The sequence below is a fragment of the Neomonachus schauinslandi genome, chromosome 2 (genome assembly GCF_002201575.2).
Source record: "Neomonachus schauinslandi chromosome 2, ASM220157v2, whole genome shotgun sequence".
Taxonomy (NCBI): domain Eukaryota; kingdom Metazoa; phylum Chordata; class Mammalia; order Carnivora; family Phocidae; genus Neomonachus; species Neomonachus schauinslandi.
The window spans coordinates 47,276,923-47,541,218 of NC_058404.1; the positions used below are offsets into that span (position 1 = coordinate 47,276,923).

At 43.0% G+C, this 264,296-nt stretch overlaps 1 protein-coding gene and 1 pseudogene across 5 annotated transcripts; one reads left to right on the forward strand and one right to left on the reverse strand.

The window, feature by feature from the left end:
- Nucleotides 1–56,527: 56,527 nt before the first annotated feature.
- Nucleotides 56,528–242,362, reverse strand: EBF2 (EBF transcription factor 2). 5 transcript variants are annotated; one of them, XM_021698819.1, is made up of 16 exons: nucleotides 242,232–242,362; nucleotides 239,526–239,682; nucleotides 238,453–238,516; nucleotides 238,099–238,154; nucleotides 237,519–237,592; nucleotides 231,132–231,200; nucleotides 110,649–110,730; nucleotides 95,778–95,895; nucleotides 94,137–94,267; nucleotides 93,118–93,244; nucleotides 72,964–73,052; nucleotides 71,579–71,644; nucleotides 71,318–71,495; nucleotides 69,641–69,826; nucleotides 61,610–61,777; nucleotides 56,528–56,879 (listed from the first exon to the last, which is right to left on the reverse strand). In XM_021698819.1, exons 1-16 carry the CDS (start codon nucleotides 242,360–242,362, stop codon nucleotides 56,848–56,850), a joined length of 1,728 nt encoding a protein of 575 aa, XP_021554494.1. In that variant the 3' UTR covers nucleotides 56,528–56,847. The 5 variants fall into 5 exon arrangements, with proteins under 5 accessions (XP_021554494.1, XP_021554493.1, XP_021554496.1 ...); XM_021698818.1 differs by having other exon boundaries at nucleotides 94,137–94,301; nucleotides 95,773–95,895; XM_021698822.1 differs by having other exon boundaries at nucleotides 56,848–56,879; nucleotides 61,610–61,711.
- Nucleotides 229,054–229,143, forward strand: LOC123324099 (annotated as a pseudogene).
- Nucleotides 242,363–264,296: the final 21,934 nt, after the last annotated feature.

Consider the following 264,296-nt stretch of genomic DNA (forward strand, 5'->3'; position numbering starts at 1 on the left):
GGAGCAGAATGTTCTGAAAGGGGCTTCAGTAGTGATGTCTAGCCTGGCTCTGGCCATGTATCACTCTGCTTTGATCTACTTCTGTCTCTCTGCTGAAATTGTGGTCTTTATGTAGGTGGATGGCAACATTTTTTTTTTTTCTGGGGGATGTTCATCCCAGCCTCCTCCACTGCCAAGGAGTTGCTTGGTTGGGCACCCATGTTGGCTGTCAGCCCTGCTAGCTTTCCTCTGGGTTGGACATGACATGGTTTGGCCTAGTAGAGTCTGGGCTGCCCATCTGCTTCTGCCTCAGCTAAGCTCTATGGGTCTTCACCTGGAGCCACAGGTATCACTGGGCCCTCTTCTTCACCCCCCAAGACCCTATGAAAACTGGGAGGAGGAGGACTTTGCTTCATGTTCGTTCTGTACACCTGTCATTACATTGCCTTCAAGCCCTGATGATGGCTCAGGGAGCCTCTTACCTTCAGAATCTCAGGATGAGAAGCAGGCAGCGCTCCGCACATGGTCATATGCTCTAAACTTTGGAGAATATAGATACAACCTTTTCCATGCTCTGCTCCTCAGACAGCTTCAGAGGGTACCCATGGGTCTCTCAGCTCAGCAAGTACCCAGCTGGGATGCAAGAGTCAGGATTCCTTTGCTTGTAAGCACTGCCAGTGCCCAAACCTGATGCCTTTTCGGATCCCTTGGTTACCTGCAGGAGGGCAAGCTCCCCTTTCTGCCCCAGAGAGGAAAGAAGAGCTTCTCTCCACAAACCCCCCTGTCCTTACAAATCTGATCAGTGCTCCTTCCTTCTCCCCAACAGGAGTGAGGTGAGAGGTGGTCCAGTCGAGTTGTTCTGACACCTCTTGGTAAGCTCCATTGGGCTGTGTCTGGTGCCAGTCACTGACATGTCCTCATGGATCTCTTTAGGGTCTGTGAGTCCTGGTTCCTCTCATGTTTTGCTGTGGGGCCTAGCCTATGATTCTAGGACATTGGGAAAAATCCCCTCTTAACAACTTCTTACTCTATCATATTGGAATTTTCTATTTATTCATCTATACCCTCTGTCGTGAACTTTATAAGGACATAACTTATGTCTTACTCATCATACTTTTTTGTATGTCTCAAAATTCTGTTATTGTGGAAAAATAAACATAACATAAAATTTACCTGAATTTATCTTAACCATTTTAAAGTACATGGCTTAGGGGCGCCTGGGTGGCTCAGTCACTAAGCGTCTGCCTTCGGCTCAGGTCATGATCCCAAGGTCCTGGGATCAAGCCTCATGTCAGGCTCCCTGCTCAGCGGGAAGCCTGCTTCTCCCTCTCCCACTCTCCCTGCTTGTGTTCCATCTCTTGCTATCTCTCTCTCTCTGTCAAATAAATAAATAAATAAAATCCTTTTTTAAAAAAATATACACGGTTTAGTGGCATTAAATATATTAACATTGTTAGGCAGGCATCACCACCATCCATAGCCAGAACTTTTCACCTTCCAATCTGAAACAATGTACCATTAAACAACTCCCATTTCCCCTCCCCCAGCCCTTGGTGACCACCATTCCGCTCTCTGTTTCTATGAATTTGACCATTCTAGATACCTCACATAAGTGGAATCATGCAGTATTTGCTTTTTGTGATTGGCTTAATTCATTTAGCATAATATCCTTAGGGTTCATTCATGTTGATGCATGTGTCAGAATTCCTTCTTTTTTTAAGGCTGAATAATATTCTGTTACTTGTATATACCACATTTTGTTTAGCTACTCACCCATCAATGAATGAGTTGCTTCCACTTTTTAGCCATTATGAATAATGCTGCTATGAACATAGTGTACAAATATTTCTTCAAAACCATGCTTTCAATTCTTTTGGGTATATACCCAGAAATGGAAGTGCTGAGTCATATGATAATTCTATGTTTAACTTTTTAAGGAGCTGTTATAATATCTTCCATAGCAATTGCACTACTCTACATTCCCACCAGTGTGTGCAAGGATTGCAATTTCTCCATATCCTTTCCAACACTTGTTATTTGCTTTTTAAAATAGTAGCCATCCTAATGGGTGAAAGGTGGTATCTCATTGTGCCTTTGCTTTGCATTTCACTAATGATTAGTGATGTTGAGCGTCTTTTTATGTACTTGATGGCTGTATATCTTTGGAGAAATGTTTATTCAAGTCCTTTGTCCATTTTTAAATAAAATTAATTGATTTTTTGTTGCTGAGTTATAGGAATTTTTTGTATATTCTGGATATTAATCCTTTATCAAATATGTAATTTACAAGTATTTTCTCCCATTCTGTAGGTTGCCTTTACACTGTATTTATTGTGTCCTTTGATACACAAAAGTTTTTAAGTTTTATATAGTCCCATTTGTCTATGTTTGTTTTTACTGTCTGTGCTTTTAATGTTAAATCCAAGAAATCATTGCCAAATCCAGTGTTATGAAGATTTTCCCTTATGTTGGCTTCTAGAAGTTTCATAGCTTTGGGTCTTACATTTAGGTCTTTAATCCATTTTGAGTTAATTTTTGTATATGGTGTAACATAAGGATCTAACTTCATTTGTTTACATGTGGACATCCTGTTTTTTCCAACATCATTTGTTGAAGAGACTGGCCTTCTCCCAGTGAGTGTTCCTGGCATCCATAAGATCATTTTACCATACATGCAAGGTTTTATTTCTGGATTCTTTATTCTATTCCATTGTTCTAAATGTCTTTATGCTAGTACCACACTGTTTTGATTACTATATATTTGTAATAAGCTTTGAAATCAGGAAGTATAAGAGCTCCAACTTTGTTCTTCCTTTTTCAAGATTGTTTTGACTATTCAGGCTTCCTTGAAATTACATATGAATTTTAGGATGGATTTTCTATTTCTGCAAAAAATGTCACTGGGATTTTGATGGGAATTGTGTTAATCTATAGATCGCTTTTGGTAGTACTGACATCTTAACAATATTAAGTCTTTCAAACCATGAACATACGATGTCTGTCCATTTATTTGTGTTTTCTTTAATTTTTTTATTAATGTTTTATAGTTTCCAGTATATAACTCTTTCTCCTCCTTGGTTAAGTGTATTCCTAAGTATTTTATTCCTTCTGATTGAAAGTGGAATTGTTTCATTAATTTCCTTTTTAGATTGTTCATTGTAAGTGTTTAGAAACACAACTAATATTTGTGTGTTGATTTTGTATGCTGCAATTTGATGAATTTGTTTATTAGTTCCAACAGTGTGTGTGTGTGTGTGTGTAATCTTTAGAAGTTTCTACATATAAGGTTATGTCATCTGCCAACAGAGATAATTTTACTTCTTCCTCTTCAATTTGGATGCTTTTTATTTCTTTTTCTTGTCTAATTGCTCTGGCTAGGATTTCAGGTACTGTAAGAATAAAAGTGGGCCAAAATGGGCATCCATGTCTTGTTCCTTATCTTAGAGGAAAAACATTCAGACTTTCACCATTAAGTATGATGTTAGCTGCAGGCTTCTCATATATGATCTTTATTATGTTGATGTAGTTTTCCTATACTGTCAGTTTGTTGAGTGTTTTTATCATAAAGGGTAATGAATTTTGTCAAATGCTTTTTTTCCCCATCAACTGAGATGATTATGTCATTTTTTCCTTCATTCTGCTAATTTGGTTGATAGATTATATTGCTTGATTTTCATTTTTTGAACCATCCTTGCATTCCAGGGAAAAAATTTCCCTAGGTCATCACTATGATCTTCTTAATGTGCTATTGAATTCTCTTTTCTAGTGTTTTGTTTAGGATTTATGTATCACTATTCATCAGGGCTTTTGGTCTATAATTTTCTCATAGTGTTTAGTTTCAGTATCAGGGTAATGCTGGCCTCATGGAATGAATTTTGATGTTGTTACTTCCTGTACAACTTTTTGGAAGAGTTTGAGGAGGATTACTTTAATTCTTCTTTTAATGCTTAGTAGAACTCACTAATGAAGCCACATGTTCCTGGGCTTTTCTTTGTTAGGAGGTTTTTGATTACTGATTCAATTTTCTTACTGATTTTTGGTCTGTTTAGATTTTGTTTCTTCATGATTCAATCTTGATAGGTTGTATGTTTCTAGGAATTTGTCCATTTCATCAAGGTGATCCCATTTGTTGTCATACAACAGTTTTATGGTACTCTCTGATAAACCTTTTTATTTCTATAAAATTGGCTGTCATGTCCATCACTCATCATATTTTTATATTTAGCCTATCCAGTGCTTGCCCAAGTTGAGATACTTGGAAACCATTTATTGAACTAAATGTAAAAGAGAAAAGCACTAGATCTTTCCAACCATGTGGACAACTTATCGTGGGTAACTTCACTGAGAAAGGATGGGCCTGGAAAAGCAAGGCCTTCAGGTCAGAACTTGGGCCATCAAGACAGGGTTCCCAAGTCTGACCCTGAATGCTGGGTGATGATACCCTGTGAGACATGATGGAGTCTTCAGGCATGGAATGGATCAGGGATTCATGGTGGTCTTGCCCATTATGTGGCTCAGAGCTTGTAGAGTGAGCTTAACCTGGTTATGGGAGCCAGCAGATCTAGCAGGCTTCCTGAGCCCAGCTCAGGCAGCTCTTTTCACACTGCTAAAGAGACCATGAGAGGTGTTGTGTAGTAATCCACATGGGAGGTTGTCTGGCAGGGACAAAGCCTGTCTGTCTCTATGCTCTAGAAGAAGCAGAGTCCAGGCTAAGAGTCACTTAGTGGGTTCCTTAAGGACAGAGCAGGGCACTCTCACTTCTTGCCCTTTCATAGTTATGATCAGGAAGAGCTATAGAGAACCATAGGTAGTGCATATATGTGGAGAAGGCATGGCCAACTTTTGTCTCACAGTTGGTCTTACTCTACCAGCTTTGAGCCTGCTTTCACAGAAGCAACTCCATAACCTGAAGGGGCATGCCTTATCCCCTGCTACAGACAGCCAAAGTTGGCAGGCTGTTGTTTTTATGTAAAGAGCTATTCGACTTGCCCAGCATGATTTCAGACTCTCATTTGCAGCCCTGCTCTTCCCACCTACCCTACCCCACCAAGAATCTCTCTTTACCATCTGCATTAGCTCACTTTTGCACATTCCCCACACACAGTGCAGTGCTTGGTGCTTAGCAGGTGTTCAATAGATAGGTGCTGGATTCCTTCTATTACAGTAGTCTTTCCACAGTGTCCTAGTTGAGAGAAGATAGAGAAGGGATGTGTTCTCTGCCACGAACATAGAGACCAAAGGGAAATGTGTGTGTCAGTGAGTCTTTCCTCTGTTTCATTCTTCTCATTTTTATCCAACTACCCAGAGACCAGCATTCTCATTTGAGGTCTTTTGAGAAGCAAGCAAACACTGCCGATGATAGGCAGTGCTAGCTAGCAATTTTTTTCCCCTTCAAAGCAGGTTAGTAGGTTCAAATAAAATACACTGAAGAGGAATTACATGAAACCAAAACGGAAACTGTGAAGTGCAAGCTGATATTTTTAGAAGTTTGTGTAATGACAGGTCAGATTCCTGAGGATTAGTCAAAGTGGCAAATCTAACACCACTTATTCAAAAGAGGGTAAAAGATATAGGAGGCAATTATAGTTTAGCAGCAGTTGTGTGTGTAGGGGGGATCAACTCTTCTTGAACTTACTGAGGGGACAGCTTGAAAAGTGTAATTTGAATATAGATAGCCAACCAGAAGGTTTCTATGAGGAGGGGTTTGGGAAGCTGGAGGAAAGGGAAAAGGAAAGGAAGGGGGTTGCCAGGAGTTCATTATTTTCATATTTTAAAGCCCTGGATAGTTTGAAAGGATGATTGCCAGAGGGGACCAGGAAAATGAGTGGTTGTTTGATTCAGGATCAATTTTCAAATCTGCCCAGTTTATAATTGTGCACCTCTTGCTGTCATCACTCATGTGATTCAGGCTCCAGATGTTCAGGGTTGAAATGTCCCCAGGGCTTGCCACCTCCTTGGTATGCCTCCGAGCATTTCTGTCTTCCCCCACCAAACAATTTTCCCCTGGACTTGTTTATGGATATCTGAAATGCCTGCATTGGGGCTTAAAAATAAGAGGTGAAAAAGAAACACTTAAAACACAGGGCTCAGGCTTAATGTGTATCATCTTTGCAAGAAGTGGCATTGATTAAATGCCAGGGCCAGGATCCTGCTCTTTTCCAAGACCAAATTTTTGTGAGGACAGAGTTCTGAGATTCCTGGGAATGAGGAAGATATAGGCATGAAGAGGGAGTTGGGGGGGCACAGAAGACAAATTTGGATAACTTGACATTTTGGTTAGGACTCACCTTAGTTGCCTGGTGTTTGGTGTTTATCATTTCTGACTTGAAGGATAATGGGGGAACTTCAGAACTGGAAAAGGTCTTTAAGATTTTTTGGCACAGGGCGCCTGCGTGGCTCAGTCATTGGGTGTCTGCCTTCAGCTCGGGTCATGGTCCCAGGGTCCTGGGATGGAGCCCTGCATCGGGCTCCCTGCTCAGCGGGAAGTCTGCTTCTCCCTCTTCCTCTCCCCCTGCTTGTGTTCCCTCTCTCGCTGTGTCTCTCTGTCAAGTAAATAAATAATTTTTTTTTTTTTAAAAAAAGATCATTTGGCACAGCCTTACTCAAACTGGGTTCAGCAGGCTCCTGGGATCCACAAACATATTCTTAGTCTACAAGCTTTTTACGAGATTTAGAATTTTGTCCTCTCACTTTAATGGTGATATAAATATATTTTCAGAATATTCAGAGCATCTGAATACAGATCTGGAGCTATGTGATCTTAAGACAGTGTTTATGGGTTTTTTTTTGGTGGGGGGAACCACCCAAAGGGAACTTGTACTTGGCCTTGTCCGTGCGGGAGCAAGTTGGCAGGTCCTAATACTACAGTGACAGCTACCAACTTGCGTTCTCTGTATACTCACACTGAATTCTTTACCAGTAATAAATACAAGACTTATTTGCCAAAGATAATTTACAATTAAAAGACACTTTCATAGACTATGATTTTTCCCTAAAGTTTTTTTTAATAAATTAAGACTTTGATTTGACATCATGGAAATGATATACTATAACAGTTGGCTAATGAAAAAGAACAGAGTCAAGTTTAATAGATGAATTATGCATTTCATAAAGTTAGGATGAAATACTATCATGGCATACTGTATGAATGAAAGTTTCCAGTAATTTTAAAAGAGGAAAGTGATACGAGAATTTTGTCATCACATAACACACAGAAATACAAACATATCAAACCCCAAAGTAACTAGGTTGTAGCCTTCAGCACCTTATTCATGTTGGGGATAACAATTTAGTTTCTGCCAAACAACATTACTTATTATCTTAAATTAATGACTTTTATTTTCTTTTGAATTGTGTTTCTATTTACTTTGTGAATATGACTTTATAGTTACTTAATACTTAATAAGAAGTTATACCTAATCTTATATTTGTGTAAAACATAATAAAAATATGTTAAGTCAACACTGTGTTTGCAAATTTTTTCCCCATAAGAAGGAGTCTGAATATAACTTACCCTCGAATAACACTAATCTGGTCCTTCGCTCTCATTTAAAGAAACGATCCTTCAGTGTTATGGGTTGTGTCTTACTGTTGGAGCCCCCATAGTCTTTCCAAAGAAAACTCAACCCTCTTGTCCACCTATTTATAGGTTATTCTATGTTCTGCCTAGTGTAATTACTCTTTCTCTATTCCTACATTTGCTTCTTTCATTCCCCAGATTCCCTCAGTGTTCCTACATCAACCATAGCAAACTTCTGTTCATGTTTCAAGGCCAGCTCATAGAAGGCTGTCTCTTCTGTGAAGCTGTTTTTTCTAATACCATCAAGCAATTCTCCAATTCTCAGTGGACACTGGGTGTCCCACAAATTTCACCCAATTCTCACACTACCTACCTCAAGATAGTGTCAGATCCCACAGGTTAGGGGCTCAGTCCCAAAAAACTCCTCCCACTTTAGATGCCAATTACAAGTCCAGGTTATCACCTGACCGACTGGCTGTAAATCAGAGGTTTCCATGATCCCCTTCTCAGGCTTAATTAATTTGCTACAGTGGTTCAGAGAACTCAGGAAACCAGTTTATTTACTAGGTTACTGGTTTATTACAAAGGATACTAAAGGATATGAATCAGCCAGACAAAGAGATACATAGGGTGGGGGTCTGGAAGAGTCCCCAACACAGGAGTTTCTATCCCCGTGGACTTTGGGGAATGCCACTCTCCCAGTGCATTGATATGTTCTGATTCACCAACCTGGAAGCTCTCTAAACCCGTCCTTTTGTTTTTTTGTTTTTTGTTTTTTAATGAAGATTTCATTACATAAGCATGATTGATTAAACCTTCAGCAATTGGAGACTGAACTCAACCTCCACCCATCTCCCCTCTTTGGAGGTTAGGGATGGGGCTGAAATTTCCAACTCTTTAATCATAATTCCACTGGCAACCAACCCCATCCTTAGTGGCTTTCCCAAAGTCACCTCATTAACATAAACTCAAGTATGGTTCAAAGAGGTTTGTTATAAATAACAAGACACTCCTTTCACCTTTACGGCTCTGGAACTATTTCAGGAACCAAGGACAAAAGGAATCACTACAACAGAAGATGCTCCCATTGCTCTTATGGCTTATGAAATTCCAAGGGTTTTAGGAGCTCTGACTCAGAAACTGGACAAAGACCAAATATATATTTCTTACTATAAATCACAGTATCACAGAAGCCTTCCTTTTTTTTTTCTAGTGTGGTGAATGCCTCTCTCTGTTTCTTACAGCTTCAGTTTCTATGTCTCATGCAGCACTCTCCATGGGACATTGAACATATCTACTTACACCCCAAACTTCCGATTTGAACTTCTCAAAGGTATGGACATACTCATCCACTATTCTAGTCTGTGGCTCATTGTATATTCTTAATAAAAATCTATTAAGTAAGTTAGTTCTCTCTATATTAAAACAATACATCCTAATGAAACTGACCATCACATCATGAGGCATAGCCTCTGATGCTACCCTTGTAAGATTTTCAGGACACATTAAGCCACCAGATTTATTTTTACCAAATTAGAGCCTGAGAGGAATAAAACAGAAACAGAGGAAAAGTTTGCAAGCAAGACTTTATTAAAATCCCTGGAATTTATATGCAGAAGTAGGCAGGAGGCTGTCTCTAGGGTCAGCTTTTGACCTTCCTATTTATGTTTGAGGAAGAAGGGTTGGAAGTTAACTCTTATTTGAATCTGGCCTTGTGATTGGTTGCAAATGGAAAGACTTCTCTCTGCAGGAAATGATGCCATCACATTGAGAAGCTGTTTTTTGGACTGGCAAATGGAAAAATATTCTTAATGAAAACACAGAATAATCACTCTGAGTGTGGGGAAGAAGCACTGGGAGGAAAAAGGAGAAAGAATACATATTAAATAGATGTACCTACCAGCATACTGATGAGGAAAGGGATTTAGAGGTTATTGTAGGGGGAAAAAAACCCTCTTCATGTTATTATCCTAATGCTTTTCTGTAGCTTAAAAAGTGAATATACAGAATGTGTCACAAGTGGAAAGAAATTGCTAATCAGTGGTCTCTAAAATAGAGGTATGATGGTCACTTTCTAGAGCTATGATGGAGTCCAGTGTTCTGGTCTGTCAAACAGTCCAACCCCTAAATTCACTTTTACATGTCAGACTATTTGTCCAAAGCTTTGTTCAGAAAATATGGCCACCAAATTATCAGACATATATTACAATCACCATAGCGGCTCATATTTACTAAGTCCTGACATATGTTCTAAACACTTTATATGTATTAGCTCATTTTCCCCATTTTACTCAGGAAATGGAGTCACCAAGCAGGTAAGAAATTTGGACAAGGTCACATAGCTAGTGAGTCACTCAGCCTAACTTCAGAGCCCCAGGTGCCTAGCATTATGACATTCTGCCTTCATAGTGGAGAAACATGGCTTTGGAATCAGACCAGTCTCTATGCAAATCCTGACCATTGGCCCTTGGCACAAGACAAGTTATTTAATGTTTATCAGCCTCCATTTTATCCTATGGAAAATGGGAATAATAATATTTAACTCACAGGGTTTTGTGTGGATTAACTAAGCTAATATACATGAAGTTCTTGGTTTAGTACAAAGTAGATAATTTCCCCACACCTACATTATCCCTGCTTTAGGAATCTTTAAAATACAGAGCCTTAAGGTTTTTAGAATGAGACATGATGTATAAGTCTGGCTTTATGGGCTTGTGTTACCAAGAATGTATATCCCATCATGTTGAGGTCCCATTGACGTCATGGACAGGTACATGAGGATACTCAGAATCAGAGACTGATGAGATTGTTCCTCTGTCCTTGTATGTTCTCTTCCAGGGGGATATGGCTTAGGAAAATGAGGGAAATGAGACTTAAAATTAAATTGCTTCCACTAGTCCTGTATGCTCTCTGCAAACAGAGTAAAATACCTCCATACATACACAAATGTAGCTATCATGGGATTGGTGATTAGCTCATATCATTTGTCCAGCTCATGTCTCAAATGGAGCTGAAGTTCTGATCTTCTTAGGGGAAGATATAGATGGACGATATGGAAGCAGGGGATGAGGCAGCCCTGGAAACAATAAACAACCTCACGTTAGGGGTGGAGTGTGGGTACTCACATCCTCAGTGTTCTCCCAGCCCAAACCACTCATGTTGTTCAATGAAACGGATCCTAATTAACTGGAAATTCTTGGAATTTCCTTTCTACTGTCCTAAAAATGCCAGTCTACAGACCCAGAGTTGTCTCCATCAGTATTTAAGCCAGAGTGAAGAACTACCATCAGGTGGCACCAAACCACAGCAGGGCACAGAAAGGATTCAGATTGTATAGCCTGACCCCTGCAATACCCCCAGAATTTCAAGCTGGTCACGTGTGCAAAGTCTACCTGGTCATTTCATTAACCTTGAACAAATGAGAGATGACACTTTGCACAACTGAAGTTTTTGGGCATCACATACCATGCTACTGTGAGTTTTATAACATATGCTGAATATCTACTATTTGGGGACATATGTTAAGTGCTTGGGATTCAGAAACAAAAATACAGCCCCAGCTTCTAGGAGTTCATGGTTCAGTGTGGAGATAGTCAAATAAACAAGCAATTACACCATGGTGTGACAAGTGCTACCCAAGTGGAAAGCAAGAAATGCTTTGGGACTGCAGGGGAGACACAGAAGGGACATCTGAACCATTTTCTTGAGGGAGAACAGGAGGATGGGAAGAGCATTCCAGGCAGAGGGAGCAGCTTGTACACCAACCTAAAGGACTCATGGTTTTTTCCTGGAAGTGAAGAAGAAGAACGTGAGAGTGAGAGATGAGTCATGAAGGACCCAAATGCTATGATAAGGAGCTTGAACTTTGTGCTGTATATTAATAATTCTTAGTCGTTTCTGGGATGCAGACAATAATGGAAGTTATGGTCTTTTTTCTTTGGGTAAAAAGGTACAGTGACATACACACATACACATACTTTTACATTCAACTTCAGGGACAGTTGTAGGACCTCTGCCACCCATTATTTATGGACTCTTGGTTAAAACACCCCCCTTAGAAGTAGTAGAGGTCAGTAGAAATCGGATTTTAGGTTGAACAAGAATGTGTCTATCAAATGACTGGCTACATAACCACCGAAACGGGAACACAGATGATGGATTGGAAGAAGAATAGCCTGAAAATGAGGAAGACAGGACTGCAGTTGGGAGCCTGTGTTGTCAAGGTTTAGACAAAACAATGGTTTTGTTCAGTCTCCTCCACCTCCAGAACTTTTGTTGGGTGATGGATAAGATGCAAAACACCATCATCGGACTCAGCATTTTCTGCCCCACCCCATTTTTCTGAGAAAGTGTTCAGTTGTGAGGAAGGCAAGGGGAGAGTAAAAAGAGAAGCTGTAATCTACAGGTGATATCACCAGCTCCTAAGTTATAGATCGCCTAGATTGGCACCTTGGAAGTTCATCTCTGAGAACATGCTCCTGGAGCATGTTGTCTGCTTCTAACAACCACAGTGGTATCTCAGTAGGAGATGAGGGAGTCCTAGGTGACAGGATGTTATTGGTTCTTCTGTGTACTGGGGAGAGGGGCAGGCACACAGAGAGGGAAAAGTGCATTCCTTTAGCAGTGAAATAGGGATGTAGGGATCTGAACTTAATCCTGACTCTTCCTGTGAGAGCCTGGGAAAGTGTCTCTGTACTCCTCTTCCTTCATCTAAGGGAGTAACAATAAAAGTGTTAACATATGCTGGGAGGAGTAATAAGGAGGAGAGATTACAAAGCACTTTGTAAATTCTGCAGGAAGGTGATACAACATTGGTGGATGGGCATGTTCACTGGAAGAAATAGCAGTATTATAGCTAGCCTTGTTTTCTGACAGACTTTTGATTTCGCCCGTCAGTGAAGGCCTTCCCAGAAGTAAGGGAGCCTTTCTCGTTGCCTTCTCCAACTGTGTTGCCATGTGACAGCAATATGGCGGAAATCCCAGAAGGGAAAGTGCCATGAAGCTGTGGGAAGTTTGGAGGGTTGAGCCAGCCTCACTACTTCTCTGAAATAGCTGCTTGGGGAAGCCGGGACTGGCTCCACCATACATGGTTTGGTTTTTTGTTTGTTTGTTTAAGTTTGGGTTTAATTGAATTTCATTGAAGCCAAGAGAGCCCTATAGCACTTGCTATCCCCCATAACGTGGGCACTATCTGCTCAGAATGGTTTGGCTTCCTTGAAGTCATGTTGTGGCAGACTGATAACACCCATCCATCCACTTCCATGCCTGCTGCTTTTTCCGTAGGACCATCCTCACACCTGAAGAATGTGGGAATGATGAGCCCTGCTGGAATCGAAACCAATCTGCCATTCCCTTCAGACTTCCAAATGCTTGCGCCACAGTGTGATGCCTTCTTGGGCTTGAGGTTGTTTTTCTTTTTTTTCAAGAGTCGGGTTTTGGCACCATTTCTGTTGGTTGCGCTGGAACATAAGAGGAGAGTAGCTACAGGTAACAGATTATTTTTAATTCTGCCTTGTTATTTGGAACTGATTTCCCATATGTTGTTGTTGTTCAACTCCTTGCATGAATTTTCTCAAATATTTGTAACATATGTCATATCTATATGCAGATTTTAAATTATGGATGCCTTTATCCAATCATTTTCGAAGGAGGAAAAAACCAAGTCTAATACTCTCAAGCAGGACCACAGTCTCCTGGGCATCAGTTATCGTTCAGGTAGACACATCTGGTGAAATGCATCACATCAAATTAGTATCAAGGGTATTGAGACTCTGAGACTACAGGCAGACAACCCCCTTCTAATGTACTGCTTTTTAGATTGTTGGGGAAACTTGAATCCCAATTCTCTTGTGAAATGAGTGATACTAACATGCCTGTTCAAATGCTCAAAGTGAAGATCAAAGCAGCAGTGTCCAAATTGCCTTTGCAAACAAAGCAGCCCCTTGCATCCCCCCTGGGGATCCCGCGCTAATTTTATCTACTCTCCCTGGCTCTTCTGCTATTAAATAGCAATAAATAAATGTTTTTTTTCTGGGTTTGCCAGTGGCTTATTTGTCTGACAAACAAGCTCATTTCCTTTTAAGTGTGAGGTTTTAGTCCAACTAATAGAATTAATCTATTTTTAATGAAAATGCGAATGGCTTTTACTTAGAAATCTACCTACCCATCTCCCTCTCGGCAAGAGGCCCCTCCCCCAGCGTCTTCTCTGAACACATACAACCAGCCATGAATATTTCAATACATCTCAGGCTTTCAGATCAATATAGGCAACTCTCAAGCCCTATTGATTTTCAGAGGTTTGACTCGCCAGGGTGATAAATATTTCTCGACTTATGAAACCTGAGTTAAAGAGGCTTTGCTGGCCCTTCAACTTTTCCCGACATCTTTGTCTCCTTTTCTGTCCTCTTCCCATATCCCTTCTGCTGGTTCCCCCTCCCCTCCCTCGCCCTGCACCACCCCCTTCAGTGCCACCCCCCCCCCCGCTACACCCCCCAACAACCCTGAGATGGAAGTTTATGACGAAGCAGTAAGTCCCGGAGAAGCAAGCACTATTTCCCCACTGGGTCCACTTCAGGTCGGAGGGAGAAGAGGCCAAGGGAGGATGTAGCCATAGCACAAGTCGGCCCCCATCCATCTTGCCTGCAGGGGCTCCGCCAGCTTTCCTCCTGTCTCTCTGATTCATTTATCAGTACAGCCGACTCCTCCTCCTGCGCACCTCTGAAGATGTAATCCCAGAAGGCAACCCTAGCAACATACGAGGAATTCCCCACTGAGGCACAGGAGCTGAGCTGCTCCATATGGGTAGGAAATAAGCTAATTATACAGTCAGCCATGTCCAATGCCAGGATGTTTGTTGTTATAAGTTTATCCAGCCTAGTTATGAAGCAGTGAGCCTGAGATGCTTGGAAAATTTTCCTGAACCTTCAGTAGTTGATCTACTGTGATGTGCATTGGATTAGGAGGAGTGCGGGGACTTGGGTGTGGATTTCTCTCGCTAGCTCTGGGGGGTTGGTCAAATCAAATGATTTCCCTTTGTGGGTCTCTATTTCCTCATTTATAAAATATATTCATTCATTCACACATTTATTTAACAAATCTTTATTAAGTTTTTCCTATGTGCTAGGGATAGAGGCTAGAATGGCACACAAGATAGATATCGGTCCCTGTTCTCTTGAAGCCTATCATCTAGTCAGGAGTAGTCAGGAACATACTAATGTTTCATCCTCTTCCGAACTCCCATACTGCATTCCTCTAGGTATTGTAAAGACATTGTATTCTATAAGTATGTCATTATCATGTTTACAATCTGATCCCTTGCTAAACTGTGTGCTGTTTGTTGGTCTGGATTGTGCCTAGATCTTTGGAGATGCTTGTTCACTGGATGTTAGTTGAACAAATTGACTCTTTATGCTTTGTGTCCTGCTCAACATCAAATAGAAATTGAGGTAGCAATCCTGTGTGTGGAGCCTCGGCAGCAACACGCTCAGTAGTCATGATCCTGCCCCAATAGTTTTTCATTCCACGTCTTTGTGTAAGAGAAAGCATATGAAAGGACTTATAGAAAGCAAGTTATAAACTGTCAATAAATTGTATCTGTCCTTTCAATGGAAAGTTAGAGATGACCAAAATGATCCCAAGACCAAAACAGATAGACAAACAGACAGACAAATTAAAGTCTCTTTCTTGAAGTACAATCATGTTTTGAGCAAAAGTATGAGCAAAAACCTCATTTTTTAAATAGTAGTCTGGTATATTTTTGGATTTGAACCTTTTAAAAAGTTTTAAATTTATTTTTATTTTTAATTTAAAAAAATTTTCAAGCTTTATTGAGATATAATTAACATATAACATTGTGTAAATTTAAGGTGTACAATGTGCTGATTTGATGTACATATATATTGCAGGATGATTACCACAATAAGTATCTGTTAACAGATGAATGGACAAAGGAAATGTGATATATATTCACAGTGGAATATCATTTAGCCATTAACAAGAAGGAAATCCTGCCATTTGTGACAACATTGATGAACCTTGGGGGCATTATGATACGTGAAATAAGTCAGACAAAGAAATACAAATACTGTATGATCTCATTCATATTGGAATCTAAAAAAAGTAGAATTCACAGAAAACAGTGAGTAGATTGGTGGTTTCCAGGGGCGGGAGTTAGGGGAGAGAGGGAGTGAGGAAATGAATGAGGTTGATCAAAGAGTACAAATTTCCATCCGAAACTTTTAATTGAACTCACATTTGCTGCTATGTGGCCTTGAACAACACTTAGATTGGAAAAGATGCACAAGGCTCCTTCCAGCATTGGTATTGCTTGATTCTACATGGCATTGTTGATCATTTATGTGAGCACAGAAATAAGTCCCCTCCCTTTTCTTTCCTACTCCCTCATAAGTCACACAGGGTGAGCACCCCTTTCTCCAGGAAGAACTTTCTGGGAGCTTCCTTCACCCAATGTTCAGTAAAAGACTTCTCCCACACGTACCTCTTTTGTAGTGATAAGTTTTCCTGATTGTCTCCTCCATTAAACTTGGAACTCTCTGAGCACAGAAGTTATGTTTCTTCATAACTTTCTTCTTATGTTTCTTCTTCATGACATTTATAACATCTTCCTAGCACATTGCTGGCACAAAATAGGTACGAGTAAATGTTTACTTTGAATAAAATTGAGAAGTTCTCTGCTTAACATGGTGAAGAAATAAATATTAATTGAAGGTCTAAAGTGTGGAGCAGGGAGGTGCTGATGTCATTCCTGCTTGCTTCTTAAACCCTCAAGAAGCATGTAAGAAAGGAATCAGGAGTCATTTACCTTGTGCGTCCATTTTACTGGAAGAAAATGATGACCATTTTGATATCATTGAAAGACATTTGGTTTTTGTTCCCAGTTCCTGGCACAGACCTCCTAAAAGTTTTGGAATTTCCTGAGTGATAATTGGGATAGGAGCCTCTTTTGTTCTAATGAGGCAACTCTTTGCAGGCCCAGATAGCTCCTGGCTGGCAGCTGGTCATAGCTTCAGTGGGGGCTGGTCACCAGAAAGACCTTCTGGGATTAGAAACTTGAAACTTTCAGCCCCACATCCAACCTCCAGGGAGGAAAGAGGGGTTGGAGATTGAGTTAATAACCAATGTCCAACAATTTCATCAATCCTGCCTACATAGTGAAAGCTCCATAAAAACCCCTAAACTATGGGATTCAGAGAGCTTCTGGGTTAGGTGAAGACACTCAGGTGCCGAGAGGATTGTGTGCCTTGTCCCTAGTACATTCCCCTGTGCGTCTCTTCCATTTGGCTCTCCCTAGTTGCATTCTTTATAACAAACTGCTAATAGTAAGTGAAGTGTTTTCCTGAGTTCTACGAGGCATTCTAACAAATTGTCAAACCTGAGGGGGGATCATGGGAACCCCCAATTTTTTCCAAATCAGACAGAAGTATGAATGATCTGGGCACCCCACTTGAGACTGGTTCTGAACTCAGTACAGTCTTGTGGGACTGAACCCTTAAGCCTTTGGAGTATGGTGCTAATTTGAGGTAGTGTTAAGAATTGACACCTCAGCAATACAGAGAGAGCCCACCAATAAAACCAATCCCAATACCAACATCCTTGAAGAACCAAAACCCTAATAATCAATTACTTTGGTATGTGTTAATTTATTCTTACCTACGTAAAAGATAAGAAGAAGATGAATGACATACCTATGTGATTTGGGGCAGTACATCAACTCCATTTTTAGTGTTTTGGGTTGTAGTTAGATATTTTTTTTTCCAAAAAGAAAGTTACAATCCATTTAATAAAAACAACGCGAGCTGCCATGTATGAAAAAAAAAAAGAATTGAACTGAATTGTAGGATACCCAGTTGGTATCAGAATTGGTCGATGCCAGGAGTAAAAGCCACACATTTGATGTCAGAAGTATGAGTAAAACCAGCTCAACCATGAAGACAGCCTTTATTGTTCACTTTGGCAATAAAACCATCTCCTTCTATGAGGAAGGCCCAATCTCCCACCATGAGGACGAAAGCTTGCAACTGGGTGAGTATTTCTGGAGTGGGGTTTGCAGGGAGTGGTGTACAGAGGAGGTGATATGGTGAAGAGTTCTTAGGGGCAGGAGCTCATTTGGGGGGAAGATGGAACTCTGGAGCCTCTCATTTGCTCTGGAAGTTCTGAAAGATCTCAGAGCTTCCTTGGGAACAATTCAGTTACCCTACCCCAGAGAGAGAAATGCAAACCACACTGTAGAGCACAAGGCTGCTCTCCAACTTGGCAAGCCAACACCCCGATGGTGGCGCAGAGTTAGCAGTGAATGTGGCGGTGGGAACGTGGTATGGTGTGGATGACGGCTGCTTTGACCTCAGTGTGCCAGATGCTTTGCTGGTTGCTTCTACCAGCTGTCTCATTTCATTCCTCTCAAAATCCTTTTGTAGATAAAGTACTATGATCCTTAGGATACAGATCAAGACATTAATTCTGAAATTCTGGGGAAAAAAAAAATCTGATTTGTCACATCAGAAGTCACAAAGGTTGCAAATGTTCCAAACTGTGTGTGTGGCTAGGAGACATGATAAGCAGACCACTTACATTGCCTCAGTATTATTCAAAGTGGGTTTTTTGGGGGGGGGGGGCAGTATTTTATATATTAAAAATGTGAATACAGATTTTACTTAAATATGTAAAGATGAAAAGCACATCTGCAAAGGGGACCCTGACTGGCTCAATTGGTGGAGCATGCGACTCCACCATGTTTTAAGTTCCAGCCCCACGTTGGGCATGGAGCCTACTTTAAAAAAAAAAAAAAAAAAAAAGCACATCTGCAAAGAAAGTGTGCATGGTAGCAGGTTTTCAGACCACATCCCAGCCCTTCCGGTGGTGTCAGAGTTCTTTGACAGAAAAGTTTGAAACACAGGGATGCATGAGTCCTGAGGTCTCACAGCTTGCTGTAATGGGGCTACAGCTATCTACTGAAGTCGTGAAGAATGTCAGAGTGCTTTCAGGCATTAACTCTGGAGTGTAATTTCTTTTCCTGTTTCTGAGAAGGAGAGAGATGGCTTTATTAATAAATGTGCAAGCAACATTTGTTCTCCAGCTATGAGTTTGATGCTTCCCATCCAGTGGCATGCCCTCCGTTGCCCCCATCTACCCTTTATCCCAAGCAAGACATGCTCTGGAAGTACAGTCAATCTGGAAAAAAAAAAATCAAGTCTGTTAGTGTCTAATGGCATCACATGTAAACATTTGGATGGATTTCTCACTTAATCTTGAGGGTATATGAGGGGTGGTCTGGTCAAAAATCTAGGTAAAGTAAAGTTTGTGAAATTTACTTTCAGGGGCCTCAGGGGGCACCTTAAAGGGAGAGACAGCTGTCCTCCAGAGTATCTGAAACTGAGTTTACTTGGGATGTCCCAATGACTTCTGATCTACATGTTATAATATCCATGGAAAGAGACAAGAGTTGCAAATATGTGTCCCAAATTAGAAGTCTCAAAGACAGGTGCTCTGAATTGATCCACTATGGAGCTAATTCTTGTATGGGCAACTCTACCATGTGAGGCCCAGGCTTCATTTATACGACCCAAGTGATCCTGGGGGCTGGGCTGGGGACAGCTAGTAATGCACGTTTCCCCAACTGAGCAGCTTTCCTTTTACATCTGCCTCCTTTGCATTGAGTCTTTCTCTAATAAGCAAGTATTAGCTGACTATTGCTCCATACCCCAAAGAGTGCTAAACATCTACTCAAAAAGGTAATCCACAGCAAATTAGAATTTTCAGGCTAAAAGCCACGGGGAACATCACCTTGTCAAAACTTCTTACTTTAACAGTGAGGAAACAGGCCCATAGTTGTGAAGTGACTTGCCTAGGGTCATAAAATTAGCTAATAGTAACACTGAAATAGGACAAGTGTCTCCTGACTCTCATCTGAGTGCTCTATTGTTCCAAATAGGACACCATCTTTTCCAGGCAAACATGGAATTTTAAAAAGTATTTGCCTCATTTGGTCACTTTTCTCTGAAACTAGGGAGCTCATGACTAATGATAGAAACTGCGAAATTGAAAATAATCTCATTGGGGCATTCTTTTTTTTTTTCTTAAACAATCTGTCTTTTCTATGCCCTGAACTACTTTTTTTTTTTTTTAAGATTTTTATTTATTTATTTGACAGAGAGAAACACAGCAAGAGAGGGAATACAAGCAGGGGGAGGGGAGAAGGAGAAGCAGGCTTCCCACCAAGCAGGGAGCCCGATGCGGGGCTCGGTCCCAGGACCCTGGGATCATGACCTGAGCGGAAGGCAGACACTTAACTACGGAGCCACCCAGGTGTGGGGCATTCTTGTTGAGCATATATTCCCTCTCCTTCCTCTTCCCATGAAAGGAGTAGACTTTTCCACACCAGTAGAGGGCTTAGCCATGTGACCTGTTTGGCCAGTGAAATGTGAATATCCGAGCAGAGGTATGCCGTTATAGTGTGGGTTCTGTGTTCTCTCCCTTTCCAACAGGAAGGACATGCTCCAGCCTCCTACTGCTCCTTCATCCTGGGTCCTAAAATAGAAAGACATGAGACAGCCCTGAACCCAACTTGATGCAATGCTGCTAAAATGCTGACCTACAGACCCGCAGGCAAGGATACAGGTTTGTTGTTGGAATCCACGGAAATTTGGGGGGATTATTTATTATACAGCGTATCACAGCACAAGCTAATACACTCAAACAAACCTTTCCTTAGATGTCCGTCCCTTTCCCTCACCTTTCCCATTGCAATGTACAAGCTCAGATTGTCGCTTCATTTTTCAGATGAGAAAATTGCATCCAGATTAGATGCTTTTTATAAGGGCACATTGGAAAAGCACAGAGGCATAGCTGAAATTAAAATTCATATATCCTTCCTGACTTTCAGAGTTCAGTTTCATATGTTATTTAGATGTGAGATTCTTAGTACTTTTCAGGTTGAAAAAAACCAAGGCTATTTGGTTTTGTCTCTATCTATCATCTATCATCTATCTATCTATCTATCTATCTATCTATCTATCTATCTATCATCTGTCTATCTATCATCTATCTATCTATCTATCATCTCTCTCCCCTACCCCCTTTCTCTATTTATCTATCTATTTATCTATCCAACTATGGATTTCTTTGAACTGGAAAAAGATAGTCTTAAAATTCCATTGTGTTTACTGTTGTGGGGTTGACATTTTCGTGTCTAAAAAAATCAGCTGAGTTGATAATGTTTAGTTGATCTGTCTGCATCTGATTATGCTTGTTTCCAGATCCAAGCAGTTGTTAATGAAACAGTTGCTGTTTTGTTGACAGAACATTAATTACTTGATCTTAGGACTCAGTAATTGCACAAGCCCCCTCTGTATACATTACTAATTACATTAGCAATTATATGGCATTTTAAAGACAAAGAAATGACTGAAGCAATTGCAGTGTCACAGGTAACCTGCTGTTAGATTTCAATCACATTCCTCACGTGCCCATGATGTGCGGAAGCAGTTTGATGCATCTGTGACACTGACTTGAAGAAATGGCCTAAGACTTCCTGTCTATGAACCCACTACCTAGTGGGAAGCCCATCAGGTGGGCAGAGAGAGCGTCAGGAAAGTCTCTTTAGCTCTCATTCCTTCCTTTATTGAAAGAAAAATTGGAGAAAGAAAGGTTGGGCAAGAAAAATTCATTTGCTTATTTAACAAATACTTATTGAATTTCACTATGTTAGGTGCTAAGTGACAGACCGAATCCATGACTCTGTAAAGTTTATAATCTCTTGGAGAAGACAGATGATAAGCAACAAACACTAAAATAAATTGGTAATGGTCAGAGTAATGCTTGGTAGTTGCTGTAACAAACAACCCCCAAAATCTCAGCGACTTCATATAATAAAATTTTATTTCTTGCTCAGATCTTGGTCAGCTCTTTCCAAGTGGTGGCTCAAGGATCCAGCTCTCCCATGTTGTGGCCCCATCATTCTGGACTTCTTAGTTCCCAACTGTGTGGACAGAAAAGAGTGTGGAGGATCTTGGGAGACTTTAGAGACCAGGCTTAGAGGACCATATACCATTTTCCCTATATTTTACTGGCAGAAACTGGTCACATGGCTACTTCCTCCCTGCAAAAATGGCAAGAAAATGTAAAGGGAAAGGAAGAAGAAGAGTGAGAAACACTCACCCAGTGTTTGCTGCACTACATAATTACAGATGGTGACTTGCTATGGAGGACAAGCATGCAGTACAATGAAAGCATGCAATGAGAACCTTCACCCACTTGGCATCCAGCATCCATTCCTCCTTTTTTTTTTTTTAAAGATTTTATTTATTTATTTGAGACAGAATGAGAGAGAGAGAGAGCACATGAGAGGGGGGAGGGTCAGAGGAAGAAGCAGGCTCGCTGCTGAGCAGGGAGCCCGATGCGGGACTCGATCCAGGGACTCCAGGATCATGCCCTGAGCCGAAGGCAGTCGCTTAACCAACTGAGCCACCCAGGCACCCTCCATTCCTCCTTCTGATAAGAATGCACTCATTGCCTAAGAAGGGAATTACTCTCCATTGTGTGCAGTTTTCACAGAGCTACTATCATTCAAGTTCTCTCTTCTTTCAAGCAGGAGAACTTGAATGGCTCCACCCTATTCCTATGAGGCTTGTGCACATGGTATGAGCTGTGCCCATCAGATTCTCTCCCTGGACTTTAACCTCAACTGAAAAGACACAAAAGACAAGGAAAGGTAAGATCTCATTCTCTGCTGTGAAAGCACGATAAATAGACCAACCAACAGTTCTTGTCCCTTGGATCCATGTATCACCGGTCCCTGCCCTTCCTGAGCCTATTTATCAGTTTTCCTTTCAATCTCTGCATGCTCTCAATTGTTCCAATTAGTTCCCTTTCTTCCTGGATTAACCAGTTGGTTTCTGTGCTTGCACCAAAGAACTAATTGACACAGGGGTATGATTTAGATTGTGAGGTTCAGTGTCTCTCTAAGGAGAAGCATTTTTGCTGATACATGAAGCATAAGTTGGGGTTAAGTAAGCAAAGAGTGGGGAAAATGTTTTTTTTTTTTAATTTAAATTCAATTAATTAACATATAGTGTATTATTAGTTTCACAGGTAGAGTTCAGTGATTCATCAGTTGCACAGAACACCCAGTGCTCATTATATCACGTGCCTTCCTTAATGTCAGTCACCCAGTTACCCCATCCCCCCACCCCCCCTCCCCTCCAGCAACCCTCAGTTTATTTCCTATGATTAAGAGTCTCTTATGGCTTGTCTCCCTCTCTGATTTTGTCTTGTTTTATTTTTCCCTCCCTTACCCTATGCTCCTCTGTTTTGTTTCTTAAATTCCACATATGAGTGAAATCATATGATAATTGCCTTTCTCTGATTGACTTATTTCGCTTAACATAATACCCTCTAGTTCCATCCACATCATTGCAAATAGCAGGATTTCACTTTTTTTGATGGCTGAGTAATATTCCATTGTGTGTGTGTATATGTATACACACACACACACACACACACACACTACATCTGCTTTTATCCATTCATCTGTTAATGGACATCTGGGCTCAGGAAAATGGTTTTTAAGGCAGAGGAAATCATATGTGCAGAGGCCCTGAAGTAGAAAAAATTACAGTGTTTGAGAATCATAAAGTATGCCTGTTGTGCAGTGAAGAAGAAGATGAAATAAGACAGAACTGAAGAGGTGGGAAAATAATAGATTTCCAATGCTTTGTAAGCAATGTGAAGGATTTTATCCTAAGTGCAATAGGAAGCCACTGAAGGTTTTAAAAAGGAAAGAGGTATGACTCAATCAACACTGAAAAAACAAACAACAACACACTCAAGCTAATCTGTGAGACACAGACAGAAAGGAGTCAGAGTAGAAGCAGGAAGATCACTCAAGAGTTCAGGAGTCAACAGACGGGAGGCGTCTCTCGGTGGCTAGCTGAGCAAATGGAGAAGACACTCTGGATATGTATTGGGATAAAGCTGACACAGCTTGGTGACGAATAATATTCTGGAGGCAGGGAAGGGGAGGCAAGAATGACATCAATTTTATAGTTATTGAGATTTAGAAAAAAATAACAGAGGACTAGGTGAGAGTGACAGAGTTAAGAATGCCTTTTTGGCGTGTTAAGCTTGAACTGCCTTGGAGACTCCAAGCAGTCATGTCAAATGTTGATATATAGGTCTGGCATTCAGAAGAGAAGTCTGAGTTAGAAATATAACATAACATAATAAAATAAAAAGAAATATACTTGTAGATATGGACATAGTCTATACACTATATTTGAAGCCATGGAGAGGAGGAGACAAGATACCTGATAACACCTGAGTCTATTAGCCTGGAAAATAGACAACAAAATTGCACCACCCACCCACACACCTAACCGGGTTTGGACTATGTTGTCTCCCTCTAAGCCCTGGGCTTTTAAGCAAGCCAGCCCTTCCTGCCCTACTCGGCCAGGACACAGTTGGAATGGCGCCCTCTTTTCCCAAAACTTCCCTTGCTCCCCAGTCATTTCCCCTCACCTTTCAGCCCTCTTGCCTAGTTTCTGGGTTAAACAGCCCTGCTCCCCCTCTCCTCAAATCTGAAGCCTACCGTGTTGCTCTAGTGTAGCCCCTGTCTCTCTCCCTCAATGGCTTATGCTGGTTCTAATCTGTGGGTTATTTCTCCTTCCCTACCTGATCCAGCCTGGCCTCTGAGATGCGCCCCTGGTGAGCTCCAACCTATGAGAACTAGCGTCGGTTCATGGCGCCTGGTCATTGGCCTGACTACTGCTTTCTAGAGTTGAGGGAATGAGTAAAGCTGAGAGAGAACTGCAGATGCTGGCTTCTGGGAAACCAGCCTGATGACCTGAAACTGGAGAAGTTCCCCAGACGGTGTGAGGGGGATTGTCCTCCTGACCCCTCACCTCCCCACAGCCCTGGGTCACCTTCCTCTGTTTACTGAGAACACGCCTGTGAGAAAACCAGGGCCTGCCTGGGCTGGTGAGCAGTGTATGAGAGAATTTGAACTTTATCCATTTTGACATTTCTGCCTTGGTATGTGTGACTGTTCTTACACATATGGATTGGATCAAATGAGATAATTTATGCGAAAGCACTTCGCAATTTTTCGAGGGCTATCCAAGGTATTGCTTGTTGCTATTATTACCATCCCACAGGAAAGGGTTTCCTCTTTAACATACCCATGTATTTGATTAAAATTAGGTGGTAAATTGGCAAACCCATAAAGTGCTTTCTTGTGTCGTCTGTCACCTGTACCTATGGTGACCATATGGCCTGCATTTTCCAGGATGGCCCAGATTCCATGTCATTTTATTCTTTTTTTTTTTTTTAAGATTTTATTTATTTATTTGAGAGAGAGAGTGAGAGAGAGAAAGAGCACAAGAGGGGGGAGCGGGAGAGGGAGAAGCAGACTCCCCGCCGAGCAGGGAGCCCGATGCGGGACTTGATCCAGGGACTCCAGGATCATGACCTGAGCCGAAGGCAGTCGCTTAACCAACTGAGCCACCCAGGCGCCCCCACGTCATTTTATTCTTTATGACAAAAGTGATTTGCTAAATTCTCAGCTCAGTGTCACTCAACTATTAAGCCTCTGTAAGATTTTTCTCAAAACTAAATTCGTAAGTCAAAATAAAGACCTTTGTCAGACCATGAGTTTCAGTTTTTTGAGAGGGCCACACTCCACATGTATTAATGTCACCCATGTAGAGTGGGCCGTACTTTGAGAAGTCAAAGCACCTCTTTCACCTTGGGTGTCCCCATTTGGGGAAAATGAGAGGACAATCAATTCTCGTCCTTTTCACAAACGAGTGGATTCAGGCCAGAATGGCATCGTGAGGACAGCCACCCTGCAATTCGTCAGATTTCCGTGGAAGGGAAGAGACGAACGAGGACTGGCCACAGTGTCTTTGTCCCTCATCAGTGCTCCCTCCTCAGTTTTCTTTCTGGTCACTCAACGCTTGCCAACGGACATCCTGCAGCAGCAGTGCTAGTGGTTTGGCTTCCCATTGTCCACACATGCTCCGTGTCCGTGGCTGTGGGAGTCAGTCATGAATGGAGACTGAGAGAGGAGGAGGGACTGTGGGCTGCCTGAGTGTGGCCCACAGGCTTATTCTTTAGGGAAGAGAAGGAGGTTCGTGGGTTCCTTCTCTGAGACATGACATCCTGATCTATTCTGAAGTAGCTGGCACCTGAGAGATGTTTCACAAATGGCTGCGTCCTCTTCACTACTTCCTCTTCTTCCTCCCCTTTCAAAACACATTCTCCCTTCAACAGCCTTCTCCTAAAATCCTAGCACAGGGGCTTGGCTGGTATTGCTCCATAAGGGATTCAGTGGAGAGGTCACTTTTGGTCTTCAAGTCAAGAGAATGTCTATGAGTGAGAAGAGTCCAGAACATTGTAAGACCGTTTGCATTTGAGCTTCAGTTAAATCTGGCCCTGACTCCTCCACCAATGAGCTCTGTGAACCGGGGCAGCCACTGAGCCCAGTAGGCCTTCCTTTTCTCAACTGTGCTGTGAAGGAATGGCCTTTCCAGCTCCATGGAACAGTTCAAAGAACTGAGCGCTTTTTGTCCCAGATACTCTTTCACGGGGTCTCATAGTTTAAGCTTCTGTACTCAGTGTGGCCACCAGGTCACACAGTCACCATTTTTCTGCTTGTATAAATCAGGTTTGATGAATGTTGGAACAAACACCTGCTAGATGCTTAGCACGTTTACACACCTTTTTCTCACTGAAACTCATCTTTTAAATAACAGCATAAGGATGAGATACAAGAAGGTATACAAAAGCATCCAAGAGAGAATGAGGACTCTGAGTTCACAAAGCTCACGCTCCTTGCTGAAGGTCACTCAGATGAGAAGCAGCCAAAGCAGGATTTCAACCCTGGTGCTATGGCTCCAGGGCCAGTGTTCTTCCCAGCATATCACTGCAACTGCATTCAGAAGGTGGGTGTTCTTTAAAAGAACCAAAAAAACCCCAAAAAACAAAAAAAACAGAAAGAAAAGAAAATTCTATAATCCAGTAAGCCCCAAGCCTTCTAAAATTAAAGTTTAGAGAAGAGTGTAAGTCATTTTGAAAAGTGAATCACCACAGCTGCCTGGCCAGAAAACCGTTTAAAAGGAAACAATTCACAAAGATATATATGTTACCATTCTGAATCTTGATAGTATTAAGATCATTTCACGTCTAACAAGCGCACAGATCATTCTTCAGTATTGAGGCTGGCCTTGGGACTCTTCTGGTATAGACTTACAGAAAGAAACTCCATATTCTACAAGGGCCTAAAGAAGGACATTTGAAACAACTCATTCTGAGCCAAGAGTCACATTTATACTACATGGATAGGAATACAAGGAGGGTTGTGGGGACATGTAGGGCAGGATTTGGAAGGATGGAAGGAGAGGGAAGGACAATTTTTGATCCTCTAGTGTATGCCAGAAAGCAAGAAGTATGTTTTCACGTATGCTGCCTCATATCATCACCGCCGCAGTGCCATGAGGCAGGCAGTGTGATCCTAGTTTTGCTAACGAGGAAGCTGAGCTTAGGGAGGATAGTGGCTTGCTTGTGGCCACTCAGCCAGTGGAAAAAATGGAAGAATCTTGCGTGAATCCCAGCATTTTTGCTTGAACAAAGGGATGCATGGTATTGCCATTTGCTGATGTAAAAACTTGGATTGGAGGATCAGTTTTGGGGGGGGACCCAAAAGTTTATTTTGGACATGTTGGGTTGAGCTTTCTGTGAGATATGCAAATAGGCAGATGTCTGAACCTCAAAAGAGGAAACATAAATGTGAGAGATGTCAGCATATAAACGGGTACTAAAAGCCAGGCTCGCGCTGAGCATGTAAACTGTAGCAAGCTCTACAGATAGAGGTGACCATGTAGTTTGTCATCCAAATCAGACACTTAAGAACAAGAGGTATTATTATTAATAACTACACTGGGACACAGTCCTTGGCAAACTAGAACAATTTTGTCTTCTCTCTCTAGAAGGTAATCTGGCAATATTTGAAAATTACAAACGCACATGTTCATTCACCCACGTCTGGGAATTTATCCTGCAAATTAACTATAAATATTCTCACATATGTACAAAAATGACACTTTTATTAAGTATTAATTACATAATTATTAATAATGGCATAAAATAGAAAGCAACCTAAATGTCAATAAATAGGGAAATGGCCAAATAAAATATATACATTAAAAAATGGAAGGTACGAAAGAGGGAAAAGCACCGCCCCCTGGGCCTGGGGACACAGTCAGAGAATGGTGTGAGCCTGCAGCTGCTGCCACCTCCATCACAGCTGGGCCCGGGGCTTTTCTCCTAGTCCTCATCCTTCCTGCTCCTGGGGGCCGAGGCGGGGGCACCGCCCTCCAGAGAGAACCCTCTAGGGCTTGGGCTCTGCCCTGTGTTAAAAAAAAAAAAAAAAAAAAGGAATACAATGCAGCCATTAACAACCAAGCTTCTATTTATGTGCAGTGGAAATCTTCAAGAAGTGTAATTATATTTTTTTATAAGTGTATAGTCTGTGTTACTGTGTGTGGAAAAGAGGGGCAGAGGATAATATGTACATGTATATAGAGAGACTACCTCTGGGAAAATACACAAGAAATTGGTAAAATTGATTACCTACAAAGAAGGAAATTGGGTAGCTACAGGACAGTTGTCAGAGGGAAACTTTTCAGCATATCTTTTGACTATCTTGAATTTTGAAACATGTTAAAATATTACTTCTTAAAGAAAAAAAATTAACTTAAAATTAAAGATCAGTCAATAAAATAAAGTCAGCCTGAACTTTAACCTGTAGAAGAAATGTATAGTGAAGCTGGTCACGTTTTATACACTTTTTTTCTTACAAGGTGAAAACCACAAATACTCAGATCATGCAGGAAAAACAGTACTTCTCATGCATGGTAACCATACCCTCTGTCACCGGTGCCTGGGTGGCTCAGTCGGTTAAGCACTGCCTTCGGCTCAGGTCATGATCCCAGGGTCCTGGGATCAAGCCCCACATCAGGGAGCCTGCTTTTCCCTCTGCCTGCCACTCCCCCGCTTGTGCTCTCTCTCTCTCTTTCTCTCTCTCTGTCAAATAAATAAGCAAAATCTTTAAAAAAAAAAAAAAGATATCCTCTGTCAGACCAACAGACTGACACTAAATCAAAGATGGTAAAATACATCAACCAGCATTCCAGATGAATACCTGGAAAAGGGCAAAAAGAGCATCCAGATGGACAGTGAAGATTAGGAAAGAGGCTCCATGCACACTTGTAACCAGTGCACCAGGATGGCAAGGCTCTCTATCTGCTCACGGGTGAGCGAATAGAAAATCACAACACAGATCTATACAAATGTTCCACAAATGTAAAGATAAAGAGTGTAGAGCCCAAGATGCAGAGAAAGAGCATATAATTTAAAATAATTTAGAAGAGGGTGCCTGGGTGGCTCAGTTGGTTAAGAGACTGCCTTCGGCTCAGGTCATGATCCTGGAGTCCCAGGATCGAGTCCCGCATCGGGCTCCCTGCTCGGCAGGGAGTCTGCTTCTCCCTCTGACCCTCCTCCCTCTCATGTTCTCTGTCTCTCATTCTCTCTGTCTCAAATAAACAAATAAAATCTTTAAAAAATAATAATAATAATTTAGAAGAAAAAGAAACTAAAATGTTAAACAGAAATTTAAAAAAGTGACATGAAATAACAAGAAAAAAGATATACACACACACACACACACATATGCATATACATATATTTATATATATATACAGTTGCAGACTGAAATTAAAAGTTGTAAAAAGTTTCAGCCACCATGGAGAACTGGTACCAGGCTAGTCCTTCTTTCTTAAACAATGAGGAAACTAGACAAAGGATATGAAATGACTCCTTTTCAGACACTGGAAAGGAGCAGAGAAGGACTGTGGCAGTGAAGGAAAAGAAACAGTGGGAGAAATCATGGCCCTACAATTACTGTGGGCTTTCTGCCCGAAGGCACTTTCTGGACCTCAGCACAGTGAGGAGGAGCTCAAGCAGAGCAGGGCCATCTCGCTGGGTTGAGGAGACAGAGATCTAAGTTTACATGGTCTAAGGTGGCTGGAAGTTGTGGGGCAGACTATTGGAGAAAAAGAAGCAATGCAGAGAGAGAGAGAGAGATCCAGAAATCTGCAGAGGAGTCTCCTAGAGTCTGATGCTAAATACTGAGCTATCCATATATAAGGTGCAATTCCATGAGGCCATACAAAATCTACTGGTAAAGCTGAACAATTGGCAAAGCTCACAGGACCTGAGAGATGTTCAACTTTCAACCAGCCAAAGAGGAGAGACATTGTTGTTGTTGAATACCTAGGCATTTAGTAGATAACCCAGAAGGGTTATGTTTTAATGGGAGGGCTAATTTAACCCAAGAGAAAGGCTACTCTAGATTTTCCCTTACAAAGTTTAACCAAATCCACAAAGGATCAAATTGATCCTTTTCAAAATAAAAAGCAACTCTCTTTAAAGACAGACAACAAAATCCAGACACTCAACAATGTTCCATTCACAATATCCAGGATCCAATAAGAAAATTACTAGACATATAAAGGAACAGGAATATATGATCCATGACCAAGAAAAGAATCATTTGGTAGAAACAGACCAGAAATTATAGAGATAATGGGATTCGCAGAAAAGGACTTTCATACAGCTATTATAAATGTGTTCAAGGGTTTAGAGGAAATTATGAACATAATAGGGAAAGAAAGGTATAAAAAAGAATCAAGTGGAAATTTTAGAACTTAAAAATGCATTATCTGAACTTTAAAAATTAAATGTGCTCAGTAGACTATTACATACAGAACAAGAAGAGATCAGCAAATTTGAAGACATGGCAATAGAAACTGTTCAAACAAGCATAGAGAGGAAAACATTGAAAAAAAATGAATAGAGTTAAGTGACTTGTGGGACAATATCAAATGATCATATAATTGCAGTCTCTGAAAACTGCAAAACATTGCTCAGAAAGTTTTAAAAAACACCTAAACACATTGAGGAATACACTATATTTATTTGTCAGAAGACTCGGTATTGAGGCATTCATTTTCCCTAAATTAATCCATAGATTCAACACAATCAAAATCTCAGAAGGCTTTTTGGTAGGAGTTGACAAACTGATTCTAAAGTTTATATGGAAAGGCAAAGATCTAAAAAGTTTTAGCCAAAAAAGTTTTTGAAAAAGAATAAAGTTGAAAGACTGATTTCAAGACCGACTATAAAAGCTCAGCTTAACACCAGTGTGGTATTGGCATAAAGGTGTATATATATAGATCAATGAAGCAGAATAAAAGAAATAGACCCACATCAAATATAAGCTCAACTGATTTTGACAAAAATGCCAAAATAAAACTCAATGTGCAAAGAATGATCTTTTCAGTAAATGGTTCTGGAACAATGGATATCCTTATGAGATTGGGGAAAAAAAAGAACTTTTCACCCCTATTTCAGACCAAACACACAAATAACCTAAAATAGATCATAACTGGGGTACCTGGGTGGCTCAGTCGTTAAGCATCTGCCTCGGCTCAGGTCATGATCCCAGGGTCCTGGGATCGAGCCCCGCATTGGGCTCCCTGCTCAGCAGGAAGTCTGCTTCTCCCTCTCCTACTACCCCTGCTTGTGTTCCCTCTCTCACTGTGTCTCTCTCTGTCAAATAAAAAAATAAAATCTTAAAAAAAATAGATCATAACTTAAATATATATCTAAAATTCAAAGTTCTAGGAGAAAACAAAAAAAATCTTTGCAATAGTCAACCATTCAACATTGGAGTAGGCAAAGATTACTTAGACCAGATGCATAAAGCACTATCTATAAAATTGAAAAAGACTGATAAATTAAGTTTGACAAAAATTAAAAATTTCACCTCTCCAAAAGACATTTCAACTTTATATCTGTATGTAAAAAACCCAATCCAAACTAAACCAAACAAAAACCAAACCCAAACAACTCCCTCATCTTAGACCTAAGCCTCAGACTTTTACAAAACTTAACTCCAAATGGATCATTATATGACTTTTAGGAGAAAACTTAGGAGAAAATCTTCAGGATCTAGGATTAGGTGAAGAGTTCTTAGACTTGAAACCAGCAGTATAATCCATAGAAAGGAAAACTGATAAACTGAATCCCATTAAAATGAAAATTTTTGCTCTGCAGAAGACCCTCTTAAGAGGAGGAAAAGACAGCTACAGACTGGGAGAAAACATTTGCAAACTTCTTATCTAACCAAGAGCTATTATTTAGGGTATATGAAGAATTCTCAAAAGTCCAAGGTAAAAAAAACCCAAAAAATTCTATTAGAAAATGATCAAATCACAAAGAGCATTTCACTGAAGGTGGCATTTAGAAGGCAAAAAGGCACATGACAAGATATTCAACCTCATTAGCCAATTAGGGAAATGCAAATGAGAACTACAGTGAAAATCACTACATACCTATCAGAATGGCTAAAATAAAAAACAGTGACAAGACCAAATGCTGGCAAGGAGGCAGAGAAACTGGATCGCTCACACTTGGCTAATGAGATTATAAAATGGTACAGTCACTTTGGAAAATGGTTTGGCAGTTTCTTATGGTACTAGGCATGCAATTATCATATGACCCAGCAATTGCGCTCCTGGGCATTTATCCCAGAGAAATGAAAATTTATGTTCACACAAAAACCTGTACATGAATGTTCATAGCAACTTTATTCATAATAGCCCCAAAGTGGAAACAACCCAGATGTCTTTCAATGATTGAATAGTTAAACAAAGTGGTATGTGGAATACTACTCAGAATTAAAAAGCAACAAACTACTGATGCATGCTACAACTTGAATGAATCTCAAAGGAATTCTGCTGTGTGTGTGGAGGGGGGGGCTCCAAAAAGATTGCATCCTCTGTGATTCCATTTCCATGACATTCTTGAACAACACTGAGATGGAGAACAGATTAGTGATTGCCAGGGTATGGGGACAGTGTATGGGTAGAGGAAAGAAGATCTGTGGGTATGGTTATAAAAGGGCAACACAAGGGAGCCTTGTGTTCTGCATCTTGACTATGGATCCATGAACCTACACAAGTGATAAAAATGTCTAGAACTAAGTATACACCCACAGAAAGAAGTATACATAAAACTGGGAAAATCTTAATCTGATGCGTGGACTGCACCTATGTCAATTTCCTGGTTGTAATGTAGTACTATAGTTTTGCAAGGTGTTACCACCGGGGTAAACTGAGTAAAAGGTACAGGAGATCTCTCTCTACTATTTTTCACAACGGTATGTGTCTACAATGATCTCAAAATAAAAGTTTAATTTAAAATAAGTCACTTCATTAAGAAAATAAAAAGGCAAGCCATAGACTGGGAGAAAGTATTTCTAATGGATATATCTGACAATGGAATTGTATCTGGAGTAAATAAAGAATTAACAAAAAAAATAATAAGGCAAACTACCCAGTGAAACAACGGGCAAATGACTTGAACACACATTTTGCAAAAGATGATAAACAAATGACCAATAAAATGCATTTTGAAAAGATGCTTCACATCATTAGTCATCAGGAAAATCCAAATTTAAACCACAATGAGATAGGCTATACACCCATTACAATGGATAGAACAAGAAAATCTGAAAATACCAACTGTTGGTGAGGATGTGGAGCAACTGGAAATCACATACATCGCTGGTACAAATGAAAATGATACAGCAACTTTGGAAAACAATTTCATCTCTTTTTAAAATAAAATTAAATATATGCTTATTATATGATCCAGCAATTCCACTCCTAGATGTTTACCCAAAAGAAGTGAAAATGTCAGAAAGTCATATATGTGAATGGTCATTGTGCTTTATTCATAATGGCTAAAAAAAAGAAGTACAAATGTTTATCAACAAGTGGATGAGTAAATAGATTATAATATAATCACACAATGGGATACTACTCAATAAAAAAGAATGAACAACTGACACATGCAACAACAGGGATGAATCTCAAAAGCATTATGCTTGGGACGCCTGGCTGGCTCAGTCGGTTAAGCGTCTGCCTTCGGCTGGGGTCCTGGGATCGAGTCCCACATCGGGCTCCCTACTCAGCGGGGAGTCTGCTTCTCCCTCTACCCCTCCCCCCTGCTCATGATCTCTCTCTCTCTCAAATAAATAAATAAAATAAAATAAATCTTTAAAAAAAAGCATTATGCTTGATGAAGAAAAACAGATACAAAAGACTGCATACTATATAATTCCATTTATATGAAATTCTAGAAGAGGCAAACGAATTTATGGAGGAAGAAAGCAGAGCAGACTAGAAACCATAAAACTCCTAGAAGAAAACAAAAAAGTAAATATTTTTTGACATGAGTCTTGGCAATGATTTTTGGATATAACACCTAAAGTACAGGCAACAAGATAAAAAATATACAAGTGGGACTACATCAACTAAAAAGCTTCTATACAGCAAAGACATGATCAATACAATGAAAAGACATCCTGTAGAATGGGAAAAATATTTGTGAATCATGTATCTGATAAGGGGTTAATATCTCAAATTTATAGAGAACTCATACAACAGACATATCATGAATAGATATTTTTCTGAAAATATATGAATGGCCAGCAGGTACATGAAAAGATGCTCAACATCACTCATCATTAGTTGAAATACAAATCAAAACCACAATGAGATATCATCTCAAGCCTGGTAGAATGGCCATCATTAAAAAGACAAGAGATGACAAACCCTAAAACTTCTAAAAGAGAACATAGGCGATAATCTCTTTGTCATCAGCCACAGCAACACTTTTCTAGATATGTCTCCTCAGGCAAGGGAAACAAAAGCAAAAATAAACTACAGGGACTTTTGCACCCTGAAGGAAACCATCAACAAAATGAAAAGACAACCTACTGAATGGGAGAAGATAAATACCGTGTGACCTCACTTATATCTGAAATAAAAAAAAAAACTCACATAAAAAGAAATCAGATTTGCAGTTATCAGTAGTGGGGAGGGGGGGGGGGGGGGGGGGTAATTAGATGGGAGTGGTCAAAAGGCACAAACTTTCAGTTATAAGACTGGGGATGTGATATACAACAAGCTGACTATAGTGAACACTGCCGTGTGATAATAGGACAATTGTTAAGAGAATAAATCCTAAGAGTTCTCATCACAAGGAAAAAATATTTTTTCTTTTTTTGTATCTATATGAGATAATGACTGTTAACTAAACTTACTGTGATGATTATTTTACAATATATGTAAATCAAGCCCCCATCCAGTACACCTTAAACTTATACAGTGCTGTGTGTCAATTATATTTCAACAGCGCTGGGGAAAAAATATGCCTCTTTAACCTACATAAAAAAAGGAAGTTGAGTACAATTTGGGGGCACAACCTTTTCAGTCCTTGATATAAATGATTAGCAAGGAATGCATAAGGCAGGAGAATCTCAATAATGTAATATTGATTAATAAATATCTTTCTACCCTAAATCTTCACCTTTTTCTCCAATATCCTGAACTATTTTTAATGGTCATATGTTAGGCCACAGAGAAAATATATCAGAAGACACCTTAAATCAGAAATTGTACAGTCCACATTCTGAAATAATGCAAGAAAAATAGAAAATAATAGCAAAATTATAAAATAAAAGTCCCCATTGCTTAGGAATTAGAATGCACACTACATAATACTTGGGTCAAGATGCAAAACCAAAATTAAGAATATTCTATCTGTTCCATGGTGAAGCGACAAAAACTAATAACATTATATGAGACAGAGGGATGTATTGAGAGGATCCTGGTGTAACACAAGGAACTGAAAGGCAAGAAGATGCCAAGACATCTAAGGAAAGCCAAGGAGGGCTGTTCCAGGACTCTCACACTGGGAGCTCATGGGGCCTCACTAAGGCTGTAGCTAAACCTGGGACAAGCAGGTTCAGTAAACAAAAACAATAGGTATTATGACTCCATAGATGAGAAAAATACAATTTAAAACCAGTGGATCGGAACCAAGTCTGTCCTTAAGAGAGAAATTAAATAACATTAAATCATTTCGTTTCTAGTAAGTGAAGAGCTAAATAAATTTCACTTAAGTTAAAACAGGAAATATCTCCACTACACCATCCCCCAAAAGGAAAGAAATAAGAAAAAAAAAAAAAAAGTTAACTGAAATTTTAATAGAGAATTAGTAATAAATCTAAGAATTTTTTTTTTTTTTTTAGAGAGAGAGAGCACGTGAGCAGGATGGGGTAAGGGGATGGGAAGGAGGCACAGGGGACAGAAGGAGAGAGACTCCCAAGCAGGCTCCACACCCAGTGCGGAGCCGACATGGGGCTTGATTTCACAACTCTGAGATCACAATCTAAGCCAATATCAAGAGTCAGATGCTCAACTGACTGAGCCACCTGGGCACCTCTAAGAATTGATTCTTTGCAAAAAATAATCAAGAACCAAATCACTAAAAGTCTAACAAAAAAATATACTAAATTAGACAACAAAAGAAATCCGTAGGAACTGTGTAATCCTGTGCTAATCAATTTGAAATTCTCAATGCAAAGGTCATTTATGTAGAAAAATTTAAAGCAATAAAACTGACAAAAGATGAAATAAAAATCCTTAATTAACCAATACTTATGAGTAAAACAGAAGAAGCTGTCAGAATATTGTCTCTAACAGAAGCTCCAAACCTAAAAGTTTTTATGAACAAATTTTAAATGTTTGTCAAGAAAAATAATTCCCGTTACATAAGCTAAAAATAATGAAAGTTTTCTAATTTATTTTATGATTCTACATATCCTTCAAGAACACAAACTTGGTACTTGTAAAACTGAAAAATATAAGCCAATCTTACTTTTGACTTGACAACAAATCAAACACCGCAGCTTATTTAAACAAAGAACACAGCAGAATCAGGAATTCAAAAATGGTTGGATGATAGAACATCTATTGATATAATTCATTATCTTCATAAATAAAAAAATGAGTCGCATGATTATCTCACTAGAGGCCAAAATCCATTTGATAATTTTCAATGTCATTCTTGACTTTTACCAAAAAATGTTAGAATGAAACTTCTTAGCAAGCAGGACGAGGAGACTTCCTTAACCAGAGAAAGAATATTTATGTCAAATTGGCCAATATCACATTTAATTGGGCAACCTGGATATTAAAGTCAGAGCTAGGCATGGGAGCTCGCTATCATCACAACTTTTTAATATTTTCCTGGAACTCTTAGTCAACAGTACATCAACAGAAAGAAATATGAAGTATAAATATTGGAAAGGAGAAAAACACTGTGATTTGCCTCAGAGGTTACGAGAATAATATCCTTGATGGGCTCGGGCTTTTGAAAACCAAATTCTCCTTATTTTCTGCTTTTTGCCTGGTTCATTTCTCCCCTGGGGCAATGAGCAGCAAGCCTTCTATCTGCTTCAAGTAGAGAGGGAAGGAAAAGGGATATGTACTGAGAAGAAAGACAAGAGGAACTAGGAACAGCTCAAAAATATTATTGCACACACTCATGCACACAAACACACATGCACACACACAACACAAATCTGGAGAAAAGGGTAACAGGATGTATTCCTTGATGGTAAAATAACAATTGATTTTCTTCTTTACGCTGTTTGACAATATACAAATTTTCTACGGTGACCATTTATTACTCATGCAGTAGAAAAATATGTTATTTCAAAAGAAGAGGCAAACAAGGGGATTGTAAGAAACCATACCAGAGCTGTGTGGCTGGTGGGGAGTTGGGGAGCAGAATCCAAGGGCAATGGGTCACCAGGATGTATTGAAAGAACTGTGGCTCTACCACCAGAAGACTTGGATTCATTTCTGGTTGCATAACTGATAAGCCTGTTAACTCCAGGGAAATCGCTTAACTCTCTGAGCCTCGATTTCCTTTGGGGAAACTCCGATGCCCTGCTCTTCTTGTTCCCACCTGGAGGGGCTTCCCTGGAGATTTAGGACCTTCCCTTTGCTTGACACTGGAGCTTATGGTTCAAGTTACCATACATCACAATTTGCCCAGCCCCATTAATGCTCTTGTCTCATGGTATTTATTCATTTCTTCCCTTCTCACTCTCAAAACTCTCTTGGCTTGAACACTAAATTACGTGGCCATTCTACCCATGGCAGCTTTGTCCCTGAGAAAATGGCTACTACATTCATAGTTTTCAATAAATGTGGACTTTAGCAAACTCTGGCTGCCGGAGGAAGCAGGCTGCTGGGGTCTCGGTGAAGCCCACATGCCTATGTGGCTGCTACACGTCACCTGCAACTGCCCAGGCATGGGGAGGTATTGTCACCTGTCAGGCATCAGTAGGCACCACTGTGCTTGCAGCTTTGACCGTGGATCACAGCCAAGTGTGCAGGCCAAGAGTCTGAATTGTGTAGTCAGCACTAATCTATAGAGGTGTGTCGTGCCAGGCACAGGTAAAGCAGGGCTAGATCAGATGTCCCGGACGTCATCCATATGTGTTGCTTCAGATCCCATTTAGAGCTGTGTGGAGGGAGAAAACCATGGAGGGATTAAAACCCCAGTTGGATTCACCTGGCTTATTCACACTTTCCAGAATTCACCCCAGTTTGGCTCTGGTTTGTTAAATACGTAAGCACCGACCAAGATTTTAGATTTCAGGACCTATATTGTGGATTAATCCACAGATTTTCTCCTTCCCCCAAATACTGCTGGCCTCTGGCAACACTGATTATTGCGTTCTGAAAAAAATAACTGTGATAAGTTAACTTCTTTGGTGGCTGGAGATTTCTTGTGGTTCTAAATTTTGTGGAGTATGGGCCCAGTGCGATAATAATCTTATGTGTTCCATTAACTCTTTGAACTCTTTAAAAATGGGGCTTCTGAGAGACCATGAAGGAGCCACACCCATTCCATGGAAGACAGCCCAGTCTGCAGCTGCTAAAGGCCAAGAACCTCTGGTTGAGACTGAGCAGGACTGGAAATGGAGAAATGAAATTTTGGACGTGAATTTCTTTGCCTATCAAGTCTCAGGAAAAACTAAAAATTCGAATTCAACTTTAATTTCTTTGGACTTTTAACTCCACAAGTTAAGGAAATTTAACTTTGGACTTTACTTCTGTTGGACTGAAACTTCTTTGGACTTTCTTTAGAAGAGTGTTATTTAATTTTTGGCCTTCAATATCTCCCTTGGAATTTCCTAATGGGCAGGAGTTCATATTCAGATTTGGTTCCCTCTATGTTGCTGGTATGATATAATTGAATATATTGTTATTTAACCACATTGCAGAACTTCTGAAAAGCATTATATCAGAGAACATGGCTGAACAGTTTTGTGGGGAGGAAAACAGAATCAGGAGTGCATTTGCACTTAGTTAAGTTAGTGTAGTCTTTGGATTCATTCAGAGTCTTCTGAGGGCAAATTCCCAACTGTCCACCTGCGATCCCAGAAAGATTTTCCAAAGGCGATGTGGCTAGTACTGGAGGGCTGGTCTCATAAAGTGGGAGCAGCACCGCTATGAGAAAAAGCACCCCCAGGACAAATAGGCACACCTGTGATGACCATGCGCTCGGGGGTTAAACTCAGTAGTTTGAACAAAAGAGCTGGGATGTACCAGGAGAAATCACTTCCAGTCCTCTCCTCGTGTTCCCAAGAGTAATATTGCTGACTCTCCTGCCCCCCTCACCCACTCATCCCCCTAAGGACGAGGGAGTTACCTATTCATGAAATGACAGCCCTCAGTAGATGCTTCCCAGTTGCGTGGAGCTCATCTATCAAAAGCCTTTAAGCATGCGCGTTGTGCTCCCCCTGGATTCGCGGTAAGTGAATCTGCTGTGAAGACCCAAACCTGGACTTGAATGGGCTGCCCCGGGTCTATGCTGATGGGTGTTGTGTGTGCCTGTGGGGAGTGGGGCGGGAACGTTACCGCACTCCTTGTGTATGTCAGCCGCTCTCCCCGGTAACTTTTATCAGTAATAAAGCTGACGGTTCCCTCTTCACTTGCCTGGCTCCTGTAGGTTCTGAACCTGGGCAAGAACAGAGGTATTTGTTTAGTCTATAGAGCCCCCAAGAAACCTCACCTTTAAAGGGTGAATAATAAAACACTTCTACCACACAAAGCTGTATTGAAAAGTTGAGCAGATAATGGATGTGAACATATTTTGTCAATTGCTGGTGGTGACGTACTTTGGCTAATGACCATTGTTAACCTTTTTAGTTCTAAGATAAGCATCACCCGCTTTGAAAACCAGTAAAAGGGCACTACTGACTGTCACGTATTAGTAGCGTGAATGGCCACCACTTACTGACTCCCTACTCCGTGCTGGGCACTCGGGACAGTTTTCCACTCTGAGCATGTCTGGCTTTCTTGACATTACCGCTTTCCTCAGCCTGTGGGGGGAAAGGAAGTCCAGGAGAGAATGCTGCAGTGTGTGCCAACGGGGGGCCCTGGGTGCCATTTCTCATAAATACAGAATAAATACATTTGCTATTGACACTGTCTCTGCAAAAAGAGCTGGGAAGGGGCCGCCCCCACTCCACACTCTTCTTCAAGGTTGGAAGGGGTCAGAGCTTACCCGCGTCTTCTCTCCTCACTGGGTATCTTTGTGTGTCAACTTCCCATTAGCTATTCTGTGGACAGGGCGGCCGGCCCCAGCTGCCCTGGGCACCCTATCCCCCAAGCAGAGATAATGAGACAGTGGTACTTATATAACCGGGTCTGATTAGAGTCTCAGATCTTTGCACCTCAACAGCTGTGTGTTGTCACCAATGGAAATTTCTAACTCGTCTGCCAATTCCCAGGTTGCCCAAATAAGTGGCTGAAAGAGTGGCTGTTGTTTCATCGTTTATTAGAACGGAATTTAGGTTCTGATAAACCCTAATGCTGAAAATTAGCTCCGAGGAAACTGGCTGCCGATCCTGGTCTCTGGCTGATAGGAACAAGTAGAATTTATTCAGGTAGGTTTTTTTTTTTATCCTGTAACCAGTTCAGCACACAAATTACTTCAGAGCTATTTTTAAAAACGTAATAAGACCAATACTTAGGAGAGCCAGATGCAGTGTGAGGAGGATCAGAAAGCATCTATTACGGGCTCGACATTCACTCTCCCACAAAGCCTCGAATGATATTGAAAAATCTCTTCCTGGTCTTCCTGGTGGCTTAGCCACGTCGCTGGAATCTTCTGGGTGTTGGTCAGACTTGCCATGGGTGGGGAAGTCATTTTAGCCTGCAAAGTCATGTTGGAATTAGCCTTTTGATACGGGCAGAGTGAGGGGCACTCAGAGTGAGGCTTTTCAGACTCCGTTACATGGAGAGGTTACCTCTAGAACGACGACGGTTCTGCAATTCGCTCATTCAAAACTCTGGCCCTTGAACATTCTTTTCAAGGTCTGCAACGAAAGAGGCTTTGCCTCCTTGGTAGTGTGTTTGGGGGTCTCCCACCCACTGCAGGGGAAAAACACAAAATTATTTTTCAAACACTTTCTAGAACTTTCCTTCTTGTTCTGACACTATGAAGCATAAACCCTCCTCCATCACCACTCGCCTCTGATTCTTTTATGCACAATTCTTGGAGGTTGCAATGAATTCCACCCCCTGGGCCTTTCCTTTTGCAGACCAGAATGATCAGGAGATCAACCGGGATACACTGGGTTCCCAGCTGGGAGCCTCAGTGGGAGAGGTGGAGGTCGGTCACTAAGCAAAGTTACAGGACACCGTTCCTGGCCTCGTTGGAACTTACCATCTAGTGAAAAAATTCTTTAATTTTTCCCTGTCAGGCAGAGTTTTCTTGCCTCTCCCCCGAGCTCTTGTTCGTTTTGGCCGCGTCCTTCCCAAGCCTTTCCAAGTTCTCCCGATTCCTTCTTCTTGTCGGAGGTCCAGCTTGAACTTTATACAGGAAAACAATAATCTTACTTTAAAAGATTTCTAAATCCAAAAAACTATAACATCTTGCTTATATTATTTTAAAATTCAAATGGGAAATCAGGCGGATTTGAGGCAGGGTTGGGTTCTGGCTCTGCCATTGCCCCGCTGCTCAATGTCAGGCGAGGCCCTTAACCTTTCTCTGCCGCAGTTAGGCCACCTCTGAACCGTGGGTAGCCACAGTCATTACAGGCTTGCCTGGAGTATTCGAGACGAGCTAGTGAAAGCTCCCTGTACTGATTTTCTTCCTTATGGTGAAAAGTAAAAATGCTAAAAATTACTACTGCCTTCTCATGGATTAAAATAAAACAGGCTCAGGGCGCCTGGGTGGCTCAGGTCATGATCCCAGGGTCCTGGGATCGAGCTCCGCATCGGGCTCCCTGCTCCGCGGGGAGCCTGCTTCTCCCTCTCCCTCTGCCTGCCTTTCTGCCTACTTGTGATCTCTCTCTGTGAAATAAATAAATAAAATCTTAAAAAAAAAAAAAAGCCTCATGGTTCTCAAAAGCAATGCACCCAGTACCTCCTCTGGGATAGCTTTCCTAGGGCTGGATCTGCACTGCCAGCCCCCACGGCCACGGTTCACACGTCTCCTGCTCACAGGGCGTCGTGGCGCTGTGTGTCCATAAACCAGCCCCTCCCTCGGGTAATGAAGCCCCCAGGCAACACGGGGTATCTCCTCCCCTGGGGGTCCCCAGCTCTTTCACACTCACCTCCCAGCTTATAAAGTACTTCCACATATACGAAAATATTATCTCATTTAATCCTTCCAACAATCATGTGAGCTGTTTCCCTGGGTCCCCTGTTACAGAGGATAAAATGCGCTCAGAAAAACCAAGTAATTTTTCCATGGTCAAAATGCTCACGAACAAGGTAACTTGAACATGAACCTTGGCCGCCTGGTTGTAAAGGTGGTGTTTCTGTGGCCTCTCTGTCCCATGGGCCCGGGGTTCTCCACTCCTGCTTCCGGGGCTGTCCCTTTTACATGGTCAACACCTCCCGCAGGTGGACTGAAGGCTCAAGTAGTCCCCGGGTTTGAGAATTCCAGGAACATGGCTCAACAGCCCCCCAACCCCCACCCCGCCGCCGGGGCTGCGATGGACCGGCTGAGTGCCGGGCTGGCTGCCTGAACTTGCTGGGCCGCCCTGTCCGCTTCCTCTGGGCACCAGAGTCCTGCCTGAAAGGGTTCTGTAGGATCGACAAAAAGCATCCTGAGTAGTTTTAAACTCCAGACAGGAAAGGGTTGCTGGGACTAGTGGAAGCCACAGTGGCGTGGATCCAGAGTCATGGGCTATAAACAGCTTACGGTGGCTTCTGATATGAAGTCTGATTCAGTTTTACTGCCTCATCTCCACAATGCTTAGCAAATGCAGAGAAGGGGACCTCTGTGCGGAGCATGGCCAGATTCCTTTTCCTGAGTCAGAGCGTCGGTGCTTTTCCTTGGCCTCTGCCAAGGTACTTGCTCAAGGCTCTGTCTGAGCAGAAGTGTGGCCAATCCCCATGCGCTCCACAAAACGCTTGTTGCTTCCTCCTCTCAGTGAGAGGGAAACGGCTCCTTCTGTTTCCTTAACCCCCTAGTCTTACATCCCCACTGATTCTGGAAGCTTTCTGTTCTCGGCTTGGCTGTGCCTCCGTCCCAGTGAGGGAACAGGTGCTGTCTTCTATTCCTTTTGGACTGAACTGGGTTCTGAGCTAAAAATGGATTCCCTGGTGAACAAAAGCCTTCATCTTTATGGACAGTTTATCTGATTATAGCAGCCTGCACTTGGACACTTTTTCTACTCATTTCCAATCATGGATGGGCTCGCGGTGTGTGCAGGGAGCAGACCTTTGCTGACATCTTCACCTGGATGAGAAGGGGACTGGCATGCCTCCAGCATCCTTGAGCGCAGGAGAGAAGTGCTCCTTTTCATCCCCTGTATTCTGTGTACAGCCTAAAGACAGCAGGAGAAAGGGAGAACAAAATAGGCATCATAGCCCTGGCTGTTGTCAGGCTTAGATACTTTTTCCCTTGGATTTATCTGTGTTTCTTTTTGTCTCTTTATCTTTCTTTCTCTCCTTTAAACCATTTTATGAAGGTATGATTGACATACAATAAACTGTACATATATAAAGTGTGCTCTTTGGTAAATTTTGACCTACACAAACCCCCATGTAAATGTCACCACATTCAAGCTAGTGACTATCTCTATCACCCTCACAAGCTTCCCCATGCCCCTTTATAATCTTCCCCTCGACCCCCAGCCACCACTGATCTGCTTCCCGTCACTATAGATTGGTTTACTGTTTCTAGAATTTTATAAAAAATGTTATCCTATGGTGCATAATTTAAAAATAAGCAGTTTATTGAGATGTGATTCACATACAATACAATTTACTTGTATTAAGTGTAACATTCATCAGGGTTCTCCAGAGAAACATAACTAATTTATATATATGGAGAGAGAGAGTGATTTTAAGGAACTGACTCGTACAATCATGGGGGCTGGCAAGTCTGAATTTCTAGGGCAGGCCAGCAGGCTAGAAAGAAGCAGAAGTTGATGTTACAATCTTGAGGCAGAATTTCTTTTCCTAGAAATTTCAGTTTTTGCTCTTATTAAGGCCTTTCCACTGATTTCACAAGGCTCATCCACACTATCAAAAGGAAATCCCTTTTACTTAAAGTCGACTGATGGTAGATATTAACTATATCCATAAAATACCTTCACCACCACACCTAGAGAAGTGCTTCATGAAATAAATAGGTACTGTAGCCCAGCCAAAGTGACACAAAACTAACCATCAGGGGTACAACTCAATAATTTTTGTCTCTTCATTTACTAGAGTTGTGTCACTATCACCTGCAACCTAATTTTAGAAGTTTCATCACCCCAAGGTCTTAAACACATTTTCTCTTGAGTTTATCTATGTCTCCTTTTTTGCCATCAAGATTACGAGAGGGAAAGGGACCGAAACTATCTCTAGTCTAATTCTTTAGATCTTCTAATCTAACCATTTTTAGCAAGGCTTTTCTGTAATAGCTTAATGAATGATCTATTACTTATCAATACACCAGAATTGAAAATGTCAGCCTCTAACATGGGCCGATTTCTTTTGTTTCTTAGTTTTTTGTTTGGGGGGATTTTTTAGAGAGAAAGAGAAAGAGAGTGTGAGCAGGGGGTAGGGACAGAGGGAGAGAGGGAGAATCTTAAGCAGCCTCCATACTCAGCACAGCACCCGTCCCGGGGCTTGATCTCACCATCCTGAGATCATGACCTGAGCCAAAATCAAGAGTTGAATGCTTAACAGACTGAGCCACCCAGGAGCCCCAAGGGCCAATGTCTTGATTCACATTTAAGAGCGCTGAAGTCTCCTGGTAGGTATTGAGTTCTGCTCTGTGCTAGGTGCGTTCACAGGAGTCATCCCATTTGATTCTTGCCACAACCTCACAAAGGAAGGAGGAGTCGGCCCATTTTGCAGAACACAGTGGAGTCCCAGAGAGGCCAAGAACTGACACATTCAATCAACAGACAAACTGAGATTTGAAAAGAGCCCTTCTGATCGTAAGTCTTTCTGCTGCAGCCCAGCTGCCCATTTTAGAAGTTACATATTGTATGTGCTTTCAAGAGCTTGATAGCACATCATGTGCACATGATCAAACCTTACTGGGATGAAGACAAGCCTTGTGAAGGTCCAGAATGCAGGAAGCTAGGCTGGGATGTGAGAATCCCCAGGCTTGAGAAAGGACACCACCAAAGGGCCCTGGCATAATTATGTGGATTTCTTTGTTACAACTGTTGAAGTTCTTGGCTTTTAGAAAACGAGGTTAGAGCATGTTGGGAAAGCACCCTTCCCGGATTTATTCCCTCTTGTCTCTCTCTTGCCAACGCAGTGCTCTGTTAGGCAGAAAGAGCCCAGCACCTATATGAAGGACCTGGAGCATTTTGCCTAAGGCTTTGTGTCTCCTTTGTTCCTTCCCCACTTCCTGCACCTGCTGCCTTTGCCACAGGCTCCTTCTCCTCTGCCACTCTGATGAATGTCAAGGTGAGGCTCCATGTTCTGCTGTCATTTCCGAGGAATGGATGCCATCAATCATGTCTCCTGTGCTCCCACAAAGGAACAGCCCCCTCTTCACTCCCTGCATCAAAATGTGTCCTACACGGACAGAAACTCGGTATCACTTCTCCTACTTGTGCCTGAGGCCTCTGAGAATTTACTTAACTGAATTTTTCTTCAGCACGGTACTCTGTTCCATGCCAGCATAACCTGCCACGCTAGAAAATTCTTCTTCTGTTCTTGTTTTAAGATCAAATACATATCGTGTTGCATATCTGAAAGTTGCTAAGAGAGTAGATCTGAAAAGTTCTCATCACAAGAAAAAAATTTTGTCATTATGTATGATGACAGATGTTAACTAAGCTTACTATGGTGATCATTTTCTAATATATACAAATATGGAATTGTTATGTTGTACACCTGACACTAATAAAATGTATGTCAACTATAACTCAATAAAAATAAAAACCAAATACGTACTTTGTTCTCTCTTCATTTTTTCTCTTCATTCCTACTTAACCAAAAGCACAAACAATTAAGGGAAGAGAGTAGTAGCTGGGATGAAAACTATATGCTAGGCAAATTAGCATATGCTTACAAACTTATAAGCCTTTGGCCAGTACAATATGGTTCAACATGGAAGAAGGGTTTAACCTGATGCACGAGCACAACACATTCTCTACCATCAATATGCCAACCCTGCTAAGCCTAAAGAAAGGGCCAATTTTTAGAAGCCTTATTATACTGGAAGAGATTTCTTTTTGGTTTCCTTGCAAAGTCAGGGTAAGTTTCCCAGAAGAGCTGGTTTGATTTCTGTTCTCACCTCTTGCCCACTCAGTGAAGTCAGGGAAATGATAGATTCTTGGGCCTCAGCCCACACATATGTAAGGATGGTGAAGACAAGAACCAGTTGCTTTAATAAGTTCTCAAAAATAAGAAAGTGAAGGCACCAGCGCATCACTTAGTAGGTAATTTTCGTGGCTTATACCATGGAACTCCTGGATTTTCCAGGACAAACCCAGTTTCAGATACAGCTCTACTTGTCAAATTCCAAGTTCTGACTCTGGCTTAGTAAATATGTTCACCTTGGTTATAGGTGAGCCTGTGCTAGTTGAGGTTATTTTGGTAATTAATTTTTCTTGGATGGTGTCAAAGATGGCTCTGAGCTCTACCAAACTGTACAAATGAGTCATATTATTGAGATGATACAGTGCAGTTACCAGGTGGTTCTGCTAATAATTAGAAACACATTTCTGTATTTCATAGAACCAAGGCAAGGAAAACATGACCAGGAAAATGTTACATATGGGGACAATTATTCAATAGGTCCTTGGCTGAGATTTGTGGATATGAACATAATTCAGAGGCAAAAATGAAATACTGGAATAATACATGGAGATTTCTTTTATTGATGCTGCATTACAGAACACAGGAATTAACATTCAGCCAAGTCTTGATTATTCAAGGAATGATGACGCAATCTGTAGATTACCAAACCTTTTCCTCCCTTTTCTCATTGCCATAGTCCAAGGCCTTTCAAATTTGAGTAATGTGTTTAGGAAAAAAAATCCTTAAGAGGCCAGAGTATTTCTTAAATTATTTATACTAAAACTGTAAAATTTGCATAGAACTAAACTTTAAGATTGAATACTTATGCTTTCATAAATAAAAATAATTCATAAAGTAAAAATCAAAATCACAAAATCAATCAATTGAGCATTCACAACATTAATTTACATTGGCGGATGATGTTGTTTTGCTGAAACAACATGGGACAGACATTGCAATCTCTCCATGTGACCAAAGCAGAGGAGAAGGAAATATTAGAGACCAGAGTGAGAGACCCACAAGCCCCAAATCCTCCCACAGGACAGCATGCTCCTCCCCCTAGGGATTTAGGCACCCTGGCTTGAGGCATATTGCTTTTATCTGTTTAGAATTGATGATCTTTTTCTGTATTCCAAGATCTGCAAGGGGAGGAGAAAATGTGAAACCAAAATGGGTCAGCTACACTTCTTGTTGGTAAAAGTTGTCACTAAAAGGAACTTAGGGTGATTTGCAGATTTCAATCAGATCAACTTTTGACCTCCTTTTATTGGTTTCTCATTGCCCTGGCCATTAGAGGATTATCTATAATATCGCATCTCCAGAATTGCCTGCCTACTGCACAGAATGGGCTGTAGCCCAGCATGCAGACACATGGCTTTTCCAGAGACTCCCACATTGATTTTCGAAAGACTGGAGCACATCTATTAGGACTCCCTTACATTGTAAGCAGATCCACTTGAAGGAGCCGCCAACTCATGTATTGTGATGTAAATGGTGTTGTTCCACACCCAGCACTTTCATCTTCCAAGAGTTTCACAAACACTGACTAATTAATAGGCCTCCTTTCAGTGCTGGCAGGGAGTTGTAAGAAAAGAGTGATGGGTGGTTTTCCAGATAAACACGTTCATTTTTTTTTATCTAAGGCTAAGGAGAAAGAAACAAAAACGTATAGAGCTGAACACTTACGTGTCTGCCACTTTCACATTCTTTATTTTATTTAAACCTCTCAACAGTCTTGGCAGGAAGAGAATCTTGGCATAAAGGTCTTTTTGTCACCAGTTTTACAGCTGGGGAAATTACAGCTCCTAAAGATACTTTTCCGATATTTATACAGTTATGAGTGGAGGCTGGAGGTGGGATTTGAACTCAGATCTACTAATTTCCAGGGCTCACACTCTGTTACTCCATCGTACACAGGCTAGAAGTTTAGTATTTTTGCTGTATTGGTCATTATCATTGTTATTGTTAACAGCAAGTGTTATTAATATTCAATGACCATAATGTTTCAAAATTATTTAGTCACAATCTTTGAGGCACTTAGAGCTCTACACAGCTATTCTGCTCTTGCTCAGTTTAGAAATGGCAAATATTTGGATTTGATATTAGAAGTCATTTTGGTCTCATTTCTGTCTTATGAGCAATTTTTCATGGGTTCAAACTCTTGGAACTTGCAAAAATCTGGATTTGAAAACAGTGCTTGCTCTGTCCTCAAAAGTTATGTTCATGACACACCAGATGTTCTGGTATATGACAAAAAAAAAAAAAAAAAACAACCCATAAAACCAACTCTGCTTTGCTTTGAATGGAAGAAAACATAGACTGGTGTTAAGGCCACATCTTTCATTCCTATTATCACTTACAAAGAATTGGGACTGTGGCTTCTCTTGAGCGTGTCACTCCCAGCTACACAGAGTGCTAGAGAACTCCCTCCTGGCATGGGGCCAGTTCGTCCACCTTGAAATTTACCATTGGTTCAAAGGGCATCACGGCCAAATAACAGTCCCAGTGCCATTCATTCTTTCATCCACAAAACAGACCAGACTGAGCTTTGTGCTCTGACTCCTTCCCTTCCGAGCACCGGTCTGAGAGGCAGTTGGGACCCTAAGAAGGAGATGTGAACTGACCCCAAGGCAGGACCACGTGCTGTGGTTCTGCTCTTTCAAAGATGATAAACCAGAGTCTACTGGGTTTCAGTGTTCACTCAGTCCTCACACTGGCCAGTGGGAGAGCTGGGCCGCAAACCCGAGTCTGGGAGACTCAGAAGCCCTTGCTGGAGCTGCTGTTGTTGAAGTTAAGGAGCCTCTATGGAATGTGGGCATTTTACATATTCACTCAATTGTTATTTTTTTGTTAAGTGCCTCCACTGTGCCAAGTACTATTCTAGGTGTTGGGAAGAGAGCGGTGAAGACCAAAAACAAAAATTCAACACTCATGGAGCTTTTGTTCTTTAATGCACATAGGTGTTTGTATTTAATCATAATAATGATACATATATACATATATGTGTATATATATTTATATATATAATCCTCAGCTATGTACATTTTTAGTTATGTAATCTTGAATAAATCACTGCATTGAGTCTTCATCTTCTCAAATGCAAAACAAAGACCATGATATATATGTATATATGATATACATATGATATACATGTGAATACATGTGTATACATATATATGTGTTAGTTGTTCTTGGTTGAACAGTAGAATGTGAATCCAGATCTCAGAATTCTAGCCATTTCCATTTTATCACACTGTCTTCTATGCATATGTTATATGCATATGTTATGGAAAATAGAGTTTTACCATTCAAGGTGGGATCAGCTTTCAGATGTAACCAAAAGCACTGATGGTACAATAGTTTATGTGCCACTTCAATGTATTTCCAACAGTCAGGTCATGGGTCCCTTTTTGTAGATTATTCATTGTAACAAATTCCAGTAGTAGTTTTGGGAATTATTTGTATCTTATTATTTGTATTTGACATAATCCAGTGCAGAAAATGAAGAATGTAGCCATTGGTCTGGGCCTTAGGAGCTGGTTTACAAGGGTAACTTACAAGGTCAAAGGTAGAATGAAGGGCTTCAAAGCACTAGGCAGCAATCCCTTCTTCTTGAATTACTATGGTTTAGAGAATATGAAGACATCAGATTAACATGTTCTCATAATCACTGAATAGAAAAATAAAGAAATGAGAAAGAGAGGCATGAGTTTCATCTTGGATAAATCTAGGGAAATTGGTAACTCCAAATCACAATTTACAGGGAAGGCGTGGCAATGGCAGTGGGAGTCAAACAGGAAAGTGTAGAGACTGAGGAAAGATGTTTCAGCTGCTACCATCAGACAGAGCTGGGGGGATGAGGTGTGACTATCCAAGGTCAAAACCAATGGTCTGTTGTTGAAACAACTGGAATTAACATGTAGTCTGATAGTAGAGATAGCTCTGAACCCCATTCGGCAGAGACATAAAGCACACTGGGCAAGGCTGATGTGGGAAGTCCCACAAGCCATATATGTAAGAAGTAGTCAGTTGGTGAGGAAGAGTAGCATGCACTATGAGCAATAGCACACATGCTGTTTCATTTTGCCCAAGAAGAAGCAAAAGCTAAAACAAGTGTCTCCCTCTTTCTCTGCTCTTGTACACACACACACACACACACACACACACCTCTGAAATAAGAATTCCTGCTAGCCTGGTACATGGTCCTAGACCCTTCCCTCTCAAACTCCTGGCAAATAGCTGATCCAGAAAGAACTCACTTCAAAGATGAGTATTATCAAGAAGGTATCAAAACATGATTTATATGCATCTGCCATGAGAGGGAGAAAAGAAAAAAGAGAACAAATGATAGGTGATGAACACTCACCAGAAAAAAAAGTTTTCATGAACCTTATGGTAGTTCTGATCAAGCTCATTGCCATAATAATAATAAAAAAATAATTTCTCTCTAAAACAATAGCTCAAAGCAGAGATGCATTGGCTCAAAGAAAATAAGCAGCACAGTAGAAAGCAATGGGATATAAGCTGGTACAGCTTATGAAAAGGTGAAGGAAAGAATAAAAGCATCTGAAAAATTAAGGCCACATTTGAGGGAGTACAGAGGACAAGCATGTGAATAGTAATCTACAGGTACGCTAAGAGTCAAGGGTGGCTAAAGAGACAATGATAGCTATGAACGATGGACACTGAAGATCCAGCATACGAATAACTGGAGTCTCTAGCAGGAAGGACCAGAATGAAGGAAGAGAAAATGTATTTTATGTTACAATTAAGGAAAAGTTTCCAAAAATAAAAGAAATCTTGAAGCTACACATTGAGAGGGAATGCTGCATCCCAAGGGAAAAAAAATACACAGAATTATCAACAAATGACTGGACTTCATCTACAAAGAAAGATACTTTTAGGCAGGCAGATAAAAATATCAAGGGTGACCAACTGCCAGTTTGCCAGTTTTCCAGGCATCATTATCTACTAGGCCCCCTTGCATGCTCAGAAGTGTCATGACTTCCACAACAAATGACAGGACTTCCTTGCTTATATAAGGGGAATAAAAGAGAGGTATGAGAAACAGAGGGATGACTTCAGACATCATCATGGCAACATTCAGTCCTGGGAGCTTGTTTTACAAAACACCTCTCGTATGAAGTTCTCAGAGAAAGAAAGTGTACCTCCAGAAATTTTATACCCAACCGAACAGCCATTCAAGTAGAAATAGAGCCATCATTTTTTTTTTTTTTTAATATGCATGTACCAAAGAGTGTAATTCTCCGGAGTCCTTAAATAAACTGTGGGAAAACAATCTTTGGCTAACCAAAAAAAAAAAAAAAAAAAAAGGAACCAGAGCAGTTTGTGCCCCAATTTATAATCATGATATCTCTCCATCCCCCACAGTACATTCCTCTTTATTCCCAACTTCAGTAAATATTAACACAGAATCCAATTGTCTAACAGACTGGGACTTATACTAGCCCCGTCTTCTCCCTCATTCCCACATCTAATCAGTCAGTAAAGGCCTGTCAAACTGCAAGTCTTTCTCTCAAATCTTTCCACTACTTTCCATCTCTACTGGCAATCCTTAGGTCAGGTATGAGTCACTCTTATCGGGTTTAATATAACACTGTCCTAATTGCAGGAGTCACTTAAAAACACTTCTTGGCTGGCACGCACAAGTGCTGACCAGTCAAAATGGGTGTCTGTCGTAGGCACTGGTACAGCACACTGGTGCGTATCAGCTGTCTTTTGTCCCTCGTCTGCTTGGTCTCCTTGCCTCCAATATCCACTTGCTTCAATCCATAATCCACATTGTAGCTACTGTGATTTTTCTACAGCATAAAGTGTATCGTGTCACTCCTTGACTCAGGTTCCTGGAAGTTTCCCATTACCTGCTGCATAGTCCTGGGGATGCAGTCTAAACTCTCTGGCATGGTGAGCAAGATCCTTTAGGACCTTGCTTCTACCTCATCTGCAAAGTCTCATATTCACTCTCTCACATTCACTGCCCTACAGCCACCGTGAACTTGCAGTTTGGTGAAGGCACTATAAGCTCCTTGCAATTCAAGTGTGTGGTCAACAAGTCAAGTGTCATATCTGGAACGGGAATGAAATGCACATTTCCCTAACAGGCCCTGGTTCTGGTTCTGGAATTACATCTGAACATCATGAAAATCCACATGGGATAAGTTCCAGGGCCAAGGGGCAAAACAACTGACCCAATAGGCTACCAGCCGGAGGCTTCTGCTTCCTCACTTCCTCCCGTTTTGAGATTTCTATGTTTATTCAGCAACCAGCCACTTTACATTATAGACGCACTTCATCACTTTTTTTGATTAGTTGACTGACGAGATAGTCCCTAAGGAGTGGACTCTCCAAGTGGTGCTATTTCCTCTCATTTGTGACAGATTGGCTACCTCTCCCACATGACAAGGCAGAGCCGTCTCTGGGGCTCAGAATCCAATGTGCTCATTCACCAATTTAACAGGTATCTGTTAGGCACCTCCAGCACTGAACTTGGTGCTCCACAGGAAGTCCTGAGAGTGATGAGGCCCTTGTGCTTATGAGCCTTCAGTCTAAAATACACAACAAGTGAATACAAATTGTGATGAGGACACTAGCAGAGTTAAGTTAAAGAGAGTAAGTGGGAAACTTGCATGGTCAGAGGTCAGCCAAGGCCTCCATGAGTAGAAGATACTTGAACCCAGGCCTGAAGGATGAGAAGACATCAGGCTGCAAAGAGCAAGCCCCTTCCCATGAGAAGGGCGAGCACTGTGTAGGCAGAGGGCTATTCCTCACAGAGAAAAGCAAAACAGCAGTGGGGGCTTTCTCAGAGTAGTGCTCAGAAAGAGCATCTCATCCACTCATGCAAGGGACACAATTATGTGTTTTCAAGATAACTATACCCTTGTAGAGAGAAATGAGATAATCATGTGTGTGCTTGTGAACAGTCTGCTGGAAAATGACATTTAGCATCACATTCACCTAAATGTGCTTCGTAAATTTCTTTTTACAGGACTTTGTTCGTGATGGCCTTCCCATCTGCAGTGCTCACTACCAACGTCTGCCACAAAATTCCTACCATTCTTAGAAGGCCTGTCCAGCCCTGCCTCCCCTATGGAACCTTCTCTGACCACTCCAATCCTCTGTGATAGTTGAATTCTCCGAGCTACTGCAGCCCTTATATCTTTCTGTATGAGCCATTGCCTATGGATCTTTCCCTTCCAGGGATTTGCATCTTGCTCTCTTCCTGTGATCTAAGATTGGCCTTGAGCCCTTGAGTCCAGCCTCCAATTCTTCATTGTCTGATGGATCAATTCATTTTTTCAACATGCAGTTTCAAACCTAAGTAGACTACCCACCTACCTCAAGAATTCCATACAGCCAAAGACCAACCTAGGAAGTAGGATCTTTTTGAGTTTTTATGAAGGAATTTGACCAGATGGATATATAGGTAAATACATACAGAAAAAGACCTAAAGTCAAACATATTCTTTCCTCCAAGTGAGCACCTCAGAACACTTTCCATGTAAGCAAAAGCTGTAGTAAGATTTCCTCAACCAGAGCTCAGGGACTAGCAGTTATGAGAAAATCCCCAAACTTAAGAACAAATCCCAAACTAATTTTTTTCACTTCAGGAAAAAAAAAAGGCAGAGTTCCAATCATTTTTACAGTACAAAAATTTTATTTTTCATTAGGATAATTTAAAGTTTAAAACTGAAGTAGACATATTCATTTTACAAACAAGATATTCTTTAATAAGTAAGACCATTAAAAACAGTAAACAAAAAAGCTGTCTTTACAAAAAGCTCTGTGCATAGCAACTTTATACTGTATATAACTGACAAAGCAAAATGATAAAATGAAACTATACAGTTTGAAAATGAGACCTTACTGTACAAAAGGTAGAGAAGATAATGGTTTTTAAACCATGCATATTGAAATGTGCAAAGAAAAACTGGAAAAAAAATATGATGTTATAACAAAAAATGAGATAAATAATGAAGTAAATTGTCCTTTTAAATGGAAAATCTTACACAGCTCCTCTTACAAAGATAGGATAGAATTTGTAGTTACCTATAGAAATACTCGTATTTCAAGTGGCACAAAAATAACCTGGGACCGGAATGATTCAACAGCAAGACTGAAGAGGACAGAGTAGCTTTGTTTTTAATTTATTAGTACACTAAAAATAATCTTACACACATTTGTACAATTAAATAGATCTGTTGCTGCCAAGGTTCTAGCTGAATGGTCAAGGATGTCTGGTATTTAGTTACACACATTTTTCGGTGTAAAGCTACCAACAAATTCTACACTCAGTTTGAAGACAGTACTGCACTCATCTTCATGCAAGAGCAAAATTCACAGATTCTAAAAGCAATGCTACTTAAAAAAACATTTCCTTATGTTGGATTGGCTTGAATTCAGGTCTAAACATGCTTAGTTTTGTTCTGCCTCCACTTTGGGATGGTGATGTTCGTACTCTGCACATGCTTCCCCTTTGATCGGATTTTTCACGGGGGAACTTTCTCTTGTGTGTTTCCTGTGTTTTGGTGCTATAAGACCTGACCACAAAGGACTGACCACAGTAATTATAAGCATGCCAGGTTTCCCAAACCTTGGATTCTTGTGTACATAGAAAAAATATTTGGGTCATATTGAGTAATTCCAGAATAGTTGAAGGCAAATGAGACTGTTGGGGGCTGGATAGCTGTGGGCAGGTATCAATGGGACAAACAGAAGGAAGGTGGGATTTGTGAAGTCATCTAAAATTGGCTCAGATGCACTAAAGATGTTTTTCCATGAGACCTGCAACAACTTCTACTGTTAGAACCCCAAACCGAAATCTGTATATGGACTGTACTATGGTACCAATGAGTCAACAAGGAGAACCCTTATTGTACATCCAACTATGAAAAAATGGCATCCTTATTGGAAATCCAAATAAGTCTGGATACATCTTCAGGATCACACAGACTTTCAAGACTCAGCCACTCTTAGCAGCTCCTGCAACATTTCTCTGCCTAAGAGCTGGTTCCAGAAGTATAGAGAGCCCACTGCAACCCTGGGTCACTGTGCTGCTTGGAACACAGATGCCCCTAATCGCTAACCCTGCTAAGAATCTGGGTTTCCATCTTTCTGAATATTAGGAGAGGGTTTTAGGGCTTTTAGCATTCCTCTTCCACACACCATCCCATTCTTGCCTCGAAACTGTGTTAAGGAAGATACATATTTTTTTCAAGAGAGTTGAATGCCAGGAGAGGGGAAATCTGCAAAGAGAAGAAAGGATGTGGACATTCTAAGATTCATGCTTAAGAGTCCAAGAAACAGGATCATCTTCCTCAAATCCTGTCTCTGAAGTTCTGTGGGGCTCACACCTCTGTGCTCAACCAGGTCACAAAAGAGGGCACGTGTGGCTCTGTCAAGGGAGAATTCCAAAGGGGCCCCTCGGTTGGGAAAGTCACCGGCTTTGGCTCTTCTTTTAGGTGAGACACGTGTCTCCACCCAGGATGCAAAGCCTGGGACACACTACAACATGGGAATTCTCTGCACTGCTCAGAGGAGAAGGCTGAAGGCTAATATAAATTTTTTTAAAAGTCACAAAGAGTGAATACCAAAAGGGACATGTAGACTATTTAGAAAGTGGACGGAGCTGGGAATGAATTGATGAGTTTGAGTATTTGTGTACGTGCATGGACTGAATCACTGTTTCTGCATCGGGCTGTTCTATAGGAATCTATATAAGGTACATGTTCTTGGGTCAATAAAATGATGGAAAAAAGAGGGGGATGCAGGATGGGGGATAGAAGTCTAGTAAGTAACTGCAGTAATAATCACACACCTTTTAAACTTGTTACTACTGGTTTGCATCATTTTCATTTTACATCAGGAAGAGAAATTCCTCTCTCTTCCGAAAAGGTCTTAATTTCTACCTCTACTTACAATAAGTTACACGTTTATTTATTTAAATAATTGTAAAACATTTTAAAATTTTTCCCTTTTTTTGTTTTTTTTTTTGTTGTTGTTTTTTAAAGAGATTAAACTATAAGCAAACACACATACAACAATATTTCTTCATTCAATTCAGGTTTCGTTTAAGAAAGTCTTCCATGCTGGTACCCTGTTTTGTTCAATTTTTTTTTTCTGCATAAACTAAATTGGTATCTGAAAGGCTTCATAGAAAATAGAAACTTTCAACTTTTTTTTTCCTACAAAGAAAAACAAATAGTATCCAAAATATTAAGCATGAATTGTTTGCCAATTTTTTCTTAAATATTTTACAAACATAGGAAGGTGGTTCTCATAATGTTCATAACAAAGAATTGCATTTCTGCTCTTAGCACTGACTACGTCAATGACATCTTTTGTCCTTGTCCCCAAGAGGGTCAGTTTGTGTAGCCACCGTGAGAGCTAGATGAGAAACATGAGACCAGGTAAAATGCAGCTCCTTGCATACCCAAATCTGTCCGTCATGTTCATTCTGGGGCACAATTCTCCCCAAAGAGCTCCTAGTGCTTTCTTCATTATTGGTCCATCAGAATAAGTAGTTTTGTGCTATAAGAAAGCAGTTCTTCCTCTTCTTTACATTGGGGGCACGACAAGTCCGGTCATGGCTGCAAGGAAAGAGTGGTATAGGAATGAGACTCAGAGATGTTTACACTTATGTCTCCAACCCAGAGAGAGGGGCAGCGCTGGGGACTGACAGAGTCTGGTACAACCCAGGGAAATGGTGCATCAGCTGATGTGGGAACCCATTTTCTCCAGGTTTGATCTAGCACACAGCCTGTCAGCGACACGGAAGCCTTACAGAATCACTGCAATATAAACAAGGCTTGTTGAAGTTTTGTGGGGAGGCCAAGAGCTATGTTTTGTCTTGTTTTATATTAATGGGTTGTATACTTGACATGATAGACATAAACACGTGAGCTAAGTTTTAATGTATTTGCAATATATTTATTTTTCATCATTAGACTATCATAATTTCTAGATTATACGGTTTCAAATCACTTAGTTGAAACAGGAAAGAAAACTCCAGGTTGCGAGCCATTGAGTAACTTTCCATGCATCATTTATAACAAACAAGGCTTTCTATGCACCCTAGGTTTCTATCCATTCTAGCTGAAACGTGATGAGCTTTTTTTTTTTTTTCTTCCCCTAACTAGCTCATCTTCCTTTGGCTTTCACTGCTGATATGTAATGCTTGTTCACTAATGAATGATGATCCACTGGAATAGAAGACTTAATTTAGTTCCTAATTTGGGAGTCACCCAATCTCCACTCTTCACCCCTTCCATCCCCTGCTAGTGCCCAATGTCTCCTCCATCTAGTGAAGAGGACACAGACAATACCTGTGGGGGGGCATCGGGTCCAAGGCCTCCCCAGAGCAGCATCAGCACAAAGGGGAAAAAAATCACACAGCAAAACGCACCCCTCTGACCTTGGCTTTCAGGTGAGGAACCCATAGAATTTCCACATTCTTGGAAATCGGCCGAGTAGTTTCCTTTCGTCAAAACTTCAAACCATATCTAGTATTTGATCCCTTGAGTTTTATTGTCTCTGGCTCATCTAGAGCTTATCAATTATCATAGAAGCATTTCGCTGAGTGGTGCTTACTAAGCTGATAAGCAAATGGCCAAAATTCTTCCTGCTTGCCCCAACCCCACTTCTTACTCCTCCCCCTGCTCCTCTTCCTCCCCTCTCCCCTCCCTCCGCCCCTTCTCTCCATGCCAGCTAAGTCTTCTCAGGCAAAATTGTCAGCCCTCTAGTTCCCTGCCCATACAGCCTTTATTGAATGTTTGTGAGATCTGGATTAAGGTCTTACACAGCTAGCAAAGCCTTAATTATTTTTGCCTGTATTACTATATATTGAATCGATGTAACTTTTCAATAAAGGCAGTTCAATTCTGGACACTCCCCGATGATTTGGAGACATAGCAACCCTGGTAATTATCCCAGAGTGTAGGAGGTTTTTTTTGTTTGTTTGTTTTATATATTTCTTTTCCTGGAGGGAGCTGGAAAATGAATCAGGCACATAGTGCATAATATTATCTCCACAATCTATACTCATCACTGCAAAATGCCTGATAAATGAGGTAGAAGGTGGGACAGTGAACACTGCACGTACAGCTCTCTGGTGGTAGGATTCTGGTTCATATTTTCAACTTTAACTTGTCTATTACACTTAAAACTCATCAGCGCCTTCTTTTTTCTGCGTCCTCAGAGAGTTACCTAAGGAGCTTATTAAAAGGGCAGAGCCGCTCAAAGAAGATCCAGTGCGTGCCGGAAGACCAGCAGATTTCACATATTTTCCTTCTTTCTACTCTCACATCAGGCACTAGGTGGGCTGGATCTCTGCTACGTGGTGACCCTGACTTTTTGCTTGTAGAAACCACAGCCAACAGACAGAAAGCAGAAGTTAACTGGAGAAAAAGTAAACATGTTCACTGGTGGGGAAGGGAAGCATGCTGAACCGCACTTTGTCCAATTCCTTTCTACCTTTGGCATTTCACGGGAAGGCAATAACCCCCCTTCGGTCCAGGTGAAAAGCAGGTATGGGTGAGGGGTGAGGAGAGGAACTGCACTGCTCTTGTCCTTGGAGAGGTAGTGGGCTGTCACAGCACAGGCTCTGGAGTCAAAATGTCTGAGGTCATCTTACTGTGTGGCCTTGGGAAAACGACCTCACTAAAAATGATGATAACGGCATGACTTTCCCCTTTCAGTCACATGTGAGGCTTGAGCAAGATCATTCATGTAAAGCGCTTGGTTCGGCATCTTGCACGTGGCGCTCAAAACCAGCAAGTCTCAGAGCGGGTTGGTGGCACGTGGCCTCTGTAGATGATTGAGACCATCTCACCTTAGAAGTCGAGAGAAGAACCTCTCCATCAGCCTGTGATCACCCCAGCACTTCAGACCACACTTGTACTCTCCCACTGTCTGTCTCTAAAGAGGTGAAGCTTTGTGCTGATCACCCCTGCAATCCCAGGATTCCTTCACTCAGTGACTATGGCTGGAGACAGCATTTGATGTCAGCTCGTTTTTGTCCCTCTATGTATCAGTGGGACACCTTGTAGCATTGGACCTGGAGCTTCTAGCCACCTGATGCAAAATGAGGAAACGTGGCAGCCTGCACTCCTAATTTAGGCGCTGCCCACATCCTCCCCCTCCTTTCCCTGTCTTCCTTCTTCTTCTTAAGGTTCAAATCACCAGAGAAATTTAGAGGGAATTGTAGGATCCAAAAGAGGCTCAGGACTTCTCAGTGATTCTATAGAAATGAGACTAGATCCCAGAGCCTACGTGTAACTGATGACATCGTCACTCCCACAGATACTTCCTCAGCCTCTTTATTCTGACCTGCACTGACCAGGAGCTCACATGGCCAAGGACCCTAGAGAGGGTCTTATGGCTATTTTGGCTACTGCTGCCCCCGCAGAGAAACCTCACTGTGACCACAAAGACCCTTCCAGCTCTTTGGGCCAACTCAACCCTGAGCGGGTAATACCACAGCAAGTCTTGGGCATGCAGCAACAGGCAGGGTAGGGATTCCAGGTCATGGGAGCCAGTAAAAAATTCGTCCTGGCATCTCCCGGGGCAAAAGCCAGGAGGCCCCACACGTGAGTCTCTCTGGACAGTATAGACCCAGAAGATCTGAAACAACCAGCTCAACTTCCCCAACTGAGTGAGAGAGGAGGTGAGGGAGGGGTGGTAAGTGGAAGTCAAGTTATACTTTTTCTCCTCAAAGTGAAGCTGAAAATGTTGGCCAGGGTTGCCTGGAACAAGGAATCCCTCCCGACTTCCGCCTACACCTGCATTCCCTCTTAGCCTTTTGTGGTGCCCCCCACTCTGCATTTCCCCAACGAGAACTGTGGGGCCCCCACTTTGTTAAGGGACGTGACTAAAACCACAGAACTTAGAAAGGGGAGACATCGTCACTGAAGCGGGCATGCAGAAGGGAAAGATACAGCAAATACTTAACATTTGCATACATTTCCCAGTCTGGAGATGAAGCCACTCATAGAAAAAGTTATGAGCATATCTCTCAGGGATGCGATGGAAACCAATGGTCCTTGAGGAGATCTGGGGCAGGTGGCGACACTGAGCTACAGGCTGAGCCTGTTTCTCTAAGGATCAGACATCTAGATGAAAGTGAAATTCTTCCCCCTCAAATAGACAGATGTTTCCAACTACTCACACATTGGGTAGCATGTTACCCAGCTGCTTTGTCTAGATGGAAGTAAAAGAATTTTCAGGGACTCTTCTGAGTGCTGGCTTTTCAGTTCCCATTTCACAGTTTCTCTCTCAAGTCACTTGACTTTGAGGAGACACCCCTGTCTCTTATGGTAGAATGGGACAGGAACCTACCATACCTCCCAGAGCTCTGCTCAGCCACAACTGGCAGATGAACCCTCACAGGTGACCCAGAGGATCAAGAGTCTATGCACAATCATAAAGCTACTAGGCAGATGCCGTCCCAGGGATGGCACAGCTCATCGGAGACTCTGCTGACCTCAGAGGCTTTGATCCATGAGGGGTTAACCCAACCTCTGCCCTGCTTGGTTTTATCCAACACTTGCTTGTCATGAATGTTTTCATGTCAAGACTCAAAGAAGAGCCTAACAATAATGTGGGTCGTCGGGATCCATAGTGTTCAGCAGGTTCCAATTTGCTCTTTTGCCATCAGCTGCCTCCCATTCACAGTGAAATGATTAGATTCTCATGTACTTATCACATTTGTGTTATATTGTGTCATACTATATTTTCAGGCATTGCTCAAAAATGGGTTTGATGGGTGATATTAATTTTTGTACTTAGACAGTGTATGTCTTTTTCTTCTTTCTTCCCTGCTCCACCCCTGATCCGACACCTGCTATCAATCTGACTGGCATGTAACCAGAATTCTCACAATGTGCTGGTTGCTCCTGATGGATTCTGTCCATGTATGCCATGGGAATAGGTATGTACTGCAGATGGGCAAGCCCGTCAGATAAGCAGCAATCACCATGTGGTATCTGATGTGACTCGGCACCTTCGGGGAAATCGTGACATGGCCTTGTGGAAAGCAAAGGTCTGGGAAGTCCAGACACTCCTGGAGGGTATATAATGCTCTACCATAGTTAATTCTATGATCTTGAAGAGCTGTCCGATTTCTCTGTTTTCCCCCATCTTGTTCTCAGGTGGTGTACTAGCTCAGTTCTACAAGCCATCTGTGTCCCATGATGGAAACACCAAAGCATCTCCTTGTAAGTAAATGGCTAGAGATAGGGAGTGATGCTGTGCTGTTTGCTCTTACTTTGCTGGCCCTGTGGCCCATTTATCATGGTGGTACCAAAGCGGGACCTTTGCTTACCTCTGAATCCATTTCCATTGCCACTGGAGCAGGCAGGTGAAGGGGAGCCTTGTGGCCTGATGACAGGGGCAAAGGCACTCTTCTGTTTGACAGCAGGAAAAACTGAAGAGGAAAATGGGAGGATGGAGGAAGTGCTAGAAGATCCAACAGTGGGACTTGATGACATGACTGGAAAGCAAAGGCACAATCCTCTTAGGAAGGGACAAACTGAGGAGTTAAGTTCTTTCTTCAGGACACACAACCTATACACATTCATCGAGAAATTACTCATTCACTCCAGGCACTGTCCTAGATTCTAGGAATTAAAACAAATTGAATGTGACAGCATCCCTGCCCTGCCCTGTGGGGGAAACATACGAACAAAACAATGATTAGGGTAACAGCCCTACTGGAGGAATGTACACAGTGCTAGGGAGACTCAGCAGGCAGAGTGCTCTTCTGCCAGGGAGTCAGGAAGGCAGCAGCAGGAGGTAATACTATGATAGGTCTTTGTTCATGAGTAGAAGCTTGACAAAGAACACTTAGACCAAAATCTGAAAAATCATCAAATCTACTCAAGAATGGAAACTGCTTTTTTACCCTAAAAAGAAGTCCTGTCTGGGAGCTCTATGCTTCCCTGGCAATTCTCAGGGCTCCAGAGGTTTGATCTCTGAGAGTGCCATCTCTATGGGCCACTGCCTCATTAAATGTAAATGTTTATTAACATCTAGATTACCTCCCTCTCTCTCTACTTTCAGAGCTCCTGGGAAATGAAGCTGCAAGTCAGACCCCTCTGATGTAATGTGCAGAAAAAACACCAATATTAACAACAAAATTACTTAAAGGAAGCCAAAAGCTAAGTGTTGTAATTTCCAAGAAAAATAAAGGCAATTTCCACAATGAAATGTCCTACCTCTTAATGTCAGATACTCTACCAAGTTACATCATACAAGAAGATAATTTTATCTTCTATGTTCAACTAGCTCAAGTAAGGGGTAAACTAGAGTTCACAAGGGTAAAATTGTCAGATACAGCATCTTGTGGAATAAGGTCAAGTTCCAGAGACTTATTTTAGCACATTCTCCAGAATTCTGAACTGTCACATAACTTGGTACAAGAAGTACTGGAACCTAATGGTCAAGGCTGGGAGTGCAAACTTCTGCTTCGTATCTTCAGTGACCCAGCTACTCCACAAAGTAAATTTTGAAAGTGAGGACATGAGTGTGGCTTACGGTTCAAAGACCAAGTACAAGGTGAATTGAAGGTCAACTGTTTTGATGACCTGTGTAAGACTCCATCCCCATTTCTCCCCTCTCACTATAAAGATATACTTTGCACTATGGTCACACAATTGCATATATAAAGCAATCATATAGCATAACTCCAATATGATGTTTTGTATAGAAAAACCAAAGACTTCAAATAAAGAGCTTTATCTAAAAAACTGCTTATCCTTAGGTAAGTCCTGATTTAAAGATCTATGCAGAAGGAAGCATCTGAGCACATCTCTGTCTTTCCTCAAGTAACATGAATCAAAAGAATTGGAAAGGAAGATAAAGTCTTGGAAGAATCTCACATAAAACTTGAAGATGAAAATGAGGAAAAAATTGGGCTAACTCACTATTATAGAATAGGATGCAGGGTTAAACATTGGGAGTGGATTATATTCATACACTCAAGCAAAGTCTCCTCCTTTAACATTAGCTTTAGCATCAACAAAATGGGGTCGGGGACCTTTCCCCTTTGTGAAAGGCACAGAATTAGAGACCAAAGGAAAGCTGAGACTCAGGAGGCCCTGATTCCGACAACAGTCCAATCTCTGCCTGCTATGTGAACCATGCAGGCACCAAGATGGCGCCTTGGTTTCTGTGTCTGCAATAGCACCACCTCCCCTCCTACACCGTGATAGAGGAGGGTTTTTGTAAGGTGATTAGGCCTACATATACACACTTGATTCCCTTTATATTCAGTGCAGCACTCACTTTTACAAATATTTCTTGTCTAAATAACAGACCTCAACCTAAAGTGGCTTCATCAGGTCAAATGTGGCTGCCTCTTCTAGTAGAAGAGTCACCTCAAACTTTACTAAGTGACATAAAACAACTGTTGCAGAGTTGAATAAGCACAGAGCTACAACATGCCCATTTAAAATGGTTTTTGCAAAATTTTTGTAAAATGCTAAACTAAGGTCCAAATTAATTTAAAATGTAATGCGACTATATTCAAAATCCCAGAAGGAATTTTAATTTGTATATGTCAACAAACACAATTTCTATGTTTATCTATTTAAAAAGCGACAACAGTGTAAGAGCCAGAAAGTTTTGTTAATACTTCAAAAGTACTAAGGAGGCATTTATCTTAACAGATATTAAAACTGAACGAAAAATCTACATCTGTGAAGCCAGTGTTATACTAGCATAGAAATAGGCAGACAAATCCTTGGAGAAAAAAGAGGCCAGAAACAGACCTGGATATATATGAGAACTGAAACTTAATAAAGGCGACATTTCAAATTAATGGGGACATAAATGCATGGGAACAATACACAAGTCCCCCGGAGACGGAAATTTAAAGCGCCTCCTCGTGTTAAACACTACAGTAAGTGTAAGTGGATTAATGAGTTATTTGCTAAAACAAAATTATAAAGGCTCTAGTAGAAAAATTAGGAAGATTATATAATTTACATAATCCTTTCAACCTCAGAACATCACAAGATAAGATTGGCCACATGACAAAAAAACTTCTGTAACACGCATAGAAAAGGCAAATGACAAATTAGGAAAAATCTTCCTGATAATTATTTAGATATGTTCATATCCTCGATAGCTAATAAGTTTTTAATAAATTAATTAGAGAAAAGAAAAACATCCCGATAAGAAAAGTGGGCTAAGGATAGGAAAAACAAAGTCACAAAAGGAAACAGGAATGAAAATGACCGAAAGACCTAAAAACGTTCAAACTGCTTAGTAATCAAATGCAAATTAAAACAGCAACAAGAGGATACTTTCCACTTTACCAAATTGACAAAGATTAGGAAGAAATGAACAGGGCAGGGAAACAGACACTCTTCCTTTCCTAAGGGGAGCATTCATCTCTTCGGGGGGATTTTGGCAATGTGTATTTAAAATCAAAGTGTTTTAAAATATGCATTTTTTTAACCTAGTAATTTAATTTTGAGAAATTAATCCCAAGGAGATAATCATAAATTTGCAAAAAAAAAAAAATAGATTCAAGGGCATTTTTACAATTGTGAGAAACTGGAAAAAAACAGAAGTGACCAAGCAACAGGGTAAAGTATATTCCGTCTATAAAATAGAATGCTATGCAAATATTAAAGCTAATGTTGGAGAAGAATACTCGACAACTCAGAAAGATATGCCTCCTCAGATGAATAATGCAAATTATGTCATAACATGTACGTCAAGCCCAATTTTATTTTTTAAGAAACCATACAAAGCAAAAGTTTAGAAGGATGCTATATACATCCAAACTTTTAAGTGTTCTCTCTGGCCAATGGATTATGAATGTTCTTAAATTTACTCCTTTCACTTGTCCATATTTTCAAAGTTTTCTGCAATGAACATGTGTTACTTTGATGTAGCAGAAACCAAAGCTGTTAAAATAAACAAATAGAAACTCTCCATTTTGGGGGGGTAAAAAAATAATATAACCCTTAACAATAGGCATAACAGCTTTCCTGCGTGTTAATGTTCCTCTTCTATTTAAGGCTTTACTACCTGCAAACAAGGTTGCCTTTTGACCTTTCTGCTACAAAAAAAGCAAAGAGACTAATAAATTCTCAAATTCCTGGGAAAAGCTTATTGATTGCAGTGAATTTCACAAAGCAAACATCACTCCTCATATCTGTTCTCCATTCTTAGGATACAGGTCTGCATCATTGACAGATTTTATGGAGCCTAGCTTCATATCTGTGACTTTGATAATTTTGCCACTTTTCTTCCACTCCCTCTTTCATTGATCTCATGGCAGAATCCCATTAGGTGTGCATCAGAGTAGACACAGCAATTTCCAAAACATATCCATCTATAGCTGGAAGGCCATACTTTGAAAGTTAACAATAGTCATGCCCACACAGAAATAGAGTGTGTCATTTTTCTTTTCTTTTTTACATTTACATGCTTTTTAAATTGTGCATAATGAGAATGTTACTATTGTAATAGGATTTTTTTCTTTGCTGGAGAAAAAGACAATAGCAATATGTCAAAATGTTAACAAGGTTGTTTTTTATGGTGGGAGTACGCTTTCTTTTTGAAACTATTTCCATATGTTCTAAATTTTCTATAATCATCATTTAATACTCTACAATAGAGTAAATGTCTTGATATTTATTTTTGAAAATATAAAAATATTGCACCCCAGGGCATAGTCTAAGACGATGTAAATGAAGTAGGAATCCCTGAACACAGTTGGATTTCTGTATAGATTCTGTCCCAAATTTGGAATTGCTTGGTGGCGATTCTGCTTTGGAAGAAGTGGTCCCATGAGTGTTGCAAGCTTGTCGAGTAGACCATCTTTGGGGACACCAGAGCACACCATTTTAGGAAAGCTGATCACATATACTTGCAACTGAGAATTTCTCTGGACATCTCTCTCTTTCTACGGATAGAGGCCAAAGAAAAGGCAAATACATCTGGCCCCCAAATCTCTGTGAACATGAGGAGTTAAGGAAAAACCACTTTTCTTCTTATAAGGATCGACTGGCTTGCACAGTCCCAGTTGGAACTCACCGGGCACCATATCCTCCTTTGCACTGAGCCATTGCATTTGTTGGCGCTAAGGGGTCTGTCAGCATTTCACTATAACCCCCTATTGTCAGGGGTTTAGAATTCAGCCATAAAAATTTGCACTGAGCTGGAACTTGGCACACACTGCTACCTCCAGGAAGTGAAGTTTGTATGTGAAATTGAAAAAACATCTGTTTGGCCTTTTTTGAAGTAGTGTGAGAGCAAAAGCAGTAAAGATGCAGGTTTCTGATACTCTGCATCAGAATGACCGTGATGCAAATCCACTTGACTGAGAGGCTTGGCTTTTTTTTCTTCTGAATGACTCTGGCAAGTGATTGCTCCGTGGCACGGCCTGGCCGCATCAGACTAGCTTGAAAAAGACAAGGCAAGATCGTAGACTGGTGTTTTTAGACACAAGCAACAGAACTGACAAAATGGTTTCCCCTGGGCTGTTTTTTGTATTTCCCAGAGAAGTTAAGACTTAGCTGGCTAGAAATACAGGTCAGATGCTATTATAATGAACTCTGTGGGGTAGTCAGTATTTTTGCAGTAGGGGATTTTATCATAATGAAGGCACTGTTTGGAATCCATTCCCAGTTTACGACTTCTTCAGACCCTCCTTCAGAAAATAAAGGTGCAAGAGATCACACGGACCCAGTAGAAGCAAGGAGTGGGTTCTCTGCTGTGTTTCCCCCTCCTGTTGGGCAGGGCGCCTCTTTCTATTCTGCATATGTTGTCTTGTTTTAATGGGTGATTTGAAGATTTGGGTGCTATCATTTTCCTTGTGGCAGTGGGACTGGATGATTGAGAAAGACTAGTGGAAGGAAGCTGTCACTTGCTGGAGTGGGAAGGTCCCCTCCCTACCAAAGGAATTATCTCGTAAGAAACATCAAGCAGTTACCCAGTGGACATATTCATATATCTGTTCATCCTCTCTCTGTGTCTGTCTCTCTATCTCTCTCTGTCTCTCTATCTCTGTCTCTCTCTCTCTCACCCCTCCCTGTCTTTCTTTTGCTCTCTCTCCCTCCTCACCACACTATACACTATATTATTATATTGACCATTTTTGATCTACAAAAATGACAATTTGTATGGCTCAACCTCATACACAGATTTTTATTCATAAAAGTATGTTGAACATGTGAAATTACCATTTGGAGAAACAAAAAAAAAAGTAATTCTATAGTGTTCAGCCTAATTATATATTATAAAAACATGAAATATTTCTTAAATTATTGAATAATTTTAGAACATGGTATTCTGAATCTGATGACATATTTCGAGTCATAATTTTACTATTTATGAATCCTTGAGTAAGTCATACTAACTCTTCATATCTTATAAGGGAAAATGATAGTAATAATTATGATTATAGCCATGGCATAAGGTTGTTGTGACTCTATATTTGAACATGCTTTTTAGGCTGCAAAGTGGAATGCGGTTGTGAGTTACTCTTCTTGTTGTCACTATCATTATGTGACATCCTTTACACAGTAGCTCACCTGCCCTTGTGTTACTTGTTGAAGACGTGAAGATGTGGTCCCTTCTGCACACGGGGCACCCTTTCCACAGTGATGCATGGGAGAAGTCTCTCCAAGGTCTCAGCAACAGAAAAATCATGTTTCTCCTGAGCTATCCCCCCAAAACTGTATAGACATAAAATCTTACAACAAATAGTATTTCTCTCTTTGCTTTCCCATCTTGTAAGCCTCTGAAACAAGTGGATGGCTCCCTTGAATAGACTGAAGGCCTCCAGACTAGTCCTTGGATTCATCTAATTTTCCTATCCATATTTTTTTCTTTTATCTCAGTTTCTCACAGCTGTTATTTTATACTTTTTTTTTTTTAATTTTTAAGATTTTATTTATTTATTTGAGAGAGAGAGTGAGAGAGAGAGCACATGAGAGGGGGGAGGGTCAGAGGGAGAAGCAGACCCCTTGCCGAGCAGGGAGCCCGATGCGGGACTCGATCCCGGGACTCCAGGATCATGACCTGAGCCGAAGGCAGTCGCCTAACCAACTGAGCCACCCAGGCGCCCTATTTTATACTTTCATAACACTTATCTCCCTATTAATATCTCCCAAAACATTTTCAGAACAAGATAAGGTAAAAACAAGTAAAGAAATAAATCGAGCAAGCACCAGTTTATTCATCTAGACCACTCTGGATCTAATTGATCTGGGCCATCTGACATGACACAACACAGAACTCATGTCTTTGCAGCAACAAGATTTCAGTTTTAGCAGAAGAACCAGCCTCTAATACCTCTGCTGCTTGGTTACTATGTCCTTATCACACTGAGTAGACTCTTGAGGGTAATGAAGTGAATAGATAACCCAGAATTAACTCATGGGTGTGTGTCCCTAGAGAACCAACAAGGCTGAGAAAGGCAGCTTCCAGATCCTTGGCATATCACTCCCTGAGCTGTGGTGGAAATGGCTGTGTGCTGTCCTTGACTTGTTCTTGTTCTTGGCATGAGGGAACCACCCTGGGTGAACAGAGGGTCGGCTCTAGAGCCTTGGCAATGGGAGCCAGCATTTCAAGAACATTCCACCCACTCACACAGACTCTCCATGGTGGCTTCTCCCCGGGCCTAAAGTGTTCCCTAGGTAGTTTTGAAGACACATATTCTCTCAGGCTTCTTAGCCCTCAGAGCAACCCAAATGAGTTTTCACAAACCCGTAGGATATCTAGCTAGCTCAGATTAGGATTAAGAAGTCCATCTCAGATCACTCTCTCGTGAGCAGCTAAATTCCATCTCTCAGAAGGTACACAAGGAAGGGAGGGTCATGTAACAAAGGGACACAGGAGCGTGGTGTGACACAAAATAACCAAGCCACAAACTGTGTTCAAATGATGGCCCTGCTCTATCCTAGCGGTGTGATCTTGGATGAGTTAACTCTGTGCACCTCAACCGCCTCATCCACAACAAGGAGAAAGTTCTTATGAGGATTAAAGAAAATATTATATCTGAAAGTGCCTAATGAAGAGCATGCATAATGTTAACTGAGATGGAATCTTCGTTCCTCAGCCCCATCCACACCTGCCACATACATCTACCCTTTCTTTGTACAAAGCAAATAGTTTCACTCCTTTTCTTTCCTTCAGAAGGCTTTGAGCAACTAAGTGCACCAAAGTCTAGCTATGGGAAAAGAACAAAAGGCAGGATGGACATTTCCTCGGGAAATTGGGCTACTCCTCCACGAATCAGTAAGATGTAGGGGTGTAACTCTCCCTCAAAAGGCTGAAGAGTAAAACCCAGGGACAGAGGCACAGAGAGAGCCAGACAGATGGAAAGGGCACTTACTTCCATAAGGGGAGCCTGTGGGGGAGCCGTTTAGAAATCCTGGTGACCCTGGGACACCCAGGTTGGCCATGGGGACGTTGCTGTAGCCATTCATGCTGTTACTGGAGGTGCTGTAGTTAGACTGCTGAGGGGTGGAGCTGGAAGAGTAGCCTCGTGGAGAGATGCTGCTTGTGTTGCGGATGTAGCCTGGACAACAAGGAAAAAGCACAGATAAATGAACTGGCACACACATCCAGCACAGGCCAAATATGGTGGCATGGGCCCACATGGTCCCCAGACTATAGAACACCACCAAGCCACTCCTGGGCAGGTGGAAAGTCTTAAGTTTGTCTTCAGCCTTTATATCCTCCTCTCCCTTCCCCATCCTACACAAGGCCATGTCCCTGACAGTCCCTCTTTCCTCTTTGTTCCCTTTTGCAGTCAACATCTCCAGCTCACACCAAGGAGTGATGACTAATCTTCCTAACACATGAGAGCCCTATGAGATCTTAATGGCTATCACTGAGGCAAGTGTTCTGTGGTCAAGTAAAGCCTGGCAGATGTTGTGTACTGTAGCCATTCCTTGAAGATTCACTTACATGGGACCTAGAGAATAAACAAACCAGTTTAACTTTGCTAACCTAGTGTTTCCCAAATTTAGCACACCACAGTCTCTTTGCTGGGAATGGTGGGCAAAAGGCATCCTAATAACATCCCAAGGGCCACTCATACCCTGCAGATCATACCTTTGGAAATGTTAGTTCAAGGTTTTTACCATGCCCTGAGTGGGGGTGGGGAACATCTTTATTTAAAAATTGTTGTTAAGTTCATCTAAATGTGCTATTCTTTGGCCAAAGATGTGGAAGCATCAGCAATTGAGCGCAGAGAGATCTGGTCTGTGGGAGGGATGGAGAAGGGACAACAAGTCCTTCCCATACTTCTGAAACCCCAGCACAGAGACGTCACTTAACCCATCCTGAAATAACCCGCTTTGGATAACAGTCTCTAAAGCTATTTAAGAAATGACCTCAATTTGAAGAAAAAAAAAAAAAAGCAATCATATGTCCGCACCCACCCTTCTGTAAGAAAAACTCACCCTGGGCATGAGAATGAAGAATTCCCTTCCAATGGATGAATGAAATTGGAAATAAAACTAAGGTTAGGGGCATCCTTAGGAAATTTATTCCTTTAAAAAAAAACGATTCGTGATCAGCTTAGCACCTTAATAAAATCAACCTCAGAGACAAAAATCTTTACGCGATATACTTCACGTGTGAAAAGCACAGTTAACTGAAAGTGTGTTGCTCTGCGTTTGCATATGAGACAATACACAAACAGAAGTCACTAAAGGAAACCAAACCACTCTGCCTCAGCTGATAATCACAATAGCAAAAGTGCACATTTTAATCAAATTATACCTGTAAGTCAGGAAGTCAAAACCTTTCTAAGTAAGTCAGAGTTCATCATAACCTTAAATATTTGCAATCAAAGGGATTCTACCTGGGACCTAAAAAGCCCCAAATCTCACAAAACACCACCGATCATGTTGGGATAATCCAATATATGATTGCACAGCTTATCTGGGGACACTCTTTTTTGATGGTATACGAATCAAGCTTTACTTCCCTCCGCTCAAGCAAAACCACCCTTGTAAATGGATAAGACGTTTGGAATTTTGACTCTGAGAAAGAGTAGTACCTTGATTATTTCCCTGTGTTGACTCCGAGATGCTGACCCCAAGCTGGCTGCCATACGAGTTGATGCCCATCATGCCACTGTGAGCTGGGGAGCTGGAGAGAGCTGGGATCTGGCTGGGATTCCTGGGGACACTGTACAGGGCTTCCGCAATGTCTGCGGCTCGCTTCAGAATGATGTCCTACAAAATGGCAGGTTGAGGTGAGCATTTTTATCCAGCATGAAGAGTCAAACTCAACAGAGTGTAAGATGGGAGCACCTAACCTGGTTATTGTGTGGTGTGCCATAGAGGGCCTCCACTAGATCTGCAGCTCTTTTCAATAGCATCTCCTAGAAAAAGAGCAGAAAGGATGAGGTATAAGCAAAGGTAAGACCCCCAAATGGCTAACTCAAAGGAAAATTATGTATAAAATAAAAAGAGCAGACATCCTCCCTAAAATATAAATAACTGGCTATGAGGTCCTATATTTGGTTTGACAGGCAGAATATAACCGTACACATAAATCCCTCTCTAAATATGTATCGACATGGAATTCATCAAGATAAAATGGTTCCTTCCATGATTGCGCCACCAAAATAGGTGGAGTTGGTTACAATTACTAATGTCATGGAAGTGCTATTAAAAACTTTCAGACCATTCCATTAAAGAATCTGGGACTCTAATTAGCCAAAAATTCTTAGAATGATTGACTGACCTGAGTTTAGCTGCTTGCCAAGGAGTTGTTCGTAATACTGAAATTATCTTGGCAGTGCCTTCTGCAAAATTTTATTCTAATAAAGATGAATTCTTTCAATAATATTTCCCCCTGTTCACTTTAACCAGAGAGAATTAGTCATCAGTAATCCCTTTCGTCTCATTTTGTCTTTTCCACCTCCTGTTTTTAACAGCCTTTTAAATTGCTATTAACCTACTTTCCAGATATCATCTAATTTAATGGTGGGGCTGGGGATTTTTCCAAGAGGAAAATAAAGGTGTGATGCAGAAGCAAATGTGATACTTGAATTTTACTCACAGAACAGAAAAGAGAACCCGGCATATGATAATGTGTGTGCTCAAAATGCAAATGTAGATGTTAAAATTTAATAATGTCTCACTAATTGAATACCTAATAAATTAATGTATTTTTCAGTGAAGAAAGCTAGAATAATGGGCCAGATTCATGATATAATTGTCATAAGCAAGTTCACTTAAAAGCAAAACATTTCATAGAAATTTTCTATTGAGGCATTTTTCACTTCACTAAATACCTATATACTGGGTAGTCCCTTGATGAATACTTGACTGTGGATTAACATGTCCCGGCAATTACAGATGAATAAAATTATATTCAAATACAAAGGCATGGGAACTTACATTTTTAAGCCATTATGCAATTATTTATTTTCATAAATTTGGCAATGTTTCATAAGCTGGATACTTCTAGTGTATCTGTTTTATAGGACCAACTTTTCAGATTTCCTATTCCCTCGGATATTAATCACAATATATCTCAGAGTTAGGAGATATTTTATGTGTATCTAAAGCTTAGCCAAATTTCAGGGCCTAATGTAATTTTAAAGGGACTTAATTTGCAGGATTTATCTAAGTTTGCTGAAATCCCATAATAAGGTTTTCACCTGTCAATTTCCAAAGTTTTTTTTTTTTTTACCTTAGCTAATCTCTCTGGGTCTCCAGGATGCCTTGGGATGACCTTCTGCAGTCTCTGAAAGCCATAGTCTATGGTGGGTTCATTTAATGCTGAAAAATAAAAGTCCTCTTTTTGAGTGTGTTTCATGGCCATAAACAAAGCCTCTAATTAAGTCTTCCACCCGCAATAGAAAGGTGCTGGTATTATCTGAGAATTGATACATAATGGATACAATTAGTTAAGGATAAAGGTGACATTGGTTAATTCACATTTATAAGTTTGGAATTCATAGTAGTTTAATGTCTTTGCACTAGAATGCTATTTCAAAATGTCAGGATGATTACACTTATTATTTCTGCCCTAAGTGCACACAACTTATAATTCTCTGCTCACTCTCAAAGAATCAGAAATATTACACAATCACCCATATCCCAGTTTTTTATGAAGACAATAAACTACCCTTACATGCTTTTCCTTCTTCCCCCTTCTCTTTCCCAAGTATACCTTTATCATCTATTCATTCTCCTAATTATCACTTTTTCTTATTCTCTCAAATATTTACATTCATACATATACAAACCTTCTGTGAGTTTATTCTCATAAAGCCCTGTTCTTATGCATAATACACTTTCAGAATTTGCAATTACCGTTTCCTATATGTACATTCATTTGATGTCAGGCTCCACCATATGCTGAAAGTGTCATAGAATCAGGACGCATACTTGCTTGGTTTTGCCACTGTGTTCTCATTGTGGAAGACAGTGCCTGGCACATAATAGGCACTTAGCGCTTAGCGTCCACAATTGTAAAATGAGGGAGGGAGGGAGTGAATGAATGACCTAGCTCAGCATTTCTACTGTGCTGAAGAGTTTCTGGAGTTGAGTCCCTTCTCCTTTCTCTTTCCTCTCTTCCTTGACTTCTTAAAAGTCTGTTGTTTAAATGTTATAGTTTCGTAATTAATGCATGATCAAGGTAAAGAAAAAAGATGCAAAGAATAAAATAATAACCACCTGCACTCCCATTAGGCAGTGGTAAACACAGGAGGGTGTACTTCCTTTTTAATCTTCCTTTTTTGCACATATGTTTTGTGAATATTTGTTGCTGTTATTCTAAGTATCAAAGCAACACCTTTTGTTTAAAAGAATTATAAAAAAATTTAAATGTGGAAGGAAAAATACAACCATCCATAACCTCACCATTTCAGAGACGATCTGGGTTAACATTTTTGCTTATATCCTTCCAGATTTAAACACACACACATACTTAAAATTATTCAGAGACATCTTATTCACACTGTTACATAACCTATTTTTTATCAACTTTACAATATATCAAACTTTTCCCCAGGTTATTAATTATTCTTTTATAACATTATTTAAAATTCCTGCATATTTTTTTCCATGACATGGTCTATAATTTATTTAAATGACTCCTAATGCTTGGCATTTAACGTGATCCTTAATTTCTCACTATTATAAAAATCAGAGCAATAATTATCCGCTGTGTATAGCTTTAATGATTTCAATTGGAAAATTCCAAGAACCAGAATTACTGGACCAAAAACTATGATTTATACTTAAGGACTAACACACATCCCGTTGAACACTTCTCAGAAGAATGTACAAATTCATACTGCCACCAGCAATGCATGTGGTCACTTCTATATGATTATTCATCAGTGAGATTGAAGAGTTTTTCTTTCACTTGCTGATCATTTTAATTTTTTCTTTTATGAAATGCTTGTTGATACTTTCTGCACTCTTTTCTATTGGGGATTAGTCATTTTATTTTTTTACTTGTAAAAACACTTTACATATTAATATTTTTAATGCTCTGTCACCATGTTACAATATCATATCCCAATTTGTCCTTAGATATTATATGTAGAAAGACCATCCCAATTCCATAAGTACACATGCACGCTCACACACACACACGCGCGCACACACAAAATACGTGTGTGTATTTGCATATACATATACAAACATATATGAATTCTTCTCCTTTAGCTCCACCAGTAAAATGTATACTGCTTATCATCTAGGTAATAAGTTTTTTATATTTCATTTTTGTTTTTTTTGCTATGTATTTCACTTTTTATCATCTTTCTTGTAAATATGATTACTCCCTCATCATATTTTCTAAGAGTTTTACTAGTGTCTAGAAGCCCTTTTGGTTTTTATATGTCCATTCAGGCAGCGTGTGAGGGGAGTGTGTGGTGGCATGTGGCAGAGTCATTAAAAGAATCAGCTTTAGCATCAAATAGATCTTGGGTTTGAATTCCAGCTCCACTATTAATTTCTGTAAGCTTATGTTTAAAATCCATCTCATGGGTTTGCTGTCAAAATTAAATGAAACCATTGATATAATGTCCTCAACACAGTTCTTGGTGCAGAAAAGTTCTTTTTCTTTTTTTTTTTTTAAAGATTTTATTTATTTATTTGAGAGAGAGAGAATGAGAGAGAGCAAGCACATGAGAGGGGGGAGGGTCAGAGGGAGAAGCAGACTCCCCACCGAGCAGGGAGCCCGATGCGGGACTCGATCCCAGGACTCCAGGATCATGACCTGAGCCGAAGGCAGTTGCTTAACCAACTGAGCCACCCAGGTGCCCGGTGCAGAAAAGTTCTTAACCAATGGTAGCTATCTGTTATTTTGTAATGAAACCCCTGACAGATGTCATTAATTATTACTGCTCATTCTTAGGATCATACATTCACAGCATCTACATATTTTGTCTGTATATTAATTCCATTTAGTTCTTTAATCTCATTCTTGTGTTGGCTAAAATGTCCCAAACTGTCTAAAAATGAGGATGATGGTGAATATTCTTGTTTTTCTCTGAATGGGAATAACGCTAACATTTCACCATCAAATTAGTTCTCATGCTTCAATAAGGGTTTTTACCAGGACTTGTTAGAATTTTAGGAAATTCCAGTCATAAATTTTCTCATTTAACCAACTTATATTTTATAATAGATTTCCCAATATTCACAATTAAACTTTTAGTCACAGATGTGGTATATCATTTGCTTAGTATATTTCTGAATACAATTTGTTAATATTTTCTTAAATTCCTGCTGTGAGGATTAAATCAATTAAGTTACTGAGAATAGTGCCTAGCACCTACTGAGCACTCAACAAGTATCAGTTACTATTACTGTTGCTGGGAGTTTATGTGCCCATATTAATAATTGAGATTGTGTGCATGGTATTGGCCAGCTTCTGGTTGATTATTATTTTATACCAGCTTTGAAAAATAAATTGAGAAGCTTTCTATATTTTATCCTATGCTCTATAACACTTACACAGCATGGATATTATCTCTTGACTAAAAGTTTGAAAGAAGTCTGTGAAATTTCTCTTGTCAAAGTCACCAATAACATTTTAGCCGAACCAAGAGGAACTTCCCCTTTTTTTTTTTTTTAAGATTTATTTATTTGAGAGAGGGGGAAGTGGGGAAGAACAGAGGGAGAGGGAGAGAGAGAATCCCAAGCAGACTCTCCACTGAGAGTGGAGCCTGACTTGGGGCTCAATCCCATGACCCTGAGTTCATGACCTGAGCCGAAACCAAGAGTCAGTCACTTTTCCGATGGAGTCACCCAGGCGCCCCAGAATTTTTCCATTCTTATCATAAATGCAAGTTATGACACTGGAAATACTCTCCTGCTGGAAATTCTTCCACCCATCACCTTTCCTAAATGTGCACTGCCCTGTTTCACTCCTACCTCCCCAGCCACGTCGTCTTAGCCCACTTTGAGGACCGCTCTTCCTCCATCTTGTAGACACTGCTGCTCCTCATGCCCGTTGCCAAGCCAGTCTTCTGTTTGGCTCTATATTCTCCCTCATCAACCTCATCAGTGCCCCCTACGATTTCCATGTCATGCTGACTATCACAAATCTTTGTGATTCTACCTTATCTGTCCAGGTATTGGCTGGGAATTTCCACAGGGATGGCCCATAGACTCCACCCACCCAAGATACCCCAAGCTCACCCAGCTTTGAGTGAATAGCCATCATCCATCAGATTGCCAATCAGAAACCTCAGGTTCGTTCCTTATTTCTCAATATCATTTGTATTTTTCTAGAAAACTCATGTATTTCATTGATATTTTAAATGTTCTAGCACAGATGCTACACAGTATATCTAAAATTTCTAATATATTTGTGGTTCTCCCCCTCCAAGCCCTGCTTTGTTGCAACTTTCTGAATAGCCATATTTCTAATTTTGTCTTCCCTTTGTTCCGAAGAGAATATCCTAAAATTTTGAGATGCCTGGGTATTAGTTAATTATTTATTCTAGTTCATTGCATTGGATTCAAAAAGGTGTCCTGCAGAATATCTGTCTTTTGGAATTTAAGTTTTTGTGAATTAATACATTGGAGTTTTGTCTGTGTTCCATGAGTAATGCTTTAAATGCATTATTTAATGTATCTTTTTGACCCTATGATTTAACGTATTATATGTATAATTGCTACTCTAAATTTATCCTTCCACATTCTCCTTGTATTTCTGATAGTTTTTTAATAAATATATTTTTCTCCAGTAATGAGAAAGATATACATCCTATTTTAATTTAAGGCAGCACTTTTAGATTTCTCTAAAAATATTTCTTTCTAATTATTTGAGTCTGGTAAGCCCCTCCACATATAAGGAATTTTGCCCACCTTTCATTTCCATACCTCACAGTTTCCATTTTTACATTTTGGTTGGTTGTTTGTCATCTTCAGCTAATATTATTATCTTTAGATTTTCTATGATTTGTACCTTTTAGACTAATTTTCACATTTACATTAAGCTTTGCCGTTACGTTAACAATAATTGAGATACTCTAATTTAACAGCTTTCTCTGATGACCAGGAGTCCTGTGATACCATAAATTGTCTATTCTTATGTTCATCACTGGTTCAATCCTCCAGCAGTCAGGTTACATTAGTAAGAATAAGAGTTGAATCCTGTCCATGATCTTAAAATAAGAGGATATCTTTCTGTCTTCCTCACATGTAAATGACAACTTCACTGGGTACAGCATTGTTAGGTATACTCTTCTCCATTCAAGACTGAGTTTCTGCCTGTGTTGCTTGTTCTTACCCTGTGAGGTGGGGACAGAAGAGGCCTCGAGGGGAATGATGAGTCCAGCTTTCACACATCGTCCAACACAACCCTGTCTGTGCACACCAGCACACCAGCACAGAATTTCTGGAATACTGATGACACCAGCCTAGCTTCAAACATGAATACTAGCTTTTCCTTCCTTTTTCTTTTTTGTTTTCTTTAAAATATCCTCTGATATATTCTGGAGCTGAGGGCAGATTAAACACGTGGACTCAAATTACCATTTTACCCAGAAACACACGTAAGAATAGCCGTGTGTATAATTGGAATCATTCTGTAAACTTTTTTTTTCCCACTTAGCATTATAATGTCAGCAGTTTCTGAGGCTTTTTCTTTAATAACAGTATTTTTAGTGGCTATAATATTCAATAATGAAAATCGTTATTGCCACTGTTAGAATTTACCAAAGGCTTGCTATATTACAGGCACCATGCTAAGCCTTTTATACAGGTTAGCTCATTTAACCCTCGTTACAATCCCACGATTTGGGTTTTATCTCCATTTTCAATACTGTGTCAGGCAGTAAAGGTGGAATTTGTACCCTCGCTTCTCTAACTCCTAGGCCTGTGCTTTAACCTTTTCTGCTGAATTAGAGATGTCATTCCAAGTCCTATCCAGATATGCCAACAGCTGCCTGGGCCAAAGGCTACCGCTCTGCACTGAGCTACTGGGCCGGAGCTGGTGAGGAGCAGAGAAGAGTGTTGAAAAGTGGCCGTGCTGCCTTCTCCTTCCACCCACCCCCTGCAGCCACCCTTCTGCCCCTCCCCATGCTTCCTCTTGGAGCTTCTAGCAGAGGTCTGCAGATCTGGAAAGTGCAGCCCTGCCAGGTTGCTTGACTTCTCAATCACTGAGTGTGGGAGAAGGGCCCCATTTGGTATCAATCAGCAAACACAAACAGCTGTCCGGTGCTGCAGGGCGAACAGACCCAGTGACAAAATGCTCTAAATCAATCATTGCCTCATCTTTTTTCAAATACGCACCATTTTGTTACCTAGGGTACCAATTTTCTTACACGGAGAAAATGGAAATGATAAGATATGGGTGTGCTCACAATGTATTGGCTATAAAGTAAGGGACTATCCCCTGGAGTAGAAAATCTAGCCCCTCCAAGGCCCCCGTTGTCTCCACTACTGTCCTTGTCCTTTCTTCCCATTCACCCAGGCAAGCTCTCACTCCCTCTTGCTAGAGCTCCAGGGGTCCCCCCATGACCACCACTAATCTCATTCTCCCTTGTCCTTCCTGCCGCTTCCAGATGAATTCTCTAAAGCCAGGCCTTAATCAGCACACGGAGGTGGGATGTAGATGGTGCTTTCTCTTGCACAGAATTGATCCCACATTTGTACCCACTGTTCTTCCCATCAGGTAGGAAACCACCGGGACGCAAGGGTAATGTCTGGTTTATCTTGCCTGCCCTCCCCTCCTCACTCCCCACCCAAATCAGAAATAGCAGCCTATCTTGACCACACTGGGTTAGCAACTCATGTTTTAAACTGAGGAAGTAGATTAGGCATACTCATCTATTTCTGATGTTGAGTGTTTTTTGGCAGGCCCCTGCCAGACTTCATAACAAAAACGGTGGGGTGGGATGGGCTGCGTATCCCAGATGAAAAGACAATGGTAAAAACACACAGTCATCTACATGGACAGGAAGAAAATCACATGCACGTGCACACACAATTTCATTTAATCAAGTGCACTTTTGAAGTACAAATCATAAAGTCGAAACTGTTTAGTCAACACCAAATCATAAGAAGGAAAGTCGGTCAATTCCTCCAGTTTTCAGCCTTCAAAACATCGAGATGAGACTGGACCACTTCGACTTTGGTTCCAAACTGACTTCCCAACTGGCCAGTTGCTTTTGCATCTGCTAGATTCAGCCTCATGTTGAATCCCAGCTTCACTCCATCCCCCTCCCCCCCCACCTCCCTGGGTGTTCTCTGACATTTCAGTCCTGGTGTGAGCCAAGCAAACCTCAATTAGCTAATGAGGTGCCCAAGACCAGCACCAACACTGCCTCTAAGGGCCAACCAGATCATTAACCGCCATCATCAGTGTGAATTTACAACCTCTCCTACCACATGGAGTGTGGGGGGTGCTGTGAAGTGCTGCCAAGCCCTCCGCTGACAGAGACACAGAGAAGTGCTAGCAAGGCAAAAACAGAGTAAATTAAAAATATGCTTCGATCTATAGGCTCTATTTTTCTATGTCTTTCTTTAGTAACATAACATTAAGGTAAAAGGTCATATCCCCACTGAAATATAATTTATATTTACCTTTTATTAAATAATTATGGCATGGCATGAAGTTAAATATTACAGGAGCTAATCAAGGGGGAATTCAATAGAGAAAACTCAGACATGAGAATTTCGTCTTTGCTATACATAGAATGTCTTAATCCTCCACTGGGAGTCATTCGGGTTTGCTTAAGGAGTTTAATAATACACATTTCAACTGCCACAGAATCTAAATCCCATTTGGATCAGCCTTGGAAAAACTTTCATCAATACCTTGAGATTTCATAATATTTCTCCTGAGAGCCTGGATCTTATGTGTCATTTCTCATTTTGATTGCGGGTATAATATATGAGGTTACTTACATATCTTGGACCCAGCAAATAGATATAAACTTTAAGCAATGTGTAAAGGTTTTATTTTATAAGTAAATAGTATTTAACTAAAAATATCTACTGGGAACCACTCATTAAAAAAAAAAAAAAGCTGGCTGGTGTTCAATATTAATTTTCCCAAGAGGTTGGTGAGATGTATAAATTCTATATGATTTTTTTCTTTCCTGAAGAGGAGGCACAGAGACCAGATAATGCTGACCCTCGCTTATGACTCTACTTCTGTTTCCCAAAAATGTAGGGGACACAAGCTAACATGGAAAGGGGACTCTTTATTAGAGTTTTGGTCAACCCTGAACAAAGACAGCATTGACATTGCAGGCAGGAGGTCATTTACGCCCTGACCAACAGAAGTACTCATCACAAAAATTGCAGCATCAACGGCTGATCAAATTCCTTTGCAGAAATTTGAGAAGAGACAAATAAGATGATAGGGTGAGGAAAGATCTGAGTGATCAGTTGGGCTATTGCTCTGGGATGTTGGTCTGGGTTTCAACTTTCCTCAACGGTAAATCTCCAATTGGTGCCTAGGACCATCATTGAGTGTATGGATGGCCATCAAGAGGCTAAGAAAATTCTAGAAGTCTGAGCCTAGCTGTATGTTTGCACATATGTGCATTCATCTGTAGCAAACAAGCTTCACTTTTATCAGGTATGCATAGAGCCCATGGTCCCCTGAGGGGTCTGGCCCACAGAACTAGAGGATCTCTCCAGTCCTAACTTGAAATCTCATCCTTCTCCAATGATAAAGAAACAATGGAAAAGAATCCTGCCTAAGAAACCTAAAATCTGGGCGCCTGGGTGGCTCAGTTGGTTAAGCGACTGCCTTCGGCTCAGGTCATGATCCTGGAGTCCCTGGATCGAGTCCCGCATCGGGCTCCCTGCTTGGCAGGGAGTCTGCTTCTGCCTCTGACCCTCCCCCCTCTCATGTGCTCTCTTTCTCTCATTCTCTCTGTCTCAAATAAATAAATAAATAAAATAAATAAATCTTTAAAAAGAAACCTAAAATCTATGTAACGTGAGTGCCAGACAAACACCAGATCAGAGGATGGACTTTGCTATGCAAGCAAAGGAGAAACCATGCATCAGGAATACCTCTCCATGTGGCTCTGGTCAAAGACTGTCACTCTATTGGCAGAAGAGGAAAGTGTAGAGCAACCTAGCATGGGGAAGAATTCAGATATACAGACTCCAGCTCTTACCTTCATGTTACCTCTGGGACTTCTCCATTCTGATCTCCCCCCAGGATCCATGTCTTCAAAGAGCCTTGAGCCTCCATATTGATTCCTGTGAGGTCTGCCTTCTTTGTGCTTTGATTTGTGTTCTTCTGTCTCTCCTACCACTTCCTCCCAATTTCGTTGTCCAATCATCTACCTTCTGCCCTACTGCTCATGGGTCCAACATGCAGAGCCTATGTTCAATTTAGCATTTTAATGCTCCCAAGTTAAATTTTTTTTGCAGCAACTGATAGTCAATGGAGATAAAACTGGTCTGGCCTGGGATCTGCTTTACATCCTACCCTTGACCGACCATTCATCACCTTCAAGGGCTGGTGGACTTTGGTTTATCTCTCTGCAGAGACAATTCATTGGGCTAAAATGCCTCTAAGATCCCTTGTGAACTCTTGCATTATATGATTCTAAGATGATTACCTATTTGGCACAGTGAACTTCTTCTTCAAGAAGTGGAGATGGGTGGGGTTGAAGCCATAGGCTGTTGAACTATGTTGTTGTTAACCTTCGCTAAATTAAAATCTTTCCCTACATCCATTTGTTTCAATGTAGCAAAAGTTCAGTGTCATCAATTAAAAAAAAAAAGGACAAAGATAATACAGGAACACATTATTAAGAGGTGGCACCTGCCTTTGTGGATATAGGAACAAGAACATGAGGTGAGAACCAGCAGTGCACAAGTGCAAGATTAGACTGAAGCCTTTGATATTTAATTTAAAATGAAATATTAATTTAATATTTAATTATGCTTTGGTTTCAAGAAAAACTGCAACAGGAAGACAGATTGTTTGAAGAAGGGAGTAATATACATGGTTAAGGAGACAACTGTAAAAATTAAAGATAAATTTCAAGGGTAAATCTAAATGCCACAATGGAGCAGTTATGAATATGCTCGTGCTCTCTGTAATGTGTATTTAGAATATTATAGCCGAGAGCACCAGGCCATTAAGGGGGCTGGGAGGTCTCTGGTGAAACAACAGCCCCCTATTCTGGGGCTTCCAACGGAGATATCATTCTTCAGACTCAGCCAGAGGATGGATCCAGATTTCACAAGAGGTGAGGGTAGAAGTGACCTCAGTAAAACTACAGGCTACCAGGAGGGCTGTTGAGTCAACCTGTTTCCAGTGTGAATGGGGAATAATTGTACTCGGGCCAGTTTTTGATGTTTGAATTGGGTATTTTTAACTCAAAATCAGATTCATTTCTTAAATGGGATTTTTTTTTTTAATCAGGGTAATGGTGTAAGAAAAAAAAGAAATGCGAAGCGGCTGAGCTATTAACATTTGCAATCCTGCGTGCACATCTGTGCAGTGCAGCTTTATGACAAGAGGACCCCACAGCCCACACCGAGCCTCGGGGAGGAGACTGTTCAGGGTATGATCCGGGGGGTTGTGGAAAAATCTAGGTCTCCCATTTCTCCTCCCAACTGCTGCCTGTTTCTCGCCATTTTCTTATGAACACTTTCTCCCAAATAATGAACAGGGTGTGTAATCAAATGCGTTTGCTTGTGCTAGAATAAAAGATAAGAAGTCTTCTGGGGGAGGAAGTTAGTTGACATGGATTCTTTGGTTTCTCGGTTTCTCCACTAGTTCTCATTTGCCACTTCTAAGTTCAACCACGCACCTTGACAAGCAGCTCTTCCATGTGCACCTGAGCTAACCTGGGCCAAGTCAGTGTCTCCTGCTTCTTTCATTCTCTGTTGAAAACCCACTCTCCCTCACTCCGCCCACAGAGTCATGTCCTCAGCCTGCCTTGGCCTTCTCTGTCACCTACAAAATCCTGATTTCTAATCTAGACCCAGATATTAAGGGCATGGTGTGGTAGGTCTTTCAAGAAGAATCCACCTCTTGCAGAAGGGAAGACACGCAAAAAAAAGTCCACCATTGATCTAATGGTGATGAGGGCAAAGGCACCCAGAGCTCATCCCAGAAACTGTGTGTCCCTCTGCCAAAGGCTGACGGTAGTGAATTGGACTTATATTTTTATATTTCTATCCATAATGTACTGGCATATCTATATCATTTCATTTTCCCAGTAAGAGAAATACCTTCCTGATTGTTCACTTAGAAAACTGAGGTGCAGAATGCTTAAGTGACTTGCAGGAATGTTGGGGCTCAAATCTAGGCCTGTACGCTTGGTCATTGTCTTCCGCCCCGGCACTAAGTTCTCTCTTAACAACAGGGTGGAGTTGGTACTCCTTTGCCTTCCACACCCTCAGTTATTCATGGACAGGAGAATTTCTATGACTTCCAGGGAATTCGAGGCCCTTCATAGGTTCTCAGCCTATCACATCACGCCGTAATAGAAACAGCCCACTTTGCAATCTGGAGCACCAGGGAAGGCATCCTCTGAGCCCCTCCATGGTCACTGGCCAGGCCTATTTCCTGTGCATTTCCTCAGAGTAACAACCAGAGAGCCAAGGCCATTGGCATTTGCAGGTAAAACTACTGGATGAAGCCAAACAGATGGCCTTCGTGTAATTTCTTCTGTGACGCTACACAGGATTGGAAAGTAGCACAGATCAGTGGTTAAGAGAACAGCTTTGGAAGTAGACTGCTAGGACTGCACCTAACTTGGTGACCTTGGGCAGCAGGATTCTTATCTATAAATTTGAGATACTAAGAGAACCATCACAGTGAGAAAGGGCAATGATGATATGAGCTCATGAGACAGAGCCTGGCCCTACCTCCTCAAACAATGACAGATAGGACTACTGAATTAGTATCATCATTTTTCTTCTTACGAGTTCTACCTGATGATAGAACTTACAACTAAAGTTGTAAGTTCTTAACCAACAATCAAATGTTTAGACCAGATTCTGCAAAAAGCCATAGGAATAATACTGAAAAGCTGTGCTCATCCACCTGCATATGCTCAGTGACCTGCCATGGACTGCATGCATCATGACTTTACACTGGTTTCTGGGGGGCCGGGTGTGTGTGTGCAGATTTCATCATTATACACAATGGCCATTCTACCCCCAAATGCATGCTCCAGACATTCTCTTCCTGAATCCTCAAAACAGCCAAGAAAGACCTCCACAACCAATAACCATGACCCCATTGGGTGCCTCTACCAGGATTATTTTTCTGCCCTGTTGGTTCTCTGTGGAAAAGTCTGTGAGGAAAGTAGAACCTCTCCTCTTTGCACCCAGGCTGGCATACCTACCAGCTCTAGGTCTCCAAGCAGACCTTTCCCAAGGAGCTATACTCTCATGTGGATCTCTCAATGCCGCAGCAGGAGGCTACATTTTAGCAAACCATGGTTGAAGGAAAATAGACCTGCAAAATCACATGTGTGAAGAAAATGTGTTGTTTTTCAGAGCCCTGATGTTGTTTATGCTGTACTTGGCAGCAACAACCATGGGGACTGATTACTGCATTTTGGCTAATTATACCAGGTAAGTTACATCTAATAGGCTTGGGTTTATTATGGTGGTGTATCCTTGGATACAGGAACCATCAAAGGTTGGACCTCGGAGCCTCCTTTCCCACCTCCTGCTTTTTGAGTAGAAGGTTCCACCTAAGAAGAAATATTATTGTGTTCACCACGCAATGACCCAGTCTCATAAGAACTGCCCCATGTGCAGAGTACTTTACCAGCCAGAAAGTCTCCACAACAGCCTGATGAGCAGGACTCAGGTTTCTCAAACTCGTTTCTTTGTTTAAAATACAGATTCTCAGACCCTCCCAAAAGAATATGATTCGGTATGTCTGGAATGGAGCCAAGCATGATTTTCATACTCAGCCAAATTAGGGAAACACCTATGGGTAATAGTATAATTAGTACCAGAGCTTTACTGATGAAAAAAATGAGGCTCAGGGAGGTTAGGTGACTTGTCAAAAGGACAAACAAGTCATTGATTACCCCCGCCGGCATCTGAAAGCACGTCTTCTGGCTGAGTCCAGTGCATCCTCCTCTTGGATGCCACCCTCCTGCTCTGGCTCACTCTGTCCCCGCTAAAGCTCTCGAGGTTTTCTTTTCCTCTGGAATCAAGATGATATTTTCCACCTGACCACTGGAGCAGAGTATTTTATCTAGGCCTATAGTGGTTTCTGATACAGTCTCCTGCCATTGAGCACATTCTGAGGCTTGGAATGTGTGGCTCAGGAGGAGGTTGGCTGGACACCTGTAAACTCTCTCCCTGTCAGCCCCCCGCCCCCCCAGAGAAGGCTAGGATTCTAGCCTTCTAGGCTCACAGGCTCACAGAAGGTAGGCCTTGGCTCTGAGGCAGAGTGGCCTCACCTTCAGTCACCTAGGGAAGCCACTGCCTTTCCAGCTATTGGACTAAGATTCCCAATGGGTTGTAAAGTGGCTTTCCATGCTGGTGGCTTCTCCTTGAGTGGGCAAGACGAGAGATCACCAGTCCATTTCCTGTAGTGCCTGGGCCCCTCCATGAATAACATTAGCCACTTGTCTCTACCAACCGGAATCGCATTTGGCTCAGTAACATCAGGTGGAAATTTCTAGAGGGAGTGACCAGCCTCCCGAGCCATCCTGGACAGTGTTTGTATTTTTTTTTTTCTTCTATGTTTGTGAAAGAATGTTCAACTCGTCCCCACCCTCCTCACCCTTAACTTCCTCCCACGTCCTTCTTTCTCCAAAGCAGTCTTCTGGAAGAAGCTTCACTGCCTCCCTGGCTGGAAATACTCTTTCTGTACCTAAAGAATCAAGTTTACCAATGTATGCTGTTTCAGTATTTCAGTATGTGGGACATTAGTTTTTTACACCATATTTTCTTTCATTATTAATTAAAAATTACTTAAGTTTTTCAGAAAATAATAAATATAAGTAAGCAAAATTTAAACAAATAATAATACCAATACCTAGAAACCACCATTGGTAATGCCTTCATATGCAGGTTTCTATATCTTACTTAGGGTTTTTACACAACTATTCTTTATATATAAATTGGACCATACTGTGCATATAGTTCTTAAGCTTTTTTTAAAACCTATATCACAGACATCTTTCATGCAACTAAATATCCATTCACAGCACTACTTTTAATATCTAAAAAGTGTTTCAGTGTAAGGATACTTCACTATTTAATGAGTCCCCCAAAGGACACTGAGGATGTTTTCAATTTTTCACTACCATAAACAGTGCTCCAATGAACAGCCTTCAGGCAAACTCAGTTATTTCCTAAGTATACATTCCAAAAAGTAGAATTGTTGGGTCAAAGCATATATACATTTTAAGGCTCCTAGATTCTTCTACCCTCCTACAGGTGTATGTTAGAAAGTCCCCACTTTCTACTAATTTTGCCAACTTGGGTATTTTCATTTGTTAAAAAATAAAATCTTTGGGGCACCTGGGTGGCTCAGTCAGTTAAGCGGCTGCCTTAGGCTCAGGTCATAATCCCAGGTTTCCTGGGATCAAGCCCTACATCGGGCTCCCTGCTCAGCTGGGAGCCTGGTTCTCCCTTTCCCTCTGCCTGCCGCTCTGCCTACTTGTGCTCTCTCTCTCTCTGTCAAATAAATAAATAAAAATCTTTAAAAAAATAAAAAAGAAAGAGAAAAAAGAAAATCTTTGCCAACTTGATAGGGAGAAAACGTTATCCCCTAGTTGCCTTAATTTGCATGTATTTGATTATTAATGTGATTGGGATTTTTAAAAATGTTTACTGCTAAATTGTATTCCTTCCTAAATTAACTCCTGATATTCCTTGCTAGCTCTTTATTTACAGATCTTTCTTTTTCTCTTAATTTGTGAGATATCTAATATTCGTCTCTTTATCTACAATGAATAACATAGTTGTTGACAAATAGAGGCATAAAATAAGTTTTTGCTGAGCAAATGAATGAATCTTTATGCATAAGATAATATGTCACACATAATGAATATGTACTCAGTTTGTCCTTTTTTCCTTTTGACTTAATGACATCATCTCAACATGCAAAAATTTTCTTTTTGTGTAATCATAGATTTATGTTTGATGGTTTCCTTGGGGTCAAGGTTAGCAAGGCTCCAGATTATAATAACAATATTTTGAAATGTGTTCATTTTTAATTAAAAATATTTAATTCAAATGTTTTAGTTTATAATATGAAATTAGCTATCTAACCTTTTTTCTTTTGATACTTAACTAGTTGGTCTAATACCATTTGTTAAACATTCCATCTTTTCCACATTGACTGAGATGGCTCCTCACCTATACACGTTTAGGTATTTATACTATTCATGTGTAAAAAACCTGTTTATTTTTAAATGTTCTCTTCTGTTGCATAACACTTCTATATGTTCCTCCAAAGCCCCATATTCTTCTAATTACTCAAAATAGGTTTTAAGTCTGGTAGGGCATGGCCCTTTCATTTTTTAAAATGAGGGGTCCTATTTTAGCACCTTTATTTTTCCAGGTGAACTCTTGTAAAGTTTCCCCAAACATTTTGTTGGTACTTTGATTGGCATTGTGTTAAATTTATGCATTAATTGACATCTTTACAATATTAAATCTTCCCACCGCTCCACCAGCTGGAAGAATTTTGTCCTTCCTCTGAACTCCCTTAGCAATTTATACCTTTTTAAAAATCACTTTCTACACTATACCCACCCAATTTTTCAAACCTGAAACCTGAGAGGCATCTCCTCCCCTCCCTTCCCCAACCTTCACCCCATCCAATCAATCATCAAGGGCTGCCCATGTGACCTCCTAGATTCCATCCCCTTCTGCCTGTCCCCACTACTGGTGCTCTGGTCCAGGCTGCCATCATTTCTGGCTGAGGCCACCACACTGCCCTCCGACTGACCTCCTTGAATCCACCCTTGCTTCCAAGCCGTTCTCTACAATTCAGCCAGAATGATCTTCTAAAAGGCAAATCTGATCATGGCACTCCCCAGCTTTAAAATACTCCAATAGCTCCCCATGGCTCTTGGGGTAGAGCCAGAGAAGCATGCCCCAACCCTCCCTTCCAGCTTGAGGCCAACCATTCTTTAACTCATTCTTTCTGCCCTGTTCATAGTAGCCATCATATATATCCCATGTCCTTTCTTACCCCAGGGCCTTTGCACATTCCGTCTCTTGTGTTTGGACTGTTCTTAGCCTTCCCTGTTATCTTAGTTTAAGAAGGTTCGATTTCCCAAGTGTATATTCCCAGCATCCTATACAACTCCTTTTTAGTACTCATCACATTTGTAATTACTTGTTCAAGTTTCCATGGTAATAACCCTGATAGTAAAAGTTTCCATGGTAGTAACCCTGATAGTAATCATAAGAATATTATTAATAATAAATGCTTTTGAATAGTAAGATATAGTCACTCTCTATCCCAAGTGCTTACATGAAAGGGTGCTCTAGACCAGTTCGTGACAGCAGGTTGTTAAAACTTCAGAAATTTGTGAGCCAGCTGATGTCATACTGGTAGCTTAAAATCGGCCATAGTCAGAGTATTTGCACCATGGAAATCAGCAAATACTACCAACCCTACCGCTCCCTCCCCACCACTTTTCCCTGGAGAGCCAAACACCACTGTTTGCATGCACAGCATTATTTAGTCTCACAACAGCTCTGTGAGATAAGTATCCCATTTTATAGATGGGGAGACTCAAAAGTTAAGTCACTTACACAAGATTTAAGAACTAGAGACATCCAAAAAGCTCAAACCTAGAGCATAAGTAGTTCATCTTCACATCACTATACCATAATGAAGGAAGGATCCTGCTGGTCTGACTCATCTACAGTGTTCCCAGCACACAGCACAGTGTTGAGCATAGTGAGTGTGCTCAATCAATATTTGCTTCGTGAATAAGTCAATAAAATTTCAGGACATCAGGAAAACAGAGCTATTTGCTGACAATAAGTGTTAAATAAAAGACACTAGGCGGGATGGCCAAAGGCCTGAGTCCTTGCTCTGACTCCACCTTGAATTCAATGGGTAATTGTGAACAAGTTGCTTCTGCCTGGGGCTTAGTTCTCCCATCTGCAAAAGAGGGAGTTTGGCCAGTGATCTACAATGTCTCACCATCTCCATAATTCTTTGAATTTACAAGTAGCATAATATCTACTATTTTCATGGTTATGCGGGCTCCCCTTTCAGCAGACACTTTGTTTCCACAAACTGTGGCTCATGGCCTCCTCTATTCTGTCTGGTAAATTCCCACTTTGCTTTAGAAATGTCACTCTATTGTCACCTCCTCTGGAAAGTCTTCACAGATTCCCTAAAGTCAGCCACTCCTTGCTCAGTGCCCCTTGCATTTATACCTCTATGGGACTTAACCCAATTATCATAATCTCCAGATGGCTATCTCCCCTTCTAGAACTGTAAGCTGCTAGAGGCATACTGAAATTACTGATTTTGTGCCTTGAGCATAATTTAGAACTGATGCTTGTTCAATGAATATATCAAGTACACTGATACCTGGGTCCTACCCCCCCGAGATTCAGAGCTACTTTGTCTGGGGCCCAGGTGTTGGTGATTTAAAGTGCAGCCAAGGGTGAGGACCTCTGCTTCAGAGAGAGTTTTCACCTGCATACACACATGTGCATGCACATGCACACAACACCAGGCTCCACACATCCACAGCCTCACTGAGTATCGACATCTTTCCTTACTTCAGAAGAGAGCTGAGGATTGGTTGCAACATGATTGCTATTTCTCCTACCTGTCTCCTCACAGGCCAGATGGTCATCCATATACAGTGGGTAGAGAAAACAGAGATGCCAGAGCCCTACATGTGGAAAGCATCCCAAAGTGAGACCCATTCCTCGCCTAACCTCGGGGACAGCTCACACTGCTGCTTTCCTCCTACCCCACCAGACACTCCTTCTCAGTCACTTCATAGGCTCCTCCTTTCACCCTGAGCCCTACATGCTGGTGCTCCTGAGGCACCATCTTGAGACTTCTTCCATCCTGTAGCTGCACTCTCTTCTGAGGCCATCTCATCCAGCCCTGTGGTTTTAAATCCTGTCTGGATGCTGACTGCTCCCTTGTTCAACATCCTCATCCTCAGTGCCTTCCCATCCAAACCTCTTACCCTACCTGCTTTTCCTACCTCATCTTCCATCGTTCTCCTCCCCACCAGTGCCACTCTGGCCAGAGGTATTCATGCTCTTCCCTGATGATGCTGGGCTTATTCCCACCTCTCAGTCTATAATCTGTTCTCTGCCTGGGACATTTACCCCCAATTCACAGACAGCCAGACACTGTTCTAGAGAACACTGGTGAACCAAACAGAAACACAACCCTGAAGAGTTCCAGGCACAGAAGGAAGACAATGTGAATGGAGAGGAGAGAAGGTCAAAAAGATACAGAAGCAGGGGAACAGATTTCCACACCTGTGATACGGGTCTCCACTCAACGTTCCTTCCTCACGGAGTCCCTCCCTGATCACCCCACCCAAAACCCTGCCTCATTCTCTATCCCTTACTTATTACTGTTGAAATTATATCATCTATTTTCTGTGTTGTCTGTCTTCCCCTCTAGAAAGTAAGTTTTATTAAGATGAGGGATTTTAACTTGCCCATTTCTATATCCCAGAACCTAGAGTTGTGCCAGCCCATGGTACTAGGCATGTCATAAATACTCATTTAAATGAGCAGTAAATATTTTACTGTGACTGCAATAGCATCTTCCATAGAAACACACACACACACACACACACACACACACACACACACACACTAACCCAACCAAGATGTACCTCTCTCAAGAGAGAAAATTCAAAGGTGAAATTTTAGATAAATATACCTAAAAATTACCCTTGTCCATCTACTCCTCAGTGATATGTAACCAGATATTTACACATAAACAAGAAGGGGAGTCTGGATCCAAATGAGAGAAGACACTATAAAATATTAGAATTTCATAATGTGTGTGATATATTTTCTGAGTTTATATATTTCTTTCTCTAGGGCCCTTATTTTCTCCTTCAAAGTATAATGTCCTAGTTGATCCTCCTGCCTTCAGTTGTTCCCCTGACTAACTCAATCTTTTATATCAACAGCATTTGTGTTTCTTATGAGAACCCCTTTGAGTTACTCTCACTTCCATGGGAACACTGAATATTGTCCTACAAATCAAGTCTAAATTCCCATACAAGGCTTTGTGGGGTTTTTTTTTCATTTTTTAAAATTGTGGTAAAATATGCATGACAAAATTTACCATCTGAAGCCATTTCTAAGTGTAGCAACTGATCTCCAGAACTTCTCATCTCACAAAACTGAAACTCTGTTCCCATTAAATATCACTCCCATTCTCCCTCCCTCAACACCTGAGCACCACCATCTGATGTTCTGTCTCTGAATTTGATCATTCTAGGTACCCTACAGGGCTTTTAAGCTGTTTTATGTTTTCCTTCCTTCTCATTCCTAGCTCATGTGGGCTAAGTTCTGGCCTAAGTTTTACCCAAGTGCATTACCACAGCTGTAAACCAGCCCTCTCTCCTCCAGACACCTGCTCACCTTACCCACTGGGCTCTAGCACATGAAATTCCCATAGTTGGGACATTCTTCCTTTTTCCCTGCCTATTCAAATCCTCCCTACCCTTAAAAATAGTCTTTGATTTCAATCTTCTTCTTGAAAGCCCCTCCCTCTACACTAGTCCACACTAAACTATGTCTTCCTGGAATTCATATTCCATTCACTGGAAACACCAAACATTTTGAATATCCTAATTCCCCAGCTGTTCTGTGCAATACACCACCACCCCCTCCAAAAATTTCTACATTTCGAAATAGGGACCATGTCTCATATGTCATTGTACCTTAGAAAAAGTAGATATTCAACCAATTTTAAACAAATGTTTTTAAACAAATATTCAGAAAATTTCAACAAACATTGAAATCATAGATAATTCCTACTTTCATAAAATTTTAAAACAATTTGAATCACTCTGCAGCACCGCTGGGCAATTTTTACAAATCCTTTTCAAGAAAATTTAGCTATAGCCAACCACTTGGCCTAATTTTTTATCTGATTACTTAGTTAAAAGTCTGTTCTAGCATGGTTCTAGCCGAGTCAAATTTACAAAGATGGCACTCATGAAATGAGCTCCTGTGATCATCTCCCAGACTGTTCAGAAATCGCTTGCATAAAATAAAATTTAAAATCGAGTCCACACTTCCCCATCCAATGCCTATCACCCAGTCCATTCTTCCCGCACTAGTAAAAAGACCTAGGAAAGGTAAAATCATTATAAAGTGGAGACACTGGGAGCTAGAACAAAGGTGAACCAGGAGCCCATCTCCCTTGGATCATTTTCTTACCCACCTGTGTAAATGAACCTCCCTGGAGCTCCTTTGCAGAACTGTTTGGACTTATAAGATAATGTCACTTCCACTACTCCAGGGATGTGCCGAGGAGGAGTCTGCACTCTGATGGCATGAGGAGTTATTAGCTGAGGAATGAACAGGCAGATAAATAAAATACCTGTTATACAAGTTATCACCAAGGCTATGGAGGACCGGAGCATCTCCTGCGATGACCCCCCAGGGCCCCAAACTTTCCAAACACCCTGTCCCTCTATCTCACGTGTTTCTCCCTCCCACCCTGGAATTTCCTCACAACTTAACCTGTCTAGATCCTCACCTTCCCACCAGCCCAGCTCAAAATTCTCCCTGCCTCCAGGGCCCATCCCTGTAATCACTCCCTCCCTGCTTCCTACACTGCTACTCTCTCATGTAGTGACTTGGCAATTTCCACATCCAACCTAGCACCTTTACTTGTCTTTTTGTAACGTCTTGTTGTTTTTCTCATTATGAAAGTAGAACGTATCCACTTTAGAAAATTAGGAAATTATAAAAAAATATGAGGAAAAATATTAGCCTTGTGTAACCCAGAGACGGCCACTGTTAATCTTTGTTGTGCTTCCAGAACTTTTCTACGGGTGGCTGTTATATTATTAGATTTTATATCCATAGACACCATTATCCTGATTTTTTTTTCACCTGACATTATAGTGTAAATACAATCCCTTCTCCTGTGTCATTAGAACTTTTTCAAAACAAAAATTTTAATAGTGGAATTGAACCATTCTCCTATTATTCAACATTTAGGCTCTTTCTAATTTTTCACAATTATAAACAATGTTGCGATAAATATTTATCTTTTTAAGGGATCCATGCCTGCAATAAATTGTGGTTCACATGTCTTTTAATCCTTGGTGCCTTGCTCACAGTAGGTAATCAGTAATGTGCATCCATGCTGCTGATGCTTCAGGAATTACATTTCCCCAAATAAAACTATCTTTGCACCAAAGAAAATCAGGGCAGCAAGTTGCCTTTGCCTACCTCACTCCATACAAGCATGGTCCCAAACACCACTTGGAGGCCATCAAAGAAGTTGTCTCCAATGATGATGACCATGGCTCCTCCCGTGGTCCAGCCTTCACTTGGGCTAATGGCTTTGATGCAGGGGGTAGCTAAGAAGATAGAAAAGAAAATGTCAGGGCTGTCCTTTGATGGTTGAAATTTGGAGTTTGGGGGATTGGCTGCTCTCAAAAGCTGTTGGTTATTCCAGGTTCAAGTTGAGCTTTGCTGACTTGCCATCATTCCTTAATTGGTTGCTGGTTTTCACCAGGTCATTAAAGCCTAATGAGTTGACCACTATGTATGAAAACATGGAACACTTAGCTAATTGTGCAAAGGGTGGTTTTAAAACCCTGTTGTTTTTCCCCATATTTTTATAAGTTGATCACACTGGAAATGTGTAAATCCCTTTTCTCTCCCCACCTCCTCTGCCCCAAGATGTTAAGATTTATAAGGCCTGCTAATGTGCTAGAGAGAGAAGGAGAAAGTAAAATCTATCATAGTTGGGGTTTTTTTCAGCTCTATCAGGAGACAATTTCTAATCACTTTCCTAACTTTGTAGGATGGATTCCCGCCCCCCCTTCTTCCATATGTCCAAGGCCTCTGGACTTTACATCCCAACAGGAACCCAATATGGTTTTCAGGCCATAACTAAAGTCAATCCATCACTCCATTTCCAAAGTTGACAGGGTCAAAGGTGGAGGAGAACTTTGGCAGGACTCCAAAAACATGAGCCCCCTTTGAACAGCCAGTCAATCACATCCAATCAGTCAGAAGAAACTGGATGGGTTCCTAGTTCTGAACCCTGGGATTTTCTTCTCCCCTTTCAGTGCCCACTGTGGGAGAATTAACACCACTCCAAATTCTTTACTGATTCAATCATTTTCTTTCAGTTCATTAATTCCTATTTAAATGGATACAAGACACATTTTAAGGGCCAAGCTGGGGTGGGGGCTGGTGGGCACTATACAGCAAAACATCACACTAAAATAGTAGCTTAGGTTAGCCATTCACCTTATAGTTCAAAGCGCCTTACTATCCCAGTGAGTTGGGGAGTGTGAAAGATGGAATTTACTCAGGTATTTGTCAGTTATCTTCCTTGATATGCTTTAATTTTTTGGACAACTTGAAGTTGAACAGTTACCAGTATTTCTGACGACTTTAATGCACATGGAAAACTACCCAGAGCAGATCATGATTTCTTCTTGTCCAAGCAAACAAAAATCAATTAGTGTCAATTTCATTCTGCACATTGTTTTGTTTTGCCCACAATCTGTTTAAGGGCACATCTGACACTTATTCATACATGTCTGCACTGTAATGTTCCTGTTTAACTAAGATGTCATAGGCTTATGTTTGCCTCAAATGCCCGTCTAGAAAAAAGAAAAACACAAGACTAGATGGCAGAGGCAGTGGGGCACGGGGGCCTGAGTGCCGACCGGGAGGCGTGCGGGGTTGCAAGAGAACAGGCAAGAGTCAGTGTTTACAACTTCACTTAAAACCCACATGATCTTGTGTATTTTCTCCATGCCTGCCCAGACATAAATTTAAAATTCAAACCAGGACAATGGCAGGGACCTTGATTTGTCTGTCATTCTCAGCCCAGACGGCAGGCAACCCTACCTTCTGATGGGTCCAGCCTTCTTGCTCTCCGGCCATGCTTAGAGTTGTTATGAACAAACATGTTGTCAGAAACAGCCAGCACGTGTCCATCCACATTCACCGTTGTTGACAACACAACCTGCACATTTAAAGCAAAAGGCGGGGGGTGAGGGGGAAGTTAGTTGTACATAAAGTAGGAAAAGTCGCAGCCTACTGTTTTGCCAGACATCCCTATGGCTAATGAGAGATGGAACAGAATCTTGGGCCAGGGCCATGCCCTCGGCCTCTCAGCAGGTCATCCTCCTGTGATTATGGCAGAGCTTTCTGGAAAAAGAGGCCACCTTTCACTTGCATGTTGTTATGTATTTGTGTTCAAACCACGCCCCAGTGATGGAGTGGGGAAACTGGCCATCTGCCTGCTGGTTCTAAAAACCTTGTTCTCTCCTACAGGACCTGAACAGTCATTCCCAGCTGACCCCAGAGCTATGCTCACGCCAAGGAGCCAACTGTGTGTGCTCAGGAAGGTAAGGCCTCAACACCAGCTGGGAAGTCATCTCTCCCAGCTCAGGAATGGGTTCTCACACTTCTAACATCTGCTCAAGGAATGCTGGGCACAGAGATGCTGCCTGAGGGGCTGTTTGTGGGGTGTCCCCACCCCCTAGAGAGCCGTGGCAGAGGTGATCCAATTTCTGGAGAGGAGATGAAGTTGCTGGAATTCAGTGTTGAAAATGTAGGACATTCAGTCTCTAGGCAGAGGAAAGGGAAGAGATGGGTGTGGAACAGTGGAAGATCATGGATTGGGAGTCAGAGAGAACTAAGACCACCACACCTGCTGTCCCGCAACCTGGTAACCTGGGACAAATTACTTCACTTTTCTAATCTCCGTTTGCTCATCTGTAAAACACAAACAACAATGCCTATCTCAAGGGCTCAATAAATAAAGTAAGGATGAAATGAGGTATTACGTGTAAAGCGCTAGGTGGAGACCCTGGCGCATGCGACAGGGGGATGAGTTCCATCCTAACTGCCTCACCTCTGCCTTTTTTGGCCTGTCACTAGGATGGGTGACATTACTCCCTGAGCCCCTCCCGTAGTGTAAGCTCTAAGGGAGGCTCTAGAAAGGCAGACACACGGGCTGGCTACCAAAAGTTACAAAGTTGGGCCCCTACCCTCAAAGAGCTCTCTTTCGGGCTGGAGAAACATGGCTGACACATAAAAGAAAGAGCACACAAAACGAAATCAAGTTGAGTTCTATGTGCATGCTGTAGTTCCAAGAGGCAGAGGTCAGTGAAGGCCAGAGCAGTTGGGAAAGCGTAGCAGAGGTAGGTGGACTTGAGTGCACCCACCACCCACTTGACCCAAGAGGATGGGCCGTCCTAGACGTGAGTCTGTTTGTCAGTTATGTATGCAATTTTTTTTGAGAAAATAACTCGTTATATACATATATACAGACCTCTGGAGGAAAGGCATTGATAGGCACGTAATGAGGAGCTGTATTTAAAAATGACTCTTCCTATCTACTCCCAAATTAAATTTGCTGATATTCTACTTATATTTTTTTCTGCCACCCCTTCCTTCCTTATTAAATGAAGGGGGCGGGCTACCTTGGCCCTGCTTTATCTCTAATGTGAAGTAAGATTCAGTAGATGGCATTTAAAATTTTCTACTATGAATAATTTCAAGCAAACAAAGTGAACAAGATAGTATGATAAATCCTTCCTTTTTTTTTAGGTGAAGTTTATATCCATTGAAATGCACAAATCTTAGCTGCACAGTTTTGACAGATACATCCAAGGTAACACAGACCATATCGGGGTATAGAACATTTCCATCTTCCCAGAAAGTTACCTTGTATCTTTCTCGGTCAATCCTCCCCTCCTACCTAACCCCCACCCCAAGGAAACCCTTCTGAATTTTTTTTTACCTTCAATGTAGTTTTAGATGGTAGCTTTTAATTTTTTTAAAATATATATATTTTAATATAATAGGGGTTCAGGAGAACCCCTAAAAGCATGAGTCCCCAAAATATTTCACCTAACCTGGTCCCATGGGCATGACAGTACCAGACAGGAATTTTCCATGGACATAAGTGGGTTTCAATCATTCATCCCAAAAACATTCACTGAGCTCCTGCTACATGTTGGGTATTAAATCAGGCCCTGGAGATTCAAAGACGACAGAATGGGTTCCTAGTCAGCTATGTGTCTCTCCCACACTTCAGTTCCTCACTTGTGAATATACTACAGGTACAGGGTCCCTGCCTCTCTGTGACATCAAAAGAACTTAAAGGAACCTCCGTTGTCGTTCAGAAAATGATTGTCAATAGCTCCTATTTCAGGGACGCAGCCTGTCTAGCTCCGGATCTGTTTTCAATTGTCCCATGTCAACATGTTAGGAGTCTGGGGAAAATCCTTCCAGAAATCTCCTATTGTACGGTGGCCACCGTAAGATGTAGACATCCATCGCTCTCCACAAGTGCATGGAGGCACAAGTCCTTATCAGGGCAAGCACAAGATGGCATCATAGTCAAAGGAAGAGAGAAGCCAAGGCTCCTGGCATGGGGTTAAGATGAGCATGAAGGGGGCACCTGGGTGACTCAGTCGTTAAGCGTCTGCCTTTGGCTCAGGTCATGATCCCAGGGTCCTGGGATCGAGCCCCACGTCAGGCTCCCTGCTCGGCGGGGAGCCTGCTTCTCCCTCTCCCGTTCCCCCTGCTTGTGTTCCCTCTCTCACTGTGTCTCTCTCTGTCAAATAAATAACTAAAAGCTTAAAAAAAAAAAAAAGATGAGCATAAAGATTGAAAGCATTCACCTCTGCATATGATTACCCCCTGAAAATAATAGGAGAAGGTGGAGAAAAAAGAGGAATCAGGCCACTTTTATAACTTGTGTGTGTGAATGGATTGACATAGCTGCCATCTCTGGAAAACTTAAAACAAGAGGGCGCTTCAGGCTTTAATTGCTAATGAGCTGTGCTAGGCACAGTGAGGGGAACTCCAGCCCATCTGAGGATTATGCGGATATAGAGAGCATTCTCTCTGAGACCACTTTAATTCATTCCACAAGCTTCTTGTCATACTGTACTTTAGTGCTCCTCATGCATTCCTGCCACAAAATATGAGGCTTTCTTGAGCCAGCTGATTTCATCATTGTCCATTTGGGTGGAGTGAGATTCAGTTCCAAAGTGAACATTTCCCGAATGACATACCCTGATGGTTCAGATGCACTTCATTATTTTCTATTAACAATGGAAATAAATTTTAATCTCTTGCTGGCTAGCTCTGGCCTCTCATGACAGCAAGGGAATTAACCTGAATTATTTCAGTGTCTGCAAAATTTATTACAAGATTTTAAATTATGTCCAAATGTATGTGCGTGTGTGCATATATATTTAGATACAAGGCAAGTTCCCATTTTTAATATTCCAAATATCTTAGACTGTGGGTTATCTAGAAGAGTCTGTCAATTAAAGTGAATTGGCAAAATGTAAAGAATTTAATCCTCTAGCTCCACCATGCAAAACCGGACATGTTTGCTGGTTGTTCTTATACATGCACGTACACGCGTGCGCGCGCACACACACACACACACACAAATATTGGCCTTTACATACATCCACTCTCCTTCTGGAAGTAAATGAACTACATTATGGAGGTGAAGATACATTTGGTACATTCAAAGCTTTGAATTTAACTTCCTTCCCTGTTTTCTGATGAACGATGACAACACTGATATTATTCTATTCAGACAAGTTAAAGTTTCTGAATGTTTGGGGACTAAAGGAAGTGGAATGTGCATTCCAGCATCGTCTCACTCCCAGGCCTTCCCTTTCCACAAGCCAACTTCTTTCCCCTAGTGAGTATTTCCTGGGTCACGAAGGCTGACCTTTTCCATCTGGAATCAATCAGTCAACCCCTGACAACTTCCTGAAACACCTCACTCCATTTCCTGTTCTCCCCCCCTTCTCTCTTTTCCCCTGGTTTGCTTCACTCTTCAAAACTGCAGGCCACAGCAGCTTAATGTTAGAGGGTCAGACACAGTTAGACTCCAAAACACTACACAAGGACACCTTTGACCTTCAAAAATCTTTACATCTTAGCTAAACAAATCAAGGTCAACATTTCTTACCATTACCTTGTTAACTATTTGTATGCATCTTTGCCAACGATCTTCTGATCATATAACCATCAATACCACTTGTTCTCCTGAGCTCATAAACTGATGTGTTTTCAAAGTAGCAAATTTAGTCTTGATAAAGGGTGTGGTTTTGGAGGTAGCCGAAACTAGAAGTCACGGGCCTTATAACAAACATATGTAGAATATGGCTGACAAAGGAACTTCTACGTCTCATCAGCATCTCCTATCACCTAAACCTGATACCTGGTCTTTTCTAAAGCTGTCAGGCTCTCTTGGCACGCCATTCTGCTGGCACGGCCCGAAAGAATGCCAATTAGGAATACAGATGTCCATAATTTGTGTGGGACGGACCCCCGGTTTTTGCTGCTGACACTGTGACAGCTTTCATTTGTTTCTCATAGTTGGTGTATCTGTATTTTAGCTCAAAACTCCAAAGGGAGAGCCTGCAGATCGGAAACCCAAGCTACTGTAGATTATAGCTCTCCTCGACTGAGACATTTCAACACAAAAGCAATAACCCATGATATTCATGCAAATATTATTTATGACATGGCACTTTAAAGACAAGATTCCAAGAAAGAGAAGTAAGGATCCATTGAAATTGCTTGCATTTTTTTTTAAGCGGAAGCAGTTTTTCAATTTTTGCAATTCCTTCTTTTGCTTTGTGTGATCCCAAATTTTTAGTGAATTTACACACAGAGCAACTGTAGAGTGGCAGTGTAGGTTCTGGTGGGAATCATCCGATTAAATGGCAGTTTTAGCTACATGAAGAAAAATCTGTAGCTCCCCTTGAAAAATACAAGACAGTTTTAAGAACAAAATCTACAACTGTGTTAGCAATCTGCTAAAAGTACTCAAGAAAACGGATTGACTTTCTCAAATTATTTTTTTTCTTCTCATTATCTAAAAGTACTCCCATGTCCCTCACTCTAATAATTTATACAAAGCAGGAGCCGAGTTGTAAAGAGCTCTTTCCTGCCTATACAAGGCCACAGTGGGAGTTACTCTTTAGGTGGGCACATCCGTTAATCTGTACAACCAGGTTTCCGATAGAGGAACGGCTCCTTTGGTATCAGAATGATAGCATGCAGCATGGGAACCCTTACCAACCTGACTTATTCCCACCCGTGGGGCATTTTTATGTCTCACTCTGAAATGTCTTCAGCTTTGTTGGAACATCACACTTTTAATTTTTTTTTTTTTTTTTTAACATCTCTCCTTGTCCAAGCTACAACTGTCTGGTTTGGTTGAGTTAAGTCAGAGGAATGACCAGCTTGGAGTCTACCCCCAGCCAGCCTTTCTCAGCTCACACCCAGGTGTTCCTACAAAGGCCTTACGTCTCACACAGAAGGGTAAAGGAAAAAGAGAAGTCAGAATGAAAAATGTGCTCTGCTCTTTGAAACAGATGAGAATCCTAGTGTCTGTAGTCACGGGAGAATAATTACACTGGGTTAGAAACCTCTCCATACGGATCAGAGTTCTTGCTTTGAAAACACACCAAATTCTACCATTTGTCGGACATATTTCCCCTCCATTTCAATGAGGGTCATGTACCTTCTAGCTGAACGTGGGGCCTTTGGTAGTTTAATCTCAGTAAAGCCTGGATGTGTAGCATTTAGGGCATACTCGAGGTGGAAGACTCTCTGATACCTACCCACAAACATGCATCCACCAAGCTAAATAAAATGGTCTCGAAAATTCCTGTTATTTTGCCAAGTATGGAAAAAAAATTCTTTATGACATTTTACATCTGGAAATGGAATTAAATTCAAGATGTGCTTTTCCCTTATAACTGTTGAGTTGCTATATATGTTATTTCAGCTTTCCCAAAGTGTAACTATTATGTGGGATTTTATTTTCCACCTGTGGTAGGAGGAAAGAGACATAGAGACCATTAAACGGACAGAGAAAAGCAAGACAGATTTCTGGTTGTGGTGGGCAACCAAGTCTGGAGTCCATATCATTGAAATTGCTTGCATTTCAATTGGAGGAAAAAATACTCCATTGGTGTTTTTATACACTGGCTAATTTTCACATTCGACAAGGGGACTCTGATGAAACAATTCTGTCTAAGCCTCCATTAATTCAACCCAGGCTAACAACAAGCAGTTGGCTACTGCAAATTGTTTCTCCCCACCACTTTATTCTTGGCACACATCGTATTTTCAAACCAGATTTAAAGCCTAGATTCTTCTTTGTTACTGGACTCCGGGGTCTCCAAAATTACCTTTAAACACCTACCCCACAAGTATGGATTTTGTCATCTTTTTTTTTTTTTTAAAGGAATTCCCAGAATTCTTAGCCATCACAGTTGTTTCATATTCCCTAAGGCTAAATTTTCTGTTCGGTTAAGGATCAAGTGCCGAACCAGAGAACACAAAGTTGATTGCTGTTGAGACAGATGTGGGGCATTGTGGGGCGGCTCACACCAAGGGAGGAGGGACCGTGGCATTGATGACATAACTCCCGAGAAGACACTTTCTTAAGAAAGAAGACAGCCCTATGTTTCAATCAGTCAAAGGTGGTTTTTGACACTCCCTGTGACATTCGCAGTGACATGCTACTGCTACGTGCAATGGGGACTTACAGAAAACATTGTCACGACTTCAAGGAGCTGACCAGGGAGTTGAAGCATAACAAACACTACACATAATCAGAAAAGATGACTACATAGCCATGCATAAGTGAGGACTAAAATGTGTGGCCATCGTATACTCCAGGAGCCCAAAGGTGAGAAAAATGAACCTGAAATTAAGGCAGTGACCACCATTTTCATCAAGGAAATGAGATTTGAGAGAGGCCTTGAAGAGTTGAAAAAGTTTTGTTACACCACTCAAGGTCACTGAAATCATTCTTCTGGCACTTAAAAAATAAAATCAAATTGGCATAAGTGTAGTAGTATGCTGAAGACCATTTCTGCTGGCATATTTTGCAAATTTGCCTTAGGATGGCCATCTTTTAAGAGTTTGTTTTTAAAAAACCAGTTGAATGCGTACAAAAAATCAAGTGGCAATTTTTTTCAACCAGCCTTCATGTCATCAGGGAGCCTGCTTTACAACTAAATTTTTCCCATCTCAAAGGTCATAGACCCTGGCTACATCTTTGCTACCTCATTTTATTCCATTGAACCCATTGCCTTTCCCATCTAGAACATATGCCAAATGGGATGGTTATAGTCAAGGGCAGTATTTTACTCGCAAACATTTTGAGAGCCACAGGGGAGCCTTGACATATTTGATGCAGTTCTTGACTTGGCTGGGCCATTCTCTTCCACCAAACTCTGCCCCCCAGGGACCTCATGAATCACCTGTCATTCATCAAAAAGCAGGAGCACGTAGTCCCCACAAGCAGCTATGTACTCTTATTGCAAAACTAAGAAAGCTTTGCTTTCCAGGAAGCTCTGCATCTGCTTGTTCTGGAATGTGTTTGGAGGTAGGTTTTAGCACCCAAATTTGAGTCTCCTAAAATGTTTCAGCATTTAAGCTTTGTTTCCCCCTACCTGAAATCTGACATGCCATTTCCCAAGAGTTACACAGGCAGCGACTTGCTAACCCTTCTCTCTCTTTTCTCCCATGAATAACTCAAAACACGTTCCCTATGTGGGTTGGTTAAAATTTTTATCACCCTGATTCTTGTCCCCATTTGAGATGCCAAAAGGCATGGAGTGGGGGTGGCAGGAGGGTATCCTGTGAGAAGAGAAAAGCCTGAAGTAACCCACAGAGAGCCTTCTCCACGCTTAAAGCACTGGACTGAGGGAAATATACTCAGACCCTCAGAGGGGTTTTTTTGTTTTTGTTTTTTTTCCTGACTCCAAATAGATAATTATTATTTCTCAGAATATCTGGTTTGTTTTACCACCAGATAATGGACTCACCTGTTGATTAGAGAGGCCATAAGTCAAGTGATTTTCATTATGAGCTTTAAAACTGCTGCTCAGTAGCACAGAAACCTTCAAATGGTGCATGAGATCACAAAGCAGCTGGAGTAGCTCTAGAATTGAAAGATTTGAACTGAAGAAACCTGCAGGCAACTGGAGCTGTATTAAATTTTTACCATTTGGAGTTAATTTAAACTCTGTTTCCCTCTTCAATGGGTGTGAGAGAAACATTCAACATTTTTTATTTAAGGAAAATAGATGGTGGTGCCATTAAAAAGTTTTATATAAGAACTAGGGGTTTAAGAAATCATAATGGTTTGTTGGATGGATCTTGGCCCTGTTCCAAGACATGAGTAGCCCTGCCCTTTGCTCCTGCATCATTCAGTCACACAGACTAGTGGCTAACGCCCAGCTGTGAGGACTGGGTGTCTTTGTCATCCACATTAATTTCCCCATTGTTCCTGTGCAGTGGCTGCATCCAGGCCCTAGGCCTCTCACATTATCGAGCTACCCGAGTGATGCCGGTTGGTGCTCACACAGCCTCACTTTTTTTCTTCATCCTGACAGATCTTTGCATCTTCCATTCCCCTCTGCCCGTAACCGTGCATTGCTCTCTCTTCCTCAGAGGTCTGACAGATCTGCTAGGTGTGTCCTCATAGGGCATAACCCTTTCCCTCACCCCTTCCAAGGCCCCTTAAGATCCCCTTCTGGCAGGCCCATCCTGAGGTCGTGTGAAGATCCCTATAAACAGAATTCAACTCAGCACTGATGTCCTCCCCAATCTGGCTCCCGAGATAACTTTTCTTTCATTGCAAATGTATGTATGTGCCCCTCCATATATCTTGACCTTTTATGTCTTGAGGCAACAGATGGCAAGACCTGTTTGGATATATTTCTCAGTCCTCTCCCTAGAATAAGTGTATAAAAAATGATGATTGTGGTGGGCCTAATCTAAAATGGAATAATTTAGGGGTGAACCTGAGACACACAAGAGCCACTCAGAAAAGTTCAGCAAATGGCTGTAAGAATCTTTATCCTAACTACATGAAAGCTGCAAGTTTATAAATGGAGGCGTTCATTTAAAATTATTCTAGGGTTAGAGATATGTCAAGGCACATGCTCCTAACTCCAGAATGACTAATGGGCAAGTTGGTGCTTACCCATACGATGGAAAATACCCCAGGCCTCTACAGTGATCATGCCTATTTAAAACAGAGTCCTCTTGAGGCAAGGGGAAATAACTGGCAACCAGGTCTTGAATGTTCTCAATATCAACTAAGTTAGTGATCTGCTGACATTAGTGTCCTGTTATAACTGATACCATGGACAACTTTGAAAACCATTGGGAAGAGCATCCACACTTACTATTATTATAATGGCTGGTATCCCTTAGATTCTACCTCAGCTGCCGTGACCACACCACTGAGTTTGGCAATCAGCACAAAGCCAACTGGCACCGTGCTGGGCCCTGTGCTTCCAGGCAGGTCACTTGAAGACCACAGAGAAGCAGAGCTAAGCTATGTGAATCACTCATTTGTCATATTCTCCTTATCTCCCCACTGGGAGGTAAGTCCCTCAAGGGCAGCGGGTTGTATCTGTTTCGCTTGTTGATGTGTCTCTAGCACCTAGGATAGTCCTTGGCACACAGACTGTCTTCAATAATATCTGGTGGGTGGATGAATAAATGAATGAGTGCATCTATGTTTTCACTGTGACTTGGAGTAGACCCAGTCAGCCTATCTCTGAGAATGAGTTGGCAACCGTCACCATAATTGTTACCAACTTCTGTGTTTTAGAATCTGATTGTGGGAAATGACAACATGTTTGACTTCTCCTTGTCTTAGCTTGATTTTCTTCTGGATTTTCCAACTGCCTGCCCTCTACCCACAATGTAGAGAAATAAAGAATAGGGTTCATTATGTCTTAACAGCTTCAACTAGACATAAATTTCTTTCTTTTCCTTCACTAAGCTGTTAATCTGGGTGTTTCACCCAATTGTTCCATTTCAAGAAGGGCAGAAATGATTTTCTGCATGTATGGCCCATGGATTTAGATACTTGGGGACCACAGAAATCTTTTCTTTTTTCCCTTTCTTCCTTCCCTTTTTCCCTTCTCTCTCTTAAAAAATTTATTTAATAACAATTTATTGAGCTCTGCACAGTGGCTGGTATTATGCTAGGCATTGGGGAGAAATACAAAAATTAAAAAAAAAAAAAGATATCCATTACCCTCAAGCAGCACAGTCTCTTAGATGAACAATAATTGCAAGGCAATGTGATCGATTCATTTATTCATCCACCCACCAGATATTATTGAGGACAGTCTGTGTGCCAAGAACTATCCTAGGTGCTAGAGACACATCAACAAGCAAAACAGATACAACCCTCTGCCCTTGAGGGACTTACCTCCCAGTGGGGAGATAAGGAGAATATGACAAATGAGTGTAGTAGCACTGTGTAGAGAATGTAATGATGGCACAGAAGAAGGAGCCAAGGAGTCTGTCAGGGAGAGTCAGAAAATGCCTCACAAAGGAGGTGCCATTCAGGTATAGTCTTGAAGCACGAGTAGAAGTCACAAACTGGAGAGGGGCGAAGGGTTCTTAGGTAGAGGGGCAAACATGTGGAAAGGTTCAAGTAATATTCCATATAATAGAAATCAGTGAGGTGTGCCAAGTGAGTGGTGGGTATATGGAAACATCAGGGGATGTGCCTGGTACAAAGATACTAATCAGCCATGCCTTTCAAAATCTGAGTTTTAGGACTAGACAAGGAAGGAGTAGAAGCAGGGATCTACTGCAGTTGTGTTCAGGAGAAGAGATAGATTTAGCAGATACTTAGGAGGAGGAAGTGACGCTTCACCAATAAATGAGGAAGGCACGGATCCAGAGAGTAAGTATCAAATTCTGTTGTGAACATGTGCTCATTAGTAAGCCAAGGGAAGACGCCCAGGAAGAAGGTAGAGTGGGATTTCTGCAGCTCCAGAGAAGGGTGAGGTCTGAGGATATGGATCCAGGAGTCACCTGGAACAGATGGCATTTATAAGGAAGTGGGAAGATTATCAAGGAACTCCCAAGGGGACAGGTCCTTTTTGTAAGGGTTAAATTACATGGAGGATGCCCATTCGGTAGATGAATTTCATTTCTTTAGGTCAGGGGACCATGGGACCCTAAGAGATGTGAGAACCCCTGACATTTTAAGCAAAACTTGGTTTAAATGTAGGTTTTTGTGGCAAAAGAATCTATACCTTTTACCAAATTCTCAAAAGGATCTGAGCCGAAAAAGGATTAAAACCTATTGTGTTTTGATAAATAGGCATATGTATTTATATATGTCTGAGATACTTGGAACTTGAACTGAATTAAAGAGAGGTTTGTTTCAGGCTAGAAAAAAAATTTGATGTAATGATATTGTTCTCATTTGGTCATTTTGGGAAAAAGAATCCAAGTTCCACGACTGTTTTGGGGACAGGGGAAAGAAGAGAGGTGGGAGAGAAGAAGGAGTATGGCTGGATTCATGATTTGGTAAGAAAAATTTCATATTTCTATTCTGTTCAGAGCAAATCTTTACAAAAGAATGCTTCAGATTAAATATGTTTAATCATAACAAAATGGAGGAACGAAGTAACTATCTATATGGTTTAAAAGTATTACCTTTGTCATTCTGAATAAATGTAGTTCAGAAATTCCTAAGTTACCATTCCTTCAGATCCCCCTGACCCCCACATGATTACCTACAATCTCTGGTTTGGTTTCATATTTTGAACTTTATCCAAGTCTCTCACTTGACCATTATAGCACATAGTCAAGGCTTTCTCCATAGTAGCCTTCTCCAGGTAGAGAGCGTTCATTGAAGGTTATACTCTTAATAGAATCTGAGCACAGTATAAAAATTATCAATTATTTTGTACATCAAAGGGCACTATCAAGAAAGTGAGATGACAGATATGGAATAGGAAAAAAATATTTGCAAATCACTTATCTAATAAGGAAGGGCCTGGTATCCCAAATATATATAAAAAAAACTCTTACAACTCAACAATAAAATGACACATAACCCAATTTAAAAGTGGACAAAGGATTCAAATAAACATTTTTCCAAAGAAGATATACAAATAAATGGCCTATAAGCACATTTAAAAAATGTTCCACATCATGAAGGAAAGACAAATCAAAACCACAATGAGATACCACTTCACACTCCTAGGATGGCTAGAACTTAAAACAAAAACAAAAGACAAAAAAAAAAAAACCAGAAAATAACAAGTGCTGGCAAAGATATGGGGAAACTGGAACCTTCGTATATTACTGGTGGGGATATAAAATGATGCAGCCACTGTGGAAAACAGTTTGGCAGTTCCTCAAAAAGCTAAAGATAGAGCTAACATATGACTCAGAAATTCTACTCTTAGACATATACACAAGAGAATTGAAAACATATGTTCACACACCAAAAAACTTGTACACAAATGTTCGTAGCAGCATTATTTATAAAAGCCTAAAAGTAGAAACAACCCAAGTGTTCATCAACTGATGTATAGATAAACAAAATGTGGTACATTTTTACAATGGAATATTATTCAGCCATAAAAAGGAATGAAGTGCTCACACCTGCTACAACATGGATGAACCTGAAAACATGATGCTAAGTGAAAGAAATCAGACACAAAGAGCTACATGTTGTATGATTCCAATTACATGAAATGTCCCCAATAGAAAAATCATAGAGACAAAAAGTGGATTCGTGGTTGTCAGTGGGTGGGGAGAAAAGAATTGGGAGGTATGGGGTTTCATTTGGGGATGATGAAAATGTTCTGGAATTGTATAGTGGTGATGGTTGCACAACATTGTTAATATACTAAAGGCCACTGAGTTGCACAATTTAAAATGGTTAAAATGATGAATGATATGTTATATGAATTTATCTCAATAAAAAATACCCCCCAAATTGCCAATTAATTTTAGCTCTACCCCCAAAATAAGACAATTAGAACCCACAAACTTAAAAAAAAATATTTCACGTTCTTTGCAGAAGTCAAATATTTTCACATTGGATGAGAACCTCCCATCATTTTGAGATCAGCAATATTTATTCAACCCTGTTAAAAGCTCAGGCACACTGAAATCGTCACTTAGTAAATAACGGAAGAAGTAGAGGAAATACGAGCATGCGTGTGCTTAGTGAGTACATTTCCAAAATCTGAGAAAAATAAAATGACAAGACATTCTGTTAAAAGCCTCTTGAAATTGATGAGAGCATTCTCAAATTTAAAACTCTTTGGAAGTGAAGGTAGAGAATAAGGGGATAGGAATCCGAACCGCCAACCCCTCTTCCTACCTCTGTTTCTTCGGGAAGTGAAAGCCAAGCTTTGGCCATCAAGGTTATTCTGGAATCCTTTTGAATCTCGTACTTTTTTGGACTGAAATTATTTACGTTTGCATTTGGAACACAAAACACCATCAACTTCCACCCCGCACAATGATCCTGCGTCATTCCCAAGAAAGCTCATTTTATTTCTGCTTGTCTTCACACCATACAGCAGGGGAAACTGTATGACAGAGAGGAGGGGTTTGACTTTTTTAAGAGAGGCTGGTAATCGTGTTAAATAACTAACCAAAAATGTCCCAATGCCAGCAAGACTGTTTGATGACCATGATGGGGGGGGGGGGGGGGGGAGAAGACAAGAATGTTTTGTGTTTTTTTTGCAAAGTAGTTTTCTCACCTTGTGTGCACCCACCTCCCCCCCGTGAACTCCTGAAGTACTCTGTCCCTAAGCCCCAGAAGCTCTCCGGGTGGCTGGCAGGAGCAGCCCCATTACTTGGGCAGTCCTGTGCCCAATGAGTATGTGTGACCCCGGTCTCTGAAATTACGAAGAATTTCAAAAAGTCAACAGCAAGGCATCCACTTAGCAGCTGTCCACGGTGCAAACTCGTGGTCTGGTGGAAGGGGTTTGACCAGACAGACCCTCCCGGTTCCTGGTTCCACCGCATCCTTCCTGCGATTCGAGGCGAGTTACGAAACCCCCAGAACCTCACTGTTCCCACCCAAAACACGAGTCTAATCATCCCCATCCATGGCTGCCAGACTTTTTTTTTTTTTTTTTAAGTCTCAAGCCTGAATGCTATTGTTTAACATGTTTTCCATGTTTCTACGGGGAAGGGAGCGCTCTGTATTTAGGCGGGGTGTATGAATGGCAGGAAAGCCTTTTGGCGGATTAAATATGGGTCCTTCAAAGATTAAGGAAGGGAGCCAAGGGGGACTGCACTTCCTCTCATCTCCAACCTGACACACTTTGCCTCTCTCTGTGTTTTTATTAGCTCCTATCCTCAGTACATCAGTGGCAAGGGTGATGAAACCAGTGGCAGATTTAACTGCCCGGCAGCTGGGTCACTGTCCCGTGGGTCTTGTTGTCATGCTGCGATCTTAAAGTAACCACGGCTGTTTGGGCTGCTGCTTTCCCAGAGACTCCGAGAGACACCACTGCATGGTTAATCGGTGGCAAAGGAAGGGAAGAGGCTATTGCTTGCAGAAAGCACAGAGAAGCTGCTTTGAAAAATCCCAAGGTGGCTGAATATCAAGAACACGGTTCCTGCTGTGGGCAGCTGTGTGTGTGAAGGGCAGCCTGCGGGCTGAAAATCAAATCTCCAGCCTGGGTTGGTGCCCCTCCCCTCGGGCCTTGGCAACAGAGGCGAGAGGCCTAAACACTACAAAATGCAGAAGCCCTCAATACTATCAGATGAGGGATATCATTTAGAGTCATCTTTATTGTTAGCAGCGTCCATGAATAATGTTTTCTAAGAAAAGAAAGGAAAAAAGAAAGAAAGTGCTAAAGAGAGAGAAAACAGAATGACTCACTTAACAGGGAAGAACTGCAGGCCCCTTACCTGAAACCTTCTCATGTCCCTCGGGTTTCCCGCTGTTTTCAAACAATTCTGATTGCACTTGAGGAAAAATTTTAGAAAAAATCTGTGAAGAGAAAGCAATGTGTTACATTTTGTAGTAAACATTTTTTAAGAGAAAATAGATCTGCATTATATTAGATTTGATTGGAAAGGGATTGTGTTTCCCATCTGGGGAATTTCAGCCGGCCCTGCCTGGGAAGGAACACCGCTGACCCTTTGCAATTTGCAAATTCGGATGTTTGCGATTTGAGGATTGTGAAGCGGGTCACAAGCTGGGCTCTGGTTTGTATACCCACCCCCGAGTTGCAAGGACACTCTGTCTCCCAAAAATCAGACTTCCAAAGCAGCAGTGACTCCTGCCGTGTAAAAATGTCTTGCTCCAGGGTAAATAATGGCAAGACTTCACCCAGAATCCCAGGGTTTCTCACGCATGTGGCTTTCCGCTGGCCACACGCACCTCTGTGCTCACACACCTCACACATGTACCCTCACACACAAAGGGCCCCTGGTCTTTTTAACCAATATATATAAAATCAGAAAACAGTACGTTGCCATCCAAAGGCAGGTCAGCCTGTGCAGGTATACACTGGGGTTTTTATGACTAATAACAAGTTGTGAATGTCCTCTCAGACCTTCTGTACATTATCCGGGAAAATACAAAGGCACCGAATCATGGTTTGAAGTTATCATTCATCATAAGGCATATTTTTAAGCCAGCCGTCTCTGAAATAAACTATTTGTGCAATTTTAAAATTGGGCATCTTTAATCAGACAACTACATCAAACCAGAAAAATGGCAGAGGTGGCCTTTTCAGCCATTCACCTATTTTAATGTTTGGGATTTTGTTTCAAACCACAATAAGTTTTTCATTTAACTCACTTGCAGAGTCCTTTTCCTTAAAAAAAAAAAAAAAATCTGGCTTTTGCAGTGTTAAAGTCCCAGGTGAGCTAGGCCTATTTCCCTTTCTGTTACTATGACAACGAAATTTTACCGCAGTCCCAAAGTCCCTCCAGAACTCTCACATCCATGCCTTGAATTAGAACTTTAAAGGAAAAGATATACATTTTTTCTCCAGGATTTACCAACAAAAATAAGTAGAAATCAACAATGCTTCCAAAAATTCTATTTTAAAGCAACGGCTGGTAAGATGCTCTCATGGTGACCTTCTGTTTATTTTTATTTTTTTAAGAATCACACAAAAGAATTGGAGAGCGCTCCAGTTAATTGTATTTAGCACTTAAAGAAAAAAAAAATCTGATGGAAAGATAAACAGTAAGCAATCAAGGAAGAGAGAATGGGAACTGTGTTCTTCAAAATGGTTTCTGTATTTGAGGCTGTTTTACTCTAGATTTGCTAAAAATATTTGGCCAAGTGCTCCTGACCCCTATCTACAAATAAAGGTGGGCTGTGAATTGTGAATTTGGAAATAACAGCTAAAATTTTTTTCATGATGTTATAACATCTGCTTTTCACTTCTCTCTTTTCATCTTGGCTGGGCCGGGAGGTTAGGCAGGACTTCCTGTGCCATGAAGGTATCAGGGTCTTCACCCTAGCTCCCCGAGCTACCTCCGGAGTGACGGGGCAGAGAAACGCTCCACGCTGGGTTTTTTTTTTTTTTTCCCTTTTGCTCCGCACTGCTTTATGCAGCGTTCAAATTCACAACCTGCCTTCGCTTCCTAACGTGCAGTGAAACGTCTGCCTGCCGGTAGCAATCAGAGGTTGATCAGAATGCAAACATTTTATTTTTGTAAGGGAAAATATTCTTGCCCTTGTACATTCACAGAAGAGGCAGCTACAGCCACTCACAACTCACGAAGATGCTCTCAGGATATGCTTAAAACTTGCTTTTTTCTCACTCGAGTCTCCTTCCAAACAATAGCCCCCCCCTCCCACACCACATCTATCCTCCAGCACCCCCAAGCGTGATTTACACCTTTTCCCCTCCTAAAACCAAAGTGAGTGCTTTTTCTTACCAAGTCCTTGATTTGAGGAAAGTTTTGCTTGGACTGAGGTCCTTAGAACACACTCCCGGTGGGTGATACTTTCCCTTACCTACCCAACCCTTTCTCTAAAATGTATCTGGCAAAAACATTAATGTTCGCGAAGGCATTGTTATATGCATGGTGTGGTAGGTGGAAAAGTGCAGAAGAAATACATGTTTACATGAAATCAAATTGATTTAGGGAAACAAGGGGCCTGCTGAAAGGCTCGATTCAGTTTCAATTAGGACGCTCATCAGTTCTTTGGGTGGAAAGTTTTGACTCTTTCCCTGGCCTGGGATCTGAGTCTGTAACCTGCCTAGTCCCTGCATACTAAGGATATAACCTTCTGTTCACAAAGGGGAACAGAGTGGGGGGGGGGGGATATGTGGGGAGAGAGAGAGAGAAAAAATTCTCTTACATTGTATACTGCTTTCTAAAGGAAGGCATAACTTTCTAAATAGCTAGCTCCAAAAATTATGGCCTGGATATTTTATATGTGAACTTAAAAATTAATTTAAAGGAATCCTGGGGGTTTACGGCTATCTCCATTTTTTTCTCTTGCTTTTACTGCTGTCTTCTACCTCTCTCCCTTCCACCCCCCCCTCCACCTACCATGCTCAGGGGCTTGATACAGAACCCTTTACTAACTATACCATCCATTAACCACAGGGTGACTTGCAGGGAACAAATCCCCTGGGTCTGGATCCCTCCGAAGCCAGAGCTGCCTGGAAAATGTCAGCGCTCTGCAGTCAGAAACGGGAAACCCAAATGAATTGCAAGATTCAGACCAAATGTGCAGATTCTCATCAGGATGGAAGTTGTTATTTCCACTTTCTCCAAACAATGTTGACCACATAAATATTATAACCACTTAGTGCAGTACACTTTGCAAGGCTTCTGATCTCATTCCTTAGGAGTGAACACCACCACCAACAGGATTATCCTTGTTCTCTAGATGCAGAGGAATAGAGAGGTGGGATCAAAATGTGAACTCAAGCCAGCACATTGCAACCTGGATCCTAGGTCAGCTGAGATGATGTAATGCACCAAATGGCATTTCTTCACTCCACAGATATTTATGACATGCTGACAGTATTCTAGTCTTGACCTGCGCCAACTATGTAACCAAGTTCGCTCACTTCTCTGGGCCTCAGTTCATTCAACTGGGTTTAACTGGCTTATCTCTAGGGTTCTTCCAATATTAATATTCTATGATGACGAAGAAAAGTATGTAGAGTTGAGAGCCCTCCAGAAATGGCTACACTGATGGAAGAAACCACTGAAGACAAAAAGATCATGATTTACTGCAGTCCAAGTGGGGTGTATGCAGGGTTTTCTGAGAGATACGTCAAAGATAGTGGGGAAAAAATAAGCAGGGACAGCTGATTGGTGGACAGTGGGGCATCTTGGGTGATGCCTCGGTCAGAGCAGGCAGTCCCCCAGGCTTGACAGGCAAATTGTTGAACAACCATTGTCTTAGGCTTCCTTCCACTTGCTTCTGAGGCAGGAGAAGGTGGCTCAGGAATATCACCTATCAGAGACATCTCTGTCCCTGCTCACTATCTTGTGTTGGTCCAGCAGCTGAAGGGTACAGGGGTCACAGAGGGAAGGGAAAGAAAGTTTGCCAAGTGTCTACTCTGTGCCTTACCCTGAGGCTAGGTATAGGTGCTTCATATACAATGCGTCATTTTTTTTCCTACAACAACAGTACGACTGATGAATCATTTCACAGCTAGAAAAAACAAAGTCACCAAAAATTGAAGAAATTTGCCCAAGATCACACAGATTGTAAGTAGCAGAAATAAGGATTTGAACCTGGGTCTTTCTCACAGCAAGCTCCATCTGGCAGTCTCTGCTTCCTGAACCAATTAGATTGTGATGACAGTTGCACAACTCTGTGAATATATTAAAAGCCACTGAACTGTACACACTAAATAAGTGACCTTTATAGTATGTAAATTATATCTCAATATAGCTGTTTTTAAAAATTCAGAAAATGGTCTGAAAGAAGAAAGAAAAGAAAAGAAAAGAAAGAAAGAAAGAAAAGAAATAGAGAAGAGAAGAGGGGAGGGGAGGGGAAGGGAGGGGAGTGAAGGGAAGGGGAGGGGAGGGGAAGGAAAGAGAAGAGAAGAGAAGAGAAAAGAAGGGGAGAGAAGGGAAGAGAAGAGAAGAGAAGATGGAGGGTGAGAAGGAGGGAGGGACAGAGGGAGGAAAGGGAAAAAACAACATGAAGGATTCTGGTTTCTCGAAGAGTGAGAGGACTATAGCATCCCAAGAGGAAAACACTAGGTCAAAGATAGTTGCATGGAAGTAAATGCCTACTAATGAAAATACTTGCTGAATTCATTTATTTACCCATTTGAGCAATTATGAAGTGTACAGTATCCTCCATGAAGGTTCAGACACCATGGCAAATAAGATGGACCAAATCTTTGCCCTCATGAAACACACAACCAAACCATTCAAAATATGCTGTTTCAGATTCTGAGAGGAATCTGGAGACCCCTGAATATGGGTCTAAAATTACAGGGGACTGCCCGGCCACACAGAAATCTCTTTCTCTACCAATCTCTGGAATATTGGAACACACAGCACTGTTCAAGAGTAGAATGATAGTTCCTAGATGGGTCTAGATGTGTCCTGAGCCCTTCCCAAACAGAAACTGAGATTCAAACTAGTTGCACAAATAGGGTGCAAAGTCAAGGTCCAGAGGTGGGGGACGTGGAGAGGGATTGTCTCTAAATCAAAGGAAGGGCAAATACTTAGTATTCATGCCAGATTCCGGAATTATAACCAATGATCTGACGAGTACAAAACCCAACATAATTTTGTCCAGATTTGTGGTAGAGGTCATTCAATTCATCTCTCATTTGAAAACCAAGATATAGTGCCTTCTAAAAAATTGCAATACAAAAAGTGTTGAGGAAAGCATTGTGGGAAGACAATGAAAGCTTTTTTCAAGAAAAAGATTAGACAGGGATGTGTATCAAAAGAATGTGAACTTAGCACTAGTAACAGCTACCATTAAGTAGAACCTTACTCTATGCCAAATAATATGTAAAATACCTTTCACTTTGAAACTTATTCCCTTAAAAAAATCTAATTCTGCCTACCCTAGGAATAATTTCTGCAATGCCATGGTCACATGTTACACACCATGAAGATGAGAACACCCCCGTACTCTCCAAAAGCCAAGAGCCGGGGGTGCTATATCTGGTTCTCTCTCTCTCTGCTGTGATGGCCACATGAGCAGGCTAGCTCCCGGAAGTCCAAGCCATATGTAGACTCAATATAGCCTCACAAACCATGTAGGTGTTTAAAGGCCTAAGTCCATTGATTTTTGAGGAAGACACATTTTATCTGGATTAACTACTAACCCTCCTTTTCTAGAGTCCAATAAATTAAAATATAATTGGCTTCCACTGTTTGTGTGTGCTTCTGAAAAAAGGATAACTCCCTTGCCTTAAAACACTCATAATACCATTGCTAAGAATGATCAAATTATCATCTCTAAAAACTATCTGGGATAGGCTGGATCATAAAATCATATTTGAAAGAAATGGGCAGCTGTCTCTCGTCTCCCAGGGCCCTGTCAAGCTTTATCCTATGGGAGACTAGGCAGAGTGAGGGGTCTCATGCAGGATGGATACACCTCTGGGGCCATTTTCTCATTCGAGATGGCCAACATGGCAGCTCACTCTGTTTTATAAGGTAGGAAAACCCCTATGTGCTGGGTTTCTACTTGACACCAGTAAAAAACATGATGATAATGTTTCAGCTTTAATCTAGGTCTTAACTGTGATATCCTCTTTGAACCTTCCTACAACAGAAAGAATACATTTTCCTCTCCCAAAAGCCTCTAAGAGAATCCAAATCCAGGCAGCCAAAGTAAGGTGAAGGGCAGCAGTGGGCCCCATGCTTGGCTTGAAGATGACATGCCCTATTGATTGTTTAGATGTCAGCCCAAGTAAGAAAGGGACCAAAGCTTTAAGGGCTTTGTGAAGACTCTCATTGAAGTCCACAAAAATTAAGAGACTCTGGGAGTTCAAACTCCCCATTGGTTCTTGCTACACCTTAAAAACTTGACAATGGGGCATCTGGGAATGTTTTGTACTTGGAATCTGCTTGGTAAGATGATGGCCAGCACAAAGTTCAAGAAGATCCATGGAAAGGGGAGATCATTTAAAAAATTTTTGACTGACTGGCTTTCTTAGGCTTCAATCAAATACTCATTTTTATAAGCTCATTTTCAATGTAATCCATTTATTTAAACAATCCCTTAAAACGTAAATATAAATACATGAACAGAGTAAGCACAGAGTCTTTAATCTCCACAGACATTCCTATGGAAGAGTTTTATGACCATTAAAGCTTATTCACTTGGACTATGTCAATGAAAGGCCATCTCAGATCCAAAAAATGTAAGTTTATAGAAAATTTTGAACACTATATTTTCTTACTTACAGCTACACTCAATGTCTCTAACTCCCAATGGCTAAAAGACTAATTATGATGATGATTATAATAACAACAAAGAAATACCCCACCTTCATTGACCTCATATTATGTACCATGTGTAATTTTGTTTAATCCACCCACCTCTGAGAGTAGGAGAATCAATGTCTCCATTTTATGGAGGAAATAAACAAGACTCAGACAGGTTAGCTTCCTTGTCCAAGGTCAAACAGCTAATAAGTGGAAAAGCTAGGAGGGGAAGTCTGCTTTGTCTGATTCGTAGGAGAGCATTGCTCTGGTGGGAGCTTGGCCACACTTCTTTTGAAGGAAAAGATAGGACACACTGCTTGGGGAACTACGGCCTCATTGATCCACATGGGGGATCATGTCACGTCCTTCATCTTACACTCTGGAAATGAGAGTGAAATCATTCTTCATGTCACAAAACAAAACAAGCAATCAAATGAAAATGTCTATAATTCCTATCAGGGCCCACATTCTCTGAAAATTTGGTGGCTATTTTGGAGTGTGTGGAAGAAGGCAAACAAGTCTATCAGATATCGGAAAACAGGCCGTCTCAAGAACCCATCTGCTCCAAAGACGACAGGGCCCAAAGAGCTGCAGCCCTCTACAAAAAGAATGTCAGAGATTGCCCTGAGTGGATGAGGAAGATTCAAAGCCATTTGCCTATCAACACTACAGGGGAAAAAAGGCTGGAAGTCAAATGTGTAACCTAAGAAGTTGAATTAAGTCGTGGAAAACATTTTCTGAGTCAAGTCACCAAGCTAAATTTTGAAAACATTACCGAAGGGACAGAGGAGACTCTCCTCCTTTGGACATTTTTAAATAGACCAGCAAGTTAATTTCTTTGGCAGCAGATAATTTCAGTCTTTTATGTGGGCAGCTCATTGGGGCATCCCTACCAAGTTATTTCCACATGATGCCAAGGCTTCTGCATTATTCTTATTATTTGCTTGCTTAGTATTTAGTGTAAAAATTAGGACCTTCAGTTTGTAACATGATCCTCTAGGCCAGTAGTGAGGATTAGTTACCCTTGCAAAGTGTTTGGGTAAACACCTGGGACGTAGTAAGTCAGCTCCCTCACCTTTCACTAGGCATGCTTCTGCCACCCTCCCCTGAACTGCCCCTACTTCCCCACCACCTTTTAAAATGGACCATTTTCCAAACAAAATTATACCAGAGGGAGGTGCCATAAATTCAAATCTGGTTCTCTCTGCATTGTTTATCTATCCAATATTAAAGTCCTTCCCTTGATTTTTAGGGGGAGATATTTTCCAAAGGGAAAAAAAAGACTATGCCATTGAATCTATTACAACAGATTGCAGGAAACGAGGAACAGCAGAAGGCGGTGGGTCAAGATCCTCATCACTGTTTTCAGTAAACTGTGGTCAGGCAAAATCATTTGGTTCCTACCTGGCAGCAGGCCCCATCAAATCACATTCTATTCGGCGTTCACTCCAATGACAAACTCCTGGAAGTGGCATTTCAGTGTGGCAACAGATCCTTCATTACCAAACACGCTGCCTCAGGAGTGGATCTGCTGTATTCACTTAGGCAAAGGGAGGGAGCGACTTACCCCACCGCGTAATTCTGACTCCGTATTGATAGACTTCGTTTCATGATTTGTTCTGAAGTGAATATCTCCCATAGCTCAAGTGGCAAACGATTGACTAGCAACCGTCACCGAGGTGCATAAACAAGGGGCCACTTTGATTCTCCACTCACTTCTGACCAGTAACCCACTCTAGTTTCCTAGGACCTGGGGTTATATGTTGGGATATTTTTTTCTTCTGTAGTCAGACAGACATCTTCACTCTCCTGAATTCCATTACTTGACAACATGAGGCTGGTAGGAAAAAAAAATCTCCAAGGAAAAGTCCTTGTTTTTGCACTCGGATGAAAATCTGACACCATTAATGAAAATAATAATTGAACTCTTTGGGCTTGAATTGGAATGAAATGCAATACGAAGAGCATGTTTGTAATTCCAATTGTTCTTGTAAAATGTCTTTGGAGGGCTCTTTGCGATGTGTGCAGTTCCATCTTTTCCTTTTTGTTTGTTTGTTTGTTTGTTTTGTTTTGTTTTTAACCCGAATCCTCTCTTTGGCCCTATCCCTTTCTCTCCCTTCTGATCAAGAAAAGGAAAAAGAGGGAAACTGAGCATGTTACCAACTGATTTCAGGAAGCATCTTTCTCTGAGACTTCAGAATTGGAATACAAATCTATTTCCCTTTCTAATGCCACGACTACTCGGGTGAAGGAGAGAAATGAAGTTATTAGCCAGCCATCAGCTTAATGGGTCCTTACCGTCCTATTTCCTTAGTGCCCCTTTTCCCCTTGTGCAGCCTTCCCCTCCCCCTCCCGGTGCTCTGCCCTCCCTGTGAAGCTCGTCTATGCTAGGCTGAGCAGTGAACAACAATTACACCAAGAGCCCTTTGCTGCTGCCTGGTCCGCTGGTTTTACTGTTTTGCCAGATGGTTGAGGCCAATGTGTAAAACTCTCTACCCTACCATTAATTCATAACTTGGTAATAACTTTCCCACGGCTCCAGGAAATTGAAATGAAGTGCAAATGTGAGTATTTGGAAAGCGAATCAAGGTTGGACAACTCTTTTATACCTGCCAGAGTAGATAACAGTCAGACAAAAAGATATCCCTTTTTACACAGGCTGGAATGTTACTTTCCCGAAACTAAGGCTGACTGACTCAATATGCACTACTGGATAAAGTGGCGAACAAAGTTCAGAGTTTGGGTCCCTCCTATCATCGCTTTCTCTCTGCAGTTTTTAGCTTTATACTTATTGCACCTATGGGTCCACTCACTAATGACCTTGAGTTTGAGCATCTATGTAATGCTATATTCTTATGACAGAGTCGTAGATTAGCAGATATGAGTGCATTCTCTTGCTAAGACAGGACACCATCCAATGTTTGTTAGCATCATTAAACTAAAACTGACTTTTCACCTGCTCCCATACTATATGCAGCTGCAAATTTTTAAATTAAACTATGAAGCCATGCATAAATTTACATATATTACAGACTAGCCTCTCCATTTAACATGCAAATGTACTCCAATGTTTCAGAACACCTTCTGTCGCTAATTAATTTGCTGAATTATAATTAGACTAATCCTGCATAATTAATAAGCACAGATTTTTTTTTAATTTGTAAGCAGCTTGAGGAGATCATTCACTTCCTTCTATAAACTGCTAAGTAAGTGTTAAAAAAAATCTGGAAAGAACATGTGTGAAAAGGTATGTTTGATGTCGCATACAAACTCAAACTAGCGTGGAAGATACAGAAGTCAGTATTGATAAAGGTACATATTTGAAGCCAACATTCAAACAATCAAAAAAATCGCATTCAGAGGATGGAGACTAATTCTCCCTTTGTCTCCTTGTATATAATGTTTTATTCTTCGCCTTCTATCCGTCGGATCTTCCAAGATCACAGAGGCGGGAGAGGATTAAAGTAACCGTATGTTGTATTAGGAGAGATAATGATATTAACACTCCACTGTATATCAAAACACTCTGTGCATGCTGGGTGCTTATAAGCCCCTTTGATGGTATTTGGAATCATTTTCATTTTGGCTGCCAAAAACACCCGAGATCCATCTAGTGGAAACAATTAAGTTCCATTAGTACTGTATCCATTCAGTAATGATTACAATGAAGGGTCCCTCTTTAATGCTGAAGAGTACAGTCTCAAAGAAACGTATGCATCTGCGCTCTTGAAAATGGGAAATTGTATAGTTTTGCAAGCAAGCACAAAGCTCGATTTTTGGCCCAAAAAATAAACCAGGATCAGGAGAATCAAGGTATGGGTAGATATGTTGCTCGAAAATTTGAGGCTCGGCAGGAATCTGGAAGGCCAAGGCAAGCTTAACAAATAGTGATGCAAATTGAGAACGAAATGCAAAGTGGGAAATGCATGTTCTGGCAGGGGAAGCGATCAAACTTTCAAAGAGATGAGAAATATAACTTTGGAGAAATAGAGAGCTCCTTGGCCCTCCCACTCAGCTAAATCACTAATATCAGCAGCCAAAAGATTGGTAGGCCAAACGAGCAGAGCCACTTGAAATGTGCCTGGCTGTCTATCCCTGGAGTTTAGGTTTTTACAGTGACTCTACACAAAATAGCAACTTCTTCTAAAGAACGGGAAACAATTTTCCCAGGTTTGTTACCAGGTACTTCCTCGTTACTAGTCAGCCAACATTTTTTTTTTTTTTTTGACAAAGCGAGGATATAAGCTAATTTTAGGAGTTGAGATGAAAATTTAGGAGTACTCTCAGAGGCCTGTGGCCACAGTCGGGAGCAGATGCCAGGGGGTCAAAGCAAGGGGCAGCTTCTGCTTCTGCCCCAAGAGGCATGTACCTTAGACTCCAGCTATGTTATGGGGTTATTGCCGTGACTAACCAGACTGAGAAAAATATTTTGAAAGCACCTGGAAAAAGTGCAACAATTTTTCTGAGCTAAGCAATGTTGTTACTTGGATAGTTTGGAAACATAAGACATTGGGACAGTTTTTCTGAGCCAGACCGTAGCGTTTGCCTTTGGTTTCCAACCTGAAGAGATTAACCAGTGTAGGAGGATTTTTAAAAGCCTAAAAGAAAGGGAACTTTCTGTGTCTTTCATAGTTATGCAGAAGGAACATAATAATAACAGCTGGAATAATAATACGAATAAGAGGCTAAAATTATTTTCTTTCAGAAAAATACGTGAATGGCCATGGAAATCCTTAATAACGTCTTCACCTTTCAAGAAAAATCATTTTAATGTATTGTGTTGGACCTAGCATGCTACATCTTATCTGCAGCAGAGCTTAGAGAGAAAAAGAGCCAGAAGGTCACCCAGTCAAGCCCCACATATGGAGAGACAAGTGATTTGGTTTCGGTTTTGGGTTTTTTGGATATTTTCTTCAGCTTTACCCAGCCAATTTCAAAATATGTACCCGTGGGACAGAGCCGAGAGGAAGCAGTTGTGACCCATGTGGAGTTAGGTTTTGAGACATTCCTGACAAGTTACTAGGGAGAAAGAGAAACGACTTTGCGGCATTTAAACACTAAGGTGTAGAGCAATTAGTTAACAAATCCACATCGCCCTTGGCTAATGGGTTCTTCCCCTCATATATACATTCCAGGAAATTTCTCTAATTTTATTTTTTAGTAGAAAGATTTTCCCCCATGAACATCACGTCTAGTTTATTCTTGTGATTCATTCTGTCTCCTTCCCTCTCTCTCCCTGTTCCCAAATTCAGGATGGCATGTTGTGCTGCTTAAGGGCTACATAAAAGTTGTCAGGGTGGGGGGCAGAGGGTGAATTGGGAAGAAGGGTGACCGAAGAAAAGAAGGCAAGATGATAATGACATCAAAGATCTACTTCATCTGAAAAGTATGACAGCTTGCCTCCACTCTAGCCACGAAGACCCGTATTCACAGTTAATGTAACCTTCATGCCAAAAAAGGAAAAAAGAAAGAAAGTGTAACCTGACAGGTAGCAGGTGGTACATATGGAATTATCATTGGCTATTAACACCAGGTCGGGTATCATATTAGCCACTTTCAGACTGCATTTGCCAAACCCACATAAAAATATAAAACCAGGTATTTCAATATGCTGTCACTCCCTTAGCAAAACAGATTTTCTTATATTACTCATAGTAGAGTCAGCCGACTTTCATTACAATTTTTTTTAACTTTTTTTTTTTCTTAAAGGAAGAACTAAACCTAAATGATATAAAAGAGAAACTGGGACAAAAATCAGGTCAAGAATTTGATACAAAAGGCATCCAGACAAAGCTAATAATATTCCAGAGTGTTGTCAGTGTAGCAGAATATGATGACATTAGTCTAATCTCAACCCAACCCCTATATCTACATGAGGTTCCAGGAATCAGGCATTCATTATTTCTGATTGGTCTTTCTTTTTTTTTCATTCAAACTTTGCTGATTCTAAAGCCTCTATTTACTTTACGGGTATCATTAACTTTTCAGAAATTTCCAAATCTTAGTACCAAAAATGAAATCTTGCTTTAAATGCCATGAAGACATTTTTTATCTGTTCTACTTTTCTTCATTCTCTATAATACCACTGCATTTTGTACTAACTCTGGTTTTCTCACAAAGGCCACTAACTATCGGTTCTCACTTCACCCATGAGTAGATAACTAGAATCTCCTTTTTTTTTTTTTTTTTTTTTAGGTGGGGAGGGGCAGAGGGAGAGGGAGAGAGAGAAGCTTAAACCGGCTCCATGATGTGTGACGCAGGGCTCGATCTCAGGACACTGAGAATCATGACCTGAGCCAAAATCAAGAGTTGGATGCTTAACTGACTGAGCGACCCAGGCACCCATAGATTCTCCTTACATTTTCTCTTTAAAAAACAGAGGCTCCAACGAAAAGTCTCCTGATGGAACCAGATTCAAGCACTCTTCAGCGGGAATGGAAGCAGTCCCTGGCACTTCTTCTTGGCCAGCCTACATTCCTAATCTTTCTCTTCCATACCATATCATATTGTTGTTCAGTATGCTGGATTCCGAGAACAAGGTGATGTGGAGTCACTTTATTTCAAAAATGGAGGCTAGGCATAAAATCATCCCCCCCGATTTGAGTGACGGGGACTTCTTCCCCCAGGTCAAAGAAAGTCTAAAGGTGAATGGGGAAGATTCAAGTCACATCCATATGTCAGCCCCAGTTTGCTTAAAACAAGACCCTAAGTCCATTTTAAAGTTTCAAAAGTCCTAGACCTAGCCTAGTCAAAACTCTAGCTTTTCAAATAACTTCTAAACTAATGAAAATCGTTTTTCTTTTTTTAACCCAGTTTTATGATATGCAGTGTTTTACAAGTCCAGGCCCTTTCTAAAGACGAGAGTTGATTTTAGGTACTTACTCCTGCCCTTCACTAAATAAGATCTGTTCTCACAGCTGCATGTAGTAGGATATGTGTCTACACAGTACATTCGCTTGAGATGATATAATCACGATGCCTCGAATAAGGAAAACCTTTCTTGAGAAAAAGATTGTGAGGGTATTTGGTATCTACAGACACCCTAAACTTTAACAGTTCAACCACTCATTTCTTTCACCAGAACAGATATCATTGCTGCGTCAAAATACACAACAGACACACACACACACACACACACACACACGTGTGCACGTGCGCGCCTGCACATGAAATAGGGTAACATGAAAGGTATATAAAAGTTGCATCTAGTCCCCAAAACTCAGTTGAGGCTTTCAGTGCCATTGGCTTTCTCACCCTCCAAAACAAAGTAAGTGCCGATAAGTCAAATGCCTTTGAAATGGATTATTGGAAGTTCTTTTTGGAATACGGCAGAGAATTCAATAAATGGCTAAAATTTTAGCATCATGAGGGGAAGAAAGCCTTAGATAATTGACAAGCTCCATATTCAATAATCTGCAAAATCCAGAGACTTGGTTTTACCCATATGAGCCTTCCCCGCCCCAAAGCTTAGAGTTGAGTTTGTGGCTTCTCCCCATACGGTAGATAATGGGATGCAGCCATTAAAGAAAAAAATTACTTCCCCTGGGGAGTCAGCAGCTGACCTGGAAGTAAAACATCTCAGCCCATCACTCAGAGTCCACAGGGCCTGTTCTGCTTTCTCAGGGAGCTGCCAGGACTCAAGCAAGCAGTAGGACTGGATCCAGGAGCATGGGAAAGCCATGGCCGCAGCTCCCTGGGGAAGAAGAATGGAAGGTCGCACAGCCACACTGGGAGAAAGGCAGCTCTTTCCAGCCCAGCGTTTTCTGCTGACTCGGACGCCAGGGGTCCAATGCCAGTCTCTCCCTGGCAAAGCCATCAGCAAGATCGCCACCCCCAGAAATGGCTCAGAAATACCTCTGGCCCAACACCGTCAGGAGAAAGTCGTCTTGGCTCATGCATGAGTCAGAATTTATTGGCTGCACATTAGTCCTGAGTTGAAGCTACAATTCTACCATTCCTCCTGGTAGAATCCTGCATTGAAATATGACAGAACAGGAAAAACCACGCCATCCCTCGGCTTGCCCACGTGATTACAGCTAAGCCACACTGAGCTAGCAGCTAGGCATCCGGTCCACGTCTAAAGTTCTTCATTTTCTAAGAAAAAGATATCATCACTCCCAGGAACATGACAGCTTTAAGTTTTCTTTAGATACTGCAGGTTCTAAACTGATCAAAATGTGTTTCCATCTCCCTGCTTTGTTATCCAGGGTCTTGAGTCGGGGGTGAGGGGGGTACTCAAGTTCAAGTTTAAGATATCATCCAACTGAGAGGCCCAGGTGTAGTTCACAGTCTTTCACAGTTTGTCCTCATCTTTAGGCTTATGATTTTGTGAGGAATATATTCTATCTTGAGGCTGGCCACGGTTATAATAACAAAGCCTTTTTTGGTGAACAAAGCGAGGCAGATGGACTTTTATATTACAATTTTAAAAAGCAATAAAGCAGTTCCCCAAAATTAGTGGACTCATTTTGGTTTTAACTCGACTATTTTCACCTGGGCTGAATGTTTACCCTTCTCGTAATGAGATGACTCATTGAAAAGTGAAGATAAATGTCACCTACTTCTCATGTGATCTATAAAATTAATAGAGATTAATTTTATAGATCACATGAGAAGTAGGTGACATTTATCTTCACTTTTTCTCAAGTGTAGGAGGCCGTGTGACCCAGAGGATAAGACTTAAGAGTAAGGCTAGTGTGTTCAATTACTGCCTATAATACTGACAGTATTTTCACCTCTTTGTTTCACTGCCTACTCTCGGCCCTCATACACGTTCCCTCACATATCTTCCCTGTAAAATTGGGTATTACCTCAGGGAGATGCTGGGAGAATTACTTAGGTGCTTTGGGAAACAACTTAAAACACCTTTTAGAACTTCCTTGTGAAATAGCAGAGATTGTTAATGTCCCCACCATGGCGTCAGCCTTCGGTAAATAACCATGACACATTTAGCAAATTGTCTTTCTACTTGGTGAAAAATGATCCCACACAGGTAACCCTCCACCCAAAGGGCTCCGTTCATTTCCAGAGAATAGATGACACAGAGGGAGAGCTCCATGGATAGTAATTAAGTCACCAAGTTAAGAAGAGATCAATGCTTACACTTTAGGGGTTAAACCAAGAGCTGATCACAGCAAGAAGGAATTCATGTTCTGTATTCAGCTGTTAAATAAACTGGGAGTTCTGTGTTTGGTGTCTGAAACATCTTTCGGAACACTAAATCAATTTAATATCAATAATTGCCAGATAGATGCTAGATTAAATGAACCAACACAGATAGCTTTGTTCACAGAGAAAACAGGGCCAAATGGCCTTCATTAGCCTGACTAATCCCAGAGTTCTGTGGTTCGATAATCAGCCGTCTAGGCCTGAATTGTGACTCTCGCAATATATAGTTTGGCATAAGACATTGTAAATCCAGCTCTTCTGTGCCTCTAACATACATGCAGAATATCAGAACAGCAAGGTGACATTTATAGCATCCCCATTAGCCACGACTGCGCCCACTGGTGCTCGGAAACACACCAGACACACAGAAAATGAGGAACTCGCTCTTCAGCTCGGGGCCGAGGCTTTTCCCAGACCCGTTTCTGGGGTGCTTTAGAAACACCTGCTTTGGCCTTGGGGGGACAATCTTAACAGGAGTTTCAAAAACCAGGCCTTTCTTCACAGCTCTCTAGAAGCCCTGGGATGCTGGTCCCTTTCCTAATGTGGCAATTAAAGGATCGCCTGGGCCCTGTAACTGAAGGCTTGGTAGTGTTTTCACCTCAGACCCTGAGAATGTTCCCCTTTTTGGAAATTCGAACACATCTTTTTTCCTCGTAACTTGTCAATTTTGAGAATTGTAACAAATTTCGTCCCTAAACAGCCCTGTGGATTTCAGGTTTTCTCTCAGGCTCTCTTAACTAGAAAAGAATGGGCTTTTCAGAAAACCAGGGGCACACAAAACGAGCTGAGGACGGTTATCAGAGTGGCGTGGGTGGGAACTGGGGAGTTGTCAGGACCTGGGTTCCACCACGGAAATTTGGACGTGCAGGAAAGTGTTGGCAGAGCACTGGGAACTTTGCAGAAGGGGGTTGTGGACGTTATCATTTGCCGGCCCTGATTCTCACTAATCCTCGAGTCCACCCCCTCACCCCTAACCTACCATTACAGCACCTCAGCCAGCCCTTGTGAATACACTTCACCAGCTGCCCTTTGAAGAGTGAGTGAGCCTGTGTGTGTGTGCGTGTGTGTGTGCACGTGTGTGTGTTTGTGTGTGTGCGTGCGTGCACTGCCAGAAACACAGAATAGCTCTTCAGGGCCCGATCACTGGGCGGCCAAGCCTCTGCACGGTCTCCGGTGGAGGTCTGTGAGCCTCGGCTCGGAGCAGCTGCCTCTGAGTCATGGTGGGCTGTGGGGCCCCAAATCCCTTCCTAGCTGATCTGGGGAGAGGGAGAAAGCACTCAGCTTTTCATTTCCATGATAGAAAGGAAGGGTTTTTTTGTTTTGTTTTTTGTTTTTTTTTTAACAGCCCATGCAGGGAATGCATTTTAAAGTCAAGTATGACTCTCCCTATACTTTGGTTTTGAAAATCACAGACTCTGATTATAAATTCCTAGAGCCCAACTGATACGTGCAAGTACCAGCCAATTTCTTGCAGGCTTAACTCCCCCTTGCTACGCACATGTGCACCTGTGTGTTGCTCACTGTAACGTTTCTCTTACTTTCCCCGCTTCGCACAACTGCCAAGTATTCCTCAACCACCCTACCTAACAGGTGCCCTAAGGAGTTCTTGTCTCAAACAGGAGGTCAGCTCAGAGGGGCGAAGAGAGTCCTTCTACTGTGAGGCAGGACCACCAGCTGCATGCCCCCAGGTACCAAGGCCACAGTGCAAAGTGGGAGGAGGACCCCTTCATCCTCTCCACGTGGCCACCTGGTTGAGAAGTCAAGGGTTTCTGCGAATGCTCTGGGACTGAGTCAAAGGCAGGCTGGCTTACCCACTGTAGATGGTATTGCAAAGGAAGGCTTTTAAGAGACCTCAAGTCTGGCCGATGCAGTCTCTCCACCCACCCCCACCTCTCCTGTCTTTCTGGTGCTCTTCTCAAGTCTTGCTAAGAGCAGGACACTATGTTTGGACTGGATGGTGATCAAGTCTCTTGGGGGAATTGCGTGAAGAGGTGGATAAGACTTGTGCCTCTGTGAGTGGAACATCAGTCTGTATACCTCGACTTCGGCAAAGGAGACATGGCTTTCTCTATAGGCATTCCTCTTCTCTGATTCAGAGTTCACCATATTAGGGTTTTCATTTAGTCAGAAAGTGTGCATTGGTCCCACTCTCCATGACGCTCATTGACTCCCCGGACGTGTTCTACCAACTCACAGAGGTACGAGTCCCTCCCACATTTCCAGGCTATTTCCCAAGAGATTTGAACACCATCAACCCAGGCAATCATTTATTGTTGCCTATAAGACTTGAGAAGTATGCTAGAAATTTCTGTTCATGACCTTTGGAGCCATCGAGGTTCACCAAACTTCCCAGAGGGTATGAGAAGAGGACTTCCACCAGATCAGAAATCCCCCAAAATCAAGAAGGAAGTCCCTATGATCCTTTGGGGCCAGCAAGAAGATCTGGAAGTCCCCGGATGCAGGAAAAGGAAGAGAGTTTCAGGACCGTGATAGTTAGTTTTGAGTGTCAGCTCGGCTAGGCTCTAGTGCCCAGTTATTTAATCAAACATTAATCTAGGTGTTGCTGTGGAGCTATTTGTAGAATGTGGTTAACATCTGCGATCCGTCAGCTTTAAGGAAAAGAGATTACCTTCCTGTTGTGGGTGGTCTCAGCCAGTTAGTTGAAGGCCTAAAGCAAAAACTGACATTTCCTAGAGAAGACATTCTGCTTCAAGATTATAGCACCAACCCAGTCCAAATTTCCAGCCTGCAAGGCTGCCCTGTGGGTTTTGGACTTGCTAACCCCACTCCACCACTGCATGAGCCAATTCATATACATATATAGTCTCCTACTGGTTCCTCCCTAGAAAGAATTTCCATCATTCTAGAAAGTTAAAGATGCAAAGAACCTAACAGTAGCAAAGAGTAGGCACTTTTCTGCCTTGGTGGATAACTCCTGGGTGAGCCGTCCTATTCTTTTTTTTTTTTTTTTAAGATTTTTTATTTATTTATTTGACAGAGAGAGACACAGCGAGAGAGAGAACACAAGGAAGGGGAGTGTGAGAGGGAGAAGCAGGCTTCCTGCGGAGCAGGGAGCCCGATGAGGGGCTCGATCCCAGGACCCTGGGATCATGACCTGAGCCGAAGGCAGACGCTTAACGACTGAGCCACCCAGGCGCCCCAAGCCGTCCTATTCTTGGTGTGCATTAAACCTCCCGGGGAACCTTCCCTTCTGAGTAGTAGAAGAGGGGGCGGGGGAGAGGAACGGGGAGGATTGCTGTGATTCATGCTACTATGGCCTCACAACAGTCATTTTTACATACCAGACTGAAAAGTACTCAATTGGAACTTAAATCCTAAACAGAGTGAGTTTACATGATATTGTTGTTATTACGGCGCAGCTACAAGGAAAGTGTGTCAAGTACTGTGGGCTTTCTTTCCTTCTCTGAGAAATGCTCTATTTTTCCAGAAGAGTTCCGTAACTCTGATAAGAAACCTTGTCAAAAATAGAACCTGGCCTGCATTGTCTCAGGAAAAGACCAGAATGTATTGCTTCCATTCCATACAAATGGAAACAGAAGGAATCATGCCCATTGTATAAAGGAAGAAGGCTTGTCCCCTTCTCTGCACAACTGTAGCCAAACTTTTAGAAACGGTCAGAAACGGGTTAGAATCCGGTAGGGGTGAATGTTTTTCTTTAGGATGAATTCAGTTAGGGAAAAAAAAAAAAAAAATGCACAGTTAGCATGGATTCCTAAAATCTTTACCCTGCTTTCGTGGGGTGGGTTGGCATCCAAGATGCACATGGTGATTTCCACAGGCTGTAGGAAGAGAACAACATTTTAGATACCTGGTCATCATGGGCGTTAAGTCTTAGTTCTTGCTGCGGAAGAAAGAGACCCCCCAGACTTTTCATTTGCTCTTATTCGACGCATTTCACCTTGGAGATGAAGACTGGAAATGAACTAGAGGACAAACCTCTTCCACCAGGAAGTAGACCAGACTTGGTGGGACCACAAACACACCAGGAAACAGTCCCTGCTTTCCAAGATGAACCCGCCGTGTGGAAGGCCCCCATCTACAGAGTGCTTAGCATATCAACACTCGATACATGATAGTTGTTAGTAGTATTATTTTTAGTTCAAAAAGAACTGTACAGAGAGAGTTCAATTGAAAATAATACACCTGGCGAGGGAATGCCCAGGGCTTGGGGGGAGGGGTGCCCGGGAGCTGGGCCCCCTGGGGTCTGGGGTCTACAAGGGCAGAGTTCTCCTTAGCAGCATTGTGTGAGGAGGGGTGGAGCCTGGCCGGAGGCTGCAAGCTCACATCCCATCAGGGGGGCCCAAGGCTGGGGGGCCCATGCAGAGCCCAAAAAAAAAAAAAAAAAAAAAAAAAAGGGTATGTAGGTGGCTCAGTCAATTAAGCATCTGACTCTTGATTTCAGCTCAGGTCATGATCTCAGGGTGGTGAGATCATGCCCCACGTTGGGCTCTGTGCTCAGTAGGGAGTCTGCTGGAGATTCTCTCCCTCTCTCTCCACCTCTCCCCCTGCTCAGGCGCACTCTCTCTCTCAAAATAAATAAATAAATCTTTAAAAAAGAGAGAAAGAAAGAAAACAATGCGCCTATCTAAATGCTTATTGAGGGCGCCTGGGTGGCTCAGTTGGTTAAGCGACTGCCTTCGGCTCAGGTCATGATCCTGGAGTCCCGGGATCGAGTCCCGCATCGGGCTCCCTGCTCAGTGGGGAGCCTGCTTCTGCCTCTGACCCTCCCCCCTCTCATGTGCTCTCTCTCTCTCGTTCTCTCTGTCTCAAATAAATAAATAAATAAAAAATCTTTAAATGCTTATTGAAATGTTGGCTAGTGATCTGCTTGTAGTTCATTTGAGCACTCACAACAATCCTGTGAGATGGGTAGCTATAATATCTTCATTTTACACAGATAGGGAAACTGAGGAAAAAGAGATAAAGGCATTGCACAGGGTCCCATAGCTCCTGGATGGTGGAGTAGCAACATGAGCCCAGGCATCCTGACTCCAGAACAGACTTGCTTAACCAGTGCCCTAGCTCCAACTCCCCGCAACTTAGGGGGAGAACTAATCATTGCGATTTCTTTTTCTTTTTTCCTGAAGTATTTTATCAGGGTTTATCAGGTGACCTGAAGCACCTCATACACTGTTTACTGAGAGCAGGCACTCAATACAGCTATTTATTGTGTGATTATTATATTTTTGAGGCAGAAAACTCCATTTTCGTGTTTATCCACTTTGCCTCTTTATTCCTTCCTATTGGGTACTTTTTTCTATTCTGCTTTTGAAACCTTGTAAGTTCTACCCATCTTTGGGGGCGCACACACACACACACACACATACATATCATCTCCTTTATAAATCTCCATCCTTCTGGTCCACAGTGTTGCTCCCCTTCTCGGCATATCTACACACACTCATGAAGAAGATAATACTGGTCCTGGTCATCCTTCACAGCTCCTCCCCCCACCCCAAGCTGAGCCTTATCCAGATCCAGATAACTAGTGGGCGGGGGGGGGGGGCGCGGAGTAATGCTGGGGCTGTGTTAGAAAGGGTGAAGGTTTACACCTCAGAGAGACAGAGACAGAGAGAGAGAGGAGTAAAGGGTGGGAGGGGGGAGGGGGAGAACTTAGAAGAATGGAGCACGAGCAGTGGGGATACAGACTTCATGGTAGCTGAGCATGGGAGAGGGATGGAGAATAAAATGATGAGGGCAAAATCTTATGAATGGAGTTCCCTTTAATTACTTTACTGTTCCTTGAAAGATGCCTAGAAGAAAATGAATTACTTCCAATTACTTTTAGCTGTTGAAATGTTCAGATGTGACACCATGCTGAGACAGGCACGCACAGACTTTTGGTTTTATTCAGACTACACTCCAAGGCTCCTCCAAGATCATGTGTATTTCTGGACTATACTGCTCATTTGGTACTTAATCTTGTGCTGAGCCTCACTGTGTCAAGTAGTGTTGAAAAAACAGTGCTGGCTGCAAGAACTGGGCTAGAGTCTGTGACTTCAAAGCTGTGTGCCTTTAGGGAAGTCACTGAACCACTCTGAGCCTCACTAATAATTTCTGCAAATAAGACAATATATGTGGAGGTGTGCCGGGGCCATCAAGTGTTACATGCACGTTACTATTGCTCAGCGCCTAGCTGGACTCATTAAAAGCTTGCTGATTTACTGATTGATTAACTCTGGCCAGCTTCCTTAAATGTTTCTTCATTTAGTTGAGAAATGGGATAGCCATGTAAGTCAAGCAACATCCCAGATGATCCACTTGGCTCTGCAGCAGCCTAGTCCAAGAGATTTTTAAGTTTATAAATTCACCTGCAAACAAAACTTCTGTTGTTTCACGAATTTCACTCTGGTTGGGATGATGAAATTTGTCAGAAGAAATGAGAATGTCATTTTGACTAAAGGCATATTTGAGGTTGGAAGAACCCAGATTCCGAACATGGAAGTGAAGAAGTCAGGAGTGCCAACCCCCACCTGCCTCGCCCCACCAGCTGTGGACACACAGTAGGGCGTTTCTAAAAACACTGGGGATTGAGTTGCGTCTTAAAGCCAGCCGTTCGTCTATTGCAGGCTCCCCTGGACTGCCTGTAAGACTTTTGAGAAACACCTCAGAGCTTACATGACCTCATGAAAACAAAAAATGACTTGAAGTTAAATACAGTTGAAGCGAATGAAACTTCAAACTAAATTTTTATTGAAATTCTCTTCATTGTCAGCCGACATTTTCAATTTTCATTTCCCTGCCTCAGCCCATTTTGCCATAGAAACTTGGATGTTTTCATTGAACATCAGCCAGTGAACGCTGGACTGAAGGGGCACACTATAAATTTGGAAAAATAAATAAATGCTTCAGAACTTCCACTTGAAAACCACAGCTAAAAATGAAATCAAATCTGACCCACCCCTTTTCTTTTAAATTGTGGGAACAGACTCAGTCTGCCTCAATTTTTAAGCCCACATTAAATTTTATATAAGCACCTTGGAGATCAATGCATGGCCTGGTCTAGGGCAATTGTGGAACTTTTGACTCATACAGCAAGGCTGGGACAACTTAAACCAGAAGGTAACATCCCTCCTACACCATGTTCCTTAATAAACATGTTTGCTTCAAAAATAAAAAGGGAGAAAAAATCAGTTTATGGGCATAGAGAGAATAATTCACTCCAAATTGCTCCTTTGATGAATGTGGACAAAAGAATAAAATTTGTCACCCAGCTAATATTACCATCAATATTTTGTCCAGTACATTCCTTCCAATTTAAAAACAGTTCAATATCCCTTTTACCTTCAAGTAGCAGCACTTAATAAACAGTGATGGATGGTTTTTATTTTTGTTCGCATTTCAGTCTTCCCTGCTTCTGTTACAAGGGGACTACTTTGCTTGGGGGAAATGTAGATCTTCCATCTTTCTTGCATTGACATGCATCCCTCAAGGAAAGACGGCCATATTTAATTCATAACCCCCATCGGCTACACAAACATACAACTTCCCATCAATTAGGCAACACAGAGATGTTGTTAAAAATCAATGAGCTTATTATTAAATATATTTTTTTCATGTAGCAATAATAGTTATTGCCGCACTATTGTTATTACTGCACTGTCAGCTGTTTAGGCAGCTTTCAGAGAGTTTGATTGGTTTTGATGTTGCTAGCAAGGCGTTCTATGAAACAAGGCATCCGAGTGAGGCTTTCCTGTTGTGTCCTGCCATACCCAGAAGCCATCTGGAGAAGAGGGGAAAGGAGCACTGTAGTACCAGTAACCTTGGAATGGAGGCAGAAGACCTGGGTTCTAGTCTCCCCCCTCTTCACCCCCCTCCCCGGCTCTGCACAGAACCAGTTGTGTGAGCGTGGGTTAAACCCTTCACCATTCTGGGCCTTAGTTTCCTCATTTCCAAAAATGAGAGGGCTACCCTATGGGATTGCTGAGGTCCCCTCCATTCTGAAATTTAGGATTTTTTAATAACTGTGGTTTTTACTGGCAAACAAAACAGGAAGAGATCAGTACAATTCAGTGACTCTCAATTGTTCCCTTTCAAAAGACTCCTGATTTTTTTTTTTTAAAGAGAGAATTAGAGTGATGTTGGGGGGTGGGGGGACACGTCTGGATCTAGAACAGACGTTAAATTGATCCGAAAACCAAATATGCCCATATCTGTGTTTTCATCCTCGTTGTGTGTTTATTAAGAATAATTTTGATATTTTGACACATGCCACTAACTGTGGGAGCCTCCTGCCTACAAACAGAGATGTTAAAACTGTGCCAGCACATGCAAAGGTTAAAAACAACATTGCACAGATTTTGGCAACTACATCATATGCTGTCTGGCCGCAGCTGATCTGAACTGAGTCCCCCGTAATTACAGGAGAAGGTGGAACAGGTTTGCTGCTAATTGGAAAATTCTGCAAATGGCAGCACTGAAGTAAATTGACAGTCGTTAGAATATTAGCAAAATGAGAGTACTGATTAGTAAAAAGCTCAGATGCAGACTTTTTTTTTTTTTAACTGCCGGATTCTACTGGCAAATTGATAATAAAAGCTGAATTTAATAATAACAGCTGTTATTTGACCTGGTAATATTTTTTTTAATCTGTTGCTGTTCCCAGACCAATAACACATAAAAAAAGGTCTGTATCCACTGTTGCAAAATTATTCTGAAGATTCAGACTTCAGAATCCGTGCAGGTGGAGCAGGCTTCGCGGGGCCTGCTCCACCTGCAGGGGTGTCAGCAGGGGCGTTCTAACCGAGGTGTATTCACCTAAGACGCGGCCGGGGGTCTCGTGTTTGCCACCTCCTAGCGGGTCTTGGTGGACACGCTGGGGTGTCAACATGTCCTTTTCAGAACTGGGCCTGAATTCTACTTCCCAGTATACTTTAAATCTGTGACTGGTAAAAATGTCAAAGTTCAGGGGCACCTGGGGGGCTCAGTCGTTAAGCGTCTGCCTTCGGCTCAGGTCATGATCCCGGGGTCCTGGGATCGAGCCCCACATCGGGCTCCCTGCTCCACGGGAAGTCTGCTTCTCCCTCTCCTACTCCCCCTGCTTGTGTTCCCTCTCTTGCTGTGTCTCTCTCTGTCAAATAAATAAAATCTTAAAAAAAAAAATGTCGAAGCTCACTAATTTTTCACCTTAAAGTGGACAGGAAGGAAAATTGGATGTTGCCAGACTATGAGGCTTCTATCAGCACTTAGCTGTTTGTATTTATTATTTTTCAAGCACTGCAAGCAGAGAAATACAGATGGGAAGGGATTTGGGAATGTACATATTAATTAGAATTGCTGCCATGAACCTATGGACTGATCAAGACTGCAACTCCACCACACACAGTTCTGTGTGGACACACGGGGATGTGCCCAGAAGACTTCCACTTTGGGGGACTCTGATTCCACTGGTGGTGGGAGTATAAATTGGCACAGTCTTCCTAGTCGTGTGGCAATATGGGTCAAGAATCTTAAAAATACATAGGGCCTTTGACCCAGCAATTCTATTTTAAGGGTTTGTCCCAAAGAAGGAGTCTTGGATATACTTAACGCTTTACCTCCAAAGATATTCCTTGCAACATCGCTCATAATAAATATCATAATGGAAACCACATCTGTCCCAAAATGAATAATTGACTCTGACATACAGAAGAATACCGCATCATTATCTAAAATATGTTATAGAAAACTTAATGATACTGAAAGATAGTCTAGGAAGTTTAAAAAAAACACACACACACTACACTAGAGTCAACATAGGATAATCACTCTTTTTGAACTACAGAGAAAGAAGAGCAGAAGAAGGCTAGCCAAGGGGACGGGTGGTTATTCCTGACTGGTGAGCTCATGGGTCGTTTCCATTTTATTATCTTTTGCTTGTCCATATTCTCTAAATCTTCTAAAGCGATCCTGCACTGTTTCAGTCAGAAGAAAATATAAGTTGTTTTTAGGAGAAAAAAAAAATCTGGAGGCTTCCTGTGGTTGTGTTAAGTAAAAATTTGATCTGTGACAGTGGGAAGGACTGCACTCTTGAATGCCAGGTGGGCTTGTTTGACTTACAGCTCTGTTGCCTTACACAACATGAGTCCACGGAAGTCAAAGGAAGGGAAAGGGCCAGCTGAAAGCAAATCTTAGAATTCTATGTGAAGAACTGGCCTGCTGATTATGGTTAATCTACACACACAGACACACATACACACACTCCAACCTTCTTTTTTGATAGCTATCTGTTCTCTGAAAAAGCAGGTAGGTCAGCAACACCTTAGGCCCTGATACAGACCAATTTCCCGTTACAACTCGGGACTTCATACCGTGGTCATTTTGCTATTTACTTTTGCCCGTATTATGATAACACAGAACATCATTTATTTCGAATCAGTGCAGGAGGGAGTCATGGCAAGTTTTCAAATTTTATCTATCCACTAGTTGATCGGAGGGGAGTCGAGGGATGGACCCACACAAATCCAAATCCAGCCCACGGCCTCACAAAACACACTCTGTCCTTGCATTCTAACAAGAAAAGTTCACTCCTCACTAGACACGGTCATGCTGCGTAGGACCCTGTTGACGGATCTCTGCATATTTCACCCTCAGCAACAAAATATTACTGCCTTGAGCTCTCACGACACTCCCAGGACTTGAACACCAGCCAAGACGCTGAGTGAGGCTGCAGGCTTTCAGAGCTGGCCTTCCAGCGCACGTACATTTGCTGGGGCAAAGGGAGATGCATTGCAGTTCTTAACAGGTCTGCTTTTTTAAAAATCCCTATTAACATCCTACAGCACAATTGCCAAAAACATAAAATTCCAAAGGCAAATCCCCTAAGTTCTAGGCCGGCCAGAACTGGTCAGACTACGCTCTGCCCAGGGACCCTAAGCTGCCACGGTAACTCCTAGTGAGGAGCACAAAGCCACGCCATTAGTTTCAGCCACGGGACCAAGCCACTTCCAGGCTGTTTCTCACCAGGAGTGTGGGTGGGCAGCAGGCAGGATCCCAGCACAACAACTAGACTCAACTGACTGTTACCCGGAATTTTTTTTTTGTTTAAGTGGCTGTTTCGGACGGTGGTACCCGGGCACCCCCCCCCCCACCGCCCCCCAATCCCTCCTTCCTTCTTTCTAACAGTTATGCATCGGGAAAACAAAGCGGTGAGGAGGGGGGAGGTGGGGTGTTGCTGCAGCCGGTGTGTTGCCAAATACAGTTAAGGGTGGAGAGGGAGGCAGGATTGGAAAGGGGGGTAAAAATCAAGTCACTTTCAATCAAGTGTCACACCTTTAAATAGTGGTTAAATCTTTGCATTATGCAGCTCATCCCTTTACAACATGGGGTTCCCTTAGAGAATTCCCTGTTTACACTGGGAATTCCTCCAGGGCCGCATCAATAAAGCTGAACAGATGTCAGGGTGGAATGCCAGCGGCAGTGGCTGTTGTCAGGGGTACTGGGGAGGGAGGCCCAGAACAATGACAGAGGCATCTGCTACACAAAGCCCTCACGCGTGGGTCAGGTTCTGCCAGTGTGTAGAGATCCCACCCTACCCTTTGTCTGGGCACATTGCCTTTCTTGTTTCTTGATGACAAGGGTTGACACATGTCACCCGGCCCTATCAGGAGTGTTATTTGTTTGCCACTTGCATATGCACCAGTGTTTCTGACCTCCCCCACACTGCCGCAGAATGCATTGAGCAGTGCTGAAACTCTCCAGCGCTGCCCCAATCTAGAATTTCATTATGCACTTTGAGTGGAAAGTGGGCTGTAGATGTCCTTCTTTTTAATTAAAAACATGATTGATGAGACTTAACTGACAGTAGGAAATGCAATTTAAATATTCCTTAAAGAGGCACTAACCCTGTTTGTGCGGTGAGGGTTGCACGCCCGTCTCCAAAGTTGCAACCGGCGGGAGAAAGGAAATTAAAATAAAAAGCCCGTTAGAGTCCGCTCGGCTGTGCAAGGGTGGTAGCGTAAGCCAGCATCTGCAGCCGTGTAACCAGAAACTTCTGCACGTTAGGAGCTAATGCGAGGTGTTACTCGGTAATGGTAATGTTCAGTGTGATGAAAGGCAGCAGATGAGTGGAGAAGAATATGATGTGAAGTCGTGTCAAAACAAAACACGACTACTTGACCATATTTGTAAGGGACGATCGGCTTCTAAAAGACCTTCTACCAAAACTCCCCATTTGCCCGCTCTACAGAAGTGGTTTTTCCCTCTGCTGCTGGGTTGCTGGATTCCTTCCCCCTGGCTCCTCTCTTGAGCTGCTTTCCTTACACTGTCCTTTAATACACGCATTTTAAGGGAAGTCCTCGGTGCCCGCCCCGGACGGTTCATCTGCAGCCTGAACTTAGGCTGTGGTCCTGAGGCAAACAGGAAAGCATCCACGATTTTGTTCTAAAGGCCTTCTCAGATTCATTCCCTCAGCGACCGCTAAGTTATTAGGGAAAATTATGCAAACCACAGGATACAGTAATATACAAATCATGTGAACCCCAAAATGCAATAGTCAGAGGCAAGAGTAAGTTTTCCTAATTACAGGGCCTTAGCGTTGGTATTTTCAATCTAGAAATAATGGACGCAGTTGAATAATCTTAGTCTGTACCAAAATAGCCGAAGTTAAAATACCAACAACAATAGCAGTTCAGAATTTATTTTCAAAATAAATCTCCCTTCTCTTTCTCGGTATTGTTTACAAAGGGACTTTTTTGTTGTCGTTTCAGGATGTTTGTTTTGTTTTGCTTTGTTTTCCATGGAAATAGTTATTTTCCGAGAAACAGCAATTTCGAATTTAAAAAAAAGAAACTTTTTCCTAAACGTATACACAAGGATGGCTGAGTCTACACTATGGAGGCCTACTAAGAGCATAATCTTAGTACATTGTTCATGCCTACAGATTTTATTCTAGGTTTTCAAAATCCCCTAAGGAGCAGTAGATAGCACACCGTATAGATCTTTTCCACTTAATTTCTAATTAAAGACTGATAAAAAAGAAAAGCTTTTACTGAAATGCTCGGATTAGAGGAAAACAATTGGAGTTGATTTTTTGGTGAGTATTTAACTAGCAAAGGTTAATTAGACTTGTAGCAATGAGATGTAAAAGAACAGATTCTGATCAATTGATTAATGAGATGTCAGAAGGTACAAGAATTCACCTTTGGGAGAAACATATTAAAAATGAAATATATTTGCAAAGCCATAATGTCTTCCCTCTTATTTAGTTTATTAACACTAGCAGCAGCTGTAGATGCTTTTCCATCTATGACAATGTACAGAAAATTATGGCCCCCAAATCTACCAAAAAGTGGCACCAAAATATTCCCCCCATTTGCCCTAACACCCAAAAAAGTTAACAAAGGCTCTGGGAAGAGGCCCAAATCTTCAGCAATCCCCGTTTCCGCTCCTCTCTGTCTGTCCTCCCCCCTCCCTCCCTCTGCGTTATATATTCAGATTAATTTAAAAGATAAGTGGTTTTGAAATTCTGGATTTGAAATTATTAAAATAGGGCATGTTATGCCCATTCTGGATTTATCGATTCATTAGCCCCATATCAATTTCACCATTGACAAGGGTGAGGGGGGTAGGGGAAAGGATCTCCCAGACGTTTTTCCTCTCTCAATTGACGGTCCTGGCCAACAAACCCATCTCCCTGTTTGTGGCATAGATGTTCTTTGTCACAATAAACCACAGTATATTCTGTTTATATATGTCCTTCAGGCATGTCACAACAGTTTGGCATTGTGAGCGGCTCTACCACTGTGTACATTAAATAGTCATGTAGTTACATTAAACAGTGGGGAGTTCACACTTCACAACCACTCAGGGTTTTAAAACAGATGTGGGCTGTCTGTTGTCAGACTCTAGTGGAAAAGCTCAGAAGGGAGCTTGGTGGGAATCTCCAAGTGATGGAGGGCTCCCCAAATTTTCCACCCAAGTTCCCCTCAGCTCCCCCATACTGCAGGGTGTGGGTGGGAGAGATTTCGAGAAACCGACGAGAAAAAAAAGAAGGGTGGGGGGAAGCAACAATTTTCATGTACAGAGATCTGAAAAAAGAATTCAGAATTCGGAATAGTTTGTGGCACGGAATATTTTGAGCGGGGTGGGCTTGCCGGGGTATCGTGGGATTTACTGACAGGAGAATTTTTGACAGTTGATGGACAGATGAATTCCGTCATGGAAGCGTTAGTCGAAAGCGGCAAGGCCAGATGGAAACTCACAGCTTGTCTTTAATATTAATTTTCTTTTTTTTCAGGAGATCAGAATTCCCTAATTCCCTAAAATGTTTCAATGCATCTTGAGGTATTATTTTTCAGATGCCTTTCTCCACCTACTCTTAGTAAGAGTGTTCCTTTGTGTTAATGTTATTTTTCCTCCCTTACTTTGAGGGGGGAAAAAAAGAGAGAGAGAGAGAGCCTGGTTAGTTCTTTCTCTCTTTCTGTCTGTCTGTCTGTCTGTCTTGTTGGCTCTAGTTGTACAGCTGTTGAAATTCTTCCATCGGTTCCAGTAAATATAGAAGACAAATATCTTAACCTTATAAGATGCTAAATCTAAATGCTTCTGAAGTGATTGTGATTTTGCACCACGATGACTGAAGGAGCGGACAGTAAGATTTTCTTTGTGGCTGGATAGAAGACATAACTCTTCACGCTTTCAGAGGGTAGAAGGAGCAACTGTTTCTCGGGTGTCCATCTTCTGGATGGTGAGAATTAAGTCATCTACTCTGTTCAGTGATGCCATCGGGAGAGCACAGGGCTCAGGCTCAGAGGCCAAAGATCTCGGCTTGGCTCTGCCTCGCTTACTGATTAGATGGTGCCCCACAAGTCACTGCCTTGCCTGAGCTCGTTTTCCCTACTTATACAATATGGTTGGTATTGCGAGGAGGCAGGGAGTCCCGAGTGACCTCCCTATCTCCCTTTAGGATGCTCAAAATTTTCTAAGGGAAAGCTGACTACTCGTATCCAGAAGTCACAGGCTGCTTGCTTTCCTCTGCTCACCACCAAGCTTCTCAGGGACCTAGGCAACCCCTCCACAGGAGCTCAGCAAGTGGGACAGTGCCCTCCCCTCTACTCTCACCCTTTTCCTTCAGTGCCACACAAAATGTAACTACCGTGCATTTTTCTGTTGTGCCGACCTCCCTCTTAAGACAAACATCTAAACATTTAAAACTGAGTGACCCAGGGTGATATCCTACATCCTAGCAAAACGACACTCAAAGGCTCCTAACTTTTCTGTTCCCTGATCTTTTCCCCTTGGCTCCTTTATTTTTTTACATCGCTGGATTCATTCAGGTTGAGAGCATTCCTTTAAAACTCAGAGATATTTCTTCTATGTCCGTGTGTTACCTCTTTTCCTTATATTGTTTCAAGTTTAATGGAAAAACATGAACGTAGGACGGCTTCCCCCAAAGTTTCATTCATCACTCTAGTTATAGGTTGGTTCCCAGTGTGCGTGTGTCCAAACACACACATAGGCTAATGAGTCAATCTTGGTCAACCAGGAAAACCTTTTTAATGAATCTAATGAAAACACTTAGCTAAACAAAGGAGTTCAAAACAAAGCAATGGATTGTGGTTTGTTGGCAAAATGAAACAGGGACTTCCCTACATAAGTTCAAAGACCATTTCTATGTGTCTCAGGAGGGGGAAGCCACAGTGGTAAAACCTCGGGCAGGAAGCTCTCCCTGACCCTGATGTGTCCCACTATGTAATCAGGGATGAGCCACTTAACTTTGTTCTTTCTCCTTATCTGTGAAGCCGAAAGACGATTAACCTGGACAAGAGAGGAGTTTGAGATAGAACAAACGCAAATAACGTTAGGTTGTTTAGGGTTCCAGATGACAGAAAGTAGGATTTACCCAAGAGTAGATCTGGCTCAATAGGGAAAAAATTTCCTGAAGTGTAACACTGTTCAAAATCAAAATCGGCCCCCTTGTTAGGCCTGGTTTCCCCACCATGATAACTAACCCATTGTCCAGGAGTCCATAAAGATAATTACTGCATGCTGGACTCAATGACACCGAAGCCCCTTCTAATTAAAAATATCTATATCTGATGATTCTAAGACACACAGCTAGACAAGAGGGTGTTTCACAAAAAGAACCTGGAAGTATCATCACAAAAGAATAGACTATTAAAACCGAAAGAGACCTCAGAGGAGGGCCTCTGGACAGTGCCTATGTCCCCCTGAAGCTGGTGGCAGAGCCAGAGTTAGCAATGACCTATGACTGAAGAGTGTCTTACACAATAGTTTTTTCATATACCTCTTTTGAGCCTCACATCAACCTACTAAAGTGGGACTTACTAGCTGCACATTTTACTATCACCAAAACCAAGGACAGGAAGGGTACAGGACTTGCCTAAGTCCGGGCAGCTAGCAAGTAGAAGAGTGGAAGCTGGAACTCTGAGCCACTTCCACCCCGAGCTGCACCCTGGTTCCCTGACCCTTTTCTCTCAAGGATCTCTGAACATTTCTCTCTCCGTCCCAGTGTTCCCGGCCGCATCCCAGACCTATGCGTTAAGAACTATTAGCCGCAGAGAATCACATTTACCAGACATGGAAAGGAACCTTGGTGGTCAGTTCTCTCCATTCTTTCATATTATAAAAGGAAACTGAGGCTTGGAGAAGTCATCATTCAGTGGGCCACCTGAAATAAAAACCTTGATTTCTGCATGGCTCCTCAAAGACCTTAAAATAGGCACCCGCCCCCTTGACCAGGCAAGTCATGATTTAAACCAGGTGAGTGCAAGAATGATTTCATTCATTGCATTTTCCATGTGCCTCGTGAGGGAAGGCATGTGGTATACGTATATAGAGAGAGACCCCCAACCTCCACGGCCTCCCCCTTCTCCCACACATGGTAGACTAGTAAATGTTTGCTAGCTATTTGTAAGGCTGACAGCGGGGATAATTTTTCCCATGTGCCAAACAACTTCATCCTAAAGGAAATATTTTACTCTGGCAAGATTTAATAACAATTATAATGATACTTTATATTTATACAGCACTCTATCTCTGAAATATTTTTTCAAGCATTATTTCATTGGCTAGTTGATAGGGTGTGACAGCAAACCTCATGGGTATGAGGAGTGGAGTGACATTAATGGCAGGGATGCTGGCCACTCCTCTCCAGGCCCTGGGACTTTCCCAGCCCCATGCTTCCACTGCTGCTGAGCTGGATTACGACTGGCATCCCTCCAAGTCATTACCACACCTCCCCCCTTTCTGCTCACCTTTGCCATCTGAGATTTTTGGGGGGGAATGGGACAATAGCAGTACAGAAGAAGCAAAGGAGTCCAGGAAAGGAAGGGACAATAGAAACCTTAATCCATTATCGGACTCTGTAGTCTGTGCCTTATGCAGAGAAGCATTAAAGACACCCAGGTTGACCAGAAGGATCCAATGAGAGTTTCAGACTACTGGCTGCTGTCTGAGGGGCCAGACTCATCCACACTACCCACTGGTTCTGTCCTCTTCCCTTCTTTACAAAACTCCCGACTCTCACCAACCCATTATTTAGAACACTCCAACAAACTTATTAAAATATCGTGGGAGTGTCCAAAGTAAGCCATTTCCATTCCTAAGATGGCGTGGGGTTTTAGTCTCTTGTGGCTGAATTAGGGATCACTTGTTGATTCAACAGATGTTTATTGAGTATCTATTATTTGTTACACCCTGTTCTAGAGGTTGGAAATAGAAAGGAACTCATGGTCCAGTGGAGGAGATAAACACTGGAGACAAAGCTGTAAGCTGATGTGTTGAGACCCGAGGCAAAGGGGAGCCCGAGATGCAGGGGAAACACGTGAGAAGAACAATGAACCCCATCAGGGAACACGGAACGGTTCTCAAACATACCTGCCAATTTGGAAAACTAGACTTTAAGAGCCACCTCCAGCAACCTGTATTCTAATATAACCTTTCTCCAGTTGGATTTGGCGTGTGTTTTACAGGAAGGAGGTCTACTTAGATGGTAAACTAAATCAGACACCTCTTTTTTGAAGAATGTACAGTTCAGTCACCTTGGTATAATGTTGGTTCCTTATCAGTCCTCAATCTGTGGAATGAATGAAGCCCACAAGAAAAGGAGGTGTTTCCAGAGAAGTGGAAACAGAAGGACTGTGCCTAAACCCTATTATGTTGTTAAGCATTCAATTTCTCTAACCTTTTTAAGATATTGTGTATTTATAGTTGATTCATTTGCAGGATATTTTTTTGGAGACGTTCCTAATCTGCAGTGTTGAAAACTGGTAACAAAACATACTTTCATTTTAAGAAATGGATAACCAAAAAGTCTTATACATGGGCCCATGCACTGACCACCAGGTCCTGGGATGGTATGGGTTTATGGACTCACTACTTGACAGTAACTCTGGGCACTCACTCCGGTGCATGTACACTATGCACTATGACACTGGGAATGGCTTGCATTTGGTGCCTCTTAAGGTGTACATGCTTCAATCTTGAAAAATATTGAAGGATTCTTCTGAGGGATTTACTTGACATGAGAAAAAATATATATATATATTCTAGAACATATATCACATATAAGAATATATACAAGCTACAGAACATAATAAACTCCATAAATGCCCCTTGGATTCATACACTTACCCAGACACTCAGTAACTGTCGCTGCTCCCTTGCATTTGGGCGGCAGCTCTGATGTAGTAAGAGGATTTTAAAATTCTCTCCTCCCTTTGCTTTCCTTCTTGTATTCCCATGCTCCCCCACACTGCTATCCTGAATTCCCCTCCCTCTTCCAGGGCCGAGCTCTTTGTTACCTGGAAGTTCTTGGGTCCTTAAACAGTCTGAAAATTGGTTCCCCCAAGTCCTGCTCAGGATTGAGAGAAGCTGCAAAGTCCCTCCCCCTGGGAAGAGTGAAGCTTCAGGCGACAGTGTCCTGGAAATACACTGTTTTCCTTTTCGCCTGACTGGGAGAGGCATTCCTCCAGTACTTGGGGGTTTTCAAAGCCTTTTACAGTCATTAGTAGCCTGATACAACATCCCTGTGGGGCTTATCCCCCTTTTAGAGAGGCTCCGTGGAGATTAAGTGCTGGCGAAGGTCAGCGGGGGAAGAGGCTAAGCCCTAGCCCCTTCCTCAGGCCGCTTCGGAGATACATATATGGTGAAATCGTTCTACAAATAGAAACTGAAAGCCTTTTCTAACTTGACCTAAGCCTCAATTGGAGATTCTACACATATCTCCTTTCTTTGACAATTAAGTGAGGAAGTTGGGGTTGTGAGGGCCAGAGCAACCGTGGAAAGAGGAGCCCTGCTCATCCCCACTCACCCCCCATCGCTTGCCGGTGCGGGGGCCGCTTCCCTTTGGTGCCACAGAACTTAGTGACTATTGTGTAGGCTCTTTTATTGGCCACGGGCTGCTGCGTGGACTTTTGCGTGGAATGGGTTGGAGGATGTCTTGCAGATGTGAATGCAGTGAGTTGCATGTGTTTTACCTCAGTGAAGGGGTGACTTCCTTGAGCACAGGATTTTTCTCCACGAAGCTTGCCTGCAAACTAGGGTTCACAACCAAGAGGAACTTCATAGGACTCTTGTCTCTTGCAGCCCGAGCACCTCCTCTCCCCAGCTGTGGAGGACCTGAATTGGACTAAGAGCTAAACATTTGTTTCTTCTATGGAAGAAAACTGTTAAACTGGGGTAGAACTTCAGGGGTCATCTGGTGGAAACACCTCATTTAAAACTGAGGATTCCTGGCTCCTGGTTCGCTGTCTTTTTCTCTCTACCATCTTGCTAACAAAGAATCTCGCACATGGTTGGCCTTCCAAAAAGCAGACGGTCACTGTTTTAGTTTGGAGACCTAGTTCATGGGTTAGGTGACAATATTCCACCTCTTACAACAGAAACCTCTGGGTTTATCTGGGAAGCTGGACAGCCCCAGAAAAACCCAGTTCTTCCCAAAACACGATGAAAGAGGCCTATTTTGATCTGGAACATTCTTTTCCTCCTTCCCATTCCTTGTGGAAAATAGAGCAGAATAGGATACCAGAGAATCCCCATGACTGTCCTAATATCTTAAAGGATCACAAATGTCCTTATCAGCTTTCAAGCAAAAGAACAAGACCTAAGGGAGAACAGGGCCCCAGTGTGCTCCAGACCCACGGCCCCCCAGCCACACCCCGAAGGGGCCCTTGTTCCTCTTTGAAAAATGACTGTGTGAACAGATGAGCTTAAAAAAGAGGACATCTGCATTAAAAAATTCATCTTAAAATTTTTAACTTGGGGGGAGCCTGGGTGGCTCAGTTGGTTAAGCGACTGCCTTCGGCTCAGGTCATGATCCTGGAGTCCCAGGATCGAGTCCCACATTGGGCTCCCTGCCTAGCAGGGAGTCTGCTTCTCCCTCTGACCCTCCCCTCTCTCATGCTCTCTCTCTCTCTCTCAAATAAATAAATAAAATCTTTAAAAAAAAAAAAATTTTTAACTTGGGCTCCCGGGTGGCTCAGTCGGTTAAGTGTCTGCCTTTGGCTCAGGTCATGATCCCAGGGTCTTGGGATCGAGCACCATGTCCTTCTCCCTCTGCCCACTCATGCTCTCACTCTCTCTCTCTCTCACTCTCTCTCAAATAAATAAATAAAATCTTTAAAAAAAATTTTTTTTTAATTTAAGTTAAGCTAAGCATTCGTTATTTGCTTGGATCATATTGGGTACTCTACAGGGATAAAAGAAAAGCATAAGGCAGGGTTTCAGCCCTCCAAGAAGCCACAAGCTAATGAGAGAAAAAGAGAGAGAGCTAGAAAGAAATTTATAATCTAACGTGTATAAACACCTGTATAGCCATTCAGCTGAAATAATATTTCTCATCTCTAAACTCCCAAGAACATCCACCCTCCTGTTTCTCTTTAGACCTCCAGTGTATTGCCTGCTGTAGACAGTCCAATCTTCCTGGGTATCAGTCTTCTCTCCCCTGATAAGACTAGAAGTTTCTGTAGGCAGAGGTCAAAGTATGCTGCTTGAATCGCCCTTAGCATCCAGCATAGGACTTTGTACCTGCTTGGCCTTCAAAAATGTGAACTATGTTGCTTCAGTTCTTAAGTGCGGTGGTAGGTGCCACCAAAGAGTCGGGGCTTCAGTGGTGTTCTGACCCATGACCCCTGTTTCATAGGAGAGGATGTAGGTATTTGGGGCTGCTCTTAAGAAAGTTGTTTAACTCTTTGGACATCAGGTATCTCAAATGTAAAATAAAACAATGGATTAGATTTTAAGGCCCAAGGGTTAGAGACCTGTCCTTATTCCATGTGATAATCCTTCAAGCATCTGAAGATTGCTATGTTGCCCCCTCTCCTCCCACCCCAGCCTCGTTGCTCGAAGCTTTTCCAGGCCCTGTGAGCCAGACTGTGGGTCCTATAGCCTGCTTTCATGGCCTGCATGGTTCTAATTCTCTCTTTGTCATAGGCCCAGTTTGTCAATATTCTTCTGCTGTGGCCCCACAGTTGAACTCAAGACCTTTGTCTTATTCCACATGAATTTCTTTTAGGCAATACCTCCCTTGTTCTATGTCGTGTGCTGGTTCCAACCAGAAAATTTCTTTTTTTTTTTAAACTTCTTTTTTTTAAAAAAAAAAAACGTTGTATTTATTTATTTGTCAGAGAGACAGAGAGCACAATCAGGGGAGCGGCAGGCAGAGGGAGAATCAGAATCCCCACTGAGCTGGGAGCCCAACACAGGGCTCAATCCCAGGACCCTGGGATCATGACCTGAGCTGAAGGCAGATGCTTAACCATCTGAGCCACCCAGGCGCCCCTTGACCAGAAAATTTCTAACATAATTCTGTGGGTTGCTGACTTCAGGGGCAGCTGGGCTAAGGAAACCCAGGCAATGATGCCACCCTCTTCTGTATTTTTCGTGCATTTTAGTCTCACTTTATTCAAGCTCTTGGCCTGAAAGAAGCTTCTTGCATCACCTGATTAGACAGGCAGAAAAGAGTCATTCCAGGTTTACCCAATACTCAGGGTCTTTTATGCCAAAATCAAGATGAGAGAGGCATCATTTATATAGAATCAACTATTGCTTTCTCCTACTGTAAGTCTCTTTCAGCTTAATCTATGTTTGGCTTCCGGGGTACAGTGAAAGCCTATGAAGTTTGTTTCTGCTAATGCAATGCTTTGAGGGCCCCTGAATAATGGGTCTATACTGGGGATTACTGGGGAAAAGACAGAGAGGGGGTGGAGGGAAGGTGGTTCTGATTCCATCTCTGTTAAATGTTTAATGCTGCCGGAGGGTAACTAAATTGATTGGGGGAAAGGGAATTTATGTTCCTTGTACTGTATAAGGATTCAGGACTCCTAAACCTCTAAAATGGTCTTTCTTTCATTCCAAAGATGAGAGAGCCTTTTACTATTAATCAAGAATGCTTAGTCTCCGAATAAGCAAGGGGTTAGAACTGGGAGGACGGTCCAAGGTGAAGAAGAGTAGACTGCCATCTTAGTGGTCTGCCTGTTGAAACACCAGGAAGTCCTCATAGGCCAAAACACATTTTTCCTACTGTCTGGCATGCTGGGGAAATACCACCATTAGAATGAATTCTTCCTGATAAAAGAATTCTTCCAGAATCTCCTATTGAAGTGCATCAAGCATAAGTGCAGTATGGGGCAGGCCAAGGACAGTGCCAAGGAAAGAGACCCTGCTAACAGGACCTGTCCCTTATTCGTGACTGTTTCTCCAAGGCCTAGCATGGTATCTGAAACCATATGTATTTGTTATGCTTGCTGGGAGGGAAGTGACTGAAAAGAAAAAGAAAAGTACCAGACTTCCTCATTTTCCCAACAGTTATCTGGGACGGTGGTGAGGGGCAACCGCCATGAACAGGAAAGATGGACGCTTCTGGACTCGACACTGATGGCATGGTTTCCCCCCTTTTCCACCCTCTACCTACCCCATCTCCATTACCTAAACCAGCAACTACTCCCAGACTGTCCTCAGGAATGACACCACCCTCTATATTCAATCTGCCAATCAAGATAGAGACTTAGGCAGCAGCCCAGACTTCTCCCTCCACCTCACCTTCACATCCAATCCAGTCATGCTGATTCTACCTCAAAAGTGCCTTCAAGCTTGAGGTACTTCAAGTAGGAGTACTCTCTACACCCACTGCCATGCCTTCATTCAAGCCTCCCTAGCTTCTTGCCTGAATTAGGCCAACGGTCCCCTAACTGCTTGTCCTGCCTTGGGCTCTTCCCTCTTACATAACCCTCACTCCATACCCTAGCTCCAGTCAAAGGCAAATTCAATCAGGTTACACTCCCTCTTAGAAACTTTTGGTTCTTGCCCAACCACCCCCCAACACTGCCACTGTGTTTAGACCAGAGTCCATGCTCCTTTGCTTGGCCTGAGTCCCTTAATAACTTGCCCCTATTGGTATGAGTCCTATTGGAAGTTTTGCAGTGTGGCAAATCCCTCCTTCTCTTTTGCACATTCTGTTGTTCCTTCTCCCTGGATGCTGTTCCTTCCTTCCCTGCCCTGGTAACACCTGTTCATTCTTCACTCAGTCTGGGGCATCACACAGTCTGGGAAATGATCCCTGATTCTTTATTCCCAGGCAGAGGTAGGTGCAAGCCCTTCCTATGAATTTGGTACAGACCTCTGATAAACACATGCTCTTTGGTCATTTTTGGTTTCCTCATCTGTTTCTCTAGATGAACTGAGACCCTCTGGAGAGCAATGACTATGACACCGAACTCTCTCCATGGAGCAGAAAGTCTGTTACATGGAAGATGTGTCATAAATGTTTCTTAAGGGCATGGATGATGCCAGAAAGTTCTTCCAAAGAGTTTGGATGGCCAAGCATGTATTTGTTTGCTCATTTATTCATTCATTCATTCATAGAGCCATTCTACAAACCTTCTGTACTTTGGTGGTAGAATCTGGTTGGAAGTTAATCCTAACGGAACTGCTTTTCTAAGTGATTTGATTTCTCCTTGGCCTGTCTTGAGGAAACCAGAAGTGACAATGTGCAGTGTCTCTCCTGCCACATACATTCACCCCAGCTCAGGGGTTCTGTGGATGAATGAAAACTCTAACATGTTATTTCTCGGGAGAGCAGGCATTGTTACTCTGGGGAAACAAATCAATTCTCTGACTTTGAGCAAGTATCCACATAGAGCAGCTTAGAGGATGATTGGCAAGAAGGCGCTCCTTTTCCAGATACCTCTCTGATCCAGAGGAAGCAAACCAGCTCCTTGCTTCACCTTCCCCAGTTACAATGTCTTGTGAGGGATGGGCCCAGAGTCCCACTCTAATTATACCCTGTTTGACTAGGAAACAGAGCTCTGGATCCATTCCTAAATCTCAAACTGATGTGACATTTATAACTACATTAAAAAGGAAATACTCCTTGCTGTGTGCCTTCACTTGAGAGAATTGTACAGTGATAACACTGTTGAGGGGCCCTAGGCCCTTCCCAAAATGGCAGAACAGAACCATGACTCATAAAGCAAAGGAAATAGTAGTTCTCTCCTTGAGCCCTGAACACAAGGGAAATAAATGGAGCCTTAACTGAAAGATGAACATATCTCAGAGAACTCCTGGGTTTTGGAACTCTGGGTGATCCAAAGTCTAATCCTGCCTTGGCGCTGACTACCTCCCCCTTTCCTGCTCTCTGCTAAAGGGGACCAACCAGGATGTTCCTTTAATCCAAACTCCAGCTACGACTGCAGACCCCTGGGCAGCTGGGGGTTACCGCAAGTGATCTAGGAATCCAAACACATATTAAAAATCATGGCCGAATAAATAATAGGTCTTGCACAAATTTACCCTTCTACTTTTCAAATGTTTTTAGTCATCATCTTCATCATGATCTTCATCATCATCATCATCATCACTACCATTTATTGAGTGCTTACCCCATGCCAAACATTTTCCCAACTCTATCAGCACATTAACTGATTTAATTCTCACAACCACCCAGTGAGGCACATGACCATTATTGTTCCTATTTTATAGATGAGAAAACTGAGATCCAGAGAGGTCTCAGAACTTGCCAATGTCTCAAAGAGAGGAAGAAGTGGAGCTGTGATTCAAGCCAGGCAATGTGGTTGCGGCATGCCTTATCACTATGACAACATGCTGCCTCCTCCATTGCTAACAGTTATTAAAAGTACCCCCATAATCATATTGGGAGCCTGGGTTTTTTTTAATGTTTGTTTTCTTTAACAAGGGTCCTCATGCAGTCTGGAACTCCTAATTGGCGAAATAAGAAGGTTACGAGAGCTACTTACTGATAGAACATTCCTACCAACGCCTGAAAGCTGGCCATCGGAGATCCCATCCATGGGTTTAAAGGGGTCCCTCATCGTGTCCTTTTCAAATGCAAGTACCCTAAGAAGGGTAATATGAGAAGTCACTAGTACCTTAGTGCTAGTGAGGTTTCTGGATTATTCCTTTATTAGCATAAAAGAAAAAAATCAAGGGCATGAGAAGGATAATGTTGGAAGTGGAAGAAGGGGGCTTGAGAGTGGGGGAAAAGGTGGAAAGGAAAGAAAATGACCACATGTGGAGGCAGTCTGGGAAGTCGAAAATAAACTTGGCCTACTTCACAGTTTTGCCTAGAGCTGGCCTAGGGGCATTCATCAGTACCACACAGGATGACATTTTTGGTGAGATGTTTTAAAATCAGTTAAGGGCTAAATCCTTATTTCTAGAAATATTAACCTCATCACCTTTTGAAATAAAAACTGTACCAATAAGCAAGAGGCCAAGTAGATCTGGGATTTTACAGAAGACAACAGGGCATAGCACATCAGTCTGGAAATGTATTAATGAAAATTGTCTGAAGACCAACTTTGATAAAGGCGGCCTCCTTAATCAGAGCATCTGAAATGAGCCACTCCGTTGAGCTGGCTGTTTCCCCCTTTTATCACTGACTGATAAATAATGGACTGCTAGGTTCCATTACTTTTGCAAAGACCTCTTCCTTTAAACTTATACAATGGCCTTTCAAATTCCATAGTTTGCTAAAACAAGAAGGCTGCCATTGCTGATGCCCACCCGAATCAGATTTGCACACTTTTATTAAAAGGAATAACAGAAATGTACAATAAAATTGGCCTCATTTTTCAATTACAATCAAGGCTGGAAAACATATACAGAGTCTCTACATAAAGGATGCTTCTGCAACACATGGGTCCTCCAAATTTAAATGCTCTTGTGTTCCTGAAGGTTCCTGGCTGCTGAAGCAGGTAGCCAAGCTACCTTTGGCCACTGTCCCAAACATCTCATCTCTGTGGTTCAAAGGGTAATAAAAGTATCCATCAATGACACTTTATGCATTGCCGCATCTGAGTATTGATGTGTAGGAGTAAGATTTACTAGAGCCAAATGAATAATGGAAAGATTGGGTCTCCTTCCAGGAGGAATGGGTTAAAGTCTGTTAAACCATTGACCCAGGGTCAAAGATGTCACCATAATTGTTCATCACCTGCCTCAGGCATAGAACCACAAACTTGGGCTTGGGCAACCTTCAGGCAATTTTTTATGCCTTGGTACTCTAAATTGTACCAGAAATGCATAATTCACAGGCCAGTTAACAAACAAGGCCAATTCTCCACAATTTTAACACAAATTGACAAGAAGAACTAGAATAAAAATAAGTGTAACTCAGAAATAAAATGAAAATAAAAGGGTTTTTTTCTCCTCATACCCCTACACTGAGTTCATATCCCAGCCCAGGACAAAGTAGTTTTTAGAGATCTTCAAAGAAAATAAAAGTCTCTAATCATGCTGTATGTCTTTCTCCCCAAATGAAAACCAAAAATAGATGCTGCTTCCCTAATCTATCTGATTTGGAAATCATTTGGCATTTTTAGAAATTAATTTTTCCAGGCAATTAAATTAGCCAGTAATTTGATATCACCATCTTATGTCATTATATAGAACATATGCTGAAATGACACACAATCTCATTTTTGTTTATTATTTTTGCAAATTCAGCACTCATAAAAAGGTGTTGGATTGACTATGCCAGCAACTAGAATCTTCCCTCCTAGCTGGAAAAGAGCTGAGGCGTGATTACGAGAGCTGGAGCCCAGGCCCATCCAGGCTGGGATTACCAGCTGTGAGAGCGAGAGCAAGTCCCATGTCGGGCAGTCCTTTAGTCCCTGCTCCAGAATCCTAGTTGGCCCATCCAAGTGAATATGATAAATGGCGCCACCACTGGATAGAATCCACCCCCTCACTTCCCAATGGCCACCTGGTATTTCTATGATGCCTCTGTCCAAAGAATTTTTAAACACTTTCCAAGTCATCCAACTCAGTTCTCCAACCCTTTTAGACAAAGACAGATCTTTGAAAACCTGGAAATTCACTTGGGAGGAGAGAGAATACACATGTTTTGCCAGAGCAGAGATGAGTGAGTTTTTACTTCTCTTCAGCCTCTAAGGGTGAATTGTTATGTTCTACCAAGAGTAGAATGAGGTTGAAGATTTCTTTGGGTTCCAGGGGTTCCTAGGAAGAAATGAAAGCAGCAAGCGTTTCATGGGTAAGCAAAGGCACAGAAAGGAGAAGCAATGGTTTCAAGCATACACTCTAAGACAAAAAGGCAAGGTCAAGATTAACATTCAGGATTCATCAGAAATGATACTTGTTTAATCATTCTTAATCGGAACACTTTGATGAGTGTTTGAAGGGGGTTCTGTTAATAATTATACCAGGAAAACAGGCACATAAACCAGGCCTGTCCAGGGCTACCTGAGACATGTGCTCACCCTGTGTATGTGAAATTTACAATCCAGCTGGGCAATCATTAGGTTAAGAACTATTACAAATCATTTCGGCCTTTTGGCTCTTCCCCAATCTGCCATGTTCACTCCTTCTGCAGGCTTTGTTAATCTTTCCCCAACTCCCTGCCTAGAGGATCCTCCCTAACCTTCCCTTCATCTAAGCAAATCTTACACTTTATTTAAAACCCAAATGAATGTCCATCTCTCCCACACAGTGATTTCTGCCTACTCTAACTCATTCTACTCTTTCCCCTTTCTGAATTTTAAAAAAATATTTATTGTATGTATCATATAACATAGCACTGGCCTACAAAATACTTTGGATTTTTTCCTCCTTGTTCTGTAAGTATGAAGTTCTTTTCCCAATTAGTCTTTTAAGTCCTTAGAAGACTGGGATCTTTCTTGTGCTTCTCTTGCATCCTCCATTGGACAGCCTCACACTTGATTCAGGAAGTTAGGAGAACAAAGAAACAAGCTTCAGAGAGACTACGTAGTCAAGTTGTAGCTCAAGAACCTGAGACCTCCCAGCCCTAACACAGCCTGGGATAGAGTCCCCTGCTCTGGGCTTCCATGGGACCTTGTGTAATTCACTTCATGGCACACACATTGTGGTATTTCTTTACTGTAATAATTGGGATAGCAATGACTTATTTACTTAGCTGTCCATCACCATATTGGAAAGCTCTAGAGGTCAGGAACTCTGTTGGACTGATTATCATATCCTCAATAAATATATGTAACATATAAGAGACACTGAAGCAAATGTTAGAATGAATGACCAAATGGTTTTCCTTAAGGCAATAAAATAGGAACTTATTGGACTTAATCAAATTACTAAATTTAGTTAGGAAAGAAGAGACAGAATCTTCTCTTCCCTAGAAGAGAAGAGACAAGTCATAGGAAGCAGACTGGGGTGGCTGATTCCCGGCTTCTGCTTGCCTTCCAGACTGGCTAGCAGAACCCATTTCCATTGGCTTTCCAGCCCCACATCATGTAGGGAAAAGGACACTGGATTCAGAGCCAGAGTATGTACTTTGGGGACTGCCTTTCACTGAATCTGTCCCACCACCAGCAAGACACCATGCTTTAGACTTCAGATTCTCCATCAGAAATAGGGTAAGTCTGGCCCCAAAGATGACAGGGGCCCTTTCCAGTCCCAGTGCTGATTGGCCCAGTCACGGAGCATTCTTCTAGGTGAATGCTGATTCCCAAGCAAGGTAACACACCAGCAGGGCTGGATGCACTCCTCTCCACAGTCAGGGACTGACAGCTTAGCAGACAGAACCTCTGATTCTCCCTTCAGCTGCTTCCCAGTGGGAAAGTGAGCCTCACAGTAGCACCATTAGGTTGCATATTAAACAGATGGGATGCAGACTTGAGACCTCTTAAAGGTTGGGGCTTTTCCTTTTTTTTTTTTTTTTTTTTAATATAAGCGGCTGTCAAGGTGCGTTAGTATCTCTTTATTTAAACAACCTCTGTAGTCTTGGTACACAGAGCTGGGACTCAAGAAAAAAAAAGAAAGAAATGAGTAGAATAAATAATCTATCATGCTAGCAACATAATTATAAGAACATATGTTAGCTCGAACTAGCTATATTCTAGTCATAGTAAGGGTATATGTGGGAGAGAGAAAGATGGCAAGAGTGTCTCAAAATAGTTCAGGCGGGGGAAGAGTGAAATCAGGCTACATGGGAACCCAAACTGCTTTCCCAAAACCTCCACTTTGGCACCCATAGCATCCAGGAAGGCTGCTGGTGGTGGATGGCTGCTAGTAAATGCAGCCACCTGGGTCTGGAGCTCCAGCAGTATCTTGCTGTTCGGCGGCCCCAGCTAGGAGCACAGGCCAAGGGAGCCCCATGTACCTGTTTCACCCAGTCTCTCTCCACCAGGGGCAGAGATAGCACAAGTCCAGGGAGAAAGATCCCCAAGAGGTGAGGACAACCAATGGGTCCTGGTTCTCACAAATGCCTCACACTTTGAAGCGCCGAAGAATAAAACATCCATGCATTTTCATGACCTTCCTCAAGGGAGTCAATAGGGAAAAAAAATATATACTGTCTTCACTGTGTCTTCCTCTCTGCTCATGTAGATTTTACCTGCCGTTCAAGGCCCGACTCAAATCTCCCTTCTCACCCCCAGCCACCTCCTGCCCTGTGCAACGGCTCCCCTGCAGGAAGTCTTTCCTGCTTTCTGTCCCAGTTGGGGTCCCCTGGTTATTTGCTGCTGTAGCGCCCTACAGTTCTGGAGGATACGAATGCCCATTGCACTTTTAATTAAACCGTGTCGGTCTTCCCCAAATGGAATGTTGCCTCTGCGAAGGTAGGAGCTGTGCCTCATTTGTTAAGCACGGTGCTGGCTGTGTTGGCTCTGGGAGCTGGGGTCTCCGTTCTGAGGATGCAGACACAGCATGCTGGCCTGTGAGACAGCTGTAAACAAGGTGCCCCGAGAACTCTGGTACCCTGGGAGGAGGATCTGAGAAGGCTTGCTGAAGATAGCCCAGTGCACATCCCTGAGAAGAGCTCCAGGCTGCAGCAAAGTGGAGAAATTGGACAGATCACTGCCAGCAGAGAGAGCCACGGCTCCGTCTTAGCCTGGCCGAGGCGGGGACCAGGCCCGGGAGGGTGGGCTTCCCCCCCCAGGCACTAGGAGCCAGGGCCAGGTCCAGACAGAGAGGGCAGATGCCCTCAAGTCTGTGCTCTAGAAACTTAATTTCTGAGGCAGAAGAGGGGCCTGGAGACAGGAAACCAGCTGCAGGCCATTATATTTGCCATGGTGAGAGATAAGCGCCTAAATTAGCAGAGACCTTGGGAATGGAGAAGGGGACGAAATTCCACAAACAGTTTGTGAGACTCCAGGCGTTTGGGGGGCTTAAAAAACTCAGGGTATAATAGAAATTTAGTATATGTGCTGCTGAAGTGAGCACGTATAATAGAAATTTAGGAAATGTTTGCCAACCTGTAAAATATATACACTCAGGTGTCCAGGCACATATAAGAATAAAGATGGATTTTTATAAAAATCTTTTAAAACATTGTTATCTTAACACATTTTCTATATTTTTAGATAGTCTACTGATGTTGTTAGAAGGACAAGAAATAAAGGATACAAAGGAAGGAAAAAGAACAGCACTCGGGAGAGTCAGCTGCTTAGACTCTCAACATCTGCAACCACAAGTCACGTTCAAGGGCACTTTCACCTTAACTACTCCCATTCAGGGTGGAGCCCTTTAAAAGCTTTTCTTTTGGTACAGTTAAGTGCTACCTTCTGTGTTTGATGAGGACAGATACAAAATTAAGGTACTGATATACCTCTCCTTCCCCCAGAAAGCGTGACACTGAGGGTAGGATGTGCGGGGGAGGTCTGCAGAGGGATGTGGAATGAAGAGTAATGATTTCTGACCCAGGAACATCAGAGAAAGGGAAAAGGCAGAGGTGGAGACTTCCGTGGGGACAGGTGGCACTGGTGTCACAGGGAGGCTTTCATGGTCACCTGCCCTCCAAATCTCACCTGAGTTTCATTTTAAATGCTAACATTTAAACAGTATTCCTTCCCAAGATGACACACAATCAGAATTGAGCGGAATCCAGACTACTATGTCAACGGCACTGATAAAGAACACATGACATCTGGGCTTATCCCCAAGGAAGCTCTGCTCCTCAGCAAGTGGAGGAAAACAGGAAGTCCAGACTGATATATCACCCACCGCCGTGCATTTGCCAATATCCATATTGATAAACTGGAAGTTTTGCCGAGGACCACATTTATTTCTCCATCTTCCACGGCTCTTAAAACACAGGACAGAGGGGTCAGGGCACGTGTCAAAAAGCACTCACTTTCACTCTTTGAAAGAAAGATAGCAGTAGGATTTTTGTGTCCAGACCGCCTTCCTGCCTGGCAACACCTTACCTCTTTGCTAAAACTGCCATTTCACCTCCAAGAGCCAGCTTTTCCGCCCCCCTGGATGATGAAGGTGATGGCACTTTGCATAAGATAATACAAGATATTCTGCAAGACACTTTCATACATATTTCTTCCCAGGCATCTCATCAAACAAACGAGGATCTCTAAAACTCACTGGGTGGTTCTTGTTAGTCCTTTTTGGAAAATGCCAAGCCAACATCTAAGGAGGACAAAGTGACCTTGTCCAGTGGCCCCAACCTATTTCAGAGTCAGAGACCTTTCCACTCCCCCATGGGCCACTCCTTCACCATCCCCACTGCCTCCCATCCCCACTGGCTCTGGAGAACTAGTATTTGGCTGGGGCTCCTGCATTATTGAATTATGCCCAAGGCTGGACGAGGAATAGAAGGGATGAGGGTCCAACCATGGAGGTTAACTTTAGCCTTCTTGTTAGTTAAGTCAAATAAGACAATGTTTAAACTCAAGGACTGTCCTACAAGTCAGCCAAAAAGGAGTTCAACCCATCACTGCCAGATGGGGAGGGGGGCCTCCACGGGGGTAGGAATGGGGGTTGGTGAATGGGACAGAACCAAACTGGCCAGGCTGCCCTCCACAGCCAACGGAGAGTATGATTGGTAGAGAGGGTCAGAGCTCCTCGCTGCACATCTTCCCATGAGTTCCCCAGACAGACAAGGAACCCGCACACTGATTCAGGCTCTCCAGAGATGGCCCAGTCGTTTCTAACTGAAGAGGATGCCGTTCCTGAGCAGAGCAGACCCCAATGGGCCACTCACACCTGGATTCAGCCTGCCTAGCACCACCGAGAGCCCCCCGACCGAAACAGCCCAGTCGGCCCAGAGCAGGAAAAGGTAAAAGTAAATAAACGCTGCCTTAATCTCTCCCATAGATTGGAACAATCTGAACCAACCTGTAATTTCATCCAGACACGCGGGGAGAATAATTTTTAAAGCTTTGCTGAATACATGCACCTCCACTCATTATGATTTCCCCGGCATGTTTTTTTTTCTTCCTGCCCCCTTCTCCATCTGCACTTTATTCAATGAACACATCTGCATTCCTTCTCTCCCTTTTTTTGGCCAGAAACTCTATACAACCTTATCACTGACACCTCTCTGCAGTTTCAAATTCCAACTTTGTGCCAAATCCCCATTTCCTGCTGCTTAATTTCCATTCATTTACTCTTGTTTTTGCTTCTTCTGCCATTCCCAGCATGGACCAGCTCCAGCCCAGCTTCTTCTAATTTTTTAAGGAAGGCTCCCCATCGAGTGCTATTGGAATCTGAGCCTATGCTCCATGCCAGTGACTGGCCATTGTTTACACTACCTAACGACAGTTGCCAACAGGACTGCTTCTTTCCCTTTCTTTGTTTCACTCCCTGAGTGTGTATCCTAAGGCCCATGAGAACTTTTTCCCACATATGGTGACCCAGTAGGTCTGGTTTTATTATTACTTCAGTAGACTCTGAAGTAGCCTCTTTCCATCTCTTTCTCAGAGGAAAAATGAAAGAAAATCGAGTCTGGAAGGTTTGTTGACACTGCCCTTCGTGGCATGATCAGCCGTCGCCTGTGCTAACCTGCTGGAAGGACTGGGTCCTTGGGAGCCTCAGCAAGTTAGGCTCGGGCAAAGGACCAGGGGAAGGCTCTGGGGACCAAGGGCGGGGATAAACCGAGGCCAAACTTTATAGAGATGTAGAGGAATCACCGCTCAGTATTTCGAGGGCTCAAGGATATCTTGTTAAGATTGTTCTGCAAAGCCAGGGGCAACCTCAGGTGGGTTTTCTGGCTTTTGGGGATAGAACTCCTGTTTAAAATAAGCTCGTATAAGCAAATGAATTGTGGTATGAGAAGGCAATTAACATTTTCCCTCCCACAGTAGGACTGATCCTGCTCTGTTGTTTGCGGTTTTGTTTTTTATTTTATTCTTCCAACATCTACAGATCAGGGGCCAGCTCTGTCCATCACACAAGAGCCATTTCACCATCACCACAAACATCTCTGCCCTCAGGTTCTGTCCCCCTTCCTTTCCCTCTGGCTTGCATTACCTACAACTGCATCTCTGTAGCCCTATCCAAAACATGGCATCCAAAATGGAAGGATGAGAAGTCAAGAACAGGGATGCCTCAATAGCAAATGTCATCGAGGAGCAAGAAAAGAAAATCGTCAGTTATCACAAATGCTTAAGGGACACCAACCACTCCTTCTCCCATTTGTCTCTGCTACAGACCCTGCGTTGTAGACCAGCCTCCCTGAAATCTGGCCACATCCCACCTTTGGCCTCCTGATACTAAGGTTCCCCTATACTGTATGCTTTCTCTGAAGCTGCAGTTAGAACATTTTGAATCAAGAGGAAACTTCCACTCCACAAAGAAATGTTCTCAGACATAATCTCTTTCCGCACCTTGCATAGCAAGTATTACTTGTATTACAAGTATTACATCTCCAGTATTACTTCTTAGGAGAGCAAAAGGTGCTGTTTTATGGGGCAGATGCACATTTAAAGCATTACTTTTTGTTGATTTACTTTATTCACATTTAAGAGCAAAGTCATTTTTCCAGTAGAGCAGAGTTGGGTGATCCTCTTGACCCAAATTGGGCCAATAGTCTCTTAAGTGGTATAATTCACACCTGTACAATGCGAAAGACTTGAAAGCATTTCTCAGATTTTTAAAAAGTGTGTGAGTGTGTGTGGGAGGTGGGGGGGTCAGTCCTTCTCAAGAATGGGAATAATAATTAGGTAATAATGCTCCATTCTGCACATAAGAAACCAACAGTTCAGGGTTGCAACCAAGGCAGAATAAACGCAAATGATCCAAAACCCAGCCGACTTGTCTTTCCTGGTTTCTGGCAGAGCTACCCTTGAACCCATCTATTACCCTGAAGCAACGATCTTCAAGCATCTAAGGTGGGAGGTGTGGGGAGAGCTTCACTGGCCACTCGGAGACTATGACCATCCACCCTTAGTTTGTTCCTCCCGCGCTGGGGTCTCCATGCCATGACCAGCAGATTCAGCCCTTGCTGAGTCATGTAGAAGTATTCAATATCATGGCCTCATTTGAGATCCTGAGTGAAGGAAAGTCTATCATCAGATGGGCAGTCTACTTTTAAAGAAGTGGGATTCCAACCAGAAGAACCAATTCCACCCCTCAGGGCCAGCTGTGGCTCTCTTCACAGAGCTCAGCACCAGGCCCCTAAAGCCAGCTTGTAAAATATACAGTTCTGCTTGTTGTCCCAACAATGGGCAGCAAAGCGAAACCACGGCCTCTGACAACAAATTTCATGTACAAATAAACAAATAGATGGCCAGGATAAATATTCATCAGATCTTGCCTGTGTAATAAATGAATGAGGAATTAAAATTGTGGTGTATCATTTGTCACATCAACATTCAAGATGAACCCCACCAGAAAGGTTCAATTTACTGCAAATTTTCTGCTTTGCTGGGGGATACCTGCAGATGCTTATCACAGTAGACGAATCAGTAAAAGAAGAATTGGTCCCCTGAAAATATTTTGCATGGTCAAGAGCCTTTACTCTTTAACACTGTTCTTTCCCTAAAGCATCATCAAAAAGTCTCCTGAGAGCTGTATATGTTGGGTTGGTCAGAATTCTTTCTACCAGTGAAGACTCACTGGTAGAGTCTTCAGAAAACCAGATTATATATGCAACCAAACTCATGAAAAGGTATCTTTCCCACCTCTTTCAATTCTCCAGTTTTGGACTCCTAAAATTATAGGTGAGGATGGTGCTGCTGGTTGGTATACACACAAATACATAAATATAAATATATATGTATATATCCATATGTGTTTTTAAAATGTTATGCATGTGTTCATAATTACTTATATCAATCAAAGTAAAAACACAACCAAAAGACTCATTTCATGATATGCATAGCACATGGTAGGAAAGAGGCTAATATATGTATACTATGTTGCACTGTACATATGAAAAAAAATTGCAGAAAGTAATAATTAAAATTCAAAAAGAAAGTTGGGAGTATATATGAAAAAAGCTTGGGTGATATACAATATGAATTTTTCATCATATTATTCTCTTTACTTTTACTTGTATTTGAAATGTTCCATAAGAGAAAGTTTAAAATTTCAACTTTCCTTGGAGTAAATAAAATAAATTTTTAAAGATTTATTTATTTATTATTAGGGGGGGGTGGGGGAGGGGCAGAGAGAGAGGGAGAGAGAATCTCAAACAGACTCCCCACTGAGCATGGAGCGGGGCTTGATCTCACAACCCATGAGATCATGACCTGAGCTGAAATCAAGAGTCGGAGGCTTAACTGACAGAGCCACCCAGGCGCCCCTATAAAATGAATTTTATAATTTGTTAATTATGGGACATTTCAAGCAATCAACAATATGGAGACTCTTCCTCATTACACTGGTTTTCCTAAACTGTTCTAAACTTTTTGAACAGAAAAGAGTAATAATGAGTCTTTTTGGAAAGGGTCCAAGCACCAGGGCAGCATACAGTTGAAAATAGGTGGGAGGTGAACCAAATGGTATTGTGTGATTGCCCTCAGATGGAAAATGCATTTGCCATTATTCTTATGAAGTTAGAAGCTCATTTTGTATTATCTTTCTGTAGATTACAGCCTCTCAAACCATCCTTAGGAAATTTTTAAGCCAAAGCATATTTTCCATAATCCTAAAATGTCCTTCTACCCATTATCCAACTGACCTGGGCATAAGGAATACACATTCTTTGGAGTAGCCATATTTAAGCACAGATAATAAAGCGGGGAGGGATGTGCACTCTGAATGCCAAATGCAAATCCTATTTGTTTTCTGCTCCATTCAAGTACATGTTGTGAGTTCCTGTGTCTACACATGATGGGTAAAACAAAGACACAAGAAGGTGGCCCAAATTTTTATTCCAAATCCTATCCAGGACCCACTTTCTTGAGGATTATAAGCAATATGAGCACAGGGTGTTGGTGGTATTAGCTCACTGATGCACCTGGTTTCCCCTGGACCCCAGTTACAAGAAGGCTATTTTGGATAACAAGTTAGTCCCAGGATAATAGGCCCCTCCAGAAGCAAGAAGTATTGGCCTCAATATAAATTTCCTGGGTCCCCAGGGACGGCAACCTCTTTGGATCAGCTTCTAACTATTATCCAGACATAACTGAATCTAGCCTCTGAACCTAAAGCCATTCATCTATCATGGGTAACACCACATACTTTCTTGGATCCACATAGCCTGACTCCCCACACCAACCACCACCAAAAAAAAAAAAAAAAAAATTCCAGCAAGTGTGTGACATCAACATGTTTTCCTCAGCTAACAAGCTTCTCTATTCACCAGCAGCCAAAAATTTTAAGTGGCTCTTAAACAAAGACAGCCCAACAAAGAATAATGATGTCAAACCCAAGCCATAGTTCCATGGTGTGAACACAAAATCTACAGGACTCAAGTTAAAAATGATTTACACACAGTTTGATCAGAGTCAGATGTAAAATGGTATCTTACTGGAGACAAGCCAGGGGCTATCAATCCGAATCCCCTACAACAAGTGATGTCATTAGTCAGAATCAATACATTATGGAGACAATTTTCTCTTTTTGTCTCTTGGCCCAGGGAATTTTCTGAGTTGAGTTTCATCACTAGATTTCAAGGCACTCAAATTACAAAGTGGCTGACAGGAATCGCAACCAGAACTCGCTCACGTGGCTCTTCTGGAGGAACAGGGGAAAAGTTAAAGGAATAAATCCAATGAGACATGGGAGATGGAGAATAACACGTCCAAGGTCTTTGTTGGCAGGTCTTTTTTGAACTTGTCTAGCCCATTCCTGTTGTTTTATCCCTTTTAAGGTCATGACTTTGGACTCTCAGGTCTAAGAACAACACTGGGGGAAATGTTTAGTTCCATTTCTCCCCGGAAGGAACCACCTCATCACCTTGGCTTAACTACAACTTAAAGATAATGAATCGCTGATGAAGTCCAAGACTTCCACTCTTTGGCTTTGGCCTCTATGCCCTCATTTTTGTCATCCGTAACACCAGATAGCCCCGCATTTACCCAAAAGATTTTATGTCCCTGCTCTCTTCTTTAAACCCTAAAGAATGGCCAGAAGGTGGCCATCTAATATGAGGATAGTTCTGTAAGATCCTTCCCAGGTGTCAATATGTAAATAGTACTTTTTCCATCATGAACGTTATCAAGGACATCTTGCCTCATAGCCTTGCTGCCATCCTGTAGGACCTTCCAAAGCTCTCTTAAAGGCATGATAGAGAATAAGAATGAAAACACAAGAAAATTAAAGAAAATTAGACTCTTGTTTCCTTATTGCCTTCAAGCTCTTCCTGAAGAAAAATTCTTATTCAGTCCCATGTGCGACTCCAACACAGGATATTTTTCCAGCTCACTGGTATTTCATAAACACCATTTGTTGTCATGTGGTTAAATTAAAACTGAGGATATCAAACATCAAACAGTATGTTAATGTCAAGTATGCTTGAATAAATAGTAAGAGTTCAACTGAATGGAATATGTGGATTGCTAGCTAATTAAGCAAGAAGCAGGTGTGAAAAAAATCTAATTTAGGCAATTTTTTATAATTAATAATGTTTACTTGTAGTACCCTTCTAATGGGGCTCTAGTTTAGCCTCTTGTGAATTGCTAGGAGTTTACTCCAGTATTTTAAAATTATAATTGAATGGATAATTTTACGAGATATCAGGTTTCCTTGCTGATGGTGAAGCACAATGTACATAGAAGGTTCCTGATGGGTACTTTGTATCAATAGGATCAATTAGCAAATCACCCCCAGCAATTAAAACTTAAAACACACACAGGCATACATCCACACCTAAAAGTTCTCTTACAAGCTCCAGCCCCAGTGAAGGCAGAAGGGAGCTTGGATGAACCAATTTGAATGAGAATACAGTGCCTGATTCAAACCGATTGTTGGACACAGACGATGAGGGTTTTGGCGAATGTCTGCAAAGAGAGCGACAGCACATTTTGTTACAATTAGAAACAAAATATTAAGATCATATCTACACTGTCCTGGCAAACTGCATACCACCAATCAATTAATCCAAGTATACATTTAAGGTTGGTTTTCTTCCCAAGGAGCCAAATGGAAGTAGAGGAGGAGAAAATGTCCACAGATGTGAAAACAGACCTGGAATATTTCATGGACGTGACATATCTACTGTATTTAATTAAAAGAAGAATGTATGAGAACAATGTATCCTTCTCAATCTGGGTCGAGGGAACAAAACAGGGCTGGATTAGATAGGACGAGTGTAATCTCTAGAGACAGTCCCATGTTTAATGGGAGCGCCACATGTTTGATATGTAGGGAAGTAAGTGGGTGTCCTGGACACAATCCACTATTCATCATAATACCACAGCCCTGTTCCTTCCCAGAGAGGAGACTTAAAACCATGAAACCATATGTAGAATATTAAAAATCATTTAACGTTAAAATGCACATTATGAAAGCATGTACTTTGGGCAAGGCTACAGTCCAAGAGAGCTCTGAGAAATCTCCAGTTCAGGAGATAATGGTTGTAAAGGTAAACACACACATGCACGCACATACAGAATTTCACAGAAACCTGGTCCTCATCTCTGCAGTGCTGCCTTTTATCACTCTGTTTTCCTTACTGATTTCTGTAGTGAGGTCAGTATTAATAATTGATGGGGCAATGATACCTAGAGCATCAGTACATTAATTTATAATTAAAGACGAGAAACACCAGTTCCTCTCCCACCACCCATCATTTGGTATTAAATCATACACACACACACACACACACACACACACACACATATATATATGGCAGATACTAAATTGTTTCTCAGACAGAGTCAATAACCTTACTATATTTTCATGGTCTTTTCATTGCCACTGAATTAATCACAGCCCTGCCCCTAACCACATGGAATTTTATTTCCCATAAGAACAATGTTTACTTTGGTTTACTTTGTTGGAACTCAGAGTACTTATTCAGTCTATAAAGATTTAGTGTAACAGATTTTGTTAAGCAACATTAAAAGCGCTCCCTGACAGATCTTGTCTTATATTGCTTTGCTTATATGCAGATGCTGTGTGCTTTTGATTTCATCCAACTCTCCAACAAGGCCAATGCTGAGACTAGCTCCAGTTTCATGGAAATGCTAGCAATGCCTTTGGAGATTGAGAGTTCTATTTATTTTCCTCAGTCGCCAAAAATAATATATGAAGTGAAAAGTGAATGCCACGAACCTGAGCATGTGCCCAGGGAGAAATCCTATTTGTCAACTTTCAACAGGAGAGGACAGACACGAGATGGTACCAACTCAAACTGCCTGTCACTTCTTCCATTCTTACCATTCCAACTCAAAACACAAGGACAGACAGCTGTTATAAGGGTCACCCAAGCAAGTAGAGCCCCCTGGTCAAGGGAAACCACCTCCTTCCCCATCCCATCCACAAACACATCATAGGACCCTAAAGTCACCCCTTCTGCTCATTGCCTCAGCCCCTCCTGGGTGGAGGGTGGGAGGATATTTACTAGAATGGCCAAAATCAGATCAAGTGAGGCAGAGAGAAATGCAGAGTTTTGTACCTAACCAAGAGCAGCACAGCCGTGATTTCCTCTGACAGGGCATGAGCAAAGCGTTTCCTGCCCTCAGGTATACTGACTGTGGTTGGCCAGTGTACTCTGTGGACATGACACAACTCATTTGAGAATCACTAAATATGGGGAGGAGGGGCATCACCTCCCTATGTGATTATTTGGGGAGTAGGTTGAAACAGGGCAAGGTGGGGGGAAGCCAAAGGGAAATAAGGATGGGGAACCCTCTAGCAACCCAGATATGGGTACCTATTCCACCCCACTCTGGATAGGGCTGGCCCCTCCTCAAAGGGAAAGAGGGCTTTTGCTCAAGGCCTGAGGCTTTAGGGACAGTCACATCTTTCCCATCAGGGAGGGAAGCTACATCGGTTCCGGAGATTTTGATTAGCTGCCTGGCAAAATATGAGAACAGGTGCATTTGCAACTCAGCACCAAAAACCCCTCAAACAATCTGATTTTAAAATGGACAGAGAACCTGAATAGACATTTCTCCAAAGAAGATATCCAGATGGCCAACAGATACATGAAAAGATGTTCAACATCACTCATCATCAGGGAAATGCAAATCAAAACCACAATGAGATATCACCTCACACCTGTCCGAATGGCTAAAACAAAAAAGACAGGAAATAACAAGTGTTGGCAAGGATGTGGAGAAAGGGGAACCCTCACGCACTGTTGGTGGGAACGCAAACTGGTGCAGCCACTGTGGAAAACTCAAAAAGTTAAAAATACAAATCCCATGTAATCCAATAATTCCATGACTGGTTGTTTACCTAAAGTCAATGAAAACGTTAATTCAAAATGATGTCTACACTCTTATGTTTATTACAGCATTATTTACAATAATCAAGACATGAAAGCAATTTAAGTGTCCACCATTAAAGAATCAGGGCCAAAGCTTTTTTCCTAAAAAAATCTCTGGGCTGCAGGTGGTACTTCTTCTGTACCTCACTTTCTAGCTCGGTGCCTCGAGCAGAATAATATCGAGTCTGATATTATTATTCAGCATTATTTACAATAATCAAGATATGAAAGCAATTTAAGTGTCCATCAACAGATGAATGGATAAAGAAGGTGTGGTTTACACACGCGCATGCACATGCACATACACACACAGAGGAATATTACTCAGCCATAAAAAAGGCATGAGATCTTGCCATTTGTGACAACATGGATGGACCTAGAGGGCATTATGCTAAGTGAAATAAGTCAGACTGAGAAAGACAAATACCATATGATTTCACTTATATGTGGAATCTAAAAAAACAAAACAAATGAATAAACAAACAAACAAAAAGCAGAATCAGACCTCTAAATACTAAGAATGAACTGATGGTTGTCAGAGGGAAGGGGATGGCAGTGCAGACAAAATGGGTGAAGGGGTGTGAGAGGTACAGGCTTCCAGTTATGGGAGGAGTTAGCCACGGGAAGGAAACGGACAGCACAGGTAATGCAGTGAATGGTATTATCATAGTGTTGTGTGGTGACAGGTGGCAGATTGCAGCGAGCACAGCAGATTATATAGACTTGGTGAATCGCTATGTTGTACACCTGAAACTAATATAACAACATTGCATGTCAACTCTCCTCAAATTTAAAAAAAAAATTTTTTTAAAGAATAGATATATTTGATGTAAGTCATTCAACCTGCCCCCGGACTCAAGCAGAGGGAGAAAGGAAGATGCAATGTGGTATAAGGCACTGTTTTTCCTCTACACACTTCCCACCCAAGCCCATGCCTGTTCCTAGGAGACCCAAAGGAAATCTCTTCCTGGACTCTGCCCTCACCCACACATTTACCAAACAACAACAACAAAAATCAATCTAGGCAGAAAGAAAAGGATCAGGAGCTGCAAGAATATAGCTGCCATCTGAGAGGTTTGCTGTAAACTCCGGGGTTGGGGGGTGGGGTTGTGTTCCATTATATAAAGTATGAGATGGAGGCCTCTGAACTATCTCACAAACCTGAGTTCTTTTTCAACAGCCTGATGAGAGGAGCCCATCTCCTCCCTGAGTTCTTCAAAAAGACCGCCTATTCTGTTCCCTCCTGGTGTTTCAACATTTTTGCCATTTGGGTGGTGAGAGAATTAATAAAGCAAGGCTACCCACTTCCTCTGCAAATGCAGGCAGTGTGTCCCTCACTGCCCGCCCCCACACAAGAAGACAAGGAGGGATTCTCAAGACCAAGACAGTGAAGCTACGACAAGCCTTAGTGCCCTTCCAGGCACAAGGCTAGCCAGAGATCATTTTCTGCGGACTGTCCATAGATGGCCTGCCCAGACACTATCCCTGAATATATATAATTTCTCAAGTCAATATCAACAATGGATGGGAGAAGTAATAATGGATAAGCTGCAGTGGATATAGCTACAGTAGATGAAGGGGAGGCTAATCAATAAATTCATCGTCAGTGATGCTGCAGAAAAGTGGAGTCTATATATCCGGGATATCAAACCTCTAATTAATGGCACACACAGCATGTTGCTGGATGGGAGCTGACACTGGGTGGGATCCTGACCCGCTTTCCACGGGAGGCAGCATGGAGTTCTACCATAGCTCTGGAGCCAGCCCGCCCAGGTTCACATCCTGCTCCCCCATTTACTAACTCGGGCAAATTTCTCAATACCTTTAAGACTTAATATACCCAGAGGGGGGCACCTGGATGGCTCGGTCATTAAGTGGCTGCCTTCAGCTCAGGTCATGATCCCAGGGTCTTGGGATCGAGCCCCGAGTCGGGCTCCCTGCTCGGCGGGAAGCCTGCTTCTCCCTCCCCCACTCCGCCTGCTTGTGGTCCCTCTCTCACTGTGTCTCTCTCTGTCAAATAAATAAATAAAATCTTTAAAAAAAAAAAATACACCCAGATGTACAATGTGGGTGATCACAGAGCCTGCCACACACAAGAGTTATTGTGAAAATTAAACAAAGTAACTAGAAGGCGCCTGGTTGGCTCAGTTGGGTAAGCGTCTGCCTTCAGATCAGGTCATGATCCCAGGGTCCTGGGATCAAGCCCCGCATCAGGCTCCCTGCTTAGCGGGGAGTCTGCTTCTCCCTCTCCCTTTGCCTCTCTCCCCCCTCACCCCCCAGCTCATGCTCCTGTTCTCTCTCAAATAAATAAATAAAATCTTAAAAAGAAAGTAAGTGAAGTAGCCAGATGAAACACTTGTCACAGTGCCTGGCACACATACACCGTGAACTCACAGTAGTGCTCACCGACAGTACGTACGTACGTATACTGTGCAGCTTAACGGAAAGAATCAGGGCCAAAGCTTTTTTCCTAAAAAAATCTCTGGGCTGCAGGTGGTACTTTTTCTGTTCACTGGTGGGCTATTTAGTGAACGATGAGGCACTGGAGAGCTACTTAAGAATCTCAGTGAATCACACACTGAAAAATCCTCTTCAAATGCAGATTACAGTCACTGGTCTCTGGATCCTCCCTGCATCAAAGACTCCTTCTCTGAAGAGATCACAGAGTCAAACCCTGGAGAATAAGGAACTGTCTAAGAAGATTTAAATTCAAATCTGATGAACAACAAAATCCAACAGTGAAAGTTGGCAAATTCCTCTGTCCCACATGTGAATTGCTTCCCTGAGGCCCAGGACTGGCTCTGTTTCTGGTGGGCAGCCGAGGCACCGAGCTAGAAAGCAAGGCTCTGAAATCAATCACCTGTTTCAGAAAATGGAAGACAGTGGAAACTCTTGTCTTCTGAGTTCTACTGGACCTGGCAGGAAATGCAACACCCACGTGTGTGGGGCACTCAACCTGGGAAGACACTTTCTACACTGAGACTGTAAGAGGGCAGAAAAAATGCTAAATGAGATCATGTTTGCTTAACCAGAGCATCTCTCAGGACATGGTAACTGTTATTACTTGGAGGTTCTTTCTCACCCATGAGTCTCATTGGAGACAGGGTAGTTAACCGCTCAAGCTTGGGAGTCAGGAGAATCTGGGTTGCTGAGTAACCATGGGCAAGGAATTTCTTCTATCCTGGCACCCATTTCCTCATCTATAAAACGTGGATGACAACATTACCTGTTTCCTAGGATTGCGGTAAAAATTCAATGCCGTGATGTGTAAAACAGGCTTAGTACAGTGCCTAACACATAAATGCTTGACGAATATTAGCCATTATTATTTACTAGTCTCACAACGGACCTTTCCAACCGATTTTATTATCCTGCCATTATCAAGAAGGGAGCGACCACACAGAGGTGAGTGACTTGGATAATGTCATCCTATCTACATTGTTCCCTCTTCTGGTTCCGTTCTTTCTGGTCCGCTTTCAGAAGAGAAGAGCCCTTTGGATCCACCGACAGGCGGAAGGCTCTGGTTTCCAGGTAAACCAGGAAATCGCCTCCAGGTTGGCTGCTGGCTTTCCCGTCCTCGGGCAGTACCAGGGTGTAAGTGAAACACTGCGGTCCTGCTCCTCCATTTGCTTCGACAGGAGCCCTCATCTGCTCTGCCTTCTGGGAGAGTGTGTGCGTCTCGGAGCCCAGCGCTGAAGCAGGTGCGGGCATATTTTAAGCTCCAGCAAATAACTTTAATTGAGCTCTCCTTAGACATATGAACCCACAGAGCGATTTTTCTCTCTTCTAATAAAAAAAGACCCACAACAAACCAGATGGGTCTCAGTCCCTCCCCAACACCCCCTCCCCAGTCTTCAGGCTCCCCTAATAAATCTTTTAACTCTAAAGAAATTACCTTTCTTGAAGTGGGTTTTTTATTTGGTCGCATATGTGGACTCAAGCTGCCTCTGTGGGCCAGAATGTGGGTCAGAAGGATGCAGGCCAAAGAACGAGGCCGGAGGCTGAGCCTGCTGGTTCGCGCCAGGCTGGTACCTATATTTCGACTCATCCAGAACTTTTGCCAATTGGCTCCCCTCACTCCTGGCTCACTGACCACCACCATTGCTTCCCCTGTCTCCCCTCAGATTCAAAATCTTCACCTTTCACCCTCCTTACCTAAACTAAAGTCTCCGCCGTGGTGTGGACCTTCCAAAGCAGCAGGCTAATGAGGAAGGATCCAGACGGAATCCCTCTGCCAGGAGCCAGTCTAACTCCTGGACAAAGTATCCAGAAAGAGTGATGAAAAAGGAGCCCCATACCTCCTGTCACCTGAACAAGACGGGGTGGGGCATGGAGTTCTGTCTCATTCTGCAGACGTGTGTTCTTTTTTAATGTCCCATATGAAGATGGCAGCAGGAGGAAGAGGGAAATACAATGGGAATGGATTCCAGACTCCCCTCCAGAATAAAAAAAAAAAAAAAGGCTTCAAGAATCGCCCAGGGCAAGAGAGAGAAAAGCAACACGCTCTGGGTTCTGATTTATGAGCACTGAATTATTGGTAGGAGGGCCCAGAAGGAGTCGTTTACAACAGAAATTATTGCAGGCAAATGTTGGTTGGTATTTTAAATCACTCACTAATATTGATAGGTTAATGCCTGTCACACTTGCTTAAGGGTCATGGCGGAGGGGGGGAACCCCACACAACTTTATCTTAGACTTGTTACCGTCTAAGTATAATGATAAATACACCTTTTTGGTTTGGTTTTGGTTTTGTTCCTCCAGCAAAGCCTGCTGTATTATTTATGGTTTTCTGAGTCACTAGCTGTAGCCCTGTCTCTGGATTTTAAAAGGTTGATTTGCAAAAACACAAAAACAGAGCATCCGCCTCATGAGGCTGGTGGAAAGGCAAAGCAGCCCCTCCAAGGACCCTCCCGAGCAGCGGCCTGGGCGCCTCGGGCGGCGGGGGCCAGATGGCCAGGGCATATTGTTCCCTTTCTGGTGATAGTCCTGCTGTGGCAAATAAAGTTAAATCAAAAGGTTAGTGCTCTGCAAGAGGGTGGCGGAGCTGGCTGCAGCTGACAAGGGGCAAGGATACGAGCAGTGAGGACGCAGCAGCTATTCCCTCAGAAGGGAAAGGAGAGGTCTTGGCTGCACAACTAGAGAGGAAAAGCATGGATCTCAGAGTCCTCTCCTCCCTGGGGCCTGAAGAGAGCCCCAAAATACCACCTGGGTCTAGGGTACAGTCGCTCTCCATCCAAGGTCAGAAGAGCTATCTTGACTTCCCCTGGACAGCAGTGCATTCCCCTGGGGGTGAGCTGAGGTTATTCTGACAGGATCGAATGCCCACGATTGTCACGAGTGGAACAAAGTGAAACAAAACTTTGGAATCCAGGTAAGCAGCACGGGACCATCCGAGTGGGCGCGTAACATTTTTCACCCTGACACAGAATTCACGAATTAGTTCATAGACTGTCAGAGCTAGGAAGGATTTAAGAAACTATGGACAACCCCCTCCTCACCCCCTTTTTACAGTTGGACAAAAAGGAGGCCAGAGAGGGAAGTGATTTGCTCAAGGCTCAAGGTCACAAGACAAGGAGGCAGAGCCTCCTGCCCTCTGCCCTGCACCCCCCTGGGCAACAGCACCGCAGGGACTCACGGGGGGGTTGTTGAAGGATCCACAACATGTGCCCATTTGAAACAGTGCCTGAGAGATGCTGTTTTCCGTAAACGTAAACAGATACAGTACACAGTAGAATGCAATATTGGCGTTGTCTTTTAAATCAACTTTTTCATAAATCATGTTTGAGCTTGCCTTATATTTCAAAATCTGCTACCCCCTCCCTGATTCCAAAGGTGGGATCTTCTGGTTTTCTCCCCTCCACTGGGCTCTGACTCCAAGATGCACATCTTTGTGCTCCTTTTTTCATGGAGTTGCCAAAGCACACCGTTTACCCACGAGGCCTGCAGTTTCCAGGGTTTGGAACGCAATTAGGCGGTCTGCAAAAGCATTTGTTATTTACCTGTGAGACTCAGGCCATCCTTCAGTGCCAATTGGGTCTCGCAGGTAAATATGAACTTGGGCAGACTTAAAAAAAAAAAAAAAGGCAAACATTAAAGTATGTATTGAGGGATTTTTAAATGCTGATTTCATTCTTTTTGGGTTAAGTACCTTTCTTTCCACTTCAGTCCCCCAAACAGAATATTATTTGTGCAATTTCAGTGCTTTTGATGCTGTTCTAATCTAGACCATATTTATGGGCAGAACTTTGTTTCCTGCCACATTTGACTGGCTTGGGTGCACTGCGGCCACTGTTTCTACTAAGCAATATTTTGACTTCCCCTTTGAAAATTTACGCTAGGAGACGGTGGGATTTCCAAAGGTATATAAAATCATTGATGCAACAAGTTTAACTTTTTAAAAAATGGAAGCTCTTTTTCCTTTCAAGCAGAATCTGAAAACAGTGGAACTCTCAAATCACTCCAGTTCCATCCTCAAGTCCGTCTGCTGGGTTGGATTGTTCTACCCCTTTGCAGCTAGTTAAAGTGCATCTCTTCCACTGGGAAATGTACGGGCCTCTCTGCTCCCCTGCATAGAACGTGAGGTTGGGTGCAGCATCCCTATCGAGAGTTCCAAATGGAAACTATTTGAGAGATTTTAACCTCTTGCTAAAGATCAGAACTTCAGCGAGGGAAGAGGCAGGTGAGATTGTGTTGTCAAACTGATTTTACAGAGGAGCTCAAGAAACACCCAGGTGAACCAACCCAGGTCCCAGCTGGAGTGGGCAGGTTGGAGGCCAGAGGCCAGTACCCAAGTCCCCGGACTCCTCACTCAGCACTCTTGCCAGAACCTCCCGCTGACTTCCTAGCACCCCAGTCATGATTTGAGCAAGCAGCGACTTTATTCTACGGGCCTGACCATCACCAGAAAATAAGAGATTTAATCAAAGTCTAGTGCATCCCGTTGTACTCACTATAAACTGAGAACACTGGCAGATATCCTAGTCATCAAAGTGAAAACCTCCTCCCTCATACCTGTTTGGGTAAACCTCTAGTTTGGATATTAGCTAGTGGCTAGAGCTAAAAACTAAGCAATCTGAGTTTGAACTTTTAATGTTGTATGAACTAAACAAGCCAACAAAACTATTCAACTAAGTATTTTAAAATAGATGTTTTGAATTAATCTTTCTAAAATATTTTTTCTGACAATACACAAACATATTAACAGTGAAGTAAGTAGGACTTGAACTGCAGAATATGATGAGCCCTGCTCCCTTTCTCCGTGCCCCCACTCCTTTCTCCACTCCCACCCCAGCCAAAAAATCCAGTTTTCCAAGAACTGCATTTTTCTGACATCTTGTACATTCTGACGTCCGGAGAGATTTCCCATTTTCTACACTCAGCACTTTGAGGGCCATCAGGGGTCAAGGCACCAGTATTCCCAAAAGACCCCTGATAGTTCATCCAGAACAATCACGCCACTGGCTGCCCCGCCCCTCTTGTTACTAGCTGACGCCAATTTCTCAAGTAAGCGTTACCTTTTTGTTGTTATTGTTGTTTACCAGAAATACAAAGCCAAGAAGGTGAATCAGAGACACGATGAAGTTGTAGCAATTGCAGATTCAGCTCTAAATCCTATTCCCTAAGCACCAGTGCCCAAGTTAAAAAAATAAAAAATTTTTAAAAAATGAAACTACATCCTGGTCTCAGAGCTTCTGTTAACACAGGAACTACTGTGCTAAACTGAAAATCACATCTTCTGCTCAACTCTGTGAGCAGGGACTACAGGGGAAAAGGAAAGAAACGGTACATGTTTCAAATTTTACAGGAGTTTACATCATGCAAAATGGAAAGGGCCTTAGTGGTTTCATCTTGACGAAGTATGGCTGGTATAGAATCAATAACACACCACAGGCACACAAGGTAATGTAGACAAACATCGAGAACAGTATCAGACGCCTTTCCCACCTCTCTTACGATAACATTTAGATGCAAATTTTTCTACTGGTTACATAATGGGGCGGGGTTAAATCGGCATCCAAGCATTCGTAAGTGAAGTAATATGCTTTGTGGGTCATTAATATGATCATATGCGTTGGCTTTATTAAAGGAAATATTTGAAATACACAGCCGGTTTTTCATTTCTTAAAACTGTATGTTTTAAGACTGTAGGTATGTTTTTATAAAAGCAAGATATATATTTTTTGTGTGCTATATGTATTTCTATGAACAAGATTCAAAGATTCTTTCAACTTTTTCTTGCCTACCCCCAAACTGCAGTATTATGTTAAAAAAATAGTTTTTATATTTCCAAGCAACATGCTTTAAAAAAGGTTTTCTTCTTTCCATTTCCACAGTAATTCAAACTTATCCTAAGTTGTAAAAATTGGCATTGTGCGCAAAATTACTGAGGAGGATTATTAGGCAGAAAATCATCACAGAATCTGAAAATTCTAAGCAGAGCTGGTGACTGGTGATTTCAGATCTAAATTTGCACAGCTGCCAAAGGAAAGTTAAAAATGACATCTAAAGGATGAACAGCTGTGGTCAAAATTATGCTGCAGTGTTAATCTTTATGAGCTCCTTCGATAGGATTCAAACCAATGCCAGAAATTTCCAAGTAGATTCCTTTCACAGAACGAGTCAGAATTACCATGTTCTGAGGTTTTGGTCTTCTTTAAAATAAAATAATAATAAATTCAATTACATTAAAACTCTCCTCAGATGAAAATTAAAAACTCAGCTCTGTTGCATCATGCTTTTTTATGAAGGTGAATTAAAATGTCTTCATTGCTTGTAAAGGATGTGGTTAAAATTATTAAATTATTACTGAATCTCGTTCTCAAAAACCACTTGCAGCTTTTTTCCATGTTCTTCCACATGTTATAATGGAGATCCCTAAAATTTTGCCAATTTGGCAACAGGTCCAATAGATGATTATTAAGCCATGCTCGACTGTTAAGCTTTCTAACTTCTATAATATTTTGTAGTCCTCCATAGAACTCAAAGGACCATTCGCCATCTTTGGAATCACTCATAATGTTCTGGGCAAAACCTTAGGAAAATGACACAGGGTTAGAGCTAGCTGCCAAGACACAATGTATTTCAACTGAAGACTAATAATATTTGGAAACGATTTCCTGTATTCCTTCTCTACTTATTTGTTAATCTGATATAGTTTCCAGGGTTTCGAATGTTCATGCCTTTTGTGTTCTAAAAAGAGATTAGGGGCTCCCTGAAAAAAAAAAAATCAACTCACTTTCTCTAGCTTGAGCCTGCATGCTGAAGGTCTTTCGTACCTTCTAAGTAAACAGCAATGTGCATACATTAGTGGTGCTTGCTTTGAGAAGGAAAAAAAAAAAAAAAAAGGTTGGCCTTTCCCTGTAAATATGGACTCTTAAGCCTCTAAATGATTTGCCAAACCGAATCGGATAATAAAGGGTTTAAACTTTGCCACTTTGGGGTTAATGTGAAAGGCTTGTCAACATCAGATTGTTTAGACATTAAAAGGAACGCGCTGTGCGCCTCCTTTTCAACCCCAGTGTTGCAGCTCCCAGTGAATTTACCCAGCTGTAAGTGATTCCAGATGCGCTGCAGTGACAAGCTTCAGTCTCAGGGTACTTATTCATTTCACATTAAAATCTCATGTTCCCAGGTCTGAGCCGTTATCTGCCTGAGATCTGATTAGGGAACACAGCAGAGAGGCATTTCCAAACCCAGAGCCTGCCCCCAGTCCCTGGTACAGATCTTTGACCAACAGGAACCTCGGACCAAGGGAAAGGTGCTCAGAGGTACGCATAAAGGGGAGGGTGGGGGCTCAGTGCTACCTTTTTCATACTCTATCACCTATGCCAAGTACTTCTACTAGGCTATCTCATCGATCCTGGACAGAGCCGCGCAGACATCTCAGCTGGGCCAATCCCTCAACCCAACACAAACTTTCTCCCCCAGTGGAAAGGGGTAGGGCCTGTGACTTTGTACGTTGTCTAGCGCAACACCCGCATGCAGAAGGGCTCACAACCGGTGCATTATGAGTGATGATTGATTTGCCGGATCCGCAAACCTTCGATTCCCTCTCCTGCCCCCAGCTCTGTCCAGACCACGATAGCAGAAGGAAAGTAGAAGTTGCGAGAGGAGCAGAAAGAAAGGGAAAGGAGTTCGGGAGCATGGAGAAAGCATCTAATTCAACCAGGCTGTCATGTCTTTGTTCCTGTGCAAAGGCAGCTGATGGACGCCCCCCACCCCCGACCTCTGGCACGCACAGGGTACTTCATTCTGAGTCAATTTTTACTTCTTTACCCAAAGTGCTGAAGTACAGATACTACTGGTGACCGTCTCTTCCATGACACACATCAGAGACACATGGCTAGAGAAATAGAAGGTGAGCTGAGGCCTGTGGGCAGAGACTAAAGATAACGGGGTACAGGTGGAGAGAAGTCTACGTCCATGATACCCACAAAAGGAAACGAAATTAAGGATCATTATTATTTTATTTTCTCTTCTAGCCAGGCTTTTGGGTTCCTTTGGGCTTTGCTGTTTTGTGTTTGTTTTTTTTCTTTTTGCCCTACTCCGTTGTCACTTTGAAGAGGTAGAGAGAGAGCACCACGAACCCCCAGCTGATCGACTGTGGTCACAGGCTGCTGGGCAGCCCCAGAGCCCGTCAGAAGCTCCTGTCACCGGACTCCCGTCACACTGGAAGCCCCAGAAAACATGCACTGAATACTGTAGCCCCCTCACCATGTGCTCAGTCTCCCCCAAGAGGAACAAAAAAGAATCACTCAAACCCCAGATTCAGAATGGAGGGGCTTAAAAAAGTCAGGGAATCCCCAGACCCTCCTTGGGGGTGGGGGGTGGAGGGTGGGGGCTCGAAGTGGGGTGGGGGAAATGAGGTGGCCACATGGAAGGAGAGCAGCGGCATTTGGTTGGGTGGTGGGCAGATTTTCTTTTATGACTGCTAAACGCCTGCCTTTCTCCCCAGGCAATTACAGTGTTGCTTCCCATCAAGATGGCTGTGAGCAGCAGATCTCCAAGTTGCTGCAAATCAATCAAGAAGGCTATTGGCAGCTGTCGTGGAGAGTGGCCCGGATGGTCCTCTTGGTCGTTCCATCACAGAGATGGTCCGAGCGGAGCTGTGGTCTGCGGCTGAAGGAGAGAGGGTAGCAGCCCTCCTGCAGCCCGAGCAGGTAAAACAGGAAAGGCACACTTTGCCCTCTCCCTGCAGGTTCAGAACAAGAGCAACCTCCCAACTTGAACTTCCCGCGATAGCAATGCTTGGCCCCAGGAAAAATCACCAAGGCACCATCCTCCGGCACACAGAGTGGTATCAAATGCTGTCATTACCGTTAATTAGAAGCAACACAAAAGGGCGATTCAGTGCACAGTGGACACAATTCATCTAGTAATGAAAGCTTTTACAAGACGACGCCGAAGATGCATGTTGGACACTGCAGGCAAATGATGGGTCTGACACGGGGGCGTTCCTCTCTGGCACGCGCAGTGATTTCTGGAAGCTGGAAGCCAGGCTGCCCAAACCTCACAGCACCTTTGATCTTCTCGTGCCACACAGGGGGCTCAGGACGTCGCTACCTGTCCTTGTGTGGGTGAACACACACCCACCCGAAGGACCCACATGGAGAGTCACGGGGAGGTCCCCGTTTGGTCGTACAGATCTCTGCTCCCTATCATCGTCACACCCCTATCCCACAAAACCATTAGCAGCCACTTGCTGTATGCCCCCCAGATGCAAAAAGCATTTCCTCCATGATAGCGTTTGGGGGTGAAATGGGAGTAAATGATTTGGGAAAGCTGCCAGGGGTGTTGGGAAGCCAGGTGGGCCGTGTTGTCTGAGGGAAAGGCGTGCTGGGCTAAGTAGCAGTGCCCACATCGGACAGGCTCCGTGTGGCAGCTGCAGACCCAAGCCCTGCCCCCGGCCCTCGAGTCACATTGTGTCATGCCACACAGCATTTGGATCAGGAGCCGGCTGTGGCGTGCTGCGTAATATTTTTAAAAGCCCATTTCCCTGTTCAGGGGGAAGCAGGTGGAAAGCAGAACCCCTGAAGGGCAGATACTTTGAAAGGCCCCACAGGCAATTCTCCAATAAAAGAGCGAGCAAAGTTGGCATATATCCCAAACTTTCAAATTGACCTTCTCTCTTGATCTGGGACTTAATGCCTCCAAACCAAACTAATTCCAAAAGTCACCTTCTCAACTCCTCTGCACAATTTTTTTTTTTTTAAACAAATGAAAGCTCAGGTACAGGCTCCCCCTCGAAGCCCTTCTGACGTCCTTAGCTGCTCAAATTAAATCTGAATGGTTCGTCTCTTTTTATTATACGATGGGCCATATGTCACCAAAATAAAAACCCAGCTGAAATCCCAGTACAGATAAAGGGCATGAAAGGCTGTTCCGGCCACAAAATAGAGACCCTGTTTAAATCTTATTAAACAATAACACCCACCCAACCATCCCCTCCCCCTCCGGAAAAAAATTCCGGAAGGAAATTGTGGTTAAATCATCTCATAGTTTGGCAAAAAGTTCTACCTCCGAAAAATGAAAAGAAAAAAAAAAAAACTTCGTTCTGTGCTGGACTCACACAGGCTAATAAAAAGCAGGACTGTATTGCTCTGCACTGTAGCTGTCAAATTCTCAGCAATGAAATATAGATCCCGACTCTCCTGGTCCCTCGAGTCCTACCCCCTCAGACCACCAAAAAAGGAACAGCCGGGGGCGGGAGGGGGCATCATTTATCCTCTCCCACTCCAGATTGAATCTTGTTTGTTGCTTTGTTTTATTTTTAATTTTTGCTTTTTTGGCCTGCACGTCTCTTCTCCTGAATAAAGTTTCCACTGTTCTTATAAACACAGTTAGATAGAGGTTCTTTAAAGAGCTATGATTCTGCTTTCTTGCAAGATGCTACACACTTAGATTCAGAGAGGTCCAGGCATTGCCACAATGGTATGTGTGTCTTTAAATTAAGAAAGAAAGAAAGAAAGAGAGAGAGATCAAAAAGAAAAAACATTTCCATTTCACAAGGTCCCCCAGTGGCCTCAAACGCTCCTCCTCCACCATCAAAAATTCATAAAGGGGATCAGCATTCTTTACCGAATGGATCCCAGTGGCACCATAGACCTTGTTGGGGAGAGAGGCAATAAATATCGAATTATACACCTCATGGGAAGAAAGGACTGAAGACTCGGCTTCAAGCCCTCCACATGGTCCCTGGGGGAGCTGGGTCCAGACTCAAGGTCCAGCACAGAAAGGAAATGGGTCAAGTGTGTCAATTTCTAGACTGATGACCTTTGACTTGCTTAATGACACTAGGAGGCCACCACCAAAAAAAAAAAAAAAACCAAATGCCTTGGAGGAAAGACATGGGGGGAGGGGAGGGGTGCCACTGGGGCCACAAGGAAACTGCAGCCCAAGCACTGCAGTGGGGGATGGTCCCCGGGCCCCCTGCTAACTGTGATTTGTCCTTGGGAAACTCTGACCAGGTGAGTGGTAGAAAGTCCCTGCATGGAGAACTTTAATTCCCACCAATGTTTGGCTCCCGGCCCCAGGAACACTTCATCTTCTGCCTGAAACTCCAAGAACATGGTTTGCCCATTCCACCTCCAGAATTTGCCCATGCAGAGCCACCCCTCTTTCCCTGCCGTGCCCCCAAAGCCCTCTTCCTCAGCCCCACTGACGACCCTCGCTTCCAGCTGCCACCGCCTGCACCCAGCCACACATGTGGCCCCAACGCTTTGCCATTTTGCACCACCCCCTTTACATGTGCCTTTTTTGCCATCTCCCCACTTCTAACTCCTGACCAGCAGGAACTCCCTGCCCCCACCCCACCCTCCCACACCGCACACTGTGTCACCGACGCTGAGTCAATGCTCTGTCATCCATGTCGATCGATCACTGCAAAGTAAAAGGGAAGAGTCTGGGTTCCAAAATGAAAATTATAGGGCAAAGAAAGTGGGAAAGAACGCATAAACAGATGTGTTCAGAGAGCGTGTATCTGCAATTTGTCAGTTTATTCATTCAATACACAGTACAGGGGATAGGTACCCAGGACTCCTTTCCTTAAACTAAAGGATCTACACATAATTTGCAAAGCACTCTCACAGCTTAAATGCAAATTAGGAGTCTCACAACTGGTTAATCAAACAGAATGAAATTTTTTTATGGACCAGAACACTTTCAGGTAGTCTTATATAGCTCATGGACTAAGCTTAAAAAAAAAAACAAAAATGCTTGGCTGCACTTGTCCCAGAGGGAGGTCTCAGTAGCTTCAGCCCCTCATATTATATATAAAGTTGACCCAATTAGAGTTTGGATTTGGATGAGCATTTTTAGCTCCTGCTCTCAGACACCTGGGCTGAAGTTCCCATTTATGCTTCAAAAACAGTTGAAGTTCCTCATACTCTAGCTTTCTGAACTCTACTGCCAATTCTGTGAGCTAGTCCTTCAGACATTTGTTAAACAGTAAGTGGCAAGAAAGCTGCCCAGAACACCCACACTGAATTGCTCTCTTCCTCCCTGTTCCCAGAGCTCGGGCTCAGGGGGACAGAGCCTGAGTCCTCTGTCGGCTCCACTCCAAAGGGAAAGCTTCGCACCCAGTTAGCCAGTGGCCCTGCTTCTTTGTCCTTCACCCTCCTCCTCACTTTTTGCCCCTTCCTCAGTGCATCTCACCCTCCGCAAACAGTGGGCATGGGAAGTAAAAGGTGAAATTCAGATCAGTCCCAGGGGAAGAGTTTTAATGCCAGGCTCTACGGGGAAGGAGCCTGAGACTACCATCTAACTAAGGAGACTGAGGGGCTGTGTGTGCGGATTTCATTGATCTGTGTTTACACTGCCCTCCAAGACCATTAAGAGGCTGTTCAGTGGCCCCTAACCTTTTAAGAGTGGTAACACTGGCGCTGTGAGATTTTACCAGCACCTTTCCTTCTCTCCCCTTCACCTTTACAAGGGGGAAAAATATTCTATTCTTTTTTTTTTTTTAGGTTAAAGTTGGCTTAAATTATTTTGGTTTTCAGAATATGGAACCAGTCATTAAATTGAACAGAAACACACAAGGGTGACATATGGACCAAACTTTCTGTGTTTATATTATATCATGTTATTATAGTATATAACAGTGTATATAAATGTGTAATTATGTATCAATATGTTATATTGATATATGATTAATACATTGTATGTATATATTTCTATTTATAAGGTTGATGTTTATAGGTAAGATAGATATGATAATCTCAATTCCATGGTGAAAATACGAGACTCAAAGTACTTCAAATACTCTCAACAAATCACCCAGCTAATATGTGGGAGAAAAAGGATTCACAAAAAAATAAATAATAATTAAAATTAATTAATTAATTAATTAAATTAAAAGAAAAAGGACTCACATCTTCACCTTCTCGAATATGTTCATTACATTTTTAAAAATGAAAAAATTAAAACTTCTATATATCAGAAATAATAGTGAAATGGTTATGTAAACTATGTCACATTCATCTGCTCAATGGAATACTATTTATTCATCAAAAAAAAAGAGGATGAAGAATATATAAGAACATGCCAAATGTTCATCACTCAATGTGGAAGTTAAAATAACAGAATACACAATCATGTGTCCTCTATCATGCATAAAAATACACCTATAAAATGACTGTAGGGAACACACAAAAGTAAAAATTATTATGCCAAGTGCTGAGAGTTGCAGTGATTTTTATCCTGCTATTTTCCAGACTTTTATTTTTGTTTTGCTATCTCATTTTTTTAAAAAGATTTTATTTATTTTTTTGACAGAGAGAGACACAGCGAGAGAGGGAACACAAGCAGGGGGAGTGGGAGAGGGAGAAGCAGACTCCCTGCAGAGCAGGGAGCCTGATGCGGGGCTCTATCCAAGGACGCTGGGATCATGACCTGAGCCGAAGGCAGATGCTTAAGAACTGAGCCTCCCAGGCACGCCTTGCTATCTCATTTTATAACTGAAAAGAAAGCTTGAAATAAGTCTCCTGGTCCAAGCTCAGTGCTGCCTCCAGTGGGAGGATCTTTTACACATCTGTCTTCTCCCCTGGCCACCTACTGGCACCCAACTCAGGAATTGGGCTTTGGGTTCCCAACACGACCCAACAAGCTGGAGTACAAGGAAGAGCCAGGACTCTGAACTCCAGTCCCCAGCATTCCCCTAGCCCCAGCTTCACGGGCACTCTGCTCGGCTCTGGCTGTGTGTAGCCCCTGCTCATCAGGGGCCTCTCAGCTTATGAATTATGAAAGCTCTCTGGGTGTGCCCACTGGTGCATATGGATCAGCTGAGCCCCCAGTGCTGGAGACATAACAAAGGACTTCCCTCCTTGGTATCGATGTCAATTTAAAAATCAAAAACTTTACTTTGTGAACTATAACCTTCCATGTCAGTGGGGTGTTGTTTAAAAGAGACCCCAAGATAACTGTTCAATGATTCCTTCAAAAAAAATAAAATAAAATCTAAGCATTTTTTTAATGATGGATGGATTCCCTCAACAATTGTCATGCTGCCATATGCTGGGCTCTCTCCTCCAATAGAGCATGGTACCAGGGGTCAAGGAGAACGAAAAGTAAACCAAAAGGTGTACAACTTTGTAGGTTCATGTATGTACTTGGGCGCAAACTGGATCCAAAAAGGTTATTTCTGGAATGTGAAATCAAGGAGGAGCTGACTCTCCAAATTTAGGAAGACTATAAGAACTCAAGCATTTCACGGAGCAGTGCAAAAAAATGGCTGTTTCATAGCAACAATCTTGGCTGACTCAACGTTGAGTGTCAGATTCACACACAGTTGCATTAACCATATCATTAAAAGTGTATGTAAACAGACCCCCAAACCTAGGTTTACTGACATTTACAAGCAAACAAGGCACAGAGCCTGGGAAAACTCAGTGAGGTCCATCAAACCTGCTCGCACTTCTGAAACCCTCTGTTTTCCAGGCGATGAAACTTGCCCAACGTTCCCTGATGTCTATATTTTGGGAACAGCCCAGGGTTCTTTCTTCGAGTAAAGGCTGTTAGATTTTTACAGAATGAGACGTGCAAAGCTCAGATCTGCAGCTACCCGTCCTGGGTGTTCTCAAAGATTTTTATCCGCCTACTCCCTGAAACTGAGAAACTTTTCAAAAAACGCATCTTCTGCCAAAAAAAAAAAAAAGAGAGAGAGAGAGAAAGAAAGAGAGAGGGAGGAAGGAAGGAAGGAAGGAAGGAAGGAGGAAAAAACATGCTTCTACAATAAGCAAAGGGAAAGGTATCTTTCTTCTGCCTCCAGATCTCAGGGATAGTAAACTCTGCTTTTAAGGGGGAGAATTGTTTTATATTTAAAAAGTGATAAAAATAGAACTGAGCAGGGTATGGGCTGTGATGGGGAGGAGTGTCACCAAGGTGGGAATTACCCAGTATAATTCAAGCCTCCACTGAGGTCTCGACATTCTCCAGGGCTCCATGTGGCCAGCTCCCTTTCTCTGCCAATGCCATGTAAGACAAGCTCTTTAAAACTGGCTGGGAATTTAGCTCCTGTCTTCTCTGAAATACCCGGTGGCTACATATAAAATATATGGTACCACAGCAGATTTCTTCACACATGATATACACATAAAATTTCAGCATACTCCATCAGTAAACCCAGGTGGTAGGCCTCCGGAGAGCAAGGATGGATAAATGATCCAGGGGACTGGAGAGGTTTCCTGAGTCAACTTGGCCCTAATGAGAAAGCCAGGCACTTACTTGAGAAGCCAGACTTCTGAACAAAGAAAATATTACAGTGCTGCCACTAACTAGCTGTGTGACCTTGGGTAAGTCACTTAACCTCTCTGGCTTTCAGTTTCTGCCTCTGTTAAGGTATACACTAACAGCGATTCTCAAAGTCCCAGATGTTCACAGAAACACTCTTCTTGGTCCGGCCAAGAGAAAAGATAAGGAGGACAGAAAGTGATGGAATCTTGCTATTGAAATACAAGGTGAGGTGTTGGAACAAGTTTTATGAGCTTAATGGTGATATTACATAGCCCTAAGATATGCATCCATTTATATAACACGTATTTGTTGAGAAACTTTCATGTGCTGGGCACATACACTAGAGGGCAAAAATCCATGGTTCTTGCCCTCGCGAAGCTTATGGTTCAACATGGTGGTTGTCTCTGAGCATATCAAGCACCCTCTTGGGTGCTTATATTACCAGGTGGGTCCACCTCTTTTTTTCTTTGCTCCTGTTGCAGCTCCTACCTGCAATGCCCTCCACCTACTTCAAGTCTGCCTCTATTTCAACGCTCGCCTCCTTCGTGAAGCCTTCCTTTAGTGTTACTGCAGTCTACTCTGACCTCTTTCTCCTCTGGGCTACAGAGGAGCAAGTTTCCAGGAGCACTGTTGATTATGAAACCATATCGCTGGTCAACTGCTGGTGAGTGTCCCCAAATTATCACCCTACTAGATTACGACCTCCCCATGGACAGAGACGTGCCTTCTTTTTGTCATGTTCCCCAGGGCACCACACTTAGCCATTTCTCAGCATATACGCCTTGACTGATGCTCAACTATTTGAAAATCTCAACTAAGGAGGCTGTTTTCTGCTTATCTGAGAGTTAATTTTCATTTCAACCTTTATTTTTAAATCCTTTTAAACTGGATTAGTAGTCCACTTTCTTAATGTGGCATGTCCACCAAAGCAATTTTTTAAAACTACTTTTTTTTTTTTTGGATGGCACATTCCTTTGTGGTTCATCAGTATCACCAGCATGTCTCTGTGAACTGTCCTAGACGTGGAAGGAGAAGGTCCTGAGATGGGGGCTGAATCTGTGTTGACTCCGAGCCAGTGGGTCTCAAACTTAGGAAAGCAACTGGACTCTTTTTAAAAAAAAAAAAAAAAAAAAAAACATACAGAGAAGCCCAATGTGGATAAAGGCTCTGCCAAAGCCAAAATGGGGAGCCCCGGCCCTTGCCTGGCTGTCCCTGCCCTCACCCCCATCAGCACTTCCCTTGAACCCACTATGTGGGGCCCCAAAGCCACCATGCTAGACTTTAGCCTGGAATTTTTAAAAATACATGATAATTTCCATCTTTTCCATTAAAGAAGAGGAGGATACGGCTAAAGAGAGAAGGAGGTGGGAATCTGATTTACTCAAGGTTCATGTTCATTAGATAATAACCCGTTATGTACGATATGCATAATATATGTATATATACATTATGTATGTGTTTTATATTAAATAAAACAATGATGGGGACCTTAACCGTGTGTTCAAACACCATGATTTTCACCCTTTTTGCAGATAAGGAAACTGAGGCACAGAGTGGTTCAGAAGCCTGTCCGAGGTCACACAGCTGGCTATAGCAGAGCTGGGAGTTGATCCCAGGTAGTCCCAAGAGTCCTTCTCTCAATCACTCTATGAAAGCTGGCTCTACAGGTCATTCAAGCCTTCAAAAACAGTCATACCACTTTTCGTTTGCTCTGTACTTCAGAGTTTTCTAAGAGTTTTTGTGCATGGTAGCCCATCTGAGCCATTCAACTGTCATGTCTGAGGATCATGGCCTCAGTTCTCCAGCTGAGCAAACTGAGGCACACAAAGGTTAAATTCTATTCAGAGTAACAAAGCCAAACCAAAACCTAGGTCTCCTGACCTCTAAGTTCAGTGCTTCTCTATTACACTACTCTTCTCTAAACCATATTTTGTGAGGACCCCACACCTATTTAATGTCCCATCAGAAAGCTTCTACCATGTTCCCTAGAAGTGCCTCCTCCCAGGAGGTTCCAAGCATTAACTTGGGCTCCAGATAGTAGCTGGGAGGCTATAAACACATCATCAACCACTCAAGTGTATGTTACAGTAATACACAAAAAATAATACTTAAAAAAAAAATCTCTTGAGGTCATTTACTCATTTGGCAGGTTTTATTTTTTCATTTTACAGGGAATCTTATAATACACTTTTCTTTCATGACATAGGTACATTCCGAGGACAGCTTAGTGCTGTCCAAGGGTTTTACAAGAGATCTACTCTCTTAGGATTACCTGCCTCTCCCAGCCTGGCACTTCTTGTCTATAGATCGATTTGGCCAGCCATTGGATAGAAGGTTGGAGAGTATGAAAGGTGGGAAAATAAGGAGTCGGGGCATATATTCCTATCTTGGGGAGCTTACCACAGCTCTGAGGGCCCTGGACACATCAAAGAGCTGCCCATAGAGCTGTTACAGGCCACAGACAAGCAGACCAGCTTTGATCTTGCAAAGGTACAATCAGTCCCTGTACATCACCCATTAGTGACCCCCCACTAATAGTCAACTCCCCACATGCATGCAGAAATATTCTACATGGTCACACATGCACACATTTAAATAAATTTTATAAGTCCATGTACATACAGAGGAACATTGATACGAATATATATATATATATATATATATATAAAGAAACATTTTTTCAATCTGCCAGAAATTATCTCTGGGATGTCACCATTTAAATGGATACATATTGGGCACCAGGGAAAAGAAAGAAAGGAATGGGAAGGCATGATCTCAGCTTTCAATCAATCAGTAAGTCCTTCAGCTTATATTTATTGAGTAACTTCTATATAGCTGGCACCAAGCCAAGTTATAGAAATAGAAAAGTAATCGGGCATAGTCCAGCAAGAAATGGACAGTCTAGTTGGAGAGAAAATTATAGTAACCTTTCACATTTTGCATAATAGTGTATGTTTTACAAAATGCTTTCTCAAACACCATCCCCCATGCTTTACAAGACATCTACTACAAGTCAAAATGGATTTGCCCCAAATCACATCACTAACGGGTTGAAGAGTGAGAATTTCAACTCAGTTCTTCAAACTCCAAATTCATCGTTTTTCACAGAAACTATGCTGGTTCTGCAAAGCAAGACCAACACAGGAAAACTAAATGACCGGCATCCTACCGTCCAATTATATTAAATAAATTGTATCCGACACAACATGAGGGACATATGAGGGACAGCTGAAATGTAGAGGAACCAACACCAGACAACCCAGACTCTGTCACCTGCTGGTAAAAATCTATGACTTTCCACAAATCCCTTAGCCTCTTTGAGCCTCAGTTTTCTGTAAAATGGGGATAAAGGGAGCTACCCACCAGAGGGGCTGTTGTAAGGCAGAAAGTCAATAATGTATGCAAAGATACTTTACAGACATAAAGAGAACAACTGAAATGCCTCACTAGGTGTGGGTGGTAGCACAGGAGGAAGGGGGCTCCCCTCTGCTGGGCATAGTGACAGATGCAACCCTCATCGCATGGACCAATGCCACATTAGCCCAGGTTCACTGCCTCCCATGTGACTTGTAGGGCAAGGTTTTGGCTTGCAGCACATTCTGGGCTATAAAGATCTATGTTGTAGCAAACTTGTGAGCAAGACCTCATTTGATCCACCCTAGAAGATGTAAAAATATACAATTTGCGAAGTACATTAGTTGCCGTATGAAACTCCGGTTCTTTAAACAAATACCCACCTAACCAAGGTGGGGGGCGGGTTTGGAGAGTACAGGCATGATACCATTCATTCAGCCTCAATACCTGAGGCCCTTGGGAATAAAAATGTTGCAGATAGATGACAATCCAGATGTTTGCAGAGAACTCTCCTACATTTACAAGTAGTTTAAATTTTTATTCCAGTCTCTTTTTAGCACTCCTGCAATAGAAAGATGCCATGTATTCCATATAATAACAGGAAGAAGGGTATGAGAGGCTCCCTTTCCGCAAGCTCAGTTGATTTGGCTTTCTGGACAAAAAGGCCAGTGCGTTACCCTGTTCCTGTACTTACCAATAAATAAACGTGATAAACAGCAGCAGGAGCAGACTTGCCAGGAAGCCTTCCACTGAGGGTTAATGGTTTCCTCTCTGCCAGTTCACTTGGCCTAAGGGTCAACTTCTAGAGCCTAAAGCTGCATTAGGATTAGCATGGGAATTCAGCTCCTGGTGGCTCCTCTTCCCAGCCCCAAAAGTTGCAGACAGAAAAGGAAGCCCAAGATCAAGAATGAGAGTTACAGTCATCTACACATAGTAGCTGTATAATAACATCTTACTGAAACCACTTTTACACAACCAGTCATACTATATAATTATGTCCTTACACACGTGCATGCATATAATACACAACTTTGGGTGTACACACACACACACACACACCCCACACAATTGATAGAACAATTTCTACAGTAGCTCATCTTTCCTCTGAGCTTAAAATATTCTCTATATATGTGCATTGTCGTATTAAATAATAATAAAAAAGTCTATAAGCAGAAATTTTATAAGATCATATATAATATTATTTTAAACAGAAAACTTAAAATACACAATGTTGGAATAATCTAAGAACCCTCTTCATTAGAGCCAGTCATCTGGGGGCCAAGCACTCATATCCAGGTTCTTGAAGACTGTGTTATAAAAAAAAAAAAAAAAAAAAAAAAGCCTGTCCTTCTTATCCCAGCAAAATCTAGCATCTCCAGAACTGATTTCAAATCCTCTGCATTTTTAGGCCGAGAAAAGGGAAAGGGACTGTCCTTACCACAACAACAGAATAGCCTGGAAATATTAAATTGACTCAACCCATGTTTCATTAGACACAGCTTAACAACTCTGAGTTTACAAAACTCAGCCAAACAGCATCAGGCTTCAGCATAAACTTTTGCTAACTAGCCCACATAGTTCCCATATGCTATGAGATGTTGTTTGAGCCAACTCGGTACCTTATAATTATAAACACACGTCTTTCAGCTCTTCTGTGTATTCTTCCCAGGCAGAACGGAAATATGTCACTTAAATTAGCACTTGGAGTACAGAGTGGGTGCCAAATTTGGGTTAGCACAAACAGGGTAAATAAAGCAGCACCAAATTAAAATGGTAAAATAAACTTTATGCTCCAGTGGAAACTGCTAAGTCTTAGCTGAATGGCAGCTAATGGGTCTGGGAAAAGGATATCCCTCAAACTGTAGCTCTTGGCTTTTGAATAAGATTTTCTCATCCAAGAATCTCGAAGCAATTTCTTGCAAAACCCAAGCAGTGTGGAAAAAAAAAAGGAGATGCTATTTCTTCTGCAAACTCTTTTGCCATCACTTTTCTTCATCATTCCCTTCCAATAATTCTGGGAAGGTTTATATTTTTATCCTTATATAACTCCTGAGGAAAAAAGAAAGATTTTAGAGGAGTAAATGAAGGCAGATGTGACATAACCTGGCAAAAGCCACAGAGCTAGAAAATAATGCAGAAATCCAACCATAAAAAGTCTTTCAACTAGAAGCCTTTGTGCCTTCCCTGTATAATCACAACTACCATTTATTGAGTGCCTACTGTGTACCAGAGACTGAGTTGGAAGCCTTTCATACATGACCTCACTTTTCTTCACACCACAACCCTATGAGATAGGAATAATTCTCACCATTTTACTCATACATCCCAAGTGCCCTCCGGGACCAAAACAGGGGGAGGCACGGGGGCAGAAAATGAAGGACAGTGAAAACAAAAGAGAGGACTCACAGCAGCTTCATTTCTTTTTTTTTTTTTTTTAGGATTTATTCATTTTAGAGAGAGAGTGCTTGCACACAAGTGTGAGTTGGGGAGGGGCAGAGGAAGAGAATCAGCTTCATTTCTAATGGTGAACACTGACCATCAGTAGGAGAATACCAGTGGAGTACTACTTAGCAATCAAAAAGGAACAGCTATTGGTAATGAGACCAATCTTAAAAACATTTTGCTGAATGAAAGAAACCTTCCAGAAAGGAGTACATTCTGTTTGGTTCCATTTTTATGAAGTTCTAGAACAGGCAAAATAAATCCAAAGTGGTAAATAATTAGAACAGTGGTGGTCTCTCGAGGGGTAAGTGGAGACTGGGATTGGCTGAGAAGGGGCATGAAGGAACTCTCTGAGGTGACTGGAAGGCACAGGGGTTTGGGTTACCCAGGTGTATTCATCGGTCACAACTCATCCAATGGTACACTTAAGATTTACGCAGTTTATTGTCTGTAAGTTGTAGCTTAAAAGTGGGAACTAAAAACAAATATTGAATTCTAGTTAATGATACACATGCTAAAGTACTTACAGGGAGCGTACCGATGACTGATACCTAAAACTTACCTTGAGATTAAAAAAATTTCTAGATTTCTGGATGGATAGATAAGTAGGTATGTAATAGAGCACATTTTGTAAAATCTTAATAATGGAATCTGGGTGGTAAGTACACCAGTATCACTGTAAAATGTCTTCAATACTGTATATTTGAACAGCTTCATATTAAAATGTTGGAAAAGAGCAGGAGGACTGGGAGAGAAGACAGAATACGAAGGAAAGGAAAAGAGGACAGGGAAGGAAGACATAGAAGAGAAGTCTAGGAAAGGAGAAGTAGAAGGAAGTCAAGTTGTAGGATGCTGGAAAATACAAACAGAGATCAGGAAGGAAGTATAAAGAAAGGGAAGAAAAAAACAAGAGGAAAGAGGAGGCAATATATGTAATAAGAAAGGAGCAAACTAAGGGCAGATGAGGTGAAGGGAGCAGGAAAGAAAGGAAAAAGGCAGCGTACAGGCTGACAAGACATGTAGCTCAGGTGTTTCCCAAACCACTGTGCTCAGGGCAGCTGGACTATGACTCACGTGGCCTGTCCTGTGGCTGCCCTGCCACTTGCACTTGGTAGTGCACTTGGTCCACCACCAGTGCACTGGATTAAGAGGGTGGAGAGGATTCAAGTGTATTTCATATTAAAGCCACTTGACTCAGCAAGCTCAAAGACTAAAGACAACATGGTATCCTGAAATGGTTTTCAAAATTTATTATTTAGTCATAGAATCCCTTTAAATAAACATTTTATGATTATAAGATTATAACAGGTAAAGGGGTCAAAGCTCTGGTCAACATAGAGGTCACGGGGGCCAGGCCCTGTGTGCAGAGTTGATTTGCCACCTCTCCCTACCCCTCGCCCCACCTCCAGTGACCATTCCAGTTTCTACACATCCCCACGGCTCCAAATACACTAAGTAGAAAGTCCACTGCACTAAAAAACAGAAGATGAGATCATGATTCTGCCATTAACTACTAGTGACTTCAAGCAAATCACTGAACTACCCAGCATCTCAGTTTTATTGTCTCTATCTGTACTGTCAACCACTCTGTGTAAGAAGCTCAATTAAGGCTATACTGTATACGTTTAAAGCACTTTGCAAATGCCCAACTGTTTGGACTCCTCTTCTCTATAAACTTGCCACAGGAATCTGTGAACCAACTTCTGGTTCAAAACAGCCTCCAACTAACAGCTCCCTATTCTGTCCCTGCTACCTTCTTAATATTAAGATCTAGAAAGATAGAAGAAGAAGAAAAAGAAGGAGGAGAAGAAGGAAAGCTCCCAGCAACATGGAAAACTACTTATAAAATGTATCTCAAATACATTTGTTTCTTCCCATCTGTACTGCCACCACCCTGGTCTGTAAGAACTACCTTAACTGTTCTCCTGGCTGTCTCCATCCCAAACTACCTTCCAGTCCACCTTCCACACAGCAGCCAGGGAGAAAACTAAAACCAGTATGTGGACAACAAGCTTGAGATGCTCCCTGGAAATCACAGGGAAAGGGCAAAATAATGCAATGGAAGAAATACAAGAAACATAAAAGAGAAATATTTTTCTAACTTGAAGAAATACCATGCAGATTTTAAGAGCTCATTATGTTCCAGGAATAATCAATGAAAATCAAAGTATTACCAGACTTTCACATTTCAACATTAAATCCTGGAATACAATAGGCTATGTCTAAGTAGTTTTAAGTGGAAAAGGGTATGACCCAAGAGTTTTATAGCCAATATTTTCTAAGTGAAGACCTCAGAAAAAGACTCTTAGATATACAAGTGTCAGAAAATATAGCACCTCTGCACCCTTCCTGACAAGATTATCGAAGATGTAATCCAACTCCTGAAAAACAAAACAAAATTAGAAGCTCGAAAGTGTGGGTATTATAGTATGAAGGAAGTAGTGGGGATGCTGAAACCAACTAAAATAGAGGCAAGCCTAACAAGTAACACAAATATCACTACAAACTTAAATATAAATGCCAAGAAGTAGTTATTCAAAGGGAGGATATATAATGAAAAAATTTGATGTAATCACATTAATCTGGTTATAAAAGCCAAATTTATTATTTTAAAAGACTGAGAAGTAGCATAAGAAGAAAGAGGGAAAAAGTGATGATATAAAGGCAAATTGTCTCAATTATTTGTATCAAATAGAGAGAGAGAGAGAGAGAGATGCTTTTCACTCCTGGCTGACAATAATAGACATACACCCTAGGAATATTTTTGAAAAAATTTTAACCAATAGTAAAATTAAAAGAAGATAAATACATTAAAAAAATACTTGAGAGTAAAAGCAAAGAAAACAAGATCAATATACAGAAAGAGAACAAAGGAAACGATAAGGAAATGAAGTGGAACAAGATGGCAGATGTTTGATCAAAAAATACTAGAATACTAGCTATAACAATAAATGTGAATAAGTTAAACTCTCCTATTAAAAGGGGACTGAGTGAGATATTCACATCGAATCAAAAATACATCCAGCTGTATGTTATTTAAAAGAACACTCAGATGTCCCATAACTCAATATCAAAAATTATACACTAAAAATGGGAGGATTTTATTTATGTCAACTCTACCTCAATAAAACTGTTTTAAATAAAAAGAACACTCAAGTCAGAGATCAGAAATAAAAGGATGTGCAAGTGATTATGAGGCAAAGATAAAAATAAAGCAGAGGTTATGAAACTAATGGTAAACAAGGTAAACTTAAAGGCAAACAACAAGAAACTAGATAAAAAAGAAAAGTTTATAATAATAAAGAGAGCTAACATTCTTATTGATAATAATGCATAGTAATCATGAATGCAAATACATGATATCAAAGTATATGAATCTTAAAAGTATTAGAATTCTAAGAATAAATTTGCAGAATGATAATTATAGCTAGAGATTAACATAGCTCTTTGGCAGATAACAACATTAATAAAGTTGTGGTTTTTTTAGAATGCCCCAAAATAGAAACAGTCTAAACCATATTTTCTAACCAAATACAATATTTCAAGGTAATCTCCTTAATTTTAACAAAAAATAATTCAATCACTTAGAAATCAAAACTGCAATTTGAGTACTTAAAAATAAATGATAATTAGAAAGAAAAACACAGGGGCGCCTGGTTGGCTCAGTTGGTTAAGCATCTGACTCTTGATTTCTACTCAAGTCATGATCTCTGGGTGGTGAGATCAAGTCCCACATCAGGCTCCACGCTCAGCAGGGAGTCTGCTTGAAGATTCTTTCCTTCTGCCCCTCCCCACTTCAAATAAATAAATAAATCTTCTAAAAAAATGAAAGAGAAATTAAAACTCATGGAAACTCAAGGCCAAAACTGTACACAGAGGAAAATGCATGTCCCCAAATGTTTTCTTTGATTAAAAAAAGAAAAGACAGAAAGAAAAAAAAAACCTAAAAAATAAATAAACTAAAATTTCAGTCAAGGAAACGTGAAAGTGAAACAAACCTGCAGAAAGGAAGAAGATGGAATTAGCAGAGATGAAAGCAGACCATAGTTAAGTAGGACTGACAAACAATTTCAAATAAATAATTTAAATATAAATTAGAAAAACCACCAAGGATAATAAGAGGACAAGAGGGTAAGAGAGTGAGAGAGAATGAGAACAGAAGTGTGTCTACCTCCTCAAGAATGAGGGATTTGGGGAATTTACCACAATGCAATGGGGAATCTTTAAAATTGTAGGGAAACACAATATATAACTACATGCTAGTAAGTATGAAAATGTTGACTTACATCTGCTACTTTTAGGATGATACTGAATTTCAGAATAAAACTTCCTCAAGTAGAAAATGTAAACTGACCAAAAATTGTTATAAAGCTAGAAACATTTTCAAAGAGATCCTTTTTAATTTTTTTTTGTTTTATTTTTGAAGGATAGTTGACATACATTATATTAGTTTCAGGTGTACAAAAGAGTGATTTGGCAATTCTATACATTATGCAATGTCCACCATAAGTGTAGTTACCATCTGTCTCCATACAACGTTATTACAATATTAGTGACTATATTCCCTATGCCGTACATTACATTCCCCATGACTTATTTACTTTATAACTGGAAATTTGTACCTCTTAATCCCCTCACCTATTGTGCCTGCTCCTCAAGCCATCCCTTCCAGCAACCAGCAGTTTATTCTCTATATTTATAAATCTGTTTCTGTTTTATTTATTTATTTATTTATTTTTGCTTGTCTGTAGCTGGCGTATATATATGATGGAATATTACTCAGCCATAAAGAAGAATGAGATCTTGCCATTTGCGACAACATGGGTGGACCTAGAGGGCATTATGCTAAGTGAAATAGATAAAAAGGCATCTTGGAGCCAAGACTTTGTATTCCAAATGGTCAGGAATACATGGGAGGTGGAAGAGAGGGGTCAGCATGAAATCCTGGAGATTGCACAGTTAGAGCAGACCTTACAGGTTGCACTGGGTAACCCGCCCCCTCCTGCCCATCCCATGCTAAAATACATTCTATTTCATGCTATGGTTTCATTACACTGAGATCAGTAGGTCCAGAGCTACATTCCTCAGATTATCATCACTGTTTATGCAATCTCAATTTTTTTTTTTTAATCGAACAACCATCTCTATGTGACACGGGGTATAGCAGAAAAAGCATTCAAACTGAGGCCCAGAAACCTGCATCCTAGTCCTGTTCTACCACCAACAGTTTGAATACTATCAGGGAGAAGGCAGTTTCTCTCTGTGGCCCTCACCTGGGACATAAGGTTCAGTTTGAATATGCTATGAACCATGGAGCTAGTTTTCACACAAACCTGAGAGAAAAAACAGCAACCTTGGTTCCAAAAGCCATTCCCTCTGCACACATATTTATACCTTCTTCCCCAACCCTCTCCCCTTCCTCGCTCCCCATCACATCACTGGAAAGACTGGACAGAACCTAGAAACTTCCACTTGGAAGATCATTGGACACCAACTCTGCAAAATAAGGTGAGATGTAACCCTACCTGTGAGAGGCTTACCATGTCATGAAAGAGAGACAACTGATGACATCAAGCAGTGACAGAAAAGAGAAGAGAATTAAGTACCAAATGGGCAGTTTAGGCAATAGTTGTGAAAGCAGACAGACGAGGACCTTGGTGCAAAGGGGAGTGAGGCCGACTCCCTGGCCGAGGCCAAACTTGAACTTCCTTGCAATATTTCAAACAGTACGCAAAGAAGGAACGTCTGGTCTTGAAGGAGTCCCAGGCAACCCAAAGAAAGGTTAAGAAAGTGCATTTTAAGTGGTTATGTTAGGGCCAAATTGCCATAATTTGAATAATCTCTGCATTGTAACTGAGAGGGATCATCCCACATAAACTCCTCTTGGTAATGTTCTGCTTTCTTCCCATTTATTTGTAGTACTTTCTGGGTTGTGTTTCAGAGTGTCATTTAATGTCATTTTATGACTCCCCAGTTGTAAGTGTCTGAGTATTACCAGGGCTTAGAGATTTACAGCCTATTTTAAACTCAGATAATGATGTTTAATTTGTTATTGGCTGTGTAAAGGTTAACAAAGAAATAACTCAAATTATCATCTCAGGGATAACACATTACAAGAGGGCAATTAAGCGCAGTACCTGGCATTACACAAAAGATTGATATCTTGTTACAAGAGTGCAGATGAGTTCCGATTTCACAATACAGTAAACGCACTCGTCACCACCCTCTCTCTTTGAATACATAAATAGCGGGTCCCACTTATCGGCACCACAGAGTAACCGGGAGGGGAAGAAGACAGTTTTCCTGAAAATGAAGGACTGACATCCAGCCAATTTCTTGGAGAAAAGCTGGAGAAAAAAAGAAAGCAGCTCAGTCTCCTAGCGAAACTGAGTTTGATGCTCCTCAAGTAAAAGATCGGATTTCCTCTCAGTTGTAAACAAATGATGCTAACGGGCAAGCAAAACAGACAAGGGTCCAATAGGCCCCTGAGAAGAGGAAGCAAAATAAATAAAAGCATCAAAGCCAAATTGTTATTAAATTGTCTCTGAAATGGAAAATGAAAAACAATCTATGGCAACAATCATTTTTGTCTCTTTTCTTCTCCCTCAAACACTTTTCCGTGCTGATTTGGTCTGCATTCCAAGGGTTTGGGTGCCAATGAAAATATAAATAAATAATATTTTTAAAAACTCATCAGATTAAAAATATCTTTGTATTTCTCAGCTCCCTCTTTCTCGAGTCACCTAACAAACATGGTGTGTCTCGTAGAAAGTCTCATCTGACTAATGCTCTATTTATCTGCCCTCAAAGGTCACCTCCATTTTTTTTTTTTTTTTGGTCTATATTCATTTTCCATCTCTTGCCTTTCCTTCCCTCTGCAGTCTGGGCCTCTCTCCATCTGGGTTTTTAATTTCCTCTTTCATTCCCCTTCATATATCTTCTGCTTTCTTTCAGATTCTCACTCTAGATCTCATCTTTCCTTTTTTTCCCTTTGCTTCTCATTTCCCAAACCTTCCCCCACCTGCTCACATTTCCTCTTCCTCTTCCCTCACATTTCCACATTTCCTCTTCCGCTCCTTCCATGAGCGTCCTCTTCTCCCTTTCCCCTTCTCCTATGTGTTACCTTCAATCTTCCCACCCAGTTCTTCTTTGTTCTGTCCACTATCCCATTCTTCAGCAAGTCTCTGTTCTCTCCCCTTTTTCTTCACTTCCCACCTACCACGAAACTTGCCCAGCCCCAGCTGTGTGGCTAAAACTCTGCTCCATTTGGACCAAAACATCTAATCAAGGTCTTGGAAATGGGCATTCCCCCCGGTTCACTTTGACCTCAGAACGGAGAGCACCTGTAACTCAAAAACAGGGCTGTCCACCATGGCTGAAAGCTCCCTAGCAAGCAGATACTCAAAAACAGGCCAGGAAAATTGTAGAAATTGCACTGTTATTGTCCAGTATGTGTTTGGAGTCCTGGAACCTCCTAAATTACAGTCCAGTGAGAACCTGGCATTTTGAGTCCTTCCTCCCAAATCACGCGACCACTGGGGATTTGAAGTAGGTCCAGCCTTCTGTTTGGCTTCATGTTGAAAGAAACAAGGGATGGTGCATGAGGCTTGCCACCAGACATCACATTGTTTGGCTTGCCCAATTGACAAAGCAACGCAAATACTAGCAAATACCACTGTCATCGACATCATCGAGTAGCATTTACGAAGCACAAACATAGTTTGCATCCAGTGCCAAGCCTTGTGGAGGATGGACAGGAGACATGGTCCCTGTTGTCTCAGTGCATATAGCCTGGAAACAAGCACCACCAGCGACGCTCATCAGTACTGAGGCCATACTGTATCAGAAAAATCAGACAGTCAAATTCAGTAAGTAGCCTCTGTTGACACATAAATGAATACACTATTCATTTGTTCCCTTAATCAACTGGCTGTACCTTAGTTCTGTAACCCCTAATAAATGGAATTGTTAGTATTTCATAAGGATGTGTACATTCTAACAGTCTTGAATGTCACACCAGGGAGCCAAGCCCAGACAACACTGTCATATGGAAACACCTGGGATCAAGGGATAACGCATTAGTTAAGCAAACTAACCTTGAGCTTTTGGAACTGAAATATCAACAAAAGGATAAAATAAATGTGCAAATTGTTCTTCCCTGTGGACATTAGCTACGTTTGTTCTTTAGCCAACAACAATCAACAGGCGCAACACAACCATAAAAATGCCAGTCCAGGAGCTAATCCAATAAATAAAGAAAAATCCTTGGATTATGGATAGGCCACCAATGGTCATGCTGTGGAAAGTGAGCAGTGAATTCCAATAAGAGTGGGGAGGTGAGAGTCAAAGTCAGACCTACCTCAGGGGGGGGCTCTGACTGCTCACATACATTTCAGATTTAACGCTGCCTTTAGCATATGATTTCTAGCATGCAAAGCAACCATATGGCATGTGGGGTGCCTAAAAAAATTGCAGTAAAGCACAACTCAGTGAAGACTGAGCGCACGCGAAGTCCAGGCACTGTGCCTGGCAATGGTTTGCTCAGCACTAAATAGGTCAGATCCCACCAAGCCATTCATCTATGCCTAGAAGAGGAAGAAAGAGGTAAACATGAGTCAGCGTTTTCTAAAACTGGCTCCCACATTTCAAAAACCTTACATATACAGTTGACCCTTGAACAACATGGGCTTGAACTGTGCAAGTCCTCTTACACATGGATTTTTTCATAAGATACAGTACTAGGAATGTATTTTCTTAACATTTTCTCTTCTCTAGCTCATTTTATTATAAGAATTCAGTATATAATACCTGTAACCAACAAAATATATGTTAGTAAACTGTTTATATTATCGGTAAGGCTTCCGGTCAACAGTGGGCCATTAGTAGTTAAGTTTTGGGGAAGTCAGATGTTATATATGGATTCGGGGCTGAGAGGGGATGGTCAGCACCCCTAGCCCTAACCTCCACGTTGTTCAAGGGCCAACCATATTGATAGGAAAAGAGGAAGGATGGAAGAGAGGGAAGAAGGAAAGAGGTTGTTAGAAAGAGATCTAACTATGTTAACTAGATATCTGGAAAGATATTAACCACATTTGGTTATTAGTTGTTAGTCCTAGCTTGTGAGCTGTTTTTTTTTTTTTCTTACAATGTCTATAATTTCAAATCATCTTTCTCCATTAAGCATAGTAGATGCAGAAATATATTTAACATATATTTTTAAAACAGCTCTACCTGTTTTCCCTTGCCTGCCCGCTCCCCAAGCAGCCTCCGGATCCTAATGATGCTGTTCACATGGGGGTACCAGAAATAGGAAGGATGAAGGACAAAAGTGACCTGAAGTAAACCAAACTCAGCAAGATGATATGAAAAATAAGAGAGCTTCCCTTTATGAGGCATGAGAGCCAGAAGAATCTCAGTACTCCCCGACTTGAACATGGACAAGGTGAGTGAAGTGTTCCGAAAAAGGGAAACAGGGCTCTGGGGCCTCTTGCGTTCAAGGTCCAGAGCCAGGAGCCCACTCTGGAGCCGAAGGCCTCCTTGTCTGAGACGACACTCAGAAGTCTGCCGAGGTGGGGCAAAGTGGGGGAGACAGCACTGAGGGATGGGCTTCATAGGAGATGGATTTTATTTGTTGTTCAGTTCTTGGATAAGGGTGTTAGGAAAAAATTATTGATGAACTACTTTGTCATCGTTAAGAGTATTGCTGACACACTCACAGCAGGCCCACTGCGAGGCAGACAGCACCAGTCTACCCAACGCCTTTTGTAGCCGAGACATGTGCTGTGCATTAGGCAAGGTGTGTAAATTATGACAGCCCAAGTTCTTCGGCAAGGGCCCGGCCTGAGCACTCTTCTGCCTCCTTCTCCCTTCTGTGTTCTATTTCCCCATGGTGCTTGCCTCAAAGCAAGTGGCACTCCTCAGAGAGAACATTAACAGGCAGAGGCTCTGGCTTGGAGTAAATATTGCAGGATTGAAATGCAGAGGGAATTATACTCCTTTCCCTCACAGACTTTGGAGTGCTGGGTGAGAAATAAATAATGAGGGTAATAATGGGCCCGATTCTTCCCGGCTGTGACTCCCCCCCTGGGTGTGGAGCGTCTCCTAAAGTCAGCGAGGCTGCTTGTGGTTACAGATTCAATCTTGCAGCCGATGGATAGCCAGGCTTGGTCAGGAGAGCAGGTGGCTAGAAGCAGCCATGCTCCAGGACAGTTCCAGACGCTTTCATCTGGGGAGAGTGTCCTCCCTGTTCCTGGCCTCATTTTGCAGACAAGGAGCCCAGAGAACAAAGAAAATCCCTGATTGTTTGGGGGAAGGAATATAATCCTAGTTTGCATTCCAAGAGACTATTTTGAGTTGCTCCTTCCGAAGCCAGAGTGGGAGTGCCTTGGAACTTTGAACAAAAATGGTTCTGGGACGGCTTGAGTATCATGTGCGATGGATACATAAGTGGTATAACTCATCTGTGTGCACTGAGCCTGTGGGAAAACCTGCTAGAAAGTGGCTGGAAACTTCCAGGCCCTTTGAGAAAGGTGCTGAGTGTCCTACCGCCTCTTCTTCCACACCCTTATACAATCACTGCTGCTAAATTATTTTCTGTGAGTGAGAATTGTCAGAATTTCTCTGATAGCTCTGTCTTTTCCCACTACTCCCAAACCTTTCTTCAAAAGAGGGCAGATGGACGTCATTGACAATTACTTATATGCAGTTAAAGCAGCAGGTAGATCAATGTCCTGCACTTGAACTTCTGGAATCAGATCCAGCCTCGGGAGGACAGAGCCTTCAGCCTCAGGAGGATGGAGTTGTTTCTATGGTGAGGACAAGTGGTGTAGGGGTGGGCACGTCTCCCTGGTCACAGGCAAGCTCAAGTTGGTATCTGAAGCTCTGTAAGATGCAACTCCAGGAACTGTTGGGGGCAACTCTCACTGCAGGTGAAATAACAAAGCAAGTCTTAGAACACTGGGCCCTCGGGACAGGTGGGCGAGGGATTGCCCTGCCTCTGCTCAGAACTGACCTGTAGGAGCAAATAATGGTCAGATTTGCTTCCAGCCATGCCCTGAGATGGCAAATGTTATTGACCCTCCCCACTCCCTAATTCTTAGTTTCTTTCATCTGAACTCACATTTTCTCCTGAAAAATCACCTCTCTGGCGAAGCACCAAGAGAATAGTTAGGGATTAACCAAAGTGCTCTCTCTTGCCAGCAAGACTTCGGACTCTCAGGGGGCTGGAGGCAGTTTGTACCAAAGCTCTTTGTCTCTGGAACTCCCTCATCTTTGTTTACCATCTCATTAGGAGAGGCATCTTCCTTCCACTGTGCAAAAGATTTTTGCTTCTAGGTGTCATTTAATTGTTGAATTAGTATTTTCCCCATGCCCAAAGGCCTCAGAACAATAGTGACATGTTGAAAAAAAAGGGGGATTAAAACCACTCAAAATAAGGTCAACATGTAATTTGTTGTTACTATCAGTTTCAATATTTATAAACCCTTCACACACTGGCTTTTCCTGGAACACAATTTTAACCTGTGTCTCTAAACCAGCATACTTTTGGTAAAATTATCGTAAGAAAAATTAACAAGGTAAAATTTTTTCATGATTTTTATTGATACTCAACTTCCAGATTGCACTCCAAGTGCAAATTACTTCAACTATTGAGACAGGACCAAAATCAAAGCTGTCCCTTATATAATGTTACCTATAAAAACTACTCCACCAAAATTAAAACCATAATTTTTTAAAGTACAACAGTCCCCTGAAAGACACCTAAGCCGGGATACCTAGGTGGCTCAGTCAGTTCAGCATCTGCCTTCGGCTCAGGTCATGATCCCAGGGTTCTGGGATCGAGTCCCAAATCGGGCTCCTTACTCAGTGGGGAGTCTGCTTCTCCCTCTGCTGTTCCCCCTGCTTGTGCTCTCTCTCTCTCTCTCTGACAAATAAATAGGTGTCTCTTAAAAAAAAAAGACACCTAAACCCCTCAACATTCCAAATGGTAGCTTCATAACCAGAGCTGAGAGATGGGTGTCCTAGCTCAAACTGAGCCCCACCTCACCCCACAATAGAGATAACAGAATTATCTTTAATTTCTTCATTCATCCAGAACAATGGGATCATACACAATAGTCCCATGGGGCTGCCAGTATTCCTTTGAGGTAGACAAGAGACATGAAGAAGATAATTGAGGCACATAGGGGAAGAACCACCTGTCCAGAAACACAAATTTAACAGCAAAAAATGAATTAAAGTGCAGGATTTCCTTTTCTTTCTCTACCAGGTCATAAAAAGCCTATGGAACATTGCTAAGGAGTTACCTGGATGTTGGAGAACAGCTGGGCTATTTTTTTTTTAAGAGATGTTTTCTATATTGATGTGCACAGCAACGACTCTATTATGAGATAGAGTATCCTGTGTGTCATTTTAATGGGAAGAGTTTAAAATGATACTAGAAACTGGACCATCCCATAAGTGATGACGTCAAAGCATGAGTCTTTCCAAAAGTAACCACAATTTAATTTCCATTTTAAAATGGCCGGGGCCTCCATGCAGCACGTCTCCATCGGCATCCTGGTTCCTCCTTAGCACAAGGAGAAAAATTCCCTTCCTGCAGAATAAAGACTCATTTTTACAAATGGCTAAACATCTTGGAACATAGACGAACCCAGAGTGGGAATAGAAAGTTAAAACATACTCTGAGTCAAGTCATCAAAAAGCTGGTCTGCGTGATCCTTCTTGGGAACATTGGTTGTAATTACATTAGGGAAGGAGAATAAAAGAAAACAGAAAACAGATTCAGAGCCATAACTGCACCACCTTAACCACTGACGATTTTACTTTCTCTGCTTCCTGCAGGCATGCTTTACCGAGCAGCAATCTGTGTATCTACAATGTACGTTCTATTTTTCACTAAACATTTTCCCACATTGCTAGCCAGCCCCCATAATTCTCTTCAGTGGCCGTCTCCTAGTGCATCAGGTTGCTATGCTATCATGTGCTTACTCGTTCTCTCTCCTCCCCATGACATGCTTTAGGTTGTTCAGGTCTTTGCTATTCTGGATAATACACAAGGTAATGAACATCTTCATGGAGGGAGGGGTTTTTTTCTGTTACATTATCCCCTATGAGTCTATTTTTAAGTAAGCAACCTCCTATGTACTTCCTGGTGAGAAAACTCTCCCGGCCAGTTAATTACCTTTTCTTGACACCATCTCCTTGCCAGTGCCCAGCAGGGGTGCTTTCAAAGCAAAACTTAGAAGCCCACTAGCAAGGCTGATGTTGGCTTTAGTGAGACATGGCATCCTGCCAAGGCCTCGTCCCTCTGTTTCTGAGAGACTGGAAATAGTATGTTCACTGCTGAGTTGTGTCCCTTCAGAACCAGAGTCATTTCTTTTCCCCTTAGAGGTCATGGGACTCGGCAATACGAACACAGCAGCACCCACTCAGCACATAGTTTTCAGTCCACAATCCAGTGCAATTACCATCAAGGAAGCGCTCCTTGGGCCATCCTCAGGCCATCTTAACATTGTCACCTCGGTGTGGCCCAAGATGACAGCGTGGTCCTCCTCCCCAGAAGGGATGAATAAATCTATCTATTACTGAAGAAGGGGCCTTTCCAGGAAGCCACAGTAGCAAAGACATTGAGTTAATAGAAGCCTTAAGAAATATTCTCAATGAGAAATGAAGCATAACCTAATGAGAACTGCGGTCGATCCTTGCTCCTTTGGGCCAAGCTTCTTCATCGAAGAAGGCTCCTGTGGCCCGATCATTTCACATCACCATGTTTTAAATGACGGGGCCAACACGGAGAGAGGCGGGCCTTTGGGTGAGCTGTCAGGACGCCAGGCTTTGTGTCCTGCCTTCCACACTGACTCACTCCATGGCCTTGACCAAGTCCCCGAGGACTCCCTGTGGCCTCTGACATTCTCTATTCACAAAACATGAATCATTTTGGTATCAGTTCCCTTTGGGAAACCAGAGATGCAATTTGCTTCATCATGTTTTCCTGCCCCTATTGTCATTTACTATTTGTTCTCCTCTACTTTACTTAAGTTGTGTTTTGAAAATCGCGGAATCTAGGCTCAATTTGTTTAAAAAAAAAAAAAAGGTATGGAAAGCAATGGATACTAAAACAGCCTCATTTAGAAAACAAAAGCACCCATGGGGGCTGCTAGGAAGGGTCAGACTGAGAGGATGGAGAAGCATAAAAGACACGAAAACTTCCACATCCTTCCGTAGAGGTCCCAGACTCAAGCTGGGCCTCCAAACCAAGGAGTAGTGGCTGAGCTGCAAGATTGGGGTTGTCCCAGATTCCTGGATCAGATTCAGTCCTTGACCTTCCCCACTCCCACCCCCGAAGGACCATCATTTTCTCAGCAGCTTGCAAATTTCTGCACACCGCACACACGCGACATGCACACACCACAGAGAAAGCAGCTCCCGAGGTCACACCTAAGCCCAGCCTGGTTTAACTGGAAAAGTGTGGCACACAGGTTTCCCTCAAAAAATAATTTTGTCAGATATCTCAGCATTTCTCCCTGAAAAAAGAAGATATCACTGCATAGTTTCCAAGTGAAATAGTTTTAAATGTCCTACATTTGGGCTGTTCACAGAGGCTAATATTTGAATCCACTTGGGAGACTGTGTCCCCAATTCCAATGCAATCATCATGACCAGCAGGGCCTGGGATATCTTCGAGGTCGATATGAGTTTTCACAAATTGTGTATAAGATGGACTTCAGCGATACATGGGTGTAGGCCTGTTTTTACAAAGCAGTATTTACAGCCCAGGGCGAGAGGCAGGGAAGCCTTCTAAGCAGGGAGGATTGCCGACATCCTAGAGCCAAGGGGAAAAACATGCATTGCCCAGTCCTCGGGAAGTAGGCAGAAAATCCCAACACGGGGCTTGGCTGCATTGACATGTTTTTCTCCTTCTTTTACTGCAGTTCCTTTCACACTCTTCCGAGGCTGCGTTTGACCAAGAAAACCGCAAAACACGTTCTGCCTTTATCACTGTGAGAAGCCTCGGTTGACAAGGACCTGGCGAGGTCATGATCCATGGCCACTAAACTGGTGTTTAAGCTACCGTTCGAGAGCAAAACGCCAGTCTGCGGGGGGCCACAGAGACAGATGGGGGTGCTGCCCAAGCCAGTTGGCGCATCAACTTACTCAGTTAAGCACCAAAATACTCACTAAGGTAACTGTAACTAACCAGGGGGGAAGCCCTCTTTTGAAAAGGACGGTAAGTACAGTTAGGACAAGAATTATGGCCTTACATTTTATTTTCCCCGTTCGCCTGAAACTCTAATACCAACATTAAATTAGCAGGATTTTATCACCCTCACTTTTCATATCCCAGGTGTTTGTTCCCTTAGAAACTAGACATTAGAGGGGAAAAAAACAAACGGACTCTATATAGAAACACCCAGTTAACTGTCCTTCCCCAGAATAAACAAATTACTCCTAGCCTTATTTATCCATCACTCACAAACTAAAATAAAAACAACAACACACCATGTGTGTATAAAATTGTAGGCAAAGCGAGCTAAGCTAGAGAGTTTGTGCTATTTTATACAGCATGCTCACAAACTGAAAACAAATTTTTGATTGCTTATATATTCTGAAGAGCTTCCTGCCTACATATCCTCAGAAGTCCCAGGAGCTTTCCTGGACACATGGAAAATTTCAAGTTGAGCCATTTTTAAGTTATCCATGAGTGAAAGGGAAAAAAGGCGGGGAAAAAAACAGCACATGGAGTGGGAGTTTGAATTTGTCATAAAAGAAGAAAAAAAAAGTTATTTTGTTCTTTGCCTTTCTTTGAGTTACTTGACAATGGCTGAACATACTCTACCCAAGTTTTTAAATTTTTTTCAGGGAGAGGAGAATCACCTTTGTGCTAAAGCCAAGTATGAACGTATTCAGCATGTTCTTTCTATACAAGTGCGCACCAGGGAATTCTTAAGGCAGATCTATGTGTAACGGTAAAACTAGCATTACCAGACACAAATCAGATCGCACATCATAATGATAAATAACTGCGAGAATAGGAAAGCAAGCATGTACTTAGCATCCGGCATCCAAAAAAAAAAAAAAAGAAGAATTCGATGTTTAAAATTATTTTAAAGCATGTAACACAGAAATAATCCTCTCCCAGGTAGAGATCTTTGACTGAAAGGCAAACACAGCCAAAGCCTGGCAACGGGGTGCTGACGAGGTCTCGCATCCTCCAGCTGCGACTCTGAGAAGCACTGCCCCCAAATTAAAGGTTTCCGAGATTCTTGGCAAACGGCACCCACATGGAATCTGGTATAGGCCGGCAAGCGTGTGCCGGGAACAGGCAGGGCAGAGAGGTATAGAGATTCAGGAATGTTTAAAGTAAAAGAGATGAACAAGTTAAGTGGAGGGTAGAGGCCAGCACTGTTTTTGCAGGGAAACACCCCACTCAGAAATTTCATTCCTGGCCTCATTTCACGAATGTCGCATCAATATCTGAGGAGATTGCCGACATCCTAGAGCCAAGGGGAAAAACATGCATTGCAAGAACGAGCACGAGAAGCCAGAACATGGAATAATCATCTCGCTGGACGCCCTCCACCTCGGATACCGTGGGCTGAGGCTCCCGTTAGGCAGGAAGAGAGAAAATGGATGAGAGACACTGCCTAGCCAGGAAGGGAGGCGACTTTGCTTTGATAAATAAACTTGTCACAGAGATAGGCCACACATCAAAAAAGGAAGCAGGGGGGGCAACCTGGACGGACAGGGGGCCTGAGGTCCTGGAGCCCTCCCGTCCCCCATCTCGGCTGGTGCACCAGGCAAGGGGAAACCGAATATTAGCATTGTCTGGCCCTGGCGATTTTGTTTTCCTTTCTCATAATATAACTTTGTGAATATGTTTAAGAGAGTGTCTGTTGTTATTGGTCTAATGAGCGAACTCTGAAATCTGAGCTAAAGACAGCTCCCTAGTGGCTGCTCACTGGTCCACAGACCGAGAGGAAACTCCTTTCAGGGGCCCATCAGGGCGAACCACTGCTGACAGCTTGGAACGGCCCGGCACACAGATTTATTTCACAGACAGCCACAGACAGGAATTTAGCACCCTGGGCTGGCCTCCTGCTTAGTGGAGAAGGTGTTAAAATGCAACCATGCAGAGCTCTCCCTTGAACAAAACCCAGGAGCGACTAATCAAGCGGTCACCCGTCCCCCCGGCAGAAAATTCCGGGTGCCGAGCAGCTGAGCGCCGAGCGGGAGCACCATCCTGACAGCTGCTTGCTCGGCCGCCCGCTGCAGCTTGCGAGCCGCCTTGGAAATCGCTAAATATTTTGCGCGACCTTTCAACTTACAAATTAATTGATTTATAAACAACGGCAAATGTTATTTATTTATTTATGACATCTTGGAATGCCTTCCCTCGACTTAAGGGCGCAAAGCTGACGAGACTATCCCCTGAGGCCTGCCAGTGCAGCAGACCCACGGGGCGGTGGCTCTTGCCATACCTCGTTGGCACGCCTTGCCGGAGTGCAGGGCTGAAAGGCGGGGACTCAAGTGGGCGCTGATGTGGACACGCTCACCTGCCCCCACTAAGCAAGTCTGCAGCATGCCCCCCCCCCATAAAAGAAGCACATTAGCTTGGTTCTATGCTTACCCATACATGCGTGGGGGCGCATGTGTCTTTATGCGTGTACTATGTGTGCATAGATACGTGCGTGTGTACACATGAAATATACATACACGTACAGATATGTCTCTAAGGCAGCAGATCTGCAGCGAAAGTTAATAACTGTCCCCATGCTGCAGACTCTAAACAAGTCCTCAACAGCTGATCAGCTGAGCTATTTAGGGATAAAGGCAAACTACATTTATCGAAGCAACGGAAATTGCATCCTGGTCACTGGGGGTTGTTCCCAAGGAAATTGCATACGGTTGGTAATATTGTTTATATTGATTATTTTGCTAATCTTGCTCTCCCTCACATAGGCTCTGCTTTCTTAGACTTAGTCAGTGTGTTTATGAGACGACCAACTTATTCTGGCAAAAGGAAGAGCCAGAAAAGAGAAAAGGAGAAGGAGCAGGAGGAACAGAAGAAACATTTCTCTTTCGTATTATTTTCTGTGTCGGGAATAAGCCCCTGGTTCTCTCGTTTTTAATTCCATTTTCAGTGGCTCTGAATGCTGTCCTCACCTACTGTATTCCCAATAAATGTTTCCCTTCAACTCTCTTCTCTCTCTCCCCACCTCAACTCTTAAGGTTTGCCAATCGATAAATAATAATGACCAGATGCTCCCTCCGTCCAGTGCTGTAACCATACACAATGCCATTGGCAGGACGCATCGGATCAGACAAGGATCTGCATCCCGGAGGTCTTTCCCCAAGTGCCGCAGGAGTGAGGTACGTTGCCACCATCGACTGAAAGGACCCTGCCCGAGACCCCAAAATGCATCTTCCCAGAATCGAGTCCACGTTTGTTGCGACTGCCCTGTGACACCTCCCAGGTGCTATTCGCCATCCTGCCAGCATTCTTAGGGGAAAATAATATTTATTTGGACTTCTTTTTTTTTTAACCAACACATTATCAAATTTCAGGGGCACTTGCCCAGCCAACAAAAGGGCATAGTATGACTAAGAAACTGATGCCTGGACAAGTCCCCCTCCCAGAACTCCTCCTCCAGAGCGGTAAACCCTTCCCCACCTCACTGTGCTAACTTTACAAAGGGAGCCTTGAAAGAGCCGGAGCTTCAGAAAACCGAAGTGGGGAAAGAAACCTCATCACCTTGGGAAGCCAAATCCGTCTGCTCCCATTCCAAGACAGAAAAGAAAAAAAGATTATGCCCTGTTTATTTTTCTACTTCTCCCAGTTCTTTGCAAGCATATCATTTTCCTAGAGTTCTTGTGTCATCAATTTTGGTTAAAGGAATGAGACTGTATTTCTGTCCCTAAAGTCAAAAGGGGCATGTGTGTAGGGTGGGGGTGTGGGCAAAGGAGGAGAGGAAGCCACAGGTAAGATGTGTCGGCGGGACTTTCTACAGAAGGTTCCCTTTACATATTTATATATATATATGTAAATATATATAGATATAAAGTTAACATCACACTTACTAGTATAGGGAACGTTAGGAAAAGTATATTTTCCCATTTATATGAAAATAGTAGTTTATAAGAATACTATGCAAAGAAAAATGCAATCAAAAATACCTAGCTTGAAATAGAGAAATCGGCCTTAACCCTGAGCTGGAAATCATCTAAGTGAGTCCTGATGCATACAAAAGCTTGTCCCTCTCACACATACTCTTGCGCTCTCTTCCTGGAGTCGGTATTTAGTATATGAAACAGGCCCGTTCGTGCTACAAGGAAGTGTGCTTGCATTCCAGATGAAATCTATTAAGGCAAGGATGAAGTATGAGCCAAGATGGGCAGATAGGGTTCTTAACTCTTCCACTAACGGACATGGTTACAGTATTCATTCTGAACTTACATAATATGTTCTGCCTTTGAGACCTTTTCCCCGTTTGTGCTGTTTGCTAGATTTCAAACAGGTGTTACTAGTGAGGCACCCAGGTAAAGGGAAACTTCCTTGTCTCCTTGGTCAGTGTGCAGTGTGTATACTCAAAGCGTCCCTGATACCTCTGACCGCTGAAACATTAAACTGAGTCTTCCATAATGTAGGTCTTCTTTTATTCACTCATTAAATAAACATGCATTGATACCTACTATGTGTTAGACATTATTCTAGATGTCGGGGATAAACCACCCAACAGAAAGATGAAAAACTCTCTGCCCCACCCTGTAGTGGGAGCCAGGGAGGACAATATACACATGATGTAAACAAATACACATTGTAAACAAATGATTAAGGTAGATAGCACATTAATTGGTGAAAAGTGTGATGAGAAAAATCAAGTAGGGAAGGGGGTTAGAAGTGCAGGACCAGGAAGGAGGCACTTCACCGAGGTGACATCTAAGACCCAAAGGACATCGGAGCAAAAACTTGACATTGAAACACACGGTCCCAATTAAAAAATAGATATGAATTAACTAAGACTTTATCATGCCAATCACAGCCAATAGTAAAACAGCCAAATATCTCCCTGTTTTTCTTCCAGAGACCAGATTGCGCTTTCCCGCACACTTTGCTGCTTCTTTCCCACTGAACTTGCACCATTTGGTTCCTGCTGTCTTAAAGGTAGGTTCTGTCATTCCTTTAAGTAATATTTGCTGAGTGTCTACTCTGCGTTAACATTTTGAGGAGGAAATATCAAAATGGTGTAGAAGCAACATCTATGATGTCACATGACTCTTTTCCCTACTCTGTCTCTCCCCTCCCCTGGCCCGCTTCCTTCTTATGGCAGAAACATTCAGAGATCCCCATTCAGTATTTGGGATTTTTAATTTCAGGCACCCCCCGCCTTGTGCCACATTGTAAATAGATGTGCTCCAGTTATGACAATTCAGATTGCCTGGTTTCCTGATACACACATCCCAAAATCACATTTCTACTCACTATTAAAAAATCAAGGCAAGCCACAACAAAATGACTCCATGCAATTTTGTATCACAGGTAAAAGAAAACCTTGTCGATATGAAATCAGACAGTGTAAAATTCTCTCCCAGAGGACTCTGGCATTATTACATCCCCCATCAATCATGGTATTGTTTCTCCAACAACTGTATCAGAGGCAGCATCCGGATATTGCTATGTCATCCTTCCAATTCAGCGGGGAAGTCAGGTACCATTACAAACAATTCCGGGCCCACCAAAATCTAAACTCTGCCTAGAAATTTCAAAGTCCTCATTTGTTTCCAACAATTATCTCCAAATTCCAAGACTTTGCCATTGCGTGTAATGGAATTTGACCTAAATACTTATGTATGACCTGTACGTGTACATTTATGAGGAAACTATGAATCTGACCTAGGCATATACAAAGAAACACCATATACACATTATCATAGACTAATATGTGATAATATGTTGTTGGACGGCATATACTTTAAATCTTAACTTATCAAAGGTTAGCTCTGGACGTTCCATTTAACGACAGGCACGGATTCCCTCCAGCCCATATCATGGATCACCTATAGATCGGATCTGGGCAATGCTCCAAGTATCCAGGATATAATAGACACACTAATGGACCCAGCAAAGCATCTGCCTTCTGAATTTACTTTTTTTTTTTCAGTAAGTAGGGAATTTGGGTTTGGGTCTCATCAGATACTCCCAGTGTGGGTGAAAATCACAAAACCAAGCTTAAGCTTAAGGATAGATATCGGCTGAATTTTCAAATCACCTTTTCTTTATCCCTTTATGCCATTAGGATAAAAACACCTCTCTCTCCCCCCTCCCCACCCCCTTCACACACACACACACACACACACACACACACACACACAAGTTGACTTAGAAGGTTTCAGTTTCCCTTTGTCCCTGCCACTGATAACCCAAAGCAAGTGAAGTGAGGATCTCCCTTTGGCCCCCGCACAGAAAACACCCACAGTACATCCACCTTATGTACCTTATTTATAATCCTCTGTAAATTCACCCAAAAGTCATGAACTACATAATACTAATTCTTATAGGTTGACATATTTCCCTGATCTTTCATGAGCCACATGGGGAAACAGTTTTCTCCAGATCTGAATGAAGAAGAAAAACAGTGATCCTAATCAACCATTTGCCCTTAGTGGCTTCCCTAAACAAATCTGGGAAAGCGCTTAAAGGCTTGGGAATAACCATGACCCTGCTTGATGCACTGTAATAACCCTACCTAATTATACTGATATAAAAACTAATTGGAAAGATAGCAAATGTCAGGGTAAGATGCAAATCGTAGGGTGTTAATTGCTGAACAGGTGCTGGAATAGAATTAAATGAGCATTCTGATTAAAAGAGTGGAGGAAACAAATGTGGACCCCCGATACAAACTTGGCCATGTGACTTCTTCAGCGGTCCATTCCACCAGGAAAAGGTCATGGTGCTGTGACCTCTGTATTGTGATGGGTGGACCAAGAAAATAATAGTGACCACAGAAGAAAAAACAACCCAGCAACAATATCAACATGACTTCTAGAACTGACTGCTTGGTCTGAGCCCCAGAGACTTGCAATGTGTTTTAAGCCTCGAGTGGGCATACACGCTCATCTTTCCCCTTCCACCTTGAACCAGAAGTCTTCCTGCCCACCCACGCCCCCCCCCCCCGCCCCTGTCCCCTCACCTACAGCACTACCACAGTGCTTAGGGCTACTCGGTACTCACAACACATTTGGGTGGCGACCGAGGGCTTGATTAATTAACTGAATCAATAGCGTTGCTTGCCTTCAATAAGGTGAAACTGCATGAGAGCTATGGCATTAGAGTGGGATGACGTGACAGAGAATACATCAGAGGTTCCAACTGCTATAAATGGGTCATTCTTATTGCAAGCAGGATTTACGGACGCTCTAGCGATCCAAACTGTAAACTGTACCTATAAAGGCAATTTTCTCCCTAGCCCGGTGTACCAATGAAGAAAAGGCTTCTTCACAAACTCCTGGTGCCTTGGTCAAGCTCGCGGCCAATCATCGTTAATCTCCTGACGTTTGGCAAAGCCTGGACCAATAACACCTGCATGCTGAGCCCATCTAAAGAGGACACCCTGATGGCAGCAGCTGTAGGTGGGTGCGGGGTGACAGTAGAAACAGCTCCGAAGCTCCAACTTGATACGACCCCTTCCCAACACCATGACACCTTCCATGCTTCCATCTCCTAAAGAAGCCCTTTGCTTCGGCCCCATGAGGCCCTCACCCCAAAAGAAATGCTCTATGTCAGGGTCCTAATATTTTCTCCATCATACAACCACAAATAACCTAGAAGGAAATTATTCCATTTCCAGGAAGGATGCTGCAGCCAAAATGTTCTTATCTCCCCATAGTTTACAGGGCCTTGAGATTTATGATGCCAAAAACCTGAACCAGTTCTCCGGTGCAGGGAGGCTGAGGCGGTGCAGGCCTGCCCTATTCTACTGATATTTCTCACTCCGCCCTGCCCCAGGGTAGAACAGCAATTCATTTACTGTGCTCATTCCACTTGGGGGCCTCTTCACTCAGTGTCTGCCAACTGCACACATTCTGCCTACTTATATGTGGTTTTGGAGATAGAGCCTAGGGACAACAGGGTACACAAAGCAGCAAAGTTAATCCTTCTCACTCAGACCTGTGTCTACTAAAGTTAGAGCAGAAAGATGATCAACCCAGTTTGCCTCCTTTTATTTTTTTTTCCTTGTATTTAATCAATTTGGCCTCCGCTTATACTGGGCAAAAGAAAGTAATACGATGGTTACATTAGACAACGCCTCAACTCAGCAACCCAATTTCAAAGTGCAAACAGAGGAGCTCCCACATGCTTTAAGAGGGGAATGTGGCTACGGGAGGCATGGGTGCGATTTCACCTTGTTTATTTATGCTTTTATAAGGACACTGAGAATAATAATAAAACAGGATGGGAAAGAGAAAATTTTGCTCCGGCATAGAGATGGGTGGGTATAACCTCCTTGCTCTTTCCTTTTCTTTGATCTTAAGAAAAGCTCACTCTCTCTTGTTCACTCTCTCTTTAAGAAAAAAAAATAAACTGTCTCCTGAGTAATAAAGTCAAGACACTTGCCAGTAAAAATTGGTTAAGGTCATCACTTCTGAAGGTCAAACGAGTTTTAGACAAGATGCCATGTGGGATCACCATTCAGCACATTTAGTTAAATGGTTAAAAATAATAAAAATAATGACAGTAGTGGAGTTATTTAAAAAAAAAAAAGCACAGAAGTCAGAGAGAAAATGAGAGAACCAGATGTCTTGAAGGAATGCTGGGAAATGCTTAAGAGAAAGATTTCTCCCGCCCCAAACAAAAGCTTCCCCAAGGATCTTTTTGAGATGCACTGTCAGTATCTGATGTCGCTACAACATCATATATCTTTTTTGTGTTTTGCTGTGGGGTTTTCTTATTTATTTATTTTATTTTAACAAAGAAGACACAATAGGGAAAACTTTTTTAAAAGGATGGCAATTCAAGTTGACCCCAAAGCAAGCATTTCCCCAGATCCCTTGTGCATCCGCCTTGTCGAAAGATCCAAAAGAAAGCAGAAGCGATGTTGCTCCAATAGTAGATTGGAATAGAAAGAGGCCAACCTCACGCTCAGGGTTTCTGAAAACGATACCATCAATTTGAGTGAGGAGAAGATACCACACTCTCTGCAGGTTCCAAAGGAAGATCTCTGCTTTTTATAAACTAGAGCACGAACAGGTGGAGGCCAAGAGACTGTTACGAGATGCAAATGAGCTCTCACGGGAGACCTCTACAGCTCCAAACACAAACTCAGAATCCACACTGACAGCACAGTCCGGGTTCCAAGTTATGTCACATCCTTTTCAGGGCAATAGTGGGCAGTCAGGCCTGGCGCTTTTTATGATCTGTGTGCTTTTTCAGGCCACAGCTCACCCACGGAACCAAACAGTCTCTCGTGCCAAGGGATGCTTTAAAACTCCAGCGAGGCCCCCGCAAGACTCAAGTTCCAAGTATTGCTCGTTGCCAGTGACAATTAGAACAATCTGAAAATGTTCCTCCCAGAAAAATACACTCTTTTTTGTTGTAACCGGGGTGTAAACGCCAGCCAATCTCTTTTGGCACCCAGTGCTGTAAGAAGTGCTTTCACTGTGCCACCCCTCGACAAAAACGCCCTCAATGAGCGTCCTCCAAGGACCGGCTTTGAAAAGGGGTTTTGCGTATCAGGTTAATGCATGCACTTGGCACGGCCCAACTTTTGCACCAAGGCTCTGGGGTATGGGGTGATAAGAGCCAGGTTCTGTTTGTTAACGATAAGGCAATTATTTCTTTGGTACTTCATAGGAAAAAAAAAAAATCTTACAGCAAAGATTCAAACAAGGATCCCTAGGGAGACAACGGAACTCATAGGTTGGAAAAGTTTCTTTCTTTTTTTTCCTTCACAGGAGCAAACAAATGGGCCATTGAGAGCAACAGAACGGCTGAGACCAAGTTCCTGACAAACACACTGGCAATCGGCTCCTGCACAAGTCCACGATGACTTAGGGAGGGGAAGGCAGGCAGCAAGGGGAAGGAGAGACAGAAAAAAAGGCACAGAGTGAGAGGAAATGAAAAAGAGAAAAGGAGGCAAGAACAAGAGCAGAATAGGAGTAAAGAGGCGAGAAAGAGAACAAAGGGGTGGTGCCAGGATAAGAGAAAAGAAAGGGCACAATGCGTCGTTGGTGGAAGTTTCAATGTGTTTGGAGATTGAAGAGGTCTGTGAACTTGGAAGGGTAAACATTAGATCTTTATTTTCACCAACCTCTAACTGAAACTTAGCAGCTCCTTCTATCTGAACAAGACAACAAGCCCCAATAGGCTTATAGATCCATAGGCTTCCCTGGACCATCAACAGCATCCATGGTAAAAAAAAAGGGGGGGGGGGGGGGGGGTAGACGGGAAAGGGAGGGATTCGAACACCGACACCTTGGGAAGATATTAAACATCCTCTCCCTCTGCAGGCATAATATTTCAGAGGATAGGTATGTGTGACTTGGGTTTGGAAAAAAGATCCTTTCATTTACTCCCTGGCTCTGGTTTTCTGCCTTTAGTCCATGGATCCCTAACCTTCCCTGGAATCCACTTATGTGCAACAAGTCTAGGCTTCCCATGCCAGGGAGATTTCAGGAAGTTTTTCTCAAGGTCATCACATCTGATTTAAGAGTTAAGAGTCAGTTCCATGGGCCGCCTGGGTGGGTCAGTTGGTTAAGCGACTGCCTTCGGCTCAGGTCATGATCCTGGAGTCCAGGGATCGAGTCCCACGTCGGGCTCCCTGCTCAGCAGGGAGTCTGCCTCTCTCTCTGACCCTCCCCCCTCTCAGGCTCTCTATCTCATTCTCTCTCTCAAATAAATAAATAAATAAATCTTTAAAAAAAAAAAAGAGTCAGTTCCATAGCTCTGCAGGTCAGGTCAAGCATGACAATTTTTTTTGGACACAATTTTGCCCAGCTGGTTCCTGCTAAATGCTGTAAAACTCAAAAAATGGTAGGCTGTGACTTCCCGAAGAAGCATGTCACTGACGCCTCATTTTTAGTCTCCTACCAGGGGGAAAAAAAAAATGCTGAAGAGACCAAGATGATGTACAGACGGAATGGGTTTCAAAACAGCTAGCCTCTGTTCAACCTTCCTCATGCTCGGAATTACATCACAGAATTCTATTTCCACGGGGCTTCAAACCCTGCTGCCAGGGTAGACTAGCATCCAGCAGTCAGTGGACCATTGACCCCATGACCTGTGGAGTAATCTACTAGTTATGGCCCTTTACAGATGTGAGTGGGGAACAGCTGAGCCCATGCCCTTGGAAAATTCCCACCTCCTGTTCCAGCATCGCAGGTCAGCCTGGCCCAACTGATAGAAATCATGCCAACTCACCAAACTGATCTTTCTGCCCTGGTCTGCAAATACTTAGGCTTGGGCTCTCTTTCAGAGGTTTCTAAGCCAAAGCATCCCCCCACCCTTTGTGAAGCGAGGAGACCTAACACCTTAACTGGGGGCTTCTTGATGCTGGACTAGGTTGCAAATCTTTAGAATAGATGTCCCACTCAAATCCATCTGCCTCATCCGAGGTTACGAAGCAGGGAGGCAGGCTTTTTCAGGATGGTGCCAATTTTGAAAAACTTTACACATTTCTCTCATCTGAGGAGGGGATGGTCTGAAAGGACAGGAGAGTGCTTCTCAAAGAAGATCCTCTTTGGCGAAAGAACATTTCTACCTGATAAGAAGAGTTCAGGGGACTCCAAATAATAAGTTACACCCGTGAGTGGGCAGGTGCCAGCCATCAGAGTAGCAGAGTTCAGGCAGAGGATGGAGAAAGATGCTAAACCAGATAGGCCCTGACAAAAAACCACATCCAGGCTTACCTCACTGTCTGGTTAATTCGCTTCCAGTCTCAGTGATGGGAATTAGACAATTGCTCTAAAAACTCAGAAGCCACCATAAAAATAGAAAATTATTGCTTCCTGTCATGACCAAATATTAAACACAGTGCACACCTAATGACTCTATCCCTCCCCAGGGAAAAAGCTTTATGAACAATAAAATCCCAGCAGACTTCTACTGTTTGGGTTTGGAGGTCTCATTATGGGCTCACTGATCCAATACAATTTACAAGCTCAATGGACTCCACTCGAAGTGAAAACCGCCAAGCCGGAGTTATAAACAGAACACCTACAGTGAAGCCAGCATTTCATTCTTCATCAGGGAATGAAAAGAAGAAAGAGGGGATTGAGGAGAAAGGCACTAGGGTACAAGTTGCTCACGGAACTGTTTCTGACAGCCCGTGTCGGAATCAAGGTTAGACACCTCACTGAAAATGTGAGGCAAGGTGGGGGGGGTGGGGAAGCAAGGGAGACCCTAAAACCAAAGGCAGGAAGTAAAAAGAAAGGTCAACAAAGGAAAAAAGAGGGAGATGGGGACAGGGTGGGGTGCAAGGGAAGTGAGGAAAGCAAGAGCGGAATTTTAAAATCTGCCATCCGTTTTTCAACATTCAAAATGACACCAAATTTTCAAAGTTAGATTTTTTTTTTCAGTTCACTAAATTACCCAGATATATGCCTAAATGGTGGTTATCCTTCATCTTGTGACTCAACATCTGGATGATAAAATGCATTAGCCACTCTACATTTACTTGGGCAAGCATCAAGTGGACTGTTAGCATTAAATCGAAGTAAAGTCTGGCTCTTGTTCAAACGTCAGCCAAGACCAAGTGGGGAAAGAGGAGCTTCCCCCTTACCTTTAACTCTGTGCAATTTATCACTCGAGCCTAAACAATCCCACATGTTTGAAGCGCTGAAGGAGACTTAGGGAACGCTGAACAAAGGCTTTCAGGGAAGTCAGAATGAAAGTGAACAGGAGATGGACAGTGGACACTAAGCAAAAGCAATGCAAAGGAGGCGACAAGTCCATAAAACAGGGTCTAGACAGAGCATGAGAGCAAGGCACTGAGAGGTGACAAAAAGAGACAAGAGACAGAACTCTGAGGAGGGGTCTGGGTGGAGAAACTGGCAAAGACTGGGGGCAGCAGCGGGGGGTGGTGTGGAGGGGGAGGGAGGCAGTCAGGGAATGCTGATGGTTCCCAATCATGCTTTCTGCTCATCTATCAGCCTCGTAAATGAATCTCCTAAGTGTGAGTCAACTTCCACATAGACAAGAAGATAATGATGACCCTTACCTGAAGGTAGGGGGAAAAAAACATGAAAAGGAAGGAACTGAGCATGTGCTAATTAGCCCTGGGGCCAGTCATGGCACAGGGCTCTCATACACATCGTCTCTCCCCAGCCCAGTGCTGTAAGGCAGCCCTCAATCCCCTATTCTTCAGATAAGAAACTGGGATTCAGGTAGGGTTGCCAAATAAAATACAGGATGCCCAGTTAATTTTGAATTTCAGATAACAACAAATGATTTTTTTTTCAGTCTAAGTATATCCCAAATATCGCATGGGAAAGGTTTACACTGAAAATATATTTGCTGTGTATCTGAAATACAAATTTAACTAGGATGTACTTACACCAAAAAAAATCATTCATGTTTATGTGATATTTAAATTTAACTGGGCATCCCATATTTTTATTTGCTAAATCTGCCAAGTCCAGACTCAATGAGAGGCAGGAAATGAATGAGTGAGTAAATGCATGAATGGCATAGAGGAGTGGTCAAACCTAGATCTGAAGCCAGATTTTGCTATACTTATTATCACATGGCAGGAATAATAGCCATTTTATGTATGCAATCCACATGTCATAAATCTGTGTTGTACGTACAGCCTTATTTCTTGTAGGTAAGAAAAAGCCTTTTACACAGAACAAACTGGCTACATACAAAATTACTGATTATATAGTGAAGGAAAATGTCATCAGTCTGACCCATGGCATGGTGCTTGAAAGGTGATGAATCCTCCAAAGCTCCAGTCCAGTTAGAAGCTTTGCAATTCAGCAACACCGTATTTGTCGTGAATGCCATTGTTTTCCCTGTCCTCTCCTTGCATAGACCATCAGAGTTTTGTCCTAGGAGCTAGAGATCTTGCCTCTAATCCCAGTTGAATCTTTGACCTGCTTGCTTCATGGCCACTGAAGGAGTTGCTCTTCAACTGAGTTTTCTCATCTGAAATGTGGGGTGACAGTCCCAGTACATAGCTAAGATCAGTCACGTGCATAGCTTTAAATCAATCAGAAAATGTCCTGCACAACTGTGCAAATCTGGACCCAAAACAAACAAACAAAAGGCTCGCCCTTTGTCTCCATAGAGACCCACCTCAGGGCTTTATTGGAGGTCCTATGTGTGAATAACAGCATACGAAGTTACAATGACCCAGAATGCACGACCATTTTGTGAGTTCTCTTTTTAAAAAGTCCTGGCACCCTATGTGCCTTAGAAAATTCAGGTGTTAAACCCAAAATGCTGGCCTGAATCCAACTGGTTCCATCCCTGCAAATTCTTCCATTCCTGCCATCGTATCAGTGGGATTAGGAATTTCTCCCTATTTCCTTTTCAAAAGCTCCTGTTATATGTGAGCAGCTGCAGCATTTCTCACCAGTTCTGGCTCCTTGGTGGTCTTGAGGGGGCTGGGAGAGTTTGAGTTTAGAACAAAACCTTCCTGGAGGACAATCATTTAATTAATTACCCAGTCCAGGCTGATGAAATGCTGATTCTTTATAGACTTGGGTCTAGGCTGCCTAACATGCTTTGAGCCTCTTGTCACCCAACCACTTTCCTTTCGAGCAAATGCCCCCTCCAATTGCAACTCTAGGTCAATGTGAAGAACAGAGCAACAGAGAAAAATTCTTATAAGATTTGAACCAACAAATCATCTAATCAAGTCCTAATGGGTAGAACCCTATCTGTGGATAACTTCCTTCTTATCTCCTTGGGATATGTCATATTTCCCAACAATTTGGCTTGTTAGCCTCTTGGCTGGTTAAAGATAGACCCAGAAGAATTTATCTAGCCCAATTTGCTCAAACAGAAAAAGAAAGAACAAACTGGAAGTTCTAGAAGGTTCTCTCTGGATGAACATGCAGTCTTATCAATCTTTCCCCAGGTCAAAGTCCTTTGTTCCCCTAAGAGCCAGTAGACAACTCCGAAAAGAAATACTTTTCCTAGAAACAAACACCTATTTCTTATTTCCAGCATAGAACAGTTTCAGAGTACTGTTCTTCTACTCTTGACTCATCCACTTCCGGGCAAATCTGCTGTCAATCACATCACACCATTTTATGAGGAAGAAGCTGGAAGTTGAAGCATACCATTATTTGTTCTGCATAACTGCATACAACCACTTGGTCCTCTGATTTTCATTGGGAATTGATCCAGGGGACCTGTGCAAGCACTCTGAATTAGAAAATGCTAGTAAAGGTGAACTGGTTTGGGTTTTTTCACCTCTTTTCTGAAGAAGTACTTGTAAATGGTTTGGATTCTGGCCTCCGAGTTCCTGCTTTCTCACAAACATCCAGGCTACTAAAAAATTCACAGATTGCCAGATGGTACAACAGCAGTTCTTTGCAAAGGATCTGAGCTTTCCAGTGAACAAAGGACGTGTACTCATGGGGACAAGTGGCAACATCAGCAAAAGCTTTGGAGTGGTGGGTGTATTGGGGGAGGGGAAGTGAAATGTGGAGAGGTGAGAAAATGGGGCTTTTACCTCCAGTGACTAGTATCTGACAGGGAAAACCCACCTCCCAACCACTACTGGTGGGAAAGGGAGCACATCCTGAAGAAGATGAAAGAAACTAAATCAGAAACTGGGATATTTTTATAGGAAGTCACAAAATTTGAAGACTGCCCATCTTCCCAATTCCTGGTGTTACAAAATAATGGAGATAATGCCCAAGCTCTGGCACATAAACTGAGAAATCCCCACCCCCCCCAAAAAAGCATTTGTGAACTATTGGTAACGCCTTCCTAATAGGTTCCGTTACTTCCACTCCCCCTTTTCCAATTCATCCTCAAAGTTATCCCTCCAAAATATTGACCTGACCACAAAACTGCACTACTCAAAATCTTCTGATGTCTTTCCACCAACCAACAAAATATGTCAAAATACTTTTGTACAGTTACATAAAGTCTTACAAAATCCGGACCCAAATAATCTTTCTAACTTCTCCTACTGCCCCCCCTTTACACATATCCCTGCACTTGTAAAACTATGAGCAGATTTGGGAAAGCCTTTCCTTTCTATATGTCTTCTCCTACATACTTTCCTCCTAGAATGCCCTTTGACCTCAGCCAGGAATGTCTAAGTTAGAGTTGTCACCCCCCTCACACCTCCATCTAGATGAAAATCATCTCCCCACTACAGGTCTTCAGAGCTTTAATCTCTGCCTCTCTTAGGGCAGTTTTTGCATTTTCCATTGCATCACGGTTTTTTCTGCACGTCCTTTGCTTTTCCATCTGAACTATAAGCTCCTGATGGGAAAGCTTCGTGTCTATCCAATTTTATTATTCCTAGGAGCACCTTGCAAAGTCTATAATATAAGAGACACTTGATAAACATTTACTGAGTGATTCATTCTGCCTCACAACCCTAGATATCTGTTCTTGGCATTGTTTTGTACCTGTTTGCCACTGGGGGTAAGACTGCTAAGCAGTAGTCAAATGCAACTAGTTACAGGAAAGGTCCTATATGAATTGGCAAAGGACTCAGTCATCCAAACTCTTCAAGGCTTGGCAGTCACAGATTAATCTGCCAACTAATATTTACTGAGTGACTATAGTATCCAAACCACTGGATAGACAGTGTGGGAGATACAAGGTAATAATTGCCGTGACTTTTTTAAAGCATCTCTTCCGTTATACAGTATGGTAGTCACCTTACACTCACTAATGTTTTTAATACCACAACTCATTGAGAAAGGCAGTATTAATAGCACCATCACAAAGCTAAAAAATATTATAGACTTAAGTGACATATGATGTCTGGTATCCAAGAATTACAATATGTTTGGAAATGTCAGGCAAACCCAAATAGGTAAAAAGATGACAATATCCGTACATCCTAACAAGAGCAAGCACAGGTGACAAAGGTCAAGTGAGAAGACTTTGGCTATAAGAACTGATATCTTTGGTGATTAACATAACATAATAATAATAATAATAAAAGAACTGATATCTTTGAAGAGGCAGAATCTGAAGCAAGTCTTGGAAAACGGATAGGATTTATACTGGCAGAGTTTGGGGTTGGTACTCCAGGTAGAGTTGGTATTGGCAAAAAGAGAGAGGAGGACATATTCAAGGTCTGCTTGATGAAACAGACATTTTGATTCCATTTTGATTCATGGGGAAAGAAATGATGGGACTAGAAAGTTAGAACCTGTCTACCAGCCACTCACCTCGTCTTCCCTGTACTTTTCACAGTTGGTAAATATATATTTTACTGTGTGATTATTTAAGCTGTCAGCTCCGTGAGAGTAGGAACCATGGCTGTTATATTCCCTGATGGTCTCTTAGTGCCAGAAGTTCACAAATAATTTGCTTAATAGCTGAATAACTGAAAAATATCCTAAATGAATGAATGATGGAATGAACCAATGTACAGATGACTGAGCTAGTCTGCGTCAAATCTTAAAGTTCTGCAAGTCTAGGAAGGCTGGTCCGTCAAGTAGAATAAGTATAACTCTTACACACTAACCCAACAACAGAAGTAAACATCATAACTCTTCTGTACCGTCTCTTTAATCAGCAGGAAGAGAGGGATATTCTCAAAGGAAATTCCATTTCTTATTTACCACTTGATCCAGGCTGTCATCACGTGAAGTGCTGCAACCCAAAGGGCTGTCTTTTCCTACACCAGCAAGTAGAAGAGTCCCTTCTCTTATCTGTGTCTCCCAAAAATGACCAAGAAACTGGCAAACGTTTTACTAGACAACAATGGACAAAGAACAAGAAAGAACGATGCATTCACTTTGGGCAGATAATCTGTGTTTTTTAGTGAGAAAATCTACACCCTCTCTGAGAGAATGGAATTTTCACTAAAAAAAAAAAAAATAGCCTGGGGCCAGGCTTTTGTAGACTCTTCACAGCACTGGGCTCCCCTACACTAGAGATGGGGAGTCTGGGCATGGAAGGCACATATTAATAGCTCCCGTAAATTATTGATGAGCAAGGCTGATAAATTAGCATGCCTGACACCCAAACCTGGACCCTCAGCTAGAATCAGAGAATTCAGAGCTGGAAGGTAATGTAAAGGTCGTCCATTAATCCAGTGCACTTCTTTTTACAAATAGGGAAACTGAGGCCCAAAGAGGCAGCACATGACCCCTGTAACATGCATGATCCAGGGCTAGAAGCAGGCATCCTGATCCTAGTCCAAGGCCATATCTGCTACGCAATGCTGCCTCTCTATCATGGGGACTGAGGACTGATATTCCATCAAATCTGTCACACACATGAATGTGACTTGTACAACCTCAGAGTTAAATGGCACTTCGGGAGCCAAGAGTGCCCACCACTTCCCAGAGAACAGATCCTCTCTAACGATCCCATCAAGAGTGCTTCCAGACCATACTCCCCAGGTTTTTCCACTCTTTCACAGCTCTAAATTCTGGAACGTTTTTCCTTCCTGTAGACCAATGTCTTTTCCTCTGGAACTTGCATCCATTAATTACACTCCAATTTTTTTCTTTTTTTTTTTTATTATGTTATGTGAGTCAATATACAGTACATCATTAGTTTTTGATGTAGTGTTCCATGATTCATTGCTTGCGTATAACACCCAGTGCTCCATGCAATACGTGCCCTCCTTAATACCCATCACTGGGCTAACCCATCCCCCCACCTCCCTCCCCTTTAAAACCCTGTTTGTTTCTTGGAGTCCATAGTCTCTCATGGTTCACCACCCCCTCTGATTCCACACCCCCTTGATTTTTCCCTTCCTTCTCCTAATGTCCTCCATGCTATTACTTATGTAACATAAATAAGTGAAACCATATGATAATTGACTTTCTCTGCTTGACTTATTTCACTTAGCATAATCTCCTCCAGTCCCATCCATGTTGATGCAAAAGTTGGGTATTCATCCTATCTGATGGCTGAGTAATATTCCATTGTATATATGCAATTTTACCACTGAAACTGGCTATGGTACCTTGGCTAAGTTCTCCAACTCCTTAAGACTCACTTTTTTTCTCCATAAAATTGAAACTTTTTTCAACCATTGAAAATTAATTAAGAAGATTATTTAATTAGTGCAAACTGCTTAGCACAATGCCCAGCACACAGTAAATGTCAATTAAATGTTGAGTATTGGTCTTATCCATCCTTCTCAGAGACAGAAATCCTTGTTCAGGAGGTGCCTCTACTGATATGTCTGGCGTGTCCATTTCTAGGGAAAGGAAAGGAGTGGTCACAGATTGAAAAGCAGCCTGAGTGGCCTAAGACGGCAGGAATCTGCTAGGCTTTGTGGATATAAATCTCAGCAAGAGCTCAACTCCAACTACCGTCCAAATACTGCTTCTATGCTGAAAGGAATAGAAAGGGTTCAAAGCTGAATCTTCACCACAAATCAAGAAGAGACTAATATGGAGCTCATTTGATAAGTTAATAAAAACTCTAGTGTTCGGGTTCAATGCAATACCCTCTAGCATGCACGGAAGGTTGGTAAGTGCTTTACTCCCCACAGTTATTCTCTGGAAGTTCCCATCCCACAAATACCACTTTCCTGGAGTTAAGCGATACACTGGAGAGAGGAATAACAAGTATGGGCCAGAGGAAAGAGGATCCAAACATGCACTGCAATGGAACAAGGTAGTCGATGTGGTAGAAAGAGGCAAGAAAAGGATGTGCCAAATGGCAGAGAAAGAGCAAACAGGAAGCTTGAACTAGAGGAGAAAGCAGCAGGTGAAGATGCCTACCAAGATGACAACAGGAAAAAAACTTGGGATTACAACTATTAAAAAAAAAGGGCGGGGGAGCCTGGGTGGCTCAGTCGGTTCAGGATCCAACTCTTGGTTTCAGCTCAGGTCATGATCTCAGGGTGGTGGGATCAAGCCCTGCATCAGGCTCTGTGCTCAGCCGGGAGTCTGCTTTAAAATTCTTTCACTCCCTCTCCCTCCCCCTCTATTCTTGCCCCTGTTCCTACACACGTGCTCTCGCACTCTCTCTCTCTCAAATAAATAAATAAATAAATCTTGAAAGAAAGAAAGAAGAGAGAGAGAGAGAGAAAGTATCACATAACGTGGGGGTGTGAAGAAATTGAGCCCTTTGTGCATGGTTGGTGGGAACATAAAATAAGGTAGCTGCTATAGAAATGGTTTGGTCATTCTTCAAATTATCATATGGCCCAGCAATTCCACTTCTGGGTATATATCCAAAAGAAGGGAAAACAGAGACTCAAAGAAACTTTGTACACCCATGTTCATAGCAGCTTGTTCACAAATAGCTCAAAGACTGACGCAACCCAAGGGTCCATCAACAGATGAGTAGATAAACAAATATGATATATTCAAAATGGAATATTATTCAGTTTTAAGAAGGAAGGCAAATTTTGACACATGCTACAACACAAAGGAAGCTTGAGGACATTATGCCAAGTGAAATAAGCCAGTCACAAAAGGACAAATACAGTATGATTCTGCTTATGCGAGGTCCCAGAGTAGTTAAGCTCATAGAGACAGAAAGTAGAATGGGGGCTGCCAGGAGCTGGGGGTGGGAGGAGAGTGGAGAGTTAGTGCTCAACAGGGACAGAGTTTCAATTTTGCAAAATAAAAGAGTTCTGTAGATGCATGGTGGCGCTCACTGCACAACCATATGAATGTACCTAAACCACTGCACTGCATAGTTAAAAATGGTTAAGATGGTCAATTTTATGTTGAGTGTATTTTTCCACAACTAAAAATTCATTTAAAAAAAAAAAAAGGAAGATAACATCAGGAAAACCCCTCATGGGTACCTATACACCAGATCTTTTTAAGTAAACCTTTTGAATGAAATTCAGTTTGTTGTTTGTCTGGCTTCTTGAAAAAGAAAATAAAACTACATCAATACAGAAAATGGTCCTCCTGGAAACAGAGTTCGGAAATATGGAAACCAATATCCCAAGACCAAAGATGAGGATACTTAGCATGTGAAACATAGGCTGATCTGCCCTTTTAAGAGAAAATATCGCACCACTATGCACATGCACATGGGCACAGACAGCCTACAAAGACAAAAAAGAACTCTTGCCCTCGCTACCCATCTGACTTTTTATGGGCTACAATAACTGGAATAGTAAAGACTCTTTATTACTCTCCTACATCAGTGAAACTGTCCCTAAAATACTCTTCCCATGGACCACCAGATTATCCTCAGAGCCCCAGAGATTCAGTAGATATTCAGAAGAGGCTTCCAGACAGAGAAGAGAGTCTAAGAAGAATACAGCCCAGAAAAAACAAGATTGGATTAGCTCTGAAACCACAAAATGTAAATCAAACTTGAGCCTTTTTATTTTTATTTACCACACACAGATCTTTATAGACAAGATTTAGGCCAAAGACTGAAGTAAGGATTATGGTTTCATTCTTGGTTTTGTTTTGTTCTGTTCTGCTGGGGTTTTTTTTCTTTCAAATAGAAACTTTGGATTTTTACACTAAAAACTGATAAACCCTACTGCCACTCTACACATGCACACATTTGTACACAGAAAGAAGGCTCTGCTGAGGACCCGTGATTCAGCAGTAAGTCCTGCTGGGCTGTGTGCTGGCCTGGCTTTTTGGAGAGGGGTGTGGCTGCCCAAGAATTCACAAAACCATGCTGAAAAGACAGCTGATGATGAAAATTAAATTTAAGCTTCTAAAAAAATCAAGGCAGGGAATAATTTAGTAGGAAAAAAAAAAAAACCTGGTCTGGGGCTAAGTCTTAGGAAATGAAGAACCAAGTCTCTAATGGGGGATGCCCTATTATAAAATCCAATGATTCTCAATGAAGGGGCCACAAGGTAGTAAAAACTATTTTTCATATTTCAAGCAGCTTATTGGAAACTGAATATCTGCCCAGGATGTGGTCACATGGACTAAGTGAAAAGTCAAGTTGTTTTGTGTTTGAGCTGGAAGTCTTATCGAGTCAGTGTGGTAACACTGGTTGTCTCGTCCCAGTCAAAACCTCTGATTGGCCACTGATGAGATCAAGGTCATTTCTGGAATGAGGTTTTTCCTTCCCATTCTGTTGTATGTCTTTGATTAATAAAAATGGAATTACAGCTGAATGATTACTGGTTAATTGCAGTTTAGCAGGCAAAATCTTACAGAACGCTGGGTTAGCCAAGGGAAACAATAGAAGGGGTCCTTTGTGGTGAAGAGTTTGGGAACCACCCTTGAGCCCCCCCCCCCCCCCCCCCAACATGCACAATTCCAAGGGAATAAATAGGCTTCCCTGGAGCCAGAGTGTAGTATGCCTGTTGTGTGAGAAAACTCAAAGAGAGACAGTGTAAATTAACTGCATCTGGTTAGATTGAGTGAGCAGGGGGAGGAGATAATTAGTTGGCATTATAGGAACAAGGGCAAAGAAGAGAGTTCTATATTTACTCAGAGGAAATCCAAAATAGACTACTTTGCACCCGTTTGGTGCTCATAGGGGACCTCAACATCTCCAAGTTGGCAGACGTTGAACACAGGGACTGGATGCACAACTCAACCAAACCCTTGGATGACAAAAACCATTCATCCCACTTCCAAAAAATGGCAACCTGACTTTATCTCCCATTACTTCCACAATGAAGGGAAGGAGGTGAAGGTAAGCCCCAAAGATATCCAGGAGCAATAAGACCAGAGGGAACAATGTCTGCCAACAAAAGCCTTACAGTGAGTAAGCAGAACAAATGCATCTGTTTATAATAAAATGGGTTCTCTAAAACCCTGATGATGGCCAATTTACCTGTATCCTCGGGTACGTACGTTTCCATGTGTAGATGTGCGACATTTCGAAAGTAACACATATTTCAAGTGATGCAGAGACATCACTGGGCTGTTTTATTGTGCAAATGATAGTAACAAAATAAATGCCGGGGCGCCTGGGTGGCTCAGTCGTTAAGCGTCTGCCTCCGGCTCAGGTCATGATCCCAGGGTCCTGGGATCGAGCCCCGCATCGGGCTCCCTGCTCTGTGGGAAGCCTGCTTCTCCCTCTCCCACTCCCCCTGCTTGTGTTCCCTCTCTCGCTGTGTCTCTCTCTGTCAAATAAATAAAAAGTCTTTAAGCTTTGCGCAGTGGCAGTATCGTAGCCAATGAGGTTTATCCGAGGCGCGATTATTGCTAATTGAAAATAAAAAGTCTTTAAAAATAAATAAATAAATAAATGCCATAGTCACATAAAGCTCTATAATATGCAGCCAAGATACAATGTCCACCTTCTGAGAAGAATGTAAGGCGTCCTAGCACAAACAGTGAAAACACCTAATATGAAAATCTTCTGTGTGGATGCAGAAAGACTACTTTCTTTTGTACATGTAACTGTGTATCACAGAGGATGAAAATGCAAATATGTTTGGCTTTATCCGCAGGTGCAGGCTATATGAGGTTTCTTAAAGTAAGAACTGCTCTGTACAGAGTCATTAGGATGTGCGCTGATGAGATGTAAGATGCGGCTTGGCATTTGTAGGTTTGCAACCATTTCAAAAGCTGGTTCGTGGGGCAAGAGAAGAGGTACTAGTCATGAGGATGGAGGACCATCTTGAAAGGTGAGCAAAGGTGTGTGGAGAAGAGATGATTGGTGAGGTCAGTGTGCACGCCGGAAAGGACTGGGTCTGCATCTAGCCTGTTCTCATATGCTTGAAATTCCCCCAGGGGATCCTGAGGGCATCCTGGCAAGTTGGGAAATGGGGCCACATGCAATCAACACATCCAAGTCACATAAGTCAGGACAGACAGTGCCGGGAGAGGGAGGCTGTGGCAGCGAGAGGAGCACGAGCTGAGAGGACAGACGGCTGTGTTCTAGGGCCAGCTCTGTTCCAGCCAGCTGTGCAATCGTGGGCAAGGCATGTCAGCATTCCCAGGCCAGTTTTCCATCTGTCAAATGAGGAAGACGGCTGACCCTAGAGAGTTCTCACAACTCTTTGATTATGAGCTTCTATGCACTTTCAGGAAAAAAAGAAAAACCAAAACCAAAAAGGAAATTCCAAACAGCTCCCTAAAATGGGTCTCACCTGAACCTCCTATGATGGCAAAGGCGCCCCACACACCCAACAAACATTTTACATTTGGTTATCAACCTCTTCCAAGCATCTCAGAGAAGATTGCAAAACTGCCATGGATAGATACTTCTGGAGCCTCCTGAAACCTAGAGTGGCAGGCAGTACCCTCCAGTTGTACCACTGAAGAGCAAAGATGCTGAGTGCTTTGTCCAAGGTCAGGAGCGAGGACAGGATCAGGATCCCAGCCTCCTCGTTCCTAGGGCTATGCTATACTTTCCACAAAGAAACCAAGCTGGCTTTCTGGGAAGAATGCCAGAGGTTCCATTCTCCCAACTGAGAATTCATTGGAATATCGGAATAACAACTTTGGAGACTGTGGTCTCTCCAATCCATTTCAGGACCTGGCTAGAAACACGAAAACCCAAAGAAAGAAGCAATAGGGAATTATTCCGTTTTTTAACGAAAGAGAAAAAATTAGGGGTGGGAATAGGGGATTTCTTAAAATTACATGATTGCTGGAAGTTAATTTGGTATTTCTTCGTTGGTTTGTAAGTTCTGTTTCCAATCACAAAAACAGACAGCTGAGGATGCCTAAATCACATTTCAATGAATTAGCATCTTGTCCCAGAGAATCTTGCGCACTCTGAATATAACATAAGACCCAGAATGCAATGCTCTGTGGTAGAATGGAATCTCCCTCAGTGTAAGAGAGAGCTTGTCATAATCCCCTAAACTGTAATCTAAATTGATAGTCTTCAAAGCCAACAGCAATCACTGAGAATGATAAAGGGGTTGCCGCTTAACTTGGGGTACACTGCCTCTTCCAAGAAACTTACTGAGACCCAGCTCTGCCAGAAAGGAGAGCTGGCATCCTCTACCATCCACATACTCCTTATTAGGTTGACATCAATGCACCTGAAAAAGAATCTCATCATAGATTTAGAGACACATGTTCAGAAAGTAAGTTTCTGACTTCTTCCAAGAAAGGCCAACCACAACAAGAAAACACATGTTGGACTAGCTCTGCCTTGAAGATAGCATGAAACCAACCTTATGGCAAATCCCAAGCGATCAGTACTCAGCATGGAGATTCGTAAAGGAAAGAAACCAGGAATGATTGTTTCAATCACTTTCTCCCCCTACCTGTCGATGATGACGGGGTCTGAAGGAGTCTCATTTCGGTTCCCACAACTTTTCTTCTCGCAACATCGACTGTAGATTGGGAAGGAACCAAGAGAGTAAAAGCAATTTGTTAAAATCAAGAAAATACAAGGAGCATACAACGTAGAAACATTCACAAAAATGTCCTAGGTAGCTTCTTAGCGTTCAGTTGCTCAAGCGCAGGATTTATGACCATGTTTAAAAACAACACTGAACCCGAAGCCCAAAGATACTCTCTCAAATTCTCATTCTAGGGGCTTATAACTGGGTCATTCTCAGCAAATCACAACTTTCCCAGGAGCTATATTCGTATTCTGAACCACAGGCATTGGATTTTTAAATCTATAAGGTCACTTCCAGTTCCATGTTGAATGATTTTAGGGTTGTATCTTTTAGATCTTTGCGTCTTAATAAATACTTGAAGAAAGAAGGGAAAGGAAAAGGCATAAAACAGACCCCGAGTAGCTGCCTGGCTTTATCAACCTTAGGTACTAATAACATCTTTCCAGAGAACTCAGTGTACTTTATAAACATTTAGTTATTTACCCATTTCTGTCATTTTCTAAAGATGAAGGAGGAAGACCAGAACCATGGTATACATTGTAAAATAGGGAGAAAATGAGGCAGAGAGCTGTAAAATGATCTTTCCCATGATTTTCACCGAGTCCAGACCAGAAATGGGACTTCCCCTGTAAGTCCCATCTTGAAGATGCTGCCTCCCAAGACTTCCACCTAGCAAAGTGCTGGGTACCTGATAGATGCTGGAGAAAGGCTTGTGAAATTATCTGGGAGGGAGACAGAAAAGAAGAAGCCCTAGGGCAATCACAGCAGATAGGAAGGATTCAGTCAGACCTGAGCAGAGAGCAAAATGCTCCAATCCAAAGGTGTCTGTATGAAAGACCTAGACAGATGTGACAAAAGCAAAGGAAGCTGGGTGGTGGGGAAACACTGGAAAATCACGTCCCCTTGTTGCTGCCCACTGCCGCTGGCACTGCAAGCTCCTGAAAACCTCTTGGCTCATTCAAGCACATGGGCTACCATCGATGGTAGTTGCTTAAGAATATAGCCTTGACATGGCATAGGAAAACAACAACAACAACAAAACATGACTATCCACACTGGTCGGAGACTATGCCACATAAACACTAGCAGTAAGCAAACTAGATGTCAGCACTGCCCTTTCCACGATCTGTTTAAGTTTGAGAGCGAAGCAACACAATGGAAAGGTGGCTAAAGTGAGAATCGGGGCTCTGACGTCCCATCGGACGCTGTCACCAAGCAGCTGTGGGAATACAGTCAAATCTGTTTAACCCCTCTGGGCTTTGCCAACCTTATATATAAAATTAAAATACTGGACAAGATTATCTCCAGAGTCCCTTCTCGGTTTAGGAAGCCCATGAGGCAACAAGATCCCCAAGCCCTCTTTGGAAGTGATGACAGAAGGGGGAAAAGAGGGAGGCCATGAGGCAGCAGGGACTCCTAGGCCTACCACCAGCCCAGACACAGATTTGCTTTGTGGCTCTCTCTAGTCCACTTGTCCTCTCTGGTCCTCCACAGAATTAAAAGCAAACAAATGAATAAAGGAGTCTTTGTAAAACTTTTAAAGTTCCTCTTTGCTCCTACAGGGATGCGTGGGATTACCCAGCGACCCATTCATTCTACCTTTCTCAAAGAGCAAGATATACTGGAGAGGTGCTAAACAAGTTTCACCAAATGAGCACTAGGAGGTTTTAAGAAATTTAATCAAATTAGTAGGAAGTAAAAGAAAAATTGTCTCAACATTCTTAAATACCAGAGTTGGCCACTGGGGACTTTCTGAAATAATATTTTGCCTTTGAAATTATATTGGGTCTTAACTTTTAAAATTTCAATCCATCCCAAGATTAACACCAATAAAAATGCTGGCCAGCTGCTTTCCCACCTCCCAAAGCCCTTGTCTCTCTTCCTAACTCCCTACCACCACCCGCTTCCCCCTCCCACCTCTCCCTATTTCCATTGCTGATGTCAGCAGAATACCTATGCGGCTCAGGCAAACCTTTTCTCCTTAGCGACACAATTTCAAAAGCCCAGGCATGCTTGTTACCCAAAGACCTTCTAGCTAGACTCCCCTCTGACCTCAGCAGTATGTGAGCCTAGCCCAAATATGTGTGCGATGCTGGTACAATTTAATTACGAGAACACAGACTGTCAGGATGTGCCAATCTGTTTAGTTTGAGAAGGAATGATTCTGAAGAGGCCGAGTAAGTTTGCAAAATTGCTCAGCTGAATTCAGCTGCTTTCCATGGGGATTTTCTCTGAAGGAAAAGAAAAACAGATAAAAATGTAAGCCTGGTGCCAGCGTAATACAATGTGGAGAATCTCATCAGGGAAGGAAACAATATTCAAAGAAAAATGCAGAGGGCGCCTGGGTGGCTCAGTTGTTAAGCATCTGCCTTCGGCTCAGGTCGTGATCCCGGGGTCCTGGGATCGAGCCCCGCCTCGGGCTCCCTGCTCGGCGGGAAGCCTGCTTCTCCCTCTCCCTCTCCCCCTGCTTGTGCTCTCTCTCTCTCACTGTGTCTCTCTCTGTCAAATAAATAAATAAAATCTTTAAAAAAAAAAAAAGAAAAATGCAGAGAAACTTTAGGACCCAATTTTCCATGTTCCATCAGTAACATATTTAAGTACAGTCTCTAATGTTAATAGCACAGAAGAGATGTAGAAGATACTCACTTGGTGACTGGGCTGAAATAGTAAAGGTATAAAAATAATAGGAGTGCTCCATCTGAGAGCCCTTCTCAAAATTTCTCTGGGTGAGGCAAAACTAATTCTTTTCCTTTCTTTTCTTTCTTTTTTTTTTTTTTAAGAAAAGTTCTCATCAAGATGTCCTAGTTATTTTTTTTTAATCTGGTTTCTTAAATGACATTCCATCCTCATGCCAGTAATATTAACATAAGCAAAGGGAAGTGGAAAGCGGAGGACATTCATGAACCCACGGTCTCCAAACAATCGCTCTGGGATCAGATATGTGCATGGTGGACCTGAAGGACTGGCGCCCTGAATTACTCAGATGACAAACTCCATTCTCCTCTCCCTTTGCTGTAGAGACAAAGCCCGTGCGACCAACTTCAGGTTCAGCTACTTTAGTGAAAAGGTTTTATAGGGTTATCTTCTAACAAGCAAGTTTCTAGGTCTGAAGTTCCTGGTAAGTGTTTTTTAAAAACTGAACAAGACTGTAAAATAGGAAAGGAAGCGGAAAAATAAACAAAGAGAAGAGGAAACTGAACTCGGCACTAGGTCGATTGTGTTCCTAACCATCACGGAGAGGCTCAGAAGGGCTCCTTCTCCCTAATGAATGAAAATGCAGGTTGGTCCTCCACTCTTTAGTTTGGCTGGGTTTGGTTTATTTTATTCTAATTCTTACTCAGAGAACCTTTTCCCTGAAACACTCTCAACCTTTTCCCTCAAACACTACAGGCCTCTCCGGTCCTCCCCATCTCACAGAGTCTTTAGAGAGGGAAAGAGAAAAAATAAACCAAGTTGGCGGTGAGGCTGGGGAAATATGGAAAATTGCATCCCAATCCTGAATCTTACCTGCCTTCTTCCAAAAGGAAGAAAAAAAAGAGGGATAAGGGATGGCTGGAGAAGAAAAAATCCCCAGCCCTGGACACAGGGTGTCCAGTCAGTCAAACTCCTGCTCAAGACAAGCGAATGTGCCCTTTCCCCTCCAAAATCGTTTTTAAAATTCAACCCTCAACTTTCAAAAATCTGTCTCTAATTTCAAACTCAAATAAGCGCACAGCATGGTGGCTTTTGTTTTGTTTTCTTCTCCCCAACTCCTCCCTGCGATTGCATAACAAAAGTGTCTAAATTCACACCATCTGGCCGATAAAGACACTGGCCTCACTGCCCGGCTGGCCCATCTGATTAGGGCCCCGTCTAGCCTGCGCCTTGTGGCGAAAAGTCACAGCTGTGGGGTTTGCTCGCGCTCAATACAACTCTGTTATTAGCCAGCTGTAGACCTTGAGACAACTTCTGTTCAAATTATAATATCTTTTAACCCTCCGAGCATTGAGGGCACAGGCGTGGCTTGCAGCGACATAACAACTAGATTTCTCCTTGCTAATAATTGGCAAAATGAACTAAAGCCGGAAAGAGAGGAGCAGAGACAACTGGGGAAGGGAGAAAAAGTTATTCCTAAAGAGATTTATTTTGTTCCCTCTGAAAACTCAACGCCAGTTTATGAGCTTTTTTTCCTAAGGCTTAGAGAACATAAAACCATTCAGGGAAATCCCCAGGTATGCTCAAGAGCACCACGCAAACTCTCAGAACATGCATCTGATTCATCCCTCAATCATGGACTGCTCTCCCTGGCTCCCAAAATGTGGGAGAAGGAACTTTTTCCATTACTGGAGAACCAGCCAGCTCTGACTGACAAATTGAGATCTTCCCCTCTGGATACATCCAATATTTGCCATCATCCCAGCTAGCTCCCAAAACACACACATACACACACACACACACCATACACAGTACCCATCCAATGGATCATTTATTTACCCATAATTAATATTTGTTTTAAATTCTAGTTTTGGGAAGAACATCGCAGAGCATCTTCCCAGGTCTCAGATGCAGAGAAGTTACAGTACATTAAATTTTTATATTGTGTTACTAATGCAGACTAAACTAGAGGCTTTAAAAATTGATGCTGTTACTTAAACAGCATAAAATGAGGAGGATTTGATTGGGCTTAAAAATAAAAATGTCAGCCTTAACTACAGCTTGATGGGGCGTGCGAGTATTATTTAAAGTTATAGGTATAATTCGTCAGACAATGGGCCAGTTTCGGGGTTTGTTTTCTTTTCTTTTAAGAAGATAATCTCTCCAAACAAAGACATTTAAAAGTATAAAGAGGGATAAAAAAAAAAAAGTCCTTCAATTAGCCAACCAAATCAAAGTGTTCTAACTATTTAATCTAGGTGTTACATGCAAGCTCTTCTTGGAATTGCATTTCCTTTCTGAAGGAATCTATCAGGGGCCCTGGGATAATGGAGTGGCTATCTGCTCACTCCCTCACCCATGGCCTCTCCCAGCTACTCAGGCAGGGAAGCTCCATTCCGCTCCGCTGAGGCCACTGGCAGAAATGAACTTTGCATTTGGCAAAGTTTGTTTTTCTAATACTTGGTCAAAACCAAAACAAACATGGCTGATTGTTATGGTTTCTTTCTGACTGGGTTGGGAGGGAGCCGAGGCTGCTGGGAGCTGCCCATAAAACAGTCCAGACTAAATCAGATGGCCTGCAATTACCCAAAACTAGCAAGTCTGGAGCTGGTGGACGTTCACTGGGGCAACAGCAGAGCAAGGAAGAACTGAGGCTTTCTCTCCAATCCGAGATTTGGGAGGAAGAAAAACGTGTATGGACTTGACATTTAAATGTTTATAGTCAAATAACCACCTCTTTCCAGAGTTTCCTTTTCTCTTTTGCTGTGGTGGGTCCCCAGTACTCAAACGTTTGTTGAAAGGATGAATAATTAAGTGCGTGGATGAATTTCTTCTAATTTTTAATTCTCTTCTAGTCAAGCAGAAGAAAGGACTCAAAATGGAATGACTGGTCTCCAGAAAGAAGATGGGTGAAAATGCGGGAATCTGAGTAGACTGCACCTCTCACAACTTGATGCTCAGAATCCAGTTGTTGCTCCGGACCCCCTGATGGGGTCCTCTCCCTGCCTCTTCCACTAGTGGTCAACCGGACTACTCTTTCTACCCAGTACTTTCTCGTGACCTCTGAAACTCCCCTGACAAGGGAAATCACCGGAGAAGCAACATCCCAGGAGGAAGGAAACCCTTCCGCATCATAGACAGGTGCCTCAGCGGTTGGGGTGGGGGGGGGGAGGGTGGGTTCCAACCTCCAGTAGTCCCTCTCCCAGACTGCAAGTCTTGCCAGTGCTTTGACCCCTGTACTCCACGAGTGGACCCTCCTGGAAATCTACCCGGATCGGGCAGGACAGGCAGGAACCTAGCAGGGCGGACCTCGGGTGGAGACCCGTTCAGGGAAAGTCTGCGACCCCAAACCTGGCCGGGGGCTGCCCGGCCCCTCCCCGCACTGCCACTGACCACTGGACAACAGAAACTTTCCTCGAAATGGAGGAAACTCTTGAGATGCCAGGGGGGTGAAATCCTGAGTGGTTCTGGGTTTCCTTTTGGAGTCTGAATGGATATGCCCTAAGAATCTGGCCTTTAAGGGAGAATTCTAGCAAATCAGCCCCCAGGGTAAGGCCACCCTCCCCTGGAGCCACCACTCCTGAAACTCAATGCTGGGATGCATGCAAGCTGGCTGGCATGGTTCACCTGCCCGCTTTCCAGCAAAGCCCGCAGGAAAAACGCGACACTTACCTGCACATCACTTCGTGCGTCAAGAGAACTCGGCACATTTCCGGGTTCTTATTTTGTCCCTCGTAAGCTATGGGCTGCAAAGGAGTTGGGGGCAGGGGCAGGAAGGGAAGATATGAAGGCAATGGAGAGACAAAGGAAAGGGGACGTTAAAACAAGCACAGAATCGTTTTTTTTTCCCCCTCTGCCCACTAGTTCATTAGGAGTTAGCCAGAACCTGAGCTGTGGCCTGATTAACTCAAGCAAAAGAATAATAGAGAAGTTTGCCCTGGTGAGGACGTATTCCTGCAAAAGGGAATGTTTCGGGGGACGGGATCTCCTACCAATTGCTTCCTCTCTTCACCCCTTTGCTCCCCTACCCCCAACCCCAACCAGAAAGAAGAAGAGCAAGGGAGAAGAGAGGGAAAAAATTGTTCTCCAGGTTGGACAAGGTGCTAGTTGATGTGGAGAAGCATGTGAAGTCTGACCCAGGAAACCGTGGGGGGTGGGCAGAGGTCAGGGGCAGGCGGGGAGGGAGGGAGGTGCGGGCGGGGGGGGGGGGGGGGCCGGGGAGAAGAGTAGACGGGGTGGCCCGCCGGCTCACCTGCTTGGTGACCGAGTCGATGAGCCTGACGTACAGGTCCTGCTCGGTGCGGACGCCTGCGGGGGAGGGGGCGGGCACGAGGTAAGGGCCGCGGAGCCGCTCTCGGCACCCAAACCCGTCCCCGCTGTGGGGACCGAGGCCAGGGCAGCCGCTCCAGGCTCCCGACTGCAGGCAAGCACTCCGGCTGTGCGGTCCTGGGGGCAAAGGCCGCCCACCCGCCCCTGGCCCTGCCCGAGCCTCCCGCAGCCCTGCGCTCCCCAGGCCTGGAGGCTGCCGGCAAGCGACTGCAAAGTGGTCAGCCGCCCTCCTAGCAAGAGAAACGTGCGGGCGCCGCAGCCGGCGCTAGGCGCTCACCATTGCTGTAGAGGAGCTGTAACTTATAGTGGGTGCCGTTGTTGGTCTTCTCGTTGCCTTGTTCCTGAAAAGACAGGCAGCGTTCGAGTCCCTTGCCTTCCAGCACCCCGCACCCAGTGAAGGAAAAACTAGAGAGCGCACCCCACCCCGCCTCCCGCCGACTTTCCCCCACTTAGTAGGCAACTTTGAACAACCCCCTGCCCAGCCCCAGGTCAAAGGGCAGGAGCATCTGCCGGAGGCCAACCTCTGAAACTTGCTAGGGCTCGGGCCACTTGACCCTCTGCAACCCCTCTCTCCCTCCCCCTTAAAAATGTCCTCAGAAGTGTGACACCCCCGCCCCTGAGACGCGACAATAGGACACCGCACCAAGGATACCTTTAAACAGGCCCCACCCAACCCTACAGGCTCTGTCCATCCTTAAGAAGCCCCAAAGCTTCTCTTGGCAGAAAGATGCAGGGACCTGTCATTTGCAAGGGTAGCATTTGGCTCTATCCCACCAAGACTAGAGCCTCTGGGGCCACAAGCTCAGGGACCCAGGCCCAGATTCCAGCGGGACCTCAGGAAGCTCCAGCCCTAAAGCTCGCAGGCCCAGAGAGGGCAAGAGACTTTCCTCTCATCACATGTCCATTTCATCTGAGATCGAATCCAGCCCCCAAACCCGAGCTGGGGTCAGAGTGGACACTGCGCTGGGGAGCAAGAGCGGGAGAGAAGGCTCAATGGGGAAGGTGGGCCAAGATTTGGCTCTGGGTATCCACTCTGCCGGCGCTGGCAGGTGCAAAATAACAAAAAATAACCCGGAGAAGGGCATGCTCTGCTCTGAAGGGCGTTTGCTCCACGGTCAGTCCATGACCAGGCTCTGCTAATGACCCCAGAGTCTGGGTTCACAGAGCCATCAGCGCCCCCGCAGCGAGGAGGTGCCAGGAAATCAACTGATTCAGAGGCTGGGGCGAGAAGCCTTGATTTATCATTCCTGATGATGTGAGTGGAAAAGTGTCGCGAGTGACAGATGGAATCTTTAGTGCTTTGCAAAGAGGTAGTTATTAGGCGGTGAGGAAAAGGGGACCTCTGCTTACTTTGTCGTTCTCCACAAAATCAACGAAGGCTGTGCGCTCAATCTCCACTGGCTGCCCCTGCCTGTCATAGAGCGCCAGAACGAAGTGAAAGAAGTTGGATTTCCTCAAGTTGGAAGGAGGCTGCTTCTCAAAGTGGGCCCGGGACAGGGCCACTCCGCTGCACAGGAAAAGACATGGGGGACACCGGACAGAGGGAAAGAGAGAAAGACACCATGTTACCAACATGCCCACACAAATACTGCGGGGGGTCAAGGGTCCCCATCCCGGGTCCAGAGTTCTGGGCCGCTCAGACCTTTTTGCAATTCAGTCTAAGAAGAGGGGACTCTTTCGAGTAGTTACAGTGGCCACAGGGGTTGGCTGACAGGGCGAACGCCCCTCTCCACTGCCACCGCCCGCTGTTCCAGCCTCCGGGCATCCCAGGGCCCAGCAGCTCACAGTCTGGCCTTTAGTGGAGACCAAAGGATGCCCGCTGCAGACCAAGGCCCAAAGCAGTCCCGAAGGAGGCGGTCCAAGTCTTATGCCGTAGGGCCGCCCCTATCTTCACCCTCAAGTGGAGCGGCCAGCTGGGTCAGGATTGGGAACTAGGCCCCCGAGTAAGGAGGGCAATAAATCCTCCTTACTTTTGAAGAAGTGACCCATTTCCTTCATCTTCATTGGAGTTACCTGACCTATTGCTACTGCCCATTACGCCCTCCTTGCTCTCTCCAAAAGTTGGTGGGTGGGGAAACCCCTGGGGGCGGCGGGAAACCCAGAGCCCAAGCCTCGGTTCTACCGGGAAAGGCCTCTCCTCCCGCTTCCCTCGCTCTTCCGAAAAGTTGCGCGCGGGAGAGTGGCAGAGTGGAATCCCCGGGACCAAGGATCGCGGGCCACTGCGGACCACGGGATACTGGGGACCCCGCCCCCAGGACTGCTGCGCTTGGAGAAGGCAAAATGTTATTAAGAGGCAGAGAGCGTCCTCGCCTGGGGCCAGGGGGATCCCCGCTTAAGCTGCATCTCCCGGCGGCGCCAGCCAAACCCGCTGACCGCGAAACCCCTGTTGGAGGGCCCAGGAGGCGCCCCTGAGCGTTTTGAGTGTGTGCACACACCTCCTTGCAGACCTGTCGCGGCCGGGGACAAACTAGCCGCCAGATCACATTTAACAGAAGTCTCAGGGCCCAGGCGAGCGCGCAGATGGCCAGTGCTGCCCCGCGGCGCTGGGATCTCTGGTCCTCGTACCCCAGGGTGTGAGCACTTTCACTCTTTTGAATGGCGTAAAATTCTGGCTAGAGTCCCCCCTCGGGCTGCCTATTCCAAGTTTAACAATGATTTGATCCGGGTAAAGGAGGAAAGTAGGAGAGGTATTTTTAAGGTGCTTGGCTAAGGAAATGCACCTTGGAGCCGGCTCAGTGAAGCCGCCTGATTTCCCTCCGCCTGAGCCCTGCGAGTCCCCAGACCGCGGCGGAAAGCCGCCTCTGCCTCGTGCCGTCTGCCGGGGGTATCGGCGCGCCCCGGGCTCCCGCAGAAGGGAGGGAGCCGCGGGCCGCCCGGGTCTCCTCTCCTCCAAGGATGGCGGCTGGTTCGCTCTACCCGGGACACCTGGAGACGTGGCCTATCTGGGAAAGGAGGCATTTCTCTGCGGGATGTCAGGACTTAGAGGGAGATGGCTAGGAGAGCGGATAGGAAGGCTGGAGTCGTGGGAAGAAGTTCGTGGGCTCTTTGGGGTTTGTGGGAGGGAGGCTGTCTTTCGAAAGCAAGGACGCGGAGACCACAAATCCCAGCTCAGTAGTGGTGATGAGCGAAAGGGACCAGAATGCCTCCGTGGGGTGGCACCCTAAACAAGGCGTTTACTATCTCAGCACGCGGACGCTTAGAAACAAAGTCAACTTCAGTAACTAGCAAAACTAAAGGCTGCTGATCCCTGCGTTTGCGGCCCGTCTCCTCTCCTCGCCTTTCTTCTTCTTCTGTGGCTCTTTCTACTGTTACTCCTTCGTCTTCTCTTTTTAATCCCTTCTCTTCCCTCACCCGCTCTTCAGTGCGTCTGGTCCACTGTTTTATCTCTGCGCCTGGACCCTCCAGCCTGCCCCCCCCCCCCCCCCCCCCCCCCCCGCCCCCCCCCCCCCTTTCCCTCCCCCCCCCCGCCCCCCCCCCCCCCCCCCCCCCCCCACCCCCCACGCCCCGGAGCTCCCGGCCGCTTTTGCCTTCCCAGCAGCGGCTCCGGCCTCTCCCACTCCTCGCGTCGCCGCCGCCATCTGGCCGCCGGGCTTCCGGCCTTCAGGAATCACCCGGCAAGATGCGGGAGGAGAGGCGCTTGCAAGCGGCGTGGCGAAACCCGGGAGGCTCCGGGAAGCCGGCTCGCCGGCTGTCGCCGCTGCCAGCTCCGGTCCTAGCGCTCTGCTCCCGGCCGGGACCGCATCGCAGAACCAAGGGCTGAGCTGCAAAGCATTGGATGCCACTTTGTTATTTTTCTTCCCAAAGAGTGGTCTGTGGGGAAGGAGTGGGGGAGAAACACAAACGACCCAGGCAGTTCGGAAACTCGAGTGTCGGCTGCGGGGTGAGTGTACCCTGACTGCAGCGACCTGCCTGCCCTAGGTCGAGCTCCAGCGCGCGGGGCCAGGGCGACAGATGGGGGGAGAGAGAGGGGGCACACAGACAGACAGACGGTGAGAGCGAGAAAGGGAACGAAGAAAAGCATTTAAGACCGTAATAATTGTGAGACCGTATCGTTACCTCTGCGCCGCGACATTGGCGTCCACCACGCCGACATTCCGGACCCAGGACCTGACCGAATCCATCTCGGCACCCAGTGATTTCTCTTTCAGAGCTGGTCCTCTTCCTAAAGTATCTTGAATCCCAAACATTTAAAAAGTCTGGTCTACTGTCGCTTTAAAAATACGAGTTACAACACTGTCCCTACTGTTCCCAATGCTGTCACCAAACCGTCTCCTCCAAAGCAATCCAAGAAAAGGGATCAAGAGCCGAAGTTTGAGTCTCTCGTTGGGGGGGTGGGGGGCTAAAAGAGATAACCCGTCCTTTGCTTCGCGCGTGAGGTGCGGACTGATGTAGTTAAAGTTTGCTATTTATCCTCCGTAAGTTCAGATCTGCCGCCTCAGGGCCTCCGTCCTAGGTCGCTCGCATCCTTCCAGCGGCAGCGCTGCCTCCAGAAAGTGATCACAATTTAGACGCATCACCTGTTCTGGGAGAAACAGGAGGAGATTGATGGCTGCCTAATCTCTCCCCTTCCTCCTGGTCCCCCCTCCCTGCTCCTCCCCACCGCTCGAATTTAGGAGAAAAAAAAAAATCCCCAACTGGATCAGTTGTAAAAGGAAGGGGAAGACCCGGAGCCGAGAGGAGGCGGTGGCTGGGAGCACCGCGGAGCCGGGCTGCAGCCGCGCGCGGGCCCCATGAATGGGTTACTACAGCCGCGGCCGCGGGAGGCGGAGCCGCGGCCCGATAAGGAGCCTCATTTGCATGGACGCTCGGGATTGGCCGGCGCTGGGCAGGCCGGGCCGACGTCCTCCGGCGGCGCGCGCCACGCTCGGCGTTGCTGGGAGTCCGGGAGGTGAAAGGGGACAGAAAGCCGTGGACGCTGCGTCCATGCCCGAACCCCGTGTGCGTGCGTGGGCTGAGGCCCCCAAATCTTGCACTGAAGCCGAGTAGTCAGCCCCTGCAGGTTGGGATGTCTCCGCTTAGTCTGGCCGCGGGAGCAGGAATACTCCGTGGATCTTGCCACTAGATGCAAATTTTTGTAGCCTGCGGGGAGGCATATTCATTCTCATTCTCTGGGTTTGAATCTTTGTTCATGTTTGTGAAGAAGTGGAGAGTGTGACCACATGTACTTATGTTTTGTGCAAACGTTCCCCAGAGCAACCCAGTTCCCTGAATGGCTCTCCCCAAGTCTCCTGGAGTCTCGTGGTGACACTCAGATTTTGTGTGCGGTTTACAAGTTGTTGAGAGAGGAGGATATATGAATGAAAGCAGCAGGGTGGGGGACGAGCAAGGCTCAAGTGCTATTCAAATAAATAGAGTGTCACGGAAAACGGTCAAGGAGCTAAGGAAAATACCCCCGGGCAGACATGAGCGGGAGTCGCACCCGTACAGATGAGAGCTTGCTGACAGATCGTGGTTCGCTGAGCGCGAGAGCTTCCCGGCGTTGTCCCGGGAGTCCCCCCATTCCACCCCACTCCAGTTCCTGAAGCCCGGGGGGAGCCAGCAGAGGAGCTGCAGGGAGGCAGAGGGGAAGTCACGGAAACTTTGCCCACGGGCGTGCGGTCGCCGCGTTGCTGCCCGCGGGCTGGTGGCCGGGAGGCGGCGGCAGCTCAGCCAAACAGCTGAAACCCTAGACGGCTTTTTAACTACGCCGGGCAGCTCGCGGTGCCTATTAAAAATCCTCCTGGCTGGGTGTTATTTTCTTGCTTCTCCTTTTGTATTCTGATCTGCGCATAGATCTGCTGCTGAAATCTAGAACACCAGCGCGAAAACAGATTTGAAGACAATGAATGCAAATCTGTGCTCAAAGACCATCTGCCGTGGAGGAGACAAATCAGCTGTTCCACAGTTCGAGCGACTGCGCCTGAGCCTCCCGGCTTCATTACTGAGAGGGCCTTGGCTAAAGCCTGGATTACAGTCGGGAGACTTTCCCCCCACATAGGACTCAAATTTGAGTGTCTATTGACTCTCGACCAGATCCCTTAGGTGTAGGTGAGCGCTCAGAAATGAACTGCGAGAGTTTGCCGCTAGAGGACACAGCGCCTTGCAACTCGTTTGCCAGAGCCGACTGGAAGCTCGCACTTTCAGAAAATGCAGCTCTCTTGAGAGAGGGACCGGTCTGCGTCTCTACTCTATCCCAGGGGCAAACCGAGACCCTAGACTGCGCCAGCGGATCGCGCTCAGGATGCGCAGGTCTCTACTACAGATATTCACTTGAAAACCAATGAGGAGGGGGTGGGGGAAGGTGAGCGAACCCTTTATGCACCAACCCAGGGTCCAGGGATTGGGGTAGTTGATTTAGGGGGCGGAGAACGTGAAACCCCCGCCCCTGGGTTGTGCTGATTGTGGCACTGCGACCCCAGGGCTCCAGCTTGGTCCTGTTGGACAAAAGGGAGCAATGAAGAAAGACTGGGCGCCAGGGTATGGCACAGGACTGTTGTAAAAACCAAAATAGGAGTTGTCCATAGAAAGGAGGGTGGAGAGAAATCTGTAGGATTGAAACTTCTACCCTGTTTCAACCTGGCAATTCTCTATTGTATGCAGGCTTTATGGATAATTTCGGTCCCTGCAAACACTAAGCTCTCGGAGTCTTCTACCCAGGCCCACACTCTTCATAAAATCTCTCTGAACCTAAACCACCCAGCCCCATTCTCATCTGCGGTCTGTGCCCAGCGGAGCCGATGCCTCGGGTGGCGGCGGAGAGTGTGGAACAGCCCTTGAGCCCCTCAAGATGTGTTGATGAGTCCGGCGATGTTTTTCAAGGGGCCTCTGATCTGCTGCACCTCCACGCTGCCCAAGAGAGGTACTGAGCGCAGTCCGAGGGACGGCGAGGCAGCAGTGGGCCCGAGCCTGGCCAAACAGCCTGCCCTTCAGGTCCGGGGTAGCTGGGGTTAAAGGACAGAGCCCCGGTCGAGGACGCTGGCTCTTCTCTCCCGCAACAGCTGCCACCCAAATTATGCCCCTCAGGAAGCGAATGAATTGGTCCTTTCTCCCGGCTCCCTGCTGCCCGCCCCAAACCAGACGGCCGCGCAGCGCGGGCGCCCCCACCCCACCTCCCAGAGACAAGTTCTGGGGCCGTGGTGCCCCGCAGGGAGGTAGTTTGGGAGAGCCGAGACCCCGAAACTTTGACGTGGGAGGAGGCGGGAGCTGCACCGCACCCCTCCAAGCCGGCTGCGCTAGGGGCGCCCTCCCGCGCTGCTTAGGGCGCTCCGGGCAAACAGCCGCCGCGCTGCCGGGGGCCCACCCGCTGCGAGCCGCGGGCGTCCAAGTTCCCTCTGGGTGGGGACGAAGTTCCTGGGCTAGCGCGGGAAGGAGGGCTGAGGGGACAGGGAGTAAGCGGAAGCTGCCTTGGGCCCAAACGAGGCGGCGCTTCGACCTTTGGGGAGCAGGGAGCGTCTCTGCCAAATGAGTTGGGTTTAATTAGGTTTGTGTAGGTTTGGGGAAGGATGGACGCAGAGTTGGCCACCCGCACAGAAGGAGCGTTGGTTGGTGATGAAGTGAGCGGCTGCTCCTGGAGGGTCACTCCCGTCTCTGTAGCCGCCGGCTACCCCCAGCAAACCTCCTTTTAGAGCACGCCACACAAATCCCGCCCTGAGCCGCGCGGGGGCCCGGCTGGCACAGCTGCGGCCCGGGGAAGCCCGGCCCTGCGGGGGTGCGGAGCCCGCGCGCGCATCCCCGGCTCCCGCCCGCGAGCTTCGTTCTGCCCCTTGCCAGGGTCGAGAAAAATCTAAAATGACCATTATTAAAATACTTCACGACCTTCTATTTACACAAAATTGAGGTAGGGGGTGGTGTTCCGTCTTTTACCCTGTCCTCTCCTTTGTTCACTCTTCCCAAGGAACTCCCGGGTTTTCTTTCCGTTCACGTTTCACATCCGCACCTCAGTGCGATATGTTCAATTTCCTCCGGATCGGTTTTAAAGCCCGTTTCCCCCAATATCGTTTGGTCCAGTCTCCTGGGCGCCACATCTCTCCTCCTCCGGGTCAGAGCTTTGGAAATTTTTCTTAGAAAATTGTTCACCAAGGCTCGTTCTCGTCAGGCAGGACACTGGGGTGAAATCAGAGGTGTGAAAACAGCCCCCCCCTTACAACCTGACCTTCACCCACACCCACCAGACGCTCACTGAGGCGCCTGGGTCTATGCAACCCGAAGAACAGAGCCTGGCTAGTACCCAGGGAATTCGATCCATAGGGACAATCAGTCTGGGTTTTGTAAATGGACAAGTAAGCCTCTCTTAGTGATTTTTCCAATTTGTTTGTTTGTTTTAGTTGGAATCTTTGCTTTTTGTTTGCGGGAATAGAAATAAATGGATTTGCTCTCCATCTCAGAACGCTGCTGAATATTTAGCTCACAATTCTTCATGGAATGATTTTTAAAAACATCCAACTCCACTAACTCCCACTCCAAATTTCATCGTCAGTATTTTTCTTGCAGAAACTGGACTTGTATGCTCCATAAATAAGAATTCCCTAGAGAGGGAGGGAGAAAAGATACTACTGTATTCACAAAAGCACCACAAATATTTCAGGAGGACTCCACCATCCATGCCGAACAATTCTCTTTCAGGACAATTTGGTAAGAAGTTAGATTCGCTTCTTGATTTTTTACATAATGAAGGGGATTGGAGCAGGAACAGCTGCAGAAATGCTGAGGCATGGAAGAACGTTTTATAGACACATGAGATTGCTTGCACCCGGGCCAGTCAGGTCACTGCAATGAGTTTACCCAAAATGGACTGAAGGAGCCCGAGTTGGCTCTGCCCTAGCACTTGGCAACTCCAGAAAGCTCTTCCTCCCCTCTCTCCTCTTTTTCTTCCTCCTCTCTGGCTTGCTCCCTCTCCCCTCAGTATCCCCGCTCTGAAACACCCTTCCTTCCCATTTCCTTGTTCCAGGCGCAGAGAGCGAGGGAGCCCGCACTGAGGCAAAGAAGCAGAAAGGTCAAGAGAACAAATTTTCCAAACAGCCCTGCGTTTGGACATTTGGAGAGCTGGCGTCGGAACTGGGCCGGTGCCAGGGCGGGGAATGGCTGCCCCGGAGGTGTGTGTGTTGGGAGGCAGGTGATCTGTAGAGAGAGAAGTGCTTTGTGCAGCCTCCACGCGAACCTGGGGGCCTGGCTTCCTGGGTGGGTGGGATGGCCCGAACTTCAGGCCCCCGACTGGCGCTGCGATGGGGTAAACTGGTGGGTTGCAGCCCCTTCCGGGTACCTGGGCCCCGAGACGTTGGCATCTCCGTCAACCCCAGCACTTAAGGCGCAGCGATCAAGGGGCTAATTGACCCGCATTAAGAGACCCAGTCGAATAGGTCTTCACTCAAGATAAAGCGGGGAGTAAGATACAAAAGAACCGAGGCGGGACGTTCTCCCAGCATTTCCTGGGCGCCAGGCACTGCCACACACTGTCCTTAAACTCGACAGCAACACGTTCAGTGGGATTTATTTGCTCCCAATCTACAAATGTACAAAATGAGGTTGCGAGATGGCCTCTCGGCCAATAAATTGGGAAACTGGGAACAAAGACCCACACTACTCTTCACTTCCAATACATCACAGTTGGCGTGCAATATAAGGCCTTTAAACAGAAGTTAAATATGACTTTTCCCCCTCTCCCTTTTTTTTTCGGTTTCTCGGCTCAGTTGAGGGGAAAGATAACTGAAGAGCTACTCTGAAATGCTCCCCTCTTTTCCTGGTGGTCCCCGCCTCCCGCCAGCCGGCTGGGGAAAGCTCTCGGGACCTCCCAGCTCCCTCCCGGCTCTCGGCGGAGGTGTGAGCGATGTGTTGATTATTCATATTTTTGCCGAGCATACACTCCGCCGCGGTCGGCGCCGCCACATTTCACACGTACACTCACGTACACACATGCACACGCGCTCACTCCGGCCCCGCGCTCGCTCCGCGCTCTGTGCGCTGGGGACCGCAGCCCCCACCAGGCACCGCCCTCCTCGGATAGGGGAGGGGTGACAAAAGGCTCCCTCTCACCCTCCCCAGGTCGCCTCTTCCTCCTGGCCCCCAGAAACACACCCTTGGCTTCCCCATCCAACTTTCTTCTCCATAATACACTTGCCTTCCGAACTCCCCCTCCTGACTTGGGAGTGGAGGGGTGCGGTAACAACTACAAATATGGCACCAGCTAGAATTTCCATTTGGCACTAAGAGATCTCTTCCTCCAACACACATACATCACTGTCACCTCCGCCCGCACCACACACCTCACGTGGCAAGAGAGAAAATCGAGGGGGAAAAAAGCGCACTTGGGTAAAATCCATGCTTTCAAGTTGTCTTTAAAGGTGTAAACTGGACTTCTAACTGTGGAATCTCCTCAAATGCTACCCAAGGCCTAGCAATTCCATCTCTGTCTGATAGGGACCCCACCCCCACCCCCGCACCTCCGGGAGCTAGACACGCATTTCGGGGTGGGTGGGTCCAGGGAGTGCGGGACGTGGCGCCTGCGGTGAAACCTCAGAACCAGCTGGGAAAACAGAGCTAGCTCGCCGGGCGGAGCAGCTCCGTCTCACCCTCCAAGGGCGGCTCACTTCCACTTATTCTGGTTTCCCGACGGAGAGCAGAAGGGGGTCACAGGCTTGGCGGTCCCCCGCGTGGGAGCAGCCCCAGGGGCCCGCAGCTCTTTGAGCAGTGTTTTGAGCAATGCCGGCCGCACCATGTAGGGGGCGCTGGACTAAAGGCCACGAAGCCCTAGAAACTCCGCACTTTTCGGCGGCTCTGACCTAGGACAAGTTGGGGCGCTCCAATTGTCCCTACAGGGCGGGCTGCGCGGCGAAGGAGAAATTCTTCCAGCTTAGGTGTCCGCAGACCCGGTTAGAGCCGCGCACTTACTGGTGAGGTCTTGGGCATTTGATCTGACTCTCTGAGCCTCAGTTTCCTAACCAGTGAAATGGGGGTTATTCCTCTGAACCTCAGTTTCCTTATTGATAAAATGGGGATATTTATGCCTCCAGAGCTACACTTGCCTTACGGGTAAGAAGGTGGTTTAGGTGAGAGTATCTGGCACGTAGTAAGTGTTCAAGAAACTCTTGTTTGCCTTCAATGCCTGCAACTGTAAAATGAGCATGATAGTGTTTGCTTGTTGTACCTCACTAGGTCCTGTGAGTCTCCTGTGGCGGTGATTTTTCTCTCTACCTGGTCTGCGAGCTCCTTGAGACCAGAATTCTGACTTACTTGTCTTTACAGCTCTTTGGCCTGGCACGGGGCTGGTTCCCTCAGTGGGCGCTGCAGCATTTTGGTTTAGCATGGAATTAGATCTAGGAAAGTGCTTTGGAGCCTGTTTGGTGCTCGCAGGTGTCAGAGGGCACGGAAGGCAATCAAGTGGGAGGCCTTCCCGAGGAGGGAATGCGACTTCCTAGGAGTTTGCTTTTGGGGGGCTCAGCGCTGCCTTTTCCCACCGCAGTTGACAGGTCGCAAGCAGGACCAGAGTGCGGTTAGCTGTGGGCACCGCTGCTGACCAGCAGGCGTGCTGCGATCACGGAAATCACCAGGGAATTGAAGAAAATCACAGAGTTCTGGAAAGGCCTTTCGGCTAGTGTGACAGACACCAGTTGATTGGTGGTTCAGGGAAAGCCAGGAGCCTCTCTCCCGGCCCAGCACCCTCCGGGGGAGACGCGGCTCCCCTGGAGCGACGGGTCACAGTCTCCGCCGAGCTGAGCTCCAGAGCAGCGCTTTCCAGAGACCGTGTTAAAGGAAGCTGCGGGCGGGGGGGGGGCCATGGAAGCAAGGAGGTGGAAGCACCCAGAGGGAGCGAGCCCGGAGTTGGCAGAAAAGGGGGGAAGAGGACAGAAGGAAGAGAGGGGTTCCAAAATTTGTTTCCCCCAAGACTAGAGCCTCCTAGAAACCCCTTTATAATTGCACCTTTCATTCAAAGGCAGTGCAGGTTTATTGCAGGAAAAAAATATATATAAAAACAAAAACAACCACAACAGAATAAATTCATAACCATCCCTAACCGCACCAACATAAACTATTGCTAATATTTCGGTGGGTTTCCTCCCAGTCTTTCTTCTATGCGTATTTTTATATTCTGATTTGTAATCTTTTGACTCACTTATAGCATATATTTCCATACCATTAAATATTTTCCTACAGTAACATTTAATATTGGCATAGTATTTCATTATCTGGAAAAGGCATACCATAAGTTGTTTAATCAGTCTGCCGTTGTTGAAGTGAAGTTGTTTCTAATCCTTCACCATTATAAACAATACTGTGATGAACATCTTTGTGGCTATAGCTTTTCACATAACTATAATTCTTTCCTTGAGATAAAGTCCTTAACGTAAAATTGCAAATTCAAGACTATGCATGTTTTGAAGCCTATATACAGATCGACAAATTGTCCTCTAGAAAAACTAAATTTACACTCTCTTCTGCCCCCACCCCAATCTTCCTTAATCCTTAAAGTTATTTTCTTATTTTAAAACTCTGCCAATTTGATATGTCTTTTGGTATTTTTATTTACATTTTATGTCTCTTTCATGAATTTCCAGTAAGGGGAAATTATTTTCTATTCATTTTTGGCCATTTACATCTTTGGGGAGTTGCAAGTTCTTATGTTATTAAAAATATTGCATTTTAATGTATCATATATATTGCAAATATTTTCCCCAATCTTTGTTTGCTTTTAATTTTATTTATGGTAATTTTTTGGTGGTGGTTATAGTTGTATTTCATTTAGGGTGTTTTCATCTGCAAATAACAAATTAAGTGACTAACAGTGACTTGAGCAATGAAGACATTTAGTTATCTGACATAACAAGAAGTCTGGGGGCAGACGGCCCCAGGTTAGGTGTAGTGCTCACTAATGCCATAAACTACCCTGTTTCTTTTGCTCTTCACCCCATCATCCTCTGCATGATGAGTTTTTAATCTCATGTTCACTGTCTCATGGTGTTAAGATGGTTGATACAGCAACAGACATCATAGCACACATTCAAGGCAGGAAGCAAGAGGAACAGAGATACCAGAAGATTCTGTACCTTTGTGTAGCAAAGTTAAAGCTTTTCCAGAAACAGTCCTTATGTCCCCTTGGCTATAACTAAGTCACATATTCTATCCATAGTCAGATGGGTAGCTGAGAAAGCAAATACCCACTTTTCCATAGTCTATGTGATAGGCCTCAGAGATGGGGGTTGAGAATGGCAGTTGGATTAGACAGACAAGCCCACAACAACAACAACAACAACAAAAAAATGTGTCTTCAATTGTATAGGATTAAATCCATTCATCTTTTCCTTTATAATATCCTCCTTTTGAGTTATTCTCAGTTAATCTTTCCCCATTCTAAAATAATTTACCTACTGACCTATATTTTTTTTATGATCTCTTTTTCTATTAAAAATTTTCCCCTCAATAAACAAATTTGTTTCTGTGGTCTTGGTTCCACTTTCATCAGCAAGCACCAACATTTCGAAAGACTAATTTAAATAGAAGATTAGTTATAGATGCATCTAAATATTTAATTCATTCCTTGTTTCATTCGAAACATATTTAATGTTTCTATATCAACTGTATGCCACCTGGAATTTATTGTGGTTTATGTTATGAAATAGAAATAAAATTTCCATCCCCAAATTGTTATTTGTACTAACAGCATTTATTAAATAATCCACAATTTCCCCAAAAATGTGAAATGTCAATATATATATAAAATAAATATTGAGATCTTTAAATTTGAATTGGAAATTTAGGATATATTTAGAAACTAGGAAAACCACAGGCTATCCAGTTTATTCATTTTCTTTTATGCCATACAGTAAAACTTTATAGTATTCTTCATACAGGTCTAGCAAATTTTTGTTTAAATTATTACTTGGTAGTTTGTGAATGTATTTTTTCAATTATAGTTACCAACTCATTATTGTTGAAAAAAGGGAAGTTGTTTGTTTATTATGCAGTCATCTTACTTACCTCTTGTTAGTTGTAGTTTAATTGATTCAGTTAGACTTCCCAAATAAACAATTATATTACGTACTTAATGATATTTGGTTTCTTTCTTTCCAATAAATACACCTGATTTATTTTACTTGTTTTATTGCATTGGCTAGGATGTCTAATATAAGGGCAAATAGTAGAAGTGTTGGAGATAAACTTTTTCTTGTGTCTGAATATTATAGATATTTTTGTAATATTCCATTATTAATTTGACTATTGTGTCAAATATTATTAAGTAAGTATGTTTCTTAGGTTTCTAAGAATTCTGGTCACAAATATATGTTGAATTGTATCAGATACACTCTTAGCACTTATTAGGATGAGTATAGAACTTTTCTCCTCTTTCTATTATTATGATTAATTATTAACACATTTACTAATGTTAGTCTATCCTTGCATTTCTGTAATAAACCCAACAGGGACAATCATTTATTCATTCATCACAAATTTATCAAACACTCACCTTGCCAGAGACACCGTGCCAAACAATGCCCAGTCTGTGCCCTTGTGGAATTTATATTCCAGTGGGAAAGATGGAAATTGACCTACAGTTTTCTCTTGTTAAATCTATCTCTGCAAGTCTGTGATGTATTTAATCTCTTGACACTCAGCATTCATTCCCATCACCTATGACTTCCTGACCTGGAGGTTAATTCTTTAATGCTCTATGAGTCAGTCATTCCTAAGTCCCTACTTAGGGTCTGCCTCTCCAATTATTCCAATAATTTTGCAAGCTCCAAATTGCCTTTATTAAATTTCTTTCTACTTATATGTTTAGAACAGTTTATATTTTTTGTGCCAAACTCTAACTAGCATATCAGGTTTTAGTATCATGGTTATACAAATACTGTAAAAAATAATCTTGGGGCACCTGGATGGCTCAGTCAGTTAAGCGTCTGCCTTTGGCTCTGGTCATGATCCCAGGATCCTGGGATTGAGCCCTGCATTGGGCTCCCTGCTCAGCGGAGAGCCTGCTCTTCTCTCTCCCCCTGCTGCTCCCCCTGCTTGTGTGTTCTCTCTCTCTCTCAAATAAATAAAATCTTTAAAAAATATTAATCTCTATCCTTTCTTATGTTCAGGATTATTTTAAATAGCATATGATCTATGTGTTTTTATAAAGTAACAGTACTTTCTCATATGGCATCTTATCTAATTTATTTGATGGCTATTGATTTATTCAAGTTTTCTATCTCTTGGTGAGTATATTTGGATAATTTTTATTCTCATAGAAAAAGTATCTATATCATTGATATTTTAAAGTGTATAGCCATAGAGATATACCTGGTTTTCTGCTGAAATTTTAATTTTCTGTATCTGAAATAATTCTTCTCATTTCCCTTGTTGCATATTTGGATTTTGTGTTCTATTTTGTTTTAATTCCTCAAGACTATTCCAGTTTACATTCCCATCAACAGTGTGCCAAAAAAACTGTTATTGTCTGACTTTCTAATTTTGGCCAATCTGATAGATATAAAGTTATACCTCACTGTTGGTTTTTTTTTTTAAGATTTTATTTATTTATTTGACAGAGAGAGAGAGAGTGAGTGAGAGAGGGAACACAAGCAGGGGGAGCGGGAGAGGGAGAAGCAGGCTTCCCGTTGAGCAGGAAGCCCGATGCGGGGCTCAATGCGGGGCTCGATGCCCCAGGACCCTGGGACCTTGACCCGAGCCGAAGGCAGACGCTTAATGACTGAGCCATCCAGGTGCCCCTACCTCACTGTTGTTTTAATGTGCATTTCTTTGATTGCTGGTGGGGTCAAGCATCTCGTCCGATACTTTTTGGCCATTGGGGTCTCCCTCCAGTTAACCATTTCTTCATTGCATTCCTCATTTTCCCATGGATTTTCAGCCTTGCTGCTGCTATTGATGTTGATGATTTGTAGGAGTACCTTGTACGTTGAGATATTAATCACTTGAGAGTTTTAGATGTTGAAACTATTATCTCTTAATTTGTCATTTATCCATAACTTGGTCAGTATTGCCTTTTTTTTTTTCCGCTAGAAATGCTTCATTTTTATATTGTCAATTCCATTTATTTTTGTGCTTTCTGGTCTTATTTAAAATGTCTCCCTGTCTTCAAAGTCACAAAGAAATACCCTGACCCTTTTATTATAGTTTTATCTTTCCCATTCATGTGCTTAATCTCTCTTGAGTTTAACTTGTAACATGGTCTAAGATAATGGTCCAGATTTTGTTTTCTCTACTGAACGAGACACAAAAATGTGATGACTAAGTTGTAACATGGTAAGAAAGGAAATTGTCCCAAATCTGGTTTAGGACCGAACTTCCTTATGTATGTGATATAACTTACAATTCTTTCTGGGAAATGCTTAGCATTCTTAAGCAATTTTTTGATAGACTTTACTGAAAGTAAAAGCACCTTCTGAGTTGTGGGTCTTGAGAGGAATCTAATATTAACTGGCACCCTTTTATTGTATCACCTTTTTTTCTGAAAATTTATTTTCCCAGAGAACAGTCTTTGAAATGACGAGCTCAGGACACTCTCCCTTCATGACAACTTTGAAATAAAGCTTTGACAGGGGCTTGGAATCATTTTTCCAGAAAAGTTGTTTTCATGACCATGTGTATAGTCTTCAGCTCTTCATTTAGACACACTTCTCAGTTCACCAGAGTACCTCTTGGAGTAATTTTCAGGAAATGATATATGGATATTATCATTTTTTTTTACAGCAACATCACTGCCTCCATTACAGTTCTGTTTGGTAATAATCTCCAAGAATTGCTTAGAATCCCCTCATAGAATGGTGACAATAGGGGTCAGCTCCCAGTGAATTCTTTACTCTCATTGTGATGACAATCATTTAAGAGTTACATTGCTAAAACTTATTTTTCCAGTGATTCTACACAGCTGCAGCAGACAGACCTCTCTCTTTTAAATACAAACTCTCTTTAAAAATAAATAAATAAATAAATAAATAAATAAATAAATAAATAAATATTCTCTTTAAATGTCTAAAGACTATGCCTATCCAGTGATTACGCTTCCTCTGGCGGCAAGTCCTCCTAGAGTATCCTGGGCAAGCACACCTTCTGTACTTCCATTTCATCTATAAAATGGGATAATGACGCAATTTAGCTATTTGTCTTCTGTTTTCAGGTAATGGGAGTTGAGATAGAGTCTTATGTGGATTTTGTTGAGCTCCTCCAGGACTCAATGAAGAAAGAAGAGAAATACTTAGAATTACTGTACATTTTACTTTTCTAGATTTAGCATTTTCATTCTATGGAGAATGACAAAGTAGCTATCTCTAGAAGCAACTGTACTGAGGAGCATCATCCTTATGTCTGAGAGTTTTATTTTCATGTTTATTGTGTTAAAGTGGAGGGCAGTGTTAATTGGAGCAGTGACTTTTTGTTTCAGGGGCTCCTCTGCCCTTACTGTGGCCAGCCTCAGCAGTGCCCATGCTGTATTTAGGATACCTCCCCAAACAGATGTCTATTCCGAGTGCTAGAACAGTTTCCTCACACTGACACCCTCGCTATGCCTTTGCATGGCTCTGCGGCACAGATAGAATGAAATTCTCCCAGATCATCCATAGTCCCAGCTGCTTTGAGTTAGAGCATATTGGTGGGGTGACTTCCACTGGTAGTTTTTCAGCTGAAGAAAATGCATAAAATGAATACAAAGGAAACACCTGTCTAGGCAGACCCTTCCCTCGATCCAGTCTCACCTGCAATATATCTTGGAGAAATTCCTTGAAGTTTATAGTATGAGAATGGCAAATTTCTCTAGTTTCCAGCAATAATATATCTTTTTATTATAATATTCTTTTGGCAATTTCAATAGGAATTTGAAGCATGGGCTCAGAGGACTGGAATCTCTTACTCAATTCTATATTCCCAGCACCTAGTAAAATGTAATATGTGTGAAGAATGTGTGTGTGTGAGGAAGAAGGGATGAATTCAGTGAATTGAGATCACATAATTTAAAGTCTAAGTCATCCTTTTAAGAATTAAAGGAGATACTGGCTAGATGAATCGTCTGACTTGCAGTAGTAAAATAGTACTGTCCCCAGCAAACCGGGATATATGATCACCCTATGCATAAGGGAAATGGGGGAGAAAGAGGAGAAAGAAAGGAAAAATAGTGGGGTGAAAGGATGAGAGAGAAGAAAATGTGCTTGGATCCCTGGGAAGGTAACTCTGAGATGAAGTCTGGGCTGCAGGAAGTTGATTGAGGAACGCCCTTGTCAACAGTCAATGAGGGGGGTGTCAGAGAAGGAAGATTGGGCAGAGGAAGAAGTTCACTTCCATGGGCCACAGGGAAGTCTGAAACCAAGATGGCCCTTCAGAGATGACCCAAATCAAGGCAAGGAGCCTGTGCCTTTCTTGATTCTCATGAGATGTGGTAGCTGCCTTCCATGGAGGTCAGTTCCCTTCCATGAGCTCTCACCAGCCAACAGACCCAGCACTGGGGCATGCCTAGGGTCGAAAGAGGGATCGAGGTCCATTCCCATCTGCCCATTGTGCTGCTCGGTCACCTCCTTCATAGACGATGTTCACCTTCATCTGGGAAAGTTCCTAAAAGATTCAATGGCACAAAGTATAGTACCTGCAGCTGCAGCTGGACTCAAGGCCACAGTGGATACTCATCATCTTTCTCTGCAACCTATTCTAGATTCCCCTCACTCTCAAATCGCATTTAGCTGGTCAGGGTGTCTTAGAGCATCATCCATGAGAAGTTTGAGTCTCAGGTGACCATACCTCTCTCAGGCTATGGCTGCTGGATTTTTCCATTTGTCATCAGAATTGGAGAGGGGAGTACCAAGAGATTTCCCCACTGGATCACTTGGCAACCAAACACATCCCTCCTTGTTCCCCTTGTATAACAGCAGCACCCCCTGATCCCAGTGATCCCTGAGCCAGAATGGTGACCCCTTTCTTCAGTTGCTGGTTTCTTAGCACAAGAAACCCCACATAAGCCAAGCAGTAGCCGTATAGCTTAAAGTTTAAAGTTCTTGCCGTGTCCCTTATTGAAAGGATTTCCTTCTGGAAACCAAGACTTCTAGGCCCACCTAGAGTTTCAGGGGAAGGAAGCCTAAGTTCCCTAAGTGGGTCACTGGGAATGAAGAAATGGGGCTGTTCCTACTTCCACACTATGTTTCTCAGCCTTATGTGTTCTATCTATCGGGAGCACAGTGCCACATAATGGCAGAGATTAAGGGAGGATACTCATAGGGTATCCTTTCCAAGCTGGCACCTCAATAATTCTATTAGGCCAGCAGTTTCTGGGTGATGGAATGTAACAGGGCCAATGGGTTCTCTGCTTGTGTGCCCACTGGAAATGGGGCTGCTGGTCTAAGGTGACATTTTGCAGGATCCCAGGTCGGGGGATCAATACCGTACAAATGATGAGTTGCATTGGTTTCAGCACCTCAGGCAAGAAAGGCAAATCCATACCCAATTATGCGTTCATTCGAGTCAAGATGAAGAACTGGCCACTTTCCACCGAGTGGCAGGTTGGTCTGCTCCAGAAATGTTGCTGTCCAGAGGACCAGCATCGGTCTCTTGCTGGCAGGTTGGACACTGGGCAGCCACAGTGGTCAGCCTCTGTGCATGCCACTCGTGCTCTGTTGGTCCATGTGTCTCTGCTACGTTGACTATGCTGTCGATGCACTCCTGTGTCAGCACTGTGGTGGTCGGGTGCAGAGACTGGCTGGGTCATTATGTGTGCTGGATTGCTAAGCACCTCTTTCCTGGTAGATGCTCTCTTCTGTGTGTTAACATCTAAGTTAACATGGGACATAGAGATCTTCACATCCATACTTCATACCCACTCCAATGGGTCCAACCACATGCCTCTTCCCCAGTCCTCTTTTTTCCCCCCAAATCTTTCTCCTTCTAAAGCTCTGACAAACCAGTGATTTGTGACTGCCCACCCGTCCATATGTCTTCTGATTTTAGAAACTCATTTTCTCCCACATAGAATGGATGACCAGGCATATTGCCCAAAGCACTTCCCATGGAGAGGATTTCCCCTGTCCCCGTTTTTCAGGGCCACCACTAGTGTGGGGCTGGAAGTTAGCTGCGGTCCATTTTTTACTTGCTCCACATACCATGCGGACCTATCTGTGAGCCACACTTGGCCTTTTTCTACCTCCATCAGCTGGTCATAAGGAAGCACCCAACTCCATGCAGCCAGAGGGATGGGCTGAGGGACAGGCACTGCTCCAAAAACAGTGGTGGGTTCAGAGGGAGTTTGGAGGTTTGGCCAACTGACCCATGCAAGCCTGACCCCAGATGGACCACTTCCATCTCACAGCACATTGCTCCTGGGACCTCCAGACTTAGGACTTGGCGGGGCTGACAGAAGCCAGCTCATCTGGCTGCAAGGTCACTTGAAGTCTCAGGGTCAGTTGCACCATATCTGCCAGGGTCCAGAAGCCTTTCAGGAACCGTTTTTCAGACATATAGTTCTCTGCTGATATGGCCTGGCTTGCTCCCGAATTCTAAGAGTCTATATTGTGATTCTCCTATTGGGGCACTCCATAAATTCTATCTGATGCCTTTTGACACTGCAGATACCTCTAATTCCATAGGGTCAGTTGGATCAGAGGCCTGAGTATCACATTGCTTGAACCTCAGCCTGGACCTGAGCTCTTTCCTACTCTGGGTACCGCCAGAGTTGGCAGCCCATGGGAAAGTATTATTCCTAGGTGTGGAATACGTGATTTCCAGAACCTGAGGCCCACTGGGCATTGTGCTTCCTTCTTAGTGGTAAGAGGTGCAAGATGTAGTCATTTATCCTTTACCTTGAAGTAGATGTCCCATGATGTTCCAGACGAGTGCACCCTTAAAAATCTTACTCTTGTGGCAGACATCTGAATCCTCATTGGGTTTATTTCCTTGTCCCATATTTGCCACCTCTTGTTCATCTGGTCTGATTAACAGGTGAAAATATAATGGACCAATGTGATATTTGGAAGGATGTCCAGATTGTCCTAGTCCCTTCAGTCCATTTTATGACTAAGGATGAGATACATATTCCTAGAGCAATATCATTTTATATATATACTTGCCTGGCTCATATGAATGTGAATTGTTTCTAATCCTCTTTTCTAATAGGCAATGGAAAAAAAAAAAAAGCATTCGCTAGATTAATGACAGCATACCATGGCTGAGACCATCTTAAATCACTCTAGCAAAGAGCTAGCAAAGATACAGTAACCAGCACATCACCTGGAATTGAAGCTACCACTTGTTTTAGTTTGTAACTATCTGTTGTCATCCTGAAAGATTTGTCTGGTTTTAGTAGGAGCTGAGATGATGTGATTAAATGGAGCTATAATGAGGACCACCTTCCCTTTATCCTTTAGGTCTTTAGGAATGGCATTAATCTCCCCTATTGCCATCAGGACACATTATTGTTCCTTTTTTAAAAGATTTTATTTATTTATTTGAGAGAGAGAGATCATGAGGGGGGTGGCGGAGAAGAGTAGAGGGAGATGCAGACTCCCCGCAGAGCAGGGATCCCGATGTGGAACTCAATTCCAGGACCCTGAGATCATGATCTGAACTGAAGGGTAGACACTCAACCCACTGAGCCACCCTGGCGCCCTAATATTGTTCTTGATTTGCTCTCTTAGTTAGGGAAAAGGATAAAATTTCAGAGGTGCTACTTGATCTTGCCCACTACAACACTTCTCACCCATGGGCCAAGGAACCAAGGTGGCAGTTCTTCCAACTACCAAATGTGTCTGTTCTGACAGTACATTCAGAGACAAGGGAAATGACACGAGATGCATGATGGGCACAACGAGCCCACTGTGAGCCAGGCCCAGAACAGAACTGCGTGTATTACCAGGCTCTCTAACAGGAGGGTCACAATGACACTTTGGGGGCCCAGGTATCAATGTCAGCTTGGAAGGTGTATCCAACAGTCCTCCAAATGTCTGAATTGCCACCTTTCTGCAGGGAACAATTACTCAAATAAATGGCCATAGATCCCTTTAGAGAAGGATTTTGGCAATGATTATAGACTTGCCACAGTGTTGTGGAGTCCATTCTTCTAAGGACCCCCTTCCTCTACTTCATTCAGTAGGTCCCAGGTCTGAAAACTGCTCAGCTCTGGAAACCGGACAACAGTTCATGGCTGTTATCTGGATTGCTGCCCTCAGTTGGTTTCTGTTTATCCTATAGATTGAACAATGCCCTTGCTGGCTGCTCCCCTGTTTTGTCCCTTGGATGCCTCTGCTTGAGTTGAGGATTTCAGGGCTGGTCAAGGACAAAGCTATAACCGCAAGGGGATAGTAACACACAATGAGCTTCCCTTGGGCGGTGCTTTGATAGGATTGTGTGCAAGGGGAAATCTCTGATGACCCAAAGACTTTCCAGAGACCAGGGGCCACCATCTAGAGAGGAAGAAGGTGAGGAAACTCCCAGGAGAGAAGGGAATGAGAGGGGCGCAGGTGTCTAGGAGATGTCACTCAGCAGCACAGAGAGCAGTGTCTGGTTTGGGAGAACTCCAAAGGGCAGGAGTGGTTTGCAGTGTTCTGTAGCCCCCAGGTTTGTCTTGTCTATGGCTAGCAGATGTTGGGTACAGATGTTCTGCAGGGTATGCCAAGTAAGCAGGCTCTACATGGCTAAAAATCTATTTGTGCTATATTTAAGGCAATTGGATGCTTTAAATTTCAAATTTGGAGTTTGCGGTGGGCTTTTGTGCTAATGATATCAGTCTGCTCTGAAGAAGTAAACAACTTAGAGGCAACATGCAGGGGCCAGCTTTGGCTCCTTTATATAACAATGCCATGTTCTCTTAACAATCCCTGTCCCTCTCCCTGGGTCAGGCCCTCTGGCTGCCACTCTGATTTTGCTAACTATGATCATTGCCTCAAGCTTGCACCTCAAGGCCATGTGCTCCTACTTGGCCTCTGTTATTTAGAGATCTTATCATCTGCCAGTCACCTAACAGCATCTCTTGCTACCTGCCCTGGCTGCCAGAAGACAGCCTCCTCCCCTCCCTCAACACCACAAATTTCTCCACAATGCTGATGCCCCCTCTCACCAGGTCATTTCTTATTGCTTTGGTGAACAGAGGGCCCTCCAGGTTCTCCCAGGGGACATGGCTGCCTCTTGAGTTTTCCAGCCTTACATGTCATGCCCTCCTCAGTGAAGCTTTTGACCCCTTCTTCTATTGTCTTATACAAGCTTCTTCAAACCATTCTAAGTATGCTAGCAATGTCTCCCAAGATCCCAGAGTCTCAGGGACCCTGGTCCTTGACAGGGTACTAAATACTGCAGTGTGCCCCCATATCCACAAATCCTCCTTTCCCCAACTTTATGTTCTACGCACCTTGACCCAGTGCCCTCAGGATTCATCCTCACACAGATTTTCCTGGCTCTTGGCTTTCCTGGCTAGTACACGTGGTGTAAGCCCTGCAGCTGTTTGGGGGCATAGTCCTCTGTTAGCAGGCTCAACACTTTCCTGGTCCTGTTATGGTGGGACGTTGGTCCAATGGCCAGGACTGGATGTGGGGCTAGGTCCTGAGAGGGGTGTGGGCTACCTTGAAGGGTGGAGGCCAGTGCACTGTCTTCAGGCAAATGGAGCGGCAGTCGCTTCTTCAGGCCCAGGATTTTCAAGGGACTCTGGGAATTCAGGATGTCCAAGTGCAGATGTCACCATCCAATCCCCCAGGGCCCCATTCTTCTCAATCAGAACTCTTGACATCTGAAACTAGCTGGTGATGAATCTCCTTCAGCCCTTCACTGGCTTCTCTAAGGCACAAACTGCTCTCAGCAACAGTGATCCAATTCCACAGAGCTCATAATTACTACTACCCTGCTTATTATTAAACTGAATGCCTGTGCCCCTCCCCCCCCAATTCATATGTTGAAGCCCTAACTCCCAGTGTGATGGTATTTGGAGGTGGGGCCTTTGGAGGTGATGAGGTTTGGATGAGGTCATGAGGGTGGGGCCCTCACGATGGGACTAGTGGCCTTGTCAGAGGAGACCAGAGAGCTCTCTCTGAACTCTGAAGACAAGCAAGAAGGCGGCCATCTGCAAACCACTGAGCAGGCCCTCACTAAGAACTGAATCTGCCAGCACCTTGACCTTGGACTTTCCAACCTCTAGAGCTGTGAGAAATAAATATGTGTTGTTGAAAATACCACCCAGTCTGTGGTATTTTGTTACAGCAGGCTAAGTAGACAGAGACACAGGCTCATCTCAGAGGCCCAAGTTATCTCAGTCACCAGTAGCAAATTCCTCCAACATCGTCTTACATTTCCACCACCATGATAGTTTTCGTAAGTGCACAATGGCGGCATGACAGGGTCTCTCCAGACACACCAGCCCGCCAGCAGGTAAGTGATCCCATTTTTAGGGGCTGCTTCCTAGGACCACTCTCCCATTACGCACTGTTATGGGTTGAGTTCCCAAGGAAACAGACTCTGAGACTCTTAGATTTGTGAGCAGGAGTTGTATTGGGAGCACTGAAGCTGGGATGGCCCTTCAGAGATATCCTGAATCAAAACAAAGGACTAGGCCTCTGTACTTTTGCATCAACTGGTAATGGGATGCGGGGGGGGGGGGGGGGCAGGCAGGGGGCCCCGCCGTTCATGAGATGGCTTCCTTTGGCCAAGAATGATTCACAGAGAAGGATCCAACTATGAGCTATCAGCAGCCACCCCTCCAAGTAGCTGGGGGGCCTGAGCATCTCAGTGCTGAAGGACAGCACACTACAGTGCCCACACCAGCCTGAATCACAAGCTTCCTTAAGGACAAAAATGCAAATTCTGGAGGCACCTGGGTGGCTTAGTCGGTTAAGTGGCTGCCTTCAGCTCAGGTCATTATTTCAGAGTCCTGGGATCGAGCCCCGCGTCCCCTGCTTGGGGGGGAGCCTGCTTCTCCCTTTCTCTCTCTGCCACTCTCCCTGCTTGTGCTCTCTCTCTCCCTCTCAAATAAGATAAATAAAATCTTTTAAAAAATGCAAATTTTGTCTCTGCCGTTCTATTGGGAATTGCCAAGGGGGTAGCATATCCTCCAGCAAATCGGATACCTGAGCCCTGCTCTAGGGCACGAGGCCTGTTCGCCCCTCTTCCCTGAAACTTTCCTTTGGATGTCACGCATGTCTCTCCAATACTCCTTGACTATATTCCTCATCTTTTCCCTTTTTCTTAGCCCCTCATGCCCTCTTTCCTGGCACACAACACTTGCTTGAAAGTAAGTTTGAATTGTGCCCCCCATATGTTGAAGTCCTAAACCCGCAGTATCTCAGAATGTGGCCTTCTTTGGAAATAGAGGGTCTTTGCAGGTATAATTAGTTAAGATGAGGTCATTAGGGTGGCCTCTAATCCAATATGACTGATGTCCTTATTAAAGGGGAAAGAGGGGCACCTGGGTGGCTCAGTCAGTTAAGCATCCAACTCGATTTCGGCTCAGGTCGTGATCTCATGTCATGAGATCGAGCCCCATGTAGGGCTCCTCACTGATTGTGGAGCCTGCTTAAGATTCTCTCTCTCCCTCTGTCTCTGCCCCCGCCCAAAAAAAAGAGAGGGGGGAAGAGATGTGTACACGGACATGTTGAGAGAATGCCACGTGAAGATGAAGGCACAGATTGGAGTAATGTTTCTACAAGTCAGGGAAAGCCAAAGATCGCCAACAGACCCCCAGAAGCTAGGCAGAGGCATGGAACAGACTCTTCCTCACGGCCCTCAGAAGGCACCAACCCTGCCAACACCTGGATCTCAGACTTCCAGCCTCCAGGACTACGAGACAACATGTTTCTGTGGTCTTAGCCACTCGCTTATGGTGCTTTGTTACAGCAGCCCCAGCAAACGAACACAGCAAGTTTGCAGCAAGTAAACAAAATTAGTTTAGAGAGTGAGGAGTTTAGCAGCTCTGGTGTCCCCCCAGCAAGGGGCCTGTCAAAATTGGAGACTTCCCCAATTTCATTTTTCTGGTCCAAACTGCAGAGCAAACTTCTCTTTACTGTGCCCAGAGTGTGTTTGATAAAGTGGGCTGGCCCTGGTGGGCTCCTGAAGGATCACTCTTAGACACTCAAGCGCCCCTTCTGAGTGTTGTGTGAGAAATGGGACACCCCTCCCAGGAATGCAAGTATTTATGCCAAAAAGAGAGAGACAGGGAAGGAAGGAAGGAAGGAAGGAAGGAAGGAAGGAAGGAAGGAAGGA

What these genes read in the sequence shown, in the direction of transcription:
- EBF2 (XM_021698818.1), bottom strand. Translation starts at nt 242,362, where the DNA reads ATGTTTGGGATTCAAGATACTTTAGGAAGAGGACCAGCTCTGAAAGAG. An exon ending in GCCAATGTCGCGGCGCAGAG is followed by an intron (nt 239,683 to 242,231) that starts GTAACGATACGG and finishes TTTCCTGTGCAG; the next exon opens with CGGAGTGGCCCTGTCCCGGG. An exon ending in TGGACCCATCAGAAGGTAGG is followed by an intron (nt 94,302 to 95,772) that starts GTTGCCTGCCGT and finishes CAACCATCAAAG; the next exon opens with GACAGCCCTGACATTTTCTT.